Consider the following 245,939-nt stretch of genomic DNA (forward strand, 5'->3'; position numbering starts at 1 on the left):
AACAACACTTACAACAATTATAATCGCGCACAAATACAAATTTAAAGAGAAAATCCAAATTTTACATCAACACTTTTAAAAGCATAAATATTGAATATACTAAGAAAACAAATAGTCACATAAACATGTAAATTAAGAATCAGAAAAAGTACACTTTTGTTTTTGAATGTCGAACTCTTGACATGTAGATCCGTAGATGAGCTCTAACGAGACGATTAGAATACTTGTGTATCATGTTTGTTGAGAAAAATCACCAGCACTTCTCTTCCCGTTTCATTATTGTGAGGCACGATCGGATCTGATTGGTACGCTGGTTGATAAATACCCAAATAACACCATAAACTTTTCGCCCGAAGATAGAACTACGAACACAAAGATTGATAATCGACTTCCAAATGAACGGTGATTTTAGTTTGTTGCCTTGTTTTTTTGGAATAAAAGTTCCATAAGTTCGAACCTTTTAAATCCAACTTGTCTATTGTGTAGAGGATGGATTGAACCAGCATATATTAAGAGTTTGGGTCATATATCAATGCTAATATTTTTATTTACACAAAAATAAAAGTGGATACATAAATAGGAACTGGGTGCTTGGATGAGAATTGAGTGGAATGTAGTAGGAAGGTAGGGACTAGGGATGCACTAAAATATACGAAAGGGGGATGAAAAGAATATTAGTAAAAGTTTTAATTGTAAAAAATTAATTTGAGAAAAATAATGTTCTGTATCTCATATTTTTTTAAAATATTTCTCTAATAATGTGACAGATAAATAACTAATTTTAATTTATGTGCATTTAAGATTAGATATTATTAATGTGAGTGAAATTAATCAAACATTATCACCTGTAATTTGAAAAAAAATTAAAAAAAAACTTTTGAGATAATTTGAATTTTCTATAACGAAAAATGACATAAGCCGTCAAAAAATTAATAAACTAAGAGTATCTCCAAGAGACTCTTCATTTAAGAGCAACTCCAATGGGCTTTCTAAACAAGCTCCTAAGTCTAAAATTTAGGAGCAAATCAAAATTTAGTGCTCCAATGGGCTCCTAGATGCTCTTTAAAAATTTAGGAGCATACTCTCTCTCCTTTCTTTTAAAGAGCATCTAATAGCTCCTAACTCAATATTATATTATTTTCCTTTCAATCTTCTCTCTCTTTTAGTTAACTTTTTCCTCTTATTTATATAAAATAAATATAAAATATGAATAAGGAGCCAAATATAAAGAGTAACATTGGAGTTCTCACGTTTTCCGGTGTATTAACTTACTAGGAGTCACATTTTATATTATTGTTTAAAGAATGATTTACGAGTACCGTTGGAGATGCTCTAAGCTCCTAACTTGAGATTTGAGGAGGGAGAGGAAAAATGTTGCTCCAAGAGACTCTTAAGTGGCTCTTAAATCACTAAGAGCTTCTTGTTTCTCTCTCCTCTCCTCAAAGTTAAGAGCCACCACATGACTCCTAACTTATTTTTTCACAATAGAAAAATCCTTCCCTCCAATTCACCTTCATCTTTCTCTCTCTCTTTTGTTATAGTGGAGCTCAATATATGAATAAAATATGAAATAGAGAAGAGAGGTAGAGAGTATTGTTGGAGTTTTACACTCTTAAATTTATCCTAAATTATTAAGAGTCATATTTTTTAGAGATGCTATAAGCAACGTTATATTGGGATAGACGGAATGTAGGGCTGAGCAAAAAACCGATTTGAAACCGAAACCGAACCGAAACCGGGAAAAACCGGAGAAAACCGATCCGAATATAACCGATCCGAAACCGAAACCGAAAAATAAAAAACCGAACCGATTTAAATGGTTCGGTTCCGGTTATACCTTCCAACCGAACCGATAAAAACCGAACCGAACCGATTATTAAAATAATAATTAAATAATAAATATTATATATATTTATTAATAATAAATATCTAATTTATTTCGAATTTGAAAATTAAAAAAGCTATTCAAGTTATAAGTTCACATAATATACAAAAACTACAAATTATAATCTCCAGACTCTCCACGTAACTTTCTCAAAGTCTTTTACATAAATAATAGTAATATACTCTGTGAGTTATTACTTGCATATCTTGACATAATTATATCAAGTAGAGAGGTGGCCTCTGAAACTTTTTAATTAGCTTCATCAAGCTCAAGCTTTTATACTCTTATATTTTATTTTTCAGCTGCTTTGTTTTAGTTACTGGAACACTCTATCCAGGACTCTGTTCCTTAGATGTTAATAAGGCAATTGTCACCGGAAAATAAATACTCTAACACCAGACTATGCTCACTGCTTACCATAATCTTTTGAACATTATATAAAATATTATTATTTTATTAAATTCTAATTTTATATTAATTATTATGTCTAAATTACGCGCATTAATTTGTCTCATATATATATTATTTTTCATTCTTATATTTGTCGGTTTTGTAACCGAAACCGAACCGATTATAACCGAACCGAGGTTTTTAAACCGAAACCGAATCCGAATCCGAACCGGCGGTTGCGGTTTTCGATTTTAAAAACCGAAGATATATGGTTGCGGTTCCGGTTTTATCCGGAAACCGAGCCGAACCGGCCCATGCTCTCCCCTAACGGAATGTATGTAAATAAACGAGTAGTTTACTTTAATACTCGCAGCAAATCTGACTTTTTATCTAAATCTTTGCCACGAAGCTTCTGCTTCTCCTTCCGTGTTTATTTTGCATCCCAAATATCCGCATCTTATACTCGTGTATTACAATCCCAATTCAATTTTCAAAACCCTAATTCCCCAAATTACTATCAATCGAACAAGATGAAGAGAGTCTTTGGTGTTAAGAAAGATAAAGAGCCCCCTCCTTCCCTCAACGACGCCTCCGATCGGGTAATTGCACACATTTTTCTATCTATATGTATCTATATGTTTGTGTTTGTTAATTATTGCTTATACTATGCTGAATTTACGTGTACAATTAATTGGTGATGTGATGTAGTGATTTCATGTGTACTGTGGATTATTTTCGATGTTTTCGAGATGTTATGTTGAGCATAAGTGATTGGAGATGATTATGAATGTTTTTGGACTTGGAATTGGAGTATCGATTTGCTTTAGGTCTGCGGTTTAGGTTGTGATGTGATTTTGGTGCGCGCGGATTTTTGAATGGTTGTAGTTTAGGAATTTGGTAGCTCGGTTGTGAAAATGTACTTGGTTGAAGACTTGGAAAGTATTAAATTACTAATTGGTTATCTTGGTTGGTAGCTGATGATGGTTACTCCAGTTAGTTTGTGGTTTTAGGAACAGGGATGGTTTAGGTTTAATATCAAGAGGGAAGTGTGGGGGGTAGTAGGGTAGTAATCACCACAAATATGCCATTTGAAGCAGATGACAAATGTGACATATTTTTATTTTGGTCGTGGTTTCTATAGGTTCTCTTGGACCTATGATAGTAGTCATCTATAAGGTCTTTTTGCAGAGTTGAATGATCTCTTATACCATTATTTAGAACCTTTATGCATTGAGCGAATAGAATAACATGGCATGTCTCGATCACTTTTAAATATTGATTAGTATGACCCAATATATTTATATCAATGTCTAAAATTGATTAATGACAAGGGCTTAATGGTCCTGAGGGTGACCTCAGGCTATTACCTGAGGTTAAGACAGAAGAGAGTAACAGACACAGGGGTATCTATGTGAATGCAGGGGGTTAAGTTGATATTTACATAATTTCCATTATGATATTGTACCAGATTTTACTCTATCCTCAGGAATTTTTTTTGTGGTCATCCTCAGGGCCAGTTTTCTCTTTCTGTGATCCATGACCACGGATCCAATATGCATTTTATATCTAGGAAATCATATATATTATGAACATAATCGGAAAGCATTAGATGTGAAAATTGCATTCTTGGCTATGGGTCCCACAAGGGAGAAGAAGCTTGATGATCAGATTTGGAATAAGTAACCGGATTGATTTATCTTTAAATGATTGCCTGCTTGGTTGCGCCTGGCTAGCTTGTAAACATGTGTAAAATTTAAACAAACAATAAAAGTTGCAATTTTCCTAACAAGTTTTGTAATAGCTTCTGAATAAATTTAAAAAATTATTCAGCAGCTCCTAATTTTTTTTATTAGTGAGAAGTGTTATTAATACAAGCAATATGTGAAAAAGAACTATTGAGAAGTGGAGATATGCTACTTTTTTAAAATACTCTATTGTCCTTTGAGTGTATTATTTTTGGTGTGAAAGACTCTGTTTTTGCTACTTAAACAAACACCGACTCTGCCATATATATGGCTTGAACACTCGACATCCTTTAAAGGGGGTGAGCCCCTTGTTAACTGTTTTAACTGTTGTTGTATAGTTGCATTATAGTCTTAATTTAGCTGCCTTGAAATTCTAAGTCTTCTTTTCATGTTTTTGCATCACTTTTCTCCTTGCAATCTTTTGCTACCTTTCATATAGGCGCCTTACATTTGCTTGTCATTCTATTATTAATATGTGAATTTGAACTTTTTCAGATAAATAAAAGAGGTGAATCTGTTGATGAGAAGATTAAAAGGCTCGATGCTGAACTTGCTCGATACAAAGAACAGATTAAAAAAACTAGACCTGGTCCAGCACAAGAAGCTGTCAAATCTAGAGCAATGAGAGTACTAAAGCAAAAGAGAATGTACGTAGTCTTATGTTGTTTCCTCTATATGTGAATATCCTGTTTCTTATAATATTACCGTGTACATATTTTATACCCGATATTGCATCACTCTGTATATTATGTATTTAATTTACATTTTTTCCAAATTTGTAATGTATTTAGAATAATTGAATATTCGAGTTTTACACAGAGTGAGGTGAAATGAACATTTCGCTAGTTTTGGTAGAAAGAAGCATTCCACTTATTGTTTTGTTAAATGCTCCTTGACCTTTACTATGTCTTTTTGTAGGTACGAGGGACAGCGAGATATGCTTTACAATCAAACCTTCAATCTAGACCAAGTTGCATTTGCTTCTGAAGGAATTAAAGATGCTCAACAAACTGTAGGTTTTACTTTATGTTATGAAGCTTATTTGCTTCCTAACCTGCTTCCCTTCTCATATTGCTTATCTCTTTCTTTCATCCAGTATATACATTAAGGGAGAAAGAATTTTGTTTGTTATGTTTGACATCTCTTAAAGAAAAGAACAAAGAGTGAAATGTGGTAAGGGAGCAGTAAAGAAAATGACAGTGTAATTGTTAAAGAGATTGAGAATTTGCTGTAGAATTAAAAGCACTCAACAGTTATACAACTAGCTGTATGTTATTGAGCAGATAATTATTATATAGTGTAGTCCTGTGGTTGGGTGATAATTTGGTAAGCTGGAGGCATGATCTTGGGTCTGTTATCCAACTGTAAATGGTCTATAAGCTTACCCAAATGGACCATTTAGGATATTTGTGTTTATTTCTTGGGCATTATGACTTTTCAGATAATAACATATGTTATATATCTTCTTGATCATCCTGGATCAAGTCGGGTTTTTCAGAGGAAATATATGTGCACATTACAATTTTTAATGCTGGCTACCTTACAGCGCAAAGTGGAAACTATTTTGAAGGGGACGTGATATCTGTGTCATGCATGTTTGCTTGGAAATAGGAAATAAAATTGTGGATATGCATGTGTATATAGTGCGGAACAGAAAACCTATTTGTTGAGCTAATGGCATCGCTCGTGTTATTTCTCTAGATAACTGTGTTTTCTGAGTCTCGTACTTGGCAAAAGTATCGCTTATAGTTGTCACTAGGCTATGTGACTTTGTAGTTAACTTTAGTTTATTAGGATGAAGTTTTGTTCAGAATTTTGTTTTTGCCTGTTATCATTTATCATATTCTGTTCTTTTCTCCAGATGACCGCTCTGAAGTCAGCAAACAAAGAATTAAAAGGAATGATGAAGAGTGTGAAGATTCAAGACATAGATGTTCGTATTGTAAAAGCATACAAGTGTTTTTTTTTCTAATCTTACCATCAGAAATTGTCTAATGCTTCTATATGGGTTTTTTTTTCCTGTAGAACTTGCAAGATGAGATGATGGACCTGATGGATGTGAGCAATGAAATTCAAGAGTCTCTTGGTAGAAGCTACAGTGTGCCTGACGACATTGATGAGGAAGAACTCATGGGAGGCAAGTTTGTTTTATCTTTTATAATTTATATTACAGGACAAGTTTTATATGTTTACTGGTAGCTTTCAGGTAAAATAAATACATGCTACCGGCTCTTTACTTAAAATAGAGCTATATAATAACTGATAATCTCTTCTTTTTCTTATGGCGGCATTTTATCTATATGCATTCTAGGAGATTTTGCAGTGGTATTTTCTTTTGTTTAATGTCACTATAGATTGTTTACTTTCTTTTATTATTGCTCATTCATAGGTTATTTGTAGAACTGTTGTTAATCATTAGTGGTGTGTATTTAATCCTTGAGTTATGTTTCACGTTCAAGTTGATTGTACTTTGTTTTGGATTGATCACAATATTCTGGTCCAATTGTGCAGAGCTTGATTACTTGGAAGCAGACATGGGGTTGGAGACTGAAAGTGACTCGGTACCTTCATATCTTCAGCCTGATAAGGAATCAGACTACGATGCAGAACTTAACTTGCCATCAGCACCTACTGGACAGACAGCAATGCATGCTGGGAGAGCTAATGGGCAGGTCAATTTCTTTTTTCTTTATTAACAATCACCTTTTGCAGATCTTATCTAATATTTGAATGTATCCTTATAATTTTGATTTATACGATTAATGTAACATTTAGCCTGACAACTTTTAATACTGCCATCTACTTACTGGATATCTTATCCGCATTTATCATCATGCATATGCATAAGACCATTTATCTTTGATAGTGATAGGGGAAGCAACTTAAAAGGATTACGTCGATTGAGTACCTAATGTGTTGTCTGTGTATATTTTAAATTACATATGTGTGACGCTCAACAGGAAGAAGATGAGCTTGGTTTACCAGCAGTTCCTCGTGCATCTCTTCGTGGTTAGACGTCTGCAGGGCTGGATTGATGGAGTGCTGTTGATCATTAATGCATTATTGATACAATCTAAGATGTGTGAGCCCTTGTAAACACTTTGCTATGTAATTGTGTAAAGCATTCTTTCAAGTATGGGAGGTTTGTCATTGATTGATTAATAAATGTGTTATATTTCCTGTGACATTCCACTTGTATGCCAGAGAATGCTGAAATGGTGAACAAAACAGCACAGATATTTGGTACGCCTTATTTGATAAAATAGGATCTATTTCAGGAAAAAGTTTAACATTTGTATAATAATTTTTTTTAGTATTATATATTTAGAAAATATTTAACAATTCTTACTTGCAGAAATAAGTCACTTTTTTTCAGAAAAAATTTATACATTTACATACATTTTTCAAAAATAAGTGAATTATTTTTGAAAAATAAGTAAATAAGACAAGCCAAACTGGACAGTCATCAACCCTTAGAGCATCTTCAATGGTACTCTTAAATCACTTTTTAAAATATACTCTCTCCATCCCACCAGGATGTTTACATTCACTGTTTGCACGCATTTTGAGACTCTTATAAAGTATAGTTCAATAACATCTTTTTAATTTTTTCTTTTTTTGAATAAAAGTTTAAACGTCAAACTTTTTTTCAAGAATTTTTTTAAAAATAAATATATAATGTAAGTATACTTTATAGGATCCTTAAAATGCGTGCCAAAAAGTAACGTAAAGAACCTGACGGGACGGAGGGAGTAATATAATATTTGGCTCTTCGTGAGTTAAGACATTGAAAAAGATTTCAACTCCAATGCTCCTCTTTATACTTGCTCCTTATTCATATTTTATTCATATAAATGAGAGAGAAAAATAAGAAGTGGGTATTGTTGGAGGTAAAGTTGGAGGAAAATCAATATTATATTCATGAAAAAGAAGTTAAGAGCTCTTCAATACTCTTTAAAAAAAAAAGATTATAAACTCTTAAATTTTTAAAAAGCATCTAGAAGCTCATTGGAGCTCTAATTTCAGGAGATGCTCTTATAGTTTTTGCTCTCTTGCCTCGAGATTCCGTATCATTATTTTGGTTCAATTAAATTATAAAATTGTTGAGGTTTCAATTATGATTACCTAGGTCGATTTAAGTTATAGATTGGAGAGCCCCAGTAGTTTGACGCTTCCATTAATAGTGGTCTGTTGATACCTGGGTGAAAAAGTAATCTGTACTGATTTAAGTTATAGATTGGAGTAGCAAATATATAAGCTACTTTATATGAAAAAAGATGGTCAATAAATTCGAAAGGATCAGCACTTCAGCGGCAACATTGTTCTAAAAATTATGATTTATATAAAACTTTTCTATTAATAAGTTCCTGATCAGTTTAAAAATATTTCATCGATTAACTTTGGATTTGACTAAAAAAATTTAATTTATCGAAAAAAATTCTGATAATTTTTTATTAAATAATCAACTAATTTTGATTCCTAATTTCTGCAATCATGAAAATAGCGCATTATAACAGCTAGCCCGCGGTTTTTTGAATTTGTGATAAGTTGTTACCAATATATCGTTGCATAGGTCATAAACTAATATCTAGTTTTTTTTGTGTTTTTTTTCTTTTGCTTAGTAATATACAGCTTTTGTTAAATAGGGAGCTGTAATTCCACATTGTCTTGTAACTTTATATGAGATTAGCCACACCAGTCCTTGGTTTTAGACTTTTAGACCCAAAAGTATTCGAAAATTAATTTATTTATAAACTAAGATGTACTGTGTGCCACATCAAGCACTTTATGAATGATGAATATGATTGTTAAAGAATCAAAAGAACAAAACAACTGTAATCTGCCTTATGTCTCAATTAACAAAAGAATGTCCTCCCCCCTACCTAATTTTTATCACATATATACCCCTTTTATCCTATCTAAAGAATATTGCAAGTAAAACAAACTAAACACAACAAGGTTTGTAGTGACTAGACACATCTTTAAACAAGGTTAATCAAGATTGAATGTGCACTAGCAGTCTGTCTTCGTCATCACTCGAGTCAGGTGGCACCCTAGTCTTGATTGGTTTAAGCTTCAGGCCCATACTTTCAGGAGAGAGGAGCTCTGCCGAAATGCATGACGGGCTAAGTGGGCTTCTCGGACTGCCGTTCGGCTGGTACGGCCTGTACAGGCCGTACGCCATGAGGAAGTACTCCATTGGTATCAACATTGCATGTGGCTGCTCCTCTGTGACCAATGATCCGCATGCTTGGACCTGTAAAAATATTGTCAGATGTGAAGCTAAATTTTCCTTCAGAGAAGAATCTCGACTTATGGAATTTTTTTCAATGAAAAATCTGTGATTACTTCTACTGAAACAACGAAGAGAATCATGTGAAGCAGACAAACATTTAAGGTATCATACCTCAACCAAGGCACAATATCTTCGGTCCAGTTTTGCAGTCATGTGGAGAGCTTCTGTATGGAAAGGAGATTGATCCCCCACAAAGATTAGCGTTCGGCATTTTAATGTCTTTAGGCCTTCGGTAATGTCAGGTCTCCTAATGATAAATACATGGAAGTTTAGATACTATGCAGTCAAAAGAAATGATTCTTTAGGCAATACTGATTACTACTGCATGTCTTGCTGTAATACACAAACAGATCTTTTTATTCGAATTACCTATTTATTGCTTGGAGAAACCGCAAAACATTTGTGCCCTGCTTCTCATCCAGTAACTGCAACAAAGAACAATAAATTCAAACTTAAGAAGCCAAACACTGCAGAACAAATAGATTTAGTAACATCTTGCCAAAGCAGGAAATTGCATCCTTTCCTATAACATGGCACAGTAATAAAATGCAGGGTAGAATGGCCTAAATATTGAGATTTCTAAGATTTTTTCCATTCAAAACTGGTATCGTGCAAGTACACACTACAATCAAATTATTTAGATAAGATAATAAATGTCTAGTACACTCATATGCATGACAAAGAAAGGTGTACTGAAAGACCTAAGGTATTAACCTTTCTGCATGCTTGAACAATATCTGATTCTGGGAATTCTGGGCTGCCACGAACTTCCTGATAGGATTCATGAAGTCTCGTTATTCAAACCAACAGGTAACAAGAATTATCAAATTAATCATATATAATGAATACTATTGCTAAAGTTTTATTTCACCTCACTGAAGTATCGGTAGAGTAAACACTGCTTCAGTAAATGACACATCCCATAGAAATATAGCAAATTTGACATTACCTGCACTCATAAATAAAAATAAGGTTCGTAAACTGTTCTGTTGGTACCTTAATTAGAGCAGGAAGTGTAACAATGTCATATTAATACCTTGTTACACAACCATTCAGTCCATGAGGGTGCTTTACATAGAGGAGAGATGAGTATCAGACCAAGAACTCGTTCCCTGTATTTTATCTGTAATATAAACCAAAAAAAATCAACAATCCTAAAATTCGTTTGAGAAAGCATGACAACTGAGAGTAGTACAGATTGATACATACAGCAAACAGGGTGACGATATAAGCTCCCGCCATTGCCCCCAGGAACATCACTGCACCAAGCCTGAAAGGAGTGATATATGATTGGTTAAAAACAATCAGCCCAGACACACACACACGCACACATTATATACAAATGAACACTTTCAGAAAAGATCCTCTGTCGCATCTTTTGCTTCCAAGAAATTGGCCAACTAATTAGTCCCCTGATTAAAAAGATAATTCTTTCACACATAATTTGCTTCCCAGAGAGAGTCTCAATTCTAATGTAACAGAATACAGTCAAACAATATCCTCAATTACAGTACTACAGAATAGCTAAAGTAAAAAACAATCATCACGGACATAACTAGTAAAGTACAGCCTTGTTTTTAATATTGCTTTAACTATTAAAACCAGTGCATGAAAATCTAGTCCACATGGTATATGTTATACAAAGTCTTAGTACCAGATCTATCACTCAAAGAGTTTACCTAAAATAATTAAGCACCTCAAGGATTTGATCCGTTAAATCATCAACAGAAGGCACAATGGCATCAGGACAAATTGCTGCAGCTCCTAACTGCAAGAACTCTTATAAGAAGCCAGAATATAATTAAAATTTGTATAATGGCACCTGTTGACAAAGAGAAATACTCGCAAAACGTAAAGTAATATGAAAATGAAATAGAAATTTAATTGCAAAGTAGTTATAAAGCAAAGAATTCACAAACCTCGTGCCCGGGGGGACTGATATGGTAGATGCAGAAATTATGAAGCAGCAGAGATGCTGCTTCTGGACAAAAGAACAAACCTTGGAAGCAAGACATATCTGTTTATTCAAGAAAGTAACGATAAAAGCTTCATTACGATACATATAATAACAAATAACACGAATACAAAACCGTGATATGATGAAAGAAGAAAAATGAAGCTTACGATTTAAAGCCAAATCAGGATAGGTAAGCAAAGCTGGTTTATCTGGGTCCCCATAAACAATAACAGAGACAGGACCACAGCGGGTCTTGACAATATGTTCCTAAACGAAATTAACAAGCTGTCAAACTGCTTAGATAAATATAAGGAAGCATATATAGGGGAATCAACACCAGAAACATGAAAAAAAAATTGAGGTTTTACTTTAGACTGTCCACTTCAAATAATTGATCCAAACAATTTTTTAAAAATGCAAATTAATGATCATTTTCTTTATTAATGAACATTAAGCTAACATAAATCTCAGTTAAAAAAATTATTCTTTAAAAAATCATACATGTGCACAGTCCCCTTTCTAAGCCAGCTTACTTCAAGAATTAACTAAAGTTTGCTATTGAATAAATGGCTTCTAATACTTGCTGGGTGACTACTGACTACACACCAGATAAGATTTTCTACTTCAATCAACATAATGATGATGACACCCAACCAATAAGAGACAAGTAATACACTTTTTCAAGGGAAAGCAACAGTTAGCTATGTCAAAAAGTGACAGTTGTTACAAAAAAATCATCTGATGACTGTATTTTTCTACCAATTAAGATAAGAACTCAAAATTAATAACAAATGAGAAACACGGCACATAGATCGATACAAACGCAAAATTGTAATTAGAAGAAGTGTCTTAAGCTATGTTTGTTCAGGGGATAAATATTTCAAATTATTGGTTTGCAGTACTTGCTGTAAATTGCTAAATTTATATCTAAAGCTATATCACCAGTTGAATCTCAATCAATCATCTCACCATTTTAATGGCTTAATAAACACCTGGGGAGATAGCAGGATTACCGAGGCCCTTAAAATGAACTAGAAAGTGACTGATATAGAGGATAAGAACAACAAAATTAGCAAGTATAAAATCCCATTGAATTTGTTTTGAAATCATACCATCAGTTTTATAAAAAAGGATCATAACACCTAATTGACACAAACACTATCCAAAATTGTTACCTCCAACAATAATTAATGCAAACAAGCAAGACCTTGGTGTTGCTATGATCAAGTTCACTCCAATTGTGGGCATCAATCATTTAATTCGGGGAAAGCAAAAATCTTAACTGTTGTAATTAAACTACACTCAGCTAAACTAACACAAACAGACACACAGTAACTCATCAAATAGACAAGGCTCATAAATATGCAAGTCAAGAAACCCAAACACAAGAACCAAAGATACCAAAATTAACAAGAATTCGATAAATGAAAAGTGAAAGATCTACAATTTCAAGAATTACACAAACCCCACTTAAAAAGATTGCACTTTGATCCACCCCAAGAATCCAAAACCAAAAAAAAAAAAAAAAAAATTCACAACAAAAGAAACCCCATTCTGCAGTTGGGTATGTATTATATCCAAGAACACACCTTCGACTAAAAAAATAAAATATTTTCAGATGATTTATATATATAATACCTTTCCACCAAGAAGAATAGTGTTCATATCAACAAGAACCGAACCACTTGACTCAGCCATGCTTGTCAGCTCTCTTCTATCTCTCTCTCCTCTCTCTGTTTAGAAGATTTGAGTTTGGGTGGCTTAGAGGAAGGGGTTGCTTTGTTCTGGCTTGCTTTCTCTCTCTAGAATTTATATTTAGTGAGAGAGATATACAGTTGTGTCTGGTCAAGAAATTGGTAAAGCCAGTTTGTCATAGCTGACCATGGTCAAATATTTTAACCATGGTTAACCGCCGACAGCTTGGCCGTTGTTTTCTCGTATTCTTGTAGATACGGTGTCGTTCTGGTTGAAATTTGTTAGACAGATTTAAAATTCCGCTAGATAGAGCCATAGAGGAGTGATGTTGCTATAAAACTTGTTAATGATATTTGATTTCTAATTTTGTATTTTATTTGATGCCTCTTTTCTTTACCTCAGGGAATTCACCCGCATTTAAAAGTAGTTTTACTGATTAATTTAATTCACTTTTGAATAAAAATATAATATTTACATATTCATTTAGAAATATAAAATATTAGGCAAATTATAAAATTATATAATATTGGTCAAACAGGGAAAAAGAAGTAAAATGAAATGCAGGGAGGACTGTGAAAAATATATTTTAATGTTGAATCGTAATCATATCTATGTTATACTATTAAAATCGAGATATTAAAAGTTTGGTCGTCGATACTTAGGCAGAATTATGGGCCACTTATATAATTGATTATTTTTTTTAACTAAAATTATTTTATTTTTATATATTTCTTGACTAAAAAAACTTAATTTTTTAAAAATAACATTGGATAACATAGCAACTACTAAAAAACTGATTTTCTAAAATAACACAGACAACATACATATAAAAAAGTAAAGATAATATTATTATATATATGTATTAACATAAAATTTAATGTACGTTCAACTAAATACAGAAATTTTATTTTTAATTACTCCATGTTATTTTAAATGTAATTATATCATAAATATATACTATTTGTTTATATTATACTATACTATATTATTATTGTTATTATTATCTTATTAGAACTGATATATTAGTAATTTTATTGGGTCAGTATTACTGATTTATTTTTAATTAAAAAATATAGACAATAAAATTAAAAATATTATAAATCACTCGTGCATAGCACTGTTTATAAGCTAGTTTTAATTACGATATAGGATCGATGTGAGGAACAGTATTGTATTAATAAGGTTAATATTAAATTGGCCACCTTTTGGGACAAAATATCTTGTTTGACCCACTTATTTTATGGGGGACTTATTTAAGCTATTATAAATCAGTTATATATCATTTCACCCACTTTATTATTCATACCTCTTTACTTAATTCTTTATCAGAAATAAACTGTTTGTTATGTTACTATAACATCACTTCGAGTATTTTCATAATTGTTTCTAATATTTATCAAAATGAATTGGGGATTTCTGAAGCAGCATAACTAGGGTGATCACATAAATATATATATATCTATAGCTTTTTTTTTTAACGATGTAGCTATGTTTCTAGGAATTTCAAAATTATTATGATAAATATCAGAGACACATATTAAAGTACCGAAGTGGTTTTGTAGTAAAAAAACAAACTATTGATTTTTGATAAATGATTAAATAAAAATAGGTATGAATAGTTATGTGGCTAAAATGATATATATATATATATAGGGGTTTGTTCAAATACAAACCAACTTTATCATAAAAACCTAAAAACCAATTTCAAAACTAAACAAATATCCCCCCAAACTCTTAAAAACTAACAATATCACCCCCCTAGCTTTGCCATCAACTTCCCCAAACTTACACTTTCCACCTCGCCACGTCACCGCAGGGGTCCCCCACTGCTGACGTGGCACTGCCACGTCAGCACTGGGTCACACCCACTGCTGACGTGGCACTGCCACGTCAGCACCTGCTGATGTGGCACTGCCACGTCATCTGCCGCGTCAGTAGTGGGCTGACCCTGTGCTGACGTGGCAGCTGATGTGGCTGTGCCACGTCAGCAGGTGCTGACGTGGCAGATGATGTCAGCAGTGGACCCCCCCCAGAAAAATAAAAAAAATAAAAAATAAAAAGATTGGAGTGCTCATAGCAAAAATGGGAGTGGAAATAGTGGTTTTTAGGTTTGTATGAGAGTGTGGTTTGTAGTGGAATAAGCCCCTATATATATATATATATATATATATATATATATATATATATATATATATATATATATATATATATATATGGTTTATAGTGGCTTAAATGAGTCCCTGATAACATGAGTGGGTCAAGTGAGATATTCTGACGCAACGGGGTGATCAGTTTGATATAAACCCTATATTAATATAACGATCCTATTTAGGAATTAACTGTTAGGTTTGAATTAATTGTTTTCTAACTTATTTAATTAGCTGTTTTGACTAGATAATTCAATTAGTTGTTTGTATAAAAGCGTTTGGTAAAATACTATTAGCTGATAGTTACTTAAATAACACAAAATGACTAATAAAAACACTGAAATATATTTAAAATTAAATAATAATCATTCGTTTTGTTTAATGCAGGAACATTAATATCAACTTTAACGTTTTAAGTGAAACTTAATTTTTAAAAAAATGTTTAATCTGTTAAAAAAATATTATATTCATAATCGCCGGATATTCATCCAACAACTGGAAATGACAAATCTTCCGTAACACACATGCCAAGGACTACACCCATTTCACATTGTCTTCTAACTTTAGATGAGATTAGCTTCACAAGTCCTTTAGACCAAAACGTACGTGAAAATTAGATTAATTAGAGTATCTTCGGCACTGATAAATCAGGAGGCTATCTAAATATATGATACATAATTCAAGTTTTAAAAAGTGAGGATTTAATATTGATTCACAACTTTAACAATAATCACTACCTATGTTGCCTATTATTAAAGTCAAAATCTTTTAACAAAATGATAAAATATGAGAAAAAGTATACAAAAGGTGAGGTTTGAATACTTAATTATTAAAAAACAAATGAAGGGTGGGATAAGCATGAAAAATGAATACTTAATATTTAAAGAATGAACAGAATTCTCCTGCAATGAGGCTTTTAGAGCACCGGCAGATTAGTTAAATGAGGTCCTAAGCTATAATTTTGAGTAATATGTATAAAAACTCACATCAACAGACTGCTCATTCCCTAAAAATTTTCCATTCCTCATAAATAATGCATAACACATTCCTCATTTGATTTTTAATGATTAGATATTCAACCCTCACCTTTTGAACACTTTTTCTCGAAAGAATTTGAATTTAATATTATAATAATAATAGAGAACACAAATAGAGATTAGTGTTGGAGTTGTCAATCAATATAAAATCCCTATTTTTTAGAAATTGAATTGTGTGTTGAAGTTGTCAATCAATATAAAATCCCTATTTTTTAGAAATTGAATATAAAATCCCTATTTTTTAGAAATTGAATTGTTTATCGTATATTTAGAAACCTCCCTAGACACTTCCAGAGATGCTCTACATATTCCTTAAAATTATAATATATAACTAATATGTTGGAGATGCTTGGCATCAAGCACTTTATATGATTGTTAAAGAATCAAAAGAACGAAACAACTGTAATCTGCCTTATGTCTCAAGTAACAAAAGAATGTCCTGTCCCCTACCTATTTTTTTATCACATATTTACCCCTTTTATCCTATTTAAAGAATATTGCATGTAAAACAAACTAAATACAACAAGGTCTGTAGTAACTACAAACAGCTTTAAACAAGGTTAATCAAGATTGAATGTGCACTAGCAGTCTGTCTTCATCATCACTTGAGTCAGGTGGCACCCTAGTCTTGATTGGTTTAAGCTTCAAGCCCATACTTTCAGGAGAGAGGAGCTCTGCAGAAATGCATGACGGGCTAAGTGGGCTCCTCGGGCTGCCGTTCAGCTGGTAAGGCCTGTACAGGCCGTATGCCATGAGGAAGTACTCCATTGGTATCAACATTGCATGTGGCTGCTCCTCTGTAACCAATGATCCACATGCTTGTACCTGTAAAAAAAAAGTTGTCAGATGTAAAGCTAAATTTTCCTTCAGGGAAGAATCTCTAGTTATGGAAAGTTTTGAAAAATCTGTGATTACTTTTATTGAAACAACGAAGAGAATCGTGTGAGCAGACAAACATTTAAGGTATCATACCTCAACTAAGGCACAATATCTTCTGTCCAGTTTTCCAGTCATGTGGAGAGCTTCTGAATGGAAAGGAGATTGATCCCCCACAAAGATTAGTGTTCGGCATTTTAATGTCTTTAGGCCTTCAGTAATGTCAGGTCTCCTAATGATAAATACATGGAAGTTTAGATACTATGAAGTCGAAAGAAATGATTCATACTACGTATTCAACAGAAATGATACTTTAAGCAATACTGATTACTACTGCATGTCTTGCTGTAATACACAAACAGATCTTTCTATTCAAATTACCTATTTATTGCTTGAAGAAACCGCAAAACATTTGCGCCCTGCTTCTCATCCAGTAACTGCAACAAAGAACAATAAATTCAAACTTAAAAAGCCAAAAACTGCAGAACAAATAGATTTAATAACATCTTGCCAAAGCAGGAAATTGCTTCCTTTCCTATGACATGGCACAGTAATAAAATGCAGGGTAGAATGGCCTAAATATTGAGATTTCTAAGATTTTTTCCATTCGAAACTGGTATTGTGCAAGTACACACTACAATCAAATCATTTAGAGAAGATAATGAATGTCTAGTACACTTATATGCATGACAAAGAAAGGTATACTGAAAGAGCTAAGGTTAATACCTTTCTGCATGCTTGAACAATATCTGATTCTGGGAATTCTGGGCTGCCACGAACTTCCTGATAGGATTCATGAAGTCTCGTTATTCAAACCAACAGGTAACAAGAATTATCAAATTAATCATATATAATGAATACTATTGCTAAAGTTTTATTTCACCTCACTGAAGTATCGGTAGAGTAAACACTGCTTCAGTAAATGACACATCCCATAGAAATATAGCAAATTTGACATAACCTGCAATCATAAATAAAATTAAGGTTCGTAAACTGTTATAGTTGGGGCCTTAATTAGAGCAGGAAGTATAATATTGTCATATTAAATATTGATACCTTGTTACACAACCATTCAGTCCATGAGGGTGCTTTACATAGAGGGGAGATGAGTATCAGACCAAGAACTCGTTCCCTGTATTTTATCTGTAATATAAACCAAACGTAATCAACAATCCTAAAATACGTTTGAGAAAGCATGACAACTGAGAGTAGTACAGATTACTACATACAGCAAACAGGGTGACAATATAAGCACCCGCCATTGCCCCCAGGCACATCACTGCACCAAGCCTGAAAGGAGTGATATATAATTGCTTAATAATAAACATATCTTGATACACACACACACACACATTATCAGAACTTCAAGTGTATTTTATAATATACTAGTGAACACTTTCAGAAAAGATCCTCTGTCGCATCTTTTGCTTCCAAGAAACTGGCCAACTAATTAGTACCCTAATTAATAAAGATGATTCTTTCGCTCATATTTTGCTTCCCAGAAAGAGTCCCAATTCTAATGTAACAGAATACAGTCAAACAATATCCTCAATTACAGTACTACAGAATAGGTAAAGTAAATTACTGCGTACTTATATGGATCAACTTGGAAGATATGTGTCCATGATGATTGATAAAAAAAAAATAAGGCTCTTTTTCCCGAAAGAAATGAATAAAAAGATAACGACCTATATATGAAAATAACTAGTATAGTACAGCCTTGTTTTAAATATTGCTTTAACTACTAAAACCATTATATGAAAATCTCATCCACATAGTATGTGTTATACAAAGTCTTAGTACCAGATCTATCACTCAAAGAGTTTACCTAAAATAATTAAGCACCTCGAGGATTTGATCCGTTAAATCATCAACAGAAGGCACTATGTCATCAGGACTAATTGCTGCAGCTCCTAACTGCAAGAACTCTTATAAGAAGCCAGAATATAATTAAAATGTGTATATTGGCACTCGTTGACAAAGAGAAAAACTCGCAAAACGTTGAGTAATAGTATGAAATAGAAATTCAACAGTCAAATAGTTATATAGCAAAGAATTCACAAACCTCATGCCCGGGGGGACTGATATGGTAGATGCAGAAATTATGAAGCAGCAGAGATGCTGCTTCTGGACAAAAGAACAAACCTTGGAAGCATGACATATCTGTTTATTCAAGAAAGTAACGATAAAAACTACATCACATTACATATAATAACAAATAACACGGATATAAAACCCTGATATGATGAAAGAAGAAAACTGAAACTTACGATTTAAAGCCAAATCAGGATAGGTAAGCAAAGCTGGTTTATCTGGGTCCCCGTAAACAATAACAGAGACAGGACCACAGCGGGTCTTGACAATATGTTCCTAAATGAAATTAGCATAAGCTGTCAAACTGCTTAGACAAAAATTAGAAAGCATATACAGGGGAATCAACACCAGAAACATGAAAAAAAAATTGAGGTTTTACTTTAGCTGTCCAATTCAAAATATTGTTCCAAACAATCATTTAAAAATGCAAATCAATGATCATTTTCTTTATTAATGAACCTTCAGCTAAGGTAAATCTCAATTAAAAAAATTATTCTCTTTAAAAGATCATATCATGTGCACCTCCCCTTTCTAAGCCAGCTTACTTCAACAATTAACCAAAGTTTCCTATTGAATAAAGGGTTTCTAATCCTTGCTGGGTGACTACTGACTACACACCAGATAAGATTTTCTACTTCTCAATGATTGGTCACTAAAGAAAGTAACATCACTTTAAAAAAAAGGTAAAGATGGAGTCTAGTATAAAAACAACATGAACAGATCAACATAATGATGATGACACCCAACCAATAAGAGACAAGTAAATACACTTTTTCAAGGGAAAGCAACATGCTAGCTATGTTAAAAAGTGACAGTTGTTACAAAAATCATCTGATGATTGTATTTTTCACCAATAAAGATAAGAACTCAAAATAAATAACAAACGAGAAACACAACACATAGATTGATAGAAACGCAAAATTGTAATTAAAAAAAGTGTCTTACGCTATGTTTGTTCAGGGGATAAATAATTCAAATTATTGGTTTACAGTACTTCTGTAAATTGCTAAATTTATATCCAAAGCTATCTCACCAATTGAATCTCAATCAATTATTTCACCATTTTAATGGCTTAATAAAAACACCTGGGGAGATAGCAGGAGTACCTAGGCCCTTAAAATGAACTCGAAAATGATTGGAAATGATTGATATAGAGGATACGAACAACAAAATTAGCAAGTAGTAAACCCCATTAAATTTGTATCGAAATCTATCAGTTTTATGAAAAAGTTTAATACTGCTGAAACCGACACAAACACACTATTAAAAATTGTTACCTCCAACAATAATTAACGCAAACAAGCAAGATCGTGGTGTTGCTATGATCAACTTCACTCCAATTGTGTGCATCAATCACTTAATTGGGGGAAAGTAAAAAAGCTTAAATGTAGTAACTAAACTACACTCAGCTAAACTACCACAAACAGACACACAGTAACTCATCAAATGGACAAGGGTCATAATTAAGCAATTTAAGAAACCCAAATAGCACAAAATAGAAAATCTTGAATATTAAGAAAACACAAGAAAAGAAACCAGAATTAACAAGAATTCAATAAATGAAGAGTGAAAGATCTACAATTTCAAGAATTACACAAACCCCGCTTGAAAAGATTACATTTTGAACCACCCCAAGAATCCAAAACCACAAAAAAATCACAACAAAAAACACCCTATTCCGCATTTGGGTATGTATTATATCCAAGAACACACCTTTCCACCAAGATAAATAGTGTTCATATCAACAAGAACTGAACCACTTGACTCTGCCATGCTTGTCAGCTCTCTCTCTTCTCTCTCTCTGGAATTGATAAAGATTTGAGTTTGGGTGGCTTAAATAGGAAGGGGGTTGCTTTGTTTTGGCTTGCTTTCTCTCTCTAGAATTTATATTTAGTGAGAGAGATATACAATTGTGTCTAGTAAAGAAATTGGTAAAGCCAGTTTGTCATCGCTGACCATGGTCAAATATTTTAACCATGGTTAACAGCCGACATCTTGGCCGTTGTTTTCTCGTATTCTTGTAAATACGGTGTCGTTCTGATTGAAATTTGTTTGACTTTATAAATTTAAATTTCTGCTGGATAGAGTAGTGATGTTGCTATAAAACTTGTTAAGACTTAAGAATGAAATTTGATTTTTAATTTTGTATTTCATTCATGCCTCTTTTCTTTGCGTTCAGATAAAGGGAATTCATCCGCATTTAAAAGTAGTCTTACGGACTAATTTAATTTATTTTAAATAAAAATACAATATCCAAATCTTATCTTATCTTCAATATATATATATAAAGGAGGATGCGGGCGTCTCTACAATAGCTCGATTCAGCCTTCTGATTTTTCTTAAATTTCGGAGAAAATATAATTATAATTCAAAAAAATAGTTTCAAGAATTCTAAAGGTAATACAAGTGTTTTATTTATCCTATTCTAATGATAATACTCTACCATCTAAAAAAAGAATCATAAAAATAACAGAATTCTTATTTTTAACTACATATTAATATAATATTGTACAGATAACGACATTAATTAATGAGATATCCAAGATATAGCCATAGAAAGTCATCGGTATCGCCAAGAAGCTAGAAGAAGTGCAAGCTATTTTAGGCCAATCCATTCCGTTTCACTCTCTTTATTTTAGGCTAATTCTCACATATATGTATATGACTTTTGTTTAATCTTCACCTGCAGTTCCGGAATTACAGGGAGAACCCCAAGATATTTCCAAAGAAAAGGCTAGATTAGCTGCTAAGGAGGTGCTCCTCCACTTGCTCTCTCTCATTCTCTATTTGATTTCTTGCGCACATATAAATTTTCTTATAAATGTAATGATTATTACTTCAAATCTAAACTACTATTCACCATCATTCTTATCTGTCCGGCTCTTTTGTTATTTTTACAGCGAGGTAAATAAAGCCTTCAATTTTCCCTAAATTTGCTTATTTAGATCTTCCTGTATATTGAGTCAAGTACATCTCTAGAATTTCCATCAAAAAAAAAGTACATCTCTAGAATCGTTCGATTCAGTCTTTTAATTTTTCTTAAATTTCGGATAGAAATTATAATTATAATTCAAAAAATCAGGTTCAAGAATTCTAAAAATAATACAATTCTTTTCTTATTGAATTCTAAAGATGATACAATTCTTTTCTTATTTAGTATTCAAATTGAATTATAAAGATGATACAATTCTTTTCTTATTTAGTAATCCTAAAAAAATAGGAAGAGGGTCTCTAGAATTGTTTGATTCAGTCTTCTAATTTTTCTTAAATTTCGGATAAAAAATATAATAGGTAAAATAGCTAAAAAATAGTAACCGTAAAAAGAGATATTTCTAAGTAGTTAAGAAGTATGAATCTTAACGCGTCTCTAGGAACTCTCCGGTTAATTTTTCTAATTTTTTTGAGAGAAAATAGGTAAAGTAGCTAAAAATAATCATCGTAAAAGAGATATAATTCTAAGTAGTTAAGAAATAGGAATCTTAAAATGTAATAGCTAAAATTTGTGAAATTCTAAGTAGTTAACAAATAGGAATCTTAAATTAAAAATAGGAATCTTAAGAAAAATATAATAGCTAAAATTTATGAAATGGATATATTTATCCAATTATGATTATAATTTTACCATAACGTAAATGATTCTTGAGAGGATACGCGAGAAGTTACGTGGAGTCTCTGGAAACTTTCCGTTTAAAATTCTAATTTTTTGAGAGAAAATAGATAAAGTAGCTAAAAAATAGTAATCGTAAAAGAGATACAATTCTAAGTAATTAAGAAATAGGAATTTTAACAAAAATATAATAGCTAAAATCTATGAAATTCTAAGTAGTGAAAAAATAGAAATCTTAAAAAAAAAAAAATTCTAAACAGTTAAGAAATAAGAATGTTAAAGAAAAATATAATAGCTAAAATCTATGAAATTGGATATATTTATCTAATTATAATTATAATATTATCATAATGTAAATGATTCTTGATTAGCATCGTATTTGAGGGGAAGGCGGCCCAAATTAATATTTATCTAAATAATAATAAAATTTCTATTAGTATTATGTTTGACGGGAAAACAGCTAAAATAATTTTTTTATCTAAGTTATAATTTTTTTTAAATTAAAACTGGACCACAACTTAAAATAATTTTTATCCAGTTATAATCCTTAACTTTATCATAAATATAATAATTTTAATCAGTATTGTGTTTGACGGTAGGGCGACTCAAACTAATATCTATATTATAATATTTTGTTATTAGCATTGTGTTTAACAAGTGAGCGGTAATTTTTTATTAGTGATATGTTTAACGGGAACACGATTCAAAATAACTTTATGCAATCATAATATTTTTTGTATCAAAATTTATAAAAAAAATTCTTTATTAGTATTATATTTGAGGGGAGGACGGCCCAAATTAATTTTTATGTAAATAATAATAAATTTTTTATTAGTATTATGTTTGACGGGAGCTAAAACAATTTTCTGTCTAAATTTATAAAAAATTCATAACGCCGCCGCGAAGCGCGGCCTTTTTCACTAGTATCTTATTATATTAGAGAATACTAGTTGATCCGATTTCAATGTTTGAAATAAAATGAAATATCTTAGATAATTTCTAATATTAATACATAATAGTGTGTACAAATAAATTAATTCATATTTAAAAATAAAATTATAGACACACACATATATATAATTATATATAATTATATATATATATATATATATGTATATATATATATAGGGATATGATCAAAAAAAAACTTTTTTAAATTACAAACTTACAAACTTTTTTTTATTCTCCCATCGTGTTAATCTTTAGTTATATAAAGAATCAATGTTGAAAATTCTTGAAAAAACATCACAATTTTTTTTAAAAACGCATAAATAAATCGGACTTTCAACACATTTGTAACTGGAGTTCAACATCGGGTGTTGAACACTAATTATCATTATGTTGAATATATCTATAAAGATGCTTATACTATACCTCTGGGGTTTGGGTGGGGTCTAGAAACATAAATATTAGTTATATAATACGTTTAACTTAGTTTTTATGTTGAAAAATTAGTTTATGTACTTCTACAATACAATTTTAGTCGATATTCAACAAAATATATTAAAAAAATGTTGAACTCAAATTATATATGTGTTGAACATATAAAGTTTGTAAGTTTGTACCAGAACCCATCCCTATATATATATATATAGGGATAGGATCAAATAAAAACTTTTTTAAGTTACAAACTTACAAACTTTTTTTTATTCTCCCATCGTGTTAATCCTTAGTTATATAAAGTATCCATGTTGAAAATTCTTCAAAAAACATCACAATTTTTAAAAATAACGCATAAATAAATCGTGTTTTCAACACATTTATAACTGGGGTTCAACATCGGGTGTTGAACACTAATTATCATTGTGTTGAATATATCTAAAAAGATGTTTAAATTATACCTCTGGGGTTTGGGTAGGGTCTAAAAACATAAATATTAGTTAAATAACATGTTTACCTTAGTTCTTACATTTAAAAATTGGTTTATGTACTTCTCCACCACTATTTTAATCGATGTTTAACAAAATATGTTAAAAAAATGTTGAACTCAAGTTATATATGTGTTGAACAAAAAAAGTTTGTAAGTTTGTAAGTTTGTACCAGAACCCTCCCCTATATATATATATATATATATATATATATATATATATATATATATATATATATATATATATATATATATATATGCAAGTGATCAAATAGAAACTAATGTTATTCTGGAAACTAGAAACCACTCCCATGATTACCGTTTATAACTACTAATATCACTCGTTTATACGCTATTTATCACTATTTTATGCAGTTAAATTAGCAATTTTTAATATTGATATTTGAGAAAATTTACTTATGTTTGCTAGTGGTTATCGATTATAGATGATTAAGAAACAAAAAACGAGCTAAACATTTAGCCGCTTTGTTTTCAGATCGCTTGACAAATAAAATATTTAAATTCTTTAAACTAAAAAGTATTACAATCAAATCTCGAACAATCCAACCGACATTAGTTGTAAACATAGTAACATAGCAATTGACCTTCACATAAGCAGCAGCATCTCAACAACTGATCCCAAAAGATGAACAATTTTATGTCGTGAAAGATGAGTTTTTACGTTATTCACCACCGTGCCATATTTGATACAAGCCTTACGGATTAACCAAAATATCATGTAACTTCTTCTTGGAAACGTTATCGAGACCTATAACAAAACACACAGAAACATCAAAACAGATACAAACATCCCAAACACAAACATCGCAAAAAGATGAGCACGACCTTGATGACAAGGTACTCAACAAGAACCACCCACAAGGACTAGATCTTGGTTTTATTGATAAAACTATTAAATATGAGAGAAGTTAGAAGAGCGAAGATGATTAGCTAGGGGAGGAGATGAAGGATGAAGAGCGGAGAAGTGACGGCTAGAATTTAGAGTCTGACTCTCAAAACTGCAAACCCTAATTTTGAAAAAAAAAAAAGAAATTTTATGATAAATTACTTTCAAATAAAAATAAAGATTGAACACAGGGCAGGCCAAGAGAGATGGTTTTAAATTACTCAAGTGTTGACTTCACCTACCTAATTGGTATGTTACCACACATGTACACAAGTATTTCCCTGTAGTATTATTAATCACAAGCATGATGCATGAATGTGAAATCAATATCTTGTTTTTTCAAAGCATTTATTCAGCAGGGCCGGCTCAACCAAATTTGGGGCCCTAAGCAAAACTTAAAAATGAGGCCTTCCATATTTATATATAATTTTTTTTGATATAATATAAATTTATTAATACAAGACCCTTATCTCAATATTGGATGTTGAACGATGAAGATGAGAAAGATACCAAAAAAAGATTATAATAGTTCAGTAGCTAGTCGTTGAGGAAGAGTTATAAATAGATGTACACACTAATTTAGCAAAAAAAAAAAAAAAAAATAGATGTACACACAACAGTCAAAACTGAAAAGACAAGCTCAAACACTAATTTCATCATAATTATTCATGATATATATATATTTTGATTTTTTTGAACAAATATTCATATAAATATGATAAATATTATTAATAGAAACATAATAAAAATAATTTATATTTCAAGAATCTTTCAAAAATATGATACTTTACTTAATTATTCTCATTTTTAAATAATAAATCAAATTTTTTATATCAATCTAATATATTAAAAAAATTAAAATTATTTGGTAAAAGTTTGTTTTCAACAAATTTTTGATAAAACAAATATTAATATTTATGTATGCAGATATATATAAAAGGGTTTTAAAAATTTGGGGGGCCTTTTTTTGTTTGGGGCCCTAAGCCCCTGCTTAGTTTGCCTTATTGTAGAGCCGGCCCTGTTATTCAGTAGGGGCAATTATATGTATTTATATTGACTTGATTTATAACCAATAACATGCTTGAGTTGTAGGCAGCACCATGTGCGAATCCCTTTTGATCGCATATTTAAGCATTTGTCTACATTATACAAACCGTCCATGAGTTTGTTACCTGATTTTGTTCACATCATCATCATTTCATGTACAATTTCCATTACAATTTTAAATTTTATGATTTAAAAATTTGTTTTGGCCAAAACTTCAATATATACGGCCTGAATTATTCATGTTAAGGAAATTGAGACAAGAGCATTTGCAATAAGCTTGACTATAATCATTGGTTAAATTAAACTCGTAAACTATTATGTAAAATTTGATGAAACTGTAAGATATTGTGCTTCAATCGTATTGGTTACCCATTGGTTATATTGATTGACTATAATTTAAAAATTATATATTATTAATATTATTATTTTTTACTAAAATCTAATATTTAAATATTTATAGAAAAATGAAAATTTATTAATAAATTATGAAATTATATTTTACATGCAATTTAAAATGTGTTAAGTAATTAAAAATACGAGAGAGATGCAGGGAGTAATATTTTCTTTAAAAATGACGAATTCATAATTTGTATTGCAAGTGTTGCGAAGCTCATTCAATTTTAAATTTATTAATTTTTTATTAATCAAATAGAATTAGTTTGACCAGTCAAAATATAAAAAGTGGACAAATATTCTCATACGAGAGGGGGAAGTGAGAACACTGTTTAAATGGTCTTTGATATGTTCTAGCAGAACCCGTCTAAAACAAGGAGCTTGTTGTATAAACAGGCCAGAGAAAAGCCCAATACGATCATGTTAGGGCATTATTACTACAGAGGTTTTAAATGAATCCTTGGTTTAGAATATACAAACTTTCAAACACAATTTTGTAGCTAGCTGGTTATCCAGAAATTTCCTGTAGTGTAAACAAACAATGAAAATGCAGAAACACAAGATACAATTGTTTCAACCCCATTTGTCTGTAAACCCGCTAGCATCGCCTTTAAGAAAAAAATAATAATCCTTGTCGATATCCAGATATGTTACTTTTGAGATTACGGGAAAGTGAACAAGATTACAACATGGTGTATTACTCTACTCTTCACTATTGTTATCAGACAATGGATTCTCGACTTAACCCTCACTGCTTGAGTAGTCTTCTCCTAAAGCGGCGAATTTATCTTCAGATGAAAGAGAGTGCTCAATGATGCTATGTTTACGAAACTTCAGATGCTTTTTCTCACCGACTCCTCTTGCTTTACGCTTTCTTTTCCCAGTGCTTTCTACTGACTGCAAAGAGTGTGCAGCAGCCACAAATGCATCACTCATAGGTTTGTTTTTGGCATCAGTTTCTTCATTCATTTCTTCATCGCCCTTGTTGTCAATATAAAATAAGACATCGGTATCCACTTTCTTTCTATTAAAATCTGGTAGCTCATTATCAGTTTCCAAACTATCTAGCACAAGCCTGGCTCGATATTGTGACATGTCATTGTCCAATATATTTATTCCCTGATCCTCTAGATTATATATCCACTCTGAAAACAAGATAAATATGGTAGTGGAATATTAATAATAAGTCACAAAAGACTATTTTAGAAGGTCCTGACAGAAAAACAAAAATCACTGTGGCACTTACTTAAGACTGCTTTAGGTGAGTATCCATTTGGTCCACTGGATTTGTTCCCCGTACCAATCTCATTGTTAACCCACTTAATCAGTTCAGCAGGGAGATGAGAAGCTGAGAAGGCATTTATATAAGAAATGGCTTTGGTGTGATCTCCCTCTTTCCTGCAGAACGACAACCATATAATATCACCCTCAGAAGAAACCTTACCTGAGCTAGACATTCCATAAAAATTCAATTGCATGTACCTGTATATCTCTGTTGCTTCATAGGTTACCATCAATCTGGCAATGGCGAGACTCTGCTTCGAAGGTTGATGAGCCACTCTATCAGGTTTAAGAAAAGAATACTCAGGCAATATGACAACATCATACAGCACTTTTCTCAAAATAATCTCATCTTCAGAACTCTGCAAAGCATTACACAACAAAATTTTTTAGGTGTTACCTAAAAATTAAATATGGATACAAGCCTGAATAGTAGAGATTCTTTATAGAAACATAGTATGATAGATGAATCAATATGCAAAAATGCAAATATAGACTATGTCCCTTGGATTCGAAGATTCCGCTTTCTCATATTTTGTTTCATTTCAAACATCTTCATTTGCGATCGTCATCCGGAACTACTCAAGTTAAAGTAAAAAACAAGTATTTTTGTTCCTATGACCTACCAACCTGTGCACAAGCACTTGATTCCCCCTGGTGTTGGGTCTGCTAGGGCAGTTCACACCCATTTAAAACAAAAGGTCACAAAACATTCAGTTCGTTGACAACAAGTCTGTTCTCTGAAGTCTGAAGCCAAGCTATAGAAAAATGATATAACAGAGATAGACAGTTTCAGATGATCATGTTGATTATGCTCACATTGAGAAAGACATAGTCGACTATTCTGTAATCATATTCACTAATTTTCAGTGAAGCTGTTTGTAATGAACTGGCCCAGTTCAACTGGATAGATTACTTATAACAGGCGGAGGCCCAAGACTGGCGCAGCAAAGTAATTTCACAGTGAACAGGATAAAGATGATGGGGAAAAGAGGGATTAGGCATTGAGATGTTACTTGTTGAATTTACTTTTTTTATTGTTACTGAGGAGAGCATGAACCTCTCGAATGTTCACTTATCTTGTTCATTTTGACTATTCTGTAATTGGATTTCTTTGTTGAGTTCTTGCATCGTTGGATCACAGTGTTACTGTTTCTAATTATCTTGCAAATCAAGTCCAATTAGCATCAAAACCCCTTACACTGTTGGGTGTCATTAGCTCACTTTGATATGGATTACCACTCTTTGTTTTGCAAATAGCAAGATAGCTGCAGAAACTGAAACGGAACTCTAACTTCTCTTCATTATCACTTACCCTAATTATCATTTATCTCTCTATAGCTGGCTTTGTATTTTCCAAACATACCAACAAATTCAAGAAAGAGCATTTCTTTGGTGCTTTCCTGATAATATTTATAAACAAAAACACAATAAAGATAGTGACAAGAAACTATAACATACAGACACTCCAAGGTGAGTAACTAACCAATAGTAAAGTGACAGGCAAGGTAGGATCCAGCAACATCTTCACAAGGGTCTCTGATATTACAACAAAGAAATCAATGTAAGCATGTCTGTTAAAGCTAGATACAAGCAGCAGAAGAAGGCCATGTAGCAAACAAATGCTATATTAGTTATACATAATTTACTTCAGAAACTGACTTTTAAATAATCAATTTTATGTTGGACCCATACTACTTGGCAGGACTATTCTGGGAACAAATAGGAACACATATTTATATCAAGACTTGAAATGACCAATATATCAAATTTCTGTAGAACTAAATACGAAAACAATCAACTTAGGGAATTTTTTTTTGAACAAGCTAATACTAAAGCTATTGCCCTCATAAAACAAATGCTAAAGAAATTGCAACAATACTCAATGATATAAACTGAAATGAAAACTTCATATATTACTGACCAAAGAAGATCTTGTTTTTAAACCCAGTGACAGAACCAACAGCCCAAACCCTCAGCTCCTCCTGCAAAACCTTTCTCGAAACCCCATCACGAAATTCCATACACATTCTCAACAAAAACATCTCCGCTATCACAGCTCCAGCCAGTTCACAAACCTCACACACTTTTCCACTAAGCCCTTCAACAATCCCATCACTCAAAAGCGGAAAGAAACCCCTCAAACTCCTCTTCTTTTCATCAATTCCCGACCCCGTATCCCCAATCCAAACACTAACTAAATCCACGAATGGCCTAATTAATTCATCCCCACAGCCCACATTATCAAAAACACACACATTAACATATCGAAGAATAACATCAACCAATGACTTAATCTCTTTCACCACTTTCTTCTCTTTTTTCGACCCCGGATCATTCCCTTTCAAATTCTCTACAACCTTACACAACTCATAAACAACTGGCCCAACTAAAGCTACACTTTTTAAAGAACTACAAGAAGCTGAGCAAGAAGTAATTGTTTTAAACAAAGACTTAGTAGCTGAAAATTGTTCCAAGATTTCATCTTTATTATTATTGAGCTTCTTGAAAGCTAAAGCAGAGTAAAACCATATGGTTTCAAGAGGTGGGTCGTGCTTAACTTTGAGTAATTCTTGAAATTTTGACATGAAAATAGAGATTTTAAAATGGGGTTCTTGAACTGTATCTAGTAGGTTTTGAATCGAATTGTTCAGAGAAATTTGGTAGTTTTCACCTATGAAATGCTGTGAGTTTTGGGGTTGAATTAAGGCCATCTCTCGATTGAAAATGGGAATGAAAAATGGGTTCTTTAGACGCGATGAGCAGTGAGCACACAACCCTGAATTTGATTTGGGAAAGAAATTAGGGTTTAACTGTTTGTGTGTTGTCTGAAAAGTGAAAACAAATAACTGTCTAAATTAAAAATGGGTTAATTATGGTCAATGAAGGCTTAATGTATCAAATTGGTCAATGCACTGAAAACGATATCAGGATGTTCACTCAAATTACCATAAATATCAAACAAGTAACTCGAAATATGAGTTCAAGCAGTAAAAATCTACCCAAATATTTACGGGGATTCAATTTGGATTTTAATGAATTGTTTTTAGTTTATGGATTTTGATGAATTGCATGTGATTTTGATTTTATGCGGATTCTTAATAAAAGTTGATAGGATTTAAGTACAATAATTCAAAATTTCATGGATTTTGGTGGGATTTCAAAAAACTTAATATACACTGCAGAATGCCACAAGATCCATCATTTTATGAAATCTGAAAAAATCCATCAGCATTTAAATATCATCAGATTTTAATGGATTTTAAATAATCCCAATTAAATATTATCGGATTTTAAAACATAATTTAAAATCCTAATTGAATAATACCAGATTTTGTAGTATAATTTAAAATCTCAATTGAATACCTCAATATTTTAGTGGATTTCAAACAATCCCAATCGAATACCCTCGATTTCATGAATGAAAAAAAAAATGCTTTAAAACCTTAATTCAATACACCTCTCTTAATTTGAATTTTAATAAATTATACTCCCTCGATCGCGCTCATTCATACACGTTTACTGGTATAGGTCCATGATGTATTTTGTTAAATTTTTCTTTTTTGAATAAAAATTTAAAAAAAAATAATATTATGGAGCTATTCTTTAAAGGAGTTTTAAAAAGCAGGCCAAAAAGTAACGTATATAATTGAATGGGACGGAGAGAGTATATAATTTATGAATTTCAATAAATTGCATATTTTATGTGTAATCTAGTTATAATATTGTATTGTTGATACAAATATTTTAAAATTTACGTATAGAATCACAAAATCTCATGAATTATAGTTAGATTTCAAAAAAGATAACAATAATTTCACAAAATTTATTATTTTATAAAATTCACAAAAATCTATCATATTTGAATATCATCATATTGTAATAAATTTTAAATAATTTTAATAAAATATCATCAGAAATTTAAACCTAATTTAAAATTATGATTAAATACCATCAAATTTTATAACATAATTTCAAATCCCAATTGAATATCTAAAAATTCTGATACATTTTTAAAATTATCGGTGAATATATCTGGATTTCATAAACTAAAAAAACATTCACTAGAATCTCAATTGAATAGACCATTATGGGCCTGTTTGGCAACGGGGCTTGTGGCCTCTTTCAGCATTTTAAGTTACTTCTGCTTCTTGCGTATTGTTTTGCAAAAGAAGTAGAATTGCTTTTTTTTGGTTTTTGAAGCCAGATACTCGAAGTTAGATAGATATGCTAGTTTTTTAAGGATTTTAGTAATTTGTATTTTATTATGATGTTTTAAAATTTTTAATGTGCAATAAATTTTATTTATTAATAAAATTCTTGTATTTTAATAATTTAATTTTTATAATTTATAAATTTAAGTTACCAAACACTCAATTGACTTATATGTAAAGTTATCCAAACACCTAATCTATACTATTATTAAAACAAACCCCAACTGACATCAGCTTCTCCACGTGGCAGCTTATCAACTTATTTAACATTAAATGATATACATTGTAGAGTACACATCTTTCTGTGCATATTCGTTACAATAAATCTTAGCGTACATCCTAGTTCATTACAAACCCACTACCTATTTTTTAGGAATAGCCCATGACCCACCTTCTCCTTATCTTTTAATATTTATTTTAACTAATTAGAATTTCAATTATATTTGTTTCTCTTATACCCATTCTGTGCATATTCGTTACAATAAATCTTAGCGTACATCCTAGTTCATTACAAACCCACTACCTATTTTTTAGGAATAGCCCATGACCCACCTTCTCCTTATCTTTTAATATTTATTTTAACTAATTAGAATTTCAATTATATTTGTTTCTCTTATACCCAAGCGGGGTCTTCTTCCTCCTTTTAGTCTCTGCTGAGATTTGTTGTCTTCTATTAAAGGTCTTTAACAAAATTCCAGAAAAATTGCATATATAAAATTTTATATATATGTATGTATATAAACTAGAATGTACGAGTATATATAAGAAATTGATTATTTATACTGATTCACAATTTTGTGTCTATAGCTAATCTGAGTACGAAAATCAATTGATCGAGGAAAGTGACCATGAAGAAGAGGAAGAACAAGAACCATTTGATGTGCAAGAGGAAGATAATGATCAAGATATTTCAAAAGCTCTCGCCCCCAAAGGTAAATTCTGTTTTTGATTCTGAAGTCGAGGTTTGTGAATATTATAGACGATATGGACAACAAAATGGGTTTGGAATTACAATAAGAAATACTAGAAAATTGACGGAGTTAGCACATACTTAACAGTGGCATGTCATAGATACGGTGACTCTCATCGGAAGGTAGTGGGTAGTTTAAAGGGTTAAATCTCAAATTAGTCACTAAAGTGAAGGCCATATCACACTTTAGTGACTCGACTTGTCGGGGACTCACATGCACCACTATAGTAACGGATTATTAGAGAAACGTTAACTTTTTAATTGTACAGACCGAAACCAAAACGTGGCATAGATGAGTTGGACATATAGGTTATGACTGTTAGACTGTCCTACGTGGCAACAAAAAACAGTTACTTCTTTGTGTGTGTGTATCATCTTGTTCCATTCTTCCAATTTCCGATACCAAATTCAATATATAATTCATGGACCAAGGAAAAAAAATCTACTTATGTCAAGAATAAAAATATATTTTCTTATTAATAAAAATATATACTTATATTATATATAGTACTTAATTAATATTTGTATAAAAAAATTATATAAATATATAATAAGAATTTAACGTTTATAGCCATCAAAATTTAACTAATGTAGTTTGTTTTACAATATATAGATTAATATTTGTTTGTAAATTAATTTTATATTAAATAACGTAAACAATTACATATATAATATAATATTACTTATTTGTAAAAATAGTTTATTCAATATAACTTTGTTTTTATTGATTCTTATATAAATATTAATAACGTTACTTTTATATAATTTATTATTTATGATTTAAAAATAAATAAATTTATATAAAATACAGCAGGCATGGTTACTCCAGTAAAGACACAATCATCCACAATCCGCTCATCCTCTTGTCTCCTCCGCCCGCACCTGTGCACCAACAAAACCCCCCAATTTAACTTACACACACCTGTACATTCACATCCATGCCCAAAACCCTAATTACTCTGGCCTAGAACTCCGTGTGGACTTCAATTCGATGGCGTCGTTGGCCTTAGTGCTCGATGATTACATCTCACAATCCCGCGCAATCATGTTAACTGTTAACTCCTCTTCAATTTAATCTCTTAAACCAACTCAATTCAATTTAATTGCGTTTTACTCGAACTTATGTTTTTTTTACTATTATTACAGCATTTCTATCACTTTTATTACAGTAATATATTGGGGAACGGCTGAGTTGGACTCCACGTAGATGCCACCTTTTTAAATTGGAAAACAAACGTTAGTTTAAGACGGTTCCCGTTAGGTCAACGGGTCAAACAAACGTTAGTTTAAGACGGTTCCCGTTAGGTCAACGGGTCAAACTAACGTTTCTGTAATAATTCATTACTATAATGATGCATGTGAGTCCCCGATCAGTCAAGTCACTAAAGTGAGATATGGCCTTCACTTTAGTGACCAATTTGAGATTTAACCCATATTTTAAATCCAAAGCCCGTTGTGAAATCAAATTGTAAAGCTAGATTGTGTGCTAAAAGAATGGAAGATGGTAAATGGTGTGTGACTCGGTTTGATAATGAACACAATCATGATTCGAGTCCAAGTAAAGCCCATCGTTTTCGATGCAATAGAAAGTTGACAAATCATGCAAAAAGAAGTCTTAATTTATTTGATGAAGCTGGTATTCCTATGAATAAGAGTTATAATACTCTTGTGGTAGAACATGGAGGTCACGAAAATATGTCTTTCAATAAAAAAGATTGTGAAAACTATATAATGACAATTAGAAGATTGAGACTGGCAGAGGGTGATGTTGTTGCCCTCCAAAAATATTTCAATAGATTCCAATTTCTATTACTCAATAGACCTTGACGATGAAAATAGGATTAAAAAAAAAATCTATTTTGGGCCGATGGACGGTGTAGAACAGCATATAAAGAGTTTGGAGATGTTGTGACATTTGATACTACATATCTAACCAATAGATATGATATGTCATTCGCGCCTTTTGTAGGAGTTAATCATCATGGCCAATCTATATTACTTGGATGTGGCTTAATATCAAATGAGGACACACAAACATTTGTATGGTTGTTTAAAGCCTGGCTTAACTGCATGTCTAGTAATCCACCAAATGCCATAATTACAGATCAAGATAGAGCAATGCTTGTAGAGGTTATTCTCCCTTACTGTAATAATAGCATTGCCTCAAGATAAGAACAAAGCTTGTGAAACATTTTAAACAAACTGCTAGTAGGCTGGTCTCTTGTCAGGTGCAGCCAACTTTTCACCAGGAAGCACAGGCCTGTGATCCCATTTAGGATAATTTTATCCTTAGATTTTTGCCGCTTCTTGAAAATTTCTTCTATTTTCTTGATTTTAATCTTGTAGACGACATCCTCTGTAGCAGCTGCTAGATCTTTAATGTTGTATTGTTTTTATTTTACAATTGTTTACAATTGTCTAATTTTTTCATAATTCAATTTGGACAGGAGTCCAGTAGTTCCTGGAAAGATTTGAGTTGTGATTGATTTATCTAAATAAAGGTTAGCATTTTATTTTGTGTGTGCAAGTACTCATTATTTGCTTAAATCCAATGATTTGATTTGGTTTTAATATCTATCTTTGATTTGATTTTGACTAGTGAAGGAAACACTTGGATCAAGTACTTGTTTTATTTGAGTTATTCACCAGTAACCACAAGCAGCATCTTTGGTGTTCTGTTCTTGATTTCCCTGCAATTTGTGGTCTTAATTGCTCATTTTTTTGCTTGCTGATATTTTTGGCCTCCAGAAGTTGGTATTATTTAAGTGGAGCAAGGAGCAAATTCATGAACGGGAGTTTTTGAAGTACTGTTATAGGCTAGGATGTCTCATCTTTTTAACCTTAAAGTTTGTAGCTTTTAAATTTGGCCGAACTTTTAAAAGTATATACTGAGACAAGTTTACCATTCCGCATTCTCAGTTTCTATGTTCACATTGCAATTTTTATCATCAATGTTGTGTTTGGTTGGGGTGAATGATTTCGGATGGAATGGAATGAAAAATGAACTATTTTATAGACAATTTTCAAAAAAATTCATTCATTCCCCCATTACATTCCTTACCTCATGTGCTAGATTTCACACCTTCAATTTGAGATGGAATGCTCCATTCTCTCTCATCCTCAATTTCTTCTCAAATCTCATCATAACAATTTTGCACTTCCACAATTTTTTTTCAAAACTTTCTTTCTATATCTATTAGTTTCAAGTATTTTTACTCATTTCATTCCATTCCATTCCATTCTCCCCAACCAAACACAACACAAGTCTTTCAACATTTGTTCATCCCAGTATGTCTCCTTTTATAGCTTTTCTATGTGTTCTGTTTTGCATCATTCTTATTTATTCCCTTGTTCTTTTGTATTTTTTTTTGCTTATAGCTTAATTTTTGTGCATAACACATACTATTTGACCATTGAGTTTAAATTTTGAGAAAGAAGATTCATTTCAAATAAAATTAAATATATTATTAGATTTATTATTATGTTATTTAGATATAAAAAATTTTATTTGTTAGAGTCATCTTTGTTACAATAAATCTACAGACTACAGTAATGGAGAATATTTGATGATAGAGTTTGAAAAGGTCAAATATTTGATGATTTCCGGTCAAATTCACATAATATTTATAATCATGTTCTTTACTTTAAGTAATAAGTCATTTCTTTTACATTAAGCCAAACGAACCCTATGTCTGTCAGTTACGGTTTGTGTTGTTTGGATTAGTGGCAATAAATTAACTCATCTTAGTTAATTTTGAATTATAAAATTTTTCTTCGTTAATTAAAAAATATACGAGACGAAATATTTTTCATTAAAACTTTACCCATTTAGTTTTGAATCTCATATATTTATAGTATTTTGTTATATAAGTACAATATTTGATTATAAGAACAAATCTATTGAGTAAAAAATGTCTTAAAGTTAAAGAAACGCTTCAACAACACTTGATTTCTTAATATTTCAAGGTCTTATATAAGTTAAGTTAAAGAAACGCTTAAACAACACTTAATTTCTTAATATTCAAAAACAAGAATATTAGTGTTACTCGCGGCCTAGTTATACTAGACCAAAACGCTTTTTAAACAATAAGGTACTTTTTTCGTAAATAGTTTTTCTAAGTTTTGCAATAAGATCAATTAAAATGAGGTTTGAAGTAGGGATGGCAACGGGTCGGGTTTCTTGAGATCCAGACCTGATCCATTATATTTCGGTTCGGTTTGGGTCTGGGTCCGGGTTTGGAAAATGAAGATCCAGATCCGATCCGTTGGGTTTTTTCGGGTTTCGGTTCGGGTTCGGGTCTAATTCGGATACTGCAAAAAAATTAAATTAAAATTAAAAATTATATATCTATAAAAAATGTGATGCTTTAATTTTTTAAAATTTAGGAATATAAAAAAAGATTTTACAAGTTTCATTTAGTATAATCATTCATATTTTATTATTTTTATTATATTTATTTTTTTGTTAATGCACAATCATCAATATACTTATATAAAGGAGAAGCGAGGGGCGTGTAGGTGGCGCCTCTCACATCGCTCCATCCTATTTTTCTAATTTTCTGAAATTTTTGGATGCAAAATATCAAAAATTAGAACTACCTTTTTTAGTTTGGGTATATTAGAAGCAAGTTTCAGAATCTGATTTTGTTTCAGATTATTTATGGAATAAAGTAGCTTGAAAGTGTTTAATCTGATTCCGTTTCAGATTATTTAATTATGGGAAAGAGTAGCACACAAGTCTCTCTGCACCTATAAATACCCCTATATAGATTGTAGGGTTTTGGATCCTCTAAACACAACCTCTTCTCTCTCAATACCACAACCCTAACTCTCTCCGGTGATGGTTCTCTTGCTCGATTTCTAACTCGGTGGTGCCGTTCTTCTGCAACGATAAGTGAAGGCTGTTTATACAGTATTAAAACATTAAAGTTTGTTGCAAGCAAAGGTAGTTATACACTGCTATGTTGGAGTCGACAAATCCAAATACTGGAAAAGAATATAGTCTTGACATGATATTGATGGATGATATCAATAAATTAACTGTTAGTGATATATGTTTGTTGGTTATTATTTTATAATATTTGTTTTGTTCTTCGGACATGTTTGTTGTTAATATTTATATGATTTAGTTTGTATACGGAAAAAAAATTATTTATGCATTATCTGTTTGCTCCGTTCAAACAACTTTTAAGTGAAGGCTGTTTATACAATATTAAAATATAAAGATTGTTACAAGCAAGGATGTTATAGACCGCTATATATCTCACGAATTTAAATTAGATGTTTTTCTGCACAATCAATCCAAAAAAATTGGAGTAAGGTGACAATATAAGAACATGATTACTTTAAAAAAAACACATAAAATAAAATTAGGAATTAGGATTCGTCGTGCTTTAAATTGTTAATTACGTGTATAAATTTATTTTAATTTTTTCACCATGAATTATAGTCCAATTTTGCAATTTTATATATTAGTATTGGTATTACATCAAGATTTTTATAATATAAAATTTATTTTATCCTACAAATATTAATTTTGAAACATTAATATACTTTTTATAGACAGTCACAAAATTATTTTATTCTACAAATATTAATATTGAATCATTAATATAATTTTTATAGACCGCCGCAACGCGCGGCTTCTCAACTAGTAATTGAGAAAAATAAAATATTGAATAAATTAATATAAATTCTGTATTGCACATATAAAATTAAGTAAAATGTTAATATTCATACATAACAATTCATAATATTTCAATATATATACTTTACATTTAACATATGACGTATAGATTCATAATATTTTGTATGGTGTTTTTATCGGGTTTCAGGTACGGATCGGGTTTTGATCGGGTTTCGGATTTCGGGTCGGGTCTCGGTTTGGAATACCTGAGATCCAGATCCAAACTTTTTTGGTTCTAGAAATAAGATCCAGATCTGGACCCAGATCCAAAAAAACCGGGTTCGGGTAGATCCTATCGGGTCGGAACATGTCGGGTATCCATCGGGTCGGGTAAAATTGTCATCCCTAGTTTGAAGACCTAAGTTCCAAGTCCTAGACGTATTAGCAGGGAGTTACTAGACGTATTAGCTTGGAGTTACTAGTCTTTGCATAGTAAGAAAGAGAAAGACCATGATCTAATAAATAAGATCAAGATCGGCAACACATCAAATTTGCAAGTAGAAGTCGTTTCGAAGAACAAACACTACACCAATGGTTCTACATAGATTTTCAAGAAAAAACAGGGAGTTATATTGAGAATTTTACCGTATGTTAGAATATAAGTCTTATAAAATTTTAGATTTATATTGAGATAATAACGGGGAGTTACCTACCAAGAATTATATTTATAGAGTTGTAAAGGCTATTCGCCTACTATGAGAAATATTTTCTTCTTATAATAAGAATCTCGAGTTTTAAGAAGAGTTCGGAGACTGGACTCGTGTGTGGTGTTTTCTTTTTCTTGTATTTACTTCCACAAATTTTAACTACTAATTCATAAGGTATTGCAAATATCTATGCAATTTTTTTTTAATTGATTTGATAAACTAAAATTTCATCTTGTTACTTAGTACAGTTTGTCATTATTAGTGAATATACCCGATTTATCGTATTACAAATAGTTGATGCAATATAGATGTACATCGATATCTCTGGAACTTTGACGACTATAATTAAAAATTTGGAATTTCAAATGTCAACCAACATGATATTGTAATAAATACAGAGATAGGATATTGTATAAAGTGTTCGAAATTTGTCGTGATCAATAAAACTAATAAGTTTTTCGTATTATAAATTAGTCATAAATTCCATACAACATATACAAATTTTGATAAGGCGGTAGGTATTACTAAGTTAAGTAGACAGTTGAGATACTTATATATGCTGACTACAACGAATGTTGAAATTATCAAATATCATTACAGTCGCACGCCCATGCAACTGTTTGCATGCGAATAATTAGTTTAAGAAAACAACCAACTTAAATATATGTTTTTATTGTGTAAAGGTGTATATCAATATTTGTCATTGTAAAATATTTATTACATAGTGAAGTTATTTGGATTATATTAATAACACATTTAAAAAACAATTGATATCTTTTATATAGTGAATTTATAAACAATGATGGATAAGTAAACTATGTTAGATAACGATGACAATATCTTATTTCTTTATATTACCTCTTAATTCATTGCTAATCATTCATAAAATTAAAGGAAGTAAACTTAAAGTTAACACATTATATATGTTGTTATGGTTAACTAACGAAGAAATTTAAAAAAAAATGAATCTATCCGAAATTAATTTCAAATGTGATATAAGGCTTCTTTTTCATCCTTATCTAATGTGAACAAGTATGCAATGTCATATGGATAGTGTTTAAGCTCTACCAACTTTCATTATACTGTTTTGTTTGTTTCCATAAATAGATGTAACTGCTCACAAACATGCAAAATCAATAAATGACAAAAAGAAAAAAGATGACATACAATGCATGTCTATCTATACTAAAATCATTTATCATGTTTATAAATATAAGAGTTTGTATGTGTATATGCAGAGTTAATCATAACTCAGAACTGAAGAGAAAAAGTAAGAATATACGAAAGTTAAGGTATGGGCAATATGATAGTAAGCCTAAAAAACACCACAAAAGCAGTTGTAAATATGACTACTGAATTCGTGAAAGAGAGCATGAATAGTAGCAATTATACAACTACTACTTCATTTTTGTCGATTTTCTCTAATAGATTCAAAAATTCATCATCTTACAATCGTTCAGCTCGAAACTTTCAGCCTGAATTGCAACCAAGTGAAGGTTTAAAATGTATCCTCGATGATACAAATCAATTTCTTTACAACTGTTTCATATGTGGCAAGGATCTCACAGGTCAAGACATCTACATTTATTGGTATGGGTGTTTATATCTAGACTTTTAAACATATTGCATGGGTGGATCACCATTTTCTCCAGTCAAATATACTTAAATAAATTATCAATAAGAAATACGAAAATTATGATAATAAACTTATTTACTTTTATGATTCAAGTTTTAAAAATTATTATTGTTTAAACATTGTTATTCATATGTTGTAAATTATTGAGAAATGTGATTTGCAGGGGAGAATGGTCATTCTGTAGCGAGGAATGTCGTTTTGTGGGCATGGAGACAATATCTGTGAGATCCGATTAGGTGGAATCTCAAATATATTATCTTCTCAGTCATTCACTAGACTAGGAGCCGATGTCAAGTTCATGTGGGTGATTATCGATGAATAGGACTAGGTAGTTTGCATTAGTGTCTTTGATTATGTCTTTAATATTTTCCTATTTAACTTTGGACATGTAACTTGCTATTCAAACTTGTTATCCTACTAAGTTATGTGTATCAACATTGCTTGAAACTCACATGAAGACAAGCCAACTTTGTTTTTTTATTTTAAAATGTTAGCACATATCGAATGTTCTTTAAATTATTCACGACTTTAATTATTGTTTCAACTTATGTTGGGCATTCCCGTAAATCTTTATCATACATATAAAAGTTCATTGCTTAAGTAGGGATGGCAACGGGTCGGGTCGGGTTTCTTGAGATCCAGACTTGATCCATTATATTTCGGTTCAGTTCTAGGTCTGGGTCTGGAAAATGAAGATCCAGATCCGATCTGTCGGGTTTTTTCGAGTTTCGGTTCGGGTTCGGGTCTAATTCGGATAGTGCAAAAAAAATTAAATTAAATTTAAAAATTATATATCTATAAACAATGTGATGCTTTAATTTTTTTTTAATTTAGGAATATAAAAAAGGATTTTACAGGTTTCATTTAGTACAATCATTCATATTTTATTATTTTTAATATATTTAGATTTTTAATGCACAATAATTGAGAAAAATAAAATATTGATTAAATGAATATAAGTTTTGTATTGCGCATATAAAATAAAGTAAAATGTTAATATTCATGCATAACAATTCATAATATTTCAATATATATACTTTACATTTAACATATGACGTATGGATATATAATATTTTGTATCGGGTTTTTATCGGCTTTCGGGTTCGGATCGAGTTTAAATTGGGTTTCGGATTTCAGGTCGGGTCTCGGTTCGGAATACCTGAGATCTAGATCCAAATTTTTTTCGGGTCTAGAAATAAGATTCAAATCCGGACCCAAATAAAAAAAAACCGGGTTCGGGTAGATCCAATCGGGTCGGAATATGTTGGGTATCCATCGGGTCGGGTAAAACAATCATCCCTAGTTTGAAGACCTAAGTTCTAATTCCTAGACGTATTATAGCAGGGAGTTACTAGACGTATTAGTTTGGAGTTACTAGTCTTTGCATAGTAAGAAAGAGAAAGACCATGATCTAATAACTAAGATCAATATCGGCAACACATCAAATTTGCAGGTAGAAGATCGTTTCGAAGAACAAACAAACACTACCCCAATGGTTCTACATAGATTTTCATGAAAAAATAGGGAGTTATATTGAGAATTTTACCGTATGTTAGAAAATAAGTCTTGTAAAATTTTAGATTTATATTGAGATAATAACGGGGAGTTACCTACCAAGAATTATATTTATAGAGTTCTAAAGGCTATTTCACCTACTATAAGAAATACATTCTTCTTATAATAAGAATCTCGAGTTTTAGGAGGAGTTCGGAGACTGGACTCGTGTGTGGTATTTTCTTTTTCTTAGATATACTTCCACATATTTTAACTACTAAATTCATAAGGTATTGCAAATATCTATGTAATGTTTTGTTAATTGATTTGATAAACTAAAAATTCATCTTGTTACTTATTACAGTTTGTCATTATTAGTGAATATACTCGATTTGTCGTATTACAAATAGTTGATGCAATATAGATGTACATCGATATCTTTGGAACTTTGACGACTATAATTAAAAATTTGGAATTTTAAATGTCAACCAACATGATATTGTAATAAATACGTAGATAAGATATTGTATAAAGTGTTTGAAATTTGTCGTGATCAATAAAACTAATAAGTTTGTCGTATTATAAATTAGTCATAAATTCCGTACAACGTATACAAATTTTGATAAGCCGGTAGGTATTACTATGTTAAGTAGACAGTTGAGATTCTTATATATGCTGACTACAACGAATGTTGAAATTATCAAATATCATTACACTCACACGTCCGCGCAACTATGTGCAAGCAAATAATTAGTTTAAAAAAACAACCAACTTAAATATCTTTTTTTATTGTGTAAAGGTGTATATCAACTCTAATATTTGTCATTGTAAAATATGTATTACGTAATGAAGTTATTTGGATTATATTAATAACACATTTAAAAAAATAGTTGATATCTTCTATGTAGTGAATTTATAAACACTGATGGATAAATAAAATGTGTTAGATAAGGATGACAATATCTTATTTCTTTATACTAACTCTTAATTCATTGCAAATTATTCATAAAATTAAAGGAAGTAAACTTAAAGTTAACACATTATATATGTTGTTATGGTTAACTAATGAAGAAATTAAAAAAAAATGAATCTATCCAAAATTAATTTGAAATGTGATATAAGGCTTCCTTTTCATCCTTATCTAATGTGAACAAGTATGCAATGTCATATGGATACTGTTTAAGCTCTACCAACTTTCATGATATTGTTTTGTTTGTTTCCATAAATAGATGTAACTGCTCACAAACATGCAAAATCAATAAATGACAAAAAGAAAAAAGATGGCATACAATGCATGTCTATCTATACTAAAATCATTTATCATGTTTATAAATATAAGAGTTTGTATGTGTATATGCAGAGTTAATCATAACTCAGAACTGAAGAGAAAAAGTAAGAATATACGAAAGTTAAGGTATGGGCAATATGATAGTAAGCCTGAAAAACACCTCAAAATCAGTAGTAAATATGACTATTGAATTCGTGAAAAAGAGCATGAATAGTAGCAATTATACAACTACTACTTCATTTTTGTCGATTTTCTTTAATAGATTCAAAAATTCATCATCATCATCATCATCTTACAATCGTTCAGCTCAAACTTTTAGCCTGAATTGCAACCAAGTGAAGGTATAAAATGTATCCTCGATGATACAAATCAATTTCTTTTAAACTGTTTCATATGCGGCAAGGATCTCACAGGTCAAGACATCTACATTTAAATTTATATCTGGACTTTTAAACATATTGCGTGGGTGGATCACCATCTTCCCCAGTCATTATATACTTAAATAAATTATCAATAAGAAATACAAAAATTATGATAATAAACTTATTTACTTTTATGTTTCAAGTTTTAAAAATTATTATTGTTTAAACAATGTTATTCATATGTTTTAAATTATTGAGAAATGTTATTTGCAGGGGAGAATGGTCATTCTGTAGCGAGGAATGTTGTTTTGTGAATATGGAGGCAATATCTGAGAGATCCGATTAGGTGGAATCTCAAATATATTATCTTCTCAGTCATTCACTAGACTAGGAGCAGATGTATTGTGGGTGATTATCGATCTATAGGACTAAGTAGTTTGCATTAGTGCCTTTGATTATGTCTTTAGTATTTTCCTATTTAACATTGGACATGTAACTTGCTATTCAAACTTGTTATCCTACTAAGTTCTATGTATCAACATTGCTTGAAACTCATATGAAGACAAGCCAACTTTGTTATTTTATATTAAAATGTTAGCTCATATCGAATGTTCTTTAAATTATTCACGACTTTAATTATTTTTTCAACTTATGTTGGGCATTCCCGTAAATCTTTATCATACATATAAAGGTTCATTGCTTAAGTAGGGATGGCAACGGGTCGGGTTGGGTTTCTTGAGATCCAGACCCGATCCATTATATTTCGGTTCGGTTCGGGTCTAGGTCCGGGTCTGGAAAATGAAGATCCAGATCCGATCCGTCGGGTTTTTTCGAGTTTCGGTTTCGGTTCGGGTATAAAAAAAAATGTGATACTTTAATTTTATAAAATTTAGGAATATAAAAAAAAGATTTTACAGGTTTCATTTAGTACAATCATTCATATTTTATTATTTTTATTATATTTAGATTTTTAATGCACAATAATTGAGAAAAATAAAATATTGATTAAATGAATATAAATTCTGTATTGCGCATATAAAATTAAGTTAAATGTTAATATTCATACATAACAATTCATAATATTTCAATATATATACTTTACATTTAACATATGACGTATAGATATATAATATTTTGTATCGGGTTTTTATCGGGTTTCGGGTTCGGATCGAGTTTAAATTGGGTTTCGGATTTCAGGTCGGGTCTCGGTTCGGAATACCTAAGATCTAGATCCAAACTTTTTCGGGTCTAGAAATAAGATTCAGATCCGGACCCAAATAAAAAAACCGGGTTCGGGTAGATCCAATCGGGTCGGAATATGTTGGGTATCCATCGGGTCGGGTCATCCCTAGTTTGAAGACCTAAGTTCTAAGTCCTAGACGTATTATAGCAGGGAGTTACTAGACGTATTAGTTTGGAGTTACTAGTCTTTGCATAGTAAGAATGAGAAAGACCATGATCTAATAACTAAGATCAAGATCGGCAACACATCAAATTTGCAGGTAGAAGATCGTTTCGAAGAACAAACAAACACTACCCCAATGGTTCTACATAGATTTTCAAGAAAAAACAGGGAGTTATATTGAGAATTTTACCGTATGTTAGAAAATAAGTCTTGTAAAATTTTAGATTTTTATTGAGATAATAACGGGGAGTTACCTACCAAGAATTATATTTATAGAGTTGGAAAGGCTATTTCGCCTACTATAAGAAATACTTTCTTCTTATAATAAGAATCTCGAGTTTTTACTTTGTATGATATAATATTGTGATTGTTCATCCCCTTTTTCTTTACTTGGGTTAAATATACTTCTAGCATCTAGTGCATTCTAATCGGATAAACTTACTACACGCGTATGTGTTTTTTGTGTGCGCGCGCGTGTGTATAAATATATCGCATGTCCTCATTTCGGTAAGTGATACTACTCTACGTATTTAACGGTTGCCAAATAACTTAAGCACTTTGTTTTTTTATTTTAAAATGTTAGCTCATATAGAATGTTAAATATACAATTCACATTTTTTATTATTTTGACCAAGGTGTTAAACGTACACTTCGTATATCTTTAGTATTTTGTAAATATAATTATTTTCGCATCCAAGCTAATAAAATAAAAGATGTATGTAAGAAGATAAGTCTTGTAGGATTTTACATTTATAATGAGATAAGAACAGAGAGTTACGTACCAAGATTTATATTTGTAAAAATGTGAAGTCTTTTCTGCCTACTATAAAAAATACGTTTTTTCTTATACTGAAAATCTCAAGTTTTGGAAAGATTTCAGACTAGATTCGTGTGAGGTATTTGTTTTTCTTTCTTTTACTCTTATATTTATAACTACGTACACTATCAATATACGATTTAAAAAGCGAACATACTTTTAAAATACCAAAACTTAATTTTTAATTGGTGATTAAGTTATCCAACCTCTCTTTAAGCTTAATTAACCTATTTCAAGATCTAACACTCTTCCGTAGCTCAATATAAGTCTAACCACCAAGTTGGATTAGAATGAATAAAAATATAATCAAAGAAATGATAACATCATGGAGTTGTGTTGAAAATTACCAGAGTCAATATCATCATGAAAACACAACTCATGATGTGTTATCAATTAAAAATTTTCTGATAATATCAAATTGATCTCCTCCACGTTTTTCTTGAAGTTTGACTAGTCCTACCATGTGAAGATCATCACCGGTCCGTTGGTTCCCGTCTGCCCAACAAATATAAAATTTCAAACTTATAAATAAAAACAAATTAACAAAAAAAATTGCATTCAGAATAATTCATACTGACCAATACATAATCTTTTTAAATAATCATCATTGGAAACCTACGTCAAGATTATTCCAAAAAAAATAAAAATTATGAACCAATTCATAAAAATAAGAATACTTAACCTTGTACGGAAACGATCACGTTTACTACGTATGAAATAAACATAATTTTTGATATTTTAATAATATAAAAAATAGAAAATAAAAAATTTATTATCATCAATTTATTATCATTTGGTTAGAATATAGACATATATATGATTGTTATCGAGAAATAATATGGATGTTTGGCAAAGCATTTGAGTCTAGTCTCTTGTAAGATAGAATCACCTTATCTCATATTGTGGCCGTTTGGGAAACCGACTTCCCAACTTTTTCTACGGAAAAGCTGGCTTCTGCTTATGTGAGAGTGTTTGGCAAAAATTTTGAAGTGCTTATGTGGAGGCATGAGAAGCCCAAAAAAGAAGCTACGTTCCCCAGCTTTTTTGAGAGTGCAACTTTTTCTCCTTCTCAATCAAGCCTGTTTATTATATCACTTGTCCAGAATACTTGCATGACAAATAAAACATGATTATCTTTATTTTAAGATATTATTAAAATTAAAGCTCGCACAGTCTGTCTCAAGACAATATGTTCTAGTCATGGCTTTTTTTTTCTCGTAAAGTTAATTACAAGGAATTTAAATGACAAATTATCTTGTATTATTGTAATCTATACTATACTATAATAAGCCAACATGGGTATAATTTGTAGTCCTAGGTTTTAGTTATATTTTTTGGTTTGGTACTCTCCTTTTGGTACTACAAGTCTACAAATGTGGAGTCTATTAGTATTATAAACAGTTTCAAATACTAAAAACACTCATAACAATACATTATCATATAATATTTCATTAAAAAAATTATAATGATATTATAAATAAAATTATAAATATACAATTTTGAATATCTTTTTTTTAACAAGAACATTCATATAACTCTTTTTAACTTTAACGTGTTCTATTTCAATATAACCATTACATAACTCTTTCTAACTCTAATCTTAAAAGTTATTGTTGTCAAAAAAATCAAGATTACAAAATTATGTTGAAATTTGATTATCAGATTACTGAATCTTTCAAAGGTATTACACGATTGGCTACGTTTGGAAAAGATTAGAATTTTCTGATTTTTTTATTTTTAAATCTACGTGTACTAAATTCGGATTAAATGTACTAAAATCCTATTTTATATATATATATATATATATATATATATATATATATATATATTAGGGTTTGTCCATTTTTAAGTAATCGGAAGAAAATATAGTCAGTTGAATAATATAATTCAATTAAAATTCAATCCATTAATACTAAAATACTAATAAAATGATGTTAAAATTTAGATTATAAATAATAAATTACGAATTATATATCCGTCCGTGCTTCGCACGGGTTAAAGGCTAGTTTAAATAATAAGAGGTCCGTAACTTATTTTTTTAAATAAAAGAAAACAAAATTATATTACAAAAGTATCAAATTGTACTAACTTATAAGTCAAATTACCCAAATACTAAATAATTTATAAGTCACGGTATCCAAACACTTTTAATGACTTATAATTCTAAACCAACTTCTCACTTATAAATTACTTCTTTACTTTAAGCAATAAGTTACTTTTTTAAGCTCAGCCAAACGACCCCATCGTGTAAACAAAATTAAAGTCAACTTCACATTTTTAAACGAGTGAAAATTTAAAAATTCTAACTTTTTTAATTTGATTTTGCAAAACATATAAGATCATTTAAAAACTAATTTATAATATTTTATTATTATATTAATAACTTTAATATCTAATAACTTGTAAATACTAAAAGAATCAATATATAAAAATCAAAAACTAAATTATTGATAGATTACTTTTTAAATAATAATATTTTGTTTAAAACTAAATCAAATTGTGTCATGAAAATCGAACGAGCAATAATTTGTCATACATACACCTTACAGTCTTCTCTCTTTAAACCCAAAGGGGCAATCTGAGAGAGAAACACAACCCTCCAATCAACTAGTGTACTGTATCAAACTATCTGCTTTTCTTCAAGCGGAGGAGGTAAAAGCATTTTAGTTTAATGTTCCTGATCTATATATTCATGTAAAGATTGTATTTTTTTTTTGTAAAGTTTCAATCTTTTCATCATATATGCACTCCAGATCCAATATATGTTCATAAAGATTTATCTTTTATAATTATTTGTTTGTAATTGCATCTTGTATTGTTCTTTTTGATCTCACAGGTTTATTTAGTAAAATGGGTAATTAGAGTTTTAGTTCAAATCAATTTTTCAAGTGTTTTAAATAGTGGGAATTATATTTTAAAATGATGTTTTGCCTGATGCAATTAGTTAAAAATTTTAGGACTTTGTTGTATTTTTAGCTTTTAATTTGAGTTGTTGAGCATAAGTTATTTGGGGTTTTGTCTCGTTGATGTTAAATGTATATACCCAGTTATGTTTCTGCATTTGACATGTGCAATTCTTTATGTAGCATAATTCTTTTTTCGGGTTTTGTCTAAGTGATGCAATTGTATATGGATATTTTATTCGGGTTGTTTTAGTACTCCTAAGTCCTATGTGACTTCTGAATTCTAGATGTTGTTATATGAGGTGGAGCTTGTGGTTTAAATGTATAATGCATTTAACAGCATTGTGGAACGAGGTTACCAGTTGGAATTATATCAGTGAAATGTTGTGTCATTTAATTTTATGTTGTGTTCTATCAGTTAGCGATGTTCAATAATCGACTAACGTTAATAGTTTACTTACTGTTGTTGATATGTATGATGTTTGGGTTTAGGCTTATTTGGGGAATCAATGGCGTCGAAATTGGCTCAATTAAAATCCAAGGCATGCCAAGCTAAACAGTTTGTGTCCACACATGGAAGTGCTTATTACAAACAGGTGCTAGAACAGAATAAGCAGTTCATCCAGGAGCCAGCCACTGTAGAGAAATGCAACGAGTTATCCAAAAAGTTGTTGTACACTCGTCTTGCCAGGTTATACTTTCTTTACCCTTTAGCTAGGCTGTGGGGATTTATATATTCCTTTGTGTTTGGGGCATCACTTATATGTCAGGCTGTTTGAAATCTGCCATAGAATCAGCCTGCCTATGCTTTGAAGTTTTGAACTTTAATAATAAAATTAACATTTGAAGTCATGTACCTTGCTATGATATGTTTGACTTGATCAATTGATTTGCGCAGGTGAGAACTATATCTGCTCTTAGATTTTATTTCACGATTTTTCTCTCTTTTGCTATTATGTCTTGCCATGCTAGTACTTGTATGTAGCCGACTATACATCTGATAGTGTTTTTCACTTAGGTAATGATATATTATTGGACTTGAGAATAAATGAATAGACCTTCAGAAGATCATTAGTTTGCTTTATTTCTAGAGAGCAAGTTTTGTATATGAGATTTTTCTCTTTCTTATAATCAATTTACAAAATTCTCTAGGAAGGTTTTCTTTTTAATTTAAATTGTTGCTTCTGCTCTGTAATTATATCAGAGTGTTCAAAGTATATATTTATTAACAAGCGTGATGACTGCTAAAAAGAAAGTTCAATCTATTTATTTTATGCACCTTTTTCTTTTTTGTTCTTGTTCCTGTGATAGATCACAGAAATGACTATATTGGACAATAACAAACTCCATTCACTGTGTGGGTTTTTTGTTTTGGGGGCAGGGTTTATTGTCTGATGTGTTGAACAAAGTTAATCAAGAAGCTCTTGGTTCCTGAAAGAAAAAATAATGATAACTGTTTACCTGAAGTTATTATCTATTATGTAAGATTGTTTGCAAGTACCAGTAATCTGTGCGCTATTAACTTGTCTAATCATAAGTTAGGAGAAGAGAATCAAATTGAATTGCATTATAGCACATCATTACCTTTTTTTGCCAAATTATGTATATATTAGATGCGAAAAGTTATTCATTAGCATTTTGATCTCTTATCGTCCTCTTTTATATTTTATTACAGTATACCCGGCCGTAATGAGGCAATGTGGAAGGAAGTCGATTATTTAAAGCAAGCATGGAAGAATAGGAAAGACTTGAAAGTGGAAGATGCTGGCACTGCCGTTGTTTTTGGGTTGGAGTGTTTTGCATGGTATTGTGTTGGTGAGATAGTTGGAAGGGGATTTACATTTACCGGTTACTATCCCTGAAGTATGTGATAGCTTTGTTTACATGTTATCATTGGCAATTAGTTTTTACTGTTTTCCTTTTATCACCAGTGTTCCAAGTCACCGGCACAATAGAGGCAAGATTTTTGCGTTGTTGCATACAATATATTGAGCCCAGAAACAATTGTTAGATTTTGTTGCTGTAATAATCTATATCCGGCAGTATCATATCCCCTCAGTGGGGTTGCTTTTACTATGGATCGTGTTGATCCTTGTATTTTGGAAAGGCTTACTGATATTTTTTGATTTGCAGTTTTTCTTCTTTTATATTAGGTATAGTTAATTTATTACCGTAGCATTGGCGAGATACTGTTACGTGGTATACTATTACGCTCTTATTTCTGGTGTGTTTCTCAAGTTCTCTTGTTCTGTGCAATGAGGGGGAACACACACGGGTTAAGTTTGTTTAAATTATTTAGTACTTGTTACACAAGTAGTTTGCCAACTATTATTCAGTTTGTCCTCGTGTTAAGAGGGGAGCACATTGTTTTAAAGGTTGTTAAAGTTCCAAATATTGTACAACATAACATGAATTCATTACCTTCCTATACAAAATACAATGACACCAAGAGGGGTGTATTGGATTGGGATTTTAAAGCTTTTTTTTGTATTCATGAAATCTATGGGTATTTGATTGGGATTGTTTGAAATCCATTAAAATCTTGAGGTTTGAGGTATTCAATTGGGATTTTAAATTATGCTACAAAATCTGGCGGTATTCAATTGGGATTTAAATTATGCTTTAAAATCCGATGGTATTCAATTGAGATTGTTTAAATCTATTGAAATCTGATGGTATTCAAATGCCGATGGATTTTTTTGGATTTCATAAAATGATGAATTTTGTGGCATTCTTCAGTGTATTTTAAGTTTTTTGAAATCTCATAAAAATCAATGAGATTTTGAAGCATTGTGCTTAAATCCTATCAAAACTCTGCGACATTTTATCAAGAATCCGCAAAAAATCAAAATCACATACAATCCATTAAAATCCATAAATTAAAAATAATCTATTAAAATATCAATTGAATACACCCCGTTAAATTACAAAATGGTAGCTAAATTTTACTGTGTAAAACCAAGATGTGCTTTCATCTTTTAAAAGTTGAGAATTTTGTTAAATCTGACCTCAAATTATGAATTATTATGAAATAGAAGAAAAAAATTTGAACTTTCAACTCTCGTTTATTATAATTGAAATAAACATAAATAATGGGATGAGTTTGTTATTGCTGGAGCAAGAAGCAACTATATTTGCAAAAATATCAAAAATATTTTGGTAAATCCAGTGATAATATGCCTACATAATAATTTATATATTTAAAATTTATGTTTTTAATAATTTAAAGAAATAATATTGACATTTAACAAAATAAATAAATCATGTTGACAATAAAAAGCAGCAATATGAGTCAAGCAGCTGGGTGAGAGAAAACAGAAAGCTCTAAACATTCATCAGCTGCAGCCAGTTTTCTTTCTGCTACAAGTAAACATCTTTATTCAAATCAATTCATTTCGTTTCGTTTTCAATGTTTATGATATTCTTCTTTTTTGATTAATGCTGCATATGAATTGCTCTAATTAAACTCAAATCTTGTGAGTGTTTCTTGGCACATATGATCTTTTTGTTATCTAAATGGAATCTTGTTGCGTGCCTTTTTGGCTTCATAGCTGAATTTTCGAAATGGGTAATTAGGGTTTTTGCTAAAAGTAGCCTAAAATTCATTTGTGAAATTGGGATTTACATTTCTGTTATTATTTATTTATTTTTTTTGTTATTGAGCTATATATTTCATGTTCTTAGGGAGCATATATGCTTTGGGGTTTTGTCTTACTTATTGTATATGTATGCTTATGTACTGTAAATAGATCGTTTCAAACATTTTGATTCACTTTGTATGATGTTCTTTGGGGTTTTGTCCCAATTTCTGAAAATATGTAATCCGAAACTTTATTGTATACGGGCATTCATTAAGCCTTGACTTCTGGGTAATTTATAATAATATTTTCTGTATGATTTCATCGGTTGTAGGCGGGAAAGTGGGTGTAACATAGATAATATGGTTTAAGCACTAAATTTCTATATGCCAACTATTAAAATTTCAGTACGTATAGTGCAAATAGTAACATTGTAATTGAGGTTTTAGTTGATTTTTTTTCCAATTAATTGTGTCTCTAGTAGTCCATTTATCATGTTCTGTAGTTGGAATATCGTGAGATGTTAAGGTTACTATCTAATATCTATCAGTTAGCTGTTTGCTGAAACCTTTAACATTTCACTTGCTGTATTATGATGTTTTAGGTTTCGGCAGGTCTATTTGGGGAATTCGATGGCATCAAAATTAGCTCAATTGAAGTCCAAGGCCTGCCAAGCTAAACAGTTTGTGGCCACTCATGGTACTTCCTACTACAAACAGTTATTAGAGCAGAATAAGCAGTTCATCCAGGAACCAGCCACTGTGGAAAAATGCAATGAGTTGTCCAAAAAGCTGTTGTATACTCGTCTTGCCAGGTTAACCTTCATTTACCCTTCTGCTATGTTCCAGGAATTCCATCTGTAGGCTTACGTGCATGTACATGTTCTTTTAAATTTCGAGCAACCTTAGAGTCATGTTGCTTATAATTAAACCTTCATATATATGTTAAAATAAGATGCACGTAACGTGCTGTATTGTTCTTAACATGACTCCATCGATTTCATTCCATGTGAGAACTGTGTATTCTCTCAGATCAGAGTATCGTTTGCAATTGCGTCCTGCCACCATTGGAATCCCAGTGTTAATCAGGCTATTATGTACTGATTTGATGTGAATAATGATAAATTTATAAGTAAAAGAACAGACCTCCAGAAGCTCATTAGTTTGCTTCTTCTTTTCCTTCTTTATAGGGATCGATATTGTGATCACATGAGTTTCATTCTTTGTCTTATCATCAGTTGCAAAACTCAACACATTATATTTGAAGTGTGCTGGGTTCTTGGCCTCAGGAGCTTCTCATCAGATAATACAAGTGCAAATTTATAAACAACAATTGTGATGATGGCTGAAGAGTATCCTGCATGCCTTAAGATTTCAAATTGAAACGTGTGCCTTAATATTTAGAAGCTTAATTTTTCAATTTCTTTGGTTAGAGCTTTAAATATTGTTCCCACTCACTTGTTAGAAATGATTATTCCGGACTGAGAATGTCATGGATCATATGAATGGTTAAGCAAAGGCGGATAAAAACCTGTAAGATCACATAATGCTTCTAAATTATAAACAAACTAGTTGAGAAGCCGCGCGTTGCGGCGGCCTATAAAAATTATATTCATGATTCAATATTAATATTTGTAGAATGCAATAATATTATGGCGGTCTATAAAAAGTATATTAATGATTAAAAATTAATATTTGTAGGATTAAATAAATTTTATATTATAAAAATCTTGATGTAATACCAATACTAATATAAAAAATTGTAATATTGAACTATAATTCATGGTGAAAAAATGAAAATAAATTTCTACACGTAATTAACAATTTAAAACACGACGGATTTTAATTTTATTTGTGCTTTTTTTTTGAAAAGAAATCATGTTCTTACATTATCATCTTCCTCCGATTTTTTTGGATTGATTGTGCACAAAAACATCTAACTTAAATCCGTGATATAGCGGTCTATAACTACCCTCCATTATAACAACCTTTATTTTTTTAATATTGCATGAACAGTCTTCACTTAAAAGTTGCTTGAACGGAGCAAACAGATAATGCATGAATAATATTTCCCGTGTACAATGTAAATCATATAAAAAATTAACAACAAATATGTCCAATGAACAAAATAAATATTATAAAAGAATAACCAACAAATATACATCACTAATAGTTAATTTATCGATATCATCCATCAATATCATGTCAAGACTATATTCTTATCCCGTATTTGGATTTGTCGACTCCCACATAGCGGTCTATAACTACCTTTGCTTGCAACAACCTTTATTTTTTTAATATTGTGTAAACAGCCTTCCCTTATCGTTGTAGAAGAACGGCACCACCGAGTTAGAAATCGAGCAAGAGAACTATCACCAGAAAGAGTTAGGGTTATGGTATTGAGAGAGAGGGGGTTGTGTTTAGATGATCCAAAACCCGACAACCTATAGGGGGTATTTATAGGTGCAGAGAGATTTGTGTGCTACTCTTTCCCATAATTAAATAATCTGAAACAAAATCAGATTAAAACTTTCAAGTTGCTATATTCCATAAATAATCTGAAACAAAATCAGATTCTGAAACTTACTTCTAATTCTAATATATCCGAAACTAAAAAAGGCAGTTCTAATTTTTGATATTTTTCATCCGAAAATTCCAGAAAATTAGAAAAATAGAACGGAGCGATGTGAGAGGCGCCACCTACACGCCCCTCGCTTCTCCTTTATATAAGTATATTGATTGATGGTGATTTCTCTTTCATTTTTGTCACCTGAAGTTGAGAAATAAAAGTCTAAAACTTTTTCCTTTATGATGCAAGATTGATTATTCACTGGACTGCGGTTATTTGGGCAGAAGTATTTTGATGTAGATACTCTCTTATCATAAGCTATTGCTAGAAGATAGGTTTTTTTTTGCATCTTATGTTATACCAACATGCTTTCTGAAAGATAAACCACCACTTTATCCAACTAAAAATATTGATGTATGGAAACATTTGTTTAGTGGCATTATTGACCTCTTAACCACTGCTTTTGTATTTTATTTGTAACAGTATTCCTGGTCGTACCGAAGCAATGTGGAAGGAAGTTGATTATGTAAAGCAAGCATGGAAGAATAGGAAGGACTTGAAAGTGGAAGATGCTGGCACTGCCGCGGTGTTTGGGTTGGAGTGTTTTGCATGGTATTGTGTTGGTGAGATTGTTGGGAGGGGATTTACATTCACTGGTTATTATCCTTGAAGTATGAAATCCTTGGTTAAAAGACAAACCAGATCCATCATCAACAAACAGTTTTACGATCTTCCTTTCATCACCAGCTCACAGCTGATCCAAGTCATTGACACTTGATGCAAGATTTTGCTATTCTGCATAGTATTTTGAAGTGAAGAAACAATTGTTAGAATATGTTGCTTTAATAATCTATATCCTGCGATATGGCAGTATCATATACCCCCTTGGTGGGATTGCTTTTGTTATGGATTGAGTTCATTTAGTTGTGAGAAGTCTTAAATATTTTCCAAATGTTAGTTGCTCTTGTTCAACTTAATATAGCTACATCTTCTTGGTAAAGAAATGATTACCATCTCTTCAGTTGCAAGACAGGGAAGTCCTATTTCAATTCCGTGATCAAGTGTTGGTCCTAAATGTCACAAATTTGATAAAAATGGCCTCAATACTAGTGCCGGAGCCGGAAAAGATGATCCCGACGTGTCATTTTGCAATTCAAAACGCTAGATTGTGTAGTCAAAATGTCAATTTGTGTTACGTTTTGTCTAATTTTTCGGATCAAAATGCAACATGATATAGCGTTTTCTTTCAAAAATCAAAATACTGAATCATCATGTGTTAACAAATGATAATTTGAGCTATTTCTCTCAACTATGTTATGCTGGATATTATGTGAATTTTGTAATATCCGAGACATCGGATTTCAAATTTATTCACGTATCTCAGATATGAAATTTATTCATATATCTTCTATTTAAAATTTTTGTACGATCTGACACACCGGACATAAATTTACATATCTACCAATCCTACTTTGTCATAGATGTGCCCCAATCGTATTCAATAAAATCAATCAACAATGTCAAACATAGAGGTGGTCATTTTTAGACCAATCAGAAGAGCCGAAACACGCAACTAAACCTTTTCATCTCAAATCTTACAAAACATCTGGAACAAACTAACTGTATCCAGATTCAGTTTTATACTTATATTTTTGTTTCTTGAAAATATTCGCGCCCTATATAAATTTTAACAAGGACCTAAAAAACAAGATCGGAGAATGCTCCGACGTACTTTTCCGGCAGCATCATTACATGTATCCATCATCACTGTCATCGTAATCTTCTCGTCACTCTTAGAAATCGGACAATCGAATGACAATTCGCAGGTACAACATATGTATCTGTTACTATGTTTATTTTGCGTTTGTTTATATGTTTGTTCAGAATTTAAATCTTAGAATGTTGTCTAGGAGGTGACATGCAGTACAACATGCGTGGCTCAGAACTGCAATAGTGAGTCTCTTTTTAGTTTTAATCAGTTTGATTTTTTAATATATGTGGAAATATGTGTGTGATTGTTGTGCATTGTGTTTTCAGCAATTGGGTTAAGGTACGGTAAGTATTGTGGAGTAGGATGGTCTGGATGTCCCGGTGAGAAGCCTTGCGATGATCTCGATGCTTGTTGTAAGGTTCACGATGATTGTGTTGGAAAAAAAGGTACTCTAGCTGATTTCAAATATTGACAATTCATAGATAGTGATAATGTGTTTTTTTTTTTTGGTTAGGACTTTGAGCTATTACAGATTTTAGGTCAATTTGGTCTTAGTTTTTCTGAAATTTTTGGATAGAAATAAGAAATTACTTCTCACTGAATTGAAGAGAATAGCTTCTCTAAATATTGCAGCCGCTGCAGTCTACTAGGTTAGCACATAGCAACCAAAGTGCTAATGGTTGAGTCTTGAGGTAGATTGATTTCGTAAGCTTGATAGCATTACAAGTTTTCCAGTTGGGTTTAATCCATTGAGATAACAAGGATCAATATGATTGACCATTATAATCATATAATGATTTCACTTTGCTGCTTCTTTAAAATCTAATCCATGTATTAGGCTTTTTGTTTGGTTTCAAAGATATAATGACATAAGAATAGGATGAGATTATGAGATAATTTCTTTTTCTTCCTCTATACTATCTGGGGAAAATCAAGCCAGGCCTAAATCTGATTAATTTAGAACTAATGCTCATTCCTTCATATTTCTTATATAATTCACAAGTATTAGCATTTAGCATAAAAAACTTGCAACATCTCATTTTCCTCAGCCTTCCCTCTTTTACCTTCTCTTCCACCTATAATCTTACAATTTTTAATTGTATTACTTGAGTTTAATTCAACTAATGAGAGTTAGATTCCACATTGAGTTTGGACTTCTTTCTACGAAGGTAGAATGATAAATTAAAAGACTTTCATCCTGTTTTTTGTTGCTCGCTTCTTAAAATTTTATTTATGTAATTAACTAATTATTAAGAAATAATAAAAAATTCTGACAAGTTTCTTCGACTTTTACAATTAATTTCCTTGAACTGTTGTCCAGATTTCTCAAGTACATTGTAATATAGCTAGAGAAACTGTGTAATCAATTTCTGGCCAGAAACTAAAGGTCTTAATTTTTCTGTTTGTTGTCCAGTAAATTATGTATCAGATTCTAGCAAGTGAAGATACATGGTCTTAATTTTCTTGCTTAGCAACTTATTTGTTTGAATCAAGATTAGTTAGAACAAAGACAAGTCTTCAACAACTCTGTAACTATCTTACAAAGGACTAGTAACATGAACCGGAAGCTTGATTTAAGTGCCTCATGAGTCATGAATAGCCATCATTCTTATTTTCCCCTTGGTAAAACATCTCCTGAGTGCCTTAGTCATAAGTCCACAAAGCGGTAAATGTTGGTGGCTCTAGTCTGATCAAATTATCTAAATTATAAGTTATGAATCTATGAGTATCCAGTCCCAATATAATCAGACTGATGCAAGTATATAAGGGATGATAATTGCTATAATTTGACATCCTGAAAGTTGGTTCTCTTTGTTTGAAATCAGCTGTATTGTTTAATGCTTCAAGGAGGCAGGGCACTTTAGTTTAGCCTATCTTTTCACCCAGTGTGTCACTTCAACCAAAATGATGAAATCAATATTGCACCTTGTCATCACTTTTTTTGTCGTTAGTTTTATGTCTGAACATCATCCTCGACGTAATGGTCAAGTGTCTACTTAATATGTCAGGTCATGAGTTTGTACCCTGATAGTGGATGCGCCTCTGTTAACGATAAAGGAAAGACTTTAGGGACTGTCCCCTGCTGATGCTCCAGGGACTTTTGCGGTGGGCAAGACCTTTTGTAGATAATTCTATACCTTGAGTTTATCCTAAGAATTTGTGATTGTGAAAAACTTTAACATATTACTTGAGACTCACATAGTCACATAAAATATAGAGGATCATGTTTTCCGCAGTTTATTGAAAAATATACAAGTATTTAGTCTCCCATAAAATGATTGCTCTTTTCAATTTAATTGTATTATATAATAGTAGACGTGATACAGGTGAGAATATTTTATATGCGAGAACGGTGAGAACAATTATAAAAGTGCAGAATAATGGTTTTGCACATATTTTATATTTTCAATGTTGTATCATTTTGCAACAGAATTATAGTTGTCAGTGCTCTAACACTAAAACGTGTTCTCCATGGAGCGCGACTCTATAATAGTATTCGCTCTATTCATCGATGGCTATTTTAACTGCAATTTTCCTATATCTTACAGTGTTCTATCATCTTGCAGGTATGAACAATGTAAAATGCCATGAGAAATTCAAGCGCTGCATTAAGAAAGTTCAGAAGTCCGGGAAGCCGGGGTTTTCAAATGTCTGCCCTCTCGATGTTGTCGTGCCTGTAATGGATCAGGGCATGGACATGGCCATTATGTTCAGCCAGTTTGGCAACTCCAAGGTTGAACTTTGATTGAAACAACAAACTCATTCCACACTGGAATTTTGATTTAGTATAGTCATTCCTTGGTGTAACTACCACATCATTTTAAAACTAAAGAACCATTCTAAAACTTTGTCTAAGCATTTTTTTATGTAATTGGCAACTGAAGTGTCTACCTATGTTTTTTTATGTTTTGTCTGGTTTTCTTAGGTTGTAGTTGTGATGATTGTTTAAAGTGTGGGCCACATAATTAGTAAGATGACACTAGAATCATGCCATTCTTTCACTTTGCGTGGCCCTTGTAGTTGGTCGTTTCTTTTAGACTTTATAGCTACTAATGATACAAGTTGTAGTTGTTTTATTTATGGGACCAGGTCCCTGGCATACGGCTGCCAGGGACTGGTTATCCAACACTCCATTTCCTGGCCGTTGGATGCATATCCAGCGGCCAGGATCATATTAAAAAGTTTAATGTGTCCAGCGCTTTTTTAGCGCTGGACAGGGATTCCCACGTCCAGCGCTAAAAAAGCGCTGGACATGGGAATCCCTGTCCAGCGACACATTAAACTTTTAATAAGATCCTGGCCGCTGGATATGCATCCAACGGCCAGGAAATAGGCTGTTGGTTAAGCGGTCCACAGCAACCGGTTGCTGTGGACCGCTACCCTTTATTTATTGTTCACTTAAACAAGTAATTAGTTACAGTAAATCACTCCGCATACGTTTATATAACATCTAATCTAATGGAATATAATTCATATTTTATAGATGGAACATGGACAATATTAATCTGATACGGGAAATGGAATATACCTGTCTAACATAAAGATTCTATTTATGACTCGATTATAAACAAATGATTAGGGTTAAGTATTGATTAGTTCACTTGTTCTGTTTCAAGTTTCAATGTACCAAGTGATTTATGGACAAATTGTTTTATCTCATTTGTATCATTTTATTTAAAAAAAATTGAATTTCCTAAAATACTCACTAAGTTACTCAAAACCCTAATTCTTTCGAGCCTTCCTGTTGTAGTAGCCGCTTGAGCCTTCCATCGGTTTTCACCGATTAAAGGCTCCGAATCAGTTTTTTTTGTCACAAGATACTTTCTCGTATAACAAAGAGTACAATAGCCGCGGCCAATAGTTTCTTTCGTTTAAGAAAGTATACTATATAACCCTCAGAAATGCAGAGATGATCGGGAATACTAGACAATAAACCTTTAATGTTCGACAAAAAAACACCCATAAGAGGTTCGGTTGTCATTATTTTCCTCCACTCTCCTACCCTGGAAAGATACAATAAAAAAAACATAATAAATTCATACCGACAATAAAATAAGAAAACTAACTAAAATGACAGATGAAAAGGGTCAAAAACCTATAACTAAAAAAAATAAGATAAGAATATAATATAATTTTTTATTTAAAAAAAGAGTAAATCAGAACTAATGTTAATTACTTTGTTTTCCTCTTAGTTTTGAATGATGCTTCCTCTCGGGAAACTTAGATTTAAAATCATTGGAAATTTCGTTGTCTCTCTTCAAGCGGGTGGGTTTCAGTCCGATTTCTCTTGTTTTTGTGATTCTGCTCTGGATCTATTCTCGGGAGATTAGATCTAAAACCATCGGAGATTCCGCAGTTTTTGTTCTCTGTTTCAAGCGGGTGGATTTTCAGTCCGATTTCTCTTGTTTTCGTGGTTCCATTTAAGGTTTATTTACCTTTAGTTATTATTTTTGTTTGGTGTAGTCTCTCCTTGGTGAGAGTTAGGTTGTTAATCTCCTAGTTTTGGTTTTTCTTTGTGATCTTTGGTTTGGTGATAGAAGTTGTTAAGTGATTGCAATTATGGTCGATAGCTCAAACATGATTAACTCCAACTGGATGTGGAGAAAGGGATGCTTGTAAATATCTCATCTTCAACAAATTACTTGCATCCATGAAGAATGAATTAATTAGTTATTGTTTCTGTTTTATATTTGTTTGACGCAGCTCTTTTTAGAAGGTGTGTGACTTTTTATTATTTAATGAATTAATTTTCTCCTAAAAATTTTATTTTAATTGATCTTGTTAATTAATCACTAACGCGCCTCCGCTGATTCATACGCTGAATACCGATAAATAAATAAATTTGGAAAAGAGAAAGTCGTGCTAAGTTTTCGCGGCCTCCTCGGTAAACTAATCGGAAACTTCGAAGTTAGAATCATTACACAACTCAAACATAACATTTGACACCCATCCATCATTTCCTGTCTCTTTCATCTCCACTTGCCTTCCTCTTTTCAACTCTTTTCTCGTAAACCAAATCTTCTTATACACACACAATTACACATGTCTAATCACACACAATAACTCACACAATTCGGATCTCTTTGACCTCAATCCAACAGTAAACCATGCTTACCAAGAGCTTCAAGGCCTCTAAATGGCACGTGATTCATCTCTCGATTTCATGTTTATTTATTTATTGTGATTTCATCGTATTTGTATTGATTTAATTATGATTTGATGCAGCAAGACGTCGTTAAAGCTAGCGACGTCTCGAATAAAATTGATGAAGAACAAGAAAGGAGTTCAGATGGTGCAGATGAAGAGAGAATTAGCGCAATTGCTCGAGTCCGGGCAGGATCGGACTGCGAGGATTCGTGTATGTTTTTATTTTTTAATCTTGTCGATTATGTGAATATTTTATTGAATTTGTGATAATTTGATGTTTTATGATAGTTAGTTTGGAGATGATGAGGAATTGATGATGCTAGTTTACGACGTAGATTGCATATGAAATTTGTTACTATTGTGAAATTTGTGTAAGATTTGCGTAGAGAGTTGAGTTGAGTTTGAGTTTGTGTCAAAGCTTTTGTTAAAGGTCAGCCTTATTGCTTGTAAATGAATTTAAAGTGTGCAGTGTGCTTCTTTGTGGTCCTTTATGCCTTTTCTTCCATTAGCCGTAGTCTGTGGATATTGAGAGCTCGTGCTTTTTGTGGCTGCATAGTTTTGCAACTCAATATACAATTAGATTATCTGGCTGAATGATTGATAGTGCCATAGTTATGGTGCTTTTTTGCATTGATGTCAATTGTCAAAGAATCTAGCACAAAATGGCACTATAAACTTAACTAATTTTTTTAGAAATGGCCAATTATGTGAACTTGAACACTGAGATGCACTGTCCATCCACTGAGGCCCAACCCGCAACCTCTAGTAAGCCAGCTTGAGGGGTACTAGTGGAAGTTAGAAGTACAAGTCGCTGGAAGCGAGAGAATTGGAGATGCACAGTAGCATACAGTGAAGTGATATCAAGTTATTAAACAAACACTGATAAAAAAGATTCTGTTTCAAAAGTACACAAGTGTACATCCTTTTTTTTGCCTTTATTTAAGTATCTAACAGGTTTGTGAAAAGTTGATAAGAGGTATAGAAGAGTTGGTTACTAAATCCAAAGATCTATCATGCAGTCTTGATGTCCAGAACTTAATGATAAATTTTGTTTTCTTTTATTTTTGTATATGTTGTATCTTTTTAGTTTTTACTGCTTATGGCAGCAGTTCTTATTTTTCTATCACTTATGTTCAGGTTGAACACTTAATCAGGGAAGAGAAGATGGTGGCAGCTTATGAGCTTATTGAGATATATTGTGAGCTCATTGCAGCACGTTTACCGATTATCGAGTCACAAAAGTATGTAAATTACTATCTTAAATTTCCTTTTCCAGTTTCTGGTATAGGATTAGTCTTTCAGTACTAAATGCTTCTGTTAATTTCTTTTGCTTCCTCTAATGGACACATAAATAGATTGGTGTGCAATGAATGTTAAAAAGCACAGAAAAAAGTAAATTTTAGTTCAGTAATTGGCATGCCTTCTTTATTAAAGAGTTATGTATTGATTTGAAATATGTATGAAGTATTGAATGCATACAAAATGCACAATTCTCTCATTTTAGCCTCAGCATTTGATTCACAATTCTCTCATTTTTAAAATCTCTTTACTTAATTAAAGAGGTATATGGGCCTGAGGGTGATAGCATCCTGAGATTAAAACAATCATAAGCATAAAATTTTGGGTATTTTTGTCAAAACAGGAGGTCGAGCATGTACTTACTAATTCACCCTTTAACTTTTATATTGAAAGTTTTTTTTAGCCTCATGAGGGCCATTTTTCTCCAAAGAGTGCAAATAATTAAATTCTAAAAGTGTGTGAAGAAATGATTTTCCGATTATATTGAGTTTCACTATTAATTTGCAGAAACTGCCCTATTGACTTAAAAGAAGCAATTGCAAGTGTAGTTTTTGCATCCCCAAGGTGTTCAGACATACCAGAACTTACAGATGTTAAGAAGCATTTTACAGCAAAATATGGAAAAGAATTCATTACGGCAGCTCTTGAGCTTCGTCCGAATTCTGGTGTAGGCCGCATGGTAACATTCTGCAGCTTGCTAATGAGTTTGGTTTATATATACGGTCAAAGTGTAATGCAACCAAGTTAGGCATGTTTAGATTGAGCAATGTAATACCCCTTCACCATTATCAGCTTAAACATTTCAGGTAGTTGAGAAGCTATCTGCAGTTGCACCAGATGTGCAGACAAAAGCTAAAGTATTAAATGCCATAGCAGAAGAACATAACATCAAGTGGGATTCGAAGTCTTTTGAAGAGAAAGAATCGAAACCTGCAGAGGATTTATTGGTAAGGCATCAATGAAAAAATTGCCTTATCAGAGTTTTATTTGTGTTATTTCATTGGTCTTTATGGAGTGTGGGTGGTGTTGAAATTATATCTGGACTTCATTACTGTGATGATATATAATATATAACACACACACACACACACACAGTAAGATAGGAATATAATAAGTTGAGTTAACTGAACAGAATGGACCAAGTACTTTTGAGAAGGCTGGTGAGATGCAAGCAGTTCCCAAGATTCAAGTTCCACATATCCAAGCTACATCTGGTTATGACAAGCCAGTTAGACTATCAAATTCTAATGAGTCAGGTTCTAGATCATCTTTCAATACTCCAAACTATTCCACCGCAGATTCTGGTGTTTTAAACACACGCACTGGAATTAATCCTGACCTGAGATCTTCAGGTACGGAATTTATTGATTAAAAAATTTATATTGATGCATGTTAATGGAATTTTTATTATTTTTTGCTTATTTTACTCATTAGAATTCGGATCTTGCAAACTTTTCTCAGGAAGCTGGGCTGAGAGAATGGAAAATAGACAGTCGTTCAAGAGAGATGATGCTTATTTGGATAGAAAACATTGGGATATTGAATTCAAGGATGCTACTTCTGCAGCACATGCAGCTGCAGAGGCTGCTGAAAGAGCAAGTATGGCTGCAAGAGCTGCAGCTGAACTTTCAACCAGGGAAAATATTACCAGGCGGTATTCAACTGAATCACAAAAGTTAAATAGACACGATTCAAGGCAAGGATATTATGCTGCAGGAAATGGTGAAGACTTTAACAGAGATGTTCAAGAGGAAGATAGAAGGCATAGCCAGTCATCTGCTCAGAGTTATAGCAAAGCTTCCATCAATGATGACAAATATGTGAATAGTATGCAGAAGCCAGATAAATTTTCAGAAAATGTATCATTTAAAGAGACCACGAGAGCAGAAATGGATATAGTATCTCCGAAAAATCATCTGAACAGACAGTCTTTTGAAGGTGGAACTAAAAGAGCAAGTGGTTGGCAAGATAATTTTGATACTGAAAATGTTGATGAATTTGGCGTAGCGAGCATGGGTGAACAGCATAACAGTAGTTCGTCTTTTTCCCATTCAAGCACTGACAATGAAATTTATACAGCCCTAGATCATAAAAACAGTAAATCTATGGCTGATGAGGACCCTTATGTTGGCAATTACCAAGAAAGTGTTCATAATGATGTTAAAAAGATGGACTCGTATAATGATTATTTTGCAGATTATGATGAGGACGAGTCCAATGATGAGAAACTTAAGTTTGATGCGGGACCCAAGTATGATGAAGGAGAGTCTACATCATATGCTCCTTCTCCCGAGAGGACATCAGCTCCCTTTTCTCGAACGAGTGTAGACACCTGGAATCCCAGAAGGGACGCATTTAATTCACCAGAACCCTTAACATCACCATCACCAGTTTCTGCTGAAAACCTGTTTTCTCCTAGGTTTTCTGAAATCGCTGCGAAGTCGATAAATCCTACCGAATCAGATAAAGTGCCTGGGACCTATGATGTGGACACCCCTAAATTTGATAGCGAAGATGAGTTGGATGATTCTACATATGAAGAAACAAATGATTCTAGAATATATTCTCCCAAGCACAAAGGTTTCTCCCAGTACCCTGAACGAGCAAAAGTTGAGTCTCAGGGATCATTAGGATCGGCATTCAAAGAGATCCATATACACAAGGATGATGTTCATGCAACAGGCTCAGCTGATACCCCAAAAGATGATAGATTGGCGATTCAAAATGGCATGGAGGGTGAAAATGAATTGAGTTTTGGGGCTTTGAAAGGTGGATTTCGAAACAAGAGTTATGTGCATCCACCATATAGGAAGTTGTCAGGTGATGCCTCATCCTCGACAAAAGAAGTGGCTGAACAAAATTTAATCAGGAAGTCTTCTCGTTCCAAATTGATTAATAATGCAGAAGCAAAATCAAGCTTCAGCAGACCGACCACTAGTTCAGACCCAGATGCAGATGCTGATGATTCAGTGGACGAAGTTATACAAAAAGCTACAAGTGTCAGGAAAGCTCCCGAATCTCATAAAGTAAGAATGAAGTCGAAGTTCATGCCTCCAGTTGGCTCCTATTTTGACGATGACGAAGAATCCACAGAAGATGTTCCGGAAAAGACTTTTCCCGGCAGAGATCACTTGGTAGGTGGAGCTTCTCGAAGGACAAGAGACAGTAACGGTAACTATATTCCCGAGTCTGTGGGATCAGTAAACCTCCACTCTCAAAATGAAAGAAAATCCAATAGCAGTAATTATGGTGCATCAACTTCAACCGAGCTCAAGTATCAGGCAAGGATGACCTCGAGTCACACTGGTAGCGGAAAAGAGCCTGGTACTGCAAAACAAGCAACTTCAAAGCCAATGCAAGTATCAAAGACATCCACACCAGAGACCAAATTCAAACCATCAGCAGGCGGACAACCATCTAACCCATATAGAGACACAGAGACCAAGGATAACCTTGGAAATGTAAAGACACCGCCAGTAGAAGTAGAGCCACCAAAGAAAGAGGACCCTCCTAAGAGAGCTAGTCATGTTCATCCAAAGCTTCCAGACTATCAATCTTTAGCTGCACATATGCAGTCTCTTCGGTCAAATCGTCACTGAAGTAAACTACTCATCGTGTCTGCTTTTGTTAATACCCTCATCAGTCTTGTGATTGACATTCATTTTCTCTTGCTGCCAAATTACAGAGTGAATATATACGTAGTATACAGAAAGAAATAGTGTTTGATTCATCTAATTTTCAGTATACTTATGGAGTACACTTACTTTCAGCATTATTTGCTTTGTTGGTATATCAAACATGTATTTACTGTCAATGAGCCTTGTAAATTTATTGCTTGAGATCCCGAAAACATTACACATTGATTCTTAAATGACTAAAGCGATTTTTGATTTTAGTGCGTAAACCAATAAAGCGCCAAGTATCTGGTTGGGATACTTTTTGCGGTCTAGCATTTTCGTTAATACCATTTTGTTTTAGCTGAATATCATGGGGAGGCTTTTGGTTAGAATGTATAATTGGCTTTTGGTTGGAACTTAGAATGTAGGTAAGAAGAGGGGTGAGTTGTTTTAAGGGTGATTCATGTCATGTAGTTACAAAGTAGGTCTGATAAATCTATGTACGTTATAGTTGCCTTTGCCAAAACTTCGGTTTCTGCAGACTGCACATTGCAGCAATTTCTTGTAGTCCTCGAAGATTTATCAAATAAAATACCACTATCGCGATGTTCTATAACCGTATACAAACCACTGCTAAATCATTCAATATATTTTGTCATAAATTTTCATTAAATGTGAAGATCAAAATCATTTTCTCTGATGTTTCCATAATCTTAGTTCATTCAACAGTGACTTCCAGGGCACAGAAAAGGAAGGACTCATCACTTATCAGGTATCTCCCTTGGTCCAAATCTCTTTTTCATTAGCTTGTCATCATGATCACTGCTTCCCTGTGTGCATGTGTTTTCTGCAAAGTTATAAAGTATCTTCGATCATGTTTGCTTTGACAGATTTAGTTTCATTATTATTCTCTGTTCAAATAATTCATGATTTAGAGTCTAAATTTTAGACTCCCACGGTTCTTTTTCTGATTTACAATCCCGAAAACAAGAATCTGATGTTGACATTATAATGCATAAATCATTTTACATATACTGATAAATGGATTTTGAACACATGATTATGGACATATTAGTTGGTGACAGTTTGTGTTGGACAATTTAGTCTTGATAAAGCAAGTGTTTGTGGACAAAAGAAATTGAGGAGGAATCTTATGTCCTGAGGTAGTGCAGCTGCTAGTTACTATGAAAGTTTTGATGCCTTTTTTCTAATGGTATATGATTCCGTCATAATGAATAGTGACACCCATTGTTAAGTGAATATGTCCTCTGAAAGATACCTGTTCCTTTGTGAGGTTTGCTTGTAGATACACTTTGGCACCAAGGAAATCTGTAACACTTTATATTTACCTGTCTTCAATATATATTTCCAGACTCGTCGTATTATTAATCAGTGAGAGTAATGGAAAACGAAACGAAGGAAGTACTAAGCCCAAACAAAGGTTTATTGCAAAGTCCAGAGTTGTATCAGGTATTAATTTAATATACCCTCATCTTGATTCTCTCTTTGTTCTTCATTTAGCACGTGATGAAACTATCGAAGTGAAAAATTTCGTGACTATGGTGCAGTATATCTTGGAAAGTAGTGTGTACCCGAATGAACCAGAGCCTCTTAAGGAGCTAAGGGCTGTTACAGCAAGCCATCCCAGGTAAAGTTATCTTCTGTCATTTAAAATTGTTACATGCTAAAAAGGATTATCTAGTGCTTCCAGTAATTGTTCTTCCTTGTTCAGTTATTAAGCAAACTAATAGAATAATGACAATTTGACAACTAAAGTTTTGAGTCTTTCTCCTAGTATCTGAAAAATAGTCCTAGTCTTATAATATTGTGATTCAGGTTATTAGTTTGAAGTTGTAATGTTCTGAGACCAACAAATATGTGGTTCTTGAATCCAAGAGATAAAAACCTTTTCTGGTATATCTTTTAGGGCATTAATGGGAACAGCCCCGGATGCAGGCCAGATGATGTCTATGCTCTTACAGTTGGTAAATGCTAAAAAAACAATTGAAATTGGAGTCTTTACTGGATATTCCCTGCTCCGCACTGCTCTGACGATTCCAGATGATGGCAAGGTTCTTATGATCTTCAAAAATTTCATTAGTATCTAATATGTACATGCATGTATATGACTTCTCAATCATCAATTTTGACATGGCATGCAGATTATAGCAGGAGATTTGAATCTCGATACATATGAGATTGGTTTGCCAATTATTAAAAAGGCTGGAGTAGAACACAAAATTAACTTCATTCAGTCTGAGGCCTTTCCGGTCTTAAATAAACTCCTTGAAACGGTAAGTTGTAACCATCTTCATTATGCCTTGATCAATATAAATATTTGTATGCTATCCTAGACACTTCATTTTGATTTTATCTGAACTTTCCTGCAGTCCAATAATGAAGGAAGTTTTGATTTTGCTTATGTTGATGCCGACAAGATAAATTATCATAACTATCATGAAAGACTGTTAAAATTGTTGAAAGTTGGCGGCCTAGTTGTATACGATAACACACTTTGGGGAGGTAGTGTTGCGATGCCTGAGGATCATGTTGCAGAAAAGTGGAGAACCAACAGGCACTGGATAATAGAGTTTAATAAACTTTTGGCATCTGATTCTCGCATTCAAATTTGCCTTGCACCTTTGGGTGATGGAATGACCATCTGCAAGAGATTGATCTGAAATACCACTAAGATATCACTGCAACACCCCGAAGCTTTGCAAGATTGAAGAGTTGTCCCATTAGAATAACCATATGCATAGAAATTTATAAGCGAAGTTTGAGAACGCGATATTGTTATGTTTGATCATCTTGTATAGAAATTTGGAAGACTTGCAGCTTGACGATCTTAAATTTATATGTTGCGAGTCTCTTTGTAACAGTGACAGTATATGACAATCTTTGTAAGATTCATATTATATTTCAAATTAATTCTTTACCATTGGTTGATATACAATATTCAATTTTTAATCAAAATATGTATCGGTTCGAAACAATTTGGATCGGCCGAAATCGAATCAGTCTGGTTGGTTGTGTCAACCCATGTCACCCGTCACCCACCCTGCATGACATTACTCGTTTGAGGTTCATTTTTGGTCTTCAATTTATCTCGGACTCACAAGAACCTTATCAAGACTCCCGACAAAATTTTCATTAGAATCCTAATAAGCCCTATCTCATTCGTGTATATTTTGATGGATCCATTCCCGAGTCCTACAACTCTTTCCATTTCTTTTTATCATTGATTTCAAGCAAATACTTTCATATATAATTTTCAGATATCTCCAAAATATATCAGCATGACCCCATTAAGTGTACATGCGAATACTACCAAATATACATGCGAATAGTACCAAATATACATGCTAATATTTCAAAATATAATTCTTAGATACCTTCAAATCTAAGTTCATTCAACTCTGAATTCCAAGGCAAAAAAAAAAAAAAAAAGACTTATCACTTTATCAGGCATCTCTCCCCATCAAAATTCCTGCTTCCTTAGCTTGGTATCATGATCCATGTATTCATATATGTTTTAAGAGGTTAAGAATTCTACCTAGTTCTCTGGAAGCTAATTCTAGTGTTTCTTTTAGTTTCCTGGATCATGTTTGCTTTCACAGCTTTTATTTCATTATATTTCTCTGCACAAATATGGGTCTCTTGTACTAAAATTAAGTACATGAGTTATGTTTGGTTTGGTTTGGTTTGTTTTGTCAAGGGACTAAGTATGTAATAGATGTGTGAATTTAAATATGAAATCTTTGTCCATGATTGCTTCATTTAGTTTATGTTTGTGAAAGAGATAAGTTAGAATTTGATGAAAAGGTTAGTCTTTGTCAATGAAAAAGTGGCTTGTTTCTTTATATTCCTTCAATTTTTTTATGATTCTCTTCGTGTTGGAATGAGTTTGTCTGATGCTGATATTGCAATGCATCAATTCTTTTAGTAGTATATGATAATGGCCATTTTTGTCGATTGAAAAACACATAATGTTAGAACAGGTTGCTTTGGATGGGTCGGTCTAGAGATCTAACATGTTTTTGTGGACATTTGATTTTGACAAATAAAAGTGGACTAATGAAATTAAGGACGAAAATTATGTTCTGAAGTAGTGGTAATCTTGATTGTTGTCAAAGTTTATCGCCTTTTTCTGTCAGTACAAGTTACATTAATATAGAAATGTTCCTGATGCATTTGATGATGGTGCTTTTGTGAAGTTTCCCACATATTAATATCTTTGTCTGTTTTAGATTTTGCAAGACTTGTATTTGAAATTAACAAGAGTAATGGAAAACAAAAAGAAGGAATTGCTTGGACCAAACAAAGGTTTATTGCAGAGCCCAGAGTTGTATCAGGTAAAACTCTAATATAGCCTCATCTCATCCCTGTCTATTATTCTCCATTTGGTATGTAGCGAAATCACCAAATCTGGATTTCACAACTATGATGCAGTATATCCTAGAGAGTAGTGTGTTACCAAACGAACCAGAGCTTCTTGAGGAGCTAAGGGCTGTCACAGCAAGCCATCCCAGGTAAATTTATCTTTTGTCTATAATTCGTACATGCTGAGAAGGATAGGTCTAATGCTTCCAGTACGAGCTTTTCCTGATATCGGCCTTTTCCCTAGTATCTGAAATATGAATTAACCTTCAGAATAAGGACTAATTAGTTAATTAGTTTGAAGTTTTAGTATTCTGAGACTAACAAATATGACTATATGAGCTTTTCGGATCCAAGAAAATAACAACTTTGCTGGAATTTCTTTTAGGGCCTATATGGGAACAGCCCCGGATGCAGGCCAGATGGTGTCCATGATCTTACAGCTGGTAGATGCTAAAAGAACTATTGAAATTGGAGTCTTTACTGGAAAAGATATTTACAATCTATTTAATTGCTAAAAAAAAATATACAGGAGTATTGCCCGAGATGTTCTACCTACTAAAAACGAATCAAAACGAATCAAAACAAACAGGCACGTTTGGTTTTTTTATTATCCGTGCATTATTAAATGTGTGTGAATATTACTACTACCAAAACTTTTGTCAGATATCTCCAGATAATAACGTGTGCATTATTATGTTCATTCAACTGTGAATTCCAATCAAAAGAAAACCATCAGGTACTATTTCCCTTCATCATTATCCCTGCTTCTTAGCTTAGTATCATCATCAATGTATTCATATATGTTTGAGGAGTTTTATTAACTCTAGCTAGTTTTCTGTAAATTAGTTCTGGTAATTCTTTTTGTTTCCTGGATCATGTTTGCTTTCATTTAATTGTATTTAGTGCACAAACAAATCATGATTTAAGCTCTCTTGAACTTAAAAGAAGTGATTGTATATAGCCCATGAACCAATGACAAACCAGCTATGTTTGTCCCATGATTACTTCGTTTAGTTTAAGTTTGTGTAAGAGAAGAGTTAAAATTTGAGGGAAAGAGTGAGTCTTTGTCAATGCAAAAGTGGCTTGATTCTTTATTTTTTTTCTTCTTCTGATGTTTTTCAGGAAACAAAGTTGAAAAGTCGATATAGGAATCAATCTTTTTGGTAGTATATACTGTTCTATGAGTTGATCATAAGAATGGGCATTGAAAACATATGATAATGGACATTTTTGTCGATTTGGAAACACAAAATGGTAGAATGTGTTAGATGGTTCATTCTAGGTAAAGCTAGTGTTTGTGGACATTTGAATTTGGACAAGTAAAAGTGGACTAATGAAATTAGAGAAGGCATCCGTGTGCTCAACTAGTGCCGATCTTGATTAATGTTGTGAAAGTTTAGCGATTTTTCTGTCAGTATAAGTTACAGTAACATAGAAAAGTAGCGCTAATTGTTATGCGGATTTGTGAAGTACATTTGAATGTTCCTGATGCATTTCGTGATGGTGCTTATGTGAAGCTTACCGCATATTACTATCTTTGTCTGTTTTAGATATTGCAAGACTTGTATTAGAAATTAGCAAGAGTGATGGAAAAAGGCATATTGCAGAGCCCGGAGTTGTATCAGGTACAATTCTAATATAGCCTCATCTCATCTCTGTCTAGTATTCTCCATTTGGCATGTGGTTAAATTACCAAAGCTAAAGATTTCACAACTATGATGCAGTATATCCTAGAGAGTAGTGTGTACCCAAATGAACCAGAGCCTCTTAAGGAGATAAGGGCTGTCACAGAAAGCCATCCCAGGTAAATTTATCTTCTGTCTGTAATTGTTACATGCTCAGAAGGAGGCCTAATGCTTCTGGTACGGTACTAGCTATTCATTGTTCAGTTATTACTTATTAGGCGAACCATCAAATGATATATCAGCCTTTTCCCTGGTATTTGAAATATGGGTTCAAGCTTCAGAATAATGATTTAGTTTATTACTTTGAAGTAGTGTTCTGAGACGAAAAAATATGAGCTTTTTGGATCAAGAAAATAACTACTTTTCTGGAATATCTTTTAGGGCCTATATGGGAACGGCCCCGGATGCAGGCCAGATGATGTCCATGCTCTTACAGCTGTTAAATGCTAAAAAAACCATCGAAATTGGAGTCTTTACTGGATATTCCCTGCTCTGCACTGCTCTGGCAATTCCAGACGATGGCAAGGTTCTTCTCGTCTTCTAAAATTTCATTAGTATCTAATATGCACATGCATGTATATGCATTCTTGAATCTCGCTCATCAATTTTGACATGGCAAGCAGATTATAGCAGTAGATTTGGATCTTGATGCATATGAGATTGGTTTGCCAATTATTAAAAAGGCCGGAGTAGAACACAAAATTAACTTCATTCATTCCGAGGCCTTGCCAGTCTTAAATAACCTCCTTGAAACTGTAAGTTGTAATCATCTCATTTTGTGCCAATAATCCCAGACTATATATCTTAACTTAATCTGAATTCTCCAGCAGTCTGACAATGAAGGAAGTTTTGATTTTGCTTATGTTGACGCTGACAAGATAAATTACCGCAACTATCATGAAAGACTGTTGAAATTGTTGAAAGTTGGTGGCATAGTTGTGTATGATAACACACTCTGGGGAGGGAGTGTTGCAATGCCTGAGGAGCAGGTTGCAGAAGTGTGGAAATCCAACCGGAACTCGGTAATCGAGTTTAATGAAGTCTTGGCATCTGATTCTCGCATCCAAATTTGCCTTACACCTTTGGGTGATGGAATGACCATCTGCAGGAAATTGATCTGAAATGCTGCTCAGATATCCTTGCAACATCCCGAGGTTTTGCGAGAATAATTTGAATTATGTATGAATTTTCCATTAAGTACTGGCCATGTTTGGTTTGCATTAGTCCAGCAGCATGCCAGCATCGTATTTATGCATTCATAACCGGTTGTTCAATAAACTTATGCACGGGGACAGTACTCGTACATAATTAAAACTCTTGTTTTCTTCAACATTTTCGATTTATATGTTTTCAAATATTGTCGTTGTCACGTCATTTGGAATGATAATGAGTTTATATTCTAAAATGATACGTTATTATTATCTTATATTTTTATTAATAAAATATATTATTTTGATATAATAATAGATGACGTGACCTTTATTACTCTCTCGATCCTAAATTAGATGAGATCGTGACTTCAGGCATATAATTTAAGATCCATTGACCGCATAGCTACATAACTTATTTTTAAAATTTTATTTTTACAAATAAAAATTAAAATATGAAATTTTCGTTTACAAAAGAAAACTTAAAATATAAACTTCGGAATTAGACGGTCAATGCTTAAGTTACGTGTGTAAAATCAACCAACTCATATAATTTGGGATGGCAGGAGTACAATTTTCTATACGTTGACCAATATACTATCAAGAGTCAGGTTATAATTATCAACAAGAATTTTGATATATATTATTAATAAATTTTATTTTAGTATGTCAAATTAATTTTTAATCAATTTTTTTTGAAAATTAGAAATACTCTTACAAATTCGATAAATTGATATAATCAATATATTTTATTTAACCACCAAAACAAACATGTACGTTATCTCTGTACATTTAATATTTCAACTATATATCTGTGTACGTTATCTTTGCTGCATTATAGAGTCAATGTGAATATTACCAAAATTATTTGCAGATACCTCCATAATTTATGTTCATTCAGCTGTGAATTCCGAGGCATCAAGAAAAAACGGACTTATCACTTTATCAGGTATCTCCCTTCATCATTATCCCTGCTGCCTTAGCTTGGTATCATGATCCATGTATTCATATATGTTTTAAGAGGTTATTAATTCTACCTAGTTCATGTTTGCTTTCACAGCTTTTATTTCATTATATTATTATGTGCACAAACAAATGATGATTTAGGCTCTCTTGTAAGTTGTACTTAGAAAAATTAATTGTAGATAGCCCATGAACCAAAGACAAACAAGCTATGTTTCTCCCATGATTAATTCATTTAGTTTAAGTTTGTGTAAGAAAAAGGGTTAAAATTTGAGGGAAAGAGTGAGTCTTTGTCAATGGTGAAGTCGAAAGTGGCTTGTTTCTTTATCTTCCGTTTCTCTGGTCTTTCTCAGGAAACAAAGTCGTGAATTTGCTATTGGAACGAGTTTGTTCGATGCTGACATCGAAATGCATCAATGTTTTTAGTAGTATATATTGTTCTATGAGTTGATCAGAAGAATGGGTATTGAACAAATATGATAATGGACATTTTTGTCGATGGGGAAAGACATAATGGTAGAACAGGTTGTGTTGGATGGTCCAGTCTAGAGAAAGGTTGTTTTTGTGGACATTTAAATTTTGACAAATAAAAGCAGACTAATGAAACTAAAGAAGGCAATCATGTGCTGAAGTGTGCCGATCTTGATTGTTGTCAATATTTAGCGCTTTTTCTGTCAGTTTAAGTAGCGCGAATTGCTATGCAGATTTGTGAAGTACATTTGAATGTTCCTGATGCATTTGGTGATGGTGCTTTTGTGAAGTTCCCACATATTACTATTTTTGTCTGTTTTAGATTTTGCAAGACTTGTATTAGAAACTAGCAAGAGTAATGGAAAACGAAAAGAAGGAATTAACTGTACCAAACAAAGGATTATTGCAAACCCCAGAGTTGTATCAGGTACTACTCTTATATGGCCCCATCTGATCTAGTGATCACTGCTTATTATTCTCCATTTGGCATGTGGTTATATTACCAAAGCTAAAGATTTCACAACTCTGATGCAGTATATCCTAGAGAGTAGTGTGTACCCAAACGAACCAGAGCCTCTTAAGGAGCTGAGGGTTGTCACAGCAAGCCATCCCAGGTAAATTTATCTTCTGTCTGTAATTGTTACATGCTGAGAAGGAGGTCTATTACTTCCAGTACTAGCTATTCCTTGTTCAGTTATTAGGCAAACCATCAAATAATATCAGCCTTTTCCCTAATATCTGAAAAATAATGGGTTCAAGCTTCGCAATAATAATTTAGTCAATTAGTTTGAAGTTGTACTGTTCTGGACTTCTGGGACGAACAGAAATGAGCTTTTTGGATCCAAGAAAATAACTACTTTTCTGGAATATCTTTTAGGGCCTTAATGGGAACGGCCCCGGATGCAGGCCAGATGATGTCCATGCTCTTACAGCTGTTAAATGCTAAAAAAACTATTGAAATTGGAGTCTTTACTGGATATTCCCTGCTCCTCACTGCTCTGACGATTCCAGAGGATGGCGAGGTTCTTCTCATCTTCTGAAATTTCATTAGTATCTAATATGTGCATGCATTTATATGCATTCTCGCTCATCAATTTTGACATAACATGCAGATTATAGCAGTGGATTTGAATCTCGATACATATGAGATTGGTTTGCCAATTATCAGAAAGGCTGGAGTGGAACACAAAATCAACTTCATTCAATCTGAGGCCTTGCCGGTCTTAGATAAACTCCTGGAAACTGTAAGTTGTAATTAGCTCCATTTGTGTTGACCAATACAAGCCTGTGCCATTAATCCTAAACACTTCATTTATTTTATATGAGTTTTCGTACAGTCAGGTAATGAAGGAAGCTTTGATTTTGCTTATGTCGATGCTGACAAGATAAATTATCGCAACTATCATGAAAGACTGTTAAAATTGTTGAAAGTTGGTGGCGTAGTTGTGTATGATAACACACTTTGGGGAGGTAGTGTTGCAATGCCTGAGGAGCATGTTGCACAAGAATGGAAAGCCGGCAGGCACTGGACAATAGAGCTTAATAAATTTCTGGCATCTGATTCTCGCGTTCAAATATGCCTTGCGCCTTTGGGCGACGGAATGACCATTTGTAAGAGATTGATCTAGACAACTGAGTCTCCTTGCAACATCTCAAAAGCAATATGTTACTTGTTTATTTGTAGTATTTGACAGATAGGAGAGTAATGGACATTCAAGTCTGATTGCAACAATCAAGAGTCTTTTCTAATAATAAGTGGCTTTCATATTAATCTAGGTTACAAACATATTCTCTGATTTGCAAATAAGGATAGACATTTCCTTCCTTGGTGAAAATTACACTTCCGAGAACTTGAAAGATTCATGTTCATAAGACTGCGTTCCAAAATCTACGCTAGTGTTTTGACAATATTAGCCAAATGAATAGATCTGCGGCTGACAAGCTTCTACTCCCTAGCATTGACGTATTTTGTAATAAATAGGATCAGTTTGCTGTAAATTAAATTTACACAAGTAAAATACAGAGCAAGGTCTGCATCACAAGAAACATATCAGGGCTTGGCATCCGGATAATTCTTTTTCCTTGTAGCAAATGTTTCTGCGACCAACAAAGGAAATGCAATAGTTGCATCACAATGTACCTGATTAAACAAACAAAATCAGGCAAAATGTTAGGAACCCGCTTTATTATCCTACAGCAATAAAATACTGATATGATCAAATTTCCGATCAATGACTATATTACTGGAGCCAGGAGCTATAAGGAGGACATCAGATCAAAGTAAATATTTAACCTTTACTGTCTTCGCAGAACCACGAATTTTTCCCCAAGATACAGCTTCATCTGGACGAGCACCGGAGTCACTTCCATCAAATTCCTGAGCTGTGTTGATGAAGACAGCAAAATCTGCACCATTACGCATCATATTGGCATTGCAAATGTGATGTTTGGGTAGTCCTCCCCCAAGAATTATCATCCCAGTCTTCCTAGGACTTGCATGTACTGCCTCACCATTCATGGCTCTTATATCTGTAAATTAAGGTAACACTGACGGTCGTTGCTTGCAAACTTTTAATTCAGGTGCACAGATGAATATAAAGAAGCTTACCTTGCACTAGATCAACGACTAGACCAGGATTACGGAAAGAGTGAAAGTAGAGCATATCCCCTAATGAGCCATCTGTTAATCCAGGGCAATAGACAGATACATTGTTCTGAAAGTAAACAATTAATGTCATGATTTTTCCATTACTTTCTGGGTGTGATACTGCCAGTAAAGGATCAACATGTGTATATTAACAGTATATATATAGATGCATGAGTTTTCGAAGTGACAATGATATTAAATAAGTACATAAAAATATGCAAGTTGAGGACAGAAATATTAATTCAGTTGGTTCCTCACATCATAGTGATACCGACCTTATATGCCCAGTACAGATATGAACTCTCGTGATTAATTTCTTTCCCCAAGCGAGCAATTAACTTTGATGGTGTCCATAGCACACCCTATAAATGAAACAATTCGTAGAATCAGATATGTGCTGCTCATTCCAGAGCTATAAATCATTAAAAAAAAAAAAAAAAGGAGTTGGTAAAAGTACTAAAAGGTATTTAACTACTTAATATTCAAGCAATCATGATTCATGAGCTAAACTAGAAACAGATTTAGATAGTACTTCGTTTTTAATTCTGTGCCTTCCACATATCCTGAATGAGTTCACCTACAACTTAGAATATTCACCAACATATCGAGAAAAGTTTATTGATGTTGCAAATATTTTTTTTATTGTTTTGAACTTGTCATGTACTGAAATACCTTGGCAGTCTGCTCCTCCAACATCTGGTCAAATATTGGAATGATCCAATCCTCAAATTTGCAGTAGTTGTCATTCGGAACCAGCAAGTTCCCAATACGATTTAGTCCTTTAGAGCGCAGAGCAGCACCAGCTAATGAAAATTCACCCTTATACGTGGGTGCAAGGCACTTTATAAGATCTTCTTCCACTCCACCAGCTGTAGTAACCACTACATCAACCTGCAGCCAATGGGGTAACAATTTTATTTTTTTTAAGAGTGCTATAGTGAATTGTGAAAAATATTTCTAGCTATGTGTTTACATACTTGGGAAAAAAAAAATCTCCTAATTGTCCAATTACTGTCATGAACTAATTTTAGATATCGCTTATAAGAGTAGTTAATTAAACAGTTAATATACTCTCAGAGCAATTTCATCTTGTAGTGTTGAGGGGCGCATCAGTATTTTTATTTATTCAATATATTACCTAGCGCTCTATCAGTAATTTCACTCGATTAATACACAAAATAGATGTATGTAGCATTCGAGTTTTAAAAAAAGAAACGAAACATAAGTCTAAAGGTAAAATATATACTGACCATATGATGCTGAACAAGATACCTAATGGTGTCACGGACACCAGAAGAGACAAGATTTGAAGTAAACCCCAAAAACAACTTGCTCCTAACTGACTCTCTAAATGCTGGATCTCTCTCCTCTTCGGTGCAATCCTCGGCTATAGGCTCGTTTGCAAGCCTCCAATCTAGCTTCAAAACCATAGTAACCCCAAAATTAGAACATACAGTAACTGTAATTAAAATTAAATATAAGAATTTTGTAATAAAGCTAACCATTTGATTGACAACTTGAATTGCCTCACCAAGATTGGAGGCTTGAAAACCAGTGGAGAGCATGGAGCTAAGAAGCTGATGATAGTCGACTCCTTGATTGAAATCGTAGCCCTCAATTTTACTGCAAGAACCTTCTAGGTTCTCTGATTGTTTAAAGACCACCTCGCGCACGGAGTCCATAATGTTTTCTTTGGTTGAATTTGCATCTCCCATTTATTTCTGTAAGCATATGAGTAACTCGGTGAGTTGCAGAACCAAGAGGGTTTTCTACTCTTTGGTCGGGTCACTTATGTGCATGCTCATATTATATAGAATTACTATTCCCATTTAAGCATAATTAATAATTTAATTCTATCCATCATTTTTCTGACAATATGTCCTTATAACCTGTATAGATTGATAGCCTCGGACCCCCAGAATTTTATCAATTTATCGAGTTAATAATTACATAGTCTCTATTGTGTCTGCACCGGCAAAAAGTGTTACTTTATCAAGGTTCTACTGTGTACCTTCATAATATATTCTCTTTTCATCTTTCTACAAATTATTTATATCTACAAAATAATGATGATCTTATATCATGAAAAGAAAAAAGAAATTGTTCTATCAAATTTTAATTAATAAAACTTGCTTACATATATTTCTGACAAATGTAAATCTCATGATATGTCATATACACGAAACACGGCAACAGATTGTTTTGGAGAAGGTCTTGAATCCTGATGCAACTGAAACTCTTTTCAGGAGTTTAAACCCACACACTCTTAACTAAAGTTTTTAAAAGGAGGCTATTTTAATTGACATTTCAATCCATGTCCTACAGATAACAAGTACTCACTTAATAAACAGGTGTTCACAAAAAACATTAGCACGCATCAAACAAGTTTGAACAATGAGGTGACTAGACGAGTGTTGACAGACTATATACAGTACCATAATACCTACTAGTACTTCCAAATACATAATAGGAGGATTTGTTTACAATTACAACGCACAAGAATCGTTTCTAGATCCTAAGTAGTCAGTGATCTTCATTCATAGTCCATACTACATCATCTTTAGCTTTAATTAAAACCCAAAATGAAAAGGGTTTCAAAAACACAGCAATTATTTGCAAAAAACTAGCATCTTTACCATCAATTGAAGTCCAAAACAAATGAGGCTTTAAATACTCGAACGACCTTCAACAAAAGGATACCAAAACAATTATTTGGAAAAAGCTAGCATTTTTACCATCAAGTGAAGTCCAAAATAAATGGGGTTTCAAATACACAGACACTATTTGCAAAAAGCTAGCATCTTTACCATCAACTGAAGTCGAAAACAAAAGGGTTTTCAAATACTCGGCCATTATTTGCATAAAGGTAGCATCTTTAACATCAATTGAAGTCCAAAACAAATGGGGTTTCAAATACGTAACCAGTAGCCACTATTTGCAAAAAGCTAGCATCTTTACCTTTAATTGAAGTCCAAAACAAATGGGGTTTCGAAACTAGTATTAGCCTAGTAGTATTGGCAGCTGACACTACCAGGAACCAAGAAAGAGCACAACAGTGCTGTGCATAAATTAAGGGTCTTACCAATATAAAAAGTGAATTACTTGAACATCAGCACAACAAAGATCAAATTAACAATCCTCATAAGCAACTAAATTAGTGAATTTAAGATAAAGAAACAATAGATAAGAAAGAAAGCTAGTCATTCAGAACAAATATATACATAGGGAACTCATATTCATATATGTGTATACAGAACATACCTTCAGGGAGATGAATTAAGCAGTGCTCTTGAGAGATGGAATGAAAAGTAGAATATGAAGTAAAGTATATATTTGCCCTTAACAGTACTGTTTAAATTTATATTACATTATATACTAGTATGAAACATAAAAAGTGTGATCGGTAATTTGTTGGTAGGTTGGTTATTGTTGGTGTGGTGCTTACGGTGTGATCTCTTAAATTAAATAGAATGTCATGGTTTGATTTAGTACAAAAGATGTTTAGTCGAGGAGTGTTCGAATTATGATTACTGAAAAATTATATTTAAAATCTAGAAGTAAGCTTTAAAATCTATAAAATCAGTATAAAAATTGCATCGCCATTAGCGTGTTATACCAGCAGAAATCATCCCGATACACCCAAAAGCACAACTGATACCCATTGCATATTTTTCAGAAGTAAACTACAGGTCATTCACATATCCTTGTAATTACACTTTATTCATTTTTTTGTGAAACACAGCATAAAACTATTCAGAGAACACTTTTGAAAATATCGAAAACAAAACATATTATATCGAAGCAAATAAATCATGTATCACAAATGAAAAATACAATTAATTATACATACATAAAAGGCAAGTTATACACTAGAACAGAGGTGTACCGAGCAGGATTTCGTAACTGGAGGTGTGGGGTGTCGGCGGCGGCACACGGCGGCCGGAGGAAAAGAAGAGAGGGAGAGGAGGAGGCGCCGACAGAGCGGAGAAACAGGGGAGAAAGTGGTGCGAGAGTGAGAGAGAAAAGGGAGAGAGAACAAGAGAGTTGGGAAAGCGGCTGAATTGAAATAAAAAGCGGCCGGAGAAAAGTACGGTGACGGGGAATTATATTCCGAGCCTTTTTAATGTCTTAACTCTTAAACGTGAATGTGATACTACACATTTTAAATATTTTAACATGGGTATTATTTAATTTTATATGTATATGCTATTTTGTTGCAATATAATATATGTTTGTAAAATTTCTTAAACATATATATAATAAAAATGAATATGAAATATATTTCTATTCAAAATCAAAACTAGAATCTGATTGTTAGATAGATGGTGGTAAAGACGGTGCAAAATAATGACGTGATGCCCTCGTGATCTTTTGGTCCTACCGTTGATGAGTGCAGAATTATGTTAAATTCTCTTGACAATGTTAATATTGTATTAACGATCTGGGAACACAACATCGAATTGGTTAGCTCGCTATTCTAGTTCTAGTGCTTGTGTTTGGTATCATCAGGAAGTAAATTCGTGCAGTAATTTCTACTTCCTATCTTTGTTAAATATCTGGGAAGTACTACAAATCTGTTTGGTTGACACTTGAGGTATTATACTTTCTCTATATTTTTTGTTTGTATTTTAAAGATAATATAATTTAATAATTATAGTATCTTTTATTATAAATAAATGATAAATATTATTATTTTGATAAAAATAATAATTATACAAAATTATATATACTTTAAAAATAAATCCAAATTATTTGGTGATAATATAGTCCATATTGATAATTACCCAATGAAAAAAAATTAATTAAAAGAATTATTTTTTATATTATAGAAAATTTGTATATAAAGTTATTAAACAAATTAATTATTCCTAATTATAGATTAGATTATATTTTTAAAATTTTGACAAAATAATATTATTAATACATTATTATTTTCTCAATATTTTTTATTGAATTAAAATAACATATTCAATGTTTTTATAAATAAAAATAATTTAGCAATAATATTTTGAGTTACATAATATAATAATAATAATAATAATAATAATAATAATAATAATAATAATATTATTATTAAAATAACAATGATAATAATCTTTTATATAATTATTAATATATATAGTAGAATATTTTATATATTGTTAAACAAAATTTAACTTTACACAAGTGTTGGAAGTGTGAGTTACCGAGGGGGAGTGGGTAAGTGACTTCCTATGTTTTACAGCCATTTGAAGTTCCCAGCAATTTAAACTTCACGTATTTTTGGTAAACCAAACAACTAGGTGGATTCTTGCTTCGCAGGTATTTTAAATACCCTCATAACTTACTGTCAACCAAACGACCTAGTATATATATTTTTAGCGGGGGTCCTATTCCATATGATTTTCTTAATATTTTAGTTGCGGATCTAAGTCAAGGAGAAGATTAGTTTTTTTAATAATAAATTTACAACATAATCAACATACACAATAATTACTTTTATAAATAGCATGATGCTATACTCTAATATATAATCAATAAGTAAGACAATTATCTTAGTGATTATTAAAATTGAAATATGTTAATTGATAATGTTGTTTATGATTATGACAATCAAAAATAATATAGTTATTAAATTGAAAATATGAGTGCTAGTTCAAGACTCTAATTTAAATGCTCTAGGTCTGTAAACGGATCGGATTTGGATCGGATCTAACTAAATCCATATTCTAATCCATTTAATTTTATCGGATTCGGATCGGATCGGATCGAATCAGGAGTCGGATATTTTACAAGTCAATCCATATCCAGTCCATTCGGATCGTGGATAATCGGATCGGAGATCCGCTCCACTAAATATTATGAAATATATTTTTTTCACCGTCGACAATTTAACTTATAGCTATATTAATTCATGAATTTTAACGTAACAAGCGCAAAAATAATAATAATAAAGCAATAAAGTAAAATCTGCAGTTTCATGCTATTAATAAAGCAACTGAAAAATTTTGTTGGTTGTTCCTATAAGACCTTCAAAATAGAATGTATTAAGCAAATATAAAAATAATAAATAAGTTGTTTTATACTTTTAAAAGAAGCAAGTTACAGTATGCTCCTCTATTAATAAGGATCAAAATCAATAAATACGTCTTAAATACATAAGCAGGTGATTGAAGGGATTGGGGAGGTGTTAGGTGGAAGAGTTTAGCTCCCTTGCGTTTATACTCTACGAAAAAAAAAAGTGATTATTAGATTAATCGGATAATAAGAGTGAGGGTCTTGTCAGGACTTAGAAGCGGTGGATCGGTTATAAGAAAATATGATTTAGAGTTCTGTCTTGTATTTTTAGGAATTTTTATTTTGTATGTAATATATTAATATAATATAATATAATATAAAATATATAATATAGTCATGCTCGGTTCGGATCGTTAACGGATCGGATTTAACCATATCCATATCCATTTTTTATCGGACCGGATTATTATCGGATCGGATTATTAGCAGATCAGATTTTTTTAATAAGGATCCATATCCATTTATTTAACCACGGATCGGATCGGATATCCGATCCATTTACAGGCCTAAAATGCTCCTTGGTTATTAATATAATATAAATTTTAATATCTAACTAGCTTATAACCCTGTCATGCACGGTTTGTTATTGTAATTTTATCGTATATATTTCAAATTTAATTGAAATACAAACTGATCATATTGACCGAATTTTTATATATTTTAGCTTAATTGATAATAAAATTTTTTATTAGAACACATTATATATTAAGGAGACCCGTAGAATAATACTAACGATAAAAGTTGACCGACCAATAACATTATTAATATTTCAGTTTTTATAATAATAATAATAATAATAATAATAATAATAATAATAATAATAATAATAATAATAATAATAATAATAATGGAAATAATAATATACTCCCTCCGTCCCACAATACAAGTCTCTTTTGAAATAAATTTGTTTTCAATAATACTTGTCTACTTTTAGTTTCCAATGCAAATATATATTTATATTATTTCAAAATAATCATTCTTATAAGTTGTATAACAATTAACGAGTGTTGAATAAGAGTCTACATTTATGCATCTATTAGGGGCATAAGTAAGAAAATGTTATCCGATTAATGTTTTCTAATATGCGTAGTTTTTTTAAAAGAGACTTGTATTGTGGGACGGAGGGAGTAGCATGGTATAGTATAGATTGATAGTCTAGATCGATGATATTAATTTTAAAGTGATAACAAGGAGTAATCAATAACTACATATAATAGTATTATTTTTTTATATGCATGTTGCATGTGTTATTTTTAGAAATCGATTTATTAGTTCGGAATCTGAAAAAGATAATATGTTTTAATTAAAAGGGGTATTTGATATGTTATCCAATGCTATTTTTAGAAAAATATCATTTTTTCAATGGTGTGCTCATTATCACACAATAAGCATAAAATTTTAATAAATTTCTCTTATTTTAATCGATTTACCCTTTTTAATTGATGGCCTGATGATATTAATTTTAAAGTGATAACAAGGAGCAATAATGAACTCCTCCATTTATAACAATCATACCACTAATAAAAATATCTAAATTCATAAATTTTAATGCTAGTTTTGGCCATGTCACGCAAACCCAAAATTTATGCAATACTCCCTCCGTTTTGAATGAAATATAGGTCGCTTGATTTTTTGGCACACACTTCTAAGTACTTTGACCGTATAATTAAAATCATTATTTTTAAATTTTTTTTTTTGAATTATAAACTTAATCATATATTTTTATTTAGAAAATTTTTAAAAAACAATAATTTTAACTATGCGGTGAAAAGACTTAGAATTGTGTGCCAAAAAGTCAAACGATTTATATTTCAAAACGGATGGGTTTTTATCTTTTCAATCATTAAAATCTTATTTTTTAAGTTTCTGGAGCCATCTTGCATGACCATAGTTAAAAAATAAATTTTTTTAAATGAAAGAATTTCCTCACGACAGCTTCGATACATGTTGACCCCGGAAAAATAACAAAAAAACCAGAGGGAGTAGTAATAAAGCCACAAGCAAAAGGGGCTATTTAAGATGTGTGTATGCATAGTTGTTGTTTCCCGCTCCTCTCATTTCCCGCTCCACACAAACCCTAACTCTCACTCTCCCTCGCAGAATGAGCACCAAAAACCCTAACTCCTCCGATCTCGCCTCCGAGCCCAAGAAGCGCCGCCGTGTCGGAATTGCAAAAATCGGTGAGTCTTCTCCGTTCGTTTCTTTCGTTTTGCCCTAATTTTGCTGCCCTAATTGCTTTGTTCTTCTCCGCAGATGCTGGAGTGGACCCTGCTGATTGCATCAAAATTTACCTAGGTAACTTGGTTCTATTCTCAATTACACCTTTGAATTTCGCATATTTGATGTAATTTTGCTTCCATTTTAGTTAATTGTGTGTTTTTTAGATGATGAGTTTTTGATAGCCCGAGAGAAGAGATTTTAAAAATTGAATGATACAGTATGTATTTTGGTGGGACCGGGAAAATTTAGCGATCTATCGATTTTTATACTGTATGTGTTTCTGTATAATTGTGTATATATATCAAAAGGGACCAGGTCCCTGGCAGCCGTATGCCAGGGACATGGGAATCCCATGGTCCAGCGCTAAAAAAGCGCTGAACATATTAAAATTTTAATATGATCCTGGCCGCTGGATATGCATCCAACGGCCAGGATGTGGGTGTTGGTTAAGCGCTCCACAGCAACCGATTGCTGTAGACCGCTACCCATATCAAAATGTGCATGCACACACACTATGTCCACCTGTACCTGTTAATGCTTTAGATGCTGTTTAATTTTTGGATAAGTTATTTTTGACAATTTTTTTAATTAATACTCCTAAAAATGCACATATATTGAACGATTTCTAATTTAATAGAACTAGTAAAATAAAGTTGGAAAACAGGTATAATTAAACTGATAAACCCCTTGATACTTTTGCCCCCAAATATACTGATTTTGTATGTGAGAGTGTTGTTACGAGTTAACGCAGCCTCCAAGTTTCTGTATTTCTCATTTGTCTAATTTTAAGTTGGAGTTGAGACACCGAATTTGAAACTTCACCTATTGTATATTCAATATTGCCATCACTTTAGCTAATTGTGTCAAAAATTGATCACTGGGTTGCATTGAGCTTATTGCTTTCTTAGTGATTATGAGCAGATTTACTTGCTTGTTTATGCGTAAACTGTGTGTGATGATAAGTACAAGTAGAACAATATGATATGCGAAGAGTGGTAAGGTAAAGTATTTTGACTTGAATTTTTTTAGTGGGACAAGATTACCTAGGTTTTGGCCCTTGTGATATAGTATCAACCTATAATTTTAAATGCTCCCAGATATAATAGTCTCTTATTTTAACACATATTATCTTTGACTACCGAGTGTTCATTTAATTTCGGTCCCTTGTCATCCTATACATTACTCTTTTCTGTAGCAAAATGCTTGATCTAACTATTCATACATGTTTATGTGATTTCTGGAACTTAGTTTCTAGCAAAGAAGAAGTAGATGCTCCAGAGAGCTTCTGTGTTGAATCAGTTGATTTTGAGCGCTTCTTTGAGGAGGACGGGAAAATCTATGGCTATAAAGGGTTAAAGGTAAGTTTGATGTTTTGGGAGTCACCATTATGATGTATAAGAGTTGTTTAGGTAGGCACATGAACTACCACGAAGCAAATGCCCTTGCTTTGTTGTTGGAACACTCCTGAAAATGCTGGTCATGCTTTTCTATAATGACAATTCCTAATCACGATGCTTACCTTGTTCTGTTGTGCGCGTGCGTGGAAAGATAGATTATCTTGTAAATGTTTATGGAAAGACATATCACACTGAATAACCCTCAGATAGTAATTCATCTGCATATGCTTGATATTTCTTACATGAATTACATTCTGTTTCAAGTTGCTTTCAGTGCCACATAAATATTGTTAAATATTAATCATCTTGCTGAACCTTAATAATCTGTTGCATTTATTTATGAAAACTTGTACTCTCTTTAATATAAAGAATTCACACAGGGGACTGTGAAACAATTGTAATAGATTGAACTTTTATTTTCTGCCTCTTTCTTATGGAAACTGAATGTAACGTAAGAGATGAAGTTGACTTAATTTCTTTCTTTTCAATATTGCAGATTACCATCTGGGTTAGCACAATATCGTTTCATGCATATGCCGATATTTCATTTGAGAGCAAATCAGATGTTAGTATTGGCCTGTTACTTTTATGTTTTTTTATAGCCTCTGTGTTAAATTACTATCTCCAAACGTGCCAGGTTTCCTTGTGTAAACACAAAATTCAGCAATCATCCTAGATCTCTCTCTCTCTCTCTCTCTCTCTCTCTGTGTGTGTGTGTGTGTGTGTGTGTGTGTGTGTTTATTTTCACTAATTGTTTTCATCTTTTTCTTCACAAGGGTGGCAAAGGGATAACAGATCTGAAAGCTTCTCTTCAGGTAATTGTCAAGTTTCTGTACCAAACAACTCCCTGTGTGATATTTCTTCTTGCATGTATGACTAATAATCACGCCTTTGCAGAATATTTTTGCTGAAACTCTTCTTGATGAAAAGGATAAGTTTCTTAAAACTTTTTCAGCGGAGCGTGACATTGTTAAGTATGATTCTTTGAAGTCTTTACTCTTTAATACTTATATTTCATGGATTTATTGTGAAACTTCTGTTTTGAACCTTCTAATTGGTTGTCTCTTCCACAAATTTATTGATTTGGTCTGGTTTGCGATTCCTGTATATCTTAGATCTATGGTTTCAAATGCTAAGATAGTGGAGCATAAAGCTCCAAATGGACACAGTGGTGATTCAAATAGCGATCTGAAGTCAGATGCTTCCAGTTTGGAGGTGAGCTTGACCTTTTCAACTTAGTGTAAATCAATGCCATTACAGTAATTTAGTAGTCATAATAATAAGTGAGAAGCTATAATTTAGCAGTATCTGATCTCTATTATTACCAACCATGGATGACATGCAGCTATCTTGCTAAATTACTAATTGGACAATAATTTTTTACTATCAGTTATATTGTAATACTAGTTTTAATATCTACATATTTGTGTAGTGCCGTTGTATATGTTGCATTCATTTCTATGCATGTCTTAGATCAAAGTGCTATAATGCTAAGTTCTTCTATTACTGGAACAGGTTGTGCGGGTTGTAGGTACATCTGTTGGCGAAGTGTATGTTCGCTTGGTTCCTCTCGCCATGCTCTTAGTAGATGGTAAATAGCTATTGATATGGTTTTTATAGGAGCACAATTTTCTTATTTTTTTATGTAATAGTATTAGAGTAGCAGATGGGCGTATCTCAAGCCAATGTTTTCGAATCAGGTAGCAGTCCTATTGACATAATGGACCCCAGATGGGAGCTCTATCTTTTGATACAGAAGAAAGTTAATGATCAGGAGGACACACAACACAGACTGCTTGGTTTTGCAGCTCTTTATCGATTTTACCACTACCCTGGGAGTGAGCGACTAAGACTCAGTCAGGTTTGCTTTCCATTGCATGCTAAAAGGCTCATTTCTTAATATTTTGGTTCACAGTCTATGTCAATGGACGGTGCTTTGGCAGTGTCTGTCATCTTTGCATCTACTAAGATTTGAATTCTTGCAGATACTGGTATTGCCTCCTTTTCAACGTAAAGGTTATGGGCGTTTTCTTCTAGAAGGGCTAAATGTTGTGGCAGTTACTGAAGATGCTTATGACCTGACAATTGAAGAGCCACTGGACTCCTTGCAACATGTGCGCACCTGTATTGATGTGCAACGCTTGCTTGCTTTTGATCCAATTAAAGATGCACTGGCTTCAGTTGTGCTCAGTCTGAAACAAGAAAATCTATCTAAGAGAAGTCAAACTGTTCTATTTGGGCCACCTCTGGATGTTGTTGAAGAAGTCAGAAAGAGCTTGAAGATTACCAAAAGACAATTCCTTCAGTGTTGGGAGGTTCTTATCTATCTCGGCCTTGATCCAGTCGACAAGTACATGGAGAACTACAGAACCATTATATTGGATCATATAAAGGCATCTGTTATTGGTAAAGACGCTGGGGATGCTGGGAAGCAGGTAGTTGATGTCCCGACTGAATTTGATCAGGAACTGTCATTTGTCATGTTCAAATCTCAAAATGCTGAATCAAGTATCGTTGCGAGGGAGGATGATCAAAATAATCAAGAAGAGCAGATCCAGCAACTAGTCAGTGAAAGAATAAAAGAAGTTCAGTTGATTGCACGCAAGGTATCACAGCAGCATCCATGAGCATTTTGTTGAACCTGTAACTGCATGCTGTACCAATACATCCGGCAATTAATATTTGGGGTTCCCAGAAAACTATGCGGGGGTGGGGGGTAAGATATCATCAGTAGGGGCTTCTGGGTAGGATATAGTCAGTAAAGGCTTTTCTGCACCAGTTTTATGTAGAGCTGGCTGAGCTATGCAATTTTTCTTTATTGGGAGTTTGTATTGCTAAAGACCAATAGAAACTTCAAGTGACATTGAATTGTACTTTACCTCAATTAACTCAGCATTTCTCAGGTTGGATTGCTTGTATTTGCTGCGGAAATACATATTCTATTTCTCGATGTATTTGTCATACATATTAAGAGAGAAGGTTATGGCAAACCAATTCGGGAAATTTATAACACAAGTATTCAATTAGTTAGGACTTGCTTAACATCAAGTTCTTATATCGAAGAGACCTGTACTTTCTATAAACCTAGGACAACATGATGATCTAACTAAGGGAGAATCCAAATATTTTTACCATACAATCTTCAAGTGTCTGCAACGTGAGAAAAAAAAAAATCAGCCCTTTATAAGAGGAATTCTCAGTTACTTACGATCATGACTCGTTTAGTTACGAAAAGAAGATGATTTCTTTTCACCAAAAAATATAATTTCGAAAATAATTATAGCGGAAAAAGAAAAAAGAAAAAAGAAATGATGAACTTACCGTTCGAATAATTTACTTGTACACCCAAGAAATCAGTGTAAAAATATTTTATAAACCTATTCTCTCTTGAAGTGATAATGTGATATCATTATCAATTAAAAATGGGTCGAACACTTAAATTTTCAAATTGCAAATAGAATAAAATATATTATCTGAATTTTTTTATAATGAGATATTTATCAAAAAAATAAAAAGCTCCAGAATGAGATAGATAATGCATCTCAACGCAATAATTTTATTCAAAATATTTTGTGGTACATAATTGTCAGAAAACAAAAGGGAAATATAAAAAAAAGCGAACTAAATATTTCTCGACCTTGATTTCTCATATCTGAAAATTCAATATTAATGAAGAAGAATATATTTATTATATTAGATTAAGAATTATTATACTTGAAGTGGCAATAAACATTATCTTTCCACAAAATTTCGTTCACTAACAATGGCAGCACAGCCGTAAACGTGTAATTACCATAATACCCCGAGGGAAAATTAGGGTTTTGCGAAGATATATAACCTATATAATAGTCCAACTCCGCCTCACATTGCTCCCTTCACTCGGCAGCAGCACATCTCGAAACCCTAGCAGGTCTGCGCCTCTCTCGTTGAGAAATTGAATTGATGGGTTTTGTTTGTGATATTGTATAGTATCTATACGGATCTCTAATTAGCATTTGAAGCATTTGAAGGGGGGTTGGTTTTGATTTGGGTGTTTTTGGTTGCAGGTAAGGATTTGAATATCGAAAAATGGTGGAGAAGACCAAAGGAAGGAAGGAAGAGGTTGTCACCAGGGAGTACACTATTAACCTCCACAAGCGCCTTCATGGCTGGTACTCTCTCTCTCCCTCTCCCCCTCTCTCCCTCTCTCCTCATCTCATCCTCTCTCTCTCTCTGTATCTCTCCCACTCTCTCTGCTTATTGACTAAAATGGATATATGTCTGTTTAAATTTGTGTTTTGGTGCAATTAGAATATATGCAAATGGGGTATTGATTTTTGAAGTGCGACTGATTGTAACTATAAGTATGTGTATAATTGTACTTTTATGCAATTAGATTATATGCAAGTGGGATTTTGATGTTGTAGATGTATTATCCTGAATTTAGCCATCTCAGTTGGGTCATAATTTATTAAAGCATGTGAAACAGATCTTGGAATGAATGCATTCTATGGTTCGTGTAGTCACAGATATTGCTTTTTGGTTGTTCTGTTGGGAAGGTTGGTCAGTGTTTGTGAGGTTGATTGATAAACTTGTAATGGATTTTTTAGCAGGGGTTCTTTCTGTTACACAAGCTTGTTATATAATTATCTATGTCATTGCTTTTTTCAATTTTGACTATTCTTACTCCCATTAAGAATGCATTTCAGTTTCCTGTGGTTGTGTACATGGTGTCTTTTAATTTATGAAGAAAGTCCGAGTGATTATTCGAACCAATTACCTTGTCATTTTGGGGGGGGGGGGGGGTTAAGGATAAGTCTTCCCCCTTGGGCTCATGTTCCTTATCACGGACTCAAGTGATTTGTAATTTTTGAGCTTGCTGATGTCATTGTGAATGCTGGACTAATCTTCTATTCTATCTTGTGATATCTCAGCACCTTCAAGAAGAAGGCTCCTAATGCTATCAAAGAAATCAGGAAGTTTGCCCAGAAGGCTATGGGCACCAAGGATGTCCGAGTGGATGTTAAGCTAAACAAGCAAATTTGGAGCAGGGGGATCAGAAGTGTCCCAAGGAGGGTCAGGGTCCGCATTGCTCGCAAGCGTAATGATGATGAAGATGCAACTGAAGAGCTTTACTCCCTTGTTACTGTTGCTGAGGCTCCAACAGGGCTTAAGGGACTTGGTACCCTAGTCATTGAAGAAGATGATGAGTGATTTACTTCTAGTTTTTTTATTGTATGCAATAGATTTTTGCAAAGCCCAGAGTGTTGAGACTTTTTTATTACCTAGTTGCTTTGACGTCATTTATCATGCTTCAATTCTGCTTTTGTTGCTGAAGGATAATACAGATTTTAATATTGAAAGTATTGTTGCATTACTTTTGTGCTGCAGACTTGAGGAAATGCCAACTATGTGACTTACTTTCCCAAAAGAACCATAGCATGTGAAAGTATTTGTGCTGCGAAAAACAAATTGCTGCATCATTAATCACAAATTTTTTCACTCTTTCTTTTCAGTGTGAATTCTGTTTTACTCTTCATTAAGTGGTCTGGTATAAATGTTTTATACTAGTTGTAACTTGAAAGAATCAAGGGTTAGCTTTGAATGCAGCTTGAAACTCTTCTTTCGGTCATTGGCTGGTGATCTCACCCATAATTGTAGGGGGTGATTCAAAAATCAGAGGAAAAATGTCTTTCCTGTGTTAATTTTTGATCGGAGGAGAAACAGATTCAGTAGTGTTTTCATTTTATGTAGATTGCTCTGCAATGTGAGAATTGCATACATTTGTGTCATTTCTTCCCAGTAATTCACAAAGGTTAGAATGGCTGGGGGGCTGCTTAAACTTTGACATGCAAGAACTTCAGAATATGATATCAATGCGTTTTCTTGCAGGTTCAGTAGTTTAAATAGATTCTCTATGTCCACTCTTTACTTCTATATATAGCTCCCTCTCGGGGGATTTGACACACATTTTAAGGCTCTAATATTACGGTGTATAATTTCACAAATTATCTACTCCCTCCGTCCCTTTTTACTTGTCCCTTTTGAAAAAATAACGCATCTTAAGAAAATGTTACTCCCTCCGTCCCACAATACATGTCTCTTTTGAAAGAAATTTTTGTCCCACAATACATGTCTACTTTTAGTTTCCAATGCAAATATATTGCAAATATTCCAAAATTACCCTTCTTGAAAGTTGTATAACAATTAATGGAGGTTGAATAAAAGTCTACATTCATGCATTTATTAGGGGTAGAGGTGAGAAAATTTTATCTAATCAATGCTTTCTTAATATGCGTAATTTTTCCAAAAGAGACATGTATTGTGGGACGGAGGGAGTAGTTGGATATCTTGTTTTCATACATATCCCTAATAAATGTAATGAATTAGATAGAGTTGTGTATATATATATGCTAGTCAAACATTGGAAGTTGTTATTTTTTGAAAAAACATACAAAAAGTTGCTTTGAAAAGAGAAGTGGACAAGTAATTTGGGACAATTTTTTTTTTCAAAGTGGACATGTGAAAAGGGACGGAGGGAGTATTTTTTTTTTTTAAATTATGGAATTATACTTTATAAGAACATTAAAATGTGCGTAAGAAAGACCGTACACAAACAAATGGATGGGACAAAGATATTTGTATGTCAGAGAATGCCCTGATGACCGGTGGGGTAAAAAAAGAATAAACAGAGTTATTTTTGTTTATCCTCTCTTGAAAGCTGATGGCCCTTGCAGTCGGTTTACAGGTTTTTCAGGTCAAACCAAACGCCCCCATCATAAGGGCTTTAGACTGTTTAACAGAATATAAATTTCATAAAAGGTTCAAGGTTTTTCTAAGAACTCGCAATGGCCAAAATAGGTACAGTTCATATTCAGTATCATATGAATTAAGAGGATGAATAGTAAAGCTAGATTAACATAATTCAAAGCTCCTATATGACACAAGAGCTGGCTTGCTAAGTAAATAGCTCCTACAGAACACTGAGAGCTGGCTTTCCGATGACTGAATACATAAAACATTAGAACTGTGCTCGTCAACCACTGGATGAGGACTGTTTCTGGGTGCCTTTTCCCCTTCCACTCAAAGAGGTGTTTCTACATACAGTTTAATCAAAGTACTGCAACCAGACAGACTACACACACTTTGGAGATATTCCAGAGTGCTACTATCATCATCCGGGTACAGTGGATTGATAAAGAATGCTCAGCTGGCCTTATACGAGTACATGTAACCCCGAAGCTTTCTTACTTCTTCAGACGATTCATTCAGTAGATGGTCCACGTATAAACTGACCCCAGCAGCGCTGCAATTTGTAAGCATACTTGGTCAGCAGTGGTAAGACACAATATACTAAGGTCCACACTTATGGCTGTAGCAATTAAAGTAGCAAGACTTTAATTCTACGTTGTTGATTATGCATACAATGAAAATCCATATTTCAGAATAAGTAAATACGAGGAGAAAGACTAAGAAGAATAAAGAACACTTGTAGTACCCTAAAGCCACTTAGTTGTGATTATAACTAATACGTGAATATGCCAAGATTATTAAACGACGACAACTCTTATATATGCGTTGTGATCATAGTTAATACGTGAATATGCCAAGATTATTAAACGACAACTCTTATATATGCGTAGATAAAACAACTAGCTATCTCTAGTAAACCGAAGAACTACATTGAAATAAAAGTAAACTAGACATTAAGATATAAACTAAAGAAGACTTTCAAAGAAGAACGCACTACCTAAACTACAAGTACATAAACATCATAATCATTTCGACTACGATTTATGTGAACCTATCAAAGTACTCATGATTACAAACAGATTTGGTTCATTTTTGAGGTCATGCTAGTTGTGACGGTCTCCAAAACCAAACTCAGCCCATGCAAAAAAAATATTTTTTCTTTGCCCATGTAATTGCATCACAAATATATAATAATGACACATCGTGATGTACCTCAGTGGGCCAAAAGGTAGCCATATAACCTCCCATCTAAACTTTGACAATCTACAAAAACAAGAAGATACATATTGTTATTCAAAACATTTCTTCATACTTACAATACCTGAAATATTAAATTGTAAATTCCTTACTTGAGCATTTGATACAACCAGAATACTGCAATTAGAATGCCAGCAAAGCAGGAATACCAAAGCCAGTGCCTCTGATCTCTAGAATTAAGGAGCAACCCTGCTACTGCTATTGAGCAAACTAAAACTGCTGCCCAATCTGTAAAATATTATATATTAGCGTATATCTCATCTAACAAAAGGAGCATCCATATCATATTTTACACATCCATGTTATATCGTCGATTTTTGATTGTGCGATAAACTCAGGCACTGCAGTTCAGTAGTAATTTCAATAGAACTAGATCAGGTATACAGCAGGGAAGAAAAAGGAACCTGCAGATATCACGATCCAACTGTCGATCTCCTTCATAAAGTAAGCATGATAACGCTGTTCACCAAGGAGAAAGAACCGTAGTTTTTTAGCTGTCATCTTTAGCATTTTGGAACAAGATCCAGCATATAACTAAATACTAATTACAATGCATATCCAGACTTGGATGAATTATTACAACTAATCAGATTGCTGTAACTCAGCTTCAACAGAGCCCAATGTCAGACCATTACTCCCTCTGTTTTCAAATTAATGATGTTTGACTTTCTGGCATGCATTTTGAAGTGCATTGACTGCATTGTTAAAATTATTATTTTCAATATTTTCTTTTTTGGATTAAAGTACAAGTTTGATATTTTTATTCAAAAAATAAAATTTTAAAAATAATAATTTTAAATATACGGTCAATGCTCTCAAAAGTGTGGGCCAAATATTTAAATGTCAATTACTTGAAAACAAAGGGAGTATTAGTTATGCACACTCGGCCTCCACAATAACCTCACTCTAATTATTTTTTTACCCTAAAGCATCTTAAAGATGTCGAGAAAATGACCATACTCATACAAGGATACTTTATACTTATCCACTAGTATTATGTAACTACTGAAAACTAGCGGTTGTTAAAGTAAATACGAACAATCAAATTCAAATTGCATTAAAACTAGTAGAAGCTACAGATTCCTGAAACAATCTTACTCATGCATCAAGCACGCTTGAAATTAAGTAATATTGGAGTCCATGTCCTAAAAACGGCTCATTATGATTATCAACAAAATGGACACTTTATAGCCATATAATCTAAGCTAGTTTCAAAGGGCTCCATAACACCAAAACAACGGCATAGACTCCAATAAGTTTGCAGCTGTATCTGATTCTGTTATCTGTTCAGCATATTAGAATCTGAAGGTACTTGTAATTCTATCATCACCAGAATTTCGGTACTTCCAAATAAGTTATACCAAAAGTATTTTAGTATGGTACCCGTGTGATTTGGGTTAAACAAGTATTTGCATATATGTTTGTTTGAAAAAGTATAAAACCTGAAGTTACTTCTAACATTTGAAAGGTTATGAAGCTAAAAACACAAATGTCCCTTAGTTTTAGCATACCATGTGTTGTAAATTGTGACTATCAATAATTGGGGAATTGTTGACCTATTTTTCCAACTACTTGTTGAAACAAGTCTGATTTTGGTGCTTCGCTTGTACCTTTGGTATGTTCATTGACATTGGCACTTCTATATTTATTTAAGGCATGCTGAGCATTTCTTGTTTCCTGGATGGAACTGATTACAAGGCAATCGACAAGCCATCCAATGTCTTAAAAACTCTAGCCCATGAATCATTTAAATTCACATCAAGCAGCAACTGTTAATCAGCAAATTAGTCCTAAATTTCTATTTCACCGTTAACCACAATTAACAAATGATATTTTCTAAAAGCATGACAATAACTCAGCATAAGTAAAAAGGTACGGAACCTCATAGCTGAAAAACTTTTGATCAAACGAGAATGTGCCTGAATAATTATTTTATAGACAGCAGTAGGATGAGCTAGCTACTAGGGCTGCACATGGGCTGGGTTGGGCCGGTTTCGGCCATTTAAGCGACCCAACCCATTTAGTACGGGTTACAGAATATTAACCCATCAATCATAAAAAAATTTGAAAACCCAACCCTACTAATTGTATGACGGGTTGGGTTGGTTAGGGTAATAGCTACTCATTCAAAAATTTATATCAGCGCAGGGTAATATATTAAAATGAACGAGAAATGAAAATTACCAGTTCCCATGGAAATAGAGCCTGCTGGTAGATTGAGAAAATGAGAAATGCCATGTAACAACCGATAAAGGATGCAAACACACACTGTAAAAAAAATCAAATGATATTCAAATCAGAAAAAATGCAAAGTGTATTAACACTTACAATCCAATTTCAATGCAACAAAAATCATAATCATGTCCCAGAATATCAAGTACCACAATTGAGGCTTTATCTTCTAATTAGAATCAATTCAGCAAAAAAAAAAAACTTCTAATTAGAATCATTTATATATTCGATCAAAAGTTTCCCACATAATTTAAATGGCAACAACAAACAATACCTTCCATAGGAAAGATTGGTGGGCTAGAGTCTTTTCCAAGGATCTAACCAGCTCTTCCTGTTCTGCATATTCCATAAAGATTCAATTTTTAATCAAATCAAGAATCCTAAATTTGATCATGTATGTACAACGTGTGTTTACAAATAACATGAGTAGAATAAGTATCAAGAGAGGGGGAGAGGGAGGGAGAGAGACAGGGAGAGGGGGAGAGAGAGGGGGAGAGAGAGGGGGGGGGGGGGGGAGAGGGAGAGAGGGAGAGAGAGGGAGAGAGAGAGAGTGTGTGTGTGTGTGAGAGAGAGAGAGAGAGAGATGAAACCATTGGTGTCAAGGGGTTGGAAATCATCACGGGTTGGGAGAGTATACTTGTCATCATCATCAATATTATCATCTTCTTCAGTATAATCATCTGAGGATTTGTTTGTCCATTTTCTGCTAAGCTTTTTCATATCTGCGTCTGATCTCTCTGCCAAAAAACAAAGAAACTACTAGTCCATTTCATAAATCATGTATTTATGGACTATATAACTATAAACTTTCCTCCTACAAACATGTTCAAACTCAATTGAAGCAACACTGAGTCAGACATGCGATGATGCACATAATACTTTGGTAACAGTAACAATATTTATTTTGATTTTAAATTTTTATGTTCATTATATTTTAAATTTTTTAATAATAATATAATTTATAATAAAAATATGATCTCGACCATTACTTTTATTTACTTTTTCAAAATTGTCAATTAAATATTAAGAGTTATATCATGTTAAACTTTCTTTTTTATTATTTTATTCTTTTTGTTAAGTTAAGTGTCCAATACTGATATAAAAAATTAGAAGGATGAAGAGAATAATTTATTAATAAATATTATTAACTAATTAATAATTAATAATTAATATAAATATTTACAATATATATAGTATGATATTAATTATTTTTAAAATAATTCTAGCTTTTGAAATATTTTATGATTTTTTCTGTATATTTGTGATTATATTTTAAATTTTACCAGCTTTGGGATATTTTATGATTTTTCCGCCAATGCTATTTACTACAGTATTTACAAAAGTTGCACTAACTTCCATCGTCCATGTATTTCCAAAAAAAAACTTCCATCGTCCATGGGCTTATCAATGTCTTTATTCTCATAGTCCAAAGAAGCCCGAAGTGATAGGAGTACTTTAACCAAATCACAGTAAAACGTAGCCCAACACCAGCCCGTCATAATAAGTCAGCCCACATGTACAATCTATCAATATAAAGCAACTCATTCCCCACAAAACCCTAACCCTAAAAGATCAGAGCCTACAATTTTCAGCCGAGGCAAGTGAAGCAGCTCCAAGAAGTGAAGAAATACAAACATGGGTATGCTTAAAGACTCAATCTTTATATCAATTATACACACATCTACATATATGAATCGTAATACACGATGTAGTTTCTCTTTAATTATGTTCGTTTCCACAAAAATCCCCAATTTTTTTATGAAATATTTGAGATTGTGTGTATCAATCAAGAAAAAACAGCTTAAAGATTCGATTTTGATGTCAATTGTATAAATATACATACAGGAATGATGATATGTGATATAGTTTCTGTATTATCATGTTTTTTAATCTCTTTTTTGTAAATTTTTACCCTGATGCTGTAATGTAAGAGAATATTTATATTAGTTATATGTATGCTTATGTTATTCAAGGAGTTGAGAAAAAACTTGGGTATGCTTAAAGATTTGATCTTTATGTCAGTTATGATATATACCTATACATGATTGATATGATATTGTGTGGTCATAGTGATGTGTTTTAAAAGGTCCTAATTTGAGTGTGGGATATTTGAAAATGTGTAGGTAAGGTTCACGGTTCATTGGCTCGTGCTGGAAAGGTGAGAGGACAAACACCAAAGGTAGCTAAGCAGGACAAGAAGAAGAAGCCCCGTGGCCGTGCTCACAAGAGGATGCAATACAACCGCCGTTTTGTCACTGCCGGTAATTTGACTATTTTTGTTTCTATGGTGGAGGTGTTTGTTTACATGGATGTTTATATTAAGGCTAAAGTATATAATGTTGCTTAGATGCATGGCTTAATTCATAACAAAGTGGAATATTATTGTAGTCAGAATGTTAAAATTGAATCACGCTATATACAATTTACCGTCACTTGTACATGATATAGTTTTGAAGAGTGAAATTTTGTTGTAAGATGTAGAAATTAGGTTATTTAAGATTGCATTTGGTTTGATTTAAGCTGGCACAGCTGAATAATTATTGAAGTTGTGTTGAGTTCTTGTTGAAGTGTGTACTGATCTCAATTTTGTGATGTGTTTCAGTTGTTGGTTTCGGCAAGAAGAGGGGACCTAACTCGTCTGAGAAGTAAGAAGCTGGAGGAAGAATTTAGTTTTGTTTGTGTTTGGAGATCAGTTGTTATGTTCCGACTTGAATTACAAATGATGTAATCAGACTCCCTTAGAAATTGTTCAATTATGCGTTTTGTGTTCTTTTTTGAAACTTAATAGAAACCAATTTTATGATGTGTTTACTTGATGTTCCTTCCTGGTGGAGGTTATACCCTTGGCAGTGATGATTTTTCTTTTTTTGAAGTTAAACTCAGACAAATTAATTCTTGCGTAATTCAACTTATAAAGGATTAACAAGTTCCCCATGATATACAAAGATATAACCAAGATGCTCACGACATTTTGTTTAGTCAAGGCTTAGAATGGATGGTTCTTTACTGAACTGAAGGATATGTTCTCATCCATCTTTTAAATTAGTTGTGTTCTATGGACATGATCATAAAAATCGAGAATTGGAATTAATCGGAATCAAAATTAATCGATTATTTTAAGTGTTTTCCGAGAGGAATATCTTGCCAAGAAATTCATGTGCTATTGTGTAATGATCTTACTTTGCTACATACCGAGTTGCTCTTGATAAAGAGTATTAACTGCGATTTGAGTTTATGACAAACAGCATGAGATCATTTCGTCTAACAAATATATGCACAAATGCTGAAGAAATCATAATATACATAATAAACCTGCAAAGTACCACTGACAAAGTGAACTAAACGAGCATGCTCACAGAATTACATCCAACATCGTCTGACAGAAAAAATAAGGTGCAACATGAGTGCTTTCTTCCCAGGTTGGTTTTCAAGGAGGTACCTTGTCGCCAATGATGCATGTAGAGCAGCACCGTATGGTAATGCATCTTCATTAACGGTGTAGTAAGGGGAGTGACCTGATTTAGGTTTTCCTTGGGTCTCATTATGCATTCCAACAAAATAAAAGTATCCCGGAATAGCCTCTGCAAAAAACGAGAAGTCTTCTGCTCCCATTAGTGGTTGCATTTCTCTAAGGTTCTCTGCTCCTAACACGTCCTTCACAACCGTTTGGAAATGCTCGTGCAAGTCTTCATTATTCACAGTTACAGGGTAAAAGTTTTTTCCGAAGCTGACAATTGCACAGCAGCTTGTCCTGTAATAACCTGTAAATTATTTAGCTAATTATTTTTCCTTCTAAAATGGTTGCAGAAAAAACAAGATTCATGCTTCTGTTTTTATGAGAAGTAACAATGTTAAATTTTAAATCACTAACGTTCACCAGACACTATAACACTCTCAGTCATTTTGCTGCTATATCAAAGCACACCAGCTTAAAAGAGTAGGTTGGTTTTGTTGTTTTTTCTTGAATATTATCAATCTCACGTGCCCTGTATTTAACTAGTATGAATTGTAGGAGTTTAACCTCTGTGATCCTCCCTTTCAATTTATCAAAACTCTCTTCCGAAAATGCTCTAAATGTTCCACCAATTGTAACTGAATCTGGAATAACATTGAATGCTCCCCCGCCTTGGAACTTCCCAACTGCTACTACCTGGAAATGCAGGCTTGAGTGTCAGAAATGCAATCATTTTTATATCTAGTCTATCTGTTCATATTATTAGCCAATTAAGAGAAGGCAGTATTCATGAAAAGATTGCACACCACTCTTCCGTTCTCCTATAAGTTGTAGCTGTTCATTACAGCAAAGACGAAACTTCTTCTTTCAAATAGTGCCCGCCCACGTATACAAATGTCACTAGTGGAGCTACTTGTACTTGAGTATAATAGCTATCACAATTTTAAAACTTTATTTTGAGCTATAAGAGAATAATGTGTTCATTTCAGTTCTCTATGTACACATAACTGTTGGAAATGATTATATTCTGACAGACATGAGGGTACAAAAAGGATCTACCACTTGTATAGACGAAAATTGACATGTAGCAAATAATATGTACAGAATGAAAATGAACATGTTGCAATTATAACACAATGAAGTCTATAGTGCAACTTAAAATTTTCAGAAACTTAATTTTTCTTTATAATAGAAGATGAGGAACAGAGGATGCATAAAAGGAATATAAGAACTAATAAACCATAAGTTTGATAACAATAACATAATCCTAGTCAATTTATTTGCTATTCATGGAACATGTAATAATAAATCAGTAGTCCTCCATGTTTCAATAGAAACAAGAATTACGGCTCCTCCATAAACTTGGAAAACATAAATAATGAATTTCGGACAGGAAGAAGCAGACCACAAAGCTAATGATGGCAAAAACTCCCTAAATAGCTTATGTGTTAACATTATACTAGAACTGACAACAGAGAGAACAGATTTTGTGCGTGGATGTGTATTACACACCTGGGAATCCAAGGGATTGGCTTCACGTTAAACAAGATGTTGCAAACTAACAACAACATTTGAAGCTGCTAAGATTGGGTCAATTGTGAGCTGGGGAATAGCTGCATGACCACCCTTTCCGCTAATTACAGCCTCAAAGTAACCACTAGCAGCTGAAATAGGTCCAGGCCGAGAGGCGATTTTACCTAGAGGATAATTGCTTGATATGTGCAGCCCAAAGATGGCTTCAACATTTTCAAGTGCCCCGTCATCTTTGGCTCCTCCACCTCCTTCCTCAGCAGGTTAAAAACCCAGAACTATGGTTTCCTAAATCAATAGAAATACTATGACTTCAAATGTGCCAGGTACTAGTAATAATTTGAGGATCATACACAAACATTTTACATAATTGCATCAGGTTACATGAAGAAGGAAAATTGTAAATACACTTTTCTTCCCCTTATTTCCTGTAAGAAATCAAAGCAGTGTACAAGCTACATACACCGATGATTAGGTGAAAAGCAACTGCAATATGCTATCAGAACTAATGGTCAGAAAAATTTGCAAGAAAGGAACTGGCGGATATTAACACATAGCATTTATAAACCAACTATAGTTATTATCTAAACTCATTTCAGAGTGTTCATCTACTATGTTTTGCATCTTTTAATGTAATGTGAAAACATGCACAGTGAGAAGGTTGGATAAGAATCTCGATTCTCTAAAACTGGATACTAATCTTGAGTCTCTTAAACTCGGTCTGAACTTATATGAAATCCGTCTTTACTAATTTTAGCAAGCCAAAACAAAGAAATTTGATTTTTTCATGTCTATACTGAACTCAACAAAACATACAGATCCAAATAAGTGTACTAGTGAATTTGTGGAAATATAGCTGACACATCCATCATGACCATGACTATGCACGACACAAATGGCAAATTATACAAAACTAGCTGAAGAAAAATAAAGAAAAAGATACCTTTATATCATTCCGGTGCTCTTGAAGCATCTTCGCTGCTCCAAGAAGCATCGCAACATGAGGCATGAGCATCATGCCCACAACTATGCATCTTTCCAGGAACTTACTTTTGTGCTCCCACTCCACTTCCTCCTATACCTTTAAAACATCTCATTCAGCTTCGAAAAAAATCCTCAAAAACATAAATCAGTACTAAATTCTAGTCACTTCCAAAATAAAAATCACTATCAAGAAAGTTTAAAGCAGCAAAATTGCACAGTGACATGCACATAAAAATTAGCTAAATTATAACATGACAAATTTTAACTACACAAATTTTCAAAATTAACAAAAATCTGACCAACCTGCATAGCCAAAGCATCCATATCAGCTCGAAGAGCAACAAAAGGAGGATCACCACTTCCAATGAAGCCAACACCAGCAGTTACAGCAAAAGGGTGCATAAAAGATATTCCCATATTATCAAGTTCAGTTCTTATAAGCGCACTAATCTCAAATTCTTCATAACCAAGTTCCGGGTTTTCATGAATCTTTCTCCTGATTCTTATCATATAGTCTACAAGATCTTTTTTTTTTGTTGCAAAATTAAGAAAATTCAGAGGGATTTGAGTCAACCCTTGAGTCAGAAATGAATCTGACAAGGTGGGTGTTGAAAGGAACATACAGATGCTAGAAATCAAGAACACCCATTTGAGTAACTCCATTTATTTGGTAGTTTGACCTTAGAATCTAATTTAGGCAAGTATAAGAAAATGGAGTGAAGTTTAGAGTGTTCATTATAAGAAGCTGCAGAGCTACCTGCCAAATATTTATATATATTTATAATATCTTTTTGATAAAAACGCTTATTTTCTCTTACTATGACTACGTCACTACCCTCTCAAAAATTTTAAAAGAAAACATAAGACTGCATGACAATCACCAAAAGTTCTAATACTAATTGGATTCTAACTGATGCCCTCAAAGTGAATGCTAGAAGCCTAAATGTCAGGGCCAGTCTTTGGATATGAATCCACAAGCTCCACTTGTCCACTTCCACAGTATAAACTGCACATTCAGTTTGAGCCACGTATCCTTTCTTCTTTACCAACTTCTCTATCTCTGTGAACATCTCATATATGCAGTTAATCCTATTGCTTCTTCTTATCACTTGTAAAGACGTGCATCTTGGTTATTGGAGTCAATCCAGCTATACCCAGTTTTTTTGCTAACCTGATTGAGTCTCATTAGTCTTCTCACTTCACTTGCTTCTTTTAACCTTCCTTTACATGTGTAGATATTAGAAAGAAGTACATAATTTCCGGGATTATGAGGTTCGATCACAAACAGCCTCTCAGCAACTTCTACGCCCATTTCAAGATTCCCAAATCTATTACAAGCCCCGAGTAGAGCTCCCCAGACTGATGCACCTGGTTTAATCGGCATTGAATCTACAAAGTTCTTTGCTTCACCAAGTCGACCTGCACGACTAAGCAAGTCGACCATGCAAGCATAGTGCTCATGGCCAGGATTTATATTGTGTTGCTCACTCATGGCATTAAAGTAATAAAATCCTTCATCAACTCGGCCAGTATGGCTACAAGCAGATAAAACGCTAACAAATGTAATATAAGATGGTTTAATCCCCTCTTCAAGCATATTCTTAAACAATTCTATAGCCTGATGTGCACAGCCATGTTGTTGGAAGGAAGATATCATGGTCGTCCATGTTACCATGTTTTTACTTTCACATTCAACAAAGACTCGATTAGCAAGAGTCAAGCTACCACATTTTGCATACATTTTAATTAATGATCTTACAGTGCATAAATCATGCCCAAAACCAGTTTTAATTACCTGATTATGCACCAAGGAACCCTGATCAAATGCTGCAATGCTAGCAGCGGCATGTAGCACAGTAGAAAACATCACATCATCAGGAGATATCCCTTTTCTTCTCATAGCCCCAAAAAGATTCCATGCCTCTTCAAAATTCCCTTTTTGAACAAATCCCATAACAATAACATTCCACGTGACCGCATCTCTCTCTTCGATTATTTGAAACAACCCATACGCATCTTCATGTAACCCACATTTTATATACATGTCCATCAAAGAATTCTTTACATAAGCTAACGAAACCAATCCATACTTCACAACCACTCCATGAACCTGCCTCCCAAAATCCAAACTACCCATATTCCCACAGGCACTCAAAACACTCGAAAACGTCACTTCACCTGGCACAAATTCCCCACCAAGCACTTCTTTAAACACCCCAACTGCATCAACATACATCTTATTCCCCAAAAACCTACTTATCATCGAATCCCACGAAACAAGATTTCTCTTAGGCATTTCATCAAATACCTTCTTTGCCAAGCCCATATCACCACACTTCCCATACATATTAACCAATGCACTCCCAACAAACAAACACATCGCAACCCCATGTTTACATATCAAAGAATGAACCTGCTCCCCATTAAAAACAACCCCAACTTGACCACAAACAGGCAAAACAGCAGAAAAAGTGAACTCATTAGCCAAAACGCAAGCACCTATCATTTTCTTGAAAAAGATCAAAGCTTTATAACCCTCACTACACTTAGACAAGTGGGTAATAACTGAAGTATATGTAACAACATCTTTAACTTCGTCTTGGGTATTTTCAAACAATGTGAGACTTTGATCAAGATGACCGCATTTAGCATACAAGTTAAGGAGGTTATTGAAGACAAAAGATCCAGATATGAGGTTGGTAGTGATGATTTTTGAGTGAATTTGTGTGGCATGATGGTAATTAAAAGATTTGGTAATGAGTGAGTTGAGAATGGTTGGTGTGATTAATGGAGATAATGGTGTTTCTTGAACTTGTTTGTGAAAGAATCTGATGAAAATATGATTGGGGTTCAAGAATCGGATCATGTATGATAATGGAGCTCTGAAGAATAGGGAAGATATATCTATAATATCTATTCAGACAATTTTAAACACATGGGCTGGAAACTTGGAACTCTTTTGCAAGAACTGTACTTGAGCAGTTGAGCTTGTGAGTGAAAAAAATTGATAGAGGGAGCCTGAGCAGATTTAGAATGGTGATTTATTGCGTATAAATTATACTCCCTCCGTCCCTCCCATTTCTTATCGTTTGGGTTGGGCACGGAGGTTAAGAAATATGTATAAAATAGTGGAAAAGAGAAAGAAAAGTGGATGAAGTGGTTGGACTCATTGATTTTTAATGTATAAAAAGAAGATAGTGGTGTAAAAGTAGTGTGAAAAGTAAAAAAAAGTGAAGAAGTGGTGGGACCCATCAACTATTTTGGGTAAATTTTGAAATGTAAAGAAATGGATGGGACATCCCAAAAAGGAAAGTGTAAAGAAATGGAAGGGACGGAGGGAGTAATAATTTAATGCGATTAAATTGTGAATTTAAATTATTTATTTGAATATTATAATTGATTCGTGAATTATTAAAAGAAATAAATAATAATACATTTAATATTTATTTCAAAAAAATAATACATTTAATAAATTATTTATTTAGTGTTGATATTTATTAGAAAAGTTAAAGATAAAATAAATTATACATAAAATAAATTTTATCAACTTCTGATTTTTAAAATTTAATTTTAAATCGACTAATAACTATTTTTAATTTGGAATAGAACATATATTAACCCATACTAACACAAATAAAGTAATTTCAATAACTATTATCAAAAAAAAAAAAGTAAATTCAATAACTGTATGTTTAGGTAAGCGATATGTAATCAGATTTCCTTAAAAAGTGTTTAATTATGCGTATTGTGTTCTTTGTTGAAACTTAATAGAAACCAATTTTATGACGTGTTTACTTGATCTTCCTTCCTGGTGGGGGTTATCCGGCCCCTGGCAAGGTTTTTCTCTATTTGAAGTCAAACTCAGACTAATTAATTCTTGCATAATTCAACTTTAAAAGGATTTACAAGTGTTACATGATACTCCCTCCGTCCATTTTTACATGTCCACTTTGAAAAAAAAATTTGTCCCAAATTACTTGTCCACTTCTCTTTTCAAAGCAACTTTTTGTATGTTTTTCCAAAAATTAACAACTTCCAATGTTTGACTAGCATATATATACACACAACTCTATCTAATTCATTACATTTATCAAGGATATGTATGAAAACAAGATATCCAACTAACATTTTTTTAAGATGCGTTATTTTTTCAAAAGGGACAAGTAAAAGGAGACGGAGGGAGTAGTACCAAGTTATAACCAAGATCATGACATTTTGTTTGGTCAAGGCTTAGTATGGATGGTTCTTTACTGAACTGATGGATAGTTTCTTATTTATCGTTTAAATTAATTGTGCCCTATGGGTGGGGGCTTGGGGCTGTAAATCAACTGGTTTTCCACGATGCCAAAACTTGTTAACAAGAAATCAAGAACTTGTTAACTAACTTTTTTTTAATTTTTTTGTACAGTGTGCAAGTAGTGTTCTTTTGTAAGTTTGACTAATCTACTTATTAGCCCAACAGGTTCGTGTCAAGCCTCCCTCCGAACCTGAGCCTAACTCCGAACCTAACATCTTCTCATATATATAAAAAAAAGATGTTATTCATGAGACTCGAACTCGGGACCTCTCCAATACAAATACATCACTCAAACGACTTGAGCTACACAAACAATTAGTTTATTACTCAAAAGCATTAATCACATACTTTAAAACTTTTGTATTTATATTCGTCTCAATATCTTATTTATTTGAGATGAGTTATTATTTCAGTTAAGTCTCATATATTGTTTACATGATAGATTAATATCTATAAATTAATTATTTACATAAATAAATTTAAAATTAAAAAAATATGAATAATCGGGTTCGTGCCATGATTCGGATTTCAAAAAATAGATATAATTCGTATTCGAATTCAAATCTAACTTAATAGTTTAAACGAGCACCGATACAATATTATAGAAATTTTAAGTCATGAATGTGAGAAATAAGCACAAAAACTGAGGTTTAAGCGAGCATCTTTGAAAGGAAAAATTGATGGGCTTTCAACATGGGCTATGTCATATTAATTTTTTTATTATAAAAGGCAATTTATAAAGAGATTACAATATTTTGGAGAACACGAAATAAGGTGACTGAAAGAATATTCCTATGTAGAATATTTTTTTATTTTAAACTTATGAATTCAGAATTTGATGTGTAACTAAATCTTTTTTTAAAAAAATTATAGATATAAGGATAATGACAATACATCAAATTTGGTGTCGGAAAATATATCTAAATGATATAATTTTGATGATATATGTATTTGAAATACTATAACTTGTGATATGAAGGTGAATTTAAGGAAATTTTATATTGTTAATCAAAAGTCAAACACATAATAATAAAACGCGTTTACGAGAACTACTAAAAAGATTTGAGTTATAAATTTTACTTTGTTAAATAAAATAACACAGAGAAATAAGTTATATATATTAAAGTCTTAAAACTATAATTTTTAATATGCCATCATCCAATATATAACATACCAGTTAAATAAAATGATTCAAACTACAGTTAAATTAATCATTTACAAATTAAACTAATAAAATATAATTAATTCTGAACCGGATAATCTGACGCGATACGGTGAAACTAATATCTGATTAAACGGGACTAGAACAAAAATAGTTTTTTCATGATTCAAAATATCGAATATATAACTTGATCTTTAACAATTGAACATGATATGCCACATTGATCACTCCTAATAAATACGAGTATCAAAATATTAAAAATGTGAGTTTGCACAAAGCTAAAAAAGTAACTACACGACTAATTGAACTAAATATTTTATGGTTTTATGAACTTCATGATGCCTAACTCATATCTACTCTCTTTTTGCTATTTGAAATTCCATAAAATCATTTGTTTGAGATCTGTTTTATAACGATTACATGAAAAATCATTAAAAGTCTTAATAGACAAGCTCAAAAAATTAATTATAGAAAATTAAAATTTTATAACGAGATAATGTTATAACATACTGTATCAAAGTAATATTCATCTAATATTTTTAAATTAACAATAAAAATATAATACATTGAAGTACTATATAATTGATATGAAAAATAAAAGGATAAGACACATCAAAGGTGTCAGAAATTTTTGGGGTGCAATTATATGGTTAGTAGTTCAATTGATACTTTTATAATAAAATAAGATACATGTCTTTTTACGTACAACATATGTTTCAATTTTTATTTATACAAAATGTGTGCAACATATGCTATATACAAAATGTGTGCAACATATGCTAAAAAGAATGTGTTGATGATCTGCTCCATCATGTATCACTTTAACAATTATGCAAACGTACGCTCAAAAAAGAAGAAATAAATGTAGGGCAACGCGGACCACACATCTTCATTTAATCATGATTTAGGATATCGTAATTCACATATCAAAAACAGGTTTTCATCAAAATCATGGTATATTAGTTGAAATAATTTAATAATTTCAACAATAAATTACAGATACTTTTAATGAAGTATAATATATTTAAAATTTAAAATTTCAGTATTAATTTCGAATATAATTTTGAACATTGATAATATGATAATGGTCTCTATATCCTAACGAATTTGAATATAGAAATATCAGTTCAAATGTAGTTTTTGATCTATAATTTTTTTAAAAAATATACTCCCTTCGTCCTATTTTAAGTGATCTTATTTGACTTTCACGGAGATTAAGAAAAAAGTAGTAAAAAAGAGGAAATTTAGTTGGAAAATGGGTAAAATGGTGGAATATATCAAAATTTAATAATAGATTTGAGATAGTGATGGTAAGTAGTGAGTGTAATAGTGTTTATTTAATATAAAAGAGTATAAAATAGAGAAGTAGTGTGTGTAATAATGATAAGTAGTGTTTAAAAATAGTAAGTATAGTAAGTTCATTATTTTAGTTAGAGATGTCTCAAAAAGGAATAAGGGTCATATAAAATGGAATGAAGGGAATAGTACTTATTATTACTATTAATGCAAGCTTGCATATATTACATTTTTCATGTTTACATATTTTGTCAAAAAGTAAAACGTAATAGTTACGCTCGAAACAATATGATGACACACAGATATTATTTAAAACATAATACAAACTCAAGGTCCGTACAAGAACAATATAATGACATATGAATATTATTTAAAATACAGCAAAAACTAGAGCCCCGTGCCTCGCACGGGCTTTTATGCTAGTTAACCCAAAATATTGAACATGTCATGGAAATGTCAAGAATTAAAAAATTGTGTGGGCAGAAGGTAATTAATTTTATATTTCTTTGGTCATATTCAAGTTCATTTATATTTATAATTGGTTCAGGAGCTATATTTGTAAATTGTAACTTCAGAATTTGCCCTCTAGACAGTAGGTTGTGCGATCTACTCAGGCTGGACTGTGCCAAGAAATTCATGTGATATTGTGTAATGTCCTTACTTTGCCGAGTTGCTGATGGTTTCAGGTTTATGACAAACAGCATGAGCTTGCAGAATACCAATAATAAGAATCCTACAAATATACGCACAAATGCTGAAGAAATCATTAAATACATGCTCGCCCTGCAAAGTACCACTGACAAAGTGATCTAAACGAGCATGCTCACAGGAATTACATCCAACATCGTCTGACAGAATAATTAAGGTGCAACATGAGTGCTTTCTTCCTAGGTTCATTTCTAGTTTTGTAATATTTGAATTTAGTTCCTAATTCCAGAGGAAGTAGTTTCATAAATTTACTCGATACTAAATTACAGTTCTTCGTGAATTCTTTTATCCTGTGAAATTGACTTTGGTTGGTTTTCAAGGAGGTACCTTGTCGCCAATGATGCATGTAGAGCAGCACCGTATGGTAATGCACCTTCATTAACGGTGTAGTAAGGGGAGTGACCTGATTCAGGTTTTCCTTGGGTCTCATTATGCATTCCGACAAAATAAAAGTATCCTGGAATAGCCTCTGCAAAAAACGAGAAGTCTTCTGCTCCCATTAGTGGTTGCATTTCTTTAAGGTTCTCTGCTCCTAACACGTCCTTCACAACCGTTTGGAAATGCTCGTGCAAGTCTTCGTTATTCACAGTTACAGGGTAAAAGTTTTTTCCGAAGCTGACACTTGCTTTGCACCTCTGCACAGCAGCTTGTCCTGTAATAACCTGTCAATTATTTAGCTAATTATTTTTCTTTCTAAAATGGTTGCAGAAAAAACAAGATTCATGCTTCTGTTTTTATGAGAAGTAACAATGTTAAATTTTAAATCACTGCCGTTCACCAGACACTCCAACACTCTCAGTCATTTTGCTGCTATATCAAAGCATACCAGCTTAACAGAGTGGGTTGGTTTTGTTGTTTTTTCTTGAATATTATCAATCTCACGTGCCCTATATTTAACTAGTATGAAATTTAGAAGTTTTACCTCTGTGATCCTCCCTTTTAATTTTTCAAAACTCTCTTTCGAAAATGCTCTAAATGTTCCACCAATTGTAACTGAATCTGGAATAACATTGAATGCTCCCCCGCCTTGGAACTTCCCAATTGTTACAACCTGTAAATTCAGGCTAAGCGTCAGAAATGCATTCATTTTTATATCTAGTCTATCTGTTCAAATTTTTCGCCAATTAAGAGAAGACGATGTTCAGGAAAAGATTGCACAGTACTCTTCTGTTCTACTGTAAGTTGTCATAGCTGTACTTTACAGCAAAGAAGGAGCTTATCTTTAAATTGTGCTTGGCCGCATATATAAATGTCACTAGTGGAGCCTACTTTTACTTGCGTATAATAGCAATCACAATTTTAAAACTTTATTTTGAGCTATAAGAGAATAATGTGTTCATTTCAGTTCTCTATGTACACATAACTGTGGGAGATGATTATATACAGATATGAGGGTACAAAAAGGATTTACCAATTGTAGAGACGAAAATTCACATGTGGCAAATAATATGTAGAGAATGAAAATGCACATGTTGCTAATAATACTGTAAAGTCTATAGTGGAACTTAATTTAAGAAACTTAATTTTTCTTTATAATGGTAGATGAGGAACAGAGGATGTATACAAGGAAAATAAGAAGTAATAAACCATAAGCTTGTTAACAATAACATAATCCTAGTCAATTTATTTCCTATTCATCGAACATGTAATAATAAATTAGTAGTCCTCCACGTTTCAATAGAAACAAAAATTATGGTTCCTCCATAAACTTGGCAAACATAAAAAATGAATTTCGGATGAAAAGAAGCCGACCACAGGGCTAATGATGGCAAAAACTCCCTAAATAGCTTATGTGTCAACATTATACTAGAGCTGACAACAGAGAGAACAGATTTTGTGCGTGAATGTGTATTACACACCTGGGAATCCAAGGGATCGGCTTCACGTGAAACAAGATGTTGCAAACTAACAACAACATTCGAAGCTGCTAAGATTGGGTCAATTGTGTGCTGGGGAATAGCTGCATGACCACCCTTTCCGCTAATTACAGCCTCAAAGTAACCACTAGCAGCTAAAATTGGTCCAGGCCGAGAGGCGATTTTACCTAGAGGATAATTGCTTGATATGTGCAGCCCAAAGATGGCTTCAACATTTTCAAGTGCCCCGTCATCTAGCATTTTCTTGGCTCCTCCACCTCCTTCCTCAGCTGGTTGAAAAACCAGAACTATGGTTCCCTAAATCAATATATTTATTATGACTTCAAATGTGCCAGGTACTAGTAATAATTTGAGGCTCATACAAAAACATTTTACATAATTGCATCAGGTTCCATGCAGAAGGAAAATTGTGAATACACTTTTCTTCCCTTCCTTTCCTGGGACAAAAAGCAGTGTACTACGTTCACCAAGGATTAGGTGAAAAACAACTGCATTATGCTATCGGAACTAATGGTCAGAAGAATTGCTAAAGAGGAACTGGCCAATATTCAATTAAAGCATTTACCTTTCAGACTGAGAATGCTTGGCAATTGGCATGGGCAACTTTAACATAAAATTGGATATATAAATTTGAAACAGAAGCTTGGTGTCACATATTATGCTATATCATATGCTACAAAGTACTAACTGCTTAGTCAACAGTTCTTAGGTATTGTAACGATTACAACTTAAAAAAGTAAATGATCCTGATGCTCAGTACATCATTTACAGCATAATTAATAAACAAACTTTAGTTATTATCTAGACTCATTGCAGAGTGTTCATCTACTATGTTTTGCATCTTTTAATTTAATGTGAAAGCATGCACAGTGAGAAGGTTGGATAATAATCTCGATTCTTCAAAACATGATACTAATCTTGAGTCTCTTAAACTCGGTCTGAACTTATATGAAGTCCGTCTTTACTAATTTTAGCAAGCCAAAACAAATAAATTTGCTTTTTTTCATGTCTAAACTGTACTTAACCAAACATACAGATCCAAATAAGTGTACCAGTGAATTTGTGGAAATATAATTGCATATTCATCATGACCATGACTATGCAAAACTGTAAGGAGCATCTACGACACAGATGGCAAATTATACTATAAACTAGCTGAAGAAAAATAAAGAAGAAGATACCTTTATATCATTCCGGTGCTCTTGAAGCATCTTTGCTGCTCCAAGAAGCATCGCAACATGAGCATCATGCCCACAACTATGCATCTTTCCAGGAATTTTACTTTTGTGCTCCCACTCCACTTCCTCCTATAGCATTAAAGCATTAAAACATCTCACTCAGCTTCGAAAAATATCCTCGAAAACACAAATCAGTACTAAATTCTAGTTACCTCCAAAATAAAATCACTATCAAGAAAGTTTTAAGCAGCAAAATTGCACAATGACATGCACAGAAACATTTAGCTACAACATAACATAACAAATTTAAACCACACATATCAAAATTAACAAAAATCTGACCAACCTGCATAGCCAAAGCATCCATATCAGCTCTTAGAGCAACAAAAGGAGGATCACCACTTCCAATGAAGCCAACAACACCAGTTACAGCAAAAGGGTGCTTATAAGATATTCCCATTTTATCAAGTTCAGTTCTTATAAGCTGACTAGTCTCAAATTCTTCATAACCAAGTTCAGGGTTTTCATGAATCTTTCTCCTGATTCTTATCATATAGTCTACAAGATCATTTCTTTTTGCAAAATTGAGGAAATTTAGAGGGATTTGAGTCAACCCTTCAGTCAGAAATGAATTTGACAAGGTGGGTGTTGAAAAAAACATGCAGATGCTAGAAATCAAGAACACCCATTTGAGTAACTCCATTAATTTGGTAGTTTGACCTTAGAATCTAATTTAGGCAAGTATAAGAAAATGGAGTCAAGTTTAGAGTGTATTATAAGAAGCTGCAGTGCTAGTCTAGACCTGGCCAAACGAACGAGTCGGCTGGTTCCGGCTCGTCTCGGCTCGCATATAAACTCGCATAAAAACGGTATCGTAACGAGACGTTCAGGACTCGTCTCGGCTCGTAGAAATAGACGAGGCGATCACGAGCCTGGGTTTGAGAAAACGTGGACGCCTCGTCTCGGCTCGTACGTATCGGCACGCACGCATGACTCGTCTCGGAGATGTCTCGCTTCGCCCGTCTCGCGCCAACTCGTCTCGCACGTCGACGACTCGTCTCGGCCGTCTCGCCGACTCGTCTCGGCCGTCTCGCCGACTCGTCTCGGCCGTCTCGCCCGTCACGGGTTCTTCCCAACGGCACTCTGCAGCAACTCTGCACTCTGCAGCAACACAGTTCACTGCAGAGATAGCGACCACTCCTTCATCTTTGCAACGGCTAGCTAGCAACTGTTCTTCCCAACGGCTACCTGCAGGCTGCCCAACGACTGAACCTGCAGGCTGCAAGGCTGCAGCAAGCAACGGCTCCAAGGCTCCGAGCAACGGCTCTTAATCAGTTAATATAAATATGCAACGGACCTCCATGCCTATCACACCAGCTCTGAACTTCTATCCCCATTCTTTTACTCTCTCTCATTCTCTTACTCTCTCGAATTTCTCCGTCACTCACATCCGGCGTGCTTAAAATTTTCCGGCGAGTTACAATATTTTGTCAAGCTTTATTTAATTATCCTACAAGCTTTGTTTTACAAATGGCTGAAGGCACAGGCACACGATCATCACAAGGATCCACCCAAGCTACTTCGATGCGACCCCCTCGACCCAATACTCTGGAACCCGGTTAGTTTTTAAAATTTATTTAATTTTGCTTTTTAAGTGTTTTACTAATTTTATATCCGATATTAATTGATATGTGTTTTATTTTTGTAGGCAATGCTTCGGGTTCGCTCTCATCATATGTATGAAACTATTTTTCCCGAGAAAAAATACAGGAAGATCCGAGTCATTATAGACTTTTTTGTTTACTTTGCATCGAAAAGGGCAAAAATCCATCACCTTTGATGCATCCTAAAGGGGCCGGTACGGGTGGACTTGATCGTCATTTGAAAAAACATCACGGAATAACGAAAGAAAATCACGAAAGTGGAGCGGCACGTGGAGGTACATCACAACAAACTCAAATGGGTGGTTTTATGACTTCGTCTCCCGGTGGAGGTATGCCTTTCGCTTATAATCGAGATAGAATGATCGAACAATTTGCCACTTATGTTACGTTAGATGAGTTACCTTTTTCACATGGAGAAAGTGATAATTTAGAACACATGATAAAAACTAGCATAAATCCCGCATTTAGAAGAATTCCTAGGAACACACTTAAACGTCACACACAAAAACAATATTATGGTCAACGAGCACAATTAATAGAATATTTTCATGATTTTGATGGTATGGTTTCTTTAACTAGTGATTGTTGGAGTTCGAGTCAAGGTGAGCCATTTATTTGTGTTACCGTGCATTGGATTGATTCTGATTATTATTTACAAAAACGAATAATTGCATTTGATGTTATGGATGAGAGACACACCGGTTACAACATTAAACAAAGAATTTTAGAAACAATAAATGAATTTAATTTGCTTCACAAGGTGTTTACGATATCCTTAGATAATGCCTCTTCGAACAATAAAGCTATGGAATATATTAGGAGTGATATTCCCACTATAATAGATGGCCTTAGAATCTAATTTAGGCAAGTATAAGAAAATGGAGTCAAGTTTAGAGTGTATTATAAGAAGCTGCAGTGCTAGCTGTGCTACCTGCCAAATATTTTTATATCTGTAGAATATAAATCCTGAAGGCAAAAACGCGTCTTAATTACGTGGACTGCCCCTCTCGAGCCTCTTATTTACGGGCACTGCCATTGGTCATTAATGTCTGACACTGCTGTTTGATTTTTAGACACCCTTTCAATTATGGCTATCAAATCAAACTCTGTGTAATTATTTGACTTTAGCTCTCTAATTTCAAATTTCATTGTTCTGCTTTTGTTCTGTTTTCCCCCCCACAAGCTTTCTCTGCTCTAGCCTCAAGTTTCCTCCGCCATTTACTCCCTCCGTCCCGGCCAATTCTTTACGTTTGGTTTGGGCACGGAGGTTAAGAAATATGTATAAAGTAGTAGGAAAGAGGAAAAGAAAGTGAGTGAAGTGGCGGGACCCATTAATTTTTAATGTATAAAAGAGAGTTAGTGGAGTAAAAGTAGTGTGAAAAGGAAGTTAAAGTAGTGTGAAAAGGGAGGAAAAGTTGGGAAGTGGTAGGACCCATTTACTATTTTTGGTAAGTTTTGAAATGTAAAGAATTGGATGGGACATCCCAAAGAGGAAACTGTAAAGAATCTGCTGGGACAGAGGGAGTATCTTATTAACAAACAAATGGATTTTTCAATGGGTCAGGTAAAGAATCAGCATATAAAATTTCTTAAATTTTTCTGTTTGTACAGTGATTTCATCAAATGAACTCTGTTTGCGCAGCCTAACAATATGTCTGGTTCTGATTCTGATGGGTTGGATCATGGTTGGATGTCTGCTGATTTTAGTTTTGATTCATCTTTGCAATCTGGTGAGTGCTCTAATAGCTGCCTGTTAAATTTTTTGTGTGTTCATTTGGATGTTTTATTTTTTGCTTGCCACGATGTTCATACTTCTATATCATATAGGCAGCGTTTTACCTTCGTTTCAAGTTGACCACACCTGGCTTGCAGCTGCTTGTGGTCACTGTTCCGGCGGCAAGCATGGTAGAACTCCTCTGTACGATGTTTCCAATCAGTCTCTCTCTCTATCTCGGCAGGTATAGCAAATACTGTGAGCATTGTGAATGTATGACAGCTTATGATTTCTCTTACTTATATGTCATATGTCTTTTATTACATCTTTAGAAATCTCCTGGTCCTTCTAGAAAGTTCTGTTTAGATTCCGGTCGTGTTTTCTCCGATGAAAATAATCATTTTTCATGTCGTTCTACAACTAAATCAGGTAAGATAAATGTCACTGTGTCAATTATATTAACTCCTTTTTCCAGTTATGTCTAATTCCTGTCTAATGAGTTGCATATAAGTTCAAAAAGGACGGCATGATTGTTCAGACAGAGGTTTCCCAACCTCCATGTCTAGAAGATTTGTGAGTGAAGCTGTGATTGTTGAAGAAATAAGTCTTGATCATGTAATCTCAGACGATATTTCTGCTGTACAAGATGCGGTGTTTCGTTATAACTCCCACTACTCCTTTACATTGATAATGTTTTTTCATACAATACTATTTTGCCTTTAGGTACTCCTAAGAAGAGTAGTTTTAAAAGGAAAGGTCGTTTTCCTGCTGATGAGGTGAATGAGAAACTTGCTTTTGGTAACTCTCTCTGCTGCGTAGCCTGAAGCTTCATCCGCCATTACTTCTTAATGACAAACGAGTGGTTTTTTCAATAGGTCAGGTAAAGATCAAACATCTAAAAACCTCTTTAATATAGTTTGGATTCCTCTCTGCAATCTGGTGACTGATTCTTGTGTTCCCTGTTAAAGTTTTTATGTATTCATTTGCGTGTTTTCTTTTTCATCCGTCTATAACGTTTTTTGCTTAGCTTGCGAGTGTGCGTAGCACAAGATATGATATCCGGTATGTAAATTAATTTTCGACCAATGTCAGTTGTGATGTGCAGAACAATCTTCATGAACTCTGGTCCCTCATGAACTTTCTACTTCGGGAGATTTTTATTTCAACAGAAACTTTTGATGAATGGTTTGCAATCTCTGGGGAAAATGACTAGGAAGAGGTTGTTCAACAGCTTCACAAGATACACTACTCACTGTCTTTAAGTTTGTTGTCCGCCGTTGCAATATTATGCTATTGTAATTATGTTTTTGCTTATGTTAGGTCCTCCGTCCATCCCTTCTGAGAAGGTTGAAGTCAGATGTTGAGAAGGGCTTGCCTCCAAGAAGGAGACAATACTCAAGGTTGGTATGTCCCAAATGCAGAAGCAGTATTTTAAGGTTTTATTACAGAAGGATCTCTAGGTTGTAAATTTATGTAGTTTTCTTTTGTTTTGGGCTATAGTTGCTGCATTGGGTATTTTGTATTACATCTAATTCTTTTTTGTACGTATTTCATCAAAGTCCAATGTCTCATATATCCTATCTGTTTCACTTTTGTTATACAGGCATGAATTTCACTTCTTTAATACAGAGGCTTACTGAGCTGTATGAAAAAGAAGTTCGCTTTCTTATTGTTGGTATAAGCTGGTTTTACAAATTTTCCATATAGTTAACTACACAGATAATTGCTTTATACATTATGTCCTATTTTGTGTGGAGACAAAAGTTTGGATGGTAATTTTGTTTTGCTCGCCGTAGCAAGTTAATCAGAAGAATCAATCAAAAGATTCAGTTGAAGCGGATGAGCCTGAAGGTTTGGCTTTTTTTCTGTTTCTGTTATGTAGCCACTTTTTCTTTTCTTTTCTTTTCTTATTTGGTAATGCCTTGAATTTCTGTTGATTATATAGATATATGGGAGACCCTTTGACCACTGAGGAACAGGAAGAGAAGGAGCAGTTGCTGGAAGAGGTGATACAGGAGTCTTTGTGTGGCTGTTAGTATGTTTGTAAGTTACTTGAAATTGCTCTGTGTATACTACTGCAACCACCCGTGCAAGGCACATGAGCTTTTTAATTATTTATAAACTTTTTAAATATATATTAAATGGTGTGAAAAAATGTAATTTATAAATTTGTATCATGCCAAAGTATTAAATTTTTTTTCTATCAAATTTTAAATTATTTAAGTAGAATATGTGACGCCAACTCCTATTAGATTATATTTATAAATGTATTTTAGTTTAGAATTATTATAATGTGATTTAAATATTTTTCTAAAAAATTTTTATGGTTCGAGATTAAAATTGATAAACACAATTTGTTTTGAATTAAGAAGATGAATCATAAACATGCAATAAGATGGTAGAATTTGTTTTGGATTAAGAAAATTTTTTTGTATTCGTTCCTCGCATAAATCGGGCTCATTAATTTTAAAAGATATTAGATAAAAATAATTTCGTGATGGTGCAATTTACATGATTCTACAAATAAAACTGGTAGAAAATATTTATTTTGGATTAAAAAAATCATAAACACGTGAAATACAGAATTTGTTTTGGATTGAGAAAAGGAATTATAAACATGCAAGTAGATATCAGTTATCTTATGGAACAGAAGTTAATTTTGTTCTAATCTAACGGTGCTTATTTGTTCAATATACGATCCGATGGATAAAAATAATTTTGTGACGGTGCGATTTATACGATTTTACAATTAAAATTTGTAGGAAATATTTATTTTAGATAAAAAAAATCAAAAACACATGAAAAATAGAATTTGTTTTGGATTTAGAAAAGGAATTATAAACATGCAAGTAGATGTCAGTTTCCTTACAGAACAGAATTTAATTTTGTTCTAATCTAACGGTGCTTATTTGTTCAATATACCATCCAACGGCTCATAAGCTTTTGGACCATAGGACCATGCGACCAAATTATCTCCCTTACATAATGGAGAGAATTCGTTGGTACTCTACTCATGTCCAAGCTTTTTTCTACTAATGCGAAGCCTGACAAGAAATCAGACTTAATATATTTGTACAAATTTTGCTATCATCCGGCGAAGTATCTTTTCTGTTTAGCAATATAGTTTCATATACATTAGGCTATATATAATTTGATGTCTGTCTGGATCTATGATCAGTGTTCAGCATGTATGATATGAAAACTATGAATATTGTTGTAGCATTAGTCTCAACAAAATGGATCACCTCGGAATTATATTTTTTGTTTAAAATATTTTGGCAATTATGTGTGAATTTGGTTTAAACTTTTTTAATTCTTTTTATTTTTATTAAGCTTATGTTTTTATTCATTATATTGTGTATTTTATTTCTGAATCAAATTTATTTAAAAAATAAATTATATATATAAGAATATAAATTTATTAAAATTTTGAAATAAATCAAAAATGTGAATTGAATAGTAAAGGAAGAAAATTTAAAATGATTATGATTGAAAAATAAAAAAATAAGATAAAATAAGTATAATATGATAGAAGGAATCAAATTTGGAGGGGTTGCTCTGCTCTGTCTTACTCTTCTTCTCTTACTCATCAAGAGAAACTGTCAAACACATAGAGTAACAATGATGATTTTATAATAAATGTTTGATAGGTGACTTGGTTACATTTCTACTCCAAACTCATTACACAACATAATTATGTACTGCCACCTAGAATAATACTTCCTCTGTAAGGACGTGAAACAGATTTTAATGCTTCAATATAGTATAATTCTATAAATTATTTTTTAAATTTTTTTTTCTTAAAAATATGACATTATTTTTATATAAAAAAGAAAATTTTAAAAATAAATTGTAAAACTATATATTTTATAAGAGCTTAAAAAGCGAACGTATTAAGAAGGTGTGTGGTCAACTCATCAAGTGCTTGGAGTGTAGCTATTTAAAACTTTGAAGTTAATTAATAGTATCAGTGTAGATTTTTCAAAGTCACAAAAATGCATTTTAATCATCAATGACTGAAGAGTGATGTTATTATAATTTAAATTAATTAATACGTTAAATTGCTTATTTGAAGTTATAAAGTTGGTATTATATAATATTTTTTAAGAGAAAATATGATATTTACTTTAATCTTTTATTGCTACCATCTAAATGTTCAAAATTAGATTTCTAATTTAGGAAGATAAATTTTTGTAAGTGATTCCTCGATTTGTTAGTCTTTAAAAAATTTAATACATAACACTTCTACTTGATGTATCAAATCTCTTTTACATTCGTGACAAGAAAAATTAATAAAATTAATCTATTAATATCATTAACCATCATTATAAATTTTTAAGTATTTAATACGTTGACTTGCTTATTAGAAATTTTTAAGTCTTTCCAAATTATTTCACAAATGTTAAATTGCTAAGAAAATATAATTAAAAATATCATTTATAAAATTATATTATTGTGAATAACATATATTGATTAATTAATTTCAAACTATATGGTAATTACATTAAAATTTGTGTAAATCTGTAAAAACTATAATCTTCATAAAACTAAGATATAGGGGCCGTTTAGGTTAGCTTAAAAGAATTGACTTCTTACTTATAATAAAGAAGTGGAGTAGAATTGATAAGTAAATAAGTTAATAAGTGTTTAGGAAAGAAGCAGAAGCTGTGAGGGAGAAGCTAGCATTCTCAGCTTCTACTTTCTTACACAAACGGGTCAAGAGAAGCAGAAGCGAGAAGCAGTTTCTGCTTCTCTCAACCAAACAGGCTCATAATTTGACATATTTTCTATTAAATTTGAAATGATGATATTTGCTTAAAAAATATAATTTTAAATTTAATAAAATTAAAAATTAATTTATCTTTTATTATAATTTAATATGTTAAAATTATGATAATATTTAGAAAATATATATTTAAAAATCGAGGCATGGCCGAGCGGCCATGCCAAGTGACCTTGATATAATAATTATGCAAGAATAATCAATTTTACACTACAATAATTAATAATTTGTTAATAATATCACCTCAAAATGTTAATATCTCAAGAAGTTATATAATTTTATAACAGCACGTATTGAAAAACTTTCGTGTAAACTTTTTGTTTAACAAATCAACATATTTGTTATTATCACAACACACATTTTTAAAAATGCGAAAATCAACAAATTCAAATAGCAACAGTTCACCGTATTGAGACCAAAATCAGAAAACAAATCCCCCACCCCCAACAATTTCGAATTTTCACGATCATAAACAACTTCAATCTTATACTCATTCCTCATGGAAAGAATCCAATTGCCACTTAGATTATTTCGCTGCATGTCACAGAACTTTTGCGGGATAGACTGAAAAAGAAAAGAATCGTCAAATAGGAACAGACAAATGCATAAGAGCAGCCTATGAAGATTGCAGAGAAACTCACAAGTTCGTTTGAAGAGCAGTCATCATAGATTAGAAACTTGAATAAATCACGTACGTATGTTGGCCACTCCATTTGCGTTAATCAAAGCTGAACCAAAATCAAAAGATGAAGGAATGATAAAGAAAAGTGAAGTAAGAAACCCAACAGAAATTTTGTATATTGGGATATTGAAAAGTGAGGGTTCTTTCATTTAAGGAGGTATTTTTGATTAGTAACTAAACAATTCAAAATAAAACTTCCTGGACGGTTAATTGGCAATAGCGGTTGTTAATTATTTGTTTTTATTTCAGTTATGTGAACTAAAATTTGATTGTATATTACCAATAAAAATTAAATGGCTGTAAATATTTTAATCTCGGCAAAAAACCATCAGAATTGATTATGTTAATTATTTGATGATCTCAATTAAATATGTGAGCCAAAAGTGAAGAGTTGAATAGAAGATAACTTAAAAAATATCATTGTTTAAGTTCTAAGTTTTTAATACGAATAAATAAATATATTTCAATTCAATCCAAAAATTAATTTGAAATAAATTATTAAGTATGTGGTCGGGTCATCCTAAGATGTGTTTCACAAAGTTATAACGCCAATTAAGTGAAAAGATAATTTTGCAATTCCCTCTTAGTGTTAGCCCAATTGTTATGCTTCGGCTCAATTGGTTAAATAAGAATGCTCACTGTGTTTCGTATATACATATGCAGTATTAAACAGAAATTATTAGGGACTTATGGTAGCACTTTAGGAAAGGCTTTTGTGTGGGCCTTTTGTTTGAAAAATTTCCATTCAACTTTTTCACAGTACTCCTGAGTAAGAATATACCGGCGGTAGCCGGGCAAAAGTCCTAGTATTTATAATATCTATTCAGACAATTTTAAACACATGGGCCGGAAATTTGGAACTCTGCAAACAAGAACTGTACTTGAGCTTTAATTGGTGAGTGAAAAAAGTAATAGAGGGAGGGGAGCCCTGAGTAGATTTAGAAGGGTGATCTATAATCTATAATAATTTAATATGATAAATTGTGAATTTAAAATATTTATTTAAATATTTTTATATTATAATTGATTTGTGAATTAAAATAAATAAATAATAATATATTTCATAAATTATTTATTTAATGTTAATATTTACTAAAAAAATTATAATTATTAAAAAAATTATACATTAAATAAATTTATCAATTTCTAATATTTAATTTTAAATCGACTTATGACTCATAATACATGTTAAATATTTTATAATTCAAAATAGAAAATAATTTTAACCCATATTAACACGGTTAAAGTAACTTCAATGACTTAAAATTTTGTATTTTTTGTAATAACCCGGATTTTTAAAAATATTTTTATTAATATTATAAATGATTTTATTAAAAAGAAAGGAATAAGATTTAATATTTTATTCCAGTTTAATGAGTTTTCAAGGTTTTATATTTAAACCCCGGGTTATTGTGTTATTGATAAATGATTATATTTTTAAAACTGATTTTCATATATTGTTTCGAAAATTCTAGATGATTATTATGTGAATATATGTGGTATGTGACTAAGTGTTACTTGTGGTATTGCTCGTTTAATTAATTATGGTGATTTATGATTATTATGTGATTATTATATATTTTTGTGAATTTTGTGTTATCTAGTTTACTGAGCTGAATGCTCGTATGTGCTCGTATTCGCGAGATTTCAATTTCTATATGCTCAGGAGAGAATATAGTTTATTTGGATATTTTCATATCGATTTATGGAATTTTAGATGATTTTATAATTGATTTACGGATTTAATTGCGTATTTTTATATTTAATTATTGATCGGTTGATTTCCGTAAAATCGTCCACTCGTAACGGTTTAGCGATTTTTCTTCCCGAAAGTTTCAACAAAACTCACCTTTAGCCTAATTTGAATATTCCGGACATTTTTCGTGTTTTGACTTTTTCGATCCGGAGTACGGTTTTCCCCGTAGTCGGTCCGGCGGAGTTTTTCGGGTATTTTAATTGTTGATAATTATCTGGTTGTCTCGATAAACGTGAAACTAGATATTTTGATTCATCCTTATCTTGTAATAATTGCAGTGGGACCCGCATACTAATGACTGATTAAAAAGCCCCGTTTTGATGATTATCTTGAAAACCAGTACCGATTGGACCCCGTTTTATTAATATAAAGCTATTAAATACGTATTTTCATGTCATATACGATCCAAAGGGGTACCAATTATTTGTAAATATAAATAGACCTTTCTAAAGCTTATTTTCACCGTAGAAATCATTTCACCAGTTTCTCTGCACGAATACCGAGAGAAACCGAGCGGTGTTCTTCGTGTTCTTCATAATCAAACGAAGATTTGAAGGTGTTATTGGAATCCGATGGAGGCGTATGAATAGTCAAAACGAAGCTATCGACGCGTAGAATCTAGTTTAATCATCCGTTTGTGTGCAGATTCAACAGGTGATTTTAGATTATTTTTATAAAATTCGAATTATTTGATTTTAATTGATGAATTTTCGTAACTGATCTTGTTTGATTGATTTGATGATGCCATGTTGTAGAGCGTGTTTTTCTCGTCGTTTTGGTATATTATATGTTGATTTTTGAGTTCCATAACATCTAGAAAAGTGGGTTTGATTACTGAACTGTGTTCTTGGGGTGTTCTTGAGCTTTCCTTGAATTTTCGCCGGAGTTTGAGTTATAGGAAGGCTGGGTAAGATTGGAAAACACAGATGTGTAGATCGTTGAATGCTGAGTGTGTTCATATAATCGAATCAACTGTTGGAGTCGAGATGAGGCCTCGCCGGAGTTTGAAACTCCGGCGGTGTTCTTAGTTTTGATCTAATTTTCTGGCTTGATTAATGATTTGTTTTGAAATCCGAGACCATATACGAGTTCCTGGGATGCTATTTAATAAATCTGGAGTTGTTTGCTGAGTTCTGGGCGTGGTGGCAACACCGGCGACTCGCCGGCGGCGAGTCTAAGGGCGGCGACGGCGAAAATGCCGTTTAGCCCCCAAACTTTTGGAGGTGGTGAAGATTTTGTACTCTAGTTTCATTTCTGGCAAATTGACCCCTGACATTTTTATAAGTTACACTTTACACCCTTGCCAGAAAGTTTTAAAAACTTACAAAATAAACCTTTTGATTTAATTTTCTAAAATTGTTTTATTTAATTATTTTGAATTTCAAAAATAGTTTTTAATTATTTCTTTATTCAAAAATAAATCTAAATTAGTTTATTAATTAATTTTAATTAGTAATTAATTATTTTAATTGGTCAATTAATTTAAATATTAATTGATTAATTATTTTAATTAATTATTAATTGATTTTAATTGATTAATTAATTGGATTTAATTAATCCTTTTTGATTTAAAAATTCCGAAAAATAGTTTCGAGCTTTAAAATATTTTTCCAAATTATTTTCAAGGCTCGATAATTGTTTATGAATGATTTCAAGTCCAATTTCAAGTATTTGGGACTTGATTATTTATCCGAAAAGTGATTCTTTTATCGATTTTAATTCCGAAAAATGTTTAAAAAAAATTCTAGAAAATTTCCGAAAAATCATTTTCAGTTCGATATTTGATTTGACATCAATTGGGATGGGAAACCTTATGAGAAATGCATTGTCAGCTCTCTGTCTGATGCATTATTATACCGAAAGGGAGTTAGAAAACGGTTTTGAACATATCTTTTGATCCGTAAGGCGGAATCGAGTGAAACGAAAGAGAGATGAAAACTTATAAAGCCTATTTTAATGTGACATAATAATAGGATTGAGTCGAGAATGTGACTATGTGTTGTTTAAAATGTAGAATGTGAGCATATGTGATCTAATTGCTATAAATTGATGATTACGTGTTAAGTGATATGTGATAAATGATTTATATGACATAGTGTTATGATTTGATTAGTATTGGATAAGGACATATGGATTATAGGAATTGTAATTGGTTGATTGGTTGTTGATTGAGATAGGATAACAGGTGGATAGTCTTATACATAGACGAAACGATGTCGGATTTTCGATAAGGATTGATATGATAATTGATGTGATATGTTATGTGGAATATGATTGATTATATGTTAGAGTCAAAGCATGCTTATGTGTTACGTGGTATCTGATAAGTTTAAAGGGGTATATAAGTGGGTATCGGTATACGTGATATGTATATGCGATATATTGTTTAGTGACTATAGTATTATTTTATTCTCGTAAAGGATTTGGACGAGACGTGTACGCTCGAAGACGTCAGGAAGTCGAAATGGTATTGCAAAGCGAATAAGGGATGAATCGAGTAAGCGAAGCGAAGATGTACGGTAGATAGAGTATAGCCAGAGATGGTCTAGAGACTATGAGATGCATAGATTGTGAAAGTGGAAAGATGAGATTGAGATGTGAGACTGGAGTCAGATTTAAGGCAAGTATCCTACACCCTGCTTTTGGATATATTGCATATTCTGATCCATTCTTTTCTATATGTGCTGCAAGTATCCTAAACCTTTCTCGTGGATATATTGCAAATATTCTGATCCATTCCTTTGGTCTATGTTTCAAGTATTCATACTTTTCTTTTCAATGTTCCGAAATGCGAGTATTCTGACCCATTCTTTCTAATCTTCAAGTTTCTAAAGAATTTCCGTTTTACAAATTAATTCGAAGTTCAGATTGTCATTGAAGCATGTGTTGCTCAGTGATAGTTAGTGCTTTGAATGAATTGGGATCTTCTTGATTATTCAACCCGCCATTGTCATGCTGGTTTAGCAGGCTAAATTCAGTTGCTTAGCCGATAATGGAGGATACTGAATAGTTGAGGATTTCCTGAACTGTGATTTATGAAATGATGGATCATGATTTATGAATAGATTATTATCAAAGTTTGATTTGAAATTATTCCGTTGTTGAAGATATTTATGATGATGTTGTGTTGATTTACATTGACTTCTTGAATTGAATTAGAGAATTGGATTATTGTTTTTATATAAACCTGTGGACCAGATTCGTGGTCATGTTAGGCCAATGAGTGCCTTGGATCCAGTGATAGAGCATGGCGGGGCCTGCTCGGGGTTAGTGCGGAACTGATCAGCTGCCTAACCTTGGTTTTTTTTAATTAAAATGTGATAGTCCAATTCAATAATTCTCTTGTGAAGGATTGAATTCCTCAGGTTTCTATTGCTGCAAGGTATTGTGATTCTTTTATACAATACCTGAATTTGTGAACTCAAGTTGAATCTTTTTATATCTTGAACTCAAGAATTTCTGTTATATCACTTCAGAACTTTCATTGTTTATTATTACTTGCTGAGCATTGTTGCTCACCCTTGCTATTCCTTTCTAACCATTTCAGAAAGGCTAAAAGATGAGATGATTGATTGAGATTGTGAATAAGGCAAATGCTAGGCGAGGAGACAGAGTTGAGGATCCAGTGGTCGAGGAGTGTTCAGGAAAGTTGATGTGGTTGGTGCAAGCTAGAGCTGTGCTATAGGGATTCAAGTGTAAGTCATAGCTGGAATAGTTGACAGTGATTCTTCTTATCGAAGATGATCTGATTTGGTAAGAAATGTTGTGTAATATTAGTGGTGGATTCTAATTTCAATACTGTAACCTGGATGCGATCCTGTTGTTTTAGGGGGTGAAAATGTTCTCATTCAAATCTTTTATTAAATGTTTTCAAGTTTTAAATTCTTTTGGATTTTCAATATCTTTAAAAAAAAAAAAATTAAAAAAAAATACAGGTTTTCAAAGTGTTTTAAAAAGGTTTCGTGTGGTGACGTCAGAATCCAGGCCCCCGGATTCCTGGACTGTCACAGTTGGTATCAGAGCAACAGGTTATAAGTATTTGAAATTAGAATATAGATCATAGTTATAAGTTTTCTAGAAAAGAATGTGGTGTAACCTCACATAGAGGTATGGTGAGATTATTTAGAAATAGTCTAGAGATATGATAGAGGTATAGAATCTGGTTAGACGATCAAGTTGAGTGTATAAGTTTAGAGAGATTTTGATTCCTAAGTTAGACATAGGATTTCTACTATGTTGAGTATTTGAGATGGTAAATTGTGAGAAAGGTCAAGATTAGACCTAGATAAAAAAAAAAAAAAAGTTTGATAGTGAATGATTGAATTGAGAATGGTGAAAATGCAGAGTTCAGAGTATTCTGACTATACTGCATATTTGAAATTGGATTATTGTATTGATTTAAGGATGATATAAATGCATGGTTCATAGTATGTTGACCATGTCAGATATTTGGAAGATGTATATTGTTTTGAGTGAAGATATGAAAAGTTAGTGTAAGATATGAGTTGTACTGAATTAGAAGGGAAGATTGGTAGATAGAGGTTGATAGATGAGAAGTGCCTGATAGAGAGTATGTGAAGTCGAGTGTAGTTATTAGAAGTGATATCTGTGAGTGAGTTAGAACGTTAGTCCTCGACGACGACGCTTCAAGCTAATCGGGACTTCAAACGATATCAAGGTGGGCCCATAACCCACAGGTTGGCAATCCATACAATCGATGATATGCTACGTGTTTTGCTAGTGACTTCACAGATAATGGGGATGAAGTGGAGGTCAGGACTTATTACGAACGATAACGTCTACTATGAATTTTACGAGGTTGCTACGAACGAACGTCAATCGACTATCGAGAACGTTGAAAGGATGACATAAATCGAATAACGATTTCGTAAAGCAGAGTGAGAATTTGAGAAGACCTTGGCAATACCTCTCTTCAACTAAAGATTCTTTTGATTATGTTCTTCATCAGTGAGTTATTATGATATCATTTGGATAAATGAGATTTTCAATTTCTCAAATTCTAAGATGATAATGATATTGATTATTGGTGTGAGTTAGTATTGAATCGGTGTATGACAAAGGCGTGTTTATGAAGAGACAGTGGAATCCCTTGATATTCTTTCATATTCTTTGATATCCCTTAATATTTGTTGATATTCTTTGACACTCTTTGATATTCCTTGATATCTTTTCGATATTCCTTAATATATACCTCGATAATCCTTAACATTCCTTGATGCTCCTTGAGATTTCTTGGATTCTTTCTATCTGATTGGGATGAACAACCCTATGTATAGGGGACACAAGGTATACCTGTCTGTGTGATAGGAGTTGGATGGGACGCCATCACTTGTGTGTGTTGTGATTACAAGAAGGTTAAAAATCTTTAGTAGTGTCTAATGTGGACACGCAACATTAAGTTCATTTGATCGTATTGATCTCCCAGTCACTCTTGTCTTCCAATGTAACCTAGTTTGAAAACACCTTGTTCTATTCGAAAATTCCCAAAGATCGATTCTTGGGGAATGAATTTTGCAATTATAAAAGTTTGATTTTCCTTTTTCATTAAAGTCAAAGGTATGCCAAGATCGATCAAAGATGTATGATGATACGTTTTAGTTTCTTCGGAGGATTCCGAGGACGGAATCCTTATAAGGGGGGTAGAATGTAATATCCCATGTTTTAAAATTAGTTTATGATTATTATAGATCTAATATGTTGATATTATTGTTGGCTTTAATGGAATAGTGATATGATTATGTGAAAAGTGTGAATGTAATTATTTCTGTTATTTGGATTAATATGGATTTTACAGATTTTCGTCCTCCTTCTTTCTTTGATTCCGAGGACGGAATCCCTATAAGGAGGGTAGATTGTAATAACCCGGATTTTTAAAAATATTTTTATTAATATTATAAATGATTTTATTAAAAAGAAAGGAATAAGATTTAATATTTTATTCCAGTTTAATGAGTTTTCAAGGTTTTATATTTAAACCCCGGGTTATTGTGTTATTGATAAATGATTATATTTTTAAAACTGATTTTCATATATTGTTTCGAAAATTCTAGATGATTATTATGTGAATATATGTGGTATGTGACTAAGTGTTACTTGTGGTATTGCTCGTTTAATTAATTATGGTGATTTATGATTATTATGTGATTATTATATATTTTTGTGAATTTTGTGTTATCTAGTTTACTGAGCTGAATGCTCGTATGTGCTCGTATTCGCGAGATTTCAATTTCTATATGCTCAGGAGAGAATATAGTTTATTTGGATATTTTCATATCGATTTATGGAATTTTAGATGATTTTATAATTGATTTACGGATTTAATTGCGTATATTTATATTTAATTATTGATCGGTTGATTTCCGTAAAATCGTCCACTCGTAACGGTTTAGCGATTTTTCTTCCCGAAAGTTTCAACAAAACTCACCTTTAGCCTAATTTGAATATTCCGGACATTTTTCGTGTTTTGACTTTTTCGATCCGGAGTACGGTTTTCCCCGTAGTCGGTCCGGCGGAGTTTTTCGGGTATTTTAATTGTTGATAATTATCTGGTTGTCTCGATAAACGTGAAACTAGATATTTTGATTCATCCTTATCTTGTAATAATTGCAGTGGGACCCGCATACTAATGACTGATTAAAAAGCCCCGTTTTGATGATTATCTTGAAAACCAGTACCGATTGGACCCCGTTTTATTAATATAAAGCTATTAAATACGTATTTTCATGTCATATACGATCCAAAGGGGTACCAATTATTTGTAAATATAAATAGACCTTTCTAAAGCTTATTTTCACCGTAGAAATCATTTCACCAGTTTCTCTGCACGAATACCGAGAGAAACCGAGCGGTGTTCTTCGTGTTCTTCATAATCAAACGAAGATTTGAAGGTGTTATTGGAATCCGATGGAGGCGTATGAATAGTCAAAACGAAGCTATCGACGCGTAGAATCTAGTTTAATCATCCGTTTGTGTGCAGATTCAACAGGTGATTTTAGATTATTTTTATAAAATTCGAATTATTTGATTTTAATTGATGAATTTTCGTAACTGATCTTGTTTGATTGATTTGATGATGCCATGTTGTAGAGCGTGTTTTTCTCGTCGTTTTGGTATATTATATGTTGATTTTTGAGTTCCATAACATCTAGAAAAGTGGGTTTGATTACTGAACTGTGTTCTTGGGGTGTTCTTGAGCTTTCCTTGAATTTTCGCCGGAGTTTGAGTTATAGGAAGGCTGGGTAAGATTGGAAAACACAGATGTGTAGATCGTTGAATGCTGAGTGTGTTCATATAATCGAATCAACTGTTGGAGTCGAGATGAGGCCTCGCCGGAGTTTGAAACTCCGGCGGTGTTCTTAGTTTTGATCTAATTTTCTGGCTTGATTAATGATTTGTTTTGAAATCCGAGACCATATACGAGTTCCTGGGATGCTATTTAATAAATCTGGAGTTGTTTGCTGAGTTCTGGGCGTGGTGGCAACACCGGCGACTCGCCGGCGGCGAGTCTAAGGGCGGCGACGGCGAAAATGCCGTTTAGCCCCCAAACTTTTGGAGGTGGTGAAGATTTTGTACTCTAGTTTCATTTCTGGCAAATTGACCCCTGACATTTTTATAAGTTACACTTTACACCCTTGCCAGAAAGTTTTAAAAACTTACAAAATAAACCTTTTGATTTAATTTTCTAAAATTGTTTTATTTAATTATTTTGAATTTCAAAAATAGTTTTTAATTATTTCTTTATTCAAAAATAAATCTAAATTAGTTTATTAATTAATTTTAATTAGTAATTAATTATTTTAATTGGTCAATTAATTTAAATATTAATTGATTAATTATTTTAATTAATTATTAATTGATTTTAATTGATTAATTAATTGGATTTAATTAATCCTTTTTGATTTAAAAATTCCGAAAAATAGTTTCGAGCTTTAAAATATTTTTCCAAATTATTTTCAAGGCTCGATAATTGTTTATGAATGATTTCAAGTCCAATTTCAAGTATTTGGGACTTGATTATTTATCCGAAAAGTGATTCTTTTATCGATTTTAATTCCGAAAAATGTTTAAAAAAAATTCTAGAAAATTTCCGAAAAATCATTTTCAGTTCGATATTTGATTTGACATCAATTGGGATGGGAAACCTTATGAGAAATGCATTGTCAGCTCTCTGTCTGATGCATTATTATACCGAAAGGGAGTTAGAAAACGGTTTTGAACATATCTTTTGATCCGTAAGGCGGAATCGAGTGAAACGAAAGAGAGATGAAAACTTATAAAGCCTATTTTAATGTGACATAATAATAGGATTGAGTCGAGAATGTGACTATGTGTTGTTTAAAATGTAGAATGTGAGCATATGTGATCTAATTGCTATAAATTGATGATTACGTGTTAAGTGATATGTGATAAATGATTTATATGACATAGTGTTATGATTTGATTAGTATTGGATAAGGACATATGGATTATAGGAATTGGAATTGGTTGATTGGTTGTTGATTGAGATAGGATAACAGGTGGATAGTCTTATACATAGACGAAACGATGTCGGATTTTCGATAAGGATTGATATGATAATTGATGTGATATGTTATGTGGAATATGATTGATTATATGTTAGAGTCAAAGCATGCTTATGTGTTACGTGGTATCTGATAAGTTTAAAGGGGTATATAAGTGGGTATCGGTATACGTGATATGTATATGCGATATATTGTTTAGTGACTATAGTATTATTTTATTCTCGTAAAGGATTTGGACGAGACGTGTACGCTCGAAGACGTCAGGAAGTCGAAATGGTATTGCAAAGCGAATAAGGGATGAATCGAGTAAGCGAAGCGAAGATGTACGGTAGATAGAGTATAGCCAGAGATGGTCTAGAGACTATGAGATGCATAGATTGTGAAAGTGGAAAGATGAGATTGAGATGTGAGACTGGAGTCAGATTTAAGGCAAGTATCCTACACCCTGCTTTTGGATATATTGCATATTCTGATCCATTCTTTTCTATATGTGCTGCAAGTATCCTAAACCTTTCTCGTGGATATATTGCAAATATTCTGATCCATTCCTTTGGTCTATGTTTCAAGTATTCATACTTTTCTTTTCAATGTTCCGAAATGCGAGTATTCTGACCCATTCTTTCTAATCTTCAAGTTTCTAAAGAATTTCCGTTTTACAAATTAATTCGAAGTTCAGATTGTCATTGAAGCATGTGTTGCTCAGTGATAGTTAGAGCTTTGAATGAATTGGGATCTTCTTGATTATTCAACCCGCCATTGTCATGCTGGTTTAGCAGGCTAAATTCAGTTGCTTAGCCGATAATGGAGGATACTGAATAGTTGAGGATTTCCTGAACTGTGATTTATGAAATGATGGATCATGATTTATGAATAGATTATTATCAAAGTTTGATTTGAAATTATTCCGTTGTTGAAGATATTTATGATGATGTTGTGTTGATTTACATTGACTTCTTGAATTGAATTAGAGAATTGGATTATTGTTTTTATATAAACCTGTGGACCAGATTCGTGGTCATGTTAGGCCAATGAGTGCCTTGGATCCAGTGATAGAGCATGGCGGGGCCTGCTCGGGGTTAGTGCGGAACTGATCAGCTGCCTAACCTTGGTTTTTTTTAATTAAAATGTGATAGTCCAATTCAATAATTCTCTTGTGAAGGATTGAATTCCTCAGGTTTCTATTGCTGCAAGGTATTGTGATTCTTTTATACAATACCTGAATTTGTGAACTCAAGTTGAATCTTTTTATATCTTGAACTCAAGAATTTCTGTTATATCACTTCAGAACTTTCATTGTTTATTATTACTTGCTGAGCATTGTTGCTCACCCTTGCTATTCCTTTCTAACCATTTCAGAAAGGCTAAAAGATGAGATGATTGATTGAGATTGTGAATAAGGCAAATGCTAGGCGAGGAGACAGAGTTGAGGATCCAGTGGTCGAGGAGTGTTCAGGAAAGTTGATGTGGTTGGTGCAAGCTAGAGCTGTGCTATAGGGATTCAAGTGTAAGTCATAGCTGGAATAGTTGACAGTGATTCTTCTTATCGAAGATGATCTGATTTGGTAAGAAATGTTGTGTAATATTAGTGGTGGATTCTAATTTCAATACTGTAACCTGGATGCGATCCTGTTGTTTTAGGGGGTGAAAATGTTCTCATTCAAATCTTTTATTAAATGTTTTCAAGTTTTAAATTCTTTTGGATTTTCAATATCTTTAAAAAAAAAAAAATTAAAAAAAAAATACAGGTTTTCAAAGTGTTTTAAAAAGGTTTCGTGTGGTGACGTCAGAATCCAGGCCCCCGGATTCCTGGACTGTCACATTTTTGCTTCTGTTGTTTATGGCATTCTGTTATTATTATTTGCTTTTCTGTTCACGAATTATAATTATTGCATCATGTTTGTTGATGATTATATTTATACTAGTTGAGAAGCCGCGCGTTGCGGCGGCCTATAAAAATTATATTAACGATCTAATATTAATATTTATAGAATGCAATAATTTTATGGCTGTTTATAAAAAATATATTAATGATTAAAAATTAATATTTGTAGGATAAATTAAATTTTATATTATAAAAATCTTGATGTAATACCAATACTAATATATAAAATTGCAAAATTAGACTATAATTCATGTTGAAAATATTGAAAATAAATTTCTACACGAAATTAACAATTTAAAGTACGACAAATCTTAATTTTATTTGTATTTTTTTAAAAGCAATCATGTTCTTACATTGTCACCTTCCTTCAATTTTTTTGGATTGATTGTGCACAAAAACATCTAACTTAAATCCGAAACAAATAATCTTTCCCATAATTAAATAATCTGAAACAAAATCAGATTAAAACTTTCAAGCTGCTATATTCCATAAATAATCTGAAACAAAATCAGATTCTGAAACTTGCTTCTAATATATCCGAAACTAAAAAAGGCAGTTCTAATTTGTTATATTTTTCATCTGAAAATTTCAAAAAATTAAAAAATTAGAAAAATAAAACAGAGCGATTTGAGAGGCGCCACCTACACGCCCCTCGCTCCTCCTTTATATAGAAACAAAATCAAATTAAAATTTTCAAGCTACTATATTCCATAAATAATGTGAAACAAAATCAGATTATATAGAAACAAAATCAAATTAAAACTTTCAAGTTACTATATTCCATAAATAATCTGAAACAAAATCAGACTCTGAAACTTGACTAAAAAGGTAGTTCTAATTTTTGGTATTTTTCATCTAAAAATTCCAGAAAATTAGAAAAATAGAACGGAGCGATGTGAGAGGCGCCACCTACACGCCCCCCGCTTCTCCTTTATATAAGTATATTGATTTAAGGCATGTGGAGATATCTTTTATAATATTTATTATAAATCAAGTTTCCTTCGCGAACTTGTTTATTGTTTAATTCGGTTCAAGTTTATTTACTTATTTGTTTTCGATTAGTAAAGTGGGGAAAATAATATATTACCACTACATTTTTGTTGAAGTCATATTTTACCACTACTAGTTTAGTGTTAACCGTGTACTTAAAAAATTCCTTTTTCTGCTTTAAGTTTTCAATAGACCTTCCCCACTATTTTTCGTGCCCTCTTCAAACAACCAAACTCAACTCATACTTCTCATCCCAGACAACTTGTGATTCTTCAATTACGAGGCTTAAAAGGTGTAAAGATCGAATCTTTTTTACCGGGGTACTAAGATTAGGGATATATCAATTATATTTGTTTGTGGTTTCACAAAGAATTCAGTCATGTTCACCAAGATTTTTGGTAAGCAGAAGCAGGAGACAACTGCTCTTACATCTTTGGAGAAGTTAAATGAGGTACTATGATCATTTTATGTTCTTTATTGTCTTTTTTAGTTGTGATTATGTGTGGTCATTAAGTATGTTTCTTGATTCAAGTATTTGAAAGATTTCTTTTTGTATTAAATTTGCATATCTAGTTGATATGGGCTGACATAATTTTGGATTTAAGCATGTGGGGTATTGAAAATGAGTGATTTTTGGTGTTTCGGATGTTTGATCTTGATAGCATGTGTTTTGGGCCCCGAATTATTTAATAGTACTGTTAGAACTGCAATACTGCAAGTCAATTTTTCCGATTAGGACCGAATTCTAGGATTGCCCGCTTTGTTAACCATTGGTTTCCTTTTTTCGTTAAGTGTGATGTTTTTGATTGTATGTGTGTCGTGACTCGTAAATTAGCTAAGGATAATTGTACGGGGGTCCTGTGTACCTATTCTACATAAATTTGTTACCGCTTTTCTGATTCTTTTTATTGCATAGACACTTGAGATGCTTCAGAAAAAGGAGAGTGTGCTTACAAGAAAAGCTTCTGCTGAAGTTGAGAAGGCCAGGGAATTTACGAGAGCAAAGAATAAGAAGGGTATGGTCCTTACCTGAAAATATTTTGTTCATTGTTTAATCAATGATGATAGTTTGTTCCTTTGCCTCTTGTATTGGTAACAGAACAAGTTTGTATATTTGCTGCTTTTGATGTCTTTTTAGAGGACGGATTAGCAAAGTTAATGTTTTAAGATGTGAAGGCATAAATTTGTCAGCTGTTACAGTTATCCCTAACTTTCTAGCATCACAATATCCGATGTTAATCCCTCGTCCCTCCCGTTCCTAATTACTTGTCGACTTTGACTTTTTTAATGTCAAAATGACCAATTCCTGAACTTAAATTTATAAGTATTGTTCTACAATTTTATATTTTCGATTAAAAGAGAACCAAAACACTTTTTTTATGATGCTAATATTGAAGCAGATCAAATTGAATTTGTTATCAAATATTACTATAATATTTCAACTTGTAGTTCTGGAGAAATGCTAAAATCTTCCTTGTGAAAAGGTCAATGTGACCATAGCAAGTCAAGAAAGGACTAGTGTTTAGGTAAGGAAGGAGTATTTAACTGTGACTCTGTGAGAGATAATAAATTCACAAGTAGCGATCTGGTGTTGCTTGTACTTAGAAATACATCACAAAACGTGAATGTCTGCATATGTGCTGTGATTATCGTTGATGCTGATTCGAGGACTATTTCTGGATATGGAATCAGTAGAAAACAAAGTACAATTACTGATTTTGTGTGCTACGTATCAGTAAGACATTACTTAGTGTGATGCAATGTGATCACTGTGTAATAATAGGTAGTCTAGAGATAAAGTTAGTTGTGCATTCAGATGTTAATAGAACATTTACTGATGGTAATTTTGAGATGTAAAAATATTCTATTCTAAAAAATATATGATATCAACAGAACCTGGTTTACGATATCAAATCTTGTATCAACTATCCAGTATAAACCTTACCTGGATTGTGATATCAACTTTAGACAGTCATGCCATAATTTGTTAAGTTTGTCTACCAGTGATATCCATACTCTACATTGCTTTTGTGTGCTGGATTTTTTGATCTCAGCAAGTGCTTTGATCCTTTAGAGGATCTTATGGGCAGCCATACATTGCTGAAACTGAAAGCCTGAAACTGTTTACTATTGACAAAATATTTCTAATATTTCTATGACACTATGTATACTTGCATGTAATGTTTAATGACATTTCATGACCTTGATCTGGTACACCAATTTTAATAGTCCTGCAGAGTCATTGATCTAGAATTCCTAGGAATTCTGTAAGTAGTGTCTCTCCTCCTTTTGTCCTTTCTATTGGTTTGAACTTTAACCTCCTTTAATTCGTTTACTTTGCACAGCATTTTTTAGTTAATATACTTGGTTCTAAAACTGGGAATCAACCTGTATGTTGGGGGGGATGGGGCCAGTAGGCCAGGGGCAGAGTTTTGGGTGAGCATCTTCCCACCCTTACGGCGGAGAGTATTCTTAGTTGAAGAAATAAAGTGGGAAAAATTATTCTTGTTACCCCTCCTTGTCCATCCTTAATTCTGCCTATAGATAAATTTATCTAGTTTTCATATTGAAAATGGAAAAAACAACAGATAGTTTGATTTTAATAAGCTCTAGATGGTCAATGATGTAGAATATATAGCCCTGAAGGTCAATAGACAGACAAGACATATATACGGTAGTGAGTGTGGTTTTTAAGGGATATAATCCGCTGGCAGTACACTGGGTTGGGTAAAACTCCCATTCTATGGGGGTCTCCTCTCCTTGGACCTTTATATATCATTTCAAAACTTAACTGGTTTATATCCACTCCGTAAACTCCGAAAAATTAGGTAGTTTTATCTCACTGCCTGCTTTTGGTATCATTTATTAACTTCTTAATGATCAACTTTTGTGAAGAATTCTTATAATGTATTGTTTACAAAAACAATTAAATTAATTGCAATATCTTTGAGTATATATGAGTCATTGATGCCCCTTGCCTTGTTTTCTGGTTCCCCCACTTGGGGGTGCTTGTATTGCACCTCCAACTTTCCTTCTTGTTTTGCACCACTTCTTTTTTTTCCATCTCACTCTGATATTGTGTACATAGTTCCATCTGAAATGCATATCGACCTGTAATTGGTGTGATGCAGCGGCTATACAATGCTTGAAGAGGAAAAGATTGCTGGAGCAGCAAATTGAGCAGCTTGGGAACTACGAATTGCGCATCCATGATCAGGTTAGCTTTCTACCTATATTTGAAGTACTGCTAATATCTACTCTCAAGTTATTTTCTTAGCATTCAGTTTTTTATTGTTGTAGATGATATTGTTAGAAGGCGCAAAAGCTACAACAGAAACTGTTGATGCTTTAAGAAGTGGAGCAGCAGCAATGAAGGGAATGCAAAAAGCAATGTACTGTTTGAGTATGCTCAAGTCATGTTTAGCACTAGCACACCACTTTGTATTGTTTCTTTTCTTCCAAAATAGAAAAGATGTAGGAATTGTTGCATATTACTTCAACTGAAAGCGGTTCTTATCATGGCATAATTTCAGGAGTATGGATGATGTAGACAACACAATGGATGAAATAAATGAGCAGACTGAACATATGAAACAGATACAGGCAGCATTGGCTGCTCCAATGGGTGCAGATTTCGATGAGGTTAAATCCCTAATATATCGAAGCTTTCATTAACTGCATCGTAATATCTGCTACTTGGTCCCTTTTTTCTTATGGTGATAATATTAGTACTTGTGCCTTTGCAGGATGAGCTGGAAGCAGAACTTGAGGAGTTAGAAGGTGCTGATCTAGAGGAAGAGCTTCTTAAGCCTCCTGAGCCTGTGGCTCCAATACAGATCCCAGCAGGCAAACAATCAGCTCGCCCACCCCCTCAGAAGCTCACAGCTGAGGAAGAGGAATTAGAAGCATTACAGGCTGAAATGGCTCTTTGAGCTAGTCCTTATTGATGTAAGCAGCCCATTTTCTTGCTAGTTTAGCTTTTAGAATGTTTTAGAAGATGCAATATCTGTGTAATTACCAGTCTACCGTCTAATTCTCTCCAAGAACCATTTATATCATGCTATCGAGATTGCCAGAGATCATATGTTCAAGTTCAACATATTTTAATAGCTAAGGATACCTGTTTCATGATATACAGTTTTATCTGTTGGAGGTTATATAACTATTATGAATGACTGGATGTACTCGACTATTCGCCATGGAGTTGACAGCATTTTCCTGTAGTCGGTCTCAAGCCAGAACTTTGTTTTCTTTGTATGTTTCAAGTGTTCTATTTCTATACCGGATTAAGATGTATGATTTTGTAGATTGATGGTTATAAAGTGATAAAGAAACAATAATGTATGCCAGGTGGGTAGTTTAGTTGAGAAAAATATAGTGAGGGTTTGGTTCATTGTTGAGTTCGGTTTACGGAAATCGGAACCTCAAAACCATGTGTTATGTTTGAATTAACAATTTTATTATATGGAATAGAACCTCATTTCCACAAAATTGGTAAATCAATTCCTCTGCGCACTTGTTGAGATACTCATTCTCGTATCTTTCATTATCATTCCCATTTTCACCCGCCATCTGAAGGTTATGAAAATGAGTATCGCAAGAGAAGTGTAGAGAATGATTTACCCTCAAAGTGGGATTCGAGTTCTCATTTCATGTCACAAAATTACAAACTAACACATAATTTGAAGTTTCGATTCCTGTTAACTGGCACATTAACCATGAAACAAAAACCTCTAATTTTTTTTTTATCTTTTTATGCCGAACTAACAATATAATCAAGTTTCCGGTGTTTTATTGTCACCAATCTTCGAAACTCGAAAATATGTAAGGATTCCCCTGGGCCTGAGCAACTAGACTAAAGTTTATATTTTGTCTTTGCTGAATCATGAAACACAAATTAATGGTCAAGAAAAAGATAGAGCAAGTGAGTAACACCAGGTAATCTGGACTAACGCCAGAGAGATGAAATAAATTATTGAAGAATCTTTACACTGAAAAAATATTGTTTCTGGTCAACCATGCCTAAAACAAACAAATACATAGCAGGAATCCATCTCTTTGAATCAAATAAATTTCTTGCAAAATGAAACCTCCGAATCTTGGAAAGAAATTAGTGGATGATATAAGTTACAGCCAAAGCCAATAGCATCAGCACATATGCTACTCCTTGATCCAATGCAGATCCTACAATCAAAAATCAATACACAAAACACAATCATTCAACTTTTCCAATTGAACCATTATCTGTGTTCTAAAAATCCCCAAATAATCTTTTAAAAATATACTCCTTTACTAATTACACTCCAATTTGACTAGATATCCCCGATTTATTGAAAACATTATAAAATTAGAGTTAGTAGATCGACAGATTAATTCCAATTTCTGATTTTTATAATCATGCTCATTATGTATATCTCATGAAACTATGTACAGAGTTCTCGTGACAGATGAGTACACTTATCAACATGGAAATATATTGTAACAATCATCTGACAAGATCCGAACCCATACAGAGACATATCAAATGTGTGCTTGTGTGTGCACGGAGAGAAGACATACCATCACTTGTAGGAGCAGGAGCAGGGGCCTGAGCACTAATGGAAGGAAGCACAAGAGCCAAGAAAAGTGCAAAAACAGTAATCACAAACGACACTCTCATCATCTCCATTACTGCAAACACAAGAGAATCAAACCTAGGAATTCAATATCTCTTGTGCCTTCACTTGTGTCTTCCCTGGTAAATGTAGGTTTATATAGACTCCACAAATACTTTAAATTACAAAAATTTGTACACCCTGGGATGAGAATGAGAATCTGGTTCCTAACAGATATGCCTTATAGATAGTAACGGCCACCCTGGAACTAGTATTTGTCAACTAAGGCATCTATGCTTTTAACGATTGACACGTGTCAGGATGCTATTGACGGCATGTTCTATGTAACATGCGATGTCGAGCTGTGTTCTGTTGGACTGGGGTCTCGTACCAACTCTTCACATGCATTTAAATTATTTACTCCAAATTAGTATTTTCTTATTTCAGACGCACTCTCAGGTTAATATAAAAAATTGCGGTTCATTATTTTATTCCAAAAATCAGAAATTAATTCGACTAACTACCTACCGATTCAGGATTTATCGAAATGTTTTGTTAGATCAGAAATTTTAATAAAATTGAACTGTAATTGATTATATATTTTTTAGAATTAATTGATTTTTTAAATAAATCAGTATGTCTAGATCAAAGATTTTATATTATAAATATAGGTTTAGCATAAAATAAGTAACAAAATACTTTAAATGAGTAGTTTTTTAGATCAAACATATTCGCAATAACTTGTCTTAATATTTTAAATTCGGGATACTACTTCTGTCAAAAAAAAAAAAAAATTGGGGATACTACTTACTCGTCACGTTGAGTATATTGTGGGAAATTTCACTTGCATGCAAGTTAAGTTATATATTTTTTGAAGTCACGCAAACTTATTTTTTTCATTAAATGTATATAGAAAAACCGGTAAATTCCTTAATAACGGAATTTCTTTTATTGGACTTCATACACTTGGGCTTCCAAAGGGTAATGAAATACTAGAACAGAAACAATACAGGACATGGGCTATAAAGAGCCCAATGTCTCATCTAGATTATGCTATTATTGTCACCTGACAATGACAAGTGGGTTGGATACTTGAAGTTGATGAAACTTAATTTTGAATTTGGACTAAATATTAATTTGAATGCCTTTTTGCATATATATAACCATAATATATTAAATTCGGTCCGTTGAAATTTATCTGACGCCCAAGAATCATCTCCGTTAAAAAGAACAAAATTGTACCTGTCTCTTTTGGAACATGTAATTTTTTTTGCATGAAGGTATTAGGTAGTACTCATTTGAACTCTCGATATCAATTAGGGGTGAGCATAAAAATCCGATTTCCGGATTATCTGATTTTTCGGTCCGGTAGCCGATTAAAAAAATCCGAAAAATCAGATATCCGATCCGAATAAACCGGACCGGATATCCGATCCGGTTTTTTTCTATAAATTCGGATACGGATCCGGATCACATATATATAATAAACCGGATATCCGAATCCGATCCGGTTTTATTATTCTTAATAAAAATTATTCTTATAAATAATATATTAATATTTTTTAATTTTGTAAAGTGAATTTTAAGAGTCTGTTGACTCTACTAGATACAGTAAATTTTGGATCTTTTATGCATTCATCTTGAGTTTGTGATCTTGTTTATAAACAACCAATATAAAATATATCAATCCATCGCGAACTAGTTCAATGAGTACTGACTACAAATAAAGTATTGTTGATTCTCATGCTTATATGGAGCGTTTTGTTTTATTTTTATTGTCAAGCAAGTATAGTATACACACTTTAAATTATTACGTCTGGTCAGTCATCATTTACACTTGTATTGCTCATGTTTTGCTAGCTTAATTATTTATTTTTTTATTATTATTTTATCCAGGTTGTGGGAAGTATTAGCTTGTACCAGAATAGTCATTGCATTCTAATGTCATTACATCATATTAATTTCACTTATCAGATATTGAGATGAATGTATTTGTTATTTTACTGAAAAAGGTATCACATAAGCAGGTTATAAAAGGGATTTTATATTATTATTTGCAAGAAAAATAATAAGAAATGAGTATGAATCGGATTCGGATAATCCGTTTTCCGATCCGATTTTAGAGAATATTCGAATATCTGGATATCCGTTTAAACCGGAACCGGAATAGAATTTCAGTGATCCGAAAAACCAAATATCCGATTTATAATTTATAACCGGACCGGATATCCGGTTATGCTCACCCCTAATATCAATGAGAAGTGAACTATACATACATTAAAAGAAGAGATGAGTATTACATATTATGTAGTCACTAGCATAAAAGCCCGTGCGAGGCACGGGGCTCTAGTTTTTGCTGTATTTTAAATAATATTCATATGTCATTATATTGTTCTTGTACGGACCTTGAGTTTGTATTATGTTTTAAATAATATCCGTGTGTCATCATATTGTTTCGAGCGTAACTATTACGTTTTACTTTTTGACAAAATATGTAAACATGAAAAATGTAATATATGCAAGCTAATAGCATTAATAGTAATAATAAGTACTATTCCCTCCATTCCATTTTATATGACCCTTATTCTTTTTTGAGACATCTCTAAAATAATGAACTTACTATACTTACTATTTTTAAACACTACTTATCACTATTACATACACTACTTCTCTATTTTATACTCTTTTATATTAAATAAACACTATTACACTCACTACTTACCATCACTATCTCAAATCTATTATTAAATTTTGATATATTCCACCACTTTACCCACTTTCCAACTAAATTTCCTCTTTTTTACTACTTTTTTCTTAATCTCCGTGAAAGTCAAATAAGGTCACCTAAAATAGGACGAAGGGAGTATATTTTTTAAAAAAATTATAGATCAAAAACTACATTTGAACTGATATTTCTATATTCAAATTCGTTAGGATATAGAGACCATCATCATATTATCAATGTTCAAAATTATATTCGAAATTAATACTGAAATTTTAAAATTTAAATATATTATACCTCATTAAAAGAATCTGTAATTTATTGTTGAAATTATTAAATTATTTCAACTAATATACCATGATTTTGATAAAAACCTGTTTTTGATATGTGAATTACGATATCCTAAATCATGATTAAATGAAGATGTGTGGTCCGCGTTGCCCTACATTTATTTCTTCTTTTTTGAGCGTACGTTTGCATAATTATTAAAGTGATACATGATGGAGCAGATCATCAACACATTCTTTTTAGCATATGTTGCACACATTTTGTATAAATAAAAATTGAAACATGTGTTGTACGTAAAAAGACACGTACCTTATTTTATTATAAAAGTATCAATTGAACTACTAACCATATAATTGCACCCCAAAAATTTCTGACACCTTTGATGTGTCTTATCCTTTTATTTTTCATATCAATTATATAGTACTTCAATGTATTATATTTTTATTGTTAATTTAAAAATATTTGATGAATATTACTTTGATACAGTATGTTATAACATTATCTCGTTATAAAATTTTAATTTTCTATAATTAGTTTTTTGAGCTTGTCTATTAAGACTTTTAATGATTTTTCATGTAATCGTTATAAAACAGATCTCAAACAAATGATTTTATGGAATTTCAAATAGCAAAAAGAGAGTAGATATGAGTTAGGCATCATGAAGTTCATAAAACCATAAAATATTTAGTTCAATTAGTCGTGTAGTTACTTTTTTAGCTTTGTGCAAACTCACATTTTTAATATTTTGATACTCGTATTTATTAGGAGTGATCAATGTGGCATATCATATTCAATTGTTAAAGATCAAGTTATATATTCGATATTTTGAATCATGAAAAAACTATTCTTGTTCTAGTCCCGTTTAACCAGATATTAGTTTCACCGTATCGCTTCAGATTATCCGGTTCAGAATTAATTATATTTTATTAGTTTAATTTGTAAATGATTAATTTAACTGTAGTTTGAATCATTTTATTTAACCGGTATGTTATATATTGGATGATGGCATATTAAAAATTATAGTTTTAAGACTTTAATATATATAACTTATTTCTCTGTGTTATTTTATTTAACAAAGTAAAATTTATAACTCAAATCTTTTTAGTAGTTCTCGTAAACGCGTTTTATTATTATGTGGTTGACTTTTGATTAACAATATAAAATTTCCTTAAATTCACCTTCATATCACAAGTTATAGTATTTCAAATACATATATCATCAAAATTATATCATTTAGATATATTTTCTGACACCAAATTTGATGTATTGTCACTATCCTTATATCTATAATTTTTTTAAAAAAAGATTTAGTTACACATCAAATTCTGAATTCATAAGTTTAAAATAAAAAAATATTCTACATAGGAATATTCTTTCAGTCACCTTATTTCGTGTTCTCCAAAATATTGTAATCTCTTTGTAAATTGCCTTTTATAATAAAAGAAATTAATATGACATAGCCCATGTTGAAAGCCCATCAATTTTTCCTTTCAAAGATGCTCGCTTAAACCTCAGTTTTTGTACTTATTTCTCACATTCATGACTTAAAATTTCTGTAATATTGTATCGGTGCTCGTTTAAACTATTAAGTTAGATTTGAATTCGAATACGAATTATATCTATTTTTTGAAATCCGAATCATGGCACGAACCCGATTATTCATATTTTTTTTAATTTTAAATTTATTTATGTAAATAATTAATTTATAGATATTAATCTATCATGTAAACAATATATGAGACTTAACTGAAATAATAACTCATCTCAAATAAATAAGATATCGAGACGAATATAAATACAAAAGTTTTAAAGTATGTGATTAATGCTTTTGAGTAATAAACTAATTGTTTGTGTAGCTCAAGTGGTTTGAGTGATGTATTTGTATTGGAGAGATCCCGAGTTCGAGGCTCATGAATAACATCTTTTTTTTATATACATGAGAAGATGTTAGGTTCGGAGTTAGGCTCAGGTTCGAAGCTAGGTAATTTATTTGCTCAGGAGGGAGGCTTGACACGAACCTGTTGGGCTACTATATATATAAGTACATCTGGATGAACTTATTTGGTTGTTACATGCTGCTTGTTTGTTTACGAGAAGCATGAGCTTAATAATAAATTTTGTTTTTTTTAATTCATTTGTGTAAAAAAAGCTGGAAGCACGTATAAAAAATTGATAATATATGCTTTTTTTTTTACAACTTCTATTTTTTTTCAACAATTTAAAAATTTATAAATTTTAAGTTGCTTATCACTTCTACGCTCCTTTTTTAGTTTAATGAAGAAGTATTTTTTCTAAATTAATCTAAACGACCTTTTAAAGTAAAAGTGAGCAAGCAATAGTGAAAAGAAAGTGTAAAGAAGGATAAACATATTCGTACAAACGATCATATTCGAGATAACAAAATTCGCGACTCAACGAGGAAGTAGACAAGCAACAGTGAAAAAGCAAGAAAGTGTAAAGAAGGATAAACATGACATAAATTATGCACGCAACATTAGTGAGCAGCTTTGAATAATGCACCTATGCATGCAAGTTTTGTGAGGACTGTCTGTCTGTCCTGCCCACGCCAGGCCATTGAGTCAGATCCAAAACTACCAAACTTTTATTGACTTATCCACTCTCCCCTCTCTTCTCTCGTGTTCAACAACATTAATGTCTCTCATTCAACATTTTCCACCACCCTTCGTCAATGCTCCCACCTCTCCCTCCTTTTTTTTCAATTTCTGCCTAATCTTGTTTACTTTCAAAGGATTTGTCCGGCGAGTGTTCATTGGCACATGCTAAGTACTAAAATTCATAAATTTGGAGAGTTTTGATTGATATAGTTGTTGTAAATGCAGAGACTCCATTATTATTAGAGAGGATAAGCCAATCAAAACCCTCCAAACTCATAAATTTTAATGCTTAGTATGTGCTCACAGACACATACTAGAAAAACCATACTTCAAATATATTACTCCCTATAGTCCTTATTATAAGACATCAAGACTTTTTGCATACAATTCTATGTGTTTTGACCACCAACTTAAAATTATTTTTTTTTTAAATTTTCTTTTTCTGAATTAAAATATATATCACATATTTTAATTCAGAAAAAGAAAAATTTAAAAACTTAAAATTGTGTGCAAAAAGTCTTGATGCTTTATAATTATAAATTATAAGGACCAGGAAGTACTTACTTTAATCAGTTTCTTTACATAACTAATGTCCCGATCATCTCGCATGGCCTAGAGTAGATTCCATTTCATCGGAAGACTTCATAATTTCTTCGAGAAAATCGAAACCATCCAGGAGATCATCACCAGCGGCCGGGCAAGATAAAGATAATCCCGAACCCGAACCGAATAGCAACTCATTATGATCACCACCACCTCCATTTTCAGCCCATGAAGCACCAGCATTGGCATTATCTCGAAAACTCGACAAAGTATCGATCTCATAATCTTGAACCTTAGTTTCCGGACAACCAGAGAATTCAGAATTAGTGATAAATTCCATGTATCCACCATAAGCATTTTCATACAGAAGATTAGTACTGGCGTTATCTTCGGTATTCATCCCAGCCTTTGCTGCCAGAAGCTTCTTCCTCATTTTAGTGTTCCAGTAGTTCTTCACATCATTATCAGTTCTTCCTTCTAAATGTGAGGCTATAACTGACCATCTAATGTAATCATGCACGAGTATTCATCAGTATCAGATAATTAAATTTCGCAAGCATTTGATTAAAATTTAATAAGCTAAAATTAGAAGTTGCACTCTCACAATATAGTACCTGCTTCCTAATTTATTATAGAGATTTAAGATAATGGAGTCTTCTTCTTTTGTAAAAGGTCCATGTTTAATGTCTGGTCTTAAATAATTAAGCCATCTCAGACGGCAGCTCTTTCCGCATCGTTTTAGCCCTGTACACAAACGTTCATGCCATAAGAAAACGTCAAATTATTTTTAATAACGGGTCGTTGGTCGATTACAGAAATTTAAATAATCGAGCAAAATCAGCTCGAACTTCTAATTATTATGGTATACACTACTTTAAAACACTAGAGATATAGGCATGACATTGCACCATCACATTTTCACACATACTTCTGTGTGTGTGGGAGAGGGAGAGAGAGGGCCATTTTCACACATACTTCTGTGTGAGGGGGAGAGAGAGGAGAGAGAGAGAGAGGAGAGAGAGAGAGAGGAGAGGGAGGGAGGGAGAGAGAGAGAGAGAGAGAGAGAGAGGGAGGGAGGGAGGGAGGGAGGGAGGGAGGGAGAGGGGGGGAGAGAGAGAGAGAGACCTGCTTTGAGAGGAAGAGTAATCCAATTGCCAGCAGAGCCATGAGTCTGAAGATAGTTCTTGAGAGTGAAGTCTTCTTCAGGAGACCATGCTCCTTTCTTAACCTTGGATTTATCGCAGCAAGGTGCTCTTCCCATGCCCACACTCCCTACTCAACAACATAAAAAGGGAAGCCCAAATGTAAAAAGCAGAATGATGCTCTTGCAAGACAAGAACACAACCAGAGAAGGCTCAGAATATTTTATGCTTTGTTGCAAACTTGTGGGGTTATGTTGTAGTTTTGCGACAACATCATATATAGACTAGTATTTATGCCCGCGTTGCTGGGCTATTTCATGATAAAAATAATTCTACAACGGAACTTCAATATAGCATAGAAATCATATTTGATTCCACAAATCCGAGTGATTAGCAAAATGTTACAGTTTTGATTGCAACAGAGTTGATAATCAACCTGTTATTTCACTGAAAAGTAAATAATGACCATTACAAAAGGGGTCTATTGACCAAAATGAAGCTGACGAAAACATCTCGAAGGTGGAATGGCCGTTGTTGCTTTTCAATCTTTTGTCGCAGTTGAGGTCGGAAAGTCCTGGTATTTGAGTAGTCGAAGACGTAGCCTGAAGTTCAGTACTGGTTGTTGTCTGCTCGACTGCTGGTTTTTCTTCCTCCAACTTAAAACCATGACAAATATTTGTTGCAAAGTACACGATACTTTTCCTCATGATGTTGCCTTCATGTAGTTCCAGTTTGATGGTATATGGCTTGAGAGGCATAAGCTGGAAGCATTGTGGAAACTTCCGAGAAACAGAATGCTGCCACCATTTGATATTACACAATTTATTGAAGGAAAAAACTGACAATGAATTTTTAACTTCATAAGACATATTCTTATCTCTTGGACAATTTGATTCTCGGGTAATGTTTGATCATGTTTCAACTAATCGGCTAAAATAAGTTAGTACTGATAGCTTTAGACGATAAAAAGTTAAAGAAATTATAATAAGAAATAGACCTCGGCAAGTAGTTGTGCTCTTTTTCCAGTGATAGTATGAATCTCCTTATCATCCAACACAATTTGTATTTCAATTGTTTAGATCTGAAACTGTAACAACAATTTTGAACCTGGAATTCAAAATCCATGCTAAATCAGTAGATCATCCATCAAGTTAATATAGAGTATTAATGAGTAGAAATTATTAAAAAAAATTGTTTTACAGGACCCAAAATTAATAACCAAGTGAACACAATAAAGAATAAAAATTATAAAATGTGCTTTAAAAGAACAACAAATAGCTACATTAAGATATAAGTTGTAAAATTACACGTGTCCTTAATAGTCGACATCATAGAGTTTAGTGTGGCCTGTTGTTATCGATTACATTCTCTTTTTTTCAACTTTGATAGTTCTCTTTCTTCTCTTTAACGATTTATAACCTCCAATACAAAACCAAATTGAAAACATGATATCAAATAACTTAACTTGTTATCCACCACTATTATGTTGAAGCTAGTGAATTCTTATCCTGTCCTAGTTACATCCCACCGGAACTTGATTAGCCAAACTATTATTTTGTAGTCATATTTTGTGTTTAGTTGAGATGATACAGTATATTTTGTTGAGTATATTTTGTTGAGGACATGTTATAAAGTTCTATAAAATTAAATTGAAAGTATTATTGTATTACCGTAAATCCTTATAACATACTCCTAGGAACCTAGGTATTTAATAAGTGTACATCAGAACTATATTTCTTACATTAATGATAAACATATATGTGCAATTTTAAGAACAAACTATTAGCACATAAATCATAAGTGAACTACTGCATAAAGCTTGTCGACACAACCCTGGATAAACAAAAAAAGATTGGAAAGATTAAGCGAAGCAGGTGTATATGCCTTACATGAGACGGTTTAACATCTTTGGGGCTAGACACAAATGTATGGAATGGAATTTTATATCTATCAATACATATAAAATACATTTTGCATCACAGATTATAGAATGAAATATAATATACGTATATAGATACCTGTTGTTCCATTTAACTGGACAGTGAAGAAAAGACCTTCTATTTTCTTTGTCATACAGAAAAATGTAACTCTAACAACTTTATGGAGACATCATTTACTTGTGCTGAAATTATTATTGTGTGCATATAAGAAGAGTAAAAACAAAATTTAAAAGTGAGATGACTCAAAAATTGTAAACCAACACTTACCTAAGAGATCCTATTTAAGTCCCGATTAGTCATATACTTATAAACGATTAGTCATATACTTATAAATGATTCCCATGTTCACATCCTCATTGCAGTAACCAACTAAAGAACTTAAGTTCTTGTGGTGAACACTCATCAGAAAGCTGGCCTGCAATCAAAATACATTAGTAGGGCATATTCGGGCAAAAAAAAAACAAAGCATAACTTTATGATTACTACATACCTCAGTTTGGAATTCTTTGTAGCCCTGAGTTGATGATGGAGGGAGCATCTTCACAGCAACTTCAGTATCACCTACATAGCCATGGTAGAGCATCAATTCATGTTTTTCTCTTTGACAAAACATCAAACACTTAGAGTGCACATTTCAAATGCATTAAAAAAAAATAAGAATTGGCGAGATGCAACAAAAATACATTGGAAAAGGTCTAAAACTGAAATATTGCAGCGAGCTTTCTTATGTATGTAATAAGAAAGGTTAATCAACTATATTTAGCACACCAAGAAGATTAACATCTTAATTATCTAAACTAATGTCAATTGTGCAATCTTAATGTCAGCAGCACAAAAAAGCCATAGTTTGCAAGCATTTGGAGAAGTGATATGTCACTTCTTATATATCACATCTCCAAACTAAATCCGTATATGTGAAATACATTACTTGAAATATATCACTTCTCCAAACTAATGTTAGTAGCACACGAAAGCCATATACGTGGAATCATCGAATTTTCTTGAAACAAAATCAAACGCTAACAAAATCATCGAATTTTCTTAAAACACTATGATAAAAATTGTTTGAATTATGTATAACCACCGCTTGAGCAATATGCAAATAACATATCAACCAAGAAAATAATAAATAGCTTACTTTATAAGCTAATTGACCGCTTTTCATGATCCTAGAAGTTTTATAGTCAAAGTCTCTTTGTCACAATAAACAATCATTTAAGTATCAAGCATATATAATGGCAACTACTTTTGCATATACGAACTTATTAAACCAAAATTCACATAACGGAGTGTACAAAAAAAGTAGAAAACTTTAAGATGTAAATAGAAAATCAACTGTGACAGATTCAAGCCATTGCCAACTTCACTACCATATACTAAATAGTAAGATGATAAGGAGTACCATAACGTTCATTTGATCACCTTGAGAGAATATATAAAATGTTAATGTAATTATATAACACATCATCTCTTTGTCGCAATAATCAGTCATGTGCTAACCGTGGCAGTCGTAGAAGTATATTCATTAATCCAACGTTTACAAACACAACCAAATTTAAGAATAGTTGGAAGGGTGTTAAAATGCAAAGAAGTTAAATTTACTAAACAATTAATTATAATTATCTCTCTACAACCAATCTCTTATACAAATCAATTCATCAATCCATTTTTCTAAATAATGTAGTATCTCACGCATATAAGATAAAAATGAGATAAAAATTACACATCTGCAACCTATATTAAACAAATTGTCTGTACATCTACAATCTATTATGCATATTAGCAGATTGTAATACATGATTATAATTACAGAAATATATAATCAGGATAATAACACAACCATCTGCAACCTCTAAGATTTATAATAATCATATATATACATAATAAGAAACACACCCATCTAAAATATAAAAAAAATATACATGCACAAAACAATAGAAAATAAAATTATAATTATTTTAAACCTTCAAACCGCAGTCTTGTTAATTGGTTTGATGTGTCTCACAATCTCGTCTCATACGCATTTCATCAAACAGTTTGTCTGCATTCCTCAGTCAACAAATTAAACAATTATTAGTAAGATAAGCACAACATGTAACACAAATCAAAGAGATATGAAGACATATAAGAGTGTGAGAGTTATCTCAGAGTGAATCTCTCATGCAATAAACGATCAAAATTAGATCTGCAAAAAAATTAGAAGATTGTAATTAGAAATCATGAGAATCGTCAGTTAGATAGTAAGAATATTATGATTATGATGATAATAGTAAGAGTAAAATCTAAATTCAAATTTCAAATACATAAGATGAACCTAAGAAAGAGGAGAGACCTGCAAGTACAAAAGGCCCGGGAAACTGAAACTTCGCCGAGAAGACTCGTACCAAGCACCATTACGAAAATAATTAATGATTTGTTTAGAATTTTTTAATATTTGTAAATATAATCTGTTTTAAAGTGACAGCTTGCAAGTGAAGTGAGGGGGCCGGGGGCACGTGGTTAGTATAATATATTACTCCCTGTTTTTTATTATTTGACAATATGAGTTTTAACACATATTTTTAGCTGGGTTGATCGGATAACAAAAATTATTATTTTTGATTTTTTTTGTGAATAAAAATTTTAGTCATATATTTTTATTCAGAAAAAAAGTTTGAAAAAATAATATTTTAAAATAGCTAGTCAAAGCACTTAAAAATGTGTACCCAAAATCAAAGCGTCAAATAATAAAAAATAATGAGAGTACTTTTGACGGTGACAGAGTTGTAAATAAAATAGATTGAATATAAATTTTTAATATTATAATAAATTATTACAAATTATTTCTTAAGAAATATAAAATCAAATTTCAATAAATAAAATAACTCATTAAAAAAATATTAGAATTTTTTAATTTCTCACATCCTGACTTCTAAGTTGGAAATTGACTTATAAATTATTACACAAACGATACGCATAAGCTGTTATGACTAATTGGCTCAACCAAACACCAAATAATATTATATTGCACCTTAATTAATTAATTATTCCATCTATTTGAAACATAAAATGTATGACTTTCCGCACTTCTAAGTCTTTCGATCTTGTATAAGACTTTAAAAAATGTGTTAAAAATAAAATGTGTATAAGAGTAATTAATATTATAATTTTAAAAATAAAATAAAAATATAAGACTTAAAAAAATGTGTTAAAAAGTTAAACGATCTATATTTCCATCTTTGTATGCATATTTTTTTGTCTCAAAATTAGATCTTGTGATTTGTGTGTTTGGAATTTTTTAGTGTTTAGAAATCATTGGGCATAAAATTTGGATATAAAAATTATTAATATAATAATAAATTATTATGAATTATCTTTTAAAATTTACCTTTTATATATTTATAAAATCAATTTTCAAAATAAAAATAACTCACTCAAGCCGTTAGAAATTTAAATTTCTCAAATTTTGACTTCGAGTTGAGAAATTGAGTTATAAAATGTTACACAAACGATACAAATAAGCTATTTATGACTAAGAAGTCCATAAGCTAGGGTTATAAGTCCAGGGTTATAAGTCCAAACACTAAATAATATTGTACTCCCTCCGTTCCAAAATAATAGTCGTCTTGACTTTTTGCACGTATTTTGAGGTGCATAAAAAACATATTTCTAAATATTATTTTTCAAATTTTCTTTTTTTGAATAAAAATAGGGATGTTAAACTTTTATTCAGAAAAAGAAAAATTCATAAATAGTGTATAGAAGTATGTTTTTTTACACCTAAAACTACGTGCACAAAGTCAAAGCGACTATTATTTTGGAATGGAGGGAGTATCTTAATTAATTAATTAGTCTATCTAATTTGAAATATAAATCGTTTGATTATTTATCCGCACTTCTAAGGCTTTTGATCATATAGTTAAAATAATTGTTATAAAGATATAAAACCAAAATTATAATTTAAAATAATAAATTTTCAAAAATAAATATCTTAGAAATATGTGTTAAAAAGTCAAATGACATATAATCTCAAAACGGAAGAAATAACAATTATTATTTTTATCTTTGTATATATATATATATATCCAAAATTATAAATTTTCCAATATTACAAACTACCGATTTTCTTTTCATTTTTGTTCACGTAATTTTTGGTGTGTTTTTTATCCTTGCAGGCTGCCATACATTTTGAAATTTGAATCATTTAAAAACTGTAAAATATTACAAATCGCAGGTGTTTGCTCGTCCTGCGGCGAGAAAGCTTCGCTCGGAAGCTTTGCACTTTCTTCTAAGCTTATGTGTTCTGTATCAGAGTAACTACACGTGGGCTTATGCTGCAACATGAAGAGAAGAAAAAAGAACATCAACGTGGCATGTTCTTGTCCATTCATAAAGTAAATGCATTAAGTATGAGCGGTGGCAGGCTTGTAAATAAGCTGAACTTGGAGGGCAGTTTTCCAGCATGGGCAGGATACTGTAGCAAACACGTGCAATTATAATGTACATAGAAAAGAACATAGATCGGTATTTGAAAGTAAGCGAATTTTTTTTTTCTTTATATTTTGTGAAGGCGGTTTGACCATGTTTCTAGATAAAATAAGCATTAAAATAATGAGTTTAGCTCGATTGAGATTTATGTCATTTTTCTAGTTTATAATTGGCATTGGTTATGTTTCTATGACCGGGTGAAATGACGAAGTGTCTTGGAGGTTCAAATAGGTCACTTAAAGATAAGTTTCTAAACTCATATTTATGTAATATATCATAAAAAGACAATCAAATACTGTGTGGTTACCTAAATCACCAACACAATCTCAAATCTTTTAGCCATTATTTATTTTTAAGTAAGTGTTAGAGCATCTCCAACCCTCGCAAGCCCTTAGCTAGAAGTTCACGTGGCTTTCCGAAATTAATTTTTATAGCCAATGTTCACAAAAAATAGAACTTCAACCACAACAACCTCTTATGTATAATTATAGCCATCCCGTTATGGATGACTATATTTGTCGATCCGCTACAGATCTGTAGCGAATTTCACGTCATCTCCCGCAATTTATTTTCCTCCTTCTCACTGATTACATATTATTTATTATCATATCAAACTGATATATTCTATTTATAATAATCTAAATATTAATAACATACTTTTTTTAAATTATAGCCAATCAATATAGCCAATACCATTGAAGAACAATGTCTTACAAGTTCGGCACATTTTACATAATATCTTATAGATCCAATTTAGCCAACGGTTATAGTCAACGCCATTGGAGATGCTCTTAGTGATCATTACCTATTTAACATTTATGAATAAAATAATCATTTATCTCTTTATTTCTTTGTATTTTCCCACATTTTCCTACTTTTTTCTCTCAAATTTATTATTAAAATAATAATAGGAGAACAAATATGGGGATTGCTATTGGAGTTACAGATTACCTAAGTCACTGTGACTCGCTAGGATTCATTAATTTAAACTATTATTATTAATAAGTAATGAAATAAGTAATCTATTGGACCTGATCTAAGTGCAATTATTGAATGTACTGTATACATTTGTCAGAGTATGCATAACTGGAATATACGTACGATTGTGGGTTATATTAATTTTGAGAAGTTTTTGTTAAGGCAATATATATATATATATATATATATATAAATTTTTTTATAATTATATTTTTATTAATATATAGTTAAGAGTTTACATAACTATATATAGTTAATAAAAGTTATATTTTGTTAACTGAATAAAAGATTAAAATTGTAGAAATTATCAAGATGCCACCTAAATATCACATACATAATTTTAACTAAAATTTTTATTAATAGAAATGCTCTTACTCCCCCGCCTCCTAAGAGCATCTCCAACACTGTTGGCTATAATGGTTGGCTAAATGAGACTCGTGAGACATTGTGTAAAATTTGCTGAACCTGTAATACATTTTGCTTCAACGGTATTGCCTATATTGGTTGGCTATAATTTAAAAATAGTATGTTATTAATATTTTAGATTATTAAAATATAATATATAAGTCCAACACGGTAATAAGTGATGTGAATTTTCCCTACAGATTTCATACAGACCGTAGAGGTTCGAAAAATTTAGCCATCTATAGGAGGTTGGCTAAAATTATAGACAAAAACTGGGTAGGGTTGGAGTATGAGTTTTTCGAGCTGTTGTCTAATTTTATTTTTTTAGTATGCCAACTCACTTTTTATCCAAGAGCTTTCAATGGTTGGAGATGCTCTAATAGATTACCTTATGTTAAATTTTAATGAATAAGAATGAGACAAAAAGGCCGTTTGACTGAGTTTAAAATAAGTGCTTCTTGCTTAAAAGGAATGTTTGGCCGGAACTTTTAAGCCCGGCTTCTAGGTTTGTAAGTTAAACATACTTATTTATACCGTTTGTATAAAAAGTACAGAAGTACTTACAATAAGTTAGGAATGCTAACTCAACCACTTTAACCATTTATAGTCTTAACTTGCTTCTAATTTCTATTTCACTTTTTTACTTTAAGTAAAAACACTTATTTTAAACTTATCCAAACGGCCCCAAAGTAAAGAAGTGAAGTAAAAGTTAGAAATACGTTAAGACTTATAAATGACTAAAATGTTTAAGAAAGAAGTAGAAGTCATGAAACAAAAAGTAATATTCTCAGTTTCTTATAAATAATGTTTGATTTTTTACACGAACAGTACATATAAATGATTCTAACATATAAATGAACAAGCCGAACATTTAAGCGCGGCTAAAAACCCAAAGATTTTAACCCAGTCAAGGTAAGTACTAAGTACCTATCAACTTGAGTATTTATAAATCTTTGTGCCCCAGCAATGCAAGGACCACAAGCTTTATTACCTGGGTCAAAAATGCGTGCTCACGAGCATTTTGATTCAAAATATTTCATCTTAGATGTAAACAAATTTGACCATGTATGTAACCGAATTTTGTTTATGGCAGTATGCTATAAATTTTTGGACTTGAAATGAGGTGTTATATATTCGGTTGATGATGATACAGTGAGTTGTATAACATGTTAACTATAAACATTAGAAAAATATATAGAACAACGTACAAGCGCTAGAGTACGCACGTCAAGATTTAGGACTATTCTAAAAGTCCATCTTAAATTACTGACAAATTATTTGAGCGTTTGGCTAAGGTTAAAATAAGTGTTTTTTGTTTAAAGTAAAGAAGTAGAGAAGAAGTTAGAAATAAATTAAGACTTGGTTAAGGTGTTCGACAAATCACATAATAATGTGACTAATTTAAAATACTAAACCTGACTAATTTTTATTTTTGAAATTTGATTTTACAAATATGTAAAGGATAACTTTAAAAAATAATTTACATAATTTATTATTATATTAATAATTTTTGTATCCAATAAATTGTAAACTTAAATTTTTTCTCCAAACACATAAAAATAAGAATTATTTCTCATTTATAATTAACTTCTCATTTATAAACAATAAACACTTTTTAACCAAATCCCAAATATCCCGTTATCTTTCTATAAAAAGTTACTTCTGTCTTTTTGAAGGGTATCTACAAAGAAGCGTTTAAAAAAATTTCCACCGAAAAACCAAAAAAATTCAAAAATCTAATTTAATTTTCATAATTTATACTTCTTTTCTAATAACATTCGATTTTTATAAATTAACAAATATTATAATTTAAATTATTCAAACAATACATTTAGATTAAATAATTTATAGATCACATCTCTAAACACTTTCATAATAACTTAATCTAAATCATAACCAACTTATCACTGTAATGCATTTCTCTACATTCATAAATAATTTTTAATTTTAAACTTGCATGACCAAACATGAAAGAGCGGGTTGGGTTAGTCCGTCTCATAGTATTCCTTCAAATTAAAAAATTAATACTTATACAATAACAAGTCGATAATTATTAATACCTCATCACGCTACAAGAAATTAAAAGTGACTAATTTCGACGGTTAGAATCTTGTCCAAAATAACTAATTTCGTCCGTTTTTGGTTGATCAACGTTGTTGGTATTTTTTGATTTCCATTTAATCATAAAATAAAATTTCAAATATAATGTACTTACAAATTTATATTATTACTCCCTCCATCCCATTTTAGGTGTCATGTTTGACTTTTGAATGTTCAAATTAACCACAATTTGACCGAGATTTACACATATAATATAAATTTTAAAAATAAAAAAAATTATGTCATTACAAAATACATACAATACACTATAAAAAGTAATTTTTAGTTTTCTAAAATAATAACTAATTTGTTCTTTATGCTTATGCCTGGTCAAAAATTGGTACCGTTGAAAGTCAAAACAGGACACTTAAAATGAGATGGAGGGAGTATTATTATTATTATTATTATTATTATTATTATTATTATTATTATTATTATTATTAGAAATGTTAATATCTCTGTGAATCTTAAAGACAACTGCATGCATTTTGATTTCCTGTGTAAGAAAGTGATGGCCGACCAATTTGAATTGATTATTAGGTGATTGTTATCCACACTTTCACTTTGGAATGCTCTTCTAACATGATAATAACAGTCTTTGTAATGTGTGCCCAAGGGCACACAATAAGCTCCAACTTTCATGCTTGTTTTGATTGGTGGAATTGATGTGAATGCAGGAGGGCCATTTACATTTATTATTCATCCACCAATCAAAAACTAGAATTTTCATGGAAGTTAGTGACTATTGTGTGCCCTTGGGCACACCATAGAAAATTCGTAATAATAAAGACCATTGATACCCTTTGTCTCACTTTTTGTGCCATTTTTTGTCCTCATGTTAAAGTTGATGAATTTTATAATCATAATAAGTAAATTATATGTTGTCAAAATTTTGTATTGTTTTTCAAAAATTTTAACCGAATTTACTTACCATTTACAATAATAATTTAAAATAGACAATTTTATTTGAACAAAAAACAAGGTAAAGAAAACTGGAACATGAAAATAGTCTTTTCTTAACTCCGACATGCAAGGAACAAAACTTGAAAAGAAATGGGAGGTTGCACCTACAAGAACCTGAAAACAAAGAACATAAAACAAGGAACCACTCATAATGCTACACTTTAATCATGTGATAAGTGATGTGATAATTGATAACTACAAGGAAAAATAGTTTTTCACAATATAAATTGTTATGAGGTTGATAAACAATCATTCATTCCAACAAAAACTGAGGATATTAGTGTGAAAATAATGTTGTATATTAGAGTTTTTAGAATTTTTTTAACAAAGAAAAAAGAAAAGATAGAGAAAATTTTAAATTTTCAAACATGTTTTTAAGTGATGTTTGGAAAGGAAAAGAAAAGAAATTTGAAATTTAAAAATAATCTCGTATATATTTAGTTAAAGAAAAACAATTTTTCATACTTTATTTCTTGAACTAAGGAACACAACATAAGAGTGAGTGAAGCACCAATATATGCTTGACAAAATAACATCAAGTCTCACATCACATAAAAACATATAATAAATCATGAGTTAGGCTTTCATTGAAGTTTCAGAATCACACAGCTTGAACTCTTTGGAGTTCCAGTTTGCAGAGGAACTCCTGCAACTCAAGGTTCTGTTACAGCAACTAACAGGTTTAATTTAATAGTTAATATGGCATTCCCTGATCCAATTCTATTCAAATTTCTTCTACTACTTCTTGCATCAATTTCCTTCAAGCTGCTTCAACCTTTTAGAGAGTTTCATCACTGGATACTGCCCAAGCGGGCTCTGGTTCTGCACCAATATCTTCGAATGATCTGACCGAACATCCAAATAATTAAATTGCCATAACTTTTGAAGCTTGAATTGTGTTGGAAAACACGACAGAGGCGTTCACTTCCTGGCCTATAATAAAATCATTCCCAAAATTTTGTCAGTCAACTACAAGGATATATGGAACTAGAAACATGCAACACTTAGGCTGCGTTCACTTGAATGAAATTAAATAAAAAAAGTTCTTCTCTGTAAATTTCATTTTATTCTTCCTCCATTTCATTCCATCCAAGTGAACGCAGTCTTAAACTGTCTTGTTTGAGAATGTTAATCAAATATAAGAATTGTTCATCCTTGGCACATAAACACTTCTACGCCTTCTCTGACACCGGATCTCAACATGCATGATATATCAGATCAGATTTGTACATACATCTAGCAATAAGGACACATGTTTTACTAAGAGGCATTATTATTTGCCTTAAAAATAAAAATCTAAACGAAGTCACAGGGATTAAGTCTGTGCAACTCACTCTTGAAGTCATTAGTAGCTCCGATGCGTATGATTTACCAAGTGCAACATCTAGTTGAAATGAAACAGATGGTTTCAACATCCAACTCAGGCCTTAAAAGCTTCTATCATACTTTCCAACACAACTTCAAGCTTCAAAAATTATGGTGATTTAATAATTTGGATGTTCTGCCAAATCATTCGAATGGTTACATGTGTATCGGTACAGAACCAGAACCCGCGTGGGAAGGTGATTCGCCAATGAAGCTGAGTTTGAAGTGTTTAGCAGAAGATTGAAGGAGCTTGAGGAAAATTACTGATGCAAGAAATAGTCATGAGTGTTTGAACAACAGAACTGGAGCTGGTGTAGCTCCATATTATAGTGCCATTTCTGTATGAAACTTAAAGGCATATGCAACATATATAAAGTTTTGGCGACCAAACTCTCCTCAAACCTTAAAATCTGTTTTATCAGGATTTTACTGTATTTTAAGATTTACATTCACTCAAAAATCATTTGAGTCGAGAGTAGATCGCTGTCTTGTCTTGAGAACATAAATGCTTAATTGCTCATATTAAGTTAAGAAAATTTTTGAGAGTCTTTTGTATTATATTACTTACTTTATTTTTTTATTTCACGTTTTGACTTTTAACACCCGTTTTTAGATAGGTAGGTTGACCAGATAATAAAAATTATCATTTTTGATTGGTTTCTTTTAATTAAAATTTTGATTATGTATTTTTATTCAGAAAAATAAAATTTGAAAGATAATATTTCTAAATACCTAATCAAAACACCTAGAATTATGTGTTAAAAATCAAAACGTCATAAAGATAGATGAAATACTGCATCCGTCCCATTTTAACTGATATTTGACTTTTTGACACGTTATTGAGGTGTAAAAAAATAATATGCTCAATAAAAAAAATTCACTTTTTATGTCAAAAATTTAATATGATGTAAATTTTATAATTAAAAATTATGTTTAGATGTTATTTTTTTAACATTTTAAAATACATATAAAAAAGTCAAAATCCGTTAAAATGGGTCGGAGGGTGTATCTTCTGCTCCTAACATTTTCCAAGTCGAGAACCCATTTTTATGTTTATGTTGAGAGTTAATATGGCGTCATCTTCGGAAACATATGAATTTAATATTCTGACATTTTCGTCACTTAAACACTTAAGCGGTGGACTTATTATCTGTTGTCTCAGAACACTCGGAGTTGACTCTGGCTCATCTGATAATTATTAAAATAGATACTAATTTTGTAAGACATAAAGCTGCATTGTAGAAAAAAAAGATGACTTACTATTGATTAAGAGCGGTCACAGGCACAATTTTCTGAGACATGAGTGGTTAGCGTGCTTAACAAATTATAAAAATACTAGTTGAGAAGCCGCGCGTTGCGGCGGTCTATAAAAATTATATTAATGATGTAATATTAATATTTGTAGAATAAAATAATTTTGTGGTTATCTATAAAACGTATATTAATGTTTCCAAGTTAATATTTGTAGGATAACATAAATTTTATATTATAAAAATCTTGATGTAATACCAATACTAATATATAAAATTGCAAAATTGGAATATAATTCATGCTGAAAAAATGAAAATAAATTTATACACGTATTAACAATTTAATGCACGACGAATCTTAATTTTATTTGTGTTTTTTAAAAAGTAATCATGTTCTTACATTGTCACCTTCCTCCAATTTTTTTGGATTGATTGTGCACAAAAACATCTAACCTAAATCCTTGATATAGCGGTCTATAACTACTCTTGCTTGTAATAATATTTATTTTTTAATAATGTGTAAACAACCTTCACTTAAAAGTTGCTTGAACGGAGCAAACAGATTATGATAATTTTTTCCTGTATACAAAGTAAATCATATAAAAATTAACAACAACAAACATGTCCGATAAACAAAACAAATGTTATAAAAAAATAACCAACAAACACACATCACTAATAGTTAATTTATTGATATCATCCATCAATATCATGTCAAGACTATATTCTTTTCCCGTGTTTGGATTTGTCGACTCCCACATAGTGGTCTATAACTATCTTTGCTTGCAACAACCTTTATTTTTTTTTTTTTAATATTGTATAAACATCCTTCACTCATCGTTGTAGAAGAACGGCACCACCAAGTTAGAAAATCGAGCAAGAGAACTATTACCAGAGAGAGGTAGGGTTATGGCATTGAAAGAGAGGATGTTGTGTTTATATGATCCAAAACCCTACAATCTATAGGGGTATTTATAGTTGCAGAGAGACTTGTGTGCTAATCTTTCCCATAATTAAATAATCTGAAACAAAATCAGATTGAAATTGAAATAGAGAAGGTTGTGTTTAGATGATCCAAAACCCTACAATCTATATAGGGGTATTTATAGGCGCAGAGAGACTTGTGTGCTACTCTTTCCCATAATTAAATAATCTGAAACAAAATCAAATTAAAACTTTCAAGCTACCATATTCCATAAATAATCTGAAACAAAATCAAATTCTGAAACTTTCTTCTAATATACATGAAACTAAAAAAGGTAGTTCTAATTTTTGATATTTTTCATCCAAAAATTTCAAAAATTAGAAAAATAAAACGGAGGGATGTGAGAGTCGCCACATACACGCCCCTCGATTCTCCTTTATATAAGTATATTGAAATAATCTGAAACAAAATCAAATTGAAGCTTTCAAGCTACTATATTCCATAAATAATCTTAAACAAAATCAGATTCTGAAACTTGCTTCTAATATACATGAAACTAAAAAAAGATAGTTTTAATTTTTGATATTTTTCATCCAAGAATTTTAGAAAATTAGAAAAATAGAACGGAGCGATGTTAGAGGCGCCACCTACACGCCCCTCGCTTCTCCTTTATATAAGTATACTAGTTGAGAATCCGCGCGTTGCGGCGGCCTATAAAAATTACATTAATGATTCAAAATTAATATTTATGGAATAAAATCAATTTGCGGCGACTTATAAAAATTATATTAATGATTCAAAATTAATATTTATAAAATAAAATAAATTTTATATTATAAACATCTCGATGCAATACCAATATTAATTTTTAAAATTGCAAAATTGGACTATAATTCATATGTGAAAAAATGATAATAAGTTTCTACATGTAATTAGCGATTTAAAGCACGACGAATCTTAATTTTAATTGTGTTTTTCTTTTTAAAAAGTTTTGTTCTTGACTAACATTGTCATTAACTTTTCGAAACACTACTTCTTAGAAGTATACACCACTACCTGCATATAAAAAGCATACGACTATACTGATTGATGACATCAATAAAACAGACCGTAAGCTTGCAAACAACAACAAATACGTTCGACGACCAAAACAAATATTATAAAAGAATCAACAACAAACATATATCATTGTAATTAGGGGTGTGTTTCGGTTAACCGAAACCGAAATTCTATGAAACCGCGGTTAAAAAACCGGATAACCGAAAATTGAAAATTTGGCTACCGAAAACCGAACCGAAATATAAATTTCGATTAACCGAACCGAAATTATTTTGGTTATTCGGTTCGATTTTCGGTTAACCGAACCGAATGCACACCCTTAACTGTGATATTGAGAGACAGTGTAGGTTGTGTTTAGATGATCCAAAACCCTACAACCTATAAGGGTATTTATAGGTGCCGAGAAACTTGTGCGCTACTATTTTCCATAATCAAATAATCTGAAATAGAATCAGATTAAAAAACTTGCAAGCTACTATATTCCATAAATAATCTGAAATAAAATCATACTAATACTTTCAATTTATTATATTCCATAAATAATCTGAAACAGAATCAGATTAATTTATGCCAAGATATATACCATATCAATGAATCTGAAACAATTACTTTCAATTTATTATATTCCATAAATAATCTGAAACAGAATCAGATTAATTTATGCCAAGATATATACCATATCAATGAATCTGAAACAATTTTTTTTTATATCTTTCATCCAAAAATCCTGGAAAATTAGAAAAATAGAACGGAGCTATCTGAGAGGCGCCACCTACACTCCCCTCGCTTCTCCTTTATATAAGTATATTGATTTAAAATCTTTCGTGTTTATACTCCCTCTGTCCCATTTAATTGTATACGTTTCTTTTCAACTGCTCGACACGCATTTCAATGCTCTTATAAAACATAGTTCCGTAATTTATTTTTGAGATTTTCTTTTTCTGAATAAAAATATAACATCCAAACTTTAATTCAGAAAAAGAAAATTTCAAAAATAAATTACACAACTACACTCTACAGGAGCATTAAAGTCCGTGCCGCGTCCCCGTCCCCCAATGTATACAACTCAGGGGGACGGAGGGAGTAGTAAATTACGAGAACAGTGACCACTCGTGCTTTATCTAAAATTTAAGATGTGGAGTACAATAATTTTCACATAAGTGTAAGTGTTGAAATGACCTGCTCAAGCAGAAGTGCAGAACCATCAATCGGCGTCCTTAGAAAACAAATCAATTAATTCAGGATCTGGTCTCAAGCTCGCACAATTATTACTCAATACTGTAGTACTCTTCCGTACTTAAATACTTTTCCCGTTTGTCTTTATCATATTTGCCAATACACACTTTTGATTATTAATATTTTTAATTTTATATTAGTATTAAAAATAAAACTTCACCATATTAAAGTATTCATAAATACGAATCCAACAACATCACTAATGACTATATTTTATGTTATAGATTAAACGTAAATTACTAATTTGTCTCGTGTTATGGACAATGCCGATATTTCAAACGGACAATGTTTCTAGAGACGGAGGGAGTATTTATCAGGAACGGTACATGACACGTACGTTAATATTTATAAATATATAATTTTATAAATTATTTCATTTTTTTCTTTTAGATAAAAAGTTAATCTTTAAATTTTTATTTAAAAGAAATATAATTATTAAAATATATTTTATAAAAATATTAAAGTTTGTGTCAAACTGTCAATATAATGAAATGAAGGCACAAAAGTAATATTATTCGAAACACCAAACACATGACAAAAAATTCTAGCCATAAAGATAAAAAGACTTGGAATTATCGTTGCAAGACTCTTGCTAACAGTGGTCAAGTACCAGTGACCAAGTGTTGTCGGGAAAATATTGAGTAGTCCGTCCCAATGAATTGTATATAGTTTTTCTAGATTTCTGATCAATTGTATATATTCCAAAAGTAGTGTTCTAAAAATCCCCGATTTAACCGATAAATCCCCGATTAATCCTCTGCAAGGTCGGCCACCGATCCGATTTTTGAAATCCGATTAATCCTTATATATATTTCATAATCGAAGTATATGTGATAAATTATTAAAATTAAAATACTATATTACTTTAAATATGAATAATTATAGAGTTTATGAATATCGTAAATATATTAGTTACTAAATAGCTAATATAATAATAACTAAATATTAAATAATATTTTATTATTAAAATAAACCCGATTTTAACTCCGATTAATCCTTCCGATTAATCCCCGATTTCCGATTAATCCTTGAATCGGTAGCTCAACCGATTAAGTCCGATTCCCGATTTCTGTAACACTGTCCAAAACTAGTAAGTTTTTATAATATAAAACATCATTACACCAACTATTTTCTTCAATTATCTCCATTTTATAATAATATAAACACTACTATCTCTGGTCCTTAATATAAGACATTTTGACTTTTTACACATTTTTTTAGAAGCTTTGACCACATATTTAAAATCAATTTTTTTTTTTAAAATTTTTTCTGAATAAAAATATAATATAAATATTATTATTCAGAAAAAGAAAATTTTAAAAATATTAATTTTAGATATGTGGTCAAAGCTTCTCAAATTGTGTGTAAAAAGTCAAGGTGCCTTATATAAAGGACCAAAGGGAGCATTACACCTAGACCTGGCAATTCAGGCCCGAAACCATATAACCGGTCCAAACCAAACCATTTATTAAAATCTGGCCCAACAAAAAATCACTTATTCTATATGGATCTGGTTGGTTTTTAAATCACAGTTTTTATCTAAAATATGGACTAAGATATGGACCAAATATGGATACCCATATTTCAACCTAGTCAGACTGAATATTCACGCTCCACTGTTTACAAACTCTCGGCGCGCACTGAACTCTCATCCCCCTTCCCCAAATTGCAATTAACACCTACTTTTATCGCTCTTGCTTTATTTCGAAAGCTTCTTCTGTTCAGGTAATTATCTTTAATTCATCTTCGTTTACTTTTTTTTGTTTGTGTGTTTGAATTTCATCTGGATCCTTGTATACATGTGTTGTGTAATCATGGCCGTGTATATACATATGTTTTGAAATCATCATATATCGTCTCTTTCATTCTTAAACTGACTTGTTTTGTGCTGAATTTGTTAGTTGGGCCACTCAGATTTTCTTATTTTGTGTAATTTATTTAGTGCTCACTTTTTTTATGTTGTCGATTCTAGGGGCTGTTTTCACTTGGGTATTTGATGAATTTGTTTAATTGTATTCTTTTATGTGTTTATGTATTTTTCTTATTTGGGTAGTCTAATTCTAATGTGTTTATCTATATTTTCGTGTTTTTGTTGGTTTAATGTAGATTTAGAGTCATAATGGAAGAAGAACAAAGTTCGACCTCTAGTAGACCTATAAAAAGATTTAAGAAATCTACATCAATAATTTGGGAATTATTTGATAAGTTTGTGGAGAATGGAATACAAAAGTCTAGATGTAAAAAATGTGATCAAGTTTATATAAGTGAACATGGTACCTCAAATATGCGAAAGCATATGATGTCAAAGCATGGAGAAGTTATACCCGGTGATGAACTTGAAATTGTTCCATTTGAGCAAAGTGTTTACCGGAATCTAATGGGAAAATCAATAGTACAACATAACTTGCCTTTTAGTTTTGTTGAATATGATGGAATTCGAGAAATGCATAGGTATTTAAATCACAAAGTACAAGATGTTTCAAGAAACACTATAAAAGCTGATATCATGGATATTTATGGGATAGAAAAGAGAAAAGTGAAACAAGAGTTAGAGTCTTTATCTGGGAGAATTTGTCTTACATCTGATTTGTGGTCTTCATCAACTATGGATGGGTACTTATCTCTTACTGCACATTATGTGGATGAAAATTGGAATTTGCAGTCAAGAATCTTAAATTTAAGATTTATGCCTCCACCACATACAGGACAACTACTAGCAGAAAAATTTATTGGTTTACTTAAAGAGTGGGGAATTGAGATAAAAGTGTTTTCATTAACTGTTGACAATGCTTCTGCAAATAATTCTTTCGTAGAAATTTTGAAAAGTCACTTGAATATGAATGGTGTCTTGCTTTGTGATGGAGATTATTTTCATGTGCGTTGTGGTGCACACATCTTGAATTTGATTGTTCAAAGTGGCCTTAAAGTGGTAGATAATTGTGTAAGTAAAGTTAGAGAAATGGTAAGATATGTTAGAGGAGCAAAAGCAAGGATGATAAAATTGGCAGAGTTTGTTAGTCAACTTTCAATTAATTGCAAGAAGAAGCTTTCTCAAGATGTTTCAACAAGATGGAATTCTACTTATGTCATGCTTGAAAGTGCTTTGCAATACAAGGTTGCTTTATCTCAGTATGGATTAGTAGACAAAAATGTGGGTTCTTTAACAGATGAAGAATGGGCCAAAATTTATAAAATTTGCCAATTTTTAAAGCCTTTCTATGATATCACAGTTCTATTCTCGGGAAGTCAATATCCTACTTCTAATCTTTATTTTCATGGGGTGTACAAGATACAGTCACTTATTAGCATGGAATTGCAAGATGAGAGTAGTATTTTATATGAAACGGCGTTTGAAATGAATGAAAAGTTTAAGAAGTATTGGGAGAATTATAGCTTGATTTTGTCATTTGCTGTAATATTGGATCCTCGCTACAAGTTAAAGTTCGTGGAGTATGTCTTTCGAAAGATCTATCCCACAAATTATTCTGAAAAAGTTAGACATATCTATAAGAAGATGGAAGAGCTTTACTTGGATTATTGTCGAATATCAAGTATTTCTTCTACATCCGTCACTTCTTGTCCAAGAGTCATTAATGAAGATCATGATGAAGCAATGGATGATATAGATGTAAGCATTGCCTTTGATCTTAGTGTTCATTTTATACACTTGTATATGTACTTTTATTTTGTGCTAACTTTGTTTTAATTTTGTAGGAGTTTGAATCAATTTTTTGTCAAAATGATTCGCAAAATGAAACTAAATCTCAACTTGATTTGTATTTGGAAGAAAGTAAGATGGATGCTAGAGTGAAACTTGATGTGCTTTCTTTTTGGAGATCAAATAAGAGCAAATACTCCATTTTATCTATTATGGCACGGGATATTTTGAGCATGCCGATAACTACCGTTGCTTCCGAGTCTTCTTTTAGTATCGGAAGTCAAATTATTAGCAAGTATCGTGGTTCCATTACACCGGATAATGCAGAGGCTTTGTTATGCACCCGTGGTTGGTTGTATGGGTATAAAGGTAAAGTTATTAGAGGCATTTGGATTGAAACATTATTTAGTTTATACCACACACTATTTATGTTTTAATGTAATTATTGTAGTTTTTGGTGATGAAGAAAGTGATTCAGAAGATTCTATTGGTGATGTTGAGAAGCTTGTGCTTCGTTTGCAAACTCCAGACTAGGTGGTTACATTTTCCAGGTACTATAAATCTGTGGCATAGATATTAAACCTTGGAAACATTAAAAGCTCGACGCTTTTAGGATTCTGCATAGATATTGTAGTCTCAAACTTCCAGATAGGGGTTTAGAATCTGCACAAGTAAATGCATTCTGCATTATTTTCTGCATTCTGCATAAAAACTGCATTGTTTTTCTGCTATGTTTTTCTGTTTATAGTTGCATTGTTTTTCTGCATTCTGCATAAGTAAATGCATTCTGCATTGTTTTTCTGCATTCTGCATTGTTTTTCTGCATTCTGCATAAAAACTGCATTGTTTTTCTGCTCTGTTTTTCTGCATTCTGCATTGTTTTTCTGCATTCTGCATTGTTTTTCTGCATTCTGCATAACAATGTAATTTGTTAGCACCCTTATATATATGTTCGATATAGTAACACCACCACTGTTGCAGAGTAAAGCGAGTAGAAGAGGAAGGCAAGGATTCTGAGTCCACATTTCGGTGTGCAAAAAGTTGTGACACGAGAAGAAGCAGAGAAGCCATGACAAGTTTGCAGTAAAACTACTTATATCAGGGTGAAGCCAATGTGAAATTGTGAATATGTATGAGGTCTTTTGTGTGTGATAAATGTGTTGGTATATATAGGGAGTTATTGTGGGAGGATTTACTTCAATTGCTTACTGGTAAGAGGGTGTTTGCTGATTGCATATACGAGGAAGTGTAAGCTAGGGGTTGAAAAAACAGGGGGAGACAGGGGCCATTTGGCTGATGGTTTTGAATTGCTGTTATTAATGTTACTGATAGACTGGTAGTAGTATTAATTTTGTTGGGAGTCATTGACATTTTAAATTTTAGAATGCTCAATCATAAATCTGGAGATGGAGATTGTTGTGGCTATTCTATTGAAAGGAGAGTCAAAATCAAGGAGCATCGCAAGTTCGCAACCAAACATCTTAGAAACCCCGCACCACCACTGAGAGGAACACATGCAATTAATATAAATTTTTAAAATTTTGATAAAAATATGGATATCCATATTTTAATCCATAACCATATAAAACCAAACCAAATTATAACCATATTTGATATAATATGGTTCACATATTGTTTTGGTTCATAAACCAGTCCAAATCCATATTAATGAACCAAAATTGGTCCAAAACCTTATTCTGCCAGGTCTATTTACACCAACTACTTTCCTCCACTATCTCAAATCTATTATTAAATATAAATGGATCCCACCACTATACTCACCGTTCATCTAACTTTACTCATTTCTGACACAATTTCTTGATCTCCGTGTCCCAACCATTTGTATACAAATGGCCAGGACGGAGGGAGTATAATATTACCGACGGAAAATATACTGGAGGTTTGGCACCGGCTTCTGATTTCTCAAATTATAAATTAGAAATAATTATTTGTACGGTTTGCATGAAAAGTCAAGAAATATTCGTAAAAAGTTAACAATACTAGTTTTTGTTTCACGATTTCTACTTCTTTTTCAAACATTTTAGTTATTTATAAGTATTAACATTCAAATTCTATAAATTAAGACTAATAAATGATTAATGTGTTAGGGAAAGAAATCATTTTATAGAATTTTAATATCTTACTTAAATTCAAATCATCCTAAATGTAATATATTCATCGTGATAAACTAATGCATATTATTTTCATATATATATATATATAGGGATATGATCAAATAAAAACTTTTTTAAGTTACAAACTTACAAACTTTTTTTTTTTGAATTTTTTTTATTCTCCCAACTTGTTAATCCTTAGTTATAGAAAGTATTTATGTTCAAAATTATTGAAAAAACTTCACAATTTTAAAAATAATGCATAGATGAATCGTGCATTCAACACATTTCTAACTGGGGTTCAACATTGGGTGTAGAACATTAGTTATTATTGTGTTGAATACATTTATAGAGATGCTTAAACTATACCTCTGGGGTTTGGGTAGGGTCTAGAAATATAAATATTTGTTATATAATTGGTTTAACTTAGTTTTTACATTGAAAAATTAATTTATGTACTTCTCCAACACAATTTTAATCGATGTTCAACAAAATATCTTAAAAAATGTTGAACTCAAGTTATATATGTGTTGAACAAAAAAAGTTTGTAAATTTGTAAGTTTGTACCAGAACCCTCCCCTATATATATATATATATTTAATAATTATATACACACACATATAATTATAAGTTTTAATTATAATTATTATATTTTTATAATATAATTATTATATTTATTTAGACTAAATGATGACTGTTTGAATAATTAAAATAATAATATTTAATGTTAGTGGATCATATTTAACTCATATTTGATGGAGTAGAAACTATCTTGTTTGAAAATTGAAAATACAATACCGGCACATATTCATTCGGTTTAAACATTTATATTCAAATAAAATGATCTTAAATCTGCACAACAAAAATATAATCTGATCTTGTATTTAGCACACCAGTACCAGTATCTCCCACATAAATTCATTAGCAGAATACAAGGAATTTGTAATATGATAAAATCCGAGATTGAAACCTAGTAGAAACATGCTTTGACGAAGCCCCAAGTACGAAGACTCCTAGTCTCGAGTCTCTTTATAACAAATTGTGCACTCTGCACAAGTTTGGCTTTCAAGTATCTCGATCCCACATACTCTGCATCAGCCTTCTCATTTGTATAGTCAAGATTACTTGTATCATTGTATGGCCTCCACATTCTTCGTGATAAAATCCAGGGGCAACTTCAGAAAAGCTCAGAGTAGCATAATTTGTGCAGCGATCATTCCCGGACATGGAGCTGCTAGCATAAGATATAACACATAACACTTCCAATGCAATCATGTATGCTGAGAACTCATCAGTAGGAGCTAATAACTATAGATTGTCGCATGAATTCAGGACTCATAAGTTCTCCGTTTTGGGGGAGGGAAGATGCAAAAATAGTTAGGTAGATTAGAGAATCATCCAGAAAACCGAAAACTTTATCCCCTGCAACTACGAGAGGGGATGTTAACACGTGTCATTTTTTATTAAAAATTTATCATATGTGCATTCACATATCAAATATAAATTTTGAATTTTCTCTTAAAATTCTTAACATTTTTCATGATACAGGCCGTGTTTGGAAATCAGATGTTTGGGGCGTTTTAGAGGTTTGACTATTTAAATTCGCTAATATTAATATTATGGCCAAATATCAACTCGGCAGATGATTGCGTTAACCTCGCCTTAATCGACGGGAAGGCCCAATATCTGGGATCATCCTCGCCCACTTCATGGTCCTTGCCATCTATATGGCCCAGCAACAGATGGACCCGGATCAACAGAAGGGTCCTAGCCCAGTACGGGTCCTCGCCCGGTATGGACCCTCGTCCTAGGCATGTGTCAGACCTCGCGGCCCAATGACTGGCGGTCCAATTCTTCAAGGAGTCCTCGCCCATTGTTGGAGGTCCTCGCCCATTATTGGAGATCCTCGCCTAATGCTTACCTTCCTCGCCCAATGCCGAGAGGACCAAATACGCCTGGTTCTCAGGCCTAATTATTATTGTTTTATCTTGGGCTCAGGCCCACCATCAGCCTCGCCCTAAGAGAGGACGGAGGGCTAGTCCATACAGCTGAGTCTGAGGAGGTCCACGTGGGCTAGTGCTGGTCAGCCCACCTAGTTCCATGCTCCTCGGAGGAGGCTGGGCTCCAGAAGCCCATATCCGTCTGATCTAACGCGGTGGCCCACAACCGGAACCAAGGAATGAGAAACCTATTCTGATTAGGTTACTTGTTCCCCAAGAACTACGTCTGGCTTGATCCCTATAAATAGTGTACGTAGGCACATCGTTTTGGGGATGAGTCACAACCCTTGCAAGAAACGAATACTCCTTCGATCTTGTGAGAAACCCTGATTCCCCGAACGATCTCAGCCAAACCTAAAATCAACACCCCTACTCCGTCGTCCACCGTCATCAACCACCACTAATTCCAGCAACCCTCCTCGAATCTTGTTATCACCAGATTCCTCCGTTAACAATTAATGTTTGATAGCTAGCAGATTGAAATAGAGGTTTGAGCTCAAATAAATAATTTTTAAAAAGTTAATTTGAAGAGTTTTTTGGGTTAGAGGTTTTGGTACGTGTCATAAAATTAAAGCTAATCAAACACCTATTTACCAAACAATTTTAAAAGAAACCGCTAATTCAATCCGCTAGTCAAAATATTAATATTAATCAGCTAGTCAAAACATCTATTTCAATTCACTAAGAGCCGACTGCTAATTCCCAAATATGCTCCCGCCATCTCTTGTTGCATGTATTTTTTGGAAAAATATTTGTCCATATCCTTTTTCAAAACAATTTTTTGGATATCTTTTTTATGAATACCCTTCAAATTCAAGATTCAAGATCCAGTAGCATGGATGCATACTAGAGGTGGCAAAATGTGGTTTTGGTTCTTATAAAATGGATTTAGTTTGGACAAATGAACCAAAATTATTTCCAAATTAACCATAAATTAATAAATGTGGTTATGGTTTTAGTTTGAATTATGGGTAACTAGTTTAGTAAGTAAAATAAGTGTTATATAATGAGAAAAATTAATACACTCAAGTGACAATATAATGAATACTAAATATAACAATAGTGTGTGTGAGTGTGTAAGTTGATGTAGTGGTTCAAGCTCTTGGCTTCTTCAAGTAAGGTTATGAGTTTGAATCATGAGATGTGCATGTGTGGTAACTAGCAAAAAGAAAGAAAGAAAAGAAAAAGAACATAATAGTGTATGTGGAGAGTTATAAGTAATCTTAAAAGTGAGACCAAATGTAGTTAGATCCATATTTGTGAGAAATGTGAGACTGGAAACAAAACCAAATCTATTTTTCTAAATGTGATTTTAAATGGATCCAAATCCACAATTTTGGTTTCGTTTGGATTGGTTTAATGATTTTGCAACCATATTGCCACCTCTAATGCATACTGTGTGATAAGTGGATTTTACATCCACTTGGAAGCCTTCATTTATGCTTAAATTGATGGATCGTTCTCAAGTATGTGGTATTTTTGATGTGTTTTTGTGTTGATGTGTGTAGAGAACCTAGATGGAGGGAGGATGGACTTTTCCAGGCTTATACGGTGGATTGGAAGTCGAGAAATGAAGCGAAAAGAAAGAAAATCACCAGCGCCCTAAAGCGGCTGAGCTGCGCCCTGGGGGCGTCCTGCAGCGCGCCTGCGCCCTGAAGCGCCCTGGTAGCGCCCGGGGTCTGCCCTTGTGGCGCGCCTGCGCCCTGGAGCGCGCGCCTGCGCCCTGGGGGAGCCCTGGCAGTGCGCCTGCGCCCTGGAGCGCGCGCCTGCGCCCTGGGGGCAGCCTTGTGGAGCGTCTGCGCCCTGGGGGCAGCCTTGGAGCGCGCCCGAGCTCTCCCGAAGGTGGAAAATTCAGTTTTTGAAGCCCGTTTGGATTAGTTGCTGACCCGGTCAACTTAGGGCACTTAAATACAAAATATACAAGGAAGAAAAAGCCCGAAGTAATAACCTAAAAAACATTCCAAGGAGCACGTGACGGCTACGGAGAAGATCTAGATTCATAGTTTTCTTTTGTCTTCTTCCAATTAGGCGATACTTTTGGATGCTCATTCGGATTTGTTTCGAAACTCTTGTTTTACTCTTTTGATATTGTTTAGACTATTCAGTACCATGTTTACTCTTATTCCCATGATGATGAGAAGTTCGATTATGAACTAATCATTATCGTGGGATTCTAGCGGATTTATATATGGATTTCAGTAGTTGATTTGCCTTAATTATTTGTGTGATGAATGTTTGATTTCTTCGTATTGGTTGTGCTTATTCTTCTTAGATGCGTAGCTAACATCTAAGTTGTGGGTTAATCTTTATTGAAGCGACAGTGGATATATTGATTTAGAACTTGCCATGCGAACATAGGATTATGTATTCAATACATGATTAGTGGTGTGATTTTAACCATCTTGCACCGCCCTATGTAATCTTGATAGATAACTTGTTCTTCAACCGTTATGCTTTCAAATTCTATAGACATATAGGGTCTAAGCATAATTGGTGTCTGTTTACCTTCTATCTTAATTGTGGATGTGTAGCAGTATGGTACACGTATAACGACAGTTAGCGTGTATCAGTTTCGTGTTATCTGATTAGTTATCAACCATCACATATCGATAAGGCATAGCTCTGAAGGAAGTATATAATGAAGTTAGAATCCCATGTTTTATTCTCCATAGTAATTCGATTTTAATTCTCTTAGTTATAATTCGACTTGATTTAATTAATTTAGATAAAACCAACCAAATTGTTATTTGTTCAAGCATTGAATAATAATCATACATTGGTGCATAAGTGCATATTCTTGAATACACTAGTCTCTGTGGGAATGAACTTAATTTTATTCTATATTACTTGTGACCACGTACGCTTGCGTGATTTTGTGCGAACAAGTTTTTGGCGCCGCTGCCGGGGACTCGGTGTTATATTTTAGTCCATGTGCTTGTCATTAGTGGTCGTTAAAGTTCAGTGACTTGGATTCTTTTCTCACTTTGTTTCGTTTGTGTGTGTTTCAGGTACTTGAGTGACGTGTATGCGAACACGCTCTCAGGCCAGTAAAGAAGCATTGGCAAAAGCAGAAACGATAGTGAACAATACAATGGGCGACCAACCACCAGCACCACCAGGGGGAAATGATACTAAGGCTCTTAAGGCTTTCTCTGAGCCTAAAATCAATGACATTCAGTCGAGCATTATCAGGCCAGCAATTCAGGCCACCACTTTCGAGATCAGACCGAGCACTATTCAGATGGTACAGAACTCAGTGCAATTTGGGGGTTCTCCGACTGAGGATCCTAATACGCATATTCGGGACTTCATTGAGATCTGCGACACTTTCAAGTTCAATGGTGTTACTGACGATGCCATCAAATTGAGGTTGTTCCCATTCTCTCTGAGGGATAAAGCTAAAGGATGGTTGCATTCTCTTCCTGCAGGATCTATTACGACATGGGAGGATCTGGCTCAGAAATTTCTTACTAAGTTCTTCCCTATGGCCAAAACAGCTGCAATCAGGAATGCTATCACTCAATTCTCTCAGCTGTCTGATGAAACTTTATGTGAAGCTTGGGAACGCTACAAGGAGATGCTTCGAAAATGCCCACATCATGGGATGCCTGATTGGATGGTGATTAATTGCTTTTATAATGGCTTGGGTCCTCAATCGAGGCCAATGCTCGATGCAGCATCAGGTGGAGCTCTATGGGCTAAGAGCTATGATGAAGCTTATGAGTTGATTGAGATGATGGCCGCGAATGAATATCAGAATCCTACTCAGCGTCTTCATCAGGTCAAGGCATCAGGTGTTCTAGATGTTGATGCTACTACAGCCTTGACTGCTCAAATTAAGGCTCTTACTATGAAGATAGATTCCTTAGCTAACTTGGGAGTTCAACCACCACCTAATGTTTGCGAGCTTTGTGCGGGTGCACATTTTTCTGATCAGTGTGCTATATCTAGTGAATCTGCTCAGTTTGTGAGCACCTTCCAAAGGTCTCAGCAGCCAGCACCAGCCACTTATCATCCCAATAACCGGAATCATCCGAATTTCAGCTGGAGCAACAATCAAAATTTCATGCAACAACCGCAGCAACAGTTTCAGCAGCAAGGAGCTGGACCTTTCAACCCTTCTGGTTTTCAACAACAATTTGCACCGAGGCAGCAATTCCAACACCCTGGATTCCAGCAACAAAATCATGGGGTGGCTGGACAGTCTTCCAACGAAAGATCAGAATTAGAAGAATTAAGACTTATGGTTAAAAGCCAATCGGTGTCAATCAAGACTTTGGAGAATCAGATCGGGCAAATTGCTAATGCGTTGATTAATAGACCACCAGGAACTCTTCCTAGTGATACTGAGGCCAATCCGGGCAAGAAGGAAGTGAAGGAACAGGTACAGGCTGTCACCTTGAGGTCCAGAAAGGTTACAAAGGAAAAAGAGTCAGCAACAGAGCATAACAAGGATGAGAGTGATCAACAGGTTGAAACACCCGTGATCTCATCTAAGTCTGGTAGTGGAAAAACTGTTGTTGACGCTGACAAGAAAGAAATCAACGAGGAGGCAAGCAAGGAATCAGCTGAGAAGTGTAGTCCTAAATCTGATAATGGGGTCAAGCAAGTATATCCACCTCCCCCTTTTCCGAAGAGACTTCAGAAGCATAAGCTCGACAAACAATTCGCTAAATTTCTAGAGGTTTTCAAGAAATTACAAATCAATATACCTTTTGCGGAAGCTCTAGAACAGATGCCGAATTATGCTAAATTCATGAAAGGTATTCTATCTCGGAAACTTAAACTTGAGGAATTGGAGACTGTAGCTTTGACCGAGGAATGCAGTGCGGTGTTGCAGCAGAAATTGCCTCCGAAGCTGAAAGATCCGGGGAGTAGGGATGGCAAAATAATCCGATCCGACGGATACCCGATCCGAAACCCGAATTTTTGGATATACCGAACCCGAATTTTTGGATTTGGATTTGGATATGGATTTGATTTTTGTACCCGAAATTTTTTGGATTTGGATATGGATATGACCTCTACCGATCCGAAACCCGATCCGAAACCCGAAATCCTATCCGAACCCGATCCGAACCCGAAACCCGAAAAAAACCCGAATATTATATATATATATATATATATATATATATATATATTATAAATAATTTAATATGAATGTGTGTGTGTCTATATATATAACATATTTATATTTAATTATTTGGATGAATGTAATATAATACTCTCAATATCAATAGACTAGGTCAAAGGAATAAGGGTTTCTCTTTAAGACAAATACTTCATTAATAATATATTGTATAAAATATATTGTATATTGGTAATAATGAAAATCAATATGGTTTAAGTTTATATTATTCTAATTTAAACCAATAGAATCCAATCCAATAATCTTAATTTTGAAAAAAAAATACTTAATTATCATAGTTCAGACAGGTTTATAATTTTTAATTTTTTTAAGATATCCGGTTGAAACCCGAATCCGATCCGAAACCCGAAAAAACCCGACAGATTGGATTTGGATTTTACATTTTATATCCAAACCCGAACCCGATCTGAACCGAAATATAACGGATTGGATATGGATTTCATGAAACCCGACCCGATCCGACCCGATTGCCACCAGTGCCGGGGAGTTTCACAATACCGTGTACCATTGGACCATTGTCATTCGACAAGTGTTTATGTGACTTGGGAGCTAGCATTAATCTGATGCCATTATCTGTCTTCAAGAAACTTGGTCTGCCGGAGCCGAAACCTACAAACATGTACTTACAACTGGCTGATCGGTCCATCACATACCCGAGAGGTATAGTGGAAGACGTCTTGGTTAAAGTGGATAAGCTCATCTTCCCTGCTGATTTTGTCATTCTAGACTTCGAGGAGGATAAGAAGATTCCCATTATCTTGGGAAGGCCGTTCTTAGCTACAGGCCAAACTTTGATCGATGTGCAAAAAGGAGAGCTTACAATGAGAGTTCAAGATCAGAGTGTCACTTTTAAGGTGTTCAACGCAATGAAATTTCCAACCGACGAAGAAGAATGCTTTAAGGTGGAGCCACTAGAAGCTGTTGAAATTTCTGAGATGGAGCAAAAGCTAAGGCCAGGTACCTTAGAGAGAGTCTTATCACGGGATTCTGATTTCGAAGATGAAGGAGGAGCAGAGCTTAAGAATTTTAGGGAGCATCTTAAACCATCTATTGAAGAAGCTCCCAATCTCGTACTCAAACTACCACCGGATCTCTTAAGTGATGTGCAGTTTAGAAGGTTGTCACGGCGCATAGATGACATGCATGACGTTCACCGCCGTTTTGCAAAGGATTTGACTCAGGCTCTTGGGAGTGCTTTTCGAGCCATTGACGTTGAGGTTGATTGGCCAGTGTTTGGAGATGGCATGGTGTCTCGACCACCTGATCCTCCACCCGAGGAGGGTGATCCTCCCGACTTCTAGGTACATTCGATCCTTTTTATCACCTTCAATGAGGGCATTGAATATTTTAAGTTTGGGGGTGGTAATCTAAGGACTAATAGTAGTGTGTGTTCATATAAGTAATCTTAAAAGTGAGACCAAATGTAGTTAGATCCATATTTGTGAGAAATGTGAGACTGGAAACAAAACCAAATCTATTTTTCTAAATGTGATTTTAAATGGATCCAAATCCACAATTTTGGTTTCGTTTGGATTGGTTTAATGATTTTGCAACCATATTGCCACCTCTAATGCATACTGTGCATAGGAGTTATACAACAAAGTCTGGCTATCATTATTGGCAGGAGAGGCATTATAGTAAAGTATCATTATTTAGACTGCCAACGTTGTTGGTCAGGACTATAGCGTCGGTTATTCAGATTGCTGATGCATTTGATCAGGCCTATGGCGTCGGCATTTTAGATAACTGACGCAAATTCCGGACTGCAGCGTCGGTTATTCAGACAACCGGCGCATTTGGTTAAGACTATAGCATCGGCGTTTCTGATAACCAACGCTATTGTCAGGCTACAACGTCGGCATTTCAGATAATCGATGCTAATGACAGGACTATAGCGTCGCTAACTTAACCGACGCTAAAGGCCTATATCTATAGCGTCTCCTACATTTGCTACGCCACTTAACTGACGTTTTAGGGGTTATTTGACGCTGAAAGTCCAGTTTGTACTAGTGGGGTGGAGGAGATTGTGGAAGCTGCCAATTCCCCAAAAGATGAAGTATTTCTTATGACGGGTTTGTTAGAACAATATTCCTGTTCAAAATCTAACTAAAGGTAAAGGGATGAAAATCTCTATTTTCTGTCCAATGTATGATCTCGATAATGAGCATATGCGCCATATTTTTGTGGAATGTTGGTTTGCGAAAAGTTGCTCGGAGTGTATAGGTGCAGGCTTTGATCTGTCAGAAGCGGAAGTTTTATCTTTATGGGTGATGGACAAGTTGGAGTGTGAAACTGAAGATAGGATGGTGTGTTTAGTCAAAGCACAGTGAGAAATATGGTTCGCTGGGAATAAACACATGTATGGGAAGATGCAAAGTTAAATATGCCAATAGTCATAAAAATAAGTTCGTGGTTGGTTGCAGAATGGTTAGCCGCTCAAGTTAAAACCCGGGATCATGTGCAAATAGCTGATTGCACTAAACAAGTTAGATGACAATCTCCAGATTAGGGATGTCATAAAGTTAACGTAACTGCAACTATTCACAAGGGCACTTCTTCATTCAAGATTGGAATGATCTTGAGGAACGATAGTGGAGCTTTCGTGACAGGAAGCAGAAGTCTATAGTGAATAAGGCGATCGTTTTAGAGGCAGAAGCTATAGGTATGCAGAAGTCTCAACTGGATTGTTGGATTGGGTATTGTCCAAATGATTGTGGAATGTGACTCTCTAAAAGTGATCAATGCTCTGCTCGCAATACGTCGTATATGTTAAAATTGTGGAATATCATTGAGTGTTGTAGATACATTCCAAGTCAAAGAAATGATGTGAAAGTTCAACATGTTCGACAAGCAGTTAGCTCATAATATTGCTAGTCTTCCTCGTGTGTTGAGAATCGTGAACTAGTCTGATTCTGCGTGTTGGAGTCCATCTTGTCTGATTATTTCTTAAATTTCTTAAATTAATGAAATTTAGTTTCAAAAAAAATAATGAATTCCCTTTAAATTCATTTTTATATATTTGACTAATACATATTTTACACACAACTCAATTTAATTCAATATATTTATTAGGATAGATAAGAAAATAAAAAAAACTCAACTAATATTATCTTAAAATACAATTATTAGAAGTAGACAACAATATAAAAAAAATCAATTAATATTTTTTTAATATGCGTGACTTTTCAAAAAAGACATGTAAAAAACGACGGACGAGTATCCGCTTTATATGCCAATAGTAGGATAACAAAATGAGCACGATGTTGTGTATTGTGAGAGTCATAGGGCCAGCAAAGCAAGACCAATGATTGTGGTAAAATAAATGAAATTATTTTTATAATTTAGAATTAAAAATGATTTTTGATGCAAAATAACAACATGTTTTCGATAATTAGGTGTTATATTTTGTTTCAAATTTAATTTATTCTCCAATTATTCTGCTCTTAGGTCTATTAATGTGATGTTTTAAGCTAATTTTACATCATGACAACCATTATATATATTATTTAGTTAACTTTTCTTTACACCCGTCCTTTTTTGATTTGATAGAAATTTTAACTTTATCTATCATTTCTTCTATCTTGTTTTGAGCATCTATGCAATCGTAAGTTTTGATGCTTATAACTTACCATGTTCTGTCAAAATTTCTTTAAAACTTCAAGTTTAACTTGCAGTTAGGGCCGTAAATGATTAAAGTGATACCGGTACCTCTCTCCTCTAGTATTGATCATATTATAGTGTGTCCAGATTAGGATTCGAGTTCATTTTATTCGGATATAAATCGATCTCGAGAATTTGAGATCCGAATCTGAACCGAATATGATCCATTATCGTATTTTCTAATTTTCAACCAGGTAGATTATGATCCATCGAATATGAGCCGGAAATGATCCACTAACATTGAATATCATTATTATTTCAATTATTCAAATAATTATCATTTAGTCAAAGTAAACATGCTATTATAAAATCTAATAATTTTAAATTAAAACCTATAATTATATGTTGGTTTATTTCATTTATTAAATATGTATGAAGATAATAAGCATCATCACATTAAATAAATTAATTTTTATGAAAATACAATTAAAATTTCATAAAATGATGACTATTTAATTACAAATGTGATGGATTTAAAATATAATATGTATATGAGTTCGAATGGAATATGAATCGTGGATCATATTCGGGTGTTCGGGTAGGATTATATTATAAAAATTTATATGAGATCGAATCTTAGCGGGCATAAGTGTGCTCATATCCGAGATCATATATTATACGGGTTTAATTTTTCTGCCAGATTTAAATTGTTTTCACTATCATATTTTTGAACCGGATATAAGTCGAGACACCGGATAGTCCGTACGCATTTACAGGCTACTTGCAGGAAGATGATAGTATAGCCTAACTCATGTCCATTGGATTAGAAAAAAGTTGCTGTTTTTCTCTCAGGCCCAAACTACAAGTTTCAAAAGTTTTAGTTATTGTTTCCCTTAAAACTAAAAAGTTTTTTATATATTAAAATTGAAAAAAAGTTTTCAAATAATAATATAATGTTTAACCTAGTTTTTAAAATTATATAATAATTCAGTGTATAAATTCATATTACTCTAGAAATACTATATTCATATATATATATATATATATATATATATCCTAAAAGTTCTATTTTTGAAAAATAAATTCAAATATATATATATATATATATATATATAATATGATAAAATAGAATAATCAACCCAAAATTACGATAACATATACTATTTGCAGAAAAAATATGCTCTAAATTTATAACATATGGACAACATGTCGATAATTATATTTTGAAAATAGAAAAACAATTTTAAAAAATAATATGATGTTTAATTTGTTTATCTATTTTTTTAATAATAGTTTTCAACACACATATAACCGGAAACAGAAAATAATAAAAAAAAATATTTTAAAAGTAAAATAAAAAATAATACAAAAATAATATGATAAAAAGACAGCCGACCTAGAAATATCCAAATATTATTTACAGGAAAAAAATACGCAGGACACAGATTGCAAATGGACAACTTGTCATCGTTATTAATTGCTAGGGCCAATTTTTTTTTAAAACATAATTTCCACAATTGACGCACGGTCAAAGCGTTCTGTTTAGTTAACTATTTACTGTTTTTTTTTTTTAAAGTAGTTATCTACATTACTAGACTTGGCAATTTGACACGTAACACGCTAACACGAAACGAAACGACACGAAAAAAATGGATACGGGTTTTGATTTTCGATACACGAAACACGAATGTACACGAACACGAAATTACACGATAGATTTCGTGTCGGATATGGGTTTTCATTTGGGGTACACGATATACACGAAAGTACACGAAATATTTGTAGATTATATTTATTATATATATATATATAATGATATATTAAATATATAATTGAGTATAAAGTATATATTTATATGTATGTGTGGATATATATTGTAGATACATTAACAAATTTATAAAGAATTGTATACAAGTATAATATATATCATTCACATTTAATAAATTTATAAAGGAAAATATATATTAAATCCATTTTTTGATTAAAAAATATATTAATATTTTTATATATAATATACACGAAAAAAACACGAAATATACACGAAACGATTCGAAACGGATACGGGTTTCAAATTAGGTACACGAAATTAATAACGGGCGGATACGGGTTTCACCTTCGAGTACACGAAACACGAAAATACACGAAACGAAAGTATACGAAACGAAACGATTGCCACCCCTATACATTACTGTTATTTTAGTACTCCCTCTGTCCCATTTAATTGTATACGTTTCTTTTCAACTGTTCGACACGCATTTCAATGCTCTTATGAAATATAGTTCCGTAACTTATTTTTGAGATTTTCTTTTTCTGAATAAAAATATAACATCCAAACTTTAATTCAAAAAAAGAAAATTTTAAAAATAAATTACACAACTATACTTTACGGGAGCATTAAAGTCCGTGCCGCGTCCCCGTCCCCAATGTATACTACTCAGGGGGACGGAGGGAGTATAAATGTATAATGTCACAGTCCCTTCTGTCTAGGGGTGATTCTGTCAATGTTGAATAAAATAAAATAAATTTAGCCGGTGATAGATCGTTCTGTGATTTCTGACTTTCTGTCACTACTCACTGTCACTGATAATTTATTACTACCCCTGTTTCAAAATGTGGGACGTTTTGATTTTTTGCACGTAGTTTAAAATCTTTTGATCATATACTTATATTTATTATTTATAAAATTTTATTTTTTTTTTTGAAAAAAAAAGGAGATAATTCAATAAATAATGGCCATACGGCATCTACAAGAATGATCGAGTCGAACAAACATAGAAAAAATTAACATGCCTGTCTTCATACCCAAGATGATGTTGAAATTGACGATGCTACATGTATAGATCCTTGCTCTGTGTTCACCATCTTTTCCAAAAACTCCGTTTGAGCTATCGACCACAAATGCAATTCCCGAAAGGTTTTATCTATGAATCCAAACCACTCTCACAAAAGGAGAGAAAAATCACACACTCTCACCAGGGAGAGAAATCAAACTATAATTAAAACAAACTAAAACAATTAGATCTGCACCACGACGCTTAGGAGATAATCGATCCACTCACAAATCCAAAAAGGCCTCTGGAAGCGAATAAGAACGAAAATCGAAAGTTTCGGTGATATAAATCTAAGAAAACTTTCCCCGAAGATGGAAATTTATTAAGAAACTCAATGAAAAAGCAAGAACAATCAAAAACTAGCAATCAAACGAAAAGATTTGGGGCTTTCCACCGGAAACCGATGGAAGCCCCGTCGGAGATGAAAAGAGGAGGCGGCTAGAGAGAAGAGAGAAAAAGAAAATTAGGGTTTTTTTAGTGATTCAATAATATGGACATTTGGTCTTAAAATTTTATTTTTTTTAAATAAAAGTATACAGTCAAAATTTTAAAGTATAAACTTTTTTAAAAAAAATGATGATTCTAGGTGTTTGGTCAAAACACTTTGAAATATGTGTAAAAAATCAAAGCGTCATACATTTTGAAACGGAGGGAGTGTGGGAGTGTGATGTAGCAAAATATCACAGTTATATTTTACTGTACGGCTATTGTATAGGCATAATTTTTCTAGTTTTTCCATGAACGACCGGCTTACAGTTCAATTCGACCACAAATGTTCTTACCACTGACTCGCATTCCTTTTGCAGGAGTTAATTTTAAATTTTTTGTTTTCTCAATAATTTATAATTATTATACTCCCTCCGTCTCTTATTACTTTTCTCATTTGCCTTGGACACGTTTGCCAATGCACACTTTCTATCGTTAATATCTTTAGTTTCATATTAGTGTTGAATATAAAAACTTCATCGTATTAAAATACTCATAAATACGAATCCAACAAGATCACTCATGACTATATTTGGTCTCATAGATTTGGCGTAAACTAATCATTTGTCTCATGTTATGAACAGTTCCGACATCTCAAACGAGCAAAGTAAAAAGAAACGGAGGGAGTATTATTTTCTTATCAATTTTAAAATAGTATTATATAATCGTAGAAATTTTATATTCCCTCTGACAGGTTCTTTAGACTCTTATAAGTTACTCCCTCTGTCCCATTTAATTCTATACGTTTTTTTTCACTGCTCGACACGCACTTCAATGCTCTTATAAAATATAGTTCTATAACTTATTTTTAAAATTTTCTTTTTCTGAATAAAAATATAACATCCAAACTTTTATTCAGAAAAAAAAAATCTTAAAAATAAGTTATAGAACTATACTTTACAGGAGCATTAAAGTCCGTGCCGCGTCCCCGTCCCCCTAATGTATATAACTCAGGGGGACGGAGGGAGTATAAGTACAGTTTTATAATATATTCTCGAGTTCCCGGTTGAAATCTAGTTTTCATATAAAAATATTGTATAAGCGTCAGCGCGTTTTTTGATTTGTCAGGCAAAGTGAGAGTTGAATATAAACCACGTAGGTACAAAATGGACCGTCCAGCAAATGCAGACAAGGCCACTTGCCTATCGACAGATGGTAAAACAGACAATGAAACCGTGTCCCTCAAAATCATCACCTCTAAAGTACTGATATCTAAACACATGATTTTCAGTGTCCGTGTCTCGCCCAGATTGTGGTGAAGTGACTAATAAGTAATACTACCCCCAATCCATATAAACCAGTCTTTCGATCTCAGATCTTTTACACGGACTTAAATTATTAAAAAAAATATATTTCAACTAAGATTACATTCGATTTTTTATATGATTAAAAGTAAATACGTACGAAACAGTTAAAAAGATTCGTATACAATGGGACAGAAGAACTACGTTTTTTGTATGATTTTTTTTTTTGACAAATGCAGTTATTAAAATTCTCCAATACAGTCAGGACAAATCCCCGGACGGATAATACAACCTTATTGGTAAATAAAAAGAGCTAAACAACTGGTCATTTTATTTTTAAATTATTTAACAAACAGAATATAAATATTATTGACAATAAAAATGAATATAAAGTTTTTAAGAAATCAATTCGACACCAACAATCTTGAAAATAGTAGTAGTGTTGATCGTCTTACCGGTCATTTGTTAACCCTGGATGAAGCTAAAAATATGGACGAGACAGAGTTTTGTTGTTAAGACTGTTAAAAATTTTACTAAGAGCTGAACGCTATTCGAGCACGATTGGATAGCTCAGTGGTGGGTTTATCCTCTGTTGACCCGGGGCACCCGGGTTTGATGTAAGGCATATAAGCCTGCATTGTCAAAAGAGCTAAACGCTATTCAGAACTACATACACTATAAACTGGAGCCTCTCTCGTTGAGACCTCAGAAACGGTTCGCCATACGGCCCCATACCTTGGCATAATTTTAACATACTTGTAGTTTTTTTTTTAATATTATTAGTTTATTTGGTCTCTTATTTTGTTTCTTTTGTAAATCTGAATAAAATTAAATAAAAATATCTTAATTTGTATTATAAATTAAATAAAATAAAAAAATGTTTCATGAAATATGATTGTCAACATATATTTTCAAAATTGTAAAAAAAAAGTAATCAAACTCATATGATAATTAAGAGAAATAATAAAAAAATTTAATCAAATAATTAAATTTATCTATCTATACACAATGATAACAAATATTTAAGAAATACTAAAATTTTAAAATAAAAGTCTTTATCATTCAGAAAAATAATTTATCAAACATCAGCTCTCATTCAAAAATTATATTTATTATTCATCCAAATATTATATTATATTGTGTCTCTTGGAAACAAATGATCCCTTAGTCAAGAGTCCGCCCTATATTTTATATTAATCTGACGGCAAACCTTCTCTCCGGAGAGGATCTCAACAACCCAACCCAAAATTTTCACTACACAACTGTACACGTGTTAAACAAAAATCTACTATCAACAAGATCTATGTCAAAACCTAACTTTAGGTACCTTGAAAAAATTTCGAAGTAAAAAATTTTAAAATAAAATTAAATATTTATTAAACATATATTAAGACTGATGCAAGATGGTATCATTTATCTGTTGTTATTTTATTTAAATATGGATACAAATATTTTAAACAAAAATGAACCTTTTAAAAAAATATATGAATAACTTCTACATCATATGAGTAAGTTAAATTTTGGATAAATATTGAAAATACAACTCCAAACCTACTAACGGGCGCCGTCAATTGATAATCTAATATATTTAAATATATTACTTTACTTCATTGATAAAGATACAAAATATATGCACACAAATATATGCCAATTTATGATTATTAAATACCTAGATTTTTCAAGTTGCCATACTTATAAAATACACACATGCATGAGTCATATATACCGGATTCAACACAAAATTTCATATGTATCTATCTATCCACGTAAAGCTGAGTCATTCTTGTCTCAGATTGTATCACTAATCCCAATCTCTTCACCCACACGTTCATAACCATCACTATAAAATTAAGTACTTAATACAAACGTATATTGCACGCGCTCTTTGGAAGGTTGGGTAAACCGTGTGGCTCCGTATTTGTTCTAATCATTCGGGATAAATTAAAGATTGACAGAAGAATTTACAGTTGAGGACTCGAAAACTTGTTATTTTCAGCCGAGGACTTTTTTGTACTATAAATACCCCTGATTTTTTCCCTTGATATGCAACTCATTCTATTCTTTTGTGTTGTTTTCTCTAGTCTCCTGTTTTTCCGTAGCCGGTACTTTTTTGTTTTTTTCGAAGATGACTATTCTCATTGAGCAGCCTCGGCTAGGTAACTATGCCTTTCATGTTCTAAATTTTTTGCTTCGATATTATTACGTTTATAATACGAACAAGTTCTGCGTATATCTAATTCTACTCGTATCATGGTTCCGAATACGATCATGTTCTGTTTTTTGATGTGCTGGAAGGGTTTTTTTTTCCCCGGTTTTTGAGTGTAACGAAATTTTGAATGTCTGTTTATTGAAGAGGAGGGGAAGAACCAGGTTGAGAGCAATGAATTGGTTGGCTTCAATGCGCCGGATATCAATGCGTTTGGTCAATCTTTTAGGTTAGTTTTGGCTTGTATAGTGTTACAAATATTTAAATCATGTTGTTGTGATTTTTATATTTTATTTTATGAATTTGAGTATGCAATGTTGAATGTACAGGGCATATGATGCTGAAAGTGAGAGACAGAAGTCTGTGGAGGAGTTCTACAGAGTGAACCATATTAACCAGACATATGACTTTGTAAGTTTATATTTGTAATCTCGTAATTGACAAGATTGGAACCTCGACATCTCGTAAAGAGATTAGGCCAGGAGCCTGTTGGTATTTTAAATTCTTAGTATTTGAATGTGTAGTAGTAATAAAAAGATTGGTATTTTAAATTCTTAGTATTTGAATGTGTAGTAGTAATAAAAAGATGGTAATGCAGGTGAAGAAGATGAGGGAGGAGTACATGAAACTGGACAAGATGGAAATGAGCATATGGGAATGCTGTGAGCTTCTGAACAATGTGGTGGATGATAGTGATCCTGATTTGGATGAGCCGCAGATCGAGCATCTTCTGCAGACTGCTGAGGCTATCAGGAAAGATTACCCGGATGAAGATTGGTTGCACTTGACTGCTCTTATCCATGGTACTAATATGTTGTTACACCTACTTCTTTAGTCACAGCAAGATTGTTACATTGTATGTTTGCTATAATTTAGAGGGTCTCTTTAAATGTGCTATATAGTAGAGGCTAATGCCCCTTTGGTAATCATGGGAAATTATATATAACAATTTTTTTTCTTTTCTTTTTTGTCATGGGCAACAGATCTTGGAAAGGTTCTTCTTCTTCCTGGATTCGGGGAACTTCCCCAATGGGCTGTTGTCGGTAAGCTTTTTTCAATCAACCAAGACTCTTTTACATGGTAGTCGTTTTTGTCATGTGTTTGTAAAATTAACCAGGACTTGTAATTCAACAGGTGACATATTTCCTCTTGGTTGTGCTTTTGATGAATCGATTGTTCACTACAAGGTATTTTTTTATTTTTGACATTTTTGTTCTCCTGGAAGTTTGGAGGCAGATCACTAGTGATTCGAGTCATTTGCTAATTAGTTCATTACCATCTGTAAAAAAATTGCAGCATTTCAAGGACAACCCAGATTACAACAATCCTCTTTATAACACTAAGAATGGAGTTTACTCAGAAGGATGTGGACTCGAAAATGTGATGGTTTCTTGGGGGCATGATGACTACATGTACATGGTATAACCTTAGTATTAGACTATTAGACCTAAACTTACTAACTATATGTCGTCATGGAGAGTTTTGGTTTCAAGTAAACATTAAGTTCATTAATCTTACATAATATATCTGCATTCTAAAATCCTGCAGGTGGCCAAGAAGAACGGAACTACTCTGCCCCCAGCTGGATTATTTGTCATCCGGTTTCACTCTTTTTATGGTAATATCTTGGCTTAAAATATACCTATATGAAATCTGCCACATATCCAAGGATGTAGATAGTATTAGTGCTAACACATTGTATTGATAACTTACAAATTTGTTTTGTTGCTCTGTAGCTTTGCATCATGGAGGAGCGTACAGACATTTGATGAACGAGGAGGATGTTGAGAATCTAAAATGGCTGGAGATTTTCAGGTACCCTTCTACTCTTTCTTTCATCAAATGATTAATCATGGATAATGCATTTTTTCTTTTTGCAACCAGAATCTAACTTCTGCACATTGTTTAATAGCAAATACGACCTGTATAGTAAGAGCAAAGTTCGTGTTGATGTTGAGAAAGTGAAGCCATACTACATGTCCCTGATTGAAAAGGTGATTACTGATTACTCAACACTAAATTACTACTCTTAACAGATCATTCATACAAAAAAAAAAGAGACTCTTTCCCCGTCCCAAATCCTATTTCCAAATAGGACACGGATTAGATTTGGTTTGGTTTCGATGAATCACACTGATGGAATGTACTTGTATTGCAGTATTTCCCTGCAAAGCTTAAATGGTGATCGCGTCAATGGAGCCCTAGATACAAAAATATTAATCAATAAATGGCCGCGCTTGGCAGGATTCAGGAAGAGATGGGGTTGTAGTATTTTTCTTGTAATGTTTTTCTGCACAGTGTGCATGGATTTGTCATCAAATCCTTTCAAGTGTTAAAGAACCAAACATGTGGTTTAATGAATAAAATTTCAGTTCATTTTTACATCTTTGTCTCTGTTCTGTATTCTTTACCTTCTTGCTGGCTCTCATGGTTTCATGTGAAGGCCCTGACAGAGGATCAGGGACCATAGGTTAGGATGTATGTATCAACAAAAATCTTCTTTGTACTCGAGGACGGATTTAGAATTATTTTCTTAGGGGATATCAAGCAAATTTTCAAACTAGGTATCTTAAAAAAGAGAATCATTACAGTAGCATTGCAAACCAGAAGCAGGAAGCAGCTTCAATAGTAGTCTCATCACACAAAGAAAGAAATATGTCAACATTTTCTAACCAATTCTACATCACTATTCAGTCTCATTCTGTTACAACTCCTTGCTAGCTGTTTTACCAGACTTGGATTCTAGCTCAGCTCCAGCTCAGTTGCATGGTTCTTTAAAATACCATTAATATTTGTAACAGATTTATTGATTAAAGAAATTATTGGGATCTTTTGCATCAATTACGTAAATTCAAATTTTAAATTTAATTCAAGAAAATTTTAAAATGATTGGTGTACAAGTCTTTTTTATTTAAAATTAGTATAAAAATCAGAAAAAAATATTATTCTAGAAAAAATTGAATATTAAAAGTCAAATCATAGAACATTGACTTATAATTCGGTAGAACCACAAATTTCTCCTACAATATTGTTAAAAAAAAGAGACGGTCATTAATGAACAAAGGAATCTTCGGCACATAAACAATGAGGAATCTATTATCTATATAATAATTTTGTCCAAAAGCACACTCAATGTGTCATAAAATCACTAAATAACGTAGTTGCATTGGCCACTAACTACATAGGCGACAATTTCGAGTTCTATTTTTGTCCAATCAAAAACTGTCTTTATCTAATCAAACATTCAAACCCAAGTAACCTTCAGACACCCCCAACTCCCAAGCCCACCTCCTCTGCATCTTCTTACAGTGATGAGGCACCAGAGATTAGAATCTCCACTTCTGGGAAGTGACCAAGATTCATTCACAAGGAGATGGTGGGCCAGAGCTCTGGGCTTGCTTGTGGGCCTCATGATTGTTGCATGTATGTTTCTTGACTTGTAGTTTCTTGAAAGTTGAGTTTTCTTAGTATGCTTCTGTTTTGATGATCATGTTTGTGATAATATGATTCTTGATTATCTTGTGTTTATGTGTGTGTGTGTGACTGGGGGTGTGGTAGTTTTTTGAAGTTCCACAATAGTCAACAAGAGCTCACGTTAGATTCATAGATTGTTAATCTGTAATTTGACCTTAGCATGATTAATGTCCGTCTTCTCTCGGTAACAAAAAATTCAGGCGGAGTGCATGAGTATTTAAATTTACGTAATTGACTGCTGGTTTACTGGTTCTTTTGGACAATTCTTATAGTTTTAAGTCATTGGAATAGTTCTTACTTCTTACCTGGAAAAGGCCTGATCTTAGGGTGTATAATGCGATAAAATTATGGATATAGCTATAAAATTTAAGCGGATTTATACTTTTAACACGATTCTAGCTTTGCTCAAATAACCTAATTTAGCTGATTTTAATTAAATTTTAGTTTTTTTTTTCAGTTGTTGGCCTCACATTTATTAGTCATTTGAACTATGGGGTCATAGTTAATTAAAGCAAGAACAATCATGAGAATTCCAAATGCTAATCTATAATTTGACAGTAGCATGATTAATGTCCCTCTTCTCTCGGTAACAAGAAATTCAGGCAGAGTGCATGAGTATTTAAATTTATGTAATTGACTGCTGGTTTACTGGTTTTTTTTGGACAATTTCCTCAATTGGAATGATCTTATAGCCTTGTCCCTGGAATAGTTCTTACCAGAATAGTCCTGATCTTATGGTGTATAATGTGATACAATTATGAATATAGCTATAAAATTTTAGCGGATTTATACTTTTAACACGATTTTAGCATATGCTCAAATAACCTAATTTAGCTGATTTTAATCAAATTTTTAATTATTATTTCAGTTGTTGGCCTCACATTTACTGGTCATTTAAACTATGGGGTGGTAATTAATTTAAGCAAGAACAATCATGAGAAATTTCCGAATGCTGAAGTTGTGGAATCAGACCAAGCAGTTGTTGCAGCAGATGATACTAGGTGCTCTGAAATTGGTGTATCGATTCTCAGACAAGGTGGACATGCTGTTGATTCTGCTGTAGCGACTGCTCTATGCCTCGGTGTGGTTAATTCGATGGCTAGTGGAATTGGTGGGGGAGGTTTCATGGTGGTTAGATCTTCAGAGACTTCTCAAACCCTAGCATTTGACATGAGGGAAACTGCTCCATTGGCTTCTTCACAGGTTCTTAACTATAACTAAATATCTAAATTCAATTTGATTGCAGTTTTCCAATTTCAACATAAATGTAAGCACTGAAGTGTAGCTGACTAAGTTTGTCTAACAGAATATGTATGCGAACAACCCGGATACTAAGTCGATTGGAGCACTGTCATTGGGCGTACCTGGGGAACTAGCCGGCCTTTATGAAGCTTGGTTAAAATATGGACGCTTGCCTTGGAAGCCATTATTTCATCCTGCAATAAAACTTGCTAGAGAAGGTTTTATTATAGCTCCATATCTTGCTAATGCAATTGACAGTCATGCTGATTCAATCACAAGTGATCCTGGTTTGCGAAAAGTTTATGCACCAAATGGCAAAGTGTTAAAAGCTGGGGATAGATGTTATAACAAGGAACTTGCCACCAGCTTAGAAACAATAGCAGAACAAGGGCCACAAGCTTTTTATAGCGGCGTGGTTGGAGAAAAGTTTGTTGAGGATGTGAAAAATGCAGGTGGAATTTTGACGATGGAAGATTTGAGGAGTTACAAAGTGGAAGTTACAGAGGCTATGGCCGTAAACGCCATGGGCTATACTATCTTAGGAATGCCTCCTCCATCAAGTGGAACACTTGGCATTTCTCTGGTAAGTATATTACCATTCTCTTTGTTTATTTATTCAGCAAAATATTTTCTATTGTCCTCATCTTCTAATTAAACTTAGCCTGAGGTTGATTTAATTTGCTATTGTGTGTTGCAATTTACAACATTTAACTGCTTTATATATGTAATGGTGTCTTTGTGAAACAGGTGCTGAATATATTAAGTAACTATGCAAGTTCCAATGCTGCAAAGGGAGTTCTGGGCTTGCATCGTCTAATTGAAGCACTAAAACACATGTTTGCTGTTCGAATGAACTTGGGCGATCCTGACTTTGTGCACATCAGTAAAACCGTGTCTGACATGCTTTCCCCATCATTTGCCAAAAGCATTCAACAAAGAATATTTGACAACACGACCTTCCCTCCGGAATATTATATGCACAGGTTCAACTTGTTATCTGAACGTTTGTATAAATTCTAGATTTTTGTCATGTTTGCTCAGTATGATCAACCAAACTTATCAAATCTCTAATTGCTACCAGGTGGAGTCAGTTGAGAGATCATGGTACCAGCCACTTCTGTATTGTGGATGCAGAACGAAATGCTGTATCAATGACAACCACCATAAATTTCAGTTTTGGAGCTAAGGTGCTCTCACCTGCCACCGGTATTGTGCTCAACAATGAAATGGACGACTTCTCCACACCCACTGAGATATCCAACGATCATCTTCCTCCAGCTCCTGCTAATTTCATCGAGCCAAATAAGAGACCATTGTCTTCAATGACTCCGATTATAGTTCTTAAGGTCTGGAATAGCTGCATAATAACTGATCAACGTATAAATAACAGAACTTTCAGGCATATATGCACAGGTAAAATTTTAGAAAGTTTTTGAAGTACTATAATATTGTTTGTTTGATGGTTTCAGGATAATCAGCTGGCTGGAGTGATTGGTGGCAGTGGAGGCTTATACATAATTCCAGCTGTACTCCAAGTTTTTCTTAATCACTTTATCTTAGGGATGGAACCATTGGCAGCTGTTCAGAGTCCGAGAGTCTACCACAAGGTCTTATCATTCTCTACGACATAAACCTTGTTTCAGCTGCTTTTATATTTGACAGGCAAGAATTTTCATATTTGGAATAAACAAATGAAATGCAGTTGATACCAAATGTGGTTTTGTACGAAGACTGGAAGTGTATCGATGGTGAGCATATCCAGCTAGCATATGAGAAACGGAAGTTCTTGGAAGAGAGAGGTCATGAATTGGAGGCTAAATCAGGGGGAGCCATTTGCCAGCTTGTTGTTCAAGACTTTCAGAACACGATTGCCATGGGCCGAAAAAATGGGAAAGCAGCAAAAGATCAAGTACTGCACGGGATTCTTACTGCAGTTAGTGATCCCAGAAAAGATGGGAAGCCTGCAGCTCTCTGATGATTTGCATTATAACAGTTAGCAATCTTGTACATATCATTGCTTCAAACAGTGGATACAGAGGTAGATTTCCTGTTCCCTGATAGTAGTCAGATACATAATAAATCCACGGTAGAATCTCATGAGAGAATGAATTCATAACAAATCTTTATAGAACATCATTCTTGCACCACATCTTCATACTCATTCTTGCTGCTTTTATACAACATTAGCATAAAAGTCCTGACAATCACAACATCAGGGTTAACATGTGCCTCAGTGACATGTATCTTCCGTAAACACCTGGGGGGACTCGTAAACAGGTCTCCTGAAACTAACGGATAAAGCAATGCAAGATATGCTAAAGAAACATCTGAATCGGAGACTACTCCATGTCTCAACAACAAAGCGACCTAAATGCCATTTTTTATTCAGTAATTAATTTAGTTTACAACATATCTTGTCATACAAACTTTCACTTATGATCAGATCTAATCTTGTTAAAAGTTAAAAAAACAAGTTACAAAAAACAATTTAAATCATTCACATTGCAGCCAAAAGGCACTCTTACTTGCTTCCTGATGCAGAGCCATCTACCCGCCTGTCACCCTCTTCTTCCTCTTTGCTAATTTTGGAGGAGTCTTTGACAACCGGAAAACTTGGCTGATTTGTCGATGACAGAAGCCTAGCCCACATCCTATCTGTAATCACAACCTTGTTCCGTTTTTCAGTAATTCTCTGCCAATAAAAGAGAGTCCTCCGTTAGCAATCACTGCAGATCAAGATCATATATGTTACCAGAAGAGATAATAAGAAACTAACATAAAAGGGTATATATGCGTTTCTGCCATTAACAGGGGCAACAGTAAAGCCTGTGTAACCGGCCATAGCTCCATGAACAGCACATTGAGCAAGAAGTGTGCAATACACATTGTCAGATGCATTGCTAGGAACAGCTCGAATCATGTAAGTAGGATCTGCCAGAAACCAAGATAACGTCGCTTGGTTAGACAACCCACCTCAAGTGTCCATGAGTATAGACAAACCTATGCGCAAGGCTTATTGTAAACTGTTAAGGTAAAATGTATCGACCTATATATTTGAGGGTAACCGCCATAAGCTTTTCTCCAGTCTCGTCAGTTCTTGAGAAGTATTCCTGCATTTCAAGTTGAATAGTGCTCAACCAACTACAATGATAAATGCCTAATACAAAATTCAATATTCTTAAATGCAAATTAGCATCAGATTCCAAATGCATACCTTGATCTTCTGAGACATCCAAATTCCAATATCCTGCAGAACATGGTTTCCTGAAGCATCTTGCTGGCCAGTAGCTTGAGACTCTTCAGCGACGAGCTCCTGTCCTGCACCTTCAGCTATGACAATAACCATATGGCCATTTTCTTTGAGACGTTTCTCTATAAAGTGAAAAAGACCACCCGGTCCTTCAAGATAAAAGGGTGACTCTGGAATCAAGCAACAGTCAACATCACGGCTGGCAAGAGTAGCAAACATCGCAATAAACCCTGCACAAATTCAGTTAATCTAAAGATATTATACAGAATTATATTAGTCAATTTCTTTGTCAACTGTAAGCTGAGATATTAGCTCAGCTACATAATTGAGAACTAAAGAGATAGAAACCTAAAAACATTACGACTAAATATATATAATGTAGTACAATTAATGTACAAATTAAGATAGAGTCAAGAAATAAAGAAGAAATCTTCAAAGATAAAGCATAAAACTGGCAAATTCTCTTAAGTTAGAATGCCATGAGCAATGTCCAAAGTTTCCTAGCTTCTGACATAGTTCGTAGGAAACTTAATTTAGCCAAGTTAATGGTAGAGAACTAAAGACTACACTCTAAGTGTTCATGTGTGTGAATATTACCACTATGACGGCCCATTAACTTCACCAGACCGATTCCATTTTCCATACTTTCAGCTTCAACATGAGCTGCATTAATAGCACGTTGAGCTTCCTCAACAGCAGTATCAAACCCGAATGACTTATCTATTACCTGTCAAGGCATAATAAAAGTGTGTTTCAGATCTATCAAATCACGTCCTCTAGCGACTGAATGTCTGAAGAAGCAATCCTTCGAATGCACAGATTGACAAGTTTATTACCGGGATGTCATTATCAATTGTCTTGGGGATTCCAGCAACGGCTACTTTAAGACCACGCCTTCTAATTTCCTACAAGATGGAGGAACAATTGAAATTACTATTTTCATTTTAAAATACAGAAGAAGTGAATTGCATCTCATTATATACCAATGTACCTCAAAAATAAAAGAGGCCCCTTTCTGTGTACCATCTCCTCCAATTATATAAACCTTATAAACAAAAGGCCATATAATGATTGTTTAGCAGTTGCAGAACTAAGTTGGAAGTTAACGTATCAAAACGACTCATAAAATCAGTACTCAGTGCTATATTTTTCTGGCTACCTGATTGATACCTCTGTCCTGAATGGAGTCGACTATCTTCTTAGTATCATGGCCACCTCGCGATGTCCCAAGTACAGTTCCACCGCGTTTATGGATATTGTTAACAACCTTTGGTGTCAAAGGGACTGTGTTTCGAGAATAGAAGCCTTTGTATCCTCCCTGCAGATGCCACCACATATATACATCACGGTAAACTATTTACAAAGGAAGCAACCTTTGTATTCTTGTAATGCAATATGATGTCAGAAATAGGCTTACATCTATTCCGACCACTTTCTTGACGCCATACATATTGTACAAACCACAGACGATCTCCCTGATCACGGTGTTGAGACCAGGGCACAAGCCTCCACATGTCACGATGCACGCGTGAACCTCATCAGATTCAAAGTATACCTGAAGCATAAATTCAGCTGCATAAGTATTACCTCATCCTTTCAATTGCATCAAACTCCGAAGAGCTTACCTGTTGAGTAGCTCCAGCCCTTCGAAAATGAGTTCCTCTTGCACTATCCTTGTGAACAACAATCTACAGAAGCACCAAGGCCATTGCATAAGATAGAAAAAAATGAAACATTGTGATATAAGCATATTTGAGGCCGCGAGAGCAAAGAAAATCACGGAACAACAGAAGAAGAGCCCTTACCTTCTGCGCAATAGTGTCATCACAATCGACACACACTTTCCTAAACAAAAATTTAATCAATTAGTTCCTCTTTCCAGCATAAAATGACACAAGTGAAGTTACTACTAGACAAAATGCTAGAAACCCCAACCGAAACATAAGATGAAGTTGAAACAGAACAAAAGTAAACTTACCTTGCAATAGAGTATGCAGAATTGGCTTGCAATGGATTCGTAAATGTCTGTTATGAAGAACAAAGAACAAATATTATCGATAAATTCTAAAAATCGGATCTTTCCAGAAACGATGCACAAAATATCACAATTTGAACATACGCAGAATTAAAGATGTAAACAAAGCTCAAATCTTTCATTCCCCACCCCTCTAAAAGAACAAAAAACCACAAGACTGTGATCATGAATAAATGAATAAAAATAACTGAAGCATGTGACGGGACCAAGACAAGGCTGGCAAGTCTCTAGCTCCGGCTGAATTCCAAAATTCAATTTTTTTTTCAAATCCCAACTTTTGATTTCACCGGTATCTGAAGCTCCCCCTCGCATACCCATATTGACAAGCACACATTTGTTAAATATTATTTTCCTATATCATCAATATCATTATAAACACCATATGCACAAGTAGTTCATATAACTACTAAGATAACATCTCCGTGAGAATAGTGAGAGAAGAATTTGGAGAACCAAACTTGTAAACCACAAAACATTGGGTTTTCACGATTATGGTCTCATCCGAACGTTACCCTTTCAAGTAAATATTTAAAGACAGGAGGGGAGCATACAGGTAAATTCGGAATGTAATCGGTAAAATGCGGAACATCTTCGAGAACATAACCATCTTCACCCTTGACAATCTTAGGTTCCATATTTCCGGCAGCCGAAAAGCTCACCGAACCATTTTTTAATTTGGACACGGAACTTGTACTATTTTCTGTTCCTTTTCCATGCATGTTCATACTAGGAACCGCAGAACTCAACATCGATGCTTCCATCTTTCACAACAAATGATCATCAACCTTATTAACTAACTAAATTCAATATTATATTTCTACATGCACGTCACCATGAGCTTCAACGTGTTGTCGCTAAAAATATGTACGTAAATTATTTGTATGTATTTTTTTATATACAGAAGATATAAAATGTTGAGTCTCGCCCAAGTCTTTTACATTCTGGAAAGTATTCAACGGTATCTGTATAAGGAAATATGTACAGAGGGATAAAGGGAAGTGAAGTTAGAATAAATTTAAATTTAAAAATAGTAATAAGAAAAAGATTGTGTGAATATGTATAAATTGTGATTTTCCAGAAAGTTTGGACGCTGAGATTAATGGGAGGAGGTAAGCAAATGGAGGGAATTTAAGTTGGGCGGCTTGCAGTAGTTTCCTTATATAGAGGAAAAGGATTTTTGGAATAAACTCCAATTATAATCAAGATTTAATAGTTGAATGCCAATAGAAAATACTTAATGGTAGCAAAATAATGATAATATACGAATTTTAAATTAAATGATAACTAATTAAATATAATCAAGTCTGCAGAACATCTTTAGAGTATTTGAGACAATAATAAATAAAATGGTTGGCTATCATGATTATTTAAAATCTCAGTCATAAAATTTGATAATATCAATAATTTTGATTATGCGTAAAATTATATTTATTTTTGTGTTTGGTTGAGGAGAATGGAATGGAATGAAATAAAAGGAGTATAAATTAATTAATAAAGATAGGAGGAAAGTGTTGGAAAACAAAACTGGGTGGGTGTGGCCAAATTGTTATGATGAGATTTGACATGAAATTAGAGATAGGAGAGAATGGAGCATTTCATCTCAAATTGATGGTGTGATTTTTAGCCCCCATAATATAAGGAATGAATTGGGAAAGAATGAAATTTCTTAACACTGCTAGACCATAACCCGCTTCATTTTCATTTTATTCTTTCAGGATCAATCAACCTGATTCAATAAATATAAGATTTAATATAAGGTCTTTTAAGGGTGCAGTTGAAAATTGCTGTGTTGTTGCGAAAAGCAATTTGTTGTGTATCTATTAATAATAATTATCATATCTTATTTATCATTTTTCATAAACCATTTTTATAATAATATAAACTCAACATAGTAAATATGGATCTAAATAAAAAAATAATTAATTATTTAATATTTATTAATATGTCAGATTTGCAAAAAAAAAAAAATCATCTCTGATAGGAGGGAGCATTATATAAGAGATTTCTATCTTGAAGATCCTCTTGCACGGTGGAAAACTTTTATGCGACTTATATCACATTATCACCCAGGTTACCATTTACCATGCTTACCAGTTACCAATGCTCTTACTAAACAAAAGTCAGAACTCAATAGTCAGAGTCCTTTTCAAGCAACATAAAGCGGAGAGGTTTAGATGGAGAGGCACGGGGATTATATGACATGCTACGTTAAACACATAGTTTACATTTGTCTGAATCATCGCATTGCATCAGAAATCGGACCAATCTAATCAGGCCCAAGTCTGATCATAAGCCCAATCTAAGGTAACAAACTGTCACGAGGCCCAAGTCCCAAGTTTTTATTGTCTTCAGCCTACAGCAGGTCTGGAGTCTAATTGCTGATACCACCTTTCAAATCGCATACTGATTTTCGGTTTTAGAATGAGTATCCGATGACCAAACTTATAATATTTTTTTAACAACTTCAACATTTTTTAATCGTTGAACGGAATCGTTAGTCATTTTATCTGTTAAATATTTTTTAATCCCTAGATGTGTTAAACAATATTTATCTAACGGCCGGAAAATAGTATATTTCATTTAAAAGATCAGATACCCATTTTTAAGATGCAAGTGTCATTATTTGTGACGGGAATATGGGATGCGTTATCCTAAAAAATTCTTGCACTACGTTGAGCAATTCAGCTTGCCTAGATATATTATCCTAATCAGCCGTTATTATTCTCGCAAATCCGTTAAAGTAAACTCCACCAGATTTTATACACAACAAAACCGTGTAAACTCAACAGATTGAGGTGCGAAACGAGTCGAAGAACGCGACAATATCGAAACAGTTAACGCGCATAACATAACGTGAATGACATAGACGAAAACCAGGTCTCCTGGATTTCTGTTAAAGTTTGTGGTTGAACAGTGATTCGCAGCAAACGACAAAGACGAAGAAGAAGAAATGAATATTTAAGAAGACGTCAAAGAAATGGATGGAGTGAGGGAGAAGTGAAGGGCCATATTAGATGAACCTAACTTTTAGTACCTTGTTATCGAACCATGTCTTTGTTGAGCAAATGTTGTTTAATAGTCCTACCCAACTTACAGAATTCCCAACCGCTGGAAATGTACCAGATTTTTTGCTAATTGTGTTGATAAATGTTTTGGGTCTTGTTGTATGTTTTTGGAAAGCTTTTTGTATCATGTTGTCGTGTTTGGTTCATGGACATTTTGTTATAACATTTATCCTTTTTCAGCTCATGTTATGTGTAAGGATAAATCCAACACAATGCTGGTAATTTTGATCGGCACCTACCATTTCAATAAAGGAAGACCGTCATGTTATATCATGTCATTTTGACACTCTTTCTGACATCTTTATCAGATTATTATTTAAAAAAATAATAAAAAATCATATAACATTTAAAATATAATTGAGTTGAACAATTATATATATTATAGATTATATTACCGACTAATCTAGTTTTTATGAAGAGACGATCAATCAATTTATTAAAATTGATATATGTATATGATTCACCGCATCCTGTTTGAGCTATGGACTATAATTGCAATTCCATACAAAATTTTATCACCGAATCAAAACTTTGAAAATCCAGTCATTTAACATCCTCGACAATGAATTAGACCTGTCAAGCTCTTACAAGTAGAAAATAAACAAAATCTAAATAAATCTGGAACAATGTTCATAAAGAACATATCCTAAATCGTAAGAAAACATGAGTGAAACAATTATATTTATTGATTTATTTAGTTAATCTTTGAAAGTTTGTTAGTAGTATTTTTGTGCTTATTATGTTGCATGTCGCATGCTCATTATGCTGCCTAAATATATACTGCATAGACATGACAACAAAATTTATAAAGCTTATAGTAACTTCACCCTTTTTCTTAGTAAATTTATAAATTCTCCAAAATTTATTAATTGTTTTTAAAAGGCCTATCCACGTAATTCTGTTTCATACTCTTTACTCCCAAGTCCAATACTCCGATACACATAATCTAAACTAATCAGAAAATAAAAGTTTCCAGCAAGACAATCTTCATACTAATCCACCACTAGCATTAGTTAACTAATTAGAGATAATCAGGTCACAAGTAGCTAGCTAGCGAATCAGACAAAGGAGTCAAGAACATAAAAACACACACTGTTTAGATATGTGGGGCGCAGCAAAATATGTCAGTGGTCAACTCAAACAGATTGTCTGATGCAGACAATTTCAACTAATCACTCTACTTTAAGCTAAAAAGGAAATATATCTAATCTCGCACAACCACGAAAAGCCGAATGTTTTGCCTGCGAGGGTAGAAACAAATTTTCCCCGGATTTGCTTCTTTCTTAATCACTGATTTACATCTTTCATAACCAAAAAGAAGGCCCAGACACATGAGAAATGCACAATGATGGCCACAGCTCTTTACAAACATTTATCATCATGCATTACTTTGACTATATCATCGACATCAATGCTTAATTACCCATCATCTGATTGGTGGAAATAAGATCTTGGGAAAGAAAAGGGACCGAACATATTTAAGTACACCTGGACTCATCATTGTGGATGCTACAGGGTTTGTGACATGCCCAACCAAACCTACTTAACTAATTATTTAGTAAACCTTCCAAAAGCGATTATATATTTATATATGATAATCGGTTTTGCTGAAATTCAGATAATTTTTGAAATTTTGAGTATTGGGTTCGTATACCCTTTTAATTAACTAATGATGAAGACAATTAAGTATAGGAGTATTTAACTGCAGTACATTGTGCTTGATACAGTAGTAAAAATCAAAGTAAACAGTGAATACGGCATCTCATGTCCCCGACAATGATAAAGTGGAAACTGTTAAACATGAAACACAACATCGATGAAAACCCAAAGATGAATTCGATTCTCTCTGTCTTAAAATAATAATCTTAATTGATTATTAAGAAAATATTAGTAATTATGTAAGTAGGAAATCTAATCTACTCTAAAATATATATATATATATATATATATATATATATATATATATATATATATATATATATATATATATATATATTTCAGATTTTAAATATTATAAAAGAATAACTTTTTATTTACAGTCAAATTGTTTGATGTCTATTTTATTCATGGTTATAGAAATAAAAAATTGTACATAATTGGTTGATCTATCTATTCGAAATTTATAGGGGCATATTGTAAATTTTTTGGATAATTCGGTGATTTTTAGTCAAATCAAAATGCAATTGGCAAATAAGTGAATATTTTTTTGATATTCTGGAAGTTTTAGAACACTACTTGAAAAAATTATTACCATGCATAAACACACAAGACTACAAGAGTCTGCTCTCTGGCTTATAACATTTTGAACAAGAAATTCAATTTTTTTTAACTCACCGTACTTATTAAGCACGACAAGAATGTCCGAAAAAACCAAGAACCAGAACCTCAACAAAAACATACATCCTCGGTGCTTGAAGTTTAAGTTTGGTGTACATAGACTTGTAAACGTATAATATACAGAAACATACGAGTATAATTACAAGGAGATGGTGGTGGTCCTGGTCCATCAAGCAGGACTGCTCATTTGCCTTCCATATCAAGCAACCTTGTACCCTCGTCTCTGCAACATTCATCAAAATTCACTGCACTCCCGCTCCACAAACCATGTGATTTCTTATCGCTTTCTGTATATCTTATTTATTTCTTTTTTGCGATTAGTTAATTGATTGCACAATCTTTATACGTGACTATGATTTGCTTCATTAAACTACTTGTGTAAATAAGCTCGCTCTTTGGTAATTTACTATGCTGTATTTGAGTATTACTCATGGTGAAGTGTCGCGTACGCATACCAAAGTTATTCATTTTGTCTTGGAAAAAACTTATCCACGTTATACTAATCAAACTGAAAAGAGTTACACATAACATTCGTAATGTTTTGACCGATTTTCAAAAATTAAATAATATTAATTTTTAAAATATCATGTAATTGCGACAGTTTCAAATTCTGCTCACGAGGATCTGCACAACTTATAATTGCCCATCACACAGTCCATTATAATTAATTTTAATTTTTAAAATATTATGAAATTTCGACTGTTTTGAAATTCTGCTTACAAGGATCTTGCACAACTTATAACTGACCATCACACAGTCGGTTATAGCACTCTATCTTTATGTGGCAATATTGAACTCATTAGTTGGGAGTTTTTGTGTGAAACAAAAACAACCGTAACGTCAGTCGGTTTTGTCACTTAAACACAACGTTTCACTGACCAGTCTAAACTGACCATCTAACTTGGTCAGTTTAGCCTGTAGAACCGACCATTTCAAACCGTAACCGATCATATATGTCGAATCGGTTTTGTAAATATTTTTCCAACGTATAGAAGTATTTGAATACGAATAAATTATAATGATACATACAGCTGGGGAGGCCGTTTCATAGCTTTTGCTTTACTAGTCAAGAGACTGAAAACAAAGCTTGATGAGCTTTAGAAAGAAAGAAACCAGCTGATGATAGGTTTTCGTCTTTTCTTTTTTATTATTTTAAAATGTGCCATGTTACCATCCTACATATACAAGTATTCTACATGTACAAACTATGTATACAAAACCGCCAAAAAAATAAAATAAAAAATTAGAAATAAGCAAAGAGCTAAAGCTCAGCAGTATGTATATAGAGGAACCTTTTTCTTTATCTCTCTGGCTTCAGTTAAAGTAGAGGAATTTCTGGTGTTTTACGTTTGTTAAAGTAGGTTTTATAGCTCAAACCCCTCTACTCTCCGTTTCTTCTTTTCTCTCTCGCTCTCATTTTTTTCTCTCCATATTTTCCTCTCTCTATTAATCTCTTTCTTCTTGTTCTTACTTTCATTCTCTCTTTGAGCTTACATAGCTAGCTATAGCTCCCCACTTTCGTTTGTGGCCGGCCAGGATACCCTCCCTTTCTGGTATTTATATACTTATTTGGATCATCTCACCGGAATTTATTCCTTTTTTTATAGATTTTATTCACTAGCCTGAATATAGTTCCATGCCTTATACTTTTCCTCCTCCGGATTTTGTATTTGTTTAATTAATTTCTACGTTTTCGTATTTTTTTTGTTTCTTTATCCTTGATCCTTAGTTATCTATACAGCAAGTGATCTAATTAATTCATCTTTTCTTGTTAGTAATTAGGCGGAGTTATAAATTATTAGTACTGAAGAACATCAGATCCGGGTCAAGGCACGCGGTATATGTGATAAAAGATTTATAATTAGTGGCGGAGAATGTTATGCAGAAGTGAAGTTGATCATTGAAGGAGATAGGGAGTGAAGAAGGTGCACGAATGGCGGAGAAATATTTAGAGAAAGGCATGAAAAAGAGTAATATTAATCAGATGGGGTCGTCTATGGGAAGCTCTCATGATCTTATTGATGCAAAACTTGAGGAACATCAGCTCTGTGGATCGAAACACTGCCCTAGCTGTGGACACAAGCTTGAAGGAAAGCCGGTACGTGTATTTGTGTGAAGTTTGTATATATAAGTACAGATAATATTCTTGGCTTCACCAGAAAGATTTAATTTGATTTAAAGAAGAATCAAAACAAGAATAAAGTTGTGCGAGCAATTGCCGGTTGCTTGGTTTCTGCCTTTTTTCTCACACTACCATAAACAATTTATTAATAAAGAAAAATGATCAGTACTGTTTTGTTCAATACTAATTTGAAATCTGCAGCTAGTTAATTTCTTAATTGCCCTTCTTTGAATTCTTTGGATTTTCATCTTCTTGCTTATTTCATTCGGAATTCAATTCAATTTGCAGGACTGGGTGGGATTACCAGCAGGAGTGAAGTTTGATCCCACAGACCAAGAACTCATGGAGCACCTCGACGCAAAAGTTGAGGCTAAGGAATTAAAGTCTCACCCTCTTATCGACGAATTCATCCCAACTATTGAAGGAGATGATGGAATTTGTTACACCCATCCGGAAAAACTCCCAGGTGATCATATTCTATAGTAGATATGTTTTGTTATCCATGCATATGCACAAAAGCCTTTAGTTGCTTCAACCATAAATCAAAAGTTAGGTTTTACTTATGCACATCTCTCACTTTCAAAAATCTGCATGGAATAGGGTTATTTCTTTTCTTCACCACCTTGTTGTAATTAATAATTATTAAGGACTAAGCAAGTTTGTTATACCTACTCACTCTCTTTCCCTTTTTTTTCTTTGGTGATTAGTTTGTAATTTAATATTAACTTGAATCTGCAGGAGTGACCAGAGATGGACTAAGTAGGCATTTCTTCCACAGACCATCCAAAGCTTACACAACCGGGACAAGAAAGCGAAGGAAAATTCAAACTGAATGTGATCTCCAAGGCGGCGAAACAAGGTGGCATAAAACTGGCAAGACGAGGCCTGTCATGGTGAACGGCAAGCAAAAGGGGTGCAAGAAGATTCTAGTCCTCTACACAAATTTTGGTAAGAATAGAAAACCCGAAAAGACTAATTGGGTGATGCATCAGTATCACCTGGGGCAACATGAAGAAGAGAGGGAAGGCGAGCTTGTCGTTTCCAAGATATTTTATCAGACTCAACCAAGACAATGCAATTGGAGTGATAGGATTAACAGTACCGGAACTCTTGCTGCTGGAGAAGGAAATAGTAGTGAGCCGACTAGTAGGCGTGACAGTGGAAGTGGAAGCTGTTCTTCGTCGAAAGAGATGGTTATCAGTAGCCATAGAATCGATGATCATCACTTGTCGGTGGTTGGTGGTGTTCCATTAGCAAGTTATAATCCCATGGATATCCAACAACTCAAAGATCATTACAGCTTTGTTCCATTTAGGAAAAGCTTCGATGACCAGGTATACTAAATTTTAGTTTTTAATAAATTATAATCTTGTGTGGTCTATAATATAATCAATTTATTTCGATTTATGTTTTGTCAATGAAACATACTACAACAAAAACAAGATCAGACAACACTAATCAGACAACGGTCGCAGAAAGAAGTATTGGCCGAAAAAAAGACACACAATTTATTTTCATCATCGAAAAACTATTGGTAATCTTTCTTATAATGAAGTGCATGATTGTTACTGGACAGTTGGGGAGCACAGGATTAGAAGCTTCAACTGCAATGGAGACTCCGGTGAGCATGGGCTTGTCGCAAGACCATGACCTACAAATGTCGCATCATCATCAGCAAATGCATCATCATCATCAATCTCATACACATGATCATCCGCATCATCAGCAGCTTGCCACATCAACGGCGGCTTTCCACATCAGCAGGCCATGTCACTCCATCTCCACCATCATCTCTCCTCCTTCCCTCCATCAAGCTTCCATTGATATTTTAGACGAAGGCTCTTTCCATGTTTCCAGAATGATGCTTCAAAATGAAAACTTTCAGGTATTATAATACATTAATTAATTATAATGAACCTATAGCTTTTAATTTGCTTCTGGTGATTTATATGATATATGTCTAGTTGGTAACAAGCATAAAATGTAGAGTACTTTTTACCTTTAAAACTCCCTGGTTTTGGAGACAATACATGATCAATTTGATGATTATGTTTTGTATCCTTCTAATTACTAAATTTGTATAAATATATGCATCGATCTTTCGGCCGCAGCAGCAACAACAACAACAACAACAGCAACAGCATCAGCAGCAGCAGCAACAACATCATAAACTAGAAGGAAGGTCTGCATCTGGATTAGAGGAACTCATTATGGGTTGCACTTCAACAGATATCAAAGAGGTAATTAATTAATATATACTTGTTACAGAACTTTTGATATAATTTAATGCATACATTCTAGCTAGCACCTTAATTAATTATATCTTATTGGGATAAAATTAGAGCAATAAAGAGACTTGCCAAGATATTATTAGGACAACTTTTCTTTAGCTTTTTTTCTTTTCACACCAGTTGGTAGAAGTTTTAAGAGTAAAGATACCAATAGTTTTATTCTTTAAGTTCCTTTTTTTACCAATTACATGTTGATATATTCTCTGCTGCTTTTTTTTTTTCACTCCCTTTCCCTCTACTGATATAAGTGTATCTTTTGCTTGTCATTTTATTTAATTACAACAAGAAACATAAATATATTACTTTATTAATCATATTGATTTTTCTTTGTTTTAAATGCAAACAATTTTAAATTAGAATCGAGATTTGTCATGTGAGGTCCTTATATAATGCATGCATGTCTGTTTCTGCTATTAATTATTTAAACCTCACCTGTGATAAGTTACCAGTTCTCCAGAAAACTCGAGATGTTGAGCGTTTGATTTACTGTATTAATGCAGGAGTCGGCCATGTCAAACCCACAAGAGGCGGAATGGTTAAAGTACTCAAACTTCTGGCCTGACCCGCATGACCCTGACAACCCGAATCATCATGGATAAGGTGAAAAGCATAAACATGAAGGAGAAGGAGTAGCAGCAACAATAAAGATAAGAAGCTATTCAAATAAGCAAGAAATCACGTGGAGTACATAACATATATATACATAGAGGGAACTGCAGAAGAAAGACAACATGATTATGTTATCATCATTATACTATATACTACTTGAAGCCTCCTTGAGTATATATAATATTAAATATATATTGGTAAATTTCTGGTTTCTTTTTCAACTGCCATTTGGTTCCATGATGCTGTTGGACTTGGATAGATTAAGGAAAAGAAATTCAAAAGGGGAAAAGGAGAGGAAAATGAAAGAAAGAAAGAAACCTCCATTCAAAAGGCTGCTCTCTCTACTGACAAAACAAGCGGGGAAGAAAGAAAACAAGGAAGACCTAAAGCAAATTCAAGATAGCCCCCCTTCCTCTTTGCATGAAAATCATCACCATTATCATTACACTCTCCTCTTTTTCTATACAAATATATTTATTTGTTTGTTTGTTTGTTTATTTTTGCTTTGCCGCCTTCTATACTTTCCTTAACTTCTTTCCGTTTAATATTTGTATTCAGAAAGCACCGCACCATATATGTGTGCAAAATTGCAACAATATACAGTTTTCCTTGGTAATTAAATGCCAGAGGTTTTTTCGAGAAATTACTTCTTCCGTTTTCAGAGTAGATAAAGTCTGAGTATATCTTGTCGTCTTTACTTGGAAACATACATGCCTCTGAATACATGCATTTGATCTGGTTTGATTTACTAACCTGTAAAGTCTAGCTAGTTGCTGGTTTTTTTCTTGGAGAGCGAGGAATTGAAGTCTTTTGAAGTCGGGATCTACGTTGTTGTATCACGTATGCCTTTCAACTTTGTCCTCTTTCCAGTTCTCCGATAAGCAGTATATTGCAACTTGTGAAAATAGTTATATTGTTTAACATTGATCATCAATAAAATTTAGGTTTTTTTTTATTATTCAAAAAATTATCTCCAACAATATTATAGTATTCATTGAAAAAGATAGAGTAAATGATTATAGTTTTCCAAATTTTAGAAGATGTTGGATGGACTTAAAAATTATGACCGGAGTTTACTTCCTCTTTTAATAACATGGCGCAAAACGGTGGAAATCCAGCGTACAATTTAGAAAAATACAACCAGCATTTGTCTTGTTTACTTTTTTTATTTTTTTAAGTTAACGGAGGAAAATTAACGGATGTTCACCGCCGTCACCTTATTAAAAGGCGGAAGTAAATTTCGACCATCATTATATAGTTTTTAAAATCTAACCAACATTTTGTAAATTTTGAAAACCTATCGCCACCACTTTTTGTCGTTACTCAAAACTAATAAAAATTTAACTTACAGTAAGTTTTTTTTTTCATAAACTTACAGTAAGTTTAGTTACGATACTATATCGAATGAATGTCGAAGTGAATATTTTATGAGAATCGGTTAATCATTATTTAAAAATAAGGAATTAAGTGTTTATCTTAATTTTATAAAAGAGATTAAGATTTTTATATATCCTAAAATTATATTTTAGAAAATCATATAAATAATCTCTTGAAAGGTCTTAAATTGTATTCTCTTTATTCCAAATTCAAAGAACTTATTAGTTTTTAACACACAATTTAAAATGTGATGATCGTATAATTATATAATTTATTAATCTAACAAATTTTATAAAAACAAATTTAAATATAAAATTTCTATTTATAAAACAAACTAAAAAACTTGACAATTATTATAACTTAAATCATGTGTCCAAAATCAGCTATACCATGGGAATGTAATGTAAAACGTAAAAAGAATCTTTTTAGTTTTGTTTTTGATAATTATGTTGAAAATATATATAACTAAAGAGTAAATTTTAAAACAGAATCAATCATAGTTTTTCTAATAACAATATTTTTCTAGAATATTCAAAAAATGTAAAAAGTTGGTGATGAATAATCACTTACATTATTATAATTAAATTAATGTATAATTTAACATATTTAAACCGGTTCTATATAAAAAACAAGCTTTATATAGCTAGTCTTCTCTGAAATTCATTTTCCAATTTACACATTATCTCCCACGAGTAGTTGAAAGATTAAAAAAGAGAAATGCTACATGGATAAATTGTATATAAAATAATCGAATAATTGAGGTGATATATTTTAATCGATATTGTTTATGTAAATGTGAAGAATTTATTGAATGAAAACTTAACACATGCATATTTTATATTGTAGATGCCCCAATTTCGTTGATCCATATCTGCCCCAATTCCGTGATACAACATTTCCCCTGAAGAAATGTGATAGCCACAGACCACAGTTCTTTGCTTTTCTGCATGAGCAATGTTTTATTGGTAAGCAACTCAAATGTAAGTTACACTTTTTCCCTTTAGAGCGATAGATCTCTTCTGATTAATAGTATTTGCTCAAATATTTCTACAAACTCAACTAATTACGTGAAGTTGAAATCTTTGGATAGAGAGTACGAACTAACGTGTGCAAGAAATCTATATATGATCACGGGACGTGTGCATGAAATTTAAATCACCAAACATAAAGCTCCAAAAGGGGCGACAGAATATATATGTTCTGTGTTTCCGAATGGAATAAAGGCCGAGAACAAACATTAATTTTTAATTTCTTGTGAAATGAGAAATGACCGCCCTCTCCCCTTGTACGTCTGTTATCTAGTTTAACTGAGTTATATGACACCGTTTCAATCACGTGATTTTATTTGATTAATGAAAAATTGAAAATGAAAATGAGTTTCTAACATGTTTATAGAATTAATTCAGTAATCGGAATTAGTTGGTTGACCTATCAATTCATAATTTATCAGATATTTTTTTGATAAATCGAGAATTTTTATTCAACTCGAAGTGAAATCGGTAATTTGGTAAAATATTGTTTAAGGATTAATCAGAATTTAATGACTTTTTTTGAATAAATCGAAAAATTTTAAAAGTATTAATATAGAGTGTGTATATAGATCGATGATAATATGATTCTTGACGCAGAGATGCCACTACTTTTAGTTGTTCCTTAAAATAATGAGAATATTTTTGAAATATCTGCATGGAATAGCAATAATAATGTATAAATAAAATATCAAAAATATAAAAAGGGAAGTGATGTCTCTTTCCACATGCAATTGGGAAAAAAGTATGACATGTCTTATATGTTCTCCAACCTAAAAAGCTGATATTCATCTCTATCGCTTTATAAACTTTTGTATCTTTATCTGTTTTGATGCCTCCTTAATATACGGGGGGAGTGTCTCTGTGTGTCTTAGTTAGGACTTAGGAGTATATAGCCGGTTCTTCCTTAGTGTGTGCATAGATTCGGTCCCGTGAAGATGTTGCAGGATGAATAGAATTTGTACAATGCGGAATATTATCGAAAATTGCAACTTGCAACTTTGTAAGGCCGCCTTCAGGTCAGATATTTCGAATTTGAGAGAGTTTTGTTCTCTTTTAAAATTAATGTCAACTCGATTTATATGCATGCAATTAAACTTGCATATATTACTTTATGCACGATACAAGTGCTGTAAGAATTTGGTAGGGACGGGCATCGGTTCATTTCGGGGTGGCATAGTTTTATTTATTGGTGAGGGGTAAAAAATTTCATGATCTACATTCTAAATTTGTTATGAAATGTTCTCTTATCTATATCCTTTACTCGAAAAAATTCATAATCGAGATCGATTGAGAATCTGAAATAGGAAAAGTTTTCATTTTCAAAAAAAAAAAAAAAAAAGAAATAGGAAAAATTTCCATACATGAAGTTCACTTGAATATCAAGTATAAACGGTGTTGTATAAATTTTCTATTTATTAAATATTTCAGTTTTTTATTTATTAAAAATTTCTGAAATTAAACGTTTATCAAATTACTATGACTAAAAGTTCATGATTTCTTAAAAAATCTTCAATAAATTATGATGCGATAGTTTAATTGATGAATTATGATTTTCAGTTTCTGTTTTTTATCACTATGATTATGAGTATAATAAAGAAAAATTCTGATTTAAATTATTTTTGAGTTAAACATATAATATAATTATTTTTCCACTGTTATCTCAATAAATTTCTAGAAAAAATTTATATCGTCACAAGTAGATGGGTACACTTTTGGTGTTAGATTGACCAATATGTGATCCTATATCAAAAAAATATGTAGATAAATTATACTTTCTTCATGCCACAACTGATTGGAGTATTTTTGTAAGAGCAACTCCAATCATATTCTCTATATAAATTATCTAAAATAATTTATCACAATGATTCTTTAAATTATAGATAATCAAAATAGTTTGTGTTTCCAACGGTATTCTTCATATTCGTCGTCTATAAGTCAAAATCAATATTCTATCAATTTTATATTATATTCGAATTTCAACGACTATATATCCAACGGCAATATTTTTAACAGTTATATGCAGCAAACAAGAAAACACCACACAAACATCCAAAATCTAATATATTTGACACAAAATTAAACTTATCTCAATCTATTTTAATCATCTCTAAATCAACAAATAAAATACCTAAAGTAAAATTCAACATTTTTTTTTTGAAGTTAAATTAAAATTCAACATTTATAAATAATAGTTGAACTTAAACGTACTTTAAATTTTGATTTCTGAACCTAAAGAATATATGGAGGAGATGTGTGGAACACCGAAAGTACATTGCGGAATAAAAAGGGGCGGGAGAGATATTGAGGGAGAGGCAGAGAGGACGAGAGTCTAGCTGGACTCTTTTTATCAAATAGACTTTTATAGCGAATATACAAAACTCACATACAGAATTCTAAAATTATAGATAATGAGAAGTTAGAGCCAGTAAATCTGAACTTACATGTCTGGTAGGGATGTTTGCTGTGCGGTCGTTGCGGTTTTTTCCTAAAACCGCGAATCAACCCACACATGCAGTTTGGGAAAATTCATAAACCGCAACCGCACCGTGTAATATACAAAACTGCGTAAACCACGCTACGAAATTGCAGTGCAGTGTGGTGCAGTTCTTGCGGTTTGTGTGCTTTATACATTAAATAAATTATATTTTTGAATGATAATATTAATATCAATTTTAAAATATATGTATTTACAAATCTAGAGTTACGATACTCATCAAAAGAAATATAAACTAGAATATAAGTATGATAATGACGAAGATGAAAAGATTTCAACACTAACAAATTATATTATAGAAAACACATATAATTATAATATTTAATTTGTCGTATGTCTTAGAACTAACCTTAATTTATATTGTAAGATTATTAAAATTTAGTTGAATAACTTGAACATATACACACACACATAGGAGATAATATCATACTAAATAATCTATATATATATATATATATATATATATATATATATATATATATATTAGTAATTATATGTGATATATTTTTATATATTAGAAAATAGCGGTGCCGTAAAAAATAGCGGCGCGGTGCGGTTTGAACCGCGCTTGTATAATGTTAAACCGCAACCCGCACCGCACCGTGCGTTTGTTTAAATTTCAACCCGCAACCACAACACGGAAAACAAAAACCGCATTTTGCGGTGTGGTGCGGAGCGGTGCGGGCGGTTTATACGATTTGTGCGGTTTGATGAACACATAATGTCTGGTATATAGATTCAATTCAATATTAATCGGTGAGTGATTGACACTTTGCACCCCTTATGTTTAGGCGCTTTTTCGATTTGGTCTCAAACAATTTTTTTGGCAGTATGCACCCTAACATTTGAAAAGCGTTTCGCTTTGCACCCCTTTGACCACTCTCCGTTAATTGACTGTTAAAATTAACAGATTTCAAGTTTTCACTTTGCACCCCACAATTTTAATTTTTTTCATGAGTATTTTAAAATATATTTTTTTCATGAATCATACGGTTGGCCATGCGGATCATTCTTTCGTCAATGACTCTTGCCTATGCGATAGCCACCTCCCTAATGAAGACTAGTTTTGATCAGATTTCCAATGCACTAAGAGCGTTCATAATTGGAGTAATAGCATGGATGAGACTGATTTTCCTATCCTTGTTTGTTCTTGTTTTTCGCTTCATCCGCTACTTGGTGAGGATGATCACAAAGAAGAGTACAAGTGAAGGGGAAGTCAAAGTCACAGCGCCATAATGATATTGTCTAATGTAATTTGTAATGCTCGATCACTCTCCGTTTTTAAGCTGGGCCAAACACCCCATTTATATAATTCCTAACCGTATTTTATTGTTCTGTACGTTTATGATGTTATTTTGTGCGTGTTTCGTACTTTTACCTAATTAAAATAGTACTTCAAATGTGACATGAGCACTTTTAATTGGTAGTAATAGCATGGAAGGGACTGATTTTCTATTTTTTTCGTTTGTTCTTGTTTTTCAAAATTAATCTCACAAATAATATCCAATAAAATAAACAGTACAACAGAAACTTCTGTATCTCCCTGACCTTATGGATATAGACATTTAAACAGGGAGTTAATCCTAATAAAATTTATGGAACAGGAAACTGAAAAAGTTGAAATGTAAGTGGAAATTAGTCTAAAGTTATAAAATCGACAGCCATCAAGTTCCATAAATAACTTCACCCATATGAAAATTTTCTGATTCATAAAAAGAAATTTCAAAATACTCATGAAAAAAAATTAAAATTATGGGGTGTAAAGTGAAAACCTGAAATCTGTTAACTTTAACGATCAATTAAACGGAGAGTGGACAAAGGGGTGCAAAGCGAAGCGCTTTTCAAACTTTAGGGTGCATACTGTCAAAAAAAATTGTTTGGGACCAAATCAAAAAAACGTCTAAACATAAGGGGTGCAAGCAAATTAGTATTTTGGATCTCTTCTGTTTCTTAGAATGATACGATGGGTTTAATCATTTCCCATTAATGTTTCTCTTCTGTGATTCCACAATTTTTTCGTTTCCTTTTGTCTTCTTTAACATAGGTGCATATTTCTATTCTTGCCAAAAAAAAAAAAATGCACCTCGAAAAGGAGGAGATAATTGATGCAAAACCTGTACAATTGCTTAGAAAATCATCTTCGACAATGTTTCACATACTGAAGGTCTCTTCAACATTTCCCTCCTGATTTTCTCAAGTCACCTTCTTACAGACAGAATACCAGAAGGATCATGCCTCTAAACTAAACATTAACAGGCATGTGCTTCATTCAGCTGTCTGGAAATGGTTGTGTCGCCACCAGAAACTTTTAAGGATGCGAAAAGGCATGATAATCTTGCAATCACAGGACTCGTTCTTGTCGCTCTGGTCACAATTGCCAGCTTCTTTTGAGCATCAGCAGCGCAAAAGCTATGATAGCCTTCCAGGTCTTCTTTTGTGATCATTACAGCATCCCTTGAAGGAGACTGCGCCTTGGAAGCTAACCGATGCTGCTTGAATTCTTTAACTGCCTGTTAGTTGTTAAAGAAACAATGTCAAGTGACAAGTAAGCGAGCCAGATGGTGAAGAGAATCTAGCGTAATCATCTTACTTTCCATTGAGAGGGGGCCAAGAGCACTCTAGGTCTTCTGGAACGCACATATTCGAGTGCAGTGGCAGGAGTCATATGCTTATACTCCACCTGCAAATTGCAAAAGTATCGGTTTACTCTGACATTTCATATGGCAAAGACAAATTGATTCTTAAGAGCATCAATGCTAAAGCCGCCTTAAGAGGCAATACTTAGCGGAAAGGTAATTCTTTCATGTCAAGGCAGTAATTTTACCAAATAGCAAAGAACTACGGTTGTGCTCCTTCCCCTGCCAGCTTTGCAGTGGACATAAGTAGTCTTACCGCACGATGCATTTCCTGACGCCAAAGAGGCAGTATGCATTATGTTAAGGCCAGACATGCCCAGATACTATAAGTTTGGCTGTAGATTACTTACTGTGAATAAAATCCACTGCACGGTTGATGTCAGCAAATGAAGGGGCAAAGAGGTAGTCTCTGGTCGGGATCACCAGGTGGTCTATTCCACAAGCCTGAAAAGAAATACAAGACGAGGATATATACTATGAATCCACAATTAAGAACAGGACAAGTGAGGATGACATAAGATGAATCCAAGCAAATAAAAGATTAGAAGAGACATCTACATGACAATTTCTCAAAATGCACAATGTTACACACTATGTTTCTCCAAAAAAATGCAATTTAAGTCAGTTCAAGTGTAGCGTTTCCTGAAAACTACATTTTTTTAGTTCAAAAGGTAACATCAACTCCTAGACAAACGTAGAACACATTTGAACCCGTTAGATAAGTGTTGTGACAAAAAGTGTTTACTTGTTCTTTGCTAGTCAGCAAAAAATTTGCAGATCAAAAGGTAACGATTTAAACAGAGTTTCAATTTGCAATATAGTACGCCTGCACAAAATTGTATATAGAAAGTGCAGAAAGTCAAAACAAGAACCCTTACAGCCAGTGGCGGATCCAGGATTATATTTCAGTGGGTTCCTTAAATAATATATGATACTCCTCAAATCACGGAAAGTCAAAACGACTATTATAAAAGAAGGAAGTAACACTAACAACCACTTTTTGACGAAGTAGTGGATTCTTATAGGCTCTAATCACATTAATAATAATGGCCCCTCTGCATGCACAATCTTCGACATTTAAAATTTCTCATCTAAACAAAAAGTAGTTGTTAGTGTGAGTCCGTAAAAACATACTAGAAAAACCATTTTTCCATTTAGGAGAAAACATCGTTTGTTTGTTTAATTATTTCTAAGTTAACATTAGTTTTGAGTCTAGGCTTAAAAAGGGGTTCAAGTCCAAGCTGAGTGGGGTCCTGTGCACCCACTCAAGCTAATGTGCATCCGCCCCTGCTTACAGCCTTCATCTCAATTTTACCTAATAGGTTAATTAAATCTTCTATACAACTTCCTATCGCCTCCCTCAGCTCCGATGGACAAGGTATATATTGATTCCAGAGTAAAAGAACTGTTTTTTCTAACCAGGCGCCTTGACAAACAGCATTATAAACTTTGAACACAGTTTATAAATTTGCTTCTTCAGGTGTCGTAGACATAGACAGATGATAAAGAGGGAGAGGGATAATTAGAAGGCATCGAAATCTGCCTAAATGAAATATTTGAACTTGGTTGACACGAGTCGATTGATGTCTAGTAAGCTAATCTACAAGTTCTTGAGACTATTTGATGAATTATTTTATTCTTGAGTTGGAACTTGCGACAAATTGTTTTAGCGAGTAAATATAAAGAATTTTGTATAGCCGGGATCTTTTCCAAGGATTTTTTTTAGTGTGTATTTCCTGACCTCTCACAACATTCGTGAGATTGAAATTATCAACTAGCCTCAATCCATGGCAAACCAATACTTTTAAACAGAGAAATTACTATCAAACAACCAAAGAGCCATTATTATAACTCAACTTCAAAAGATAATTTTCAGAAAAATGTCTATACAAATGATCAAATTACCACCTCATTAAGCAAAGAATCAAGAAAAACAAAGGGGCCATTTGGATCTTTCATGTGAATGGAAATGAAGGGGGAATGATATAAAATCCCAAGTTGCAGTCAGGAAATGATATTTACCCATCTCAGAGTAGATTCCAAACAACTAAATTTTTAATCCAAACACTAACACATGAATAAGGGTTCCGCATTAAGCAAAGAACGACGAAAACAAAAATATGTATGCGCCTAATGAAAAGATACACAAAATTTACATACCTTGAACAATTCGGTGGGAACCAAAGTTTCATAAGCTTCATTAAGTGTTATGACTCCCCCAACACCAAGTAGCTTCAGCTTCGGAACATCTCCAGGAAATGGAACAGCTCCCAATAGAAGAAACTATATATATATTAAAAAAAAATCATCATTAACACAATTTAGAACACACAAACCGAAAAGCGATTATCTCCATAAAATCATGTATTTTCAACTTAGATAAATTAATAAAAATTCTTCGTTCATGAACCACTCTGGATGAAAGTTTTTTTTTTTAACACTACGATCACGCTCGTATGCATGACCCGAGAAGAGTAAGATGTACGCAAACATTCGGGAAAATATGAACCTGGTCAATCTCATCCCACCATCTGAACTCAGGTTCAACCCTGTTTCGAAAAACATTGTAAAGCAGAGTAGGGTAAAACAGGATCCGAGCGCCAGCTCCAACTAAAACTCGCTTTGCATCAACCACAGCTTTCACATTTGTGTCTGCAGTAACATCATGTAAATCCTGGATCTTCATGTAAGAGAATAGTTCTGATGATTAATGAAGTAGACAGAGTTTTGCAAGTGAAAGTAAAAAAATATGAAGAGTAGAATGACAAGTATGAAGTGTAGTATATAAAATAGAATCTGTAGTATAAGGAAATATTCGCATTAAAACGGTGGACGGATTCGAAACGAGGTTCTGTTTTAAGATAAATATATATGATCGAGATTCGAGGGACAACAGTAAAATTGTGGTCGACTAAATCACCTTTTGCATATTGCATTCTATGTAGTATTTAATTTGATAGCAAATCCGAAGGTGTGATAAAGAATTTTATTCGTTTTCTTAAAAAGAGGTTATTAGTTTGACTTTCGATTAAACTGATTCTTCATCATATTTAAAAATATATATAAATAATTCTGACCCGGTTTCAACATAAATTGAATATTTTAAAAAGTAAAATAAAATAAAAATAAAAAATTCCAAGAGGCGACCCTTTTTTTTTGAGACTATTTGTCAGTAAACAAACACTTACCATTTGGGCTAGGATGGCCATACATGGAGTTTACTTATAAAAATTTTCCGTTACAATAAATAAATAATTAAAATAAAATATTTTCTTAAAATAGGAGTATTATCTACACATGACAATATTCATTTCTTAGCGGATAATGGAAATGTATCATGTCATTAAAGTGTGGGGAAGCTAAGCTGAGCCCACATATGGAATAATGAATAATCTTGACTTTCACTTTGCATGTCGAAAATTCGTGTGGCTAATATAAAAAGAAACTTGTGGTCACTAAAATAGGAAATAAATAAACATCAATTAAATAAAAATTTGATTGAACCTCATATTGGCATGTGTCAAACTATTCTATTCTGTTGTTCCACGGGAATATTCTGGGAATAAATAGGGAGCCTAAATATGGGCTGGACTCTGGACCAAGTGAAGCAAAAAGTTTACAAATTTTATGCAGATCCTGCTTTAATAATGGGCTTGGCCCCAACATTTTTATGTCTAGCCTGGAAGCCCACTTGCCTGATCCAGGCCCGTTTTACTGGTAGTCATATTCGCTTCAGGCCACCGCATAAACGGGGAGAGGGAAAATAATAAAGCAAGTGAAGATGCCATGGAAAAGTTAAAGGCCGACAAAATGTAATGCAAGATGATGAAAATGTTGAATGATGATGAGAAATTCTTTGATGTTTCGATGGTGGCGATACATTTTTTCAATTCGACAATCCGGCCTAAATCAAAGCTTTTATCGGAACGGTGAATTGATTTTGAAATATTAAAAATTGAAAATAACAATCATTTTACTAGTCGCTTGACATGTCAAAATAGGATCGTAAATGAGCTGATGTAGATCAAATTTTGGTTCGAATTTGTTAAAATTTTACAAATGTTAGAGGGGTGCATGATGGTAACGATATTTTGGGCATTTATACGGATTTCTCACATAAAATTGACTCAACTACATTCAGCCACAAGTAAGGAGTCAACTACATGTCACAGATTGAAACTTTGAAAGTCTATCCACCAGCGCCATTGACTCATAGGTAGTGAACCAAGGTAAACCGCGCTTAACAGACTCTGATCCAGGAGGCATAATCACAAATTCTGCTCCCTTCGGGAGTCGAACCTGTGACCAAGAGGATATTTGTCCTCTCTTTAACCAGCTGAACCAACTTTTGACTTTTGGTTATTTGATGTTTTGAATTTTGGCACCCATATTTAGGTGAGTTGTTCGGATAGTAAAAGTTATTATTTTTGATTGATTTTTTTGTGAACTAAAATTTTGATTATATATTTTTTATTCAAAAAAAAATTTGAAAAATAATATTTTTACCTACTCGGTCAAAGCACTTAAAAATACGTGTCCAAAATCAAAAGTGTCAAATATTAAAAAACAGAGAGAGTACTTTTTTTATACTCCCTCTGTTTCTTAATACTTTTCTCATTTGATATGTCGGTACTGTTAATAACCTTAGATAAATTACTAATTTACGTCTAATCTATAAGATTAAATATATTCATATCTTGTTGGATTCTTATTTACAAGTACTTTAATACGGTGAAGTTTTTAATTATTATACAAAATTAAAGATATTAACGATCAAAAATGTGTGTTGACAAGCGTGATAAAGAAAAACATGAAAAGTATTATGAGACGGAGATAGTATTATACTTGTATCGTATTAATAATTATTTATAAATGAAAATTAATTCTAATTTGTATTTTTAAATAATTTCTCGATATTTACGATTCATCAAGTATAAAAATTATTAATATAATACTATATGATGAACTATTGTTTAAAATGTTTCTTTACACATTTGTGAAAGTAAAATTCTAAAAAATAAAAATAAGTCGCCAAAATAACTAGGATTTTCAACTTCATTTTACCCAAATTCGGAATCATCTTCTAAAATCATATAAATCAGAAGTATAAATTTGTTATACAAAACACGAATAAACTATTTTAACTTATAATCTCATAAGTCGGTTTTTAAGCTTGACCAAACATCACCTCCAACGTTTTATAATCTTTAAAGTTTCGGTAAGCTTACCCTACTATGCCTGCTTTGTTGACTTGCTCGCACAGAACACGTTCCAACCCTCATCATCTCAAGCGGTTATATACAAAGATCTGAGTGACTAAAAAATAGATAGAAACCCACAAAAACATAACAACAGAAACAAATTTAAAACAAATGCAAAGTCATCTAGAACCTTAAAAAAAAATGTAAAGTCGTCTAGAACATTCTTCATTTTCTAATTCTTAAGTAAGCAAGACCGGATTAATATGCTTGTCCAGAACTCCGGAGGATATTCGAAGCTTTAAATATCAAGTGTGGCAGAAAAAAATTAAAATAAATAAATAATTATAAATTTGCACGCGCTTGCTTTTGAAATCGGAGTCATGGAAAACAGAAGGATGCCATGTTACTTCACCAGTACTCAAGAATTGTTTTAGTGCCTCCCACATGACATCCTCCTGTAATCAAATCAAATTCTAAATATAACATAATTTTCAACATAGTGCAACTAATTCCGGGATTCATATCAGATAAGATGTGTTTGCCTATTATAAAATTTTCCGCTGATACGAGAGTTTTCTGCACTGGTACGTGGACTAGTCGAGTAGGTATGACCGACGTAACATAAGTCTCAAGAATTCCACTCTGAATTTCAATCGCACTGTGGGTTTGTTGAATTTATCGCTTTTATCTTTATATGATTAGAAATTTTTGTTTGTGTTGGCGTGGCTTAAAGTATGAGAAAGTCTTCTAGTATGATATTTTGATCATCGTGAGAAAGCATAAAAAGACTTAGAAGGGACTTAAACTAATGGGATTTCGAGGTCTCCGATTTATATGGTCCCTTTAGGTATCTTTAAGCAACCCATGGGAGACATAGAATCTTCATTTCAGTGCTCTTGATCATTGCCGATTGCACCTTGTATATTAGATAGATTAAGAGAGTGTTACAGTTCTTTAGTTATGGTTGGATAAAAACTAGGCCGCGTGTCGAAAATAAAATAAGCCGTGCAATTAATAGTTCTCTTCAGACTCGACATATTTACAAGTGATCGAGAGATCAAACTTTGTCAAAAACAAGATTTTATGTGAAAGTATAGACTCGATATGTTTACAAGAGATCGAGAGATCAGACTTTGTGTAAAACAAGACTAATGTATGAGTGTACTCGTTCCATAAATCATTTTATGAAATATTCTTGAAAATTTATGTTGCAGTAAATTAATGCAAACATTCTTGAAAACATGAGTTGAAATATCTCTATGACCCAAATACAAATTTATAGGGGTAAAATAACCTTGATATGGCAAGACTCACATTCATGCTTGTGGTGTCAAACATGTGTAATTAAGACAGGATCACAAGTGAGTAAAATTTAACAGAAATCTAGCAGCTGTAAAAAGGTTGAGTCCCTAGCTACCAAACAGTCACTGCCTCTGTAAAAAGCCTAAAAAGTCTAGCTTGTGTTCTTTTATGGCACGAGAAATTACAACAAACTGAGATGTCAACTAACACAAGTAGCAATAACACAAATACTTCAGCAAAAAATGGTGGTAAAAATCTAAAAGTGTTAAATGAAGAAAGAGTAAATTGAAGTGACACTTATAAATACAGATAATTTCATCAAGACACACAGTCCCACACCATCTGCTCCCTCATCAATGCTGCAACCACATTTCCACAACTTTATAATAAACCCCATCAAAACAAGCACCCCTAATCTCTCTCATTCTGTGCCTTAAAATGTTCAAGATTTTGGCCATTCTTGTGGTGCTGCTGCAGATCATAGGAGCCACTGAAGCTGCATTTGGTGTGGGTGTGGGGGTGGGCATAGGGGGTAGGGGCGGGGGTGTGTGGGTTGGGAGTGGTGGAACCAACAGCCCAAACCCATATGACTCTTCATCAGCCTCAAGGCTCAGTAATGCTTATACTGCACTTCAAGCATGGAAGTCTGCAATAAAAGATGACCCTTTGGGAATCTTGAAAACATGGGTGGGCTCAAATGTGTGTGACTATAAAGGTGTGTTTTGTGCAGATCTTCAAGATAACATGGGGAGTGGCTCAGTGGTAACTGTGGTTGCAGGCATAGATCTCAACCATGCTAATCTACAAGGCACACTTGTGAAAGAGCTTTCTTTGCTTACAGATATGTCTCTGCTGCACCTCAACACTAACAGATTCAGTGGCTCAGTTCCTGACACTTTTAGGGACTTGACATCACTCACTGAACTAGACCTCAGTAACAACCATTTTGCTGGGCCTTTCCCAACTCAAACTATCTACATTCCAAATCTTCTTTATCTAGACCTCAGATTCAACAGCTTCCAAGGGCCTATTCCTGATGACATTTTCAACAAGAGGCTTGATGCAATTTTTCTGAATAATAACTTGTTTGATGGTGAAATTCCGCAGAATCTCGGAAACTCACCAGCCTCAGTTATCAATTTGGCCAACAATAAGCTCACTGGTGACATTCCCTTTAGCTTTGGTTACATGAGTCCAAAACTAAAGGAGGTTCTGTTCTTGAACAATCAGCTCACAGGCTGCATTCCTGAAGGGGTTGGATTATGGTCAGATTTACAAGTTTTTGATGTGAGTTTCAATTCTTTGATGGGCCATTTACCGGACTCGATATCGTGCTTAAATGAGATTGAAGTTCTCAACTTAGGACACAACATGATATCAGGGGTCTTGCCAGAAATGGTCTGTGAGCTCAGAAGTTTGATTAATTTGACAGTAGCTTACAATTTCTTATCAGGGTTTGATCAAGAATGTAGCAAGCTTTTTTTCAGGAATGTGGGGTTTGATTTCACTTCAAATTGTATTCCAGGGAGGGAGATGCAGAGGCCTCAGCCAGAATGTTCTGCAATTCCTGGTGGGAGTTTAAGTTGCCTCAGAATTCCTGGAGCAAAGCCTCTTGTTTGTGGGCAATTATTTGAAGCCAAACAGGCCACTACTTCATCATCTCCATGAGAGTGATTGTGATCATTTAGAGCAGGCGGATAATGGGTGAAATTCATTAACTGATTATGATAGAAAGTAAAGAGGTGTTATGTCTTATAATTTATGTCTTCTTCAAAAGACACAAGAATTAATGTACATCTGTTTTTCTTTGTTGACAAGCTTAAATTTATTTATTTTTAGTTTTTTTTTAATTCAATTATCTGATAAATTTCTTACACAATCACTACTCCCTCCCTCCCGGGAGGTTGTACACGTTTACTATTGCACACATTTCGAGACTTTTATAAACTATAGTTGCATAATGTTTTTTTAATGAAAATTTAAACATCAAATTTTTATTCAGAATTTTTATTAAAAAAATATTATAAAACTATACTTTAAAAGAATTTTAACAAGCATGCCAAAAAATCATGTATATAATTCAATGGGACTGAGAGAATATCAAATAAACACGAGATCAAGAAAATCAAAGAACGAGATAAATATAACAATATAGATAAGCAAAACCAGTTTTAGCACGAAAACACGTAAATGTAGGTCTTCAACAAATGTTCTCTAATATATTGTGAGGGACTGACAGGCATGTGAAAAAATATCTTAAAATGAAAAGGGGAGTATATATTCTAATAATAAAAAATCCAAAGTAGCAAACAGTTGATGTTCCTTTGACACATGTGAATGGAGTCTATATGCAAGTACAAGAAGGAAAACTGGCACCTACTATGCAATGTACCATGGAAAGAAATTATGAAGCATATGACCTACAAAGGTACAGTAAATTATAGAAATGTCTTTTTAGCTACCAAATGAAGGAGGATGATAATAGAATAGAGATATGCAGAATGTCACATGTGAACAATCCCACTTGCTTTACGAGTATGTTTATTCCCAAACAAAGATTTTGGTCCACTCTAATGTAGTTTAGCCAGTTTAGGTTTCTTGGTTTCAATAATAAGTCTCGGGAGTCTTGTCAACTTCCTATATCAGCCAAAAGGGCGGGTTTCCTCATGTCTCTTGTGATCATATTCTCAGTTTCTCCCTCTACTCTGTCAATAAAATCAAGTCCTTGCTGCCTTCTCTGCTTCTTAATCCAGTTTATTGATCAGTTATTCAGGGAGATCTAAGAGCCTGTGTTACTCATGATCGGCCAAAAGCGTCCAATATGGATATGTGTCGGAGTGTTGGATTAGACAATAATTTCAAAATTTTACATGTTTTGGGTTAAAACATGTAAAATTTTACATGTTTCCGAGTGTCAAGTGTCCGACACGAGTATTCTAGACAAAATGAAAAATCCAGATAACATAGCTGCATATGCACCGATGCACAAAAATAATTTATTTGTTAAGCGGATCGACATATTGCCGGAGCACTTTTTTCGATTCATTAAGAGCGAAGTCCCAAAGATAAGCTCATGAGAGCATCTGGTGGGCTCTTCAAACAAGCTATATTTCAAAATGGAGGAGTATTACTTTACTCCCTTTCAGTCACTCAAAGATTTATTCTGTAGCGATGGCTAATAATTGCAATCAAACATTGTTATCAAAATCCAACTAGCTGGATCAAGTTATCTTGTTTATTTGGCCTACCAAACTCAGACCTTTTTCTAGAAGACAAAGAAAATTAATTCAGTTCATGTGAGGGCGTTTTCAATTCAATATTCTTTCTGGATACTTTTTTTGTTATCAAGCTCTCTTTATTTCAGTGTTCAACTTTCACAACAGTATTCATCTCAACATAACCTCTGTGTCTTTTTGTCTCATGCCTGGATATACAAGATTACACAGATATGCAACATACAGAGAATTAAGTACCTGGATTTACCTTAAAGTGGCTCATTATAGTTGTATTTATATTATCTATTATTTCGATACAAATAATATCTAATGTATTCGGCTATGAAGCACGACAAATATCCAATATTTAAGATTCTGCTTACAGCTTATTCAATAGATATACATTCAATGACAGTACCTGTCAGACATGGTTTATGACAAGTTACTGTGAATTATGAATCATTTAAGCACAAGATAATAGCCCATCATTGCACTAGTTTGATCGAGAATTAGCCCAACATGGACTTACTGATCAGGCAATGTAGTACATTGGGTTAGGGAGCTTGAAGGACCGTGTAGCCACTGCATAACCAGAGAGGTCGCTCCATTGATCTCCAGAGCAGCCATGGATAACATAACCTTCATCTACCAGTTCCATTCTCTTTTCAGACTTGTAAACGCTGGCTGCTTTGCCTTTATCCGAGGTTCCCCTGTTTTATTAACAACAAAGAAATAACTGTATTTTAAGCCACACCTCAAAAAAATATAGAAACCGTAATCTAAGACATCATGAAAAAATATATGTTACATTTACATTCAAGCCATCATGAGACTCCTATATATTTATTTCTTCCTCATATCTCATGCATTGAGTGCTCATATTAAGAATTATCTAACAGATGATCATCATTCTCGTTAAGCCAACTATCAATCCAGTTTGCACATATATTTAAACAAAAGGGGTAGCTTCCAATCCAACTCCAGCTAGATATCAAATCAAATATCTAGAGAAAAGGGTTTTTCTGTTAAACGCTGTGCATGATGTGTCTGATCAGCTTACCCAGTTCGGTAGATGTTTGGGACATTCAAGTGTTTCTGGTTTAACTCTGGTGATCAGATTAAAAGGAGGTCTTGAGAGTACGATACCTGAATCAAGTTTAGTATATACAAACATAACTCAAGGAAGGTTTTGAATTTTGTATAACTCAATAGTCCAATTACCTTAAGAAAAGTTTTTTCCAGTTGCTGAATCCCGCTTGTAGTAAATTTTTCTCAGTAACATTTCGTTGATATTCATCCCGTCCGGTTAATAAAAATACAGTAATTCCCATCTCTTCAAGCTCATTGTACAATCTCAAACTTGCTGGCAGGCTGGGGGCCTCACTCATCTCCACCCAGTTATTGAAGGACTCTTCATCATAAATTTGTGAGCTGCGTCCAAGACAGAAAGCTTTTATTAACCCAATGTACAAGCTTAAAGCATCTGCCTTAGTGATTTAAGAGCAATATGTTATCACAGTCTATTAAATTTGCCTACTGATCATTTGCATCAGCAGAAGGTGGATGTAGTTCATGTGTACATAAGTACATTGTTGACAGTACAATTCATAGCTAACATTCCTTTCATTACTAAAATGTTGTCAGAACATCAAAGGGAATTGATGGCTAAAGCCGTTATAGAATACATCGATAAAAGAACAGAAAAAACACTGAGAATTTAAAATTAAGACTTCATATCAAAAGCAGTAACACAAAGGATGTGAAATACAATTATCCGACACCTACGAGAATTTTATTCTAACTATAGGTGTTAGTTCCATGCCTACTTCTATTCTTGTCCTATTTGGTGGAACATACCCAATTTCACGTAGATGTATACTGCTTGTAGTTACCATGACCGTAATTATCATAAATTATCTAAATCTCAAAACAATAAATTTTGTTGTTTCAAACCTTTATAAGGCGCATATATATTCAGTGAAAAATCACAGAGGAATTTCAAACTATTAGAAAATATGACAAAATATAAAATTAACCAAGTGCAAGGAAATAATTTACTTTAACTAATAAGACCCCTCAATCAGTTGGAAAGCATCTGCAAGAAAGTTGCTAGTAGGTCCTCTGTGCATGGTTATTAAGTTTGCTTGAGAAGCGGAGCACTCTTGTCAATTACTTGGTACAACATAAAGTTGAGAAAGCTGGATATGGAGAACAAAACTTAGTGACGTTTATGAATTAACAATGATGATATTAGTAATCAAAATTCAAAGGTGCTCAGTAAAACAATATATATGTAGACCTTGATTTTTACAACTTAAAACTCGACTACAAATTGAGTAAATACAGTAACCATCCTATAGATGTACAGCATAACCTAACCATAAGATAACTGTCAATTTATGCTAGGTAATAAAACATAGATTATGTTTGTGCTCAGAATTTGAGGAAAACAATATCATGATTACAAGCCTAATACATAATATTCCACAGAAAGCACAAGTCCGACTCAGTTATTGTCCCGGCAACGACAAGTGTGTAGGTGGAACTCACATTCGCACACATTGACTGCCAAAGCAGTTTTTGGTGATCAAACAAAAGATTTATTGAATACATGACTATTTAATCCTCCACAACTGTAATATGAAATATAACTTGTATGCATGAGCAACTTAAGAGTACAAAAATCTCAATCGAAAGTCTGAATTATTTACTAGAGGAATCATACAAGCACCTGAGACTCTAAATCATTTCTATCTATTTTTGTATGATAGAAAGAGTAGCACCCACTCACAAGATCTCATATTGATCTGATTGCCTTAAATCTCAGGTTTATTTTTGTTCTTACTTGCTAATCGCCTGACATTAGTAACAGATTAAATGACTGATAGTGGATTCATGAAAGCAGTTGTTTAATAAACTCTTATACTCCCTCCGTTCCATAAGGTTCTTTACGTTACTTTTTGGCACGCATTTTGAGGCTCCTATAAAGTATAGTTTCATTAAAAAAATTTTAAAAAAAATTCTTCCCTGAATAAAAGTTTTTGATGTTTAAACTTTTATTCAAAAAATTAAAAATTTAAAAAACGTTATGGAACTATACTTTATAGGAGTCTCAGAATGCGTGCAAACAGTGAACGTAAACAACCTGGTGAGGCGGAGGGAGTACTCCTCCTTTGTTCTTAAGCCCAGTACAGATGTAGTTTACATGGATCAATTAGGAAAGGACACAACAGAAAACATATTACTTTATCTTAAAGAAATATTTCACTGAGATGTAACCGAAGTACAACTAATTTTTGGATTATTGTCGGGCATGAGATTCCAGTTTATGATGCCAGCAACAACAATAACATTATGTTTAAAAGAAAAAAAATGAAATTCAAGATTGTGTGGTGAAAAATTGTATACATGCATCACTTTGTCAACAACACAAGGGAGAAAAAGAAGAAAAAAGACAACAAACATCTACGCAGTCATTTCTAGACTACCACTATTTCATTCAATATAAGTTCAATGCGAGAACACAAGATTAAAATTGTTACCATATAGCATGTTTCCACATCACTTTGTCTATTAAAGGACTTTATATTAGGACAAAGTTCAATGTTGTAAGAACTTTTAACATTCTTTCTGCGTGCTGATGTTAAGTTTTGTATATACAACATTTTTGAATGTTCTTTTACATGTGCAAAGTTGAATATATCATTACAAGAATAAGAACAACTAACGGCTTCCGATCTTGGCTAGTAAATGGAGCAAGTAGACACTTAATAATCAATATACAGGAAACACTAGCAGGGTTTCAATCGAGCAGTACCAAATGCTATTGCCTATCAGGCTCGAGTTTGTGCTCGACTACAAAATCTGGAATCAGGCTCGAGTTCGTGTTTTAATCGAGCCATTAATCCGGAAGCTTAAATGACTAAAGTTCGAAAAACTTATGTTCGGGTTAGAAGCACCAATTGATTGTACTAAATACATATAAGTCTCAATAATATGTCATATATAATCATATATAATTAAAATAAAAGCACGACTAGACTTGCGAGCCTCACAAACCAAGTAACTTGGCCCTCAAGCGTGAAAACATACTCGAAAAGAACGAGCTCGACTCAATTCTTTTCGAATCAAATTAGAAAATCTTATGGATTGAGCTTGGAACAGGGGTAACAAACGAATTTGACCCCGTAAAGTACGAATTCGGATTGCAATTTTGAGTTTTGTTGACCTAAACTTACCCAAAAAAATATCGGGTCATTTTCAGGTTACCTTAAATTGACACAAATTTTTATATTATAATGTAATATTATAAAAAACACCTATATTTATATTATTTATATATTATCTATTATTTAAATTATTAAATATATTGCGGGAGGTCGGGAGTTCGACTCCCCGCGTGTACGTGTGTAATCAATTAGCAAAAAGAAAAAAATATTAAATATTTAATTTTAATTTACTATAAATTATTCAAAATATTATTATTTAGTTATTTATTATTTAAAAATATATATTAATAAATTATTATTGTGTCAGATAGGGCCGGGTCAAGCTTAGGTCGAGTATTTGGCCCATTGAAAGTTGGTTTCGGATAAATTTCTCACCAGAAACCTGAAATTGCCGGGCCCCACCTTGAGCATAACTCATATAAACCCTTAAACACAAGTATTAGCTCACAATGACAAAACAAATTAGCTCACTAATCCTCATTTCAGTTCACATTACTGATTTCTTACAACAATCAACAATGTATGTAAAGTAAAGACTAAAGACTAAATTAGCAAATAAAAACTTAAAAAAAATGTAAAGAGTGGTGAAAGACTCAACTCACTCAAATCCCTTATCAGCATAATAAGGCAGATTAGACAAAAGGGTCTCATCAATATCAAAAACCCAAGCATCCTTCCCAGTGAGCTCCACAGTCTTAGCATACTCCAATGAATCATCAGCAACCACCTCAGAATCAGATATATATCTGTCCCCAGTCATGTAATCCTTGACATAGTCAATACATTTCTCAGGAGTGAAGCTCCAGCTTCCAGCATCATTGGTTTCAACACTGAATCTCCAGCTATCACAGTAGAGAGTGTTGGCTAAGGTGAAAAGCAAGTGGGGTTTTGTGAATTGTTGGATTATTGAGTGGGAGAGAATGGGAGAGATTAGAGTGAAGAGGAAGAGAAGTGTGAGGTGGGTTTGGTCAGAGGCCATGGTTAGTATCAAGAAGACAAGAACCTACGACCCCTTTTAGTGTGTTTGAGTTTGGGTATGAATCTGAATCTATTTGTTTCTTGTTATGAGAACTTAAACTTTCATGTTTGGATCTAAGACATTTTTCTAGTGTAATCTATAAATAAATTGAGTTGAAAAAACTAGCTTCAAATGGGTTATGTGGTTACTTGAATTGTAGCAACTTGAATCCTATATGGATTTGATAATGGGAGGTTAGTGAATTTATATTACTCCCTTCATCCCATTTTAAGTGTCCTATTTGACTTTTGAATGGAAATTGACCAAAATTTTAAAATACATATATTAATAAATTATTATTATTATTATTTTCATTTCAGGTTGTTTCGGGTCGAGCCTAGGTCCAGCATTATGGCTCATTAAAATTTCAGGTTTGTTTCGGATAAATTTCTCACCCGAAACAGCCCTAGCTCGGAATACCTTGAGCATAACTCATATAAACCCCTAAAGAGCCTAAACAGAAGTATCAGCTTACAAGGACAAAACAAATTACCTCACTAATCCTCATTTCAATTCACGTCACTAATTTTCTACAACAATGTATATAAATTAAAGACTAAATTAGCAAAAATAAAATAAAAATGTAAAGAGTATTGAAAGACTAAGCTCACCCAAATCCATTATCAGCATAATAAGGCAGATTCGACAAAAGGGTCTCATCAACATCAAAAACCCAAGCATCCTTCCCAGTGAGCTCCACAGTCTTAGCATACTCCAATGAATCATCAGCAACCACCTCAGAATCAGATGTATATCTGTCCCCAGTCATGTAATCCTTGACATAGTCAATACATTTCTCGGGAATGGTGCTCCAGCTTCCAGCATCATTGGTTTCAACACTGAATCTCCAGCTATCACAGTAGAGAGTGTTGGCTGAGGTGAAATGCAAGAGGGGTTTTGTGAATTGTTGGATTATTGAGTGGGAGAGAATGGGAGAGATGAGAGTGAAGAGGAGGAGAAGTGTGAGGTGGGTTTGGTCGGAGGCCATGGTTAGTATCAAGAACCTGCGACCCTTGAAGTGTTTGAGGTTTGGGTATGAATCTGAATCTATTTATACCCAGTAAACACAATATCACATGTGCGAAATTTGTCAGATGTGACCCTGCCTCGTGAAATAATTAATAATTGAATTCGATTTGATTTTTTGTCAAATTTGATTTGAATTTGAATAATTTTTGAGAAAAAGTAGAAATAATTTTTTTAGTAATTGGTGTATTATAAATATTTAAATTTATTTAATTAAAATCTTTCATATGTCTACTACGTTATTTGAAAAAGAAATTTAAGATTGGGGCTATTTTTTATTCATTCATTATAATTTTTGGTATTTTTTTTATAAATGAGTTAATTCAATAATAAAAAGCCACGGTATCTACATAAACAGTCGCGTCGAACAAAAAAAAAAACAGAAACAATCACTGATTAATCCATTCTTCTTGGAAATAAAATCACTTGATTTGTTAAAGATGATATGTACACATACTTCGCCACTTTCGCTTCCGCCATAAATAGTTTGAGCTATCGACTGAGAATGCAATCCCCTGACAATTTTTATTACTAAATCAAGCACCATACTCACACAAACGGTGAGAAAATAATAAAAGTCATACAAATAGTGAGACAACAAAAAAATCAATACCATACGTGACAACCTAACAACCAAATGCGTAAATGAAATATTAGATAAACAAGGAAATCCTAAGATCTGGAGAACAAACCCACAAAAATAAGATAACTCGAACCACTTTGAAGGATAGAAGCACTGTGAAAAATGAGAAGTTCGTAACTCCGTGAAATTGAGATCTAAGATAAGAAGGTTAAAACGGAAAAGGTTTTGAATCCTTAGATCCGAAAAACCAAACTAATGTTAAATAAGTTCTATTGAAAGAAGGAACAAAACCCAAAAAAAAAAAAAAAAAAATTTAGGAGCTTTCCATCGGTAGAGATCCGATGGAAGCCCCTTCCATTGCTAAACAAAAGTAAAAGATCGAGGGGGAGGAAACTAGGGCTTGCGCCTTTGCCGTATCGGATAAAATTATAATTTTTGGTACTTGTTCAAATAAATATGAGATTATCGGATTGAGGGATCGTTTGGTTCGTGGAGCGGTATCGGGTTCGAATTAAGAATCGAGTTGGGGTGGTATGGGGTTAAGGTATCATTTATGATATCATGTGTTTTTTTGAGTGTTGGAATGAATCTATTTAATTTAAATATTATCATGTTATTGATTAAATAAAATAATTTTATTAAATAAAAAATTATAAATATTTTTATTATTAACAATAACATTTATTTGTATATGTAAATATTTTTTTTGTCATTATTAATATTTTTTCAAAAAATAAGAAAAAAACATTAATAATGATACCCATACCAGCATTTCATACCCACCTCTTCACTTGGGTTTCAAAAAGTCATATTCTGAGGGTTTGAGATATGGGTATGAAGATAAAAAAAATCCAACCAAACATTAGGTATGAGTTTGGCTGATTTGATACCCATACCTGATTCATCGTACTACCCAACCAAATGACCCCTCAAATAAATAATATAGTTCTGATTCAATTTCCTGCTGGAAATATAGCCTCTTTCTTAGCTGAGAGTGGTTGTGCAGAGAGTACAGCCTTCTGCCAAAGAAATTTAACCTCTTGTCTAAATTTGAAAAAAACGTGCTTAATAATGATCGAGTAAAATAGGTGAATTCAATTGTCATCTCCTTTTCCAACCAAAAATTATGTGGCTCTGGCCTAGCAAAAAATTTTATGTGGCACAGTTTTTTTTGCTTTCTATACAGCATGTGGCTCAGGCTAGTGAGGTGTAATCAGCATCTCTACGAGTCATACAAAACAAGAAGAAAACTTCAGCTGTACTGGGAAGTAGAGGTGGCCATTCGGGCGCGCCGGGGCGGTTCGGGCCGGTTCAACCGCGGGCCGAACCGTCAGCGGTGAAACCGTAACCGGCACGTTTGAAGTGGCGGTCCGGTCCGTGCCGGACCGGGGCCAGAAGAACTGAAAACCGGAACCCAGTTCAGTTCCGATCCGTGTTTAGACGATTCAGTCGGTTCGGTCCGTTTGGCCACCTCTACTGGGAAGAAGATCCTTTTACGTTAGTAATACTGCACTCATTAGTTATGCAGATTAAAATTCATGATTGTGCATATATGTTCATAACAATTTCATTACATTACTAACTCTGTAACTCATTTCACTTCACTATAATATTATCCGTCATTCTTTTCAATTTTGGTCGAAGCACCCTTTTGCAGCCAGTATATTAAAAAATACAGTAGTATAGTAAAAACAGCAATCATTTAATTTGACAAAAATATCGTGTTGAAATTAAGCAGAAAACTAGAATAATTAATTAAATATATATTTAAATAATTAAACTTGATCGATTAGTTTTAGAAAATAATGTATTGATAAGTTGAATTTTAAAATGCTAAATCCATGTAAGCTTGTAAAGTTCTTCAATTTCCATAATCCTTGTACAAACTAACACACTCACTTTTTTATACCAACTTCGTAAACAACATTAAAACAAGCTCCATTTGCCTAGGTCCGGATGAAAAACATACTCCCTCCGTCTTATTTTAGTCGTCACAATTCTATTTTTGTTGGTTAAATTGACTAAATTTTGACTAAAGATTATGAATCACTCTTTCATTATTTTAAAAAACTAAAAACTACATCTTAAAATAGATTAAAAGTTATTTCTGATGATATTTTTTTTTAATTATATCAAATAATAAGATATTAATAAAATTTAGTCAAATTTTAATCAATTTAACCGGCACAAAATTAAATGTGACAACTAAAATGAGACGGAGGGAGTATTTCTCGATACATCTAATGGCCTCCTCGGACTAAGAGAAGATTTATTCAAGACAGTCCAGTGCAGACAGTGCCAGGCTATGAATTCCGGGCTCCCCTCTGGACTTTAGCCGGCTGATCCATAACAAACTCGTTGGTTGGGACGAATTTTTTCAATTTAAGTTAATTGATATTATGTTTTAACTCAATTTAATCAATTTTTTATTGTTTTATTTAAAATAGATGGCAACCGTATAAATTTTATTAATTAAAAGAATATTTTACAGATAATTTGAGAGGAATTCCTTTCTAAAAAATCGGAACAAATCATATCAAAATACAGTCCGTCATTCATTACGGGCCGGTTCGAGCGGGAAGTCCTGACTCGTGCGGTTCGCGCGGACGGTCAGGTCCGATCCCAGTTACAAAATATATATGATCATATCGGGTCCGATCGCAGTTACAAAATATATATATAATCACGGGCTTCTAGAAACTAAATTAGCCTAAAAACTAGAAACTTCAAACTGGTATCTGACCAATTTTTTATCACTATTTTTAACTGCTACTATCACTCATTTGTACATCACAAATCACTATTTCCTATACAAGAAATCTCAAAAATAAAGATATATAAATATACATATACAACATATATCATCATCATATTCACTTATATCACATTGATGAACCTCCAAGCATCATTATCAACCCATTCCACTGCTAACGCCGTCACCCATACCCACAATTGACCTACCACCGCTTGTCACCATAACTTGTCATTACTGGTGATTATTTACCACCACCGCACACCTCATCTCATTATTTTTTTTTTTACCATCATAGACCTTTTACAACTATAATTGCTCATAAATAATCGATAACCAATAGCAAACATAAGTAAATTTTCTCAATTATCAATAACAAAAATTGCTAATATAACTGCATAAAATAGTGATAAATAGCGTATAAACGAGTGATATTAGTAGTTATATAACATTAGTTTCTATTTGATCGCTTGCCTATATATAATCATACTGGCTTATTTTTTGTACAGTCCGTTCCTGTTCGACTCGGGCCTGATTTGAGCCGATTTCTATTGAATTTTTTCTGGGCCAAAACCGTTGGTTCGGCCGGCAACATATATAGAGCTGCAGTCTACTCACGATACAAAAGAAAGATTAGGGTTTGGACGAATACTCCAGGGTACATCTAATGGCAACCTCCGACTTAGAGAAGTATCTAACCCAATATTTATTGATAAACATCTTTTGCAGACTAGATGTAAAATCTATTCTACGATGCACTTGTGTTCGCAAGTCATGGCATCACCTTATTATCAACACTTCTAATTTGGTTAAAGATCATCTAACCTTTCAGAAAACCTCCTCCCATGCAAAAAAATATATACTACATCAACTTCCAAAGGCTGCAGATTACTAACAGATTGCACGCCTCTTTTCGACACTACGAAACATTCTAAACTATACTACACTCCAGAATTATTCGAGAAAGATTTTAAAACTGGTAATGGACGCAAACTGAGGATTCACGGGATGTTTGATGGGTTGTTTTGTATTTCTTTTTCCTCGAGAGAATTTGAGTATAGTGAACATGATTGTTATCGTATAGGAGATAATTTGTATCTATGGAACCCGATATGTAGAAAATCTAAAAGGCTTCCGGGACTTGAACTCTCGACCTCTGGTGTGAGCTTTGGGCAATATGGTGGTGTGAGCTTTGGGTATTATGGTGGTGATTATAAAGTGATAGTAATTTCTTCGTGTACTGGTTGTAAATATTTTGTTTCCATTTACAGCTTAAGTAGTCATTGTTGGAACGTTATTCGTACTAATTGTTATTATCAAGAGGTTAGTGATTTTACTATTCACCATCCTACCAGGTTTGTATATGGTACTGCATATATGATAACAGCTATGCGAAGGACAGCATTTTCATATCTACCGCTGATGGTATGGTTTGATTTACGCGATGAGACTATCCAACAGTTGAAGTGTCCGGAAGAATTTGTTCATTATGGTTCTTGCTATACCATTGAAGCGTATGGAGAATCAATTGCTGTTTTCGGATGTGGTATTAGAGAGGATCATGAGCGGTATCTTGACATGTGGACATTTTTAAGAGACAAGGACTCATCCAAATCAAGCTGGGAAAAGAAGCTGGTTATTAAGATGAAAAATGGGTTGTATACTAATTTTCCATTAGGCTTCAGGCTTCTTAGACAATGGTAAATATGTTATAAGTAGATTTTCTAGAAAAGATTATTCATTGAAAACCACGTTCCTTTTGTGCGATCTGGAGTCTCAAAAAGTTTCAAAGTGCCGATCTCAAAATAATACAGGTTGTGATATGAATCCTAATTGTGTGGAGAGCCTCCTCCTACTCGATGAAGATAGCATAGATCCTTTTGTGCACTCTGAGGCGGAGTCTTCTTGCGGTTCAATATTGTTTACTTTGCAGAAGGATATCGGACATCCAAAAAAGTGTATGGAAACTGAACTGGGAAAATCAAGCAAAGATATTAGGAGGAAGAAAAGATCTAGAAGGTAGAGCAAAAGCTGAGTTGAGGAAATTTTTTATGACAAAGGTGACTTGTTATCTAGTTTTCTTACAGAATTTTAATGCACTAATGTTTTGTAATCTTAATTTTGTTAATTCTAGATCTGCTTTGTTTTATCCAGTATTGATATCGCATATTTAGAGCATCTCCAACCCTCTTGCCCTGTTAGCTAAAATAATTTAAAAAGAAACTCAAACAATATAAAATTTATCTGAGGCCCCTGTATTTGAACTTGTTTGCGATTTTGAATCATTTATTGATAGTTTAGCCCCTGTTTTATTATGTTGTGATCTAGCGAGACAATTCTTACCGTACTTTGTGAGCTATGTAAAGGATATCTTTCTTGTTCATTATATCCGTGTTTATACCATTCTGATTGAGCTCTCAAATAGTTGTGTAAGTCTTGAGCATGTAAAACTTCGTAGGACTTTACTCATCGTTACTTAGTCTCTTTGACTGATCATGCTAATTAAAATCTTTTCCCACTATTTTTGTTACCCTGAAATTCAAGTTTCTAATCTTTATATCCGGCCTTTCTCATTTTGCAGGCGTGATAATTTGAATTTGAATAATCTAAAGGCTGATCCAACGTTGGGGAGGCCATTGTTGGATTGATTGCTTTGCTCCCTCATTGCAGTCAGTAATGGTCTATGAGTTGTTTAAGATCATTTGAATTTCGTCGAATTACTCCTAATATGCACCATACTTATTTGTAATCAATTCGGAAATTGTTCCTGTGTGCCCCATACGCGTATGTTATCAGAAATTGTTGCTTCGCCTTTTCTTGTCTATGATATGAAATGGCAATTCTGTATTGTCAAAGTTGCAATTCTATATTACCAATGGAGTCTGGTAAAAAATATTTGTTGCTGTGAATGTTGCGCAATTCAAGTATAAGCACTCTTCTTATATCTTCGATCTGTGTTGGAAAGAAACATGTCTTGATGCTCTTTCTTATGTATATATTTATGAATATAAGTAGTTGAATAGATGAACTAGTTCATGGAACAATGATATAATGATAGAATAAACCAGCAACGTGCTGTTACATTTACAGTGTAAAAAAAATTAACGAATATAAGACCAGAACAACCTGATTATACTTCACACAGGTATATTAAACTACATCTACTCTCTTAAGGAACTTATAGGCCAAAAGTATGCGGAGACTAAAATACGTGTCAAGCAATATAAAAAAATGTAAAGAAATGAGAAGGACGGAGAGAGTATTGTCTAAAGCTATAGTGTACTGCGATGATTTCATCACTCTGAAGCAAAAGGGTAGAGAATGGAACGTTTTGTTTATGAACTTGACATGTTATTGTATATGTTAGGCACAAGATTGAAGGTTTAAGAAAATGTATCGTGATCATCGTGCATAAATTCCTTTCCGAGCTTATGAGAGAAAAGTCTACAAGCATCCATACTGAGATCGATAGCAGCAGAAAGAGCGATAAATAGAGCAGCATCAGACATACAAGTTACATGCTTCACTCCCACCATAACCGTCGGCTTACTCACCTTTCCTTCGCCTTCCACGGTTGAACCCATTACAAATCCCCTGCCTGGAAACAATGAAGCTATTCCAGAGTCTTTAACGGTGTTTTCAATGCTGAATTGCCCTCCGTTTTGTAAATTTATTGTACCTTGAGCAATGGGAATGCCGCTAGTTAGGCCAGTGTCATTGACAAGCTCAAACTTGTACCCCAACCCGTCGATTGATCCCCTTTCCCTCCAAGCCTGGAGACGTCCCCATGGCTTCATTGAGAGTCCATGGGGACGAAAAATGAGCCAAGCACCAGGATTTGATCGAGACACACAATCAGTCCCTGGTGATGGCACGAAAGGAGTGATCATTGAAGCGGATGCCACAGACGAGCCTAATATGTCGTGGATTGTAATCATCCACCCCTTCCTTTCCCTTCCCGGCTTCTCTCGTTCCCCTGAAAATGTCCTCATCCATACTCTCCTGTTCGTCGTGAAATCTGATGGAAGAGACCTGATAGTACACGATTTCAAGGGCAAACAATCAGTAACATTTCACAAAAGCATTCTTTAATTAATTAGGTTAACTAAACTACATTAATACAAGTATATAAAAAGTCAGAGGGTTAGATATTAAAGATTTGAGCACAGATCTTTGCACATGGGAGAGGAATCAAGCTGGTAGAGGTAGTTGTCCAAGAGATTAAGACAGTTGGTGATAGGATTCCTTATACTCTTAATTTGACTGGTCTAACATACACAAGCTTGAGCATGAAACCAAACTCTCTAAATTAATAATCTGGTTCTGGTAGATGACAAACCACTATCTAGGCAAATCATAAGTCAGTGCAAATGTAGATTTTCTCAAATGAACAGATCAAAGTTCCCTCTGTTTTCTTAAAACCTCACATGGTGATGCATACAACATTTTATAAGTCATGCAAACATGTGGACTCGGAACTATTGACTAGTATGTATTGTATGTTGAGAATTAGTCCATCTAAAATCTTAAAGTGTCATAGAAAAGCCTATGATACTATATTGGAAACCGGTCCGTCTAAAACCTTAAGGTATCAGAGGAAGGTCCCAAATGGAACCTCTTGACGACTCTAATAGCATTACATATTCTATTACATATTATAGCTACATGTTAACCGTACGATGCATTGATAATTCCTAACTGTTCAAGACCCTTCAAATGGACTAACTGAATTGAATGATCATGAATTCGCATTGAATCAAATTTATGTTCTGAGGCCCTAAAACAATTGAGTCATATCATTATCAAACTCAAGGCATACACCGGAGAATTTGAAGAAAATAGCATGATATAAAATCCAGATATTTATGTCGATATTTACAAGCTGTTCGATAACAGGAACTTTCGTTATAACTAGGGACCATAAATTTATAATTGAGACAAGACAGCCAATCAGAAACAAGAAAACAAGAACAGGACATATAATAATGTTAATGTCAGCTCAGAGTAGCACCAAGATAACAAAGCTACTAAAATGCGCATGATCAATCAAGAAAACTCAAACTCACCTTGATCTAGAGTTCCGATCAGCACTAAACTTGCAACTAAAAACAGGCTGTCGAATGTTCCCCTGTATCTGAAAAACCACCGGACTACACTCCGGTTCACCCCCGAACTGAAAAACGTACCTCGGGTCCGGTTCAGACCGGACCACGACATGCAACTCAGCAGTACTAGTACTATTCGCATGCTCATTCCCGAGCTTCAACCAGCCATCTTTAAACACGACAGGTCCTAAAACAACGCTGTCATCTAGTTTGACACCAACACTAACTTTGCCTAGTAGCTTTCCACTGCTCAGGCCGCATGTTCTTCCCATGCGGCCTGTGTAAACAAAGAGCGTGACGTGCACAGATTTTTCAGATAACCTACGAAGCGTTGCAGGGTCGAGATGGAAGCCCGGGAAGGAAGTTGCTGATGCCGAAGCCTCCGTGGATGACAGGGGAATGAGAGTGGTTTGTGAAGGGAAATTCTTGAGCCGAAGCTTGCAAAAACAAGGCGTTGTCGAAGGGTGCACCCCGGAGCCTGCAGCAGATTTAGTGGCTAGCGGGAGTTTCAGAGTTAGTGATTCTACTATCAGACGTACAAACGGACACGGATCCATCGCCGGAATTTGACACTGAGTGTTGCTTCTTGCTAAACCGAAAATCGATCTGAAAAAATTGATCGTGTGAGATGAGAGTGTCGTGAGAATGTGTGGAATTAGAGGGGGAGAGAGCCTGGGAAACATCTATCTTGCAATATATGGAGCGGAAATGTAATAATTTGGAGGGCTGTTACGTTTGTCGTTTTGTTCGTCTAACGTTTCTTTTTTGTTTATTTGTTTGTAGTTTAGTTGACGTAAATAATACATTCGCCGCGAGACTTGATGATTATAGGCCATGCAGAATGTACAAATGATTAGGAGATAATTTTGATGCTCAAATCCATTTTCATAAAAGATTTTCTACTTAAACAAATATGGTAATAATTACATGGGATTATTGACGTGAAATTTTAAGTACTAATCCTAAAACACATTTTTTATTTGTAAAAAATGATACACATCACATATCATAGTATATTTGGCTTTGAATTTATTTGTTGAAACCGATTCCTCTATTATTGGTAAATCAAAACATATATATTCAGTTATATAGCGATTTAACAAATGGATTTAAAATATTGCTCTAATACTATCACGATGGTCATTCAATTTATTTTTATCTCGACTATTTCAAAATCCTCAGCTAATACATGACTCTGTGTGTATTTAATTTGAGGATCGAATATCACATATATTACTTGTTGGATTAAAATATATATAAAAAACCACTCATTACAAATGTGATTGAACATACTTTTGAAAATGGAATTTTGTTATATATTTGATATTTATTCCATTAAAACCGTTTGAGTTAATTTTATAAAGTGCCTTCTTACTTAAAGTAAAGAAGTGGAGTAGAAGTGAGAAGTAAATTAATAATTATAAGTTATTAAAATTTTTGAAAAAGAAGTAGAAATTATAAAGGAAAGCTAGCATTTTATACTTCTAACTTCTTTCTCACTAACTTGTTATTAAAAATACTTTTAACATTTTTATACAAACGACACACAAAAACATAAATAAAAAATAGCAGCAACTTCCGGGCATGTAAAAGAATCTAAGAGAAAAAGAAATTATGGGGGTGTTTGTTTAGACGAAATAAAAGCCGCTTCGGGCTTCTTGACCCGTTTGTGTAAAGAAGTAGGGGTCGTTTGGAGGAGCTTAAAATAAATGCTTCTTACTTGAAATAAATATGTGGAGTAGAAGTTGCAGGCAATATTTATGGGCCGTTTGAGTGAGCTTAAAATAAGTGCTTTTTGCTTAAAATAAAAAAGTGGAGTAGAAGTCAGAAGCAAGTTAAGACTTATAAGTGATTAAACTGTTTGGGAAATAAGCAGAAGTCCTGAAACAAAAGCTAGTAATTTTAACTTCTTTTAAGCGCTTCCTGACTTTTTACACAAACGGTACAAATAAGTGTTTATAATTTATAAACCCCGAAGTCGACTTATTTATGTGCTGCTAAACACCACCTAAAACTTATAAGTGATTAAAGTGTTTGGGGAATAAGTAGAAGCCCTCAGACAAAAGCTAGCATTCATAGTTTTTTATAAATGCTTCTTGACTTTTTACACAAACGGTATGAACAAGTGCTTTTAACTTATAAACCGAAAAGCTCGGCTTAAAAGTGGCTGCCAAACACCCACGTAGAAGCACTTTTAAAAAACTGAGAATGCTAACTTATCTCTCACAGCTTCTACTTCTTTTCTAAACACTTTATTAACTTATTTATTTCTGTCTTCTATTCCACTTTTTTAAAGAAAAGCTAACATTTCCTTCTCCAACTTCTTTCTCACTAACTTATTAAAGATACTTCTAATTTTTTATACAAACGACACTAGAAAAGCAGAAAAAAAAAAACAAGGAACTTCCGTTGGCCAAACAGAGGCCATGTAAAAGAATCCAAGAGAAAAAAAATTAAAAGTACAAGGAAGACTTATTGGTGAAGAAGGGAAGGGAATGCACATATCAAGTTATGAACCAAGAAAAAAAAGCCCACATGGCCGCATATTGACCCGAACATCGCTGGCCTCTGGCTGTCACCACGTTGTGAGAGAGATACAATTTTGTTATCAGTCCCGTCGCCGGATATAAACTGTGGTGTGTCATTTTGTTTATATATATTTAGTATATTACAGATTGGTTCATTGAACCAGCTAAAATATAGTAAATCAATTATATATGTCTAATTTATTCCAGGTTAAAAACAGAGATATGAACAAGTGTCTGCTGTACTTTAATACAACAACAAAAAAGGGTCCTCGCCCGGACCAACTTTATCTGTTTTGGACACAAGCACAGTTGTATATAAGTTGATCAGCTTACTTTGTTTATTGTTAATTAATTTTGTTTAGTAGTTCAGTCATTAAACTTTAAAATTATGAGGTAATTTAGTGCTGACATGCTTTCTTAATTTTCATTTCTGGGACACCTTTTTTCTCCCGGAGGTTTTATTCCAAATTCCGATTTTACCTCGATTACAAGAAATAACGGAATCAGAATTGTGAAATCTGTTGGAGTTTATAATAAATTTTTTGAGATACAATGTTACTTGAGATGAGAAAAATTGTATCTTAGCTCATTCCGCCAGCACTTATTGTTCAAAGAATGAATTCAATCTTGAGATTTAAGATTCATACTAAGCTGGTTTCTTTGACAGGAAACAGGGGATAATTTGTCGTTAACGTACCATCTTTCAAATCTTTGGCCTTTAGCATATGTAAATTATATGACTATATATGTAATCAAAAGTGTGAGTTGAAAACAAAAGAATCCCCAAGAACTTATCAGCTACTAATTTAATATTTGATTGCATGCTGTGCACAGCTTGGGTCATTTGAAGAAGAAAAAAAGACATTTGTCTGTGTTTT

The 245,939-nt window shown here is 33.0% G+C and overlaps 31 protein-coding genes, 5 long non-coding RNA genes, 1 other non-coding gene and 1 pseudogene across 59 annotated transcripts; 22 read left to right on the forward strand and 16 right to left on the reverse strand.

The window, feature by feature from the left end:
* The first annotated feature begins 2,574 nt into the window (after nucleotides 1–2,574).
* On the forward strand, nucleotides 2,575–7,207 carry LOC108213038 (vacuolar protein sorting-associated protein 60.1). The gene is made up of 7 exons (XM_017384770.2): nucleotides 2,575–2,874; nucleotides 4,516–4,667; nucleotides 4,939–5,032; nucleotides 5,882–5,953; nucleotides 6,046–6,157; nucleotides 6,532–6,692; nucleotides 6,981–7,207. Exons 1-7 carry the CDS (start codon nucleotides 2,590–2,592, stop codon nucleotides 7,032–7,034), a joined length of 930 nt encoding a protein of 309 aa, XP_017240259.2. The 5' UTR covers nucleotides 2,575–2,589; the 3' UTR covers nucleotides 7,035–7,207.
* A 1,635-nt stretch (nucleotides 7,208–8,842) lies between these two features.
* Nucleotides 8,843–13,111, reverse strand: LOC108213031 (protein NDL1). Of its 2 annotated transcripts, none has more exons than XM_017384758.2 (11): nucleotides 12,912–13,111; nucleotides 11,441–11,540; nucleotides 11,236–11,333; nucleotides 10,996–11,084; nucleotides 10,526–10,586; nucleotides 10,353–10,439; nucleotides 10,188–10,265; nucleotides 10,031–10,087; nucleotides 9,686–9,741; nucleotides 9,428–9,563; nucleotides 8,843–9,277 (listed from the first exon to the last, which is right to left on the reverse strand). In XM_017384758.2, exons 1-11 carry the CDS (start codon nucleotides 12,969–12,971, stop codon nucleotides 9,017–9,019), a joined length of 1,083 nt encoding a protein of 360 aa, XP_017240247.1. In that variant the 5' UTR covers nucleotides 12,972–13,111; the 3' UTR covers nucleotides 8,843–9,016. The 2 variants fall into 2 exon arrangements, with proteins under 2 accessions (XP_017240247.1, XP_017240248.1); XM_017384759.2 differs by having other exon boundaries at nucleotides 11,441–11,558; nucleotides 12,912–13,051.
* Nucleotides 13,112–16,491: 3,380 nt separating this feature from the next.
* Nucleotides 16,492–21,038, reverse strand: LOC108213032 (protein NDL1). Its single transcript, XM_017384760.2, has 11 exons — nucleotides 20,836–21,038; nucleotides 19,299–19,398; nucleotides 19,094–19,191; nucleotides 18,857–18,945; nucleotides 18,258–18,318; nucleotides 18,085–18,171; nucleotides 17,912–17,989; nucleotides 17,755–17,811; nucleotides 17,410–17,465; nucleotides 17,125–17,260; nucleotides 16,492–16,977 (listed from the first exon to the last, which is right to left on the reverse strand). The coding sequence occupies exons 1-11, from the start codon at nucleotides 20,893–20,895 to the stop codon at nucleotides 16,717–16,719; spliced, it is 1,083 nt and encodes a 360-aa protein (XP_017240249.1). The 5' UTR covers nucleotides 20,896–21,038; the 3' UTR covers nucleotides 16,492–16,716.
* Nucleotides 21,039–27,511: 6,473 nt separating this feature from the next.
* LOC108213010 (uncharacterized) lies at nucleotides 27,512–31,065 on the reverse strand. The gene is made up of 5 exons (XM_017384724.2): nucleotides 30,149–31,065; nucleotides 29,711–29,763; nucleotides 28,426–28,586; nucleotides 28,190–28,341; nucleotides 27,512–28,088 (listed from the first exon to the last, which is right to left on the reverse strand). Exons 1-5 carry the CDS (start codon nucleotides 30,936–30,938, stop codon nucleotides 27,685–27,687), a joined length of 1,560 nt encoding a protein of 519 aa, XP_017240213.1. The 5' UTR covers nucleotides 30,939–31,065; the 3' UTR covers nucleotides 27,512–27,684.
* Nucleotides 31,066–33,093: 2,028 nt separating this feature from the next.
* On the forward strand, nucleotides 33,094–36,755 carry LOC135151725 (uncharacterized). 2 transcript variants are annotated; one of them, XR_010290612.1, is made up of 4 exons: nucleotides 33,094–33,370; nucleotides 35,856–35,909; nucleotides 36,008–36,361; nucleotides 36,674–36,755. It is a non-coding gene; the product is annotated as an uncharacterized LOC135151725 (long non-coding RNA). The 2 variants fall into 2 exon arrangements; XR_010290613.1 differs by having other exon boundaries at nucleotides 33,095–33,370; nucleotides 36,013–36,361.
* A 12,498-nt stretch (nucleotides 36,756–49,253) lies between these two features.
* LOC108213071 (uncharacterized) lies at nucleotides 49,254–51,778 on the forward strand. Its single transcript, XM_017384815.2, has 3 exons — nucleotides 49,254–49,395; nucleotides 50,139–50,337; nucleotides 51,322–51,778. Exons 2-3 carry the CDS (start codon nucleotides 50,156–50,158, stop codon nucleotides 51,506–51,508), a joined length of 369 nt encoding a protein of 122 aa, XP_017240304.1. The 5' UTR covers nucleotides 49,254–49,395; nucleotides 50,139–50,155; the 3' UTR covers nucleotides 51,509–51,778.
* Nucleotides 51,779–52,864: 1,086 nt separating this feature from the next.
* On the forward strand, nucleotides 52,865–56,769 carry LOC108213070 (uncharacterized). 3 transcript variants are annotated; one of them, XM_017384812.2, is made up of 3 exons: nucleotides 52,865–53,012; nucleotides 53,829–54,038; nucleotides 56,276–56,769. In XM_017384812.2, exons 2-3 carry the CDS (start codon nucleotides 53,857–53,859, stop codon nucleotides 56,460–56,462), a joined length of 369 nt encoding a protein of 122 aa, XP_017240301.1. In that variant the 5' UTR covers nucleotides 52,865–53,012; nucleotides 53,829–53,856; the 3' UTR covers nucleotides 56,463–56,769. The 3 variants fall into 3 exon arrangements, with proteins under 3 accessions (XP_017240301.1, XP_017240303.1, XP_017240302.1); XM_017384814.2 differs by having other exon boundaries at nucleotides 52,914–53,012; nucleotides 53,839–54,038; XM_017384813.2 differs by lacking the exon at nucleotides 52,865–53,012 and adding an exon at nucleotides 53,027–53,122.
* A 578-nt stretch (nucleotides 56,770–57,347) lies between these two features.
* On the forward strand, nucleotides 57,348–60,505 carry LOC108213068 (probable phospholipase A2 homolog 1). The gene is made up of 4 exons (XM_017384809.2): nucleotides 57,348–57,618; nucleotides 57,703–57,745; nucleotides 57,830–57,949; nucleotides 60,071–60,505. Exons 1-4 carry the CDS (start codon nucleotides 57,511–57,513, stop codon nucleotides 60,247–60,249), a joined length of 450 nt encoding a protein of 149 aa, XP_017240298.1. The 5' UTR covers nucleotides 57,348–57,510; the 3' UTR covers nucleotides 60,250–60,505.
* A 1,854-nt stretch (nucleotides 60,506–62,359) lies between these two features.
* Nucleotides 62,360–67,845, forward strand: LOC108212999 (uncharacterized). Its single transcript, XM_064089623.1, has 6 exons — nucleotides 62,360–62,862; nucleotides 63,789–63,892; nucleotides 64,458–64,629; nucleotides 64,757–64,897; nucleotides 65,083–65,302; nucleotides 65,412–67,845. The coding sequence occupies exons 1-6, from the start codon at nucleotides 62,770–62,772 to the stop codon at nucleotides 67,547–67,549; spliced, it is 2,868 nt and encodes a 955-aa protein (XP_063945693.1). The 5' UTR covers nucleotides 62,360–62,769; the 3' UTR covers nucleotides 67,550–67,845.
* A 143-nt stretch (nucleotides 67,846–67,988) lies between these two features.
* Nucleotides 67,989–70,508, forward strand: LOC108213053 (probable caffeoyl-CoA O-methyltransferase At4g26220). Its single transcript, XM_017384785.2, has 6 exons — nucleotides 67,989–68,339; nucleotides 68,940–69,037; nucleotides 69,136–69,215; nucleotides 69,495–69,639; nucleotides 69,730–69,861; nucleotides 69,958–70,508. The coding sequence occupies exons 2-6, from the start codon at nucleotides 68,969–68,971 to the stop codon at nucleotides 70,246–70,248; spliced, it is 717 nt and encodes a 238-aa protein (XP_017240274.1). The 5' UTR covers nucleotides 67,989–68,339; nucleotides 68,940–68,968; the 3' UTR covers nucleotides 70,249–70,508.
* A 294-nt stretch (nucleotides 70,509–70,802) lies between these two features.
* On the forward strand, nucleotides 70,803–72,619 carry LOC135151335 (probable caffeoyl-CoA O-methyltransferase At4g26220). 3 transcript variants are annotated; one of them, XM_064089632.1, is made up of 5 exons: nucleotides 70,813–71,109; nucleotides 71,818–71,922; nucleotides 72,020–72,099; nucleotides 72,336–72,393; nucleotides 72,480–72,619. In XM_064089632.1, the coding sequence occupies exons 2-5, from the start codon at nucleotides 71,854–71,856 to the stop codon at nucleotides 72,507–72,509; spliced, it is 237 nt and encodes a 78-aa protein (XP_063945702.1). In that variant the 5' UTR covers nucleotides 70,813–71,109; nucleotides 71,818–71,853; the 3' UTR covers nucleotides 72,510–72,619. The 3 variants fall into 3 exon arrangements, with proteins under 3 accessions (XP_063945701.1, XP_063945702.1, XP_063945700.1); XM_064089631.1 differs by lacking the exon at nucleotides 72,480–72,619 and having other exon boundaries at nucleotides 70,803–71,035; nucleotides 71,828–71,922; nucleotides 72,336–72,470; XM_064089630.1 differs by lacking the exon at nucleotides 72,480–72,619 and having other exon boundaries at nucleotides 70,816–71,109; nucleotides 72,336–72,470.
* Nucleotides 72,543–74,965, forward strand: LOC108213057 (cation-dependent phenylpropanoid and flavonoid 8-O-methyltransferase 1-like). Of its 3 annotated transcripts, none has more exons than XM_017384791.2 (6): nucleotides 72,543–72,686; nucleotides 73,501–73,575; nucleotides 73,675–73,754; nucleotides 74,017–74,161; nucleotides 74,259–74,390; nucleotides 74,463–74,965. In XM_017384791.2, exons 2-6 carry the CDS (start codon nucleotides 73,537–73,539, stop codon nucleotides 74,754–74,756), a joined length of 690 nt encoding a protein of 229 aa, XP_017240280.1. In that variant the 5' UTR covers nucleotides 72,543–72,686; nucleotides 73,501–73,536; the 3' UTR covers nucleotides 74,757–74,965. The 3 variants fall into 3 exon arrangements, with proteins under 3 accessions (XP_017240280.1, XP_017240282.1, XP_017240281.1); XM_017384793.2 differs by having other exon boundaries at nucleotides 74,466–74,965; XM_017384792.2 differs by lacking the exon at nucleotides 72,543–72,686 and adding an exon at nucleotides 72,687–72,801.
* A 611-nt stretch (nucleotides 74,966–75,576) lies between these two features.
* Nucleotides 75,577–77,988, forward strand: LOC108213052 (probable caffeoyl-CoA O-methyltransferase At4g26220). Of its 2 annotated transcripts, none has more exons than XM_017384784.2 (6): nucleotides 75,577–75,732; nucleotides 76,540–76,644; nucleotides 76,752–76,831; nucleotides 77,095–77,239; nucleotides 77,330–77,461; nucleotides 77,555–77,988. In XM_017384784.2, exons 2-6 carry the CDS (start codon nucleotides 76,576–76,578, stop codon nucleotides 77,843–77,845), a joined length of 717 nt encoding a protein of 238 aa, XP_017240273.1. In that variant the 5' UTR covers nucleotides 75,577–75,732; nucleotides 76,540–76,575; the 3' UTR covers nucleotides 77,846–77,988. The 2 variants fall into 2 exon arrangements, with proteins under 2 accessions (XP_017240273.1, XP_063945699.1); XM_064089629.1 differs by having other exon boundaries at nucleotides 75,604–75,732; nucleotides 76,451–76,644.
* Nucleotides 77,959–83,015, reverse strand: LOC108213029 (deoxyhypusine synthase). Of its 5 annotated transcripts, XM_064089626.1 has the most exons (9): nucleotides 82,751–83,015; nucleotides 81,501–81,547; nucleotides 80,367–80,585; nucleotides 80,115–80,282; nucleotides 79,537–79,755; nucleotides 79,140–79,226; nucleotides 78,826–78,931; nucleotides 78,511–78,746; nucleotides 78,147–78,357 (listed from the first exon to the last, which is right to left on the reverse strand). In XM_064089626.1, the coding sequence occupies exons 3-9, from the start codon at nucleotides 80,577–80,579 to the stop codon at nucleotides 78,268–78,270; spliced, it is 1,119 nt and encodes a 372-aa protein (XP_063945696.1). In that variant the 5' UTR covers nucleotides 80,580–80,585; nucleotides 81,501–81,547; nucleotides 82,751–83,015; the 3' UTR covers nucleotides 78,147–78,267. The 5 variants fall into 5 exon arrangements, with proteins under 5 accessions (XP_063945694.1, XP_063945695.1, XP_063945696.1 ...); XM_064089624.1 differs by lacking the exon at nucleotides 81,501–81,547 and having other exon boundaries at nucleotides 77,959–78,357; XM_064089625.1 differs by lacking the exons at nucleotides 81,501–81,547; nucleotides 82,751–83,015 and adding an exon at nucleotides 82,126–82,604 and having other exon boundaries at nucleotides 77,959–78,357.
* A 3,878-nt stretch (nucleotides 83,016–86,893) lies between these two features.
* Nucleotides 86,894–91,488, forward strand: LOC108213015 (histone acetyltransferase type B catalytic subunit). Its single transcript, XM_017384732.2, has 10 exons — nucleotides 86,894–87,101; nucleotides 87,175–87,216; nucleotides 88,390–88,499; nucleotides 89,035–89,103; nucleotides 89,315–89,353; nucleotides 89,436–89,512; nucleotides 89,654–89,753; nucleotides 90,054–90,129; nucleotides 90,239–90,399; nucleotides 90,524–91,488. Exons 1-10 carry the CDS (start codon nucleotides 87,023–87,025, stop codon nucleotides 91,163–91,165), a joined length of 1,395 nt encoding a protein of 464 aa, XP_017240221.1. The 5' UTR covers nucleotides 86,894–87,022; the 3' UTR covers nucleotides 91,166–91,488.
* Nucleotides 91,489–92,310: 822 nt separating this feature from the next.
* Nucleotides 92,311–93,894, forward strand: LOC108213072 (large ribosomal subunit protein eL31). Its single transcript, XM_017384816.2, has 3 exons — nucleotides 92,311–92,448; nucleotides 92,585–92,689; nucleotides 93,452–93,894. The coding sequence occupies exons 2-3, from the start codon at nucleotides 92,607–92,609 to the stop codon at nucleotides 93,729–93,731; spliced, it is 363 nt and encodes a 120-aa protein (XP_017240305.1). The 5' UTR covers nucleotides 92,311–92,448; nucleotides 92,585–92,606; the 3' UTR covers nucleotides 93,732–93,894.
* Nucleotides 93,895–95,312: 1,418 nt separating this feature from the next.
* LOC108213063 (uncharacterized) lies at nucleotides 95,313–99,671 on the reverse strand. Its single transcript, XM_017384803.2, has 7 exons — nucleotides 99,350–99,671; nucleotides 99,034–99,095; nucleotides 98,712–98,795; nucleotides 96,932–96,986; nucleotides 96,620–96,755; nucleotides 96,483–96,533; nucleotides 95,313–95,823 (listed from the first exon to the last, which is right to left on the reverse strand). Exons 1-7 carry the CDS (start codon nucleotides 99,477–99,479, stop codon nucleotides 95,724–95,726), a joined length of 618 nt encoding a protein of 205 aa, XP_017240292.1. The 5' UTR covers nucleotides 99,480–99,671; the 3' UTR covers nucleotides 95,313–95,723.
* Nucleotides 99,672–100,239: 568 nt separating this feature from the next.
* On the forward strand, nucleotides 100,240–101,562 carry LOC108213078 (small ribosomal subunit protein eS30z/eS30y/eS30x). The gene is made up of 3 exons (XM_017384824.2): nucleotides 100,240–100,398; nucleotides 100,883–101,020; nucleotides 101,362–101,562. Exons 1-3 carry the CDS (start codon nucleotides 100,395–100,397, stop codon nucleotides 101,406–101,408), a joined length of 189 nt encoding a protein of 62 aa, XP_017240313.1. The 5' UTR covers nucleotides 100,240–100,394; the 3' UTR covers nucleotides 101,409–101,562.
* A 470-nt stretch (nucleotides 101,563–102,032) lies between these two features.
* Nucleotides 102,033–105,390, reverse strand: LOC108213020 (IAA-amino acid hydrolase ILR1-like 1; annotated as a pseudogene).
* A 442-nt stretch (nucleotides 105,391–105,832) lies between these two features.
* Nucleotides 105,833–106,384, reverse strand: LOC135151581 (pentatricopeptide repeat-containing protein At2g13600-like). The gene has a single exon (XM_064090135.1). The coding sequence runs from the start codon at nucleotides 106,382–106,384 to the stop codon at nucleotides 105,833–105,835; it is 552 nt and encodes a 183-aa protein (XP_063946205.1).
* Nucleotides 106,385–106,433: 49 nt separating this feature from the next.
* LOC135151582 (pentatricopeptide repeat-containing protein At1g50270-like) lies at nucleotides 106,434–107,233 on the reverse strand. Its single transcript, XM_064090136.1, has 2 exons — nucleotides 106,523–107,233; nucleotides 106,434–106,448 (listed from the first exon to the last, which is right to left on the reverse strand). The coding sequence occupies exons 1-2, from the start codon at nucleotides 107,231–107,233 to the stop codon at nucleotides 106,434–106,436; spliced, it is 726 nt and encodes a 241-aa protein (XP_063946206.1).
* Nucleotides 107,234–112,224: 4,991 nt separating this feature from the next.
* LOC108213021 (IAA-amino acid hydrolase ILR1-like 4) lies at nucleotides 112,225–116,038 on the reverse strand. Its single transcript, XM_017384743.2, has 5 exons — nucleotides 115,592–116,038; nucleotides 115,249–115,374; nucleotides 114,050–114,364; nucleotides 113,113–113,241; nucleotides 112,225–112,852 (listed from the first exon to the last, which is right to left on the reverse strand). The coding sequence occupies exons 1-5, from the start codon at nucleotides 115,946–115,948 to the stop codon at nucleotides 112,454–112,456; spliced, it is 1,326 nt and encodes a 441-aa protein (XP_017240232.1). The 5' UTR covers nucleotides 115,949–116,038; the 3' UTR covers nucleotides 112,225–112,453.
* A 2,459-nt stretch (nucleotides 116,039–118,497) lies between these two features.
* On the forward strand, nucleotides 118,498–120,831 carry LOC108213086 (uncharacterized). 2 transcript variants are annotated; one of them, XR_010290656.1, is made up of 6 exons: nucleotides 118,498–118,639; nucleotides 118,737–119,503; nucleotides 119,716–119,842; nucleotides 119,944–120,023; nucleotides 120,227–120,474; nucleotides 120,569–120,831. It is a non-coding gene; the product is annotated as an uncharacterized LOC108213086 (long non-coding RNA). The 2 variants fall into 2 exon arrangements; XR_001805165.2 differs by having other exon boundaries at nucleotides 119,729–119,842.
* Nucleotides 120,832–126,305: 5,474 nt separating this feature from the next.
* On the forward strand, nucleotides 126,306–129,726 carry LOC135151337 (uncharacterized). Its single transcript, XR_010290138.1, has 2 exons — nucleotides 126,306–126,498; nucleotides 128,265–129,726. It is a non-coding gene; the product is annotated as an uncharacterized LOC135151337 (long non-coding RNA).
* A 2,931-nt stretch (nucleotides 129,727–132,657) lies between these two features.
* Nucleotides 132,658–136,078, forward strand: LOC135151336 (uncharacterized). Its single transcript, XR_010290137.1, has 2 exons — nucleotides 132,658–132,850; nucleotides 134,617–136,078. It is a non-coding gene; the product is annotated as an uncharacterized LOC135151336 (long non-coding RNA).
* Nucleotides 136,079–137,493: 1,415 nt separating this feature from the next.
* On the forward strand, nucleotides 137,494–141,555 carry LOC108213060 (vacuolar protein sorting-associated protein 32 homolog 2). The gene is made up of 7 exons (XM_017384796.2): nucleotides 137,494–137,710; nucleotides 138,176–138,275; nucleotides 140,391–140,476; nucleotides 140,560–140,651; nucleotides 140,793–140,901; nucleotides 141,006–141,207; nucleotides 141,398–141,555. The coding sequence occupies exons 1-6, from the start codon at nucleotides 137,639–137,641 to the stop codon at nucleotides 141,189–141,191; spliced, it is 645 nt and encodes a 214-aa protein (XP_017240285.1). The 5' UTR covers nucleotides 137,494–137,638; the 3' UTR covers nucleotides 141,192–141,207; nucleotides 141,398–141,555.
* A 6,655-nt stretch (nucleotides 141,556–148,210) lies between these two features.
* LOC108213055 (transcription factor RAX1) lies at nucleotides 148,211–154,565 on the reverse strand. Of its 4 annotated transcripts, XM_017384787.2 has the most exons (9): nucleotides 154,436–154,565; nucleotides 154,068–154,288; nucleotides 152,594–152,664; nucleotides 152,371–152,518; nucleotides 152,182–152,285; nucleotides 151,161–151,270; nucleotides 150,147–150,960; nucleotides 149,636–149,765; nucleotides 148,211–149,524 (listed from the first exon to the last, which is right to left on the reverse strand). In XM_017384787.2, exons 7-9 carry the CDS (start codon nucleotides 150,280–150,282, stop codon nucleotides 149,077–149,079), a joined length of 714 nt encoding a protein of 237 aa, XP_017240276.1. In that variant the 5' UTR covers nucleotides 150,283–150,960; nucleotides 151,161–151,270; nucleotides 152,182–152,285; nucleotides 152,371–152,518; nucleotides 152,594–152,664; nucleotides 154,068–154,288; nucleotides 154,436–154,565; the 3' UTR covers nucleotides 148,211–149,076. The 4 variants fall into 4 exon arrangements, 2 of the variants coding, with proteins under 2 accessions (XP_017240276.1, XP_017240275.1); XM_017384786.2 differs by lacking the exon at nucleotides 152,182–152,285; XR_010290139.1 differs by lacking the exons at nucleotides 148,211–149,524; nucleotides 149,636–149,765; nucleotides 150,147–150,960 and adding an exon at nucleotides 151,041–151,085.
* A 7,011-nt stretch (nucleotides 154,566–161,576) lies between these two features.
* On the reverse strand, nucleotides 161,577–162,770 carry LOC135151711 (uncharacterized). Its single transcript, XR_010290595.1, has 2 exons — nucleotides 162,351–162,770; nucleotides 161,577–161,949 (listed from the first exon to the last, which is right to left on the reverse strand). It is a non-coding gene; the product is annotated as an uncharacterized LOC135151711 (long non-coding RNA).
* A 15,352-nt stretch (nucleotides 162,771–178,122) lies between these two features.
* LOC135151877 (small nucleolar RNA R71) lies at nucleotides 178,123–178,229 on the reverse strand. Its single transcript, XR_010290784.1, has one exon. It is a non-coding gene; the product is annotated as a small nucleolar RNA R71 (small nucleolar RNA).
* Nucleotides 178,230–189,944: 11,715 nt separating this feature from the next.
* On the forward strand, nucleotides 189,945–192,521 carry LOC108213039 (inositol oxygenase 1). The gene is made up of 11 exons (XM_017384771.2): nucleotides 189,945–190,089; nucleotides 190,287–190,368; nucleotides 190,469–190,550; nucleotides 190,738–190,942; nucleotides 191,123–191,182; nucleotides 191,274–191,326; nucleotides 191,436–191,558; nucleotides 191,688–191,757; nucleotides 191,876–191,954; nucleotides 192,052–192,133; nucleotides 192,298–192,521. Exons 1-11 carry the CDS (start codon nucleotides 190,059–190,061, stop codon nucleotides 192,322–192,324), a joined length of 894 nt encoding a protein of 297 aa, XP_017240260.1. The 5' UTR covers nucleotides 189,945–190,058; the 3' UTR covers nucleotides 192,325–192,521.
* Nucleotides 192,522–193,270: 749 nt separating this feature from the next.
* Nucleotides 193,271–196,986, forward strand: LOC108213007 (glutathione hydrolase 3). The gene is made up of 7 exons (XM_017384720.2): nucleotides 193,271–193,562; nucleotides 194,482–194,816; nucleotides 194,920–195,438; nucleotides 195,603–195,838; nucleotides 195,937–196,201; nucleotides 196,325–196,462; nucleotides 196,558–196,986. The coding sequence occupies exons 1-7, from the start codon at nucleotides 193,451–193,453 to the stop codon at nucleotides 196,828–196,830; spliced, it is 1,878 nt and encodes a 625-aa protein (XP_017240209.1). The 5' UTR covers nucleotides 193,271–193,450; the 3' UTR covers nucleotides 196,831–196,986.
* A 235-nt stretch (nucleotides 196,987–197,221) lies between these two features.
* On the reverse strand, nucleotides 197,222–201,172 carry LOC108213009 (ATP-dependent 6-phosphofructokinase 6). Its single transcript, XM_017384723.2, has 13 exons — nucleotides 200,692–201,172; nucleotides 200,084–200,130; nucleotides 199,911–199,950; nucleotides 199,731–199,793; nucleotides 199,523–199,660; nucleotides 199,265–199,423; nucleotides 199,097–199,150; nucleotides 198,942–199,010; nucleotides 198,703–198,832; nucleotides 198,070–198,335; nucleotides 197,902–197,965; nucleotides 197,632–197,786; nucleotides 197,222–197,547 (listed from the first exon to the last, which is right to left on the reverse strand). Exons 1-13 carry the CDS (start codon nucleotides 200,899–200,901, stop codon nucleotides 197,377–197,379), a joined length of 1,566 nt encoding a protein of 521 aa, XP_017240212.1. The 5' UTR covers nucleotides 200,902–201,172; the 3' UTR covers nucleotides 197,222–197,376.
* Nucleotides 201,173–206,857: 5,685 nt separating this feature from the next.
* Nucleotides 206,858–211,207, forward strand: LOC108213013 (NAC domain-containing protein 75). Of its 3 annotated transcripts, none has more exons than XM_017384727.2 (7): nucleotides 206,858–207,095; nucleotides 207,318–207,640; nucleotides 207,953–208,130; nucleotides 208,403–208,998; nucleotides 209,241–209,549; nucleotides 209,776–209,904; nucleotides 210,456–211,207. In XM_017384727.2, exons 2-7 carry the CDS (start codon nucleotides 207,476–207,478, stop codon nucleotides 210,552–210,554), a joined length of 1,476 nt encoding a protein of 491 aa, XP_017240216.1. In that variant the 5' UTR covers nucleotides 206,858–207,095; nucleotides 207,318–207,475; the 3' UTR covers nucleotides 210,555–211,207. The 3 variants fall into 3 exon arrangements, with proteins under 3 accessions (XP_017240216.1, XP_017240218.1, XP_017240217.1); XM_017384729.2 differs by having other exon boundaries at nucleotides 209,779–209,904; XM_017384728.2 differs by having other exon boundaries at nucleotides 207,325–207,640.
* Nucleotides 211,208–217,568: 6,361 nt separating this feature from the next.
* LOC108213045 (phosphatidylglycerophosphate phosphatase PTPMT2) lies at nucleotides 217,569–220,936 on the reverse strand. Its single transcript, XM_017384776.2, has 6 exons — nucleotides 220,612–220,936; nucleotides 220,263–220,385; nucleotides 218,453–218,546; nucleotides 218,291–218,373; nucleotides 218,057–218,146; nucleotides 217,569–217,976 (listed from the first exon to the last, which is right to left on the reverse strand). The coding sequence occupies exons 1-6, from the start codon at nucleotides 220,786–220,788 to the stop codon at nucleotides 217,716–217,718; spliced, it is 828 nt and encodes a 275-aa protein (XP_017240265.1). The 5' UTR covers nucleotides 220,789–220,936; the 3' UTR covers nucleotides 217,569–217,715.
* A 3,884-nt stretch (nucleotides 220,937–224,820) lies between these two features.
* LOC108213024 (leucine-rich repeat extensin-like protein 4) lies at nucleotides 224,821–226,455 on the forward strand. The gene has a single exon (XM_017384748.2). It carries the CDS (start codon nucleotides 225,044–225,046, stop codon nucleotides 226,271–226,273), a length of 1,230 nt encoding a protein of 409 aa, XP_017240237.1. The 5' UTR covers nucleotides 224,821–225,043; the 3' UTR covers nucleotides 226,274–226,455.
* A 1,628-nt stretch (nucleotides 226,456–228,083) lies between these two features.
* On the reverse strand, nucleotides 228,084–234,106 carry LOC108213047 (acid phosphatase 1). Of its 4 annotated transcripts, none has more exons than XM_017384780.2 (4): nucleotides 233,679–234,106; nucleotides 229,042–229,251; nucleotides 228,881–228,950; nucleotides 228,377–228,530 (listed from the first exon to the last, which is right to left on the reverse strand). In XM_017384780.2, exons 1-4 carry the CDS (start codon nucleotides 234,053–234,055, stop codon nucleotides 228,516–228,518), a joined length of 672 nt encoding a protein of 223 aa, XP_017240269.1. In that variant the 5' UTR covers nucleotides 234,056–234,106; the 3' UTR covers nucleotides 228,377–228,515. The 4 variants fall into 4 exon arrangements, 3 of the variants coding, with proteins under 3 accessions (XP_017240267.1, XP_017240268.1, XP_017240269.1); XR_001805154.2 differs by having other exon boundaries at nucleotides 228,389–228,530; nucleotides 228,881–228,966; XM_017384778.2 differs by lacking the exon at nucleotides 228,881–228,950 and having other exon boundaries at nucleotides 228,084–228,530; nucleotides 233,679–234,103.
* A 4,330-nt stretch (nucleotides 234,107–238,436) lies between these two features.
* LOC108212758 (uncharacterized) lies at nucleotides 238,437–239,132 on the forward strand. Its single transcript, XM_017384473.1, has one exon. It carries the CDS (start codon nucleotides 238,437–238,439, stop codon nucleotides 239,130–239,132), a length of 696 nt encoding a protein of 231 aa, XP_017239962.1.
* Nucleotides 239,133–240,460: 1,328 nt separating this feature from the next.
* LOC108213018 (uncharacterized) lies at nucleotides 240,461–243,295 on the reverse strand. The gene is made up of 2 exons (XM_017384740.2): nucleotides 242,495–243,295; nucleotides 240,461–241,460 (listed from the first exon to the last, which is right to left on the reverse strand). The coding sequence occupies exons 1-2, from the start codon at nucleotides 243,214–243,216 to the stop codon at nucleotides 240,812–240,814; spliced, it is 1,371 nt and encodes a 456-aa protein (XP_017240229.1). The 5' UTR covers nucleotides 243,217–243,295; the 3' UTR covers nucleotides 240,461–240,811.
* Nucleotides 243,296–245,939: the final 2,644 nt, after the last annotated feature.

Source organism: Daucus carota, chromosome 3, assembly GCF_001625215.2.
Source record: "Daucus carota subsp. sativus chromosome 3, DH1 v3.0, whole genome shotgun sequence".
NCBI classification, from domain to species: domain Eukaryota; kingdom Viridiplantae; phylum Streptophyta; class Magnoliopsida; order Apiales; family Apiaceae; genus Daucus; species Daucus carota.

Bases quoted from the DNA above. Each gene is read 5' to 3' on its own strand.
- LOC108213038 (XM_017384770.2), top strand. From the start codon at position 2,590: ATGCTCTCCCCTAACGGAATGTATGTAAATAAACGAGTAGTTTACTTT. The intron at 5,954-6,045 runs GTTCGTATTGTA...TTTTTCCTGTAG, and splicing joins TGAAGATTCAAGACATAGAT to AACTTGCAAGATGAGATGAT. The intron at 6,158-6,531 runs GCAAGTTTGTTT...CCAATTGTGCAG, and splicing joins TGAGGAAGAACTCATGGGAG to AGCTTGATTACTTGGAAGCA.
- LOC108213031 (XM_017384758.2), bottom strand. From the start codon at position 12,971: ATGGCTGAGTCAAGTGGTTCGGTTCTTGTTGATATGAACACTATTCTT. The intron at 11,334-11,440 runs GTAAGCTTCATT...TTGAATAAACAG, and splicing joins TCCTGATTTGGCTTTAAATC to ATATGTCTTGCTTCCAAGGT. The intron at 9,278-9,427 runs GTATGATACCTT...ATATTTTTACAG, and splicing joins GATATTGTGCCTTGGTTGAG to GTCCAAGCATGCGGATCATT.
- LOC108213032 (XM_017384760.2), bottom strand. From the start codon at position 20,895: ATGGCAGAGTCAAGTGGTTCAGTTCTTGTTGATATGAACACTATTTAT. The intron at 19,399-20,835 runs GTGTGTTCTTGG...AATTTCATTTAG, and splicing joins CTATTTATCTTGGTGGAAAG to GAACATATTGTCAAGACCCG. The intron at 18,172-18,257 runs GTATGTAGTAAT...TTTATATTACAG, and splicing joins ATATTGTCACCCTGTTTGCT to ATAAAATACAGGGAACGAGT.
- LOC108213010 (XM_017384724.2), bottom strand. From the start codon at position 30,938: ATGGCCTTAATTCAACCCCAAAACTCACAGCATTTCATAGGTGAAAAC. The intron at 28,587-29,710 runs GTTAGTTACTCA...AATGCTTTGCAG, and splicing joins TGCCTGTCACTTTACTATTG to AGTTCTGAAGATGAGATTAT. The intron at 28,342-28,425 runs GTACATGCAATT...GTCGTTCTGCAG, and splicing joins GAAGCAACAGAGATATACAG to GAAAGAGGGAGATCACACCA.
- LOC108213071 (XM_017384815.2), top strand. From the start codon at position 50,156: ATGGCGTCGAAATTGGCTCAATTAAAATCCAAGGCATGCCAAGCTAAA. The intron at 50,338-51,321 runs GTTATACTTTCT...ATTTTATTACAG, and splicing joins TTGTACACTCGTCTTGCCAG to TATACCCGGCCGTAATGAGG.
- LOC108213070 (XM_017384812.2), top strand. From the start codon at position 53,857: ATGGCATCAAAATTAGCTCAATTGAAGTCCAAGGCCTGCCAAGCTAAA. The intron at 54,039-56,275 runs GTTAACCTTCAT...TATTTGTAACAG, and splicing joins TTGTATACTCGTCTTGCCAG to TATTCCTGGTCGTACCGAAG.
- LOC108213068 (XM_017384809.2), top strand. From the start codon at position 57,511: ATGCTCCGACGTACTTTTCCGGCAGCATCATTACATGTATCCATCATC. The intron at 57,619-57,702 runs GTACAACATATG...AATGTTGTCTAG, and splicing joins AATCGAATGACAATTCGCAG to GAGGTGACATGCAGTACAAC. The intron at 57,950-60,070 runs GTACTCTAGCTG...ATCATCTTGCAG, and splicing joins TGATTGTGTTGGAAAAAAAG to GTATGAACAATGTAAAATGC.
- LOC108212999 (XM_064089623.1), top strand. From the start codon at position 62,770: ATGAAGAACAAGAAAGGAGTTCAGATGGTGCAGATGAAGAGAGAATTA. The intron at 62,863-63,788 runs GTATGTTTTTAT...ACTTATGTTCAG, and splicing joins ATCGGACTGCGAGGATTCGT to GTTGAACACTTAATCAGGGA. The intron at 63,893-64,457 runs GTATGTAAATTA...ATTAATTTGCAG, and splicing joins CCGATTATCGAGTCACAAAA to AAACTGCCCTATTGACTTAA.
- LOC108213053 (XM_017384785.2), top strand. From the start codon at position 68,969: ATGGAAAACGAAACGAAGGAAGTACTAAGCCCAAACAAAGGTTTATTG. The intron at 69,640-69,729 runs GTTCTTATGATC...CATGGCATGCAG, and splicing joins CGATTCCAGATGATGGCAAG to ATTATAGCAGGAGATTTGAA. The intron at 69,862-69,957 runs GTAAGTTGTAAC...ACTTTCCTGCAG, and splicing joins TAAATAAACTCCTTGAAACG to TCCAATAATGAAGGAAGTTT.
- LOC135151335 (XM_064089631.1), top strand. From the start codon at position 71,854: ATGGAAAACAAAAAGAAGGAATTGCTTGGACCAAACAAAGGTTTATTG. The intron at 71,923-72,019 runs GTAAAACTCTAA...ACTATGATGCAG, and splicing joins AGAGCCCAGAGTTGTATCAG to TATATCCTAGAGAGTAGTGT. The intron at 72,100-72,335 runs GTAAATTTATCT...AATTTCTTTTAG, and splicing joins GTCACAGCAAGCCATCCCAG to GGCCTATATGGGAACAGCCC.
- LOC108213057 (XM_017384791.2), top strand. From the start codon at position 73,537: ATGGAAAAAGGCATATTGCAGAGCCCGGAGTTGTATCAG. The intron at 73,576-73,674 runs GTACAATTCTAA...ACTATGATGCAG, and splicing joins AGAGCCCGGAGTTGTATCAG to TATATCCTAGAGAGTAGTGT. The intron at 74,391-74,462 runs GTAAGTTGTAAT...TGAATTCTCCAG, and splicing joins TAAATAACCTCCTTGAAACT to CAGTCTGACAATGAAGGAAG.
- LOC108213052 (XM_017384784.2), top strand. From the start codon at position 76,576: ATGGAAAACGAAAAGAAGGAATTAACTGTACCAAACAAAGGATTATTG. The intron at 77,240-77,329 runs GTTCTTCTCATC...CATAACATGCAG, and splicing joins CGATTCCAGAGGATGGCGAG to ATTATAGCAGTGGATTTGAA. The intron at 77,462-77,554 runs GTAAGTTGTAAT...GTTTTCGTACAG, and splicing joins TAGATAAACTCCTGGAAACT to TCAGGTAATGAAGGAAGCTT.
- LOC108213029 (XM_064089624.1), bottom strand. From the start codon at position 80,579: ATGGGAGATGCAAATTCAACCAAAGAAAACATTATGGACTCCGTGCGC. The intron at 79,227-79,536 runs GTATTTCAGTAC...TTTCATTTATAG, and splicing joins TGGAGGAGCAGACTGCCAAG to GGTGTGCTATGGACACCATC. The intron at 78,932-79,139 runs GTCGGTATCACT...GTTTACTTTCAG, and splicing joins ATCTGTACTGGGCATATAAG to AACAATGTATCTGTCTATTG.
- LOC108213015 (XM_017384732.2), top strand. From the start codon at position 87,023: ATGAGCACCAAAAACCCTAACTCCTCCGATCTCGCCTCCGAGCCCAAG. The intron at 88,500-89,034 runs GTAAGTTTGATG...TCAATATTGCAG, and splicing joins ATGGCTATAAAGGGTTAAAG to ATTACCATCTGGGTTAGCAC. The intron at 90,400-90,523 runs GTTTGCTTTCCA...GAATTCTTGCAG, and splicing joins AGCGACTAAGACTCAGTCAG to ATACTGGTATTGCCTCCTTT.
- LOC108213072 (XM_017384816.2), top strand. From the start codon at position 92,607: ATGGTGGAGAAGACCAAAGGAAGGAAGGAAGAGGTTGTCACCAGGGAG. The intron at 92,690-93,451 runs GTACTCTCTCTC...GTGATATCTCAG, and splicing joins CACAAGCGCCTTCATGGCTG to CACCTTCAAGAAGAAGGCTC.
- LOC108213063 (XM_017384803.2), bottom strand. From the start codon at position 99,479: ATGAAAAAGCTTAGCAGAAAATGGACAAACAAATCCTCAGATGATTAT. The intron at 96,534-96,619 runs GTAAGGAATTTA...TTGTTTTTGTAG, and splicing joins TGGTTGTATCAAATGCTCAA to ATTGTCAAAGTTTAGATGGG. The intron at 95,824-96,482 runs GTACATCACGAT...TACAAATTGCAG, and splicing joins CTACCTTTTGGCCCACTGAG to CGCTGCTGGGGTCAGTTTAT.
- LOC108213078 (XM_017384824.2), top strand. The intron at 101,021-101,361 runs GTAATTTGACTA...GATGTGTTTCAG, and splicing joins CCGCCGTTTTGTCACTGCCG to TTGTTGGTTTCGGCAAGAAG.
- LOC135151581 (XM_064090135.1), bottom strand. From the start codon at position 106,384: ATGATATCTTCCTTCCAACAACATGGCTGTGCACATCAGGCTATAGAA.
- LOC135151582 (XM_064090136.1), bottom strand. From the start codon at position 107,233: ATGATAGGTGCTTGCGTTTTGGCTAATGAGTTCACTTTTTCTGCTGTT.
- LOC108213021 (XM_017384743.2), bottom strand. From the start codon at position 115,948: ATGGAGTTACTCAAATGGGTGTTCTTGATTTCTAGCATCTGCATGTTT. The intron at 115,375-115,591 runs GTTGGTCAGATT...TTAATGCTATAG, and splicing joins TGGATGCTTTGGCTATGCAG to GAGGAAGTGGAGTGGGAGCA. The intron at 113,242-114,049 runs GTGTGTAATACA...CTGAATTTACAG, and splicing joins CCGATCCCTTGGATTCCCAG to GTTGTAACAATTGGGAAGTT.
- LOC108213060 (XM_017384796.2), top strand. From the start codon at position 137,639: ATGTTCACCAAGATTTTTGGTAAGCAGAAGCAGGAGACAACTGCTCTT. The intron at 137,711-138,175 runs GTACTATGATCA...TTTATTGCATAG, and splicing joins CTTTGGAGAAGTTAAATGAG to ACACTTGAGATGCTTCAGAA. The intron at 140,902-141,005 runs GTTAAATCCCTA...GTGCCTTTGCAG, and splicing joins TGGGTGCAGATTTCGATGAG to GATGAGCTGGAAGCAGAACT.
- LOC108213055 (XM_017384786.2), bottom strand. From the start codon at position 150,282: ATGGGAAGAGCACCTTGCTGCGATAAATCCAAGGTTAAGAAAGGAGCA. The intron at 149,766-150,146 runs GTCTCTCTCTCT...GTTTGTGTACAG, and splicing joins TACTCTTCCTCTCAAAGCAG to GGCTAAAACGATGCGGAAAG. The intron at 149,525-149,635 runs GTACTATATTGT...TGATTACATTAG, and splicing joins TATAATAAATTAGGAAGCAG to ATGGTCAGTTATAGCCTCAC.
- LOC108213039 (XM_017384771.2), top strand. From the start codon at position 190,059: ATGACTATTCTCATTGAGCAGCCTCGGCTAG. The intron at 191,559-191,687 runs GTATAACCTTAG...AAAATCCTGCAG, and splicing joins ATGATGACTACATGTACATG to GTGGCCAAGAAGAACGGAAC. The intron at 192,134-192,297 runs GTGATTACTGAT...CTTGTATTGCAG, and splicing joins ACATGTCCCTGATTGAAAAG to TATTTCCCTGCAAAGCTTAA.
- LOC108213007 (XM_017384720.2), top strand. From the start codon at position 193,451: ATGAGGCACCAGAGATTAGAATCTCCACTTCTGGGAAGTGACCAAGAT. The intron at 195,439-195,602 runs GTAAGTATATTA...TTTGTGAAACAG, and splicing joins GAACACTTGGCATTTCTCTG to GTGCTGAATATATTAAGTAA. The intron at 196,463-196,557 runs GTCTTATCATTC...AATGAAATGCAG, and splicing joins GTCCGAGAGTCTACCACAAG to TTGATACCAAATGTGGTTTT.
- LOC108213009 (XM_017384723.2), bottom strand. From the start codon at position 200,901: ATGGAAGCATCGATGTTGAGTTCTGCGGTTCCTAGTATGAACATGCAT. The intron at 200,131-200,691 runs GTATGCTCCCCT...TCTTCATAACAG, and splicing joins ATTACATTCCGAATTTACCT to ACATTTACGAATCCATTGCA. The intron at 199,661-199,730 runs GTAAGCTCTTCG...TTTATGCTTCAG, and splicing joins GGGCTGGAGCTACTCAACAG to GTATACTTTGAATCTGATGA.
- LOC108213013 (XM_017384727.2), top strand. From the start codon at position 207,476: ATGGCGGAGAAATATTTAGAGAAAGGCATGAAAAAGAGTAATATTAAT. The intron at 208,131-208,402 runs GTGATCATATTC...TTGAATCTGCAG, and splicing joins CCATCCGGAAAAACTCCCAG to GAGTGACCAGAGATGGACTA. The intron at 209,905-210,455 runs GTAATTAATTAA...GTATTAATGCAG, and splicing joins CTTCAACAGATATCAAAGAG to GAGTCGGCCATGTCAAACCC.
- LOC108213045 (XM_017384776.2), bottom strand. From the start codon at position 220,788: ATGAAGATCCAGGATTTACATGATGTTACTGCAGACACAAATGTGAAA. The intron at 218,147-218,290 runs GTAAAATTACTG...TGCAATTTGCAG, and splicing joins CCGTAGTTCTTTGCTATTTG to GTGGAGTATAAGCATATGAC. The intron at 217,977-218,056 runs GTAAGATGATTA...AACAACTAACAG, and splicing joins TGGCCCCCTCTCAATGGAAA to GCAGTTAAAGAATTCAAGCA.
- LOC108213024 (XM_017384748.2), top strand. From the start codon at position 225,044: ATGTTCAAGATTTTGGCCATTCTTGTGGTGCTGCTGCAGATCATAGGA.
- LOC108213047 (XM_017384778.2), bottom strand. From the start codon at position 234,055: ATGGCCTCCGACCAAACCCACCTCACACTTCTCCTCCTCTTCACTCTC. The intron at 229,252-233,678 runs GTGAGCTTAGTC...TCTTGGACGCAG, and splicing joins TATGCTGATAATGGATTTGG to CTCACAAATTTATGATGAAG. The intron at 228,531-229,041 runs GTAATTGGACTA...TTAATAAAACAG, and splicing joins TGGAAAAAACTTTTCTTAAG to GGGAACCTCGGATAAAGGCA.
- LOC108212758 (XM_017384473.1), top strand. From the start codon at position 238,437: ATGTTTGATGGGTTGTTTTGTATTTCTTTTTCCTCGAGAGAATTTGAG.
- LOC108213018 (XM_017384740.2), bottom strand. From the start codon at position 243,216: ATGTTTCCCAGGCTCTCTCCCCCTCTAATTCCACACATTCTCACGACA. The intron at 241,461-242,494 runs GTGAGTTTGAGT...GTGTACTATCAG, and splicing joins GATCGGAACTCTAGATCAAG to GTCTCTTCCATCAGATTTCA.